At 56.9% G+C, this 244,522-nt stretch overlaps 12 protein-coding genes, 1 long non-coding RNA gene and 1 other non-coding gene across 36 annotated transcripts; 5 read left to right on the top strand and 9 right to left on the bottom strand.

Moving 5' to 3' along the window:
- The first annotated feature begins 5,123 nt into the window (after window positions 1-5,123).
- Window positions 5,124-5,194, top strand: TRNAG-CCC (transfer RNA glycine (anticodon CCC)). The gene has a single exon. It is a non-coding gene; the product is annotated as a tRNA-Gly (tRNA).
- A 377-nt stretch (window positions 5,195-5,571) lies between these two features.
- METTL26 (methyltransferase like 26) lies at window positions 5,572-7,269 on the top strand. Of its 2 annotated transcripts, none has more exons than XR_006777173.2 (6): window positions 5,572-5,850; window positions 5,988-6,150; window positions 6,302-6,361; window positions 6,693-6,783; window positions 6,888-6,966; window positions 7,042-7,097. XR_006777173.2 is itself a non-coding variant. In XM_045783860.2 (6 exons), the coding sequence occupies exons 1-6, from the start codon at window positions 5,654-5,656 to the stop codon at window positions 7,087-7,089; spliced, it is 615 nt and encodes a 204-aa protein (XP_045639816.1). In that variant the 5' UTR covers window positions 5,572-5,653; the 3' UTR covers window positions 7,090-7,269. The 2 variants fall into 2 exon arrangements, 1 of the variants encoding a protein (XP_045639816.1); XM_045783860.2 differs by having other exon boundaries at window positions 6,716-6,783; window positions 7,042-7,269.
- WFIKKN1 (WAP, follistatin/kazal, immunoglobulin, kunitz and netrin domain containing 1) lies at window positions 7,263-10,113 on the bottom strand. The gene is made up of 2 exons (XM_045783857.2): window positions 9,819-10,113; window positions 7,263-9,160 (listed from the first exon to the last, which is right to left on the bottom strand). The coding sequence occupies exons 1-2, from the start codon at window positions 9,984-9,986 to the stop codon at window positions 7,682-7,684; spliced, it is 1,647 nt and encodes a 548-aa protein (XP_045639813.1). The 5' UTR covers window positions 9,987-10,113; the 3' UTR covers window positions 7,263-7,681.
- A 1,943-nt stretch (window positions 10,114-12,056) lies between these two features.
- RAB40C (RAB40C, member RAS oncogene family) lies at window positions 12,057-38,002 on the bottom strand. Of its 2 annotated transcripts, none has more exons than XM_045783858.2 (7): window positions 37,917-38,002; window positions 37,221-37,444; window positions 20,600-20,660; window positions 20,043-20,103; window positions 14,824-14,901; window positions 14,358-14,580; window positions 12,057-13,827 (listed from the first exon to the last, which is right to left on the bottom strand). In XM_045783858.2, exons 2-7 carry the CDS (start codon window positions 37,360-37,362, stop codon window positions 13,547-13,549), a joined length of 846 nt encoding a protein of 281 aa, XP_045639814.1. In that variant the 5' UTR covers window positions 37,363-37,444; window positions 37,917-38,002; the 3' UTR covers window positions 12,057-13,546. The 2 variants fall into 2 exon arrangements, with proteins under 2 accessions (XP_045639814.1, XP_045639815.1); XM_045783859.2 differs by lacking the exon at window positions 37,917-38,002 and adding an exon at window positions 37,576-37,653.
- Window positions 38,003-42,925: 4,923 nt separating this feature from the next.
- PIGQ (phosphatidylinositol glycan anchor biosynthesis class Q) lies at window positions 42,926-57,160 on the bottom strand. Of its 10 annotated transcripts, XM_087854115.1 has the most exons (13): window positions 55,499-55,629; window positions 54,927-55,015; window positions 54,322-54,366; window positions 51,777-52,475; window positions 49,901-50,032; window positions 49,639-49,759; window positions 47,614-47,740; window positions 47,215-47,368; window positions 46,988-47,099; window positions 46,230-46,310; window positions 45,613-45,727; window positions 43,994-44,055; window positions 42,926-43,223 (listed from the first exon to the last, which is right to left on the bottom strand). In XM_087854115.1, the coding sequence occupies exons 3-13, from the start codon at window positions 54,351-54,353 to the stop codon at window positions 43,071-43,073; spliced, it is 1,788 nt and encodes a 595-aa protein (XP_087710241.1). In that variant the 5' UTR covers window positions 54,354-54,366; window positions 54,927-55,015; window positions 55,499-55,629; the 3' UTR covers window positions 42,926-43,070. The 10 variants fall into 10 exon arrangements, with proteins under 10 accessions (XP_087710241.1, XP_045639931.1, XP_087710247.1 ...); XM_045783975.2 differs by lacking the exon at window positions 54,927-55,015 and having other exon boundaries at window positions 55,499-55,637; XM_087854121.1 differs by lacking the exon at window positions 54,322-54,366.
- Window positions 57,161-57,610: 450 nt separating this feature from the next.
- NHLRC4 (NHL repeat containing 4) lies at window positions 57,611-59,418 on the bottom strand. The gene is given in 8 exon segments (XM_087865835.1): window positions 57,611-57,738; window positions 57,740-57,833; window positions 57,836-57,909; window positions 57,911-57,944; window positions 57,947-58,000; window positions 58,003-58,335; window positions 58,338-58,548; window positions 59,329-59,418. Coding segments are annotated over 8 exon segments (966 nt in total). The 3' UTR covers window positions 57,611-57,662.
- A 1,281-nt stretch (window positions 59,419-60,699) lies between these two features.
- PRR35 (proline rich 35) lies at window positions 60,700-67,292 on the bottom strand. Its single transcript, XM_045783926.2, is given in 4 exon segments — window positions 60,700-61,573; window positions 61,816-62,330; window positions 62,332-62,946; window positions 65,996-67,292. Coding segments are annotated over 3 exon segments (1,725 nt in total). The 5' UTR covers window positions 62,908-62,946; window positions 65,996-67,292; the 3' UTR covers window positions 60,700-60,939.
- Window positions 67,293-67,643: 351 nt separating this feature from the next.
- On the top strand, window positions 67,644-71,930 carry LOC123783281 (uncharacterized). The gene is made up of 4 exons (XR_006777176.2): window positions 67,644-68,038; window positions 68,950-69,042; window positions 70,394-70,570; window positions 70,663-71,930. It is a non-coding gene; the product is annotated as an uncharacterized LOC123783281 (long non-coding RNA).
- A 45-nt stretch (window positions 71,931-71,975) lies between these two features.
- On the bottom strand, window positions 71,976-100,437 carry CAPN15 (calpain 15). 3 transcript variants are annotated; one of them, XM_087854138.1, is made up of 13 exons: window positions 96,508-100,437; window positions 87,260-87,555; window positions 77,847-79,311; window positions 76,747-76,955; window positions 76,486-76,669; window positions 76,184-76,407; window positions 75,310-75,435; window positions 75,081-75,237; window positions 74,521-74,678; window positions 74,074-74,306; window positions 73,805-73,971; window positions 73,544-73,722; window positions 71,976-73,466 (listed from the first exon to the last, which is right to left on the bottom strand). In XM_087854138.1, the coding sequence occupies exons 2-13, from the start codon at window positions 87,439-87,441 to the stop codon at window positions 73,289-73,291; spliced, it is 3,462 nt and encodes a 1,153-aa protein (XP_087710264.1). In that variant the 5' UTR covers window positions 87,442-87,555; window positions 96,508-100,437; the 3' UTR covers window positions 71,976-73,288. The 3 variants fall into 3 exon arrangements, with proteins under 3 accessions (XP_087710264.1, XP_087710272.1, XP_087710269.1); XM_087854143.1 differs by having other exon boundaries at window positions 73,320-73,462; XM_087854146.1 differs by lacking the exon at window positions 87,260-87,555.
- A 392-nt stretch (window positions 100,438-100,829) lies between these two features.
- On the bottom strand, window positions 100,830-185,976 carry RAB11FIP3 (RAB11 family interacting protein 3). Of its 3 annotated transcripts, XM_087854151.1 has the most exons (15): window positions 184,919-185,976; window positions 140,669-140,762; window positions 131,459-131,550; window positions 124,548-124,759; window positions 121,282-121,431; window positions 119,709-119,843; window positions 115,401-115,436; window positions 111,071-111,164; window positions 109,715-109,818; window positions 106,370-106,510; window positions 104,042-104,123; window positions 103,107-103,244; window positions 102,735-102,890; window positions 102,420-102,560; window positions 100,830-102,339 (listed from the first exon to the last, which is right to left on the bottom strand). In XM_087854151.1, exons 1-15 carry the CDS (start codon window positions 185,567-185,569, stop codon window positions 102,226-102,228), a joined length of 2,340 nt encoding a protein of 779 aa, XP_087710277.1. In that variant the 5' UTR covers window positions 185,570-185,976; the 3' UTR covers window positions 100,830-102,225. The 3 variants fall into 3 exon arrangements, with proteins under 3 accessions (XP_087710277.1, XP_045639881.1, XP_087710286.1); XM_045783925.2 differs by lacking the exon at window positions 119,709-119,843 and having other exon boundaries at window positions 184,919-185,975; XM_087854160.1 differs by lacking the exons at window positions 115,401-115,436; window positions 119,709-119,843 and having other exon boundaries at window positions 184,919-185,975.
- A 5,764-nt stretch (window positions 185,977-191,740) lies between these two features.
- DECR2 (2,4-dienoyl-CoA reductase 2) lies at window positions 191,741-207,204 on the bottom strand. 4 transcript variants are annotated; one of them, XM_045784001.2, is made up of 9 exons: window positions 206,964-207,204; window positions 202,873-202,941; window positions 201,699-201,750; window positions 200,984-201,119; window positions 199,167-199,291; window positions 199,002-199,095; window positions 198,691-198,795; window positions 198,005-198,216; window positions 191,741-191,892 (listed from the first exon to the last, which is right to left on the bottom strand). In XM_045784001.2, exons 1-8 carry the CDS (start codon window positions 207,041-207,043, stop codon window positions 198,005-198,007), a joined length of 873 nt encoding a protein of 290 aa, XP_045639957.1. In that variant the 5' UTR covers window positions 207,044-207,204; the 3' UTR covers window positions 191,741-191,892. The 4 variants fall into 4 exon arrangements, with proteins under 4 accessions (XP_045639957.1, XP_087710306.1, XP_087710314.1 ...); XM_087854180.1 differs by lacking the exon at window positions 191,741-191,892 and adding an exon at window positions 191,899-194,206; XM_087854188.1 differs by lacking the exon at window positions 191,741-191,892 and adding an exon at window positions 203,042-203,174 and having other exon boundaries at window positions 194,213-198,216; window positions 206,964-207,203.
- Window positions 207,205-208,556: 1,352 nt separating this feature from the next.
- NME4 (NME/NM23 nucleoside diphosphate kinase 4) lies at window positions 208,557-211,945 on the bottom strand. Of its 2 annotated transcripts, XM_045784002.2 has the most exons (5): window positions 211,782-211,942; window positions 210,106-210,239; window positions 209,735-209,836; window positions 209,511-209,623; window positions 208,557-208,995 (listed from the first exon to the last, which is right to left on the bottom strand). In XM_045784002.2, the coding sequence occupies exons 1-5, from the start codon at window positions 211,870-211,872 to the stop codon at window positions 208,872-208,874; spliced, it is 564 nt and encodes a 187-aa protein (XP_045639958.1). In that variant the 5' UTR covers window positions 211,873-211,942; the 3' UTR covers window positions 208,557-208,871. The 2 variants fall into 2 exon arrangements, with proteins under 2 accessions (XP_045639958.1, XP_045639959.1); XM_045784003.2 differs by lacking the exon at window positions 209,735-209,836 and having other exon boundaries at window positions 211,782-211,945.
- Window positions 211,946-225,180: 13,235 nt separating this feature from the next.
- Window positions 225,181-234,052, top strand: PGAP6 (post-GPI attachment to proteins 6). Of its 2 annotated transcripts, none has more exons than XM_045784068.2 (13): window positions 225,181-225,340; window positions 228,786-228,963; window positions 229,046-229,238; window positions 229,477-229,604; window positions 229,780-230,048; window positions 230,144-230,463; window positions 230,798-230,888; window positions 230,971-231,094; window positions 231,510-231,646; window positions 232,134-232,312; window positions 232,396-232,542; window positions 233,167-233,283; window positions 233,639-234,052. In XM_045784068.2, exons 1-13 carry the CDS (start codon window positions 225,220-225,222, stop codon window positions 233,933-233,935), a joined length of 2,301 nt encoding a protein of 766 aa, XP_045640024.1. In that variant the 5' UTR covers window positions 225,181-225,219; the 3' UTR covers window positions 233,936-234,052. The 2 variants fall into 2 exon arrangements, with proteins under 2 accessions (XP_045640024.1, XP_045640025.1); XM_045784069.2 differs by having other exon boundaries at window positions 233,212-233,283.
- A 1,346-nt stretch (window positions 234,053-235,398) lies between these two features.
- Window positions 235,399-238,690, top strand: MRPL28 (mitochondrial ribosomal protein L28). 3 transcript variants are annotated; one of them, XM_045784070.2, is made up of 6 exons: window positions 235,399-235,627; window positions 235,878-236,175; window positions 236,918-237,070; window positions 237,341-237,475; window positions 237,566-237,652; window positions 238,246-238,690. In XM_045784070.2, the coding sequence occupies exons 2-6, from the start codon at window positions 235,888-235,890 to the stop codon at window positions 238,351-238,353; spliced, it is 771 nt and encodes a 256-aa protein (XP_045640026.1). In that variant the 5' UTR covers window positions 235,399-235,627; window positions 235,878-235,887; the 3' UTR covers window positions 238,354-238,690. The 3 variants fall into 3 exon arrangements, with proteins under 3 accessions (XP_045640026.1, XP_045640028.1, XP_045640027.1); XM_045784072.2 differs by having other exon boundaries at window positions 235,614-235,643; XM_045784071.2 differs by lacking the exon at window positions 235,399-235,627 and adding an exon at window positions 235,659-235,681.
- Window positions 238,691-244,522: the final 5,832 nt, after the last annotated feature.

The raw sequence follows: 244,522 nt of genomic DNA on the forward strand, positions 1-244,522 counted from the left end.
CCGAGGGCCCAGAGACCAGAAAAAGTGGGTTTGGTCAGCAACCTGGCTCCCTGGGAATCTCCCACCCCGTGGGACAGGAAAAGTGGGTGCAGTCTGCTCCCTGACCGAGCCTCCCATGCCACGGTGTACCCCCAGCTCCAGGGACCGGAGGCCCCCTTCAGTCTAGGAGCAGCGTGGGGGTGGGATCTTGGGGAGAGAGAAGGTGGGTGAGTGAGGATGCCCGGTTTGCCTGTTTCATCCCAATTGGAGGGGGGCAGTTACCTCCCACCCGCACCTCCAACTCAGGTGGCCTGCCTCCACCCCCAGGGTTCCTTCCTAAGAAATACAGAGGAGTGTGGGTTACTGCCGGCTCACGGGCTGCTCAGGGGCTTTCCCCACCGCTGCCCAGGCCGTGGGAGAGGAAGCGTGGCACTCTGGGGTCTGTGAGCCTCACCACCCGGAGGGCTCAACATAAGGCTCCCTCGTCCTCCGTTTGGTTGAGTTCAATCCTTAGCATCCTCCCACCCAAGAAAACACTGCCCAGAGTCGTCCAGGATTCAGCCCCCGAGGCTTATATGGCCACTGCAGGGCTCACATGCTGTTCCCACAAATATTTGAGGAAGCTCAGTCCAGCAGGCACTAGGGCCTGGGGTGTCCACTGGGGCCTTTGTCTAGGAGTCGCCGCGCCCAAAGGGCCAGGGGACTTACCTCGGCAGTGGCCCAGTGGGCTCCTGGAACAAAGGCAGCCCAGCTCCCCCGACACGACACCTCACTTTCGGAGCAGACCTGAAGCCTCTCCACCCAGGCAGAGCGCACAACATTGAGGGGGGTGAGGGGAAGCACCTGTTGGGGTGTGACAGCAGGAGGAACTCTCACCCCACCTGCTCTGTGCAGTGTCCCTCTCCAGCTACCCCATGTGCCTTTGTGGGTGGTAGGAGGGAGCCAGGCCTGCTCAGGTACTCTTAAAGAAGTTTGCCTCCCAGGGGCCCCCTCCCCAGCTTTCTCCTCCGCAGGGTGGGCTGGGCTGGGTCAGACCTGTGATCCTGAGAGGGGAGAGACGAGGTCCACCCCAGGCAAGAGCATGTCCATGGAGTCCAGGCCTGGGCAAGCCCCCCCCCAGCCCAGCTGGCCCCTCCCCAGCCCCCATGCCCCCTACAGTGTCTGTCCTTTGTCCCTCCTCACAGCAGCATCAAGGCCAGCCTGTGCTCACATGCTGCAGAGATGGCACAGGGTGCGGGGGGCCGAGGCCCTGGTGCGGGGAGCACGGGCCCCCAAGCTTACACAGACTGAGAGCCCCTCCCTTGGGCACACCCCTCCAGCCTGCATGGACAAGGCCCCTGGATGGGCGCACAGGCCCAGCCTTTGCTTAAGCTCTCTGAAAACCAAGGCCTTGAAGCCCTAACGTTCAAGCCCTGCCCACAGGCCTTGTTTAAGGTCAAAGGTTGGGTCCCCTCAAGCCTCTGGGGAGAAGCAGCTGAGGACAGATGATCCTGACAGGTGGGAGGGGAGAAGGTGCGGGACCAGCGGGGTGGGGGTGGGGGGTGTGAGGGAGAGCCCAGTGGCCCCCAGGATAGCTGAAGGAGGAGGAAGGCCAGATGGTGGGGGGCAGGTAGTGAAGCCCCCTGCACCCGTGGGGAGGCCTTGCCAGCCTCACTGCTCCCAGGACACACCGTGGCCCCAACCTCACTGACCTTCCCCTGTGCTACAGGTCCTGAAGCCCCTGCAGGGGGTCAGTCACCTACCCTGTTGTTGGAGACCTATCCCCAAGCTGGAGAGGGCAGTTGGACCCGAGGGAGGGGCCTCACTCAGTTTGCAGACAAAAATGGCTGTCTGGGGAAGAAAAGGCCTTCACTTCACAGACCCTAATCGTCGTAATAAAAGCAAATAGTATTTTTCTTTCAAAGATTGTAACTACAATACTAAAACTTCGTCTGAAAGAGAAGGAAGCGTGTTTTCAGTCATTCTCAGTAACTTTCTCCGTCTGAAATCCGTGCCCTCACCAGCGCACATTGGAGGATGGGCTGCTGCCAGTGGAGAGGTGGCTAGCAGACCCCCCAGGAAAGGTGCTGGCTGGGTGCTTGCAGCCACCAGCGGCTGGAGACGGAGAGGAGCCATCTTCCTCTACAGCCTCTGGAGGGAGCAGACCATCTTTACCTGGGCCTTGGGACCTCCAGAAGCATGGGAAAATACGTGCCTGTTGTTTTAAGCCACTAAGTTTGGGGTCACTTGTTAGAGCAGCTCTAGGAAGCCAGTGTATCAGGGGAAGTGGTGGCGGATGACTGGACAGGAGGGGAAGTGCCCAGGGCATGGCGAAGGGCTGGGGAGGAAGCCTGCACCCCCATCGGGGGGTCTCTTGTCCGCTCAGGGCTCTCTGGCCACTAGAGATTTTATCACGTGCATAAACACTCATTTGGAAAGGTGACCCGGGCCAAGGTACCTTCCACACAGTGCGTGAGAAGCTCGAGAGAGTTTCCTGGGAGCTGAATTCCGCCCCAGGAGACGAAACGTGAGGAGGCCCCAGTGAGCACAGGCCGTGGCAGGGGACAGACACTCCCAGGGGTCCACTGTTCAGCATCACTGGGGGCCCTGGACCCTCCCAGAGTCTGACACACAACCATGACTTTGCAGAAAATGTGTTCAAACGTGTACACAGAGGCATTCACATGTGCGCATACATACTCGCACACACTCGTGCACACCTTGTGGCAAAGGCCGCGGTCAGCCTTCTCTGACTCTGAGCTTGGTGAGCACAGAGTGCAGGGGTAGCTCCTACAGCGTCCAGCCCAGAGTGACGGATGTGGCAGGTGGATACTGATGGGGGAAACAAGGGCAGAAGAGAAATTATGACATTTCCTTAACTACCTGCAGCATGTTGACAAGTCCTCAAAACAGGCAGAGTGACATTCCTCTAAGGTCTCAACTGCCCTGATGTTGACACTCTGCTAAGGGCAAAAAGCCATCCTAGCCTGACCCCCACACCCCAGGATCCTGTAAGTTTACTTGAACATAAAAAAATTCCTTTGGAAACTTCCCTTCTCTCTACCCCTGCCCCAGGATGTTGGCAAGCATCCCCCAAGCGTATGACCCACCGATATACATCTGAAGGGTCTCGTGACTGAGAGTCTATTAGATGGTAATAAATGACCTTTTCCTAATAATAGGTAGCACCCTCAAGGTCCTGGGATTGAGTCCCACTGCTTCTCCCTCTCCGTGCTGCTCCCCTGCTTGTACATGCTATGTCAAATAAAATCTTAAAAAACAAACAAAAAAACAGTATATAATGGGCCGCTCCTCATGACCCCCGTGCAGCTCTTTCTGCCCATGGGTCCCCCGTCCCTGTGCTTTCATAAAACCACCTTTTTGCACCAAGGACATCTCAAGAATTATTTCTTGGCCGTTGGCTTCGAACCCTAACATCTTTCCTACATCAGGTATCACCCTAAGGGCAAGTACTGTTATATGGAAGACACTGCTGGGTATTTGGGCAGTTTCTGAAGCTGGGCCATATGACCTGGAGGAAGCAGGGAGACTGGTCAGTCTGGTTTCTTGCCTTTTACAGAACATGTGGTGTAAAGGAAAACACCTGCAACACTTTATACCAAAGTGTCCCACACTGTAACTCAGTTCTGACACTATCTGCCCGGCATGGGTGCAGACCCCCCCAAGGCTGAGGGCCCGGTCCCACAAGACCGCCCCCACTCCAGATGGCATTCACACGCCCAGGCTGTCAGCAGCCGTAAGTCAGGGTTCTCATGACCCCCTTCTCGAGCACCGTGGTTTGCTGTAACGGCTCACAGAACTCAGGGAAACACCTTACTTATGGTTACTGGTTCATCATCAAGGATATGACTCGGGAACAGCAGATGAAAGACACCCACAGGAGGGGTGTGGGGGGGTGTGGGGGCAGGGAAGGAGCACGGAGCTGCCAGGCCCTGCCCCCTGTCCCGGAGCGCCCCCCTCCCCCTCCCGGCACCTCCGTGTAGCCGGAGGCTCCCGAACCCCTTCACTTCGGGTTTTCAGGGAGGCCGGTTCCACAGGCGCGGTGGATTAGACGGTCGGTGGTCGGTGTTGGGCTCGGTCTGCGGCCTTAGTCACACGTCGGGGCCCCTGGCCACCAGCCCCCAAGCTCCAGGAGTCACCCGGTTGGTGTGAACCCAGCTATGGCTGAAGGGGCTTGTTAGGAACCACAGCAGATGCTCCTCTCAGCCCCGCACGTGGAACAAGGCAGAAAATGCCCAGCTCGGCCGCAAACCAGGTGGAGGGAGGCAGAAGGTGACTGAGGCCAGAGAAGCTCTGGGCTGCGAACCAGAGAGCCCGTGGAAGGGCGGCCACGTGCAGAATGCCAGTGGGGCCGCCTGGAGGGGGAGGCCGCCGACCGAGGGGCACTTTCCCCGGGGACCTGTCGACAGCGGCCAACTCGGTATCACTTGCCCACCCTAAGCTGCGAGACTGCCCTCCTCGCCGACCCAACCCACCTCCCGGCCCGGCCACGACGATCCCAGGGGAAGCCTGGTCGGGGCCATCCTCCGAGCCCTGCCCAGCCAGGGTGACGTCGGGTATGGGGGTCTCCCTCGTGAAAAAGTGCCAACAAAGGAGATAAGCCAGCCCGCTGCAGCACAGGGCCCCTGGGAGGCAGCCCTTGCACACCACACAGAAGGCTCCGGCTGCATTCAGGCCTCACCGACCCCCTCGCACCGTCCCCGAACCCGGCCAGCGCTGCTGTCTGGGCGTCACAGTAAAGCCCTGAGCGTCCCAGGATCCCAGGCCCCGCAGGAGCCCCGCCCAGCCAGGAAGGCCCGCCCCCGCGGAACCCTGCCGTAGCCACGCCCCGCCGGCTCCGGACGCCCCCGGTTGCCATGGTTTCCAAGGCGCAGGCGCAAATCGTCCCCCCCCCCCCCCCGCGTCCCTTAGGCTCGCTCCGTCCACTCTAGCGCTGGGGGCCCAAGCGACACCCCGAGACTCCCCCCGTCCCCCTTCACGCGGACCCGGCCAATCCCGGGGTTCCCACCTCAACCCGCCAGTCGGCTGCGGGACGCTGGGGCCAGCGTCACCCTAGGAGCGGCGCGCATGCACTAAGGCGTTTTTGCGCGCGAGGAGGTTGCGTCACAGTCCCTTAAATCTCGCGAGCGGCCAAGTTGCCAACAGCGCCGCTGGTGTAGTGGTATCATGCAAGATTCCCATTCTTGCGACCCGGGTTCGATTCCCGGGCGGCGCAAGCACCACTTTTCATTTTCCCCATCTCAACAAACTAACTCTCGCTAATGACACCGATTTCAAAAGGAAAGAAAACCAGAAACGAGCAAAAACCAGAAACGAGCAAACACCCGTTCCGGAGCAACGCGGATAAGGCAATTTCAGAGACTAAAAGATTGACAAGCTCTATGAAAATGCCGGAGCGGCCATGGGCCACTGGGTACTGAGCTGACGGTCACCTGTAAGCCAGCGACCCCAACTTAACCGACCAGTGCCCCGCGGGGGTTGTCGCTCCCGCGCCTCCTGCGGCTGCAGGCGCTTTAAACTCCCAGCCCACCCCGCGGCGCCGGACTACAACTCCCGGAGGGCTTCGCGGCGCCGGACTACAACTCCCGGCGGGCCGCGCGGCGTCGACCTACGGCTCCTGGTGGGTCTCGCAGAGACCGACTGCGGCTACCGGCTGGTCGGCTGAGCTGCTGAGATGCTGGTGGCGGCGGCGGCCGAGCGGAACAAGGAGCCCATCCTCCGCGTGCTGCGGCAGTACATGGACCCGGCCCAGCGCGGCGTCCGCGTGCTCGAGGTGGCTTCGGGCTCCGGCCAGCACACAGCCCACTTCGCGCGGGCCTTCCCCCACGCCGAGTGGCAGCCGTCCGACGTAGACCAGCGCTGCCTGGACAGGTGCGACCCCGGCTGGTGAGAGTGGGCGGGGAGCGGGGGCAGGCGGAGCAGGCGGAGCAGGGCCTGTGCCGCTGTCCCGACTCCCCACGCCGCAGGGACCCCGCTCAGCTCCCCCCCCGCGTGCTGTCCTTCTGCAGCATCTCGGCCACCACTCAGGCCCAGGGGCTGTCCAACGTGAAGGCCCCGCTGTACCTGGACGTGACCTGGGACTGGGAGCACTGGGGCGGGATCCTGCCCCAGTCGCTGGACCTGCTTCTCTGCATCAACATGGTCCACATCAGCCCGCTGAACTGCACCGAGGTCTGTGGGCGCGCGGGCGAGCTACCGCCTCGCGTGCAGCAGGAGGGGGCGGCGTGGCAGGTTTGCCCCACATCCCAAATGGCCAGGCTGGGTGTCTGGCCGCTAGCTGAGGGCGCTTTCCTCACTGACCTCCTGCTTCCTCCCTCCCCAGGGGCTCTTCAGAGCAGCGGGACATCTGCTCAAACCCAAGGCGCTGCTGATCACCTATGGGGTGAGTGCTTCTGCCAGACAGGACGGGCCTCCCCTGGCAGGGCAGACCTGATCCCAGCCAGTCTTGCTGTGTCCTACTTTCTGCACTCCCTCCTTCTGGTTTCAGTGCTTTCAGTTGCCTTTTCCCCTCACTACCCATCATCATAAAACTGCACCCAGGGTCTTCCTACCAGTCTCCCTGCAATCCCCTGGCTCATCAGTTGGTCCTCAGCTGTTCCCCATCTTGGGGGCAGAGAGGGGTGTGTCCTTTTCATTCTCTGGGTGCCAGCCTGCAAGACTGCCTATGTGTCGACTGAAGCATGGCTGACCCCGTGTCTGTGGGTGGCGGGCAGAGCCGTGTCCCCCGTCTCCGCAGCCTTATGCCGTCAATGGGAAGATCACTCCGCAGAGTAACGTGGATTTTGATCTAACTCTTAGATGCAGGTCAGAGCCGGATAGGTGGGGGGCCTGGCTGGGAGGGCAGGTGGGCTGGGGGACTGCCCCGAGCCACAACTCCACCTTCTCCTCCACCTTCCTCCTTACTGCAGGAACCCTGAGTGGGGGCTGCGGGACACAGCCCTCCTGGAGGACCTGGGCCAAGCCAGTGGCCTGCTCCTGGAGAGGATGGTAGGTGGGAAGGGCTGGGGGCACAGGCAACTTCCCTGGGGACCAGGTCAGCTGCAGCCAACGCTTCTCCCCTAGGTGGACATGCCGGCCAACAACAAGTGCCTGATATTCCGGAAAGAGTAACTTCCTCCTGTTTTCGCATGTTTGTGTCTCCAACAAGACCCTTTCTGGAACAAACCAGATGTCAGCCCCTGCCTCCCAGGGCTGGGCCAGGAGGTCTGGCCTTGCCCAGTCTGGGGGCTCTTGGCTGATGGCCACAGGGCTGCTTAGAACCTGGGAATAAAGTGTTTTGTGCTGCTCGTTGCTGGTGTCAACCGTGCCTCCTTCTGGGACCACTCAGCGGGCAGACTGTGTCTCCAAGGGTTCTGTACTAGGGGCAGGAGAGGTCTGGCCTGTGAGGTCAGGGCTTGGCGCCCTCCCGGACCGTGCTGCTCTGCTGAGGGGACAGAGGAGGGAGGGAGAATTCAGGCCCTGCTGATTGAGCTGGCTGCCGGGCTCTCGTGCCACCCGAGGTGGACCCTGTCTCAGGCTGCTCATGGCTTGTGTCCCTGCAGGAAAACGGGAGGTCCCTAAGGAGGGAACTTGAACTGGAGCCCATGCTCCAATGTGGTAGGGTACCAGCTAGGGGTCCCCCCCGAGGAGGTCCAACACCTGTAGGCCTCGAGGTTGGGGAAAGGCTGGCCTTTATTCAGAGGAACAGGAAGGCAGGGTGGGGTTAGTCCTGGAAGCGGTTCAGCAGCTCACAGGCCTTCTTCTCCAGCAGCTCGGAGATCTTTTTGACACGCTTCTCACTCGCGGCACGGACGTAGCTGCCGGCATCCAGCACGGCCACGCCGTCTCGCACCTCACCCATGATGACCAGCGGGCCGTCGCCAGCCGTCACGTTGGGGCAGGGGCAGGTCCAGTCCATGCCACTCAGGGTCACCTCCAGGTACTTGGTGCCCAAGAACCTGAGGCCCATCTTGTCGTCCTTGAGCACCTCGTCCAGGGCTACGCGGGCGATGCCGCCCCCCCCCACCTCGGGCTCCTCCAGCACCTCGGTGAGCCGCCCCACGATGGCGAAGTCGCTGCGGCACAGGCTCAGCACCAACTTGCTCCTGAGGCGGCAGGCCCGACAGGGCGGCGTGCGCGGCACGGGGCACGCGTCCTCGCAGCTCGCACGGCTCTCGAAGTTGTTGCCGTTGCCCTCGCAGCCCCCATATACAAAGGGGTGGCACTGCTGCAGCAGCGGGCTGTAGGCCCAGCGCGGCTCCCAGCCCTGGCAGCGGCCCTGCACGGCCGGCAGCACGCAGGCGTCGCCGGGGCCCCGGGCGCAGGCCTGCTGGCACGCCTCATAGGTCTCAAAGCCCCGGCTGCCACCCTCGCAGCTGCAAACAGGGAAGGTCATGCAGCCTCCCCGCTGCGGGTCGAAGTGCCAGAGGACCAGGCCGGAGGGCGTGCTGGTGCAGGCCTGCAGGTCAGGCAGGCACTCGGCCGGGTCGGGGGGAGTGGACGCCCTGTCCCCTGCCGACTCCCGCTGGACCACAGAGAGCGGGAAGTCGGCCCGCAGCAGGCCGGCGGCGTTGCGTGCGGTGCACGTGTAGAGGCCCGCGTCCTCAGGTCGGGCGTTGTAAAGCACCAGCTGCCCGATGCTGGTGACCACCATGTTGCCATACATCTGGTCTGGCCGCATGATTAGGGTCTCCCGCTGGTCGCTCTGCTTCTCCCAGGTCACGGCTGGGGGCGGGCGGCCACTGACATCGCAGTGGAGGCTGGCTGTGCCCCCCACGTACACGGCCTGCGGGGCGGGGCTGCTGTAGAGGGCAGGCGGCATCGGGGCGTCCCCGGGCGTGGGGCGGGCCGTGGTCTCCGGGGGCCCGGGGCTGCTGGGAGGCCAGCTGAGGACGTGCTTGCAGGGCACCACGTGCAGACGGAGGCCGCGCAGGCAGGCCTCCGCGTCCATGTAGCAGCGGTTGTAGTAGGTGAGGCCGTCTGAGGCACAGGTGAAGCTGGGCTCCTTCTCACAGCGGTCCCGGCAGCGGCACACGGGCTGCCCGTCCCATATGTCGCAGTCGGAGCCCTGCTGAGGGCACGTGAAGCCCTCGCATGAGGCCAGCAGCGTGGGCACGGCTGGGCCGCCCTCGGGGAAGCGTGCCGCCACACAGCTCTGCAGCCCGCACACGTTGGTACAGCACTTCTCGGCGGCCTCGCAGTCCTGGGGAGTGGGGAGCCGCTCAGTGGGCACCCTAGCTCCGCTTGTCCAGAGGGAGCTGAGCCCCTGCCGCCCCGCCCCGAACCCGTCTCCCCTGGGGAAAGCTGAACGTGTTTGCAGAAATTTCTTTCCCAGTGTGTCACATCACTGAAGCTCACGGAATCCTCAGATCCTCGCCCCCCAGAGCAAGTTTCATCATACGGACAAGGAAACCAAGGCCCAGGGAAGGGGGCCACATACAGTGTGCTCAAGGCCACTGCAGGGGGTGCTGGGCAGGGCTGCAGGGCAGATGTCCACGTGCGGCCCTCTGCCTTGCTAGTCCTCAGAACTGGTCCTAGGGTGGGGGTAGGCAGGTTTGGGGAGCGAGAAGGGGGCTCTTAATCCTCAGACCTATGAAGGAGAAGACTGGGGGTGTCCCCTGGGAGCCTCATACACGGTACAGCTTTTAAAACCCCAGCGGTGGAGTGTGGGGGCCTGAGGAGGAAGCTGACTCCAGGACTGGGGCCGCAGGGCAGCTCCTGGGGTCCCCCTCTGTGGGCAAGGCCTGGCCGCCGGAGCAGGGCTGGGCTTCCCCTGGACTCGCCAAGCCTCCGAGTTGCCCTGAGCACCCCATGTTGTCTGACCCCCAACCAGGGCTGGTGGGGACGGTGCCTGTGCTTACCTGGTCCCCGACGCACTCACGCTCACAGGTGCTCTGGGCATCCACCCACAGGTTGGGGCTGAGCTGGTTGGGGCACACGCCTGGATGGCTTCTGGGTCCTGGTGGCAGGCCGGCCCCCAAGGTCAGCCCAACCACGAGGAGCAGCAGGAGTGGCCTCGGGGCCAGCATGGGGACCGCCGGGCCAGGGGGCGGGGGATGTGACCACCAGTCCCTCCTCAGGCCCTGCCTAGCCTCCCAGCTGAAGGCATCTACCTTTCCAGGCCTGCAGTCGCTGCCCCTGCCCTCGGGCCCCCAACCGAACCCCGAGGCTCTCCCCTGGCCCCCAAGGTCCGAGCCCACAGCAGATGCTTCGGTTCCAGTGCGAGGGGCTGGGTAGGTTCCAGGCTTCTCCCAGCTCTGAGTCTGTGCATGTGGCGCCGGCCCCTCCCCTGCCTGGCCCCTCCGTGGTCAGCGCAGGGCAGGGGGTGGGGAGGGGAGGAGGGCTGGGGAGGGGCCAAGGCCCAGGAGCACAGAAGACACTGGCCACGAGGGTCACCGAGGGGCGGAGAAGGGCCAGAGAAGGGCCAGAGAAGGGCTGGCTCTGGCGGGGGAGGGGACTCTGTAATTGGAGCCCCTCCTCCCTCTAGGCACTGGGCTGGGGACGGAAGGGCCCAGGGATCAAAGCTGCCTCTCAGACCTTCCCAGCTCAGGTCAGAGGAGGGGGCTGGGCTGGCCTACCCCCTCTGGCTCCCCAACCTGCCCCAGCTGTCCCAGGGCTTGGATCTCCCCCAGGCAGGTCCAGACCAGCCCCTTACCTAGACTCACCACCTCCAGCGAGACAGAGGCACAGGGGCTCTGTGTTCAGCCCTGCATCAAGTAGGTGGTACGTTCCCTTCTCAGGAAAAAAATCTCACAACCTTCTCCGTGATCCTTCTTAGGGTCACAACCTGCCAGCTGGTCTTGGGGTCAAATTGAAACCCTATCTGCTAGAGGGGAGGCCTCCGGTGACCCACAGCTGATGGGGGTTGGGGAGACTGATGCAGGGCAGGGCTTTGCATTTCTAGAGCACCCCCCAGCATGGCTCCCGGTCCAGGCTCTTCCACGACTGGGCGAGGCAGGTACCAAAGAACTGAGGTCCCAGAAGGCTCAGCAGCGAGGAAACCGTGCTGGCCGGTCCAGCCACCCATCACACAGGCAGCAAACACTGGAAATGGGGCTGGTGGGACCGAGGAACGGAGTGTGTTTACTTGGACTGACTTGAATTTCAGTCGCTGTGGCCCCATGCCACACAGTCCCGAGAGGCCAAGGTCACCTAAAAAGCACCCTGGAAACAGGGAGTTTCCAGGGAGCTGCACAAGCCCCTGGGAGGAGGGGCCTTCCCTCCGGGGCGGTGGGGGGGGGGAGTGGAAGCCCCTCCTTGGCAGGGCTGGCAGGGAGATCTAATGCAGCAACAGGACAAAGCCACTGGAGTCCACCCTTCCAAACCCTTCCCAGGGGCCTGAGGCCCCAGGAGCATCTGCTCTGAGACCCGATGGAAAACGTCCCGTGGCCCTGCGTCTGACCTTCCGACCTGGGAGGCAGGGTAATAAAAGCCTTGCCTGGTCAGAGTGAGACCAAGGGGCACCCCAGACGCAGAGACCGCATCCAGGGGGACCATGGTTATGGGGGTCCAGGCCCAGGACAGTCCCTCAGAGGTGCAGCCCGACGCCTGGGTCCCCAAATGGTGGGAGTAGGGAGGCTCTTCGGAGGGGTTCCCCACCCCCAGTGCCCACCACACCCCTGGACTGAGGACTGAGCTCGCACACTGTGTCAGCAGGTGGCTCTCCCACCCCAGGCCCCGGTCTGGGTCCGGGAGGCTGTGCTGAGTCATGGCAGGCGGTAACCCCCCTGCATCTCTGGCTCAGTGCCCACCACCCTCGGGCAGCACAACCAACGTGGCAGTCAGGCCACAAGACACGGTCATAGTGGGGGGCTTGGGGCGTCCCAGGTTCCACCCCCGAAGACAGCAGGGAGGTGGCGGTCTCTGGAGCGCGGAGGGCTGCCTGTCAGGCCCACCGAGAAGCGCCCTGCACGTGGCTGGACCGAGGGGGCCGCTGCAGCCAGGCTCCACCCTCGCAGCCAGGACCGGCACCAGCCATGGAGGCCGCAGACAGAGGGGTCTGCGCAGCAGCACCGGGCCCACCCCGCCACGCCACCCCCGCCTGCCACTTGGCCAGCCACAACCAGAGGCTTTCATGGATATAAAACGCAGCCTGGCAATCAGAGCTGAATTACGTTTACTGTACAAAGAAAAGAAAACCGTCCAAAACGAGCCCAGGAATGGTGTGTCAGACAGCAGCGAAACGGTAGTGTTGATAAAGTGAACGTAGGACTGTCCACGTCCTCAAAACAAAGTCTGTGACTGGGTTCAAAGTCCAAAGAAGCCCCCCCCTCCCCCGCAGGCAAAGACAGGATGGGTGTGGCCTCCCCTGCCTGACCCTGCTGAGGCCAGGCCTGTTGGGGACCCCAGGTGCCCACCCCGAGCAGGCCACGCCCCCGCCCTGCCTCCCACACACACGCAGGGAGAGTCCCAGAGCCCAGGGCGGGGCCGTGAGGAGGGGGTAGAGCTGAGCACCAGTGAGACCGTGCCCGTCGTCAAGCAGCGGCAGGAGGGGGCCAGGCCTCCGGCTCAGGGCTGGCTGGTGGCTTCCCCAGGAGAGGCTCAAGGTCCACGTCTGGGACCGGTCCAGGCAGCATCACTAAGAGATGCGTCTGAACGGTTTTGGCGGCGTGCAACCATGAGGGCGACACCAGAAGGAGCAGGGGTGACACCAGAAGGAGCAGGGGTCACACCCGAGTCCGGCGAACAGAAGCTGGTGAGAACAGGGTCCAGGTGCCCGAGACAAGCAGGCGGGTCGGGGTACACCTGCAGAGCACCCCGCAGCCCCACGGAGTGTCTCCTGCATCTCTTCCTCAGAGATGGGAATGTCACGGGGTCCCACCCTACCCCCTCTGGGGAACCGAGCCCTCGCCCCCAGCCCTGAGCCCATCCGAGACTCCCAAGATGTTGTCTAGGAAGGCTGGCGGGAGCCCAGGAAGCTGCGGCCACACCACGCAGACCGCCGGGGGCCACGGCTGCCACCCAGCCATCTCAGGGCGCCCACCGACCCCTGTGTCCACAAAGGCTGGCGGAGGCAGCCATAGGCCTGAGCGCACTGCCCACCCCTGGCCCCTGCACAACCCACCCACCACATGAAGTGTCCACGAATTCAAAGCTTGAAGGCCTGACCGGGATTCCTCCCCATCTTTGCCTCAAATCCCCTCCCTCTCCAAATGTCCCAAAGCCTGACCCCACCGCTGACAGGGGCTCAGCATGTGACTGCGTCGAGGCTGCCCTGCCTGTCCTTTAAAAATGTACAAAACGGTGAACATCTTCCATATAAATAAGAAAGGGAGCCAGGCCTCCCGGGTCCTCAGAGATAGCCCCCTTGAGGCTGGGGCCAGGCCGAGCCGTCACCTGGGTGTTTCCCAACCGCACCGCACTCTGGGGTCCCAGGCTTGCTCCCCGAGACCCCTGCAGCTCTCTCCGGTCCCACGGAACTTGTCTGGCTGAGACCACTGCCTGCACCGTGCACCCCCATGCTTCCCAGGAGGCGGCATGGCCAAAGCCTTCCCTGCACACGGCGCCAGGCCCAGCACCCGGCCAGAAACATTCCCGCAGCATAAGCCCTCCCAGAGTGCACTGGACAGGGTGGCGCCCAGCCTGCCCGCTAGGAGATCTTGCAGTTGCTCCTTGAGCAGTTCTGGGGCGGGCTCTGGGGAGGGCGGATGGACTTGGACCTCTTGAGGCTGTTGCCCTTGTTGCTGCTGCCACCTGCCCCGCTGGCCAGCGAGTAGGAGCGCCCGTGCATCATGACGGCGTTCATGCCGTTGGCCATTGAGAAGGACTTGAGATGGCTCTTGATGGTGACGGGCAGTGGGAGCTTGTCGATGAGGTGCACAGGGGTGCAGGAGACGATGGCCCGACAGCAGAGGTCCTGCAGGCTGAACACTACAGACGGGGTCAGACCGTGGGGGGGGGGGGAAGGAGAGGTCAGACCATGGGGAGTGGAGAGGACTGCCAAGCCCTCAGGGTTCCCCTACCCTGGACGCCCACCACTCCACCCCAGCTGCCAGTGTCCTGGGAGCTCTGCTCTGGGGCCTGGCAGGAGACGGAAGCTTCCAGCCACCCTGGCCCTTCTGGCAGCTCTGGTGGGATGGGGCTCAGGTTGAGGGACAGGGAAGCACACAGCCAGGACCTTTATGGGTCAGCTCTAGGACGGGAGGCTTAGAAGCCACTCCCTTTTTACTCTGGGGCAAAGTCCACAGCACTGCCTCCCAGCACAGAGGTGCAGACAGGGCATCCTGCCCGGTCCCCTCCTGGAACACCAGGACCCCACACAGAACTAGCTTAGCCAGCGTAGCCGCCAAGGTGTCAGGGAAGCAGCAGAGGAGACCTAGCTTTCCCTGCAACCCGGAAGGCAGGCCCGAGCGGGCTGCCGGAGGCCCAGTCTGTTTCCGTTTTTGGTGGCAGCCCCTTACCTCGGTTGGGCCTCCAAATCTTCTCCATGCCATGCCTCATGAGCACGATGCGGGACAGCTCGGTGAAGGACTCGATGACATTGAAGTTGCACAGCGGGCTGACCTCAAAGAAGGTCATGCCATTCTTCTCTGCGTAGGCGCGCGCCTGCTCTGTTGGAACTTGCCGCTTGAAGGCCAGGTGCAGCCGGTTCCCAACCAGGATCCGGGGGACCCCCGGCGCATGCTTGAGGGGGCACAGGACTCAGCAGAGGCACAAACGTGGGACACCCCCCCTCTTGGCACTGTGTCCCAGGCTCCAAAGCAGGCAGGGCCCTCACTGTCCATTCCGGCCATCGAGGGCTCTGGGGACACAGAGCCGGGGCCATGGGGGGGCAGCAAACAGGACCTCCAAGGCTTCCTGCTGGGCATGGGAGGGCACACACCTGGAAAGGGTGACCCTGAAGGGTGATCTGTGGTGCACACCTACCTCATCGATCTCCTTGATCCACCGGTCGATGCCGTCAAAGGACCAGCGGTTGGTGATGTCATAGACGAGGAGGATCCCCTGCGAGGGAGACATGGGGGTTGAGAGGCCAGGGGCCACCTGGATGGAAGGGGTCCTGTTCCGGGCACAGTGCCCAGTGCGACCAAGCACTGCTCCCTCCCAGCACAGGTGGGGCCAGGGACACTCGGCTCCAGCCACATGGCTTTCGAGTAGATCGTATGGGTCACTTAACACATGGCAACGTGGGAAATACATGGCTCTGAGACTCTGTCACGTGTCCGAGGTGCACACAGTCTGGGCAGCTCTGGGTCCATCTCCTCACTGAGGCCAGGCCTGTGTGGCCCGGATGCCCTCTGTGTGGGGTGATGGCAACGGGGGATCTCGTGGGCTCAATGCAGTCCTCTCCCTAACTTGGGGACGTGGCTGGGACAACTGGCATTTTTTTCAACTCTTTGTTCCAAACACACTGTAAGCATTAACCACCTGTGATCCTTTAAAAATCACTCAGGTAAGACAGGCGGTGTATGCCCGTCTACAGGGTCTGGCAGGCCCTGCGGACAAGCCTGGCAGGCGGCCAGCGGCCCGGTCCGCAACACTCTGTCCGACGGTGTGCTGGCTCTGCCTGGGGCGCCCGGGGGCTGAGCGGAGGGGGCTCTGTGCTCCAACCCAAACTTACAGAGCAGGACACCAGTCATTCCAGCAGGCCCCCACCAGCCGGGCAGAAGATTCGCTACCGGGACTTTCCTGCCACATCCCTCAGAGACCAATTAGTAGCAGCTCAGCTCTGGGCTGTCTGCACCAGTGTGGCTCTCCCATCCTCCCTGCCCTAGATATCTCAGGGACCTGTCACATGCCTCAGAAAGGTGACCACCGAGCAGGTGCGGCGGCGGACCCCTGCCTGTCTCTGCCCCCACGCGCCAGGCTGAAGCAGGCTCAGGACCCACCCCGTCCTGTCCCCCCAAGGCTCTGTTCACCTGTGTCTCTGTCACACACAAGGACAATGAAGCTGAGATAAAAAAAACAGGGCATCGCCCTCCATCTCAAAATGAGCCTTTCCCCTCAAAACTGTCCTTCCAATTCTGCAAGACTAAAGGGTAGCCCCTAAGTCTTGTAAGTGCAAAGGCCAAAATCCCACCGTCTGGCCGGAAAGCCTCAAGCAGAGCCACGCACAGCCACCTGCCGATTGGGGAGGGACATTCGCTGGGGAGGAAGAGCCAGGCCTGGAGGGAGAGCCTTCGCGACAGATGGGCACAGACCCACGTGACGTCAAGGGCTAAGACAGCAGTTTTGGGAGCACTGGAGTGTAAGAGTGGACAGGACCCGTGAGAAGCTGGGTGTGAACGCTGCTGTCTGGGGCACAGGGAACAAAGCCTCCAGCTGGTGTGCAGTGAGAGCCATGCCGCTGACCCTCCAAGCTGGGAATGCCCCTTCTAGAAACAAGCAAGGGTGTTCCCGTCAGAACTATGCCTGCACGTGCAGTCCCAGGACTGAGGAGTACGTGAAGCTACAGACACAGCACGGCGATGACCCACCCAGAAGTGCACGTGGGCACGCGGCAGACTGGGAGATACCAACACACAACAACTCACAGAGCAAGTCTCCGTGCACAGCCACATGCTGGAAGGCTGGGCAGGGACTCACGTGAGGCTGACGCACTCAAGCCAGTGGGCGGAGGCTCTTTTCTTGGGCTCAGGCGTCAGCCGCGGGGGAATCCCAAAGGCCGACGACCACCGCCCTTCTGGGGCTGCCCCAGTCTGGTGTTTGACAGAGGACCCCACACACACCCATCACAGGGAGGAAGGACACACAGTGGGTCACACTGTGCTGTGGGCAGCAGGGACTGAAAACGATCATGGACGTGGCAGAGAAGGACAGGTGGGATGAAGCACAGGCAGGAGAGCGGAGAAACTAAGGCAAGTTCTTCATGACCGCAATACCCCAGGGGCTCCAGGGTCAGCTGTGAGGTCCAAAGGAGGAGGAGCAAATACATTCTCACTGCGTTCTATTTCTGTAACCAATGGAAGTCATACGTGCTCAGACTTTTTAAAGGAGTGGGTATTCCAGGGTAGAAACAGAATGCCTCCCATTCCTCCAGGAATAACTGGTTACTGTCTTATTCCGGACATAGGGTCATGGTGCACGCTGCCCGGCCCCCACCCAGGACCCCTGCCCCACAAGCAGCCAGCAGCCACGCCAGGCACATCAGGTAGGGCCGCTGTTGGCGCTCAGGTCATGTCACCGAATTTTACCACCAACACCTGTGAAGAGCCCCGAGCACTGGAAGATAAAATCCCTACACGTGGAACTGCAGAGCCCAGGGGGTGGTGCCCTTATTCTAACAAGGTTATTTCTACTGGTTTAGGAGAGCACATACGTGTGCGGGGGGGCAGGGAGGGGCAGAGGGAGAGAATCTCCAGCAGGCTCTGTGCTGAGCGTGGGGCTCGATCCCACGACCCTGAGATCACGACCGGAGCTGAAACCAAGAGTTGGACGCTCCACTAATTGAGCCCCCCAAGCGCCCCAAGGTTATTGATTCTGAGCTACAGCCTCTCCCCCAGAAGAGGCACAGGTTTTAAATAAGAACAGTTTGATGAGTTTGGACAAACGAACATAGCTGTGCCACCACCACCCCAACCGAGGATCACAGGTGCCTTTCTCACGGATCTAACTTTTGCACAGGTAATGCATTTTGTATTGTAAAGTTCCCAAGGATCAAAAAGGTTCCAGTGAAGGTGTCTGCCTATGCCCCCACAGGGAGCACTGAAAATGGGGAACAGCTATCAAACAGCTCCTGGCCCACATGCCCACCCACCTGGGCAGTGACAGGTGGCATGCTGGGGCCCCCATCAGCACTCACTCTATGGTAACTGTGAGCCCTGGACCATTTTCCACAGGAAACCCCTTTCCATGGAAATGAACTGAATCCTCTCTAACCAGAGCAGTGCCTAGCCGTGCTCCGCCAGGGCTAATCCAGCTGACCCCAAAGCCTCCACGAAACACAACCTCCCCTGCCCCCAGCTCCCTCCTTACACTGAGCCCAGGGGACCCCAGCGAGCGGTGCCAACCTCCCAGGACAGGAGTGGCCACCTCAGACCCCAGCAACAGCAAACACGGGCCATGGAAAGAAAGCACTCATGGCAAGAGCCCCAAGACAGCACTGCTGTGGGGCAGGTGAGTGCAGCCAGCGGCTGGCCAGGGGCTTCTGTGACCCGGGCCCTTAGGGACCTGCAAGGCCTCTCTCTGGTCTTAAGTGAGGGTAGGAGAGTGACCGGAAACACAAAACTCAAGTAGAGGCCCCACTATCCTGGGTTCCGTCTGCTGCAAAACCAGGGGGGTGCCACCCTGCAGATGCCCTGCACCTGTTCACTGCCACCGCCAGACGGGGATGGGGGCAGGACAGGGGCCTGCTGCCACCCACCCAGGCCTGAGATCGACCACGGGCTCCTGTAGACCCAGAACTGGCAAAGCAAAAGCACAGCCGATCCACAGCTGGCCGGGCCGGATGCTCTGGAGAACACAGGCATGCTAACGCTACTCGCTTCCCCAAAACGGATCACCCGGCAAACGTGCAGGCTGGTTCCGTGCTTCCTTTCGTGGTCCTCAGGTGGCTGCTCAGAAATGCGTGTCTGTGGCCTGTCCCATGCCGACACTCAGAGCAGACCGGGCAGCTGAGGCCAGGGGCCCACTATTATCACACGCAAGGGAGCCAGCCCCAGCTCTTCAGTTTTCCTTTGATTACAAAAGTCATGTGTTTATCGTAGCAAAACTAGGAGATACTCAAACGCAAAAGGAGCACCACAGAGCTCACCCGTAACCCCACGGTGCGGGGACAACGAACACCACCATTCACAACGTCCCATCTTGTGTGCATATAATCACGCATGCAGTCCCTTCTGTAAATAAGAAGGGCCCGCGGACCATGTGCCTGAGCTCTCCCCACGCTCTCCTGAAGGGCACTGGGGGCAGCAGGGAGTTCCCGCTACTTATCCTCACCCCGGTGCTGACAAATGCCCCAAAGCTGCACCCCACGCCCCGAGGTCTGTCTTTCGTCACAGAGGATCCGCTGCTCCCTGTGTAACTGCCAGTTACACACCACCTCTGCAGGGTGCCCCTGACACAGGGGCGAGGGCGGGGAGCCTGTGCACAGGTGACATCACCAAGCTAGCGGCTGCACGAGCATGGCTCACACCTCTGTGCCCAGCCTGGGGGTCCTCCACCCCAGCCTCAGCAGAGAGCAGACGAAGACCCCTTCAGGGTCTTCCTCCCTCTCCACACGCTGGAGAGGCTCCCACTCAGGAAGGCCCTGGAGGAAGGGCTGGGTTGGGTGTTCCTGTCAACACCTACTCCGACTCAGTCTGACTCTGTCACAGACCAAACTTCCCTCTGGCTTTCCAGGTGCCATAGAGCAGAAAGAGCGGCACAGGTGTGGGGGAAGGGGTTGATGGGCATTCCTCACTGCTCACAAAATACATGCCCGTGGGGCTCCTCCCGGGCCCCAGCGAGCCCCCCCGGAGCCCGCAACCCACACAGCTAGGGGCCCTGCCTGCAGTGCCTAGCAGGTCTGACATCAGGGGTCTCCTCGGCAACTCCAAAAGCCTGGGGGGGCGGGGAGGCACGGGCTGCCCTGTGGCACAGACAAGACTGGTCTTGCGTCCAGACCGCTCAAAGCTGACACCGCAGTGAGAGTCAAGAGCAGATCTGTGCACGCAGCTACTGTCCCTTCTCTTTCCAGCCTCCAACCACACTCAGATCCAGTCGGCACGCAAGCGTGCTGGGGGAAACCCAGAGGACGCAGACAGAAATGAGCAGGTGCCCACACCTCTCTGAGGACCCGCGGCAGCCCCTTCCCTGGAGGCTCCAAGGCTCAGGCTCCACCATCCTAGTCAGGGATCCAGGTCAGCCCACCCCGGAGCCCCCAGCCCTGAGACGGTCCTGGGAGGCAGGGAAGTCTCCTCTTCTTCCCGGGGAACTGGGTGGCCGAGTGGCGTCTCCGAGGGTCTCGGCACCCCTCCTCTGGCACCTCCGACAGCAGGAGCCAGGAGAGCCGATGGGCACAGAGGGCACCGTAGCTTAGACTCCTAGTGGAAGCCTGGTGTTCAGATGTCAAACTTGGCTTAGGAAGAATCACGCACGTGGGGTCTGACAGCACAGCAGTGGGAGGTCATCCTGGAGAGTGGCCCGGGCACGGTTGCTGGCCTTACCTGCGCGCCCCTGGAGTAGGACCTGAAGATGGTGCAGAACCTGCCTTGGCCTGAGGTGTCCCTGAAACACAGGGGGGTCGGGGGACACAGCCCATGGGACCCCAGCATGCACAGCATGACCCCTGTGAGGTGCCGACCCCCCGCCCCCTCCCACTCCACAGCTCACCCTGGGAGACGACCTCCATGAGCCTGTGTGCCTTGGAACCTTGCCCTGGTGGGCTGGAGAACCCCATTCCCGTGGGGGTTCTCACCACCCGCTGAGGGTCTGAAAAATGCCCCTTCATGCGCAGCCCCGTGAAGAGCAAGGGCAGAGGGGCCATGGTCACGGTGGCAAGGAGTGTTCACGGGCCAAAGGGAGCTGGGCTCTAGTAGATGAACAGCCCAGACTTCTGGTTTCTACATCACAGGGACACGGTCTGTGCACACGGCTGTTCCAGGGAGTGTCAACAGGACGCCGTCCCGTCTGAGGACCCCTGACTCGCTTCGGGCCCCGCGCCATGACACTGAGGTGCCGCAGCCCCTGCCCTGGGCACCTCGTCCCGCAGGGCCTGACTCACCAGAGCTCCAGCTTGACCCGCCGTCCATCCAGCAGGATGGTGGTCGTCTTATAGTCGATTCCTGGAAGGAAGCAGAGGGCAGCTGCAGGCGACGTGTGCGGACAGGCCCACCATGACCCACCTCGCCAGGGCCGAGGGCCGTGCCACCCCCACCCAGAGCCTTCCTGTGGCTCCAGCCCAAGCAACCCGAGCTGGCCATCCCGGTGTCGCCCCAAGAGCCTGTGCTGGGTGCTGACAGCCACGGGGCGGAGGGAGGGAGGCTCGTCTTGGTGCTGACCTATTTCACCTGGGTCCCGACATCGACCTCCCAGAGGCTAAGCGTGTCTGCGTTCTAGGGTTCACCATAGCCCCCAGGAACTGATGAGCGGAGCGTGCTGGCAGCATGATGAAGGGTCAAGTAACCTCTAAAATGCCATCTCTCTGGAGAGCTCTCTGCAGACCCACGTCTGCCCTAGCTTCAGTTTTTATTTACTCTTTCATGGGACACAGTCAGTCCGAGAGAAGTTCGTAGGAACAGGGACACTCAGCTTACACATAACATCTTCAAGTGGTCTGTGGGCCATCCAGAAACTTCCCACAAGCTATGTCTTCCATCCTCCATTCCTAAGTCTTAAAAATCTCGCCAGTTTCTTTACTTTTTATAACACTTGCTCCAAGAGGGCTTGAAAATGGGCTTTTTTTTAAGGTTTATTTTTTATTTTTATTTTAAGATTTTATCTCTTTAATTGAGAGAGTGAGAGAGCGTCAGCGGGCGGAGGGACAGGGGGAGGGAGACAGAATCTCAGAGTCTGTGCTGAGTGTGGAGCCTGACACAGGGCTCGATCTCACAACCCTGAGATCATGATCTGAGCAGAAACCAAGAGTCGGATGCTCAACTGACTGAACCACCCAGGCATCCTGTTTTTTTAAGATTTTATTTATTTATTTGACAGAGAGACAGAGAGAGAGGAAGGGAGCCCTAGTGGGGGAGAGGGGCAGAGGGAAAAGCAGACTCCTCACTGAGCTGAGAGCCCAACGAGGGGCTCGATCCCAGGACCCCAGGATTATGACCCGAGCTGAAGACAGATGCTTAACTGACTGAGCCACCCAGGTGGTGCCCTGCCCCATTCTTTTTTCTAAAGCAATCTCTACACTCAACATGGGGCTCAAACCCACAGCCCTGAGATCAAGAGTCACACGCCCCCCCAACGGGCATTTTTAATGCAGGTGTCATTCACACACCATGTCGTGTGCACATGGCACTCCCCCCACCCTGGCACCGGGGCCTCTACCCTCGATGTCCTTCTGCCTGGCCAACTCCCCACTGCGCGTGAAAACCTGGCTCCCATGCATCAAAGGACATTAACAGAATGAAAATGGAACCACCAAAACAGGAGAAAATACTTGTAAATCACATATGTGATAAGAGACTGATATCCACAGGGGCGCCTGGGTGGCGCAGTCGTTAGGCGTCTGCCTTCGGCTCGGGGAGTGATCCCGGAGTCCTGGGATCGAGCCCACATCAGGCTCCTCCGCTGGGAGCCTGCTTCTTCCTCTCCCACTCCCCCTGCTGTGTTCCCTCTCTCGCTGGCTGTCTCTCTCTGACAAATAAATGGATAAAATCTTAAAAAAAAAAAAAAAAGAGAGAGAGAGAGATTGATATCCACAATACAGAAAGAAATGCTACAACTCAATAACAAAAAACAACCCAATTAAAAAATGGGCAAAAGACTCGAACAGACATTTCTCCAAAGAGGATATACAAATGACCAATACGCACACAGACAGGTGCTCAACCCCACTCATCATCAGGGAAACGCAAATCAAACTGCAACGAGATGCCACTGCACACCGTTTAGATGGTTATTATATAAAGGTGCTGGCGAGGGTGTGGAGAAGCCAGAGCCCGCGTGCACCGCGGTGGGGGTGGCGAAGGGTGCAGGCACATGGAAAACAGTCTGGAGGCTCCTCAAAAAAGCAAACACAGAATTACTATGTGACGCAGAAATCCCACTTCTGGGTTTACAACCAAAGAAGTGAAAGCAAGGAATCAACTACGGATGTATTTGCACACCCACACCCACAGCAGCACTATTCACAACAACCAGAAGCGGGACGCAGCTCGTGTGTCCATCGGCAGACGAAGGGTAAAGTGTGGTCTGTCATGCAGCGGACCCCTATCCAGCCTTAACGGGGAGCACACGCCAGCACGTGCCGCGCCAGGGGTGGGCCTTGAGGACACGGCGCTCAGGCAGAGAAGCCTGTCTCAGGAAGACAAACACGCAGGATTCTACTTCTCGAGGCCCCTCGCGCAGTCAGATCCCTGGAGACAGCAGGGAGATGGAGGTCACGGGGGCCGGGGGCAGGCGGGGAGTCAGCGTTTCACGGGGACGGAGCTTCAGTTTGGGAAGGTGGACAGCGGTCGTGGTCCCACAACAGCGCGAATGTGCTTAAGGCCCCTGAGATGTGCACCCGACAGTGGTGACGGGGGCAGACTTTCTATTATGTGTGTTTTACCACAATTAAAAGAAAAGGGAGAGAAGACTCTCTTGCACGTATTCTCAAGTGAAAGAAACACTCCTCGGGAAGAAGCAAACTCAGGCCTGTCCCCACCGTCTTTCCTCTGCACCCGCCCTTCCCCCCACCCCCCAACTCTTGTCCGCTCCAGGACCCGAGGTCCTGGCTGGGAGCTCCTGTAATTCTGTCAAACAGGAAGCACAGATCTGGCCCAGCACTTGCCTCCTTTTGGTCCTGGCTCCACTGCTCCCGTGAGACGGAAATGGTGGTGACCAGAAAGGCTGTGGATGTGGACACCCACGGTCTGGGCAACATCTCCTCTAGGTGGCTGATTGGCCCAGGAGGCTCTGGAGGCTCTGGCCTAGGGGATGGGACACTCCCCAGGACCTCTCCAAGGCTCCCCACGAAAAGGGCAGCCAGGCTGCCAAGTCACATGGAGGTGACTCCCAAGGCCCCGCTGGGAGCAGCAGGGAGGAGGGCGTGCCCAGGAAAGGCCGAGGAGACGGGGTGCTGCGGGATGCCTCACTGGTCCGTCCGTCTGCCCACGCATCCCGACAGCGCTCTGACTTTCGTCTGCAGGCTCCACTCTCCAGCGGCTACGGTAAATCCCCTGCCAAGCACACAGGAGGCAGATGAGCCCTCGGAGCCAGGAGCTGTACCGAGGAGGGGGGCTGCTCTGCTTCCAGCCTCTCCTGCTCTGCAGCCCACCCGGCTGGGTCCAAGGTCTCCCCGGAGCACAGGGTTCTCAGGGAAGGCCGCAGAGGAGAGCTCAGAAGCGGCAGGGAGCCATGTCCCCCCACAGCCTGGTCAGGAGCCCCAAGCTCCCATGGAAGGCTGAGCAGCCCATGTGAGGGGACTGAGGGAAGTGCACAGCAGGGCCCAGCTGTGGACAGCCTGGCAGCCGGCCGAGAGCTCCCAACAGGGCGGAGAGCCCCAGGCTGACAGGTTTATGTGGGCACCAAAATTCCAAATATATCCTTTATGCCTACCCTGCCCCTCATCCCCACCTCCCAAATCTGGACAAAAACGTAGAGTGTACTTTAGAAAGTCTTAGGAAATATAGACCAACAAGTCCAGAGAGAGAGGCATGCCTGTAGGAAAGCCGACTCTCCCCCCATAAACAAGGAAGCACGTCCACCAAACGTCACTGCTCCATCGGCTCTGACAAGTCTTGGGTCTCAAGATCTGTTGCTGCAGAGCTGCAGTCACCCTCCCCCGCCCCACCCCGACAGTCCATCAACATCGAGCACCCCTGTGAAAAACTGTCGGCGACACCGAACATCATGGACAGCATGGGCACGACCACAGAAGGGTCAGCTGGTGGAAGCTCGGATGACCACCTGGGGGCCCGACGCACAAGGTGACAGGAGCAGCTCATACTGGGTGACCAAGTCTCAGGGCCCAGGAGTGGGAACACTCTCTGAACAGACACAGGGCACCACGAGGCCAGCGGCGGCCAGCGGCAGCTGACCAGAGCCCAGGTGCCGTTCTGATCCCTGATCCTTCTCATGAGACCTTTTTTCCTCGGAGAGCTTGTGAAGCGTGTTGTCTGCCCAGTGTTCCGGGGGGTCTTCGTCCCTGTCTGTGCAGGCGCCCGGGGCCCTTTCGGCGGCTGCAGCTCTGCCCTCCACCACTCAGCCGATGTGTCCCACATCCTGGTCACACCGTGTTCTCTCATCTCTGCGCTTCTGTTCTGTGTTCTGGGAGCTGTCCTCAACTTTACCGTTCTCCTCTGATGTGTTAGAAAGTTCTGCTCTTTCTACCTTAATTTCTAAATGCTCCTTGCGGCCCTCGGAGCGCTCTTCTCGAGTAACAGCCTGCTCCTTGTTGTTGGACGCAGCACCTCTCTGCGTCTCAGGCAGTGCCACTAGACTGCGGGGTGCTCAGGTGTTTTTCCTCACACCACCCCTCCCAGACCCCAAGAAGCCGCAGCAAGTTCAGGTGACTCTGCTCCAGTGGGGCTCACCATGGAGCTGCCAGGCACCTCAGGCTGTATGGCGGCCCCTCATCTTGGACTGGGGGCTGTTCCTGCCAAAAGCCGGCAGCTGCTTCTGGGCAGCCTGGGAGCACGACCTGAGCAGCAGCGGCAGGCTGGCCGGGGCCCTCCACCGCACCCACTTCTCCCAGGGAGCAGACCTCCCGTGTCCCTGCTCAGCCTTCGCCCTCGCTTCTGTCCCAGAGGGGGCGGGGGCACGGGGTCCCTGCTGGCGCCTCACAGCCCGGCTTCAGGCCCCTGCGCTTAGTCCCCGCAGCGGTCCCTGCGTCCCACACAGTCAGCCTCCCTCACCTGATGGAGCCACGGTTCCTAAGAACGTCTTTTCTAGTGTGTTACTGGGTTTCTCAAGGGAGTGGCAACTCACTCGACACAAATTACTGTTCAGGTTTCCACTCTACACCAGGCACTGCTTCGGGAACCAAGGGGCTAGTGTCACTGCCAGCTGTCCCACACCTGCATCCAGACCAGAAGCTACAGAGGGTCCCTGTGAGGGGACACGTGCTGTTGTCACAGATTCAGGAGACAGGCCAGACACCCCAGGTGAACTGCCGTGCACGCAACCCACAGAGTAGTCCTGAGTCCCACCAACAGCCCTCAGCCGGCAGGTATCTGTCCAGGTGAAGCACCCGCGGACCTCGCTCTGCACAAAGACCCGTCCTGCACCAGGCGCGAGCCCCGCACGCCACACTTGGCAGGGTGCCACCACCGCATGAATCACAGGTACCGTGTTGGTTCAGAATTTCACCAAAAGTTCTTCACCATTTTGGGAAAAAAAATCCCCTCCCCCCTAGAAACATGCACCAGGTACACGTCTCCTTGTCACCTTGTCGGCGTCTAGCACGACCGTACCCATGCACAGACGCTTTAGGACCCACTGTCGCAGACACACTGTATGTCCCCGTGTGTGTTTTAGCTGCGCACGCAGATCTCTGCGCACAGACGGCACGGAGGACCTGCGAATGGAACTCACTGCTTCAGCACAGGGAATGCTGCAAAGTGCTGGTCCCAGAGGGCCTGACACGCCTGAGGACAGCACCTGCCGACAGTGCCCGGACGCCACGTCCCGGCACCACAGCCCAGGCAGGGAGCCGACCCCAGGAGAACACCGACGGAGGCTGGAGGAACAGGAACGCTGTAATTACGGGCTGCTGGCTGGTGTTCTTCAAAGAGATGGGTCAGAGACAGGAGGTGGAGGAGGAGAGAATGGTACAGAAAAGGTCATTTACGTTTCAACTTTCTGGAATGCCTGTTTTTGGTAGTCACCCCCTTCCTGGTGGTTTGAGGGGCGTTCACCGAGGCACCCCTCTTGCTTGCAGAGACCCGCTTCAGCAGGACCCGAGAGCAGAGCTGCAGCACGCACAGGAGGAAGGCTAGGCACTGCCCTCCATCTCCCCTGGCCTCTCACGGTTGGGAGCGGTGGGCCTGTCAAAGATGACCTGGTGCAACGGCCACTCTGCTGGCCGGAGTGCAGGTGTGGTGGTGTCCCCTCAGGGGTCAGCAGACGGACAGGCTAGGAGTCACACTCCTCTCTGCTCCCTCCTTCAGAGCTTCACCAGGGCGCACACGCCTGTCAGCACAGCCTCAGGACCACCGATCTCCAAGAAAACCCACTGTCACTAGGAATGACATGGTGCTCGGAGGGGGCGGGGGCGGACACAAAGAGGAGCCAGATAGCTTCAGCTGTCTGCCCGGTCAGCTTGATTTGGTGTGTAAATCGAGACTGTCGGGCCAGTTTTCCACTGTTCAGAATGAAGACCACTGCACACAACCTGGCTGACCTCTGTGCCTGGGGGGGCTCCGTCGGTGAAGCGTCTGCCTTCGGCTCAGGTCGTGATTCCAGGTCCTGGGACCGAGTCCCAAATTGGACTCCCTGCTCAGCAGGAAGCCTGCTTCTCCCTCTGAGGCTCCCCTGCCCTCTGTGCGCCTGCGCGCACTCTCTCTAATTAATAAATAAAATCTTTAAAAAAAGAAAAAAAGGGTTCTTTCTGTTCCAGCCCACACTGGACTGCAGCCCGAGAGAGACCCGGAGGCCTTGTGAGGACCCAGCTATGCTGTGACTGGGTTTCTGACGCGCAGAAACTTCTGGTAAGTGGGTGCAGCTTTAAGCCCCTTAGTTTGTGGTCATTTCCTCGTTGCCTCTGGGCTGCTGTGCCAAAATACCATCAAGTGGCGGTTTACAAACAACAGAGGCTGACTGCTCACGGCTCTGGAGGCTGGAAGTGGGAGACAAGGTGCCCGCAGAGTCGGTGCACGGTGACGGCCTGCTTCCTGGCTCACCCACGGCAGGAGGGGCCAGGCAGCTCTCTGGGTCTCTTTGACAAGGGCATTGATCCCATTCCCGAGGCTCCACCTTCGTGACTAAGTCACCTCCCCAAGGCCCCACCCCTGACCATCACCTGGGGGGGTCAGGTGTGAAGATGTGAATCCTGGCAGACATAAACATTCAGGCTAAAGCAAGAAGACACACCAGAAGTATCCACCAGAAATGCGCAAACACACTCCTCCGACCCGTCGCCAAAAAGCTACCCAAACCAAAACAACACAAAGAACGTTTCATGACGGTGTGGTGGGCACAATAACGCCCCCAACCCGCCCCTGGAGATGTCCTCCCCCTAATCTCCGGAATCTGTCAACACGCATCCTGCAAGCTGAAGAGACCTTGCAGGTGTGACTGGGGCGATGGGCCTTGAGAGGGAGAGGGTCCTGGCTTATCTGGGTGGGCCTGAGCTCATCAGGAATCCTTAAAGATGGGGACTCTTTCCTCGCTGAGTCAAAGACGAGATGGAAGGAGGAGAGACTCAAAACCTGGAAGGGCCTGACCGGGCTTTGAAGACAGAAAAGGGAAGGTGGATGAGGCATGTGGGTGGTCTCTAGAAGCTGGGGCGGCCCCGGTTCACAGCCAGCAGAGACACGGGGGGCCTGCGAAGGCCGAGAGCCGGCAGAAAGGAGTGCCCAACCTCTCGTAACTGTAAGAGCATGTGTAAGATAACGTGTTACTGCAGGAACAGGGAAGGAGGCCGCCGTGGGAAAGGAACGGGAGGCTATCTACCGCAGCGCTAGTAACAGACTGTACAAAGTAGAGCCCGCCCACTGGGGGTGGTTAAGCAACAGAAGGTGACCCCTAGGACAGGAGGCTGTCCTAAAGAAACAGGATAAAAAGAAAGTGAACCCAACTCTCACCCGCCGCCCCTTGGGACAGTTCGAAAACTGCGTGGTGGTACCCGCTAAGCCCGGACACACCCTAAACTCGGCACCCCCGCTCCTCGGTGTACCTCCCTCCTCGGCGTATCCCCGCTCCTCAGCGTACCCCCCACAGAAACACACACATACAGGCACCAAACACAAGTATGAGAATTTTCGTAGGAACGCTATTCAGGAAAGACCCAAACGTGGAAACTTTCCAGAAGCCCACGTGCAGAACAGATAAGGCATTGCAGCCGCACAGACGGAGAGCTACCCAGCACCCAGGAGGGAGCCATGAACACACAACCACACAATCACACAGCCGCACAGGACGGAAAACGGAGTGTGTGTAACTCCACTTCCAGGAAAACTCGAGAAACACAAATTAGCCTGGAACAGAAACACCAGCGGCTGCCAAGTCTGGGAGCAGACAGACCGGTCTGCTAGGAGCATGGGGGCTGAGGGTGGAGGTGGTTTCTCCGGTGTGCACACCCGTCAACACTCTCGGAACTGCAAACTTTAAATGGATCTGGGCTCTCGGCACTCAAAATATACTCAAAAGAGCTGATTAAAAAGAAAACTAGGCAGGGGCGCCTGGGTGGCTCAGTCGGAGAAGCGTCTGCCTTCGGCTCAGATCATGACCCCAGGGTCCTGGGATCAAGTCCCGCATCAGGCTCCCTGCTCAGCGGGGAGCCTGCTTCTCCCTCTTCCCCTCCCCCTCCCCTTGCTTGCAATCGCTCACTCTTTCTCAAATAAATGAATCTTAAAAAAAAAAAAAAGAAAAGACAGAAAAAGGCTGACAACATCAAACATTGGCCTAGATGTAAAGCAACTGGAACGCACATCCTGCTGGTGGGAATTCTGAAGGACAGAGGGCTTCAGAACACAGCTGGGCAATTTCGCACGAACTAAGCGCGCGCGCGCGCGCACACACACACGGCCCAGCCACCCCACTGCTAGAGGCACATGCACACAAGGACTTGTGAGTTAGGAATGTGTCTTCATGCCACTAAATCATACACCCACAAATGGTCAACATAACATGCATATTTACCAGAAAACTAATTTTTTTTTCAAGTTTTATTTATTTAAGTCATCTCCACACCCAACATGGGGCTCAAACTCACGACGCTGAGATAAAGAGTCGCACGTTCCTCTGACTGAGCCGGCCAGGGGCTCCCACAAAAATAAAATTATTAAAAAACTTTGAAGATTTGTACAAGAATGTTCATACCAGCATTCTTCACAATAGCCCAAATCGGGAAACGGCCAGTGACCAGAACCACACTGACAGGTGAATGCATAAACAAACTGGGGTATTTGTGTGCAAAGGGATGCTACCTGGGAACAGACAGATGGTAATGGTGCGTGCCCCACGTGAATGAGTCTCACACACATCCTGCCAAGTGACACACACCACCAGCACGAGAGACCATCTTGCAGGACTCCATTACAGGAAGTGCTGGAGAGGCAAAAGTAACCTTAGAGTGACAGGAAGCAGGCCCGTGGGGGCTGGGGGCTGAGGGCCGGACTTCCAAGAGCCATGACAGAACTTTTAGGGGGAAATGGAAACAATCCACATCCTGATTAAGGCAGTGGTCATTGAGGTATGCGCCTGTCAAAACTCATTGAACTCTACACTCACCATATGTAAATTATATCTCAATAAAACTCATTTAAAAAAAGTAAACCCACAGGATATTGACCCGCACGGCGTTTACATCGATAGGTCTTTTAACCATGGGGGGTCTGAATACAGATGGGAGCTGGATGCGAACACCTGTCCCCTAGCATGCTGAGCGCACAGACGTGGTGGGAAGAAGGAGGCTCCACGAGCTCCCATCCTTCTCCAGGCCAGGATCTGCCCCCACAGGTACACGTAAGTCTGTCGCTGAGGAAAGAAGAGGGGGGCCGCCTGCTGAAGGACGGAAAAGGAAGCAGAAGTTACCTCATAAATTTCAAAATGCCTTTCTACATACACTAGCATGCTGGGTTTCAGGAGGAGCTCTGGGGCAGTTTGTGGACAGGTCTCCTTAATAAACCAGACCAGACCAGAGCAAAAGCTCTCATGAAAAGCAGGCCCACTCTGCGTACAACCCTTGGCAAAATACACAACCCTTAACATAAAAAAAAAAACACAAAAATTACTCATAACCCCAAAATTCAGAGATACCCACTGTTAATGTGTGCCTCACTGCCCGATGCTTTCATGTCACACACACTTGTACACGATGTTGTTAGACTCTGCCTGCTTAACAAGGTATCAGAGCCTTCCTCGTGTCATCGGACACTCACTATTCCTCCAAACCACTGTTTTTAACGGCTATATAATATCCCACCCTATGAATATACCGTATTTCCCTTCTAGACCCTTGGGGGTTTCAGGTTTTCATTTCTATTATTAAAAAAGAAAAGAGAAAGAGAAAAAGATAAAGAACCCTTGACTGTCTTTCGTCGTGTCCCCTATTATCCCGGGAAAGACACCTACCTAATTCCTCAGGCTCTGGGTAGTACGCGGTGCTGACCCCCTTGCAGCACGACCCACTCCCACACACTCTTCGTGCTGGGCGTCCCCAGATTTACTCCGTCACGCACTTACAGGTGAACATTCCACCCCAAAAGTTAAACATCTTTCCGTCTATTTTTCATTAGAATCCCCTCTCTGGGGGCGCCTGGGTGGCTCAGTCATTAAGCGTCTGCCTTTGGCTCAGGGAGTGATCCCAGAGTCCTGGGATGGAGCCCCGCATCAGGCTTCTCGGCTGGGAGCCTGCTTCTTCCTCTCCCACTCCCCCTGCTTGTGTTCCCTCTCTCGCTGGCTGTCTCTCTGTCAAATAAATAAATAAAATCTTAAAAAAGAAAAAAAAAAAAGAATCCCCTCTCTGAGGACTCTGTGTGTGGCCGTGGCCCACTGACAAAATGAGGAAAATCCTCCTAAAAATGATAACGACCACCAAGCTGTCCTCACTCACCGAGGGATCTAGTCACTGCTGGACCCAAATCAAATCACTGCCAGCCCCACGGACCGAGACAGCTGCGTGTGTGAAGGTGCCCAGGACCTCTGGCTCCCACGGGAGACCCAGGTCAGACGAGTGCAGCGGCTTCCGCAGGCTGATGAGGGGCCTGAAATCTGTGCTCAGGGACAAAGCTCCTCCCTGTCCAAGCCGCACCCACAGGAAAACCAGACTCAGCTCCTGATAGCTTCCAGCCAACATCAGACCCAGGAAGGATGAGACCACCCTGTGAGAGGTCATGACGTTCCTGCAGTCACTCAAGGCTGTGCAAAGGGTTTCAAGTCTGGATAATATCACTTAACCCACTAGCCATCCTCACAGACCTGATTACCAGGCACTCACCCTATCCTGGCTGCCCGGGAAGGTGCAGACTGGCAACAGCCCAGCTTGCAACCACAGAAACTACTAGATGATGCGCAGGCCCGTCTCCATCACAGCACTGCTACGGATCTGGGAGGCAGAGCACTTTGTTCGGACCCACCCAGGTGGCTTCCTGGGCTCATGGACGTGTGTTTATCACCTGGCCAAGATCCCTGTCCAGGGCCCAGGGCCCACATTAACTCACATGCCCAGAGATCTGCCACCTGGATGTCTGTACTCTGACACTTCTCAAAATCGGTGAAGTCCCTGCCTGCTTCCAGGATTCAGGCCTTCTTCCATTCTCTGTTCTTGCTCGGGATGCTGGCCTCCTGACACCAGGCCCTCTGCACTCCTTCTTAGTTAGACCTCTTAACCTTCCCTCCCTCCTCACAATCCTGAAGTCCTGTCTTTCCAAGCACCACCCCCCATCCCGCACAAATCACGCCCCCCTCATGCATTCCAGCCAAAGGGCCAAACCCCTCTGCTCCGTAAACACCAAGCACCTTGAAGGGCCAAAGCTCGTCCAGTTGTGTCCTTGGGTCCCTTCCACACCCACTGGTGCCAAGTTTACCTGGCCACCTCTGTCCCCCTGTCCCTCCCCCACCCTCTGAAGGACGCATGCCCACAGTCAACGAGGCACTCAGTACTCCAGTCTTGGCGGAAGAAAACCACACACTGTGGACATGAGACGTAGCCGGTCATTACCAGGCCTACAGCAGCACAACCACAGCGAGCAAACCTCGTTACACCTACTGCTCACTTGTATTTACTCTCATTCCCGAAGGATTTAAGGGGCCCACGTCCCCCCCCCAAGGGTGACCCCCATACACCCAGTGCTCCCAGTCTCCCACTCAGCCTCCTTCCCCTGCGTGCCCAGGGCAACAAACCCAGCCCCATGGGCCACCTTGCTTCAAACCAGGGCGCTGGGCATGGAGACCTTACCCAACTCTCTCCGAATGGCGGATGGCAACACGCTGACCCATGCGGCCCCAGACTCCACAACACCCACACCAGGTGCTGCCCACTCCCCAGGCCTGGCTACAGCTCCACCGTCTGCCTCCTCTTCGCCATCCTCCCTGGCCACGGACCCCAGACCAGGTACCATTCAGATACAACAGGAGGTGAAAGACCCTTCCCACCGACTTCCTTGGCTCCCTGTTGGGGTCTCCTTCCTGAAACACACTTCTGTTTACTTCCTCAACCAAGCCACACTCTTGCTGATGGGAATGTGACACAGCAATGTCCCGGTGACAGCACAGCCCTGCAAGAGAGGCCAGCTCTGCACTGCCGTGTGCCGGCCCCTGAGGCTTGTGTTCTCTTACCTGCCTAAGCTGATTCAAACCGCTCAAAGTGGGAGAAAAACTTAAAATTTAAACTATTCTACCTACTTACCTTAGGACAACCTAGGCAAGGAAGGCCATGCCAGCTCAAATGACCAACCAGCCTCATTAGCTTCCTCTGAAGCCCATTCCCAAGGCTGCGCCTCCCCACCTGCCACCCTGCCAGGGTGGGGTAGCTGATCTTTACCCCCCACACACAGCAGGTGAGTGCCTCTGGCAAAGGGGAGCTAGGAATCCCAGCCCTGCACAGATAGGTGTATATGTGGCACTTTGTGGCCTTCTGGAAACTTCTCTGGAAACTGGTGGTTTGCTGCCCTGGTTAGCAGCTGACCCTGGGAGCTGTCGGGGCTCTGCTCTGCTGGTCTCGGCCAGGACTGAGGCTGGCAGGGCTGGAACAGCTCAGTGAAGGGAGAACAAATAGGCCTCAGTGACTGTCCCAGGCCCCAGAACAGAGGGAGGAGGCAGCCCCAGGACCAGGGAGGGTCTGTGGTGAGAAGAGGGTCACCCCTCCCAAGCAGCACCAGGTGCCCAGCAGCCAGACTCTGACTGAGAAAGCCGGGAGAAAAGCGTCAACCAGGACCTCAGTGACCAGCTGCCCAGGCCCAGGGGAATGGGGTCGGCAGCCGGTGCCTGGGGAGACAATGGGTGCCAGGCCCTGCGCTGCCTATGGCAGCTGCACTCTCAGCTTGCCTGAGCCTCGGCTCCTCATCTGCCGAATGGGAGGATGACGGTGCCTCCGCCCGGGTGGGAAGAGCACCGGGGGAGCCCACGCTGTGACCATGCTGGGCACACAATATACTCCGGGCCAACGCCCCTCTTTGGAACCTGGCATCTGACAGAAGAAAGGCAAATCCCAGTAAATCGCCCAGAAAAATGGGCAGAGTGCAGACACAGCACCAACCACACACAGAGAAAGAGAAGGGACGACGAAGGGTTGTGCGGTGAGCCAGTGGCCAACACCGGGTTTCCGGCAACACCGAGACGCTGCTCACGGGCTGCTCTTCATTGAGGACGCACACCAGTTAACGCCTCCTGGGCACACCTCTCACACCAGCACTGGGGACAAAGGAGCGGTGAGACCCACAGGCATGCTGTCAAGAGCGCCATCCGCACTCAGGAGAACAGCGTGCTGGGGCACCTAGAGACGCAGCCTCTCCTTGGTTGGCACTGAGGAGAGAGAACAACCTCCAGCCAAGTGAGAAGACATGCTCAGAACCGTCCAGTGACAAACCGTGGAGTTGGGGGACATGGTGAGCTCCAGCCAGCCATCGCCTGCTGCAGTGGGCTGCACCCACACTCTGGAGTGCCCCCCCCGGGGCACGGCAGGCATTGTTTGGTCCCACGAACGCCAAGAGCCAGCAGGCGCCACACACGCGCAGCACACCTCATGCTTGCCTGGCTTCGTCCACACCCGGCACGAACACCGTGCTCCTCCTACCTTCCCAGCCCCCGGTCCGCGGCTCAAAGTACACTCAGCAGCTCCCACCAACACTGACCCCCAGAGGAGCAGGGAGAGAGGGATGGATTTGTGTCCACTCTTGGTGGGCACCCAGGTGCAGAGCACGTAGCCGCCCTACATGTTCACTCCCCTCAGAAAAGTGGGGACAGGCCGGCGCACCGTAGTAGGGCACTTCCCGGGCTTGTGGGCGTACCAGCATGCTGCCTTGGGGCCCAGCCACCCAGTGCAGACTCAGACCTGGGGGTGCACAGGAGCACAAGCTGCTCACAGAGCACCAGCACCTCCTTCCTGCCGGCTCTCACGACCACGACTCCTTGACACGCATGCTCTGGAGTAACTGCCCCGCGGACGGCCCACGTAGAACCCTAGGCAAAGTGTTCTGCGGTCTCCCCGAGAGAGCAGATGCCTCCTCTGAAACCACTGTTGTTCATTCAGACGAGAAAGAACTCAGACCTCCTGGAAGGAAGGGTTCCAGGTCTACAGAGACCTAGGAACACAGCACAGGTGAGCATTACCAGACACCCAGGGCCTGCTGCAGGCTTCCGGGGCGGGGGGGCCACACTGTCACATACGGCTGTCACTGATTCAGGTCCCAGCACTAGAAAAGGCCATTTTGATGACTCACGTGTTTGCAAAGCACTCATGTACCTATCTGAAGAACGAGCTAGACAAGACTTCAATGCAGGTAAGTAATCAGGTTGGCCCAAGGAAAGGAGTTTGATTCCACGTCCTTCACCAAGTGGGGATTTCCCTGCCATGGGTCATCTGCTCCTGCTGAGAGGAACCATGCAAGTTTAGGCAGAAAACAAGCCTGGGAACACGCTGAGGGCTTTTAACAATGAAGAGTGAAAAGAAACACATGCATATCCTTTGTAAGAGAATCAGAGATTTAAAAATTCCTGAACGTTGTTAACTCCTACAAAGAACAAATCCACATGATGGGGAACCCTGAGAGCCCGCTGCTCCAGAGCTTCCCAAACCCTCCAGAGTCTCCCTCGGGAAGCCTTCAGAGGAGCAGAAACAAGTACGCTCACACCTACCAACTGCCCCTCCCGCTGCCCCCTCAATACAGAGCCCCAGTCACACCACCACTCCTCATGTTGCGCACGTCTTAACCTCAAGGACCCTCAACACAGGCTGGCACTTTGCCTTTTCCACTCGATGCTGGGGGCGATGGGAGGGACCTGGGAGTGCTCCTTTCCTCACCACTCCTGGCAGATGGCCCTCGCACTGGACCAGCTCACTGTGAGTCTCTGACAGGTCACCATGTTCTATTCAATACCGCCCTAGTTCAGTCAACATGTCACAGGAACTGTGGAACCACATGGCCCGACAGAGTGCACAGGAGGTGGGTCCCACCTCTCCAACCAGGGGCTCTGTGTACCCTGAGAGCTCGCGCACCCAACTGGAGTACCTGACGGTGAGGCTGAGCTGACCCTCAGATGCACGGATCAATAACATTCCAGGAAACCACTGCTGCCCTGGACGAGGCCCAGCCTTCTCACACTCTTCTAAACACGCACCACCAGCCTCCCAGGAATGGGGCTGCAGGAAGCAGTGCTACCACTGGAAAAGCAACTCGACCACTCAGTGACTCTGAAAGGATACCTCTGCCATCACTGAAACCGATGAAGGGGCCCCCAGTGGAGCCTCAGCTAAAGAAAAATCCAGGCCCCCCCCCTTTCTTGCCCATCGAGCCATCTCCTCTAAGGTGGGGCTGAGAGCATATGCTTTAGGAGGGGGCACCGTGTAAATCCAGCACAGCTGCCTACGGCTGAAGCCGTTCCAGCAGGAAGGGCATTTTGCCAGTGCAGGTGATCCAACAACCTTGACAAGTCCTAAAATGAAAGGGTCGGAGAAGTGGCGTCCACACACTGTCAGCGGCCTATAGGCAACAACTTAGCCAACAGCAAACGCTCAGAGCCAGTCAGACAGGACTGACAAGAGTCCAAGAAACAAAGTAACAAAGGGTGTGGAGAACAAAGACCTGAAGAAGTAAAATTAGATGAAGGTCCTTGCAAAGACTGGATGCTGACATGCTATCAGCAGATTTCCTGGTTCCCCTCAAAAAAACCTCCGTGTGGCCTGGAACAGGGCCCCCACCACAGAGGAGGTACTGACCACACTGATCCCTGAGCACGTTAGCTGTTTTGTCGTCGTCGTTGTTTTTTAGGTGAAAGATGTAAACTGACGGGAGCTGAGACGGGTGCTGGTGATGTGTACTAGCTGTCTACTTTCACCACGCAACAGAAAATGGAGGGGTGGGCATCTCCTCCCAGCACAAGGTGTCGGTTCCCTGAGCACTGAGTAACCGTCTCAGGGGGACAGCCTGCCTCCGAGGAGCCCCCTGCGCACACACACGCCACACGGTCAGGGAAAACCCTGGCGGTACCTGGCACACCTGGCCTGCACAGAACCCGCAGCGGTGCGGCCCCCACCGCCGGATGCTCCCCTCAGATACACCCTTCCCTGGCCCCGGAACATCCCACTTCCACGCACCCTCTAGGGGTGCTGTCCCTCCGGGGCTGGGATGGCGGTGCCCACTGCCACCACGCTGCTCTGCTCTGACGGACCCAGAGGCCCACCCCCAAGCCATTCGCCTCGCCAAGGCCTCCGGCGGACCTGGCCAGCGCCAGACGGACTGCGAGCTCGGAGCCGGCGGCCCACCCCCAGCCCAACACACACCCCGGGGCTCGGGCCGAGCAAGAACGCGCGCTGCGAACTGCCACTGGCCTGCTGGCTGCACGGGGTGCGGGTGCGCCCCCGCCGCCCTTACCGTTGCTGTAGGCGTACGGGGACTCGGCCGCGCCGTCCTGCAGGCTCTCCAGGATCTCGCCCTTGCCCACGTCGCTGTCGCCCACCAGCAGGAACTTGAGCAGGTAGTCGTAGCTCTTGACCGGGCTGCCCTGCGTCCCCATCCTCTCACGCGCGCGCGGGCCGCGCCCGCATGCCCACGGCGCCCGCCGCGGGAGCAGGGCGGGGAGGAGGCCTCGGACCGACCTGCGGGCCCGGGGCGCGGGTGAGCGGGGCCGGCCGCCCAGGCCCGGGCTGGCGGCGAGGGCCAGACCCCGCCCGCGCCACAGCCCGCCCGCACCTGCGTCCTCGTCGCCGCCGCCGCCCGCCCGCCTCACCTCAGCACCGCCGCCGCCCCGCAGCTTCCCGCACGGCGCCGCGCAGCCCCGCCGCCCCGCCCCCGGCCCGAGCGCCGCCATTGGCTGTCCCCCGCCCGCCCAGGCCCATTGGCCCGTGCGCACGCCCGTCACGACCGCCCGCCTCCCACCGTTTCCCACACTCCAACGTTAAGCCTCCGACCGCCCCGCCTCCACGCCGTCGCCATTGGTGGCCCGCCGCCTCTTTCCTGTGGCTATTGGTCTGTACGCACGTCCGTCACGACTGCCCGCCCCCCACTCAGCTTTGGGAGGGGGCAGATTGTGGCCGCCTCGCCTAATCGCCGTCGCCATTGGCCACTCGCCTCCGGGTTTCTCGGAACCGCTGGTCCGCCTGCACGTCCGTCAGCACCTCTACCGCTCCCTCCGCTCCCCTCAGAGTACCCGGAGTCACCAGCCACCCTGCCCTCTGCCCCAACACCTCGGGCCCTCGCCCGCCCCCTCCCCGTCGCCATTGGCCACCGCTGCCGATCGTCCCAGAGCCACTGGTCCGCCCGCACGTCGATCACGGCCCCTCTAAGCCCGCCCCACTCGCCCCGTGCTTCCCGCCCCTTTCCCTACACGTTCACCAATCAGGAGCTTGGGACTTCAGGTTGTTTGCATACGCCCCCTTCCCGCGGGCGGGAGCAGGATGGTGGCGGTCCCCGGGCTGAGGTGGCGCAGCTGGGTCCCGGAGGACGAAAGTCCCTAGCAAGCTGCGGCCACTGCTCCCTCATAGACCCCTGCGAAAGTGGCGAGGCCCCCTGTAACTGCGCTCTCGGGAGCCGCCCTCCCCGAGGTGGGGCGGGACCGGGTGTGGCGGGCCGGGGCCGACCAATCAGCGCTCGGAGAGGCCCGGGGAGGCGGGACTTCCGCTCCCGGGGGGCTGGCGCCGCAGGGGCAACGCTCGAGGTGGTTCCGGTAGCGGCCGGGGGCGGGGCGAGCCGCCGACTGGCCTGGGGGCCCCTAGTTTGCGGCGAGCGGTCGCCAAGACACAACGTTCTCGAGCGTCGGCGGCGCCATGGACGGAGGGCTGCACGGGCTCTGCCCCCAGGGGCTCGCGGCAGGAGACACGCGGCCCCCGGCTCAGAGCAGGTCGGGCGGCGTGGGCGTCCGGGCGGGGGTCACTCCGCGGTGGTTTACAGTATGAATGGGCAAAGAAGCATGAAGAGCCCGTGAACACGTGTGAAGACGCACTTCACTCTGCAGAATACTGTTTGCACCACCAGATGAGCAGCCTCGCTTGCGGGCCAGCCCCTGGGGAACAGCCCGCTCGGAGGGCGGCGGGACAGGCTGGTCATTTCTCCTGGTCCGCTGGTTGGGAGCTGTTGGGTCAGCCAGGTCCGTGCAGTCCCATAGGGACGCGAGAAGAGAAGAACGCAGATGACGGCATAGCAGAGCCAGGATGATTTCAGTATTGACGCTTCTAAAAATATCCGCCCATTTTACTAAAGGTTTCAGGTATAAAGAAACACGATGCGCGCCTAGGAAGAGGTCTGGAGTAGGCTCACCAGAGCGACAGCGTCGTTTCCTCTGGGGCTGGGGATCAAGAGTGACTTTCTCTTCATTGATAACATTTGTTTTATGAGAATATAGTTATAAATCACACCTAATAATGAGTGACTCAAAAAGTTAGGTATAAAAATACCATAAAATGAGTAGTTCAGCTTCTAGAGAAATGAAAATTTACATCCATACACACTTGTACCGGAATCTTCATGGCAGCACTATTCACGTAGCCAAGAGGTGGAAACCGGTGTCCCTCAACAGCTCAATCAACGGACGCACCAAGTGTAGCCAAGCCACACAATGGATGTATTCATCCATCAAAGGGAATAAAGTACTGATCTATGCCACATTCCACTTACATGAAGAGCCCACAACAGGCAAATCCATAAAGCAGATGAGTGGTCGCCTGGGCCCCAGGGGATGGGGAAATGGTGAGTGACTGCTTATTGGGGACTGGGTTTCTTTTCGGGGTGATGGGAAGCTGGTGATGGTCATACTACTTGGTAAAGTTACTAAAAATCACTGAATTGGCAGCTCTCTCTGCCCACGGGTCCTGTCCCCGTGCTATAATAAAAGCACCTTTCTTCACGGTAAAACAAAAATCACTGAATTGTGCACACAAAATGAGTGAATTTTATAATATGTAAAATATGCCTCAATAAAGCTGTTAATAGGAATGCCTGGGTGGCTCAGTCAGTTAAGCATCTGCCTTTGGCTCAGGTCCGAATCCCAGGGTCCCAGGATCCAGTCCCCCATCGGGCCCCTTGCTCATCCAGGAGCCTGCTTCTCCCTCTTCCTGCCAGTCCCCCTGCCTATGATTTCTCTCTCTGGCAAGCAAACAAACAAACAAAATCTTTTTTAAAAATACAAATAAAGCTGTTAATAATAATAAATCAAAGGAATTAGTTGTCAAAGCTGAGCCAAGCACAGCTCTTAGCAGACCAGGTGCTGAGTGCTACATGCAGCAGAGAGGCACAGAGAGGTAGGGCTCCCTACAAAGCAGACCTGTGCAGAGGGAGCATGTCACCACGATGACCATGACCCAGTGTGCTGCACTGAGGACAGCCCAGCTGGCCTGTCTGCCCAGCAGGTAAGGAACTGGTTGCAAGAAAGTTCTTCCCAAGGGGTCACTAAACCTGGGGCATGGCTCCAGCAGCAGGTGGCTTTCAGACGGCAGACCCCAGCAACAGTGGCACCACACCGAATGACCCCACACCCCCAAGCTGCAGACAGCCTTTACTGAGATGTGTGCCCACCTGCACACTGCTGGTTCATTTTGGCACGGTGCCTGGGAGCTTCCTGATGAGCTGGTCCCTGTGCTAGGTGAGCAGCACCTGGCCCTTCCTTACCTGCCTTCAGAGAGAGGCTCCCCTCTTGTCCTCCTGGTCCTCCAGGGAAGCATGGAGCCGGGACACGGAAGGGCAGAGGCTGGCATGGGCAGCTGGCATGGGGATGGGCAGAGCCACTTGGCTCATTCATAACCCACAAAGGAGCTCTGACAGCCCTGCTTGTACATTTGCTCGGGCCACGTCCTCCTCCTGGGGAACGGCCATCCCCCAGATGCTGGGTTACAGCACACACAACCACCCACAACACACCATGTTACAGAAACAGCCAGTGGGCAGGGTCTTGTTGGGAGGCAGGGGGCCAAATCCGCAGCAGGCCCAGGGACTGAGTACTGACTGGCACAGGACAAGGAAGCCAGCAGCTAGCACTTGGCTTCCACCTGCCCACCCCTGCACCTCAACCTGGCAGTCAGGGAAGGCCCTTGGAGGTGATCGGGCTGGACCTCTCCTGCAGAGATCACTGCAGCTTCTGCCCCGCGCTGCTCACTCCCTGCTCTGAAGGACCAAGACCCTTGTCCAGGGACCAGCAGCACTGTGAGGTTAATAATGTCCTTCTTGGTTTCTGAAGGGTGACAGGTGAGAAGCTATTATCATCCCCCTTCCAGAGAACTTAAAATTAAAAACATCCTTCACCCCTCTCAGGATTTCCCCTGAAGGGACTCCAACGGCCTTAGGCCCTGCTGCCTGCTCTCCCATCATCCAGGACAAAGAGAGGAACTGGGCTCAGCACGCATGGTTTCTGACCGAGCCTTTCCCAACACAGCCTGTGGAGCAGGGCCAACCATCCCTGCTTTGTAGGTTGAGGGCCGGGGCAGGGGTGGGCACTCGCCTTGGGGGCTTCTGGTCCTCTGCTGGGTTCCTGCATGGCTCACATCCCCTTTGACCTCTTCCCTCCCTGCCTCAGACCAGAGAGGCCCCACAGGAAGCTACAGGGGCCCGCCCTCCAGGGCTCCCCATCCAGCCTCTGCTGACCCTTTAGTGGAGGCACAGGCTGACCTCTCTGGATTCCAGCCCTTCCCTACAAAGCCAGGAGGCCAGGAGCACAGGTGACCACCTGAGGGTCCCTAGGGCTGCAGGAGGGGGAAAGTCAGTCAGGCAGTGCCTCTCCCCTGCGTGGAGCCCACAGCTTTCAGGTGACATATTCACCGGAGCCAGGGCAGCTCACTCCTGCCCCAGGGAGGCCTGCACCCCTGCCCTCAGCCCTGTCCCCCACACCAAGGCAAGGCCAAAACCAGACAGCAAGTGGCCCTGCATCCATCCACCCATGCCAGCACACCTTCAAGGGGTCAGACCTGTAGGGAGGCCTGCTTCAGGGTATGGGGTGCCCAGTGCCCCCCAGCTCAGCATCAAACAAAAACAGGTGTCACAGACACCTCAGGACAAACAATGGGGGCCAGCTGTCCCATGACCCCAGGAGAAGGGGAACCTCACCCCACCCCCCACCAAGGTTAGGATGGGGGGGCCTCCTCAGACCCACCGCCCAGGTAGCGATGGGAAGGCAGAGGGGCACACTGCAAACTGGTGGGAGGTTTTATTGTCACGGCAGAGAAAGGCAGAGCTAGGACCTGGTCCACGAGATGCTGGGCTGGTGGGAAGTCCCCCACGGGCTGCCCACTGTGGCCTGCAGCCAAGGAGTGCAGGCTACAGCACAAACATTTCCCGCTCCAAGATGACAAAACACACAGGGTGCCATCTGCACGTGCAGGCTTCCTCCTCCCGGAGATGCTGGGGCTCACCCCCACCGTCCGATTCCATTCCAGCCGGCAGGAAGACGCAGCCTGAATGCTAGAACCCCCCCCACACACTGGAGGCCACAAACATGTCTGCCCAGGAGCTGCCTGCTTCCGTGGGAAGCCAGTGAGGGAGAAGGAACATTTGGCCAAGGGGCCTGTTCCCGCATGGGCGCAGGGCAGGGATAGGCCAGCAAGGGGGACAGGTGCTCGGTCTTCAGCAAGGCAGTTCCAGGCACCCCATGTGGCCTGGCTCCACACTGGGAGACCCAAAGGCCCGTGGGCAGCTCCTCCTGCAGAAGCGATCTCTCCAGGGGGCATCACGCAGACCCTGTGTGATCCAGGCTGAGGGTGCTGCCGCCCAGCTTCCCAGAGGGCCCGGGTTCACTGGGGCTGCTGGCTTGGGTTAGGGACACAGAAGTGCAGCCCCCAAGCATCGGTCAGCCGCAAGAACTGTTGAGTGCGTCCTGGGAGGGGTCCCTCTACCCCATGACAGGGTGGGGCCACTGGGAGCACCAGGGAGACCGGCCAGCTCACCCCACCCGGAGCGGCCATGGTGGGCGGAGATGGGGGCTCTGGGGGGCAGGGCTCCTGGGCAGGCTTGGGGAGCTGGTGGGCACCGGGTGGCCAGTGCCATCACAAGAGATCAGGAGGCAGGTCCCAAGGCAAACACGGCTAGTGATGGAACACAGGCCTGTTGGCCTGGCTGGCTGCCCATGTCCTCCTGCCCGGCACCCCCTACCTCAGAGCCAGGAGGTGCAGAGGCCTCGGACAGCTGGGGGCAGAGAAGGCAAAGATCCAGAATGCGTGCTGTCCTGACAGTCCACACCCCTGGCAGGGAAGTGGGTGGACTGTGGCCGCGCGGTGGTCTGGGGAGGCTGGCGACCAGGGCCCCTCAGTCCTGCTTGTCCCCTCTCTGTCTCCAAGGGTAGATGAGCTCTCCGAAGAAGAGCTTGCGGCACAGGGAACCCCAGGAGTGCGTGGGGTGGCAGCCACAGCTGGGGAGGCGGTAGGTGTGCACCACGCGACAGTAGGGTAGGGGGTTTATCTGGAAGCACAAGGGCAGCGGTCAGCCAGGATGCAGCCCCCAACTCCCTGAGGCTCAAGCCTGCCAGTCCTAGTGGTCCCGCACTGGGGTCCTGGGCTGTCCGTGGCGGGGCAGCACCCGCTCTGTCCAGCCAGGCCGCCCCTGTGGTCCCTGGGGGCAGGGTGAGCAGCTCGAGAGGGAGCACTCGGGCCGAGGTCAGGGGTGCTCTCCTCTGGGCACGCTGCAGGCAGGCGAGACGGGCCAGGCTGGAGGGGTACAGACTCCTCGACAGCAGGACCCGCCTCCCAGGCGGGGCCTGGGAACACACCACACCCCCAAGAAAACCACGCAGGGCCCCCCCACTGCCTCAGCATCTGACCTCTCCCTGAGACGTGGCCCTCGTGCCACCCCCACCAGCACCCAGCGAGTCATCCAGCAACCGCCCGCTCTCTCCCACAGGCTAGAGGGACTGTTTCAGAGAAAGTGTGTTCTGAGGCCTTTGCCAAGTCTGTGCTCTTCCTCCTGGAACAAGAGCCCACAGAGCTCAGGGCAGGAGCCCGGGGTGGCTGAAGGCATCAGACACAGCACAGGGGATCCCATCCAGGGTCCTGCTCAGGGAGGTTCCAGGCAGAGGGGCCACGGTGCCCAGGGGTCTTGGGAGTGAGGGAGCCTCCCCTCGGGGCCCCACCTGTCAGCCCTCCCCCAGGGCAGCAGAGAGGGATCAGATTCCAGCTGCCCCAGAATATGGACAGCATCGTGGCGGGTGGGCAAGGGGTCTGCAGAAGACTCACCTGCATCAGGAGGCGGAGGGGCCTGCCAGCCTCGTGCTCCAGAACCCGGAACTTCACGCCAGCTGCAAGGACAGCAAGGTGCGCAGTGAGGCACACAGGGCCCTCGGCAGACAGTCACCCGGGTTCCTGCTCCGTGTGCCGGCAGGGGCTGGGCACGAGGGCCAGGAGGGCACTCAGAAGGCTGTGGGTGGTCTGGGCCGCACACGGGGCTCACCTCCCCCCACGCCTCCCCCCACCTTCCCGTCTGCCTCTTTGAGTTGGCTGCCTGGCCGGTATCAAAGCTGCGCACAGCTTCATCAGAAGACAGAAGCTGTGTGTCTGGGAGGCGGGGAAGAGCCAGCCGGGCATCAGGGGCACAGGCTGCACTGCTTTCCGAGTGGGATGTGGCTTTTCCCGCAGAGCGGGCAGGGAACTTGGTGGGGTGTGGCTGCCCTGCTGGCATCTACGTGTCTGTGTGAGGGGCCGACTTGGGAACCCACTGCGCCCCTGACCTAGAGTTCGGGGTCCCGAGCCCGGGAATTTCCAAGGCAGAAAGTTCTTGAAAAGAGAAGCAGGAGCTAATTATCTATTGATGAAGAGGCCCCAAGGCAACCTCGGTGAAAAAGAGAGAAGGTGGCAGCATCTGTGGATTTTTATGTGAAGTTAAAACAACTCTGCTCTGACCACGAGCTTCGGGCTGGGGGAGGGAAGATGCTGGGTCTCAGGCTCTCCGCCTGCCGGATCCTGGCATTCTCCAGGGTGGACAGAGGCTGGGGTCCCTGGCGTGGGCCACCTGGGGGTCTATGGGGTAGGTGGGCTGGAAAGAGAAATCAAGGGCACCCGGCTGGCAGACCAGGTCCCAAGTGCATGGAGCACGCAGGTTCAAGTCCCGTGGCTCTCCACGGGCTGGCAGCAGCTAGCTGCTGGGAGCTCTGGTGTGGGCGCTGAGCTGCAAACTGCAGGCAGGGCCTCCCGGGCATGCTGCTCACCACAGGGGCCAGCGCAACAGCCGCTGGTGGGGCTGTACCAAGAATGCCCCGTGTTCCCCGTTGTGTTCCAAACCCCTGAACGTAGATGGGCTGACTCACAACGCTGTGACCAGTGAGGTCGGCCTTCCCCGGCCTGCAGTGGGGATGGCCTCCCCTGAGGGGCATCTGGCCAACCTAGCGGTTGGTGTCAGTGTGAAAACAGGGGCAGCCACCAGGAGAGGGGGACAGCCAGGGGCAGCTAGGATGGGGGGTGCTGCCCTGGTGTGCAGGGGTCTGGGGGTGGGAAGGTGCTCCTGTCATACGGATCTGGCCAGCCCAGCATCCTCCAGCCTGGCCTGTCCCCTCCAAGGCTGAGGGGCACCAAAAGGCACACACAGTTCCACACAAGCTCACAGGGACACTTCTCTGAGCCACATTCAGGTACCACCCACACTACTGCAGACGACATCAGACAATGTTCGTGCTGGCCACGAAGAAGGTGAGAAAGAGAAAGGGCTGCCTCTGCGCCCCTCAACCCTCCAGCTCAGTGCAGGCAGCTGGCCCAGGGGACACCCAGGGCTTTCTGCCCACCCCCACAACCAAGTCCCACACTGCACTGCTTCCAGGCAGGGCCCACGGAGGTCCACGCGCCCACCCCGCACACAGACCTACCCGCAAGCCTGTAGGGCCGGCAGAGCCGGAGCCCGAGCGAGTACAGCGGCAGGGAGTTGATGAGGTCCACGAGGAGGTGGATCAGGCCCTGCACAGCCACCACCAGAAGCCGGAGCTGCAGTGACAGACGGCACTCAGAGCTGCACCGCATGCCCACGAGGGCAGCGGCCCGGAGGGTGTTGGGCCACGACGAAGGGCAGCAGGGGCTCAAGACCCCTGGGCAGGACACGCATCTCATCCTGACCTGAGGCCCAGCTATGGGGAGGCAGGCAAGCAGTGGGCAGGAGCAGCTGACCCCAGGGAAACATGCTACTGGCCCCTCGGCCGGGGCCACCTGGGTGCCACTCCTCCCGGCTCCTGTCCTCAGCGCACCCAGCCGCGTGTCCCAGAGCAGTGGGGGGCATTCCCCCGGGGAAGGAGCCCCGCCCACTCCAGGGCCCAGCACACAGTGCCCAGAGAGTCTGGAATAGCCACGCCCTCTCTGGGGCAGGGATGGCTGCCTGGCTGGCAGGCAGAGCAGGCAGTGATCACTCCAAGCGCTGTGGGCGAGGCCCAGCAGCCAGGTCACCCAGGTGGCACGCGCAATGCCCTCCCATGTCCTGTGCCTCTCAGCTTACCAGCGTGAACACCAGATAGTAGAGGGCTGTGGTGGGCAGAAGAAAGACCAGGATGGTGAAGAGCAATGTCCCGATGAACAGCTGCAGGGAGAAAGGACACCGCCATCAGCAAAAGCCCCACGCCAGGGACAGCCCCAGCAGCACGAGCCCCACGTCCGCGGCCCATCCCCACCAAACCCATCCTACGACTGAGCAGAAACGGCGTGCCCGCCAACAGCACACATGGGCTTCCCGAGACGACTCCGGAAAACCCGCTCACGACAGCTTTCTCCAGGACAGGGAGGGACGGGTCTGCATGCCACCCACACTCGGTGACACACGGGGAGACAGAACCAGCCACCAGGGTGTGAGCACACCCACCAAAGATGGGAGGGCTGGGAAATCTAGGCAGGAAATGCATGCCTTGCGGGCAGCGCACAGGGATCACCTGGTCAGACCTGGTCTGAGCGTGCTACGGGAAAGCCAGGGCCAGGCCCTGTGCATGGGTCACGTCCATGCCCCACCGTCCAGAAGCTCCCTGGGGCCCAGCACCCTCCTCACACCAGGGTCCACCTCCCACTGGGGCAATGTCCTGTGCTGTGTGAGGGTTCCTTGCCCCTTGCAGTCTCCTCACGTCCCCCAGGCTCCACGCTGACCCTCTGGCGGGCGAGCTGCCCCATCACGTGCTGAGCAGCCGCACTGGCCAGGCTCACGTAAAGGGGCCAGATAGACGGGAGTGTGGCGGCAGTCACCCCCTTTCCCAAGCTCCTGCCCAGTACCTGATCCAGGTCATAGGAGCAGGAGTCCACGCGCTGGCGCAGAACGTTCCACTTCTTCCCCCGGAACAGACGCCAGAGCGAGGACAGCCCACAGATCTTCAAGCAGTACAGCCTGCAGGACGCAGGCAGTGTCGGGGGCGCTGCACCACCCCGCCGGCCCCCCATGGCACCCAGGGCTCGGGAGGCCACCGTGGACCGGCCCGCACGAGTGGCGCCCACACACGCACCTGGCCCCGTAGACATAGAAGCAGTAGATGTGGAAAGTGAGCAGAGCGATGATGTCAGACAGGATGGACAGGGCGACCGTCAGGCCCAGGCAGGCTGAGAGGCCCACGTGCCACAGGATGCGCTCAATGAAGGGGGACATGAGGTGTATGTAGCCTGGTGGGATAGGGGTTGGCCCTGAGGGGGGAACCCAGGGAGGTCCCGCCCTCCCCAATTCCTCCCTGAGGAGGGGTGCCTGAGGCTTCTGGAAAAAGTGATGGGCTTCCCTGCCGGCCGGTCCTTCTCCAAGCAGCCAGGCCAGCAGAGCAGGGCCACACACACGTATCCGGGATGGCAAGAGGGCAGAAAGCAGGGACCGAGGGACGGGGCGCGGCCTGGGCCCAGGTGGAGCGGGCACTCACTGATCCACAGGTGCAGGTGGTAGAGAAAGAAGCGGCCCAGCACCTGGTCCAGCGCCCGGTTCATCTTCAGCCCAGCAGGCGCACCCATCAGCCACTGCAGCAGATGCTGGAGCTCCTCGGCCACATGCTGTAGAGACATAGGAGGGACGTGAGGTCCATAAACTGGGACCCACCACAGCCAACCTATCCGGGCAGGGAGAAGTTCATCTGTGTCCCTCTCCAGGTGTCCCCTAATGTGATGGGCACACGAGGTTTCCCGCACTTGTCTGGCCAAGGAACCCCTCTTCACAGATGCTCTGGGACCTGGGGCTGAGAGGCACAGCCCGCGAGGAGGACAGTCTGCCCCTGGCCCTCGGGCCACAGGGGCCCTGATGGGCGTCACCTTTCCTCCATCTCAATCCTCTCGCCACTGGACCCAGGGGAGTGCTCAGCCCCACATACCCAGAGGTGGCACAGACCCCAGCTCACCGTGAACCTTGTAGGGGGAGCTGATGGTCTACCCAGTGCCCCTCTGCTGAGGACCCTGCCTCACCACCTGGCATGGCACCGCAGAGGCCCGGGCCTGAGCTGGGTGGGTGATCCCAGGTGACCCTGAGGGCGTTGAGCCCATCAGGGCCCCAGGTAGCAGGTGGGAAGGCTGGAGGGCTCCCTAGAGGGAAGGACAGATGAGGTTCCACTGAGGGCCTGCGATGGCACGGAGACTCTCACAAGCAAGCGGGGAAGCTGAGCAGTGTCCTGGCCGCCCAGGGAGGAAGGCCAATGTCCGGGCACTGTGCCAGTTCCAATGCACAGGCCCCGAGGACCCTCAGCCTCATCAGCAATGCTGAGGCCACGGCTGTGACAGCCCTTCCCCACAGTCAGAGGCCTGCCATTCCCCCCACTGCCCACCGTGTGGGCCTGTGAAGGTCTCAGCTGAGTCCGGGGCAGTGAGAAGAGGAGCAGAGCCTTCTTTATAAATACAGCTTATCTAATATTTAAAGGATGGGAGCTGGGTGGCAGGAAGAGACTTTCATTTTTAAATTAAATATTTATATTTATATTTCTGCGCAGTTCTGCAAAAGGGAGATCGAAGATGAGGCTGGCCGAAAGGCAGAGCACGGGTGAGCAAGCTACAGCAACTGAGCCCCCTTCCTGGCCTCCAGGCCCTCTTTCCTCCTTCCTCTTAGACCAGGTCTCCCCAAGAAGCCATAGGGGCTCTCGGCCTGTGAGGGCTCCTGTGCACAAGCAGGCCCAGAGCACGCGTGCGCCTGGACACTGAAGGCAGCGCCCGAGGCTGCACGCGCAAGGACCACCCAGCCAGGCCTCAGCCCCTCGACCACACTGAGGCCAGGAGGCCACTGGGGAAGGCCCAAAGAGCCACAGGGACTGCCCCACACAGGAAGACAAGCTCCCAACAGGAGCGACAGGCCTATGGCTCCGAGGAAGGGAGGCAGAGAAGCCGAAGGCTCAGCACTGGTGGGGCAGAGCAACAGGGTGGAAACTGGGAGAAGGATCACGGTGGGGGGGAGACCCAGCGGATGAACCGCACTCAGCATGGGAACCAGAGGATCAGCACTGGGAGTGGCCTGACTGCACACAGATAGCCCTGGACACACGGAATATTTATGTGGTGCTTGCTGTGCAGAGGGCCAAGCCCAGAGCCAGCTGCCCTGAAGAGCCAGGGACACTGGGCCTGGTGGAAGGGGGTGGGCTCCCCCTAAAAGCCTCAACCACGAGGTAGCCTCAGACATGACCACCTTCAGGAAAGGAAGATAAGGGGCCAGAAGCTAAGATGTGACCCAGTGGGGGCAGGTGGGCATCCAGTGAGCTGAGTCTGTGCAGCCCTGGGGACTCTGTGAGACACAGTGGCTCCTAGGGGACCTGCCTGCGGTCAGGGACAAAGGCTGCTCCTCTGGCCCAGCAGAGGGAAAGGGTCATGCAGCTCTGGCCAGCTGAGGGGTTTCTGCTGCCCCCAGGAAGGGCCCCACCCCCATCCCTGGGACACAGGTGCTCCAGTCCGGACCAGGCTCCACCCAATCAACTCACATCAGCCACGGGGACGAGGGCCTCCGCCAGTTGCCCGATGCGGTCCTTCCCATGAAGCCAGGACAGCAGCGCAAGGCCAAGGGCCACATCGAGAAGCACAGACACAAGCACGTTGGCCTTCCTGAAAGGAGGGGGCCAATGGGAGTGAGTGGTGAGGGGGGCCTGGCCGGAGGGGGTCAGCGTGGGTGGACTTGGTGCAAAGAAGTGTGGGGGGGGAGCATGTGACCGGCTGCTATGAAGGACGCCCAGGCGGGCCCTGCACCTCATCAGCTGGGTGGGGTTCTCGGCCTTCTGGGTGCTGAAGACGAGCGTGAGCTGCTCCAGCCGGTGCCTGAGCTGCTCGCACACGGAGAGCTTGCTCCAGATGAAGGACAAGGGCCACAGCTTGAACACCCTGTGAAGGAGCCAGGACAGGGGGCCGTTCAGGCCGTGCAGCAGTTCTCCTGCCTACCAGGGAGCGGGGGCCCCTCAGCGGCACCCACACCCCTCACCAGGCCCACCTCAAGACCCTGGAGGCCCTGAACACCGATGGCCACATGCCAAGCTCAGCAGGACAGGGACGCCGTGGGGGGGCACGGGCAGGCAGCCCAGGGGAGGTCACGGTGTGCTCATGGCTGTTAACTGCAAACTGGACCTCCTCACAAAGCAGTGACTCCAGGCACACCCAAAGCCAAGTGCCGAGGCTTCAGTGCAGGAGTGGAAAGAACGTGCTGTCCCGCCACCCAGCGCCTTGCCCTGCTGGATGGGTGACCCACACCAAGGGTCTGCAGGCCAACCGGGCTGCCCCATGAGACGATCTCTCACAAGGCAAAGGAAGCACTGAGATGCTTCTGCACGCATTCCAACACTAAGAGATGTTTGCAAGCAAAGGTAAAGAACGCGCCCTGTTGTCGCTCGGCCCCACATCCACCCAGAGCCTGGCTGCCACCAGCAGGAACCACAGGGCTTGTGCCAAGCACAGAGCCGCCAACTAGCCCTGCACTCGAACCCTCAGGAGGAAGTCGGAAGTCTTCAAGCAGTTCTGAGTGAGCCACCTCCAGGAACGAGACACATTCTGCACAGCCCTCCTGAACTCCAGTCAAGTGGAAGCAGCTTTGCACTGTCTGCGCTGAGCGCCTCCCGCCCCAGCCTACACGGCAGGGATCTGAGGCTCAGACCAGCCCAGGGCAGCCAGGGCCCCAGCAGCATCCCCGGGGGCTGCCCTAGGGGGCGAGGGGGTTTCACATGTGCACAGGAACAGCGACGCCTCTCATGACTGCCGCTGTGCTCTCCCCACGGCTCTAGCCTGATGGGCTGATCAGGATCTGAGGCGCACACACGTGGTTACCCCTTCTCGAGTCCTTTGCAAGGTGATCAAAGCTAAGGACCATCTCTCCCCAGACTGCACCTGGGCTGACACACACTTCCCTGGAATTCATTTTGGGGGACTGTGAAGATCCAAAACCCAGCCTGCACATCAAGGTCCCCTGCAGCCCTCAACCCCAGGCACTGTCCACACAGCTGCCAAGGTGCTCTGCCAAGTCAGGCCAGAGTGTTCTGCAGCCCCCTGTGAGCAGCTGAGGCCAGTCCCCAAACCCAACAGCCAGAACCCCGGGACCTAAGGAGGGGGGCCATCGGGGAGCTGGCTTCTCACAGAGGGAGGGGCCCCTGCAGCCTGAACACCATGGTGCTGCCCCAGAATTCCCTAGGGCCCTCAAGGGCTACACTCCTCGGCCAGGCCTGCAGCCAGGAGTATTCCAGGGGACTGTGTAGCAGAGCCACGGCTGGGGAGCGCCACCCCAACCCACGTCCATCAGTGAGTGGACACTGCCCCACCAGGGCCAGGGAAGCAGGTGGGACCTGCGTGTCTTCAGGAGGACAACTCCCAGGCACCAGGCCACGCCAGCTGTCAGCCGGCAACAACCTGGGTCTGTTCATGGTCTTATTCCCCTTGCAGGGGACTGGGGTCCCATGCGACTACTGGGGGAGCCTGCTCTGCCCAGGGAGTAACCACAATCCAGGCATCCTCAGAAGATATCAGGGGAGGGAAGAGGAGATGACAGCAGGGGCACGGGGGGAGCGGGCACCTCAGCAGGACCTGTCTGGGCCTCCAAGGCTCTGCACAGAGGGGTGGGCCTAGTGGCCCCAGGGGCACGTACCGGCAGGCGCTGGCAGCTGAGATGAGGGACAGCAGGCAGGCCAGCAGCACGCAGATGGGCCCCGAGGCCCGCTTTGCCAGCTCCGCGAGGATGCTTGCCTCCACGCCCTCTGACTGCCAGTGGCTCAACCGCACAGGGCCCTCGTCGAAGCGGTCACTTCGGAAGAGAGCCTCACTGCGCGCCACCGTGTCAAAGACAGCAGCCAAGCCCCCGGCACTGGCCGTCGCATCACCAGCCTGGCGGTCAGGCACGGCCGCAGGCGGGTGCAGCTGGGACAGCAGCACCTTGCGCTGGTCGTAGAAGACGAGCATGACCTGGTCCTCGTAGGGGGCGCCAGGGTGGGGAGGCACCTGCCGGCGGGTGGCCTTGCAGCTCCACAACTTGCTGCCCCTCTCCCGGCACAGCTGGAGCCAGGGCTCGTGGGAGAAGATGGCGCCCAGGCCCTCCAGGAAGTGGCCCAGGCTCTCCTCAGTCTCCTGCCGGCGGTGGCACCAGGTGCCCAGCACGGCCAGCCCCACACGGCTGGCCTGATGCACCTGGGCCAGGAGCTCCTTCACCTGGATGGGGATGAAGGGAAAGTGCACCACAGCCAGGACCACGGCGCTGCTCTGCTCCGGGACCCACCGTCCTACCAGCAGGCCGCTGTCGGCCGAAGCACAGCATGTGGGGAAGAAGGCCTTGAGCACCATGCCGGGCATGCTGGAAGAGAGGAGAGAGGCTCGGTGTAGGGCTGCCACCGCGGCCACCGCCACCACTACGGCCGAGGGCCCCAGGGCGGCCGGCAGCACCACAGATGGTCCTGACTTCATGCACGCAGGGCCACGGGGCCCATGGGTTGGGGCAACCCGGCTTTGGGTTTGGTCATGGAGGCTGGCGGGACCCCAGCTGCCCATCTCACATGGGCACTGCCCTACCCCCATCCCGGGCCGGCCAACGCTTCCCCCCATTTCAGAGACAAGCGGGCTGAACAGGGCAAGGTGATGTGCCTGACCCCCGGTACCACTCACGAGGGTGTGCAGGGCTGAACGTGATGGCTTAATTTTTGTTTTCAAGGAAACTGATGAGAGTTTGTTATGCGTAGCACTTGGAATAATGTACAATCTCGTTAACAATTAAAGTAATGCACATTAAAATCTAACGAACCTTGATTTACTTACTAAGCTAGCGAAAATAAAGATGAAAATGTAAATGGGTTACTGCTGGGGTAAGGGAAACCAGATGCAGGCACACTGCTCGTGGCTGCGGGCACTGGTGCAGGAGCCTGAGAACATACCGGAGGACGAGCCTGCGCCCCAAGCCCACCCCCTGTCTGGTGAGCCCCCGGAGAAGCCTCGGTGGTCTCATGGGGCTTTGGCAGCTACTCCAACCCTCCAGCCTATTTCGGGGCTGGGTTCCCAGCAGGGGACTGACTTCTCTTGTCACAGTTGGGCTTGGCAGCTGTCTAAACATGGGAACCCCGGAGGATGACAAGCTCCCCACGGTCTTCTCTCAGGCTGAGGGGCGTGAGCCTTCCTGTCCTCTCACACTTTCATGTGGCCTCTAAGCAGCAAGACCAGCCCCAAGCAGCCGTGAACCCTGCGTTCTCTGGGACCCTGAGCCTTGCCTTGCCCAGAGGTAAGCTCACTGGGGATGCAGGTTTCTCAGCAAGCACTGCATTCCTCCATCTGAGCCCCCTCCCCGAGGACTTCACCTTGGAGCATGCTCTTTCTCAGACACCGACTGTCCCCACCTTGTTGGCACAAAGGACAGAGCAGCCACCCTGAGCTAAGACCCCCAAGGTGGAGCCCACACTCGAGGGAGGAGCACAGGCCCTGGATAGAGCCCAGGCCTCCAGGACCCACTGTTTCCCAGGCCCTAGGGAACATACAGGCTGGGACACTGGGACATGTCATCCATTTCCTGTTGGCTGGGGCCCTCTGGGAGGGGCCTTACACAGACACAAACGCCCCCAGGGCTTAGGAGGTCACTGGTACAGCTGCTCTCCCTCCCTGAGGGGAGGCCAGACTGGGGCTGGGAGGTAGAAGCCTTTCCCAGCAACTGTAGAAGGCCTCTCACAGTTGTGGGTTCCAGCTGAAAAGGGTCCTTCTGAGCTGAGCAGCAGTAATCCCAAATGTCGCTCCCCACCAAGTGACTGGAGAGGGCAGGCACCAGTAGGTGCCGCCAGGGGAAAGCCTGGAGCCCAGCAACAGCCCTGGGCCAAATCCCTGCGGCCATCACCGGGGGCCCACTTTTCTTCCTGACCCTCCTGACAGGGGCAATGTGAGAGGGATAGAGCCGTTCTGAATGCGGGGGACCTGGGGCTTCTGGCTTGCTGACCACCGGGCATCACACTAAGCCTCTTGGTTGAAACACACCAGCTCAGCCAAACAGCACCATCACACCCTGCTTGGGGACTCCTTTCACAGGAACTAAGGAAAACTACCCATGGCTACTGTCGGAAAAGAAAAACAATTGGCCTAACAGTGAGCAGATGCTCTGGGGGAAGCTGCATCTGTCGGAGCAACGGTGTTTCACTTCGGGAACACTCACGGACTTGTACACATACGCTTTGTGCATTTTCTGTGTGTTATGCTTCATCTACAAAGTCTGCCTAAAAAAGAAGAAGAAAAGCAGTGGCTCCTTAGGTCTAAGAAGAGCAGAGGGCAGAGCTGCTGTTCTTATCCGTGGGGCAGCGAGCGAGAACACATCACGGGGCCAACTCCCACCCCACCCCCACCTCAGCCTCTGGGAGTGAGGAACACAAAGAAATCTGCTCAGATCAGACATCCAGAAAAAGAAGAAAGAGCAGACAATCGATAGCGGAGGTGCAGACGAGGGGGCGGGAGGGGGGCAGGAACTTGGGCCATGGGCCCATCTTGAAAGACCGAGATCCAAAGCAAGGGCACACGCCCGCGGCGACGTGTGTCCGGGGGACACTGAGCTCCCTTCCCAGATGGTCTGGCAGCCAGGTCTCCGGGGGCAGGGACGCCCCTGCTCTCAGCACCCGAGGTCAACAGTCTGCCTTATGAGGGAAACTATGCTTCTCTCTTCTGCGGGAATGGACTGTGGGGAAGAGCCCAGTCATGGCTGGCGGGGGGCAGCTCTCCCGCTGACAGCCGCCTCTGGAGGCCTCCCCTGGCCAGGGCTCCTCCAGACCTCGCAGAAACTCACTTTTACTCCAGCTGTCGGTGTTTCTGTCTTGCGTTGGGTAAACAGTGCTCTCCCCCTCATCTCAGAAGAATGGCCATGAATCTACAATTCTGTTTCGGGTTGTTTTTTTTTTTTTTAGTCATCTCTACGCCCAACGCGGGGCTGGAACTCAGCACCCCGAAATCAGGAGTGCACGCTCCCCCGACGGAGCCGGCCAGGCGCCCCCCACATTGTTTTCTGCCCTCTGTACTGCGGGCCCCGGGCGCCCTTCCACGAGGTCCACCGCGGAGCCAGCTCCGGCTGTCACTGGACACGGCGGCCCGGCCGCAGACACCGCCCCCCGCCCCCCGCAGCCCGCCGCGCCCCCACGCCACGGACGAGGAAACAGAGGCTCCAGGGGCGGGGGGCGGAGGGGTGTACGCCGCGCCGGCCCTGGGAGCAGCCTCGGGGCCCCTTCCGCCGCCTCCCCCGCGCCCTGCGCCGGGTCCCGCCCGGCCGGGGGAGTCGGGGGTCCACAGCCCGGGGCCGGAGCGAGAGGGGCGGCGCCCCAAGGTCACGCCGCACAGACGCCGGCCCGCCCCCCCAAAGCTCACCGGCTGCTCCCCAAGGCCGCGCTCTCGGGCGGCGGGGTCGGGATGGGGTGGGGGACCGCGTCGGGCGGGCCCGGGCGGACGACAGCGCTCGCGGCCCCCAACCCCGCCGCGGCCGCGCCGCGGGACACGAGCCCCATTTCCGCCGGCTCCCAGCGTTGCCGCGCGACGGTCCGGCCCCCAAAGGCGCCCGAGCTGCCCGCGGACCCCGCCCAAGCGTTCCGCGCACGCAACGTTCCGGTCCCCGGAGTCTGCGGCCGGCGCGTGCAGCGTGCTTGTCGCCCCAGCGTCCTTGTCCCCCCACCAGCAGTGGCCTTGTCCCCAGTGTCCTTGTCCCCCACCCAGCAGCGTCCTTGTCCCCCCAGCATCCTTGTCCCCCATTGTCCTTGTCCCCCATTGTCTTTGTCCCCCCATTGTCCTTGTCCCCCAGGGTCCTTGTCCCCCCCAGCGCCCTTGTCCCCGCCCAGTGTCCTGTCCCCCTCAGCATCCTTGTCCCCCCAGCGCCCTTGTCCCCCCCAGTGTCCTGTCCCCCTCAGCATCCTTGTCCCCCCAGTGTCCTTGTCCCCCGTGTCCTTGTCCCCCACCAGCATCCTTGTCCCCCCCAGCGTCCTTGTCCCCCCAGTGTCGTCTCCCTCAGCATCCTTGTCCCCCCCAGAGTCCTTGTCCCCCCAGCACCCTTGTTCTCCCCACACAGCATCCTTGGCCCCCCTCCAGTCCACCTGCAGTGTCCCCAACACCTCTGTCTTCCAGTCCCCACCTTCTCACAGCTGCCAAACCTCCCCCATCCCCCATTTCCTCATCTGGGGCGCCCGGTGGACCTGGCTTTTGAGGGATCCCAACCTCACCTTGCCATCACCCTCCCAGGGGGAAAGGACCCCCAAGCCCTACGTGGGTTTCCAGAAGAAGCTGCCTCCCCAGCTCCGGACTGGCCCCGTCCAACAACGGTCTCTGCAAAGGGGCAACCCCAGGTTCCCCCTGGGCCCAGTGGGCCAGCCCAGAAGCTGCAGACATCTGGTTTGGTCGTCAGAGGGGTCCCTAGCCCCTCTTGCTCCAGGCAACGATATCCCTGATACCAGTAGTAATGAAGAGAGTTTAATGAGCACACAGTGTTCACGCCTCCTTACACGGACCACTTAAATCCCGCCACCCACACGACCTGGTACATATGAAGGGGACCTTGTCAGAGGCAATGTCCTGGTGACGGACTGGACCAGGCACTGTTCCCTTCCCACTGAGACCCCTCACTGGAACTAGGCACCTGGCTGGGCCCCAAACGTAGAGTCCCACCATCATGTCCCCACCCCTTTTAGGCCTCATTTCCCCACGTTTCTTAAGTAACCGGAGTCCTTCCTCATAGGAAGTCTCTCCTGGCTTGACCACTGCCTAGAACCCTCCCAGCACGCCCCACCCATGCGCTTGGAGCCCTTGGCTCCTGGTTTGCAGAGGAGAATATGCAGGTTCAGCCTGAGAGAGGATCTCACACAGGAGAAGTGGCCCAGGAGTATGGAGGCCCCCAGCCCAGCCATGTGCCACCCCAGGGTGGCCTCTGGGGTGGCCCCTCTTCTGCGCTGCCTTACCTCAGTTAGGGCCAGAGAAGCTGCAAGAGGCTTGGCACCTGGGGTGCCTCTGAAGATGGGGGACAGTGAGGGGCTGCACCCCTGCCCTTCCCAGCCCAGCCCAGCCGCACCCACCCTGCCTGCTTCTGTCTGATTAGGAGGCTGGGGCTGGGCCACCTGGCCAGAGAGCCTGCCTGGGTGAACGCTGGCAGCTGGCCCAACGCAAGGTCTGCAGCCTTCAGGGGCTGGCCCTGAAGCTCAGGCCTCCTGGGCCCTGAACCAGCAGGGCCAGGGCCTGAGTGGACATGGGAGCCGTGAGTGCTAGGGCACCGTAAACTGGAGTGTGCAGAGGGCCCAACTTTGGAGGCTGTGAACCTTGGAGGGGAGGCTGGGGGGAGACTGGTCTGTGGCTGCCAAGGAAGTTGAATCATCTCCAAGAGGAAGGCAGGAGGCAGCCCAGGACCTGACACAGCAGGAGCTTGGCAAACCTGCAAGCTCGGGGAGGCGTGGCCAGCAGTCCTGGAGGCCCCACCCGTTCCACCCGTGGGGGCCGGGGCCCTGGGGGCTGCACGCCCACCCGCTGAGGGGCTGCTCCCATCGGAGCCCACGGGTCAGGCCGGCTTCGAGCGGTGCTGGAACACCTTGGCGTAGCCGTCCCCCGCATCTGCCACCACGAGCATCCCTGAGGCCACAGGCCATGCCCAAGGGCCGCCTCAGCCCCTCGGACACCAGGCAGACGGGCGCGCTGGCCCGAGGAAACAGGGTCACGTGGCGCTGTTGCCATGTGCCACAACCACGATGCCGTCCACGTCAACGCAGGTGCCAGCTGGCTGCCGAAAGCGGGCACTGTCAGACCCCCAGGGAGCCCAGGGGCTGGTGGGCACTGCCAAACTCACGGTGAGGCCCCCGTCGGGCCCCAGGCCCACCCAGCAGGGACCCTCCAGCCCAGCACGGAGGCTGGGGCCAGCGGCTCCAGGGCAGGGCTCAGGGCAAAGCTGCGCACAGCCCCGGGCACATAGTTGGCCACCAGAAGGCGGCCAGTGGTATCCGCAGCCAGCCCCTGGGGGGACAGGAAGGTGCCCACTGTGACCCCGTGGCCTTGGGGGTCTCGGGCAGTGAGCTGAAGCGCGTGGACAGCCCCGTGGGCGAGGTCGCTGACCGCCACGAGCCCAGCAGCTGTCCCAGTCACATCCTCCGGCACGAAGGCTCCAGCTCCGGGCAGGTGGCAGGGCAGGTGGCAGATGGATCGTCCCTCGAGGTCCATCACGTGGACGCAGGGTGCAGCCCAGCCGTTAGGAAGAACAGACCATCCAGGGAGCAGGGCAGCCCCCGGGGTCCTCCTGCAGCCCCCATGGGCATTGGGATCCGCCCAAGCATCTGGGGCCCGCAGGAGTGAGCGGGGTCTCTGGGTGGGTCCAGCTTGAAGAGCGGGCCCTGGGGGCAGGCCGCCAGCAGGTCAGGGAGGCCCAGGAGGCCAGAGGACACACAGGCGGGTGGCTAGAGATCACAGTCTCGGCTCCTCTGAGCCAAGGTCCTGCAGCTGGGCCCAGTGTGGGGCTGCAAGAGAAATAATGCCCACTATGCGCCAAGCAGTGGTGACCCCTGACCCCCTGCTCCCTTCCAGGAGTGCTGGTGTTCTCCTGTTTTACACATGAGGAAACTGAGGCACGGGGGTGGGGACTGGCTTCAAACCTCGTCCGACCAGGTCCTGAGTGCTAGCCCGGTCTGCAAGCCCCGCCACTGGCCGTGTGTCTAGGCCCCATTTTTCCAGATGTGACCCCTGGAGCACAATTCTGGGGGACATGGGATCTGTAAAGGTTGCTGCAGGTTTTGCTCTGAGGCCTGCATGAGCTCCCGGGCATTGGGAGGTCCCAAGGTATGTGTGTGTGGGTGGGGGGAACGCTGACAGATGGGTAGTGTTTCTCAAAGTCATCTGCCCAGGGGACCCTTCCTTCCTTCAGACAAGGAAAGTGACCCTTCTTGGGGACAGCCCAAGGCCCTGCCCATTGCCCCCACAAAGCCCCTGGAAACTTCCAACCCCTGAAGGGTTAGGCAGCGGTGAGGGGTCTCCTACCTGCGGCTAGCCTCCCCGGGCCTTGCTCCGGCAGCAACAGCCTCTGTTGTTGGAAACTAGAGCCTGAGGGAGGGGCCACCTTGACGCAGCTGGTGTGGGCAGGTGGGAGGGGCAGGTGGGACTCTGACCAAGAACACGTTTGGGCAGGGACTCAAGGAAGCTGTGTGGAGTCGTCACTCAGCTGCTGAACCCCCTAGGCGCGCCCCGGTGCTGCCACATTCCTGCCTCGGGTCCTCTGCACTGGCCTCTGGGACATTCTTCCCACTGCCCCTGCATATCTGGATGCCACTCATGGTCAGCTCAGCCCACCCCTCTCCAGGGAGGCCCCCACACCCCTCCACAACCTGCCCTAATGTAATTCACGAGTCCAGGAGGCACTGAGCAAACAAGCCATACTCCCCCAGCAGGACCACAGGGTCAGGCCCTCAGGAAAGGGCTGGGTCACTCACCAGAGTCTGGGTGGGGAATCTCCAAGGGGTTTATCCTAACCCCCCCCCAAAAAAAACTGGCAGGGTTGGGTCCTGTCTCTCTGCTCCTATTTCTACACCTGTGAGACTGGGCTGATGCCCCTAAGCTCATGTCTGCCAGGTGGGTGATAAGAAATCTGGGTGCCGTAGACACATGGGGGTGCCACCAGAGGGCCAAGGAAGAGCAGGTGTCCCTGGATGCAGGACCTGGGGACTCTCCAGGAAGCCCCTGGAAGGGAGGGGGTCAGCCCCCGTCTGTGACCCATAGCACTTCCCACCTGGCTGGCCCACACCCCAGCTCTGGACTGGGCCTCTTAATGCCCCACAGTGGGGTGGACACTGATGCTATCTGCTGCCTAGCACAATTAATGGGGCAACCATAGGTCCTGCTCCGACTGGCCCAGCCCGGCTGGTCCAGCTTGGGGAGCCAGGCTCAGGCAGGAACTGCCCTCCCTGGGGTCATTCCTGGGTGGGTACAGAGGTATGGCCAGCTCCTGGGGAGAGAAGTGATTAGCTGGGTCCAAGGGTCCCCCGGGCACCCCTCCTTGTCTGCCCCCTGCCCCTGCCTGTGGGAAGGAAGGGCTAAGTGTGGCCATGCAGGGAGGGACGCAGTGAGCTGTGAAGGCCACCCGATGCCTATCGTGGCTGCAGGGGCTGGCTGGGGGCCAGCGAAGGCCACACTGGGCAAACAGCCCTGGGCCACAGAATGTGGGGGCACCACTTAACCACAGAGGGAGCAGCCTCCAGCATGAATCTGACACTAGCGCTGCCCTGCCGGACACGGAGGCTGGAGGCAGGCCCAGGGGTCCCTGTCCACCACCAACGTGCTCAAACACAGGCCTGACTGGCTCCCAGACCACACACACCCTGCCCCCCCCCTTGCTCTACCCCCTTCGACGGAAAGCCCCCCCCCTTCTATTCCCAGACTCTGGCCCCCTAAGGAAGGGCCCAGTCCACAGGAGACAGGTCAGGGTCTGAAGGTGGATACCCAGCAGGGTGGCCCGGGACACTGCCCACTCAGATGCTGGAGCCAGGGACGGTTCCTTGGTGGGGAGCGTGCTGCTGGCGATGCTGGAACGGCAGGGGAAGAAGGAGGCCCAGACAGGGTACGTGAGACGGTTTCTATTTAAACGTTCACGGCTGTGATCAGTAAGGAGCTACGACTCTCTGCTGTCCCTTGTGGCCCCAGAGACAGGCCACAGCTGCGGCAGGTGAGGTCGGTCCATGGGCATGCTGGACAGGCTCTAGGCCACACCCCTGGGGCTGGGGCAGGTGGGGGGCTGGGCAGTGGACATGGGGTTGAAGGGCCCTGTCTGTTAAGAACAGAGGAGGCAGCAGACACTGTGGTCAGACCTCGGCCCCAGGGGGGCTCTGGAGGCTAGGGACAGTCTCAGGGGGCCAGGAGCCCCCAGGCCCACCACGGGCACCCCAGCTGCTGCCAGGAATGACAGGGTCCTCTGGGGCCTGAAGGGACAGGCCCGGGGGTGGGACACTGGAGTCAGCCTCGCATTTGGTGGTGTGGCTAGAGAAAGGCTCAGCTGTTGCGGGGCCCAGCATGCTAGGTGGCTCAGGGGTCCCCCGGGCCAGCGTGGGGCCCGGCTCCAGCTGCCCCCAGACCCCCACGGGCCCCTTGGGCCCCTTGGCGGGTGCTCGCTTCACAGAGAGGTCGAGGGGTGCATCTGGTGGTCGAACAGCCCGCTCTAGCGCCTCGTGGATGGTGAGCAGCTCCTGGCGGATCTTGCCCAGCTGCTCCCGCAGAGGCCGAGGGGCCAGGCCCCCCGCAGGCGCCAGCTGCCCCAGGCGCTGCTCGGCCCTGGCATAGTCACCAAGGGCCCGAGTCAGGTCCTCACCCACGTGCCCAGGGCCAGCTGGCATCAGGCCCAGGGGCTGCTGGGGCAGGGGGCCTGCAGGGCCCGGGGTCTCGGGGTTGCCTGGCTCCTTGTCCTCAGGGCAGAGCACCACGGAGGGGCCAGTCCGAAGGCTAGGGGGTAGAAGCCGGTCAAGAGGCTGCGCTGCCCACACCCCCAGTGCCCCAGTCGCTGCCCACTCCCCCTGGTGACCCCTTTGCAGCCTGGCTGGGGGCCTTGGGATCCCAGAAGGATAGAGCGCGTGGCTCTCTGGCCTTAGTTTCCCCTCTGTGCTTGAAGAATGGGGACCAGCTACCCTGGCCAGCCTGCCTCCCACCCCTCCCCACCCCCATGGCCAGGGGCCCCTGACACCTACCTGCTCTGGGCACTGAACTTCACCGTGCTGGAGGGGGCCTTCGGGGGCTCCAACCTGCTTCCCAGGGGTAGCTTCCTCTTGGGGTCACTCTGGGCAACCCGCTCCAGCTCCCCCTCCTGTCCTGAGTCCCTGGGGGCTCCACGGGGCCAGGGCCTGCCCAGCCCGGGTACTGGCACCTTCAGCAGCCCTGGGGTCAGAGTCCCAGGGGGCCCCTTCAGGGGGGCCAGGGGCTTGGCAGGGGCAGCCTTGCCTGCCGGCAGCCCCAGGGTATGTTCCAGGAGCAGGGGGTAGTACAGGTGGGGGACCAGGGCCGGGCGTTCGGGGGTCTGTGGGGAGGGGAAAGCAGAGGCTGGGGGCAACAGGGGGCTGGCCGAGGCCAGAAAGGGCATGTGGGCTGCGGCGGCCAGGGAGGGCCCCAGGTAGGAGAAGAGACTGGGGCCGAGGGGATAGTTGACCCCTAGCAGAGACAGATGGAGGCTCTGGGCCTCGGGGAACTCGCTGGGGGTGGGCGGGGGGGTAGCAGGGGACCCCGCCGCTCTCAGGGCCTGCCGCAGCTGCGTCCACCATCGCTATGCCCCTTCGGCCCCCCCCCGGCCCTGGCTTCCACGCCTCGGCCAGGAGCCCCCCAAGGCCCACATCCTTCTGGGCATCCCGGGCCACGGGGGATGGTGCCCCGGGGCACCCATCAGCCCCCCGCTTGGGGCCCCCGATGTGGCGGTGCAGGGAGAGGACGTGGGAGGCCGGGTCTGGCGTGGAGGGAGTGTCTGGGAGCGGCGGCCCTCGGGGCTGGCTGCCGGTGTCTGCGGGGCCCGGGGGGCGGTCGGGGCTGTGCGCGCGGGGCCGGGGTGCGGCGGGGGCACGGCGGCAGGCCCAGTCTGGGGAGTCGAGCAGCAGCGAGAGCGAGTCCTTGCAGAGGCTGTACTTCATGTGGTTGTACAGGTGAGACTTCTCCAGGCAGGTGAACGGGCACTGGAAGCACTTGTAGTTGTAAGGCTTGCCCCACGGCCGCGGGATGTAGTGCGGCTTCTTGGGCTTCCGCGCCCGCGCCCGCGCCCCGGGGCCCAGGCGGCAGGAGCCCGCCTCTCGGGACATGGCGGCCTGCTAGTGGGCGGGCCCGGGCCCCATGGCCACCTGCGTACGGGGGCCTCGGTCAGTGCCCACCTCCTGACCGGCCCCCCACCGCCCTCTGCCCGCAGGGCTCCAAGGCTAAGGCACCCACCCCCACCCTGCAGCCTGGGCCCCCGCGGCTATGTGTCTGTGTGCCCCCCCCCGTCTCCCCTCCCCACTTCAGTTCTGCTCCACGCGCACGGCTAGGGTCGCCAGAGACGGCGGACAGAAACGAAAGACACCATGAAACCTGACTTGGGTAAACAGCGAATCCTTCCGGAGTAGAAGTAAGTTCTAGCCCATGTTTGGAACGTAGGCTCAACACAGCTTGCTGCGTCTCCGAAATAGAGGGTTAACTGGCGTCCTCTCTTTTATCTGCAGACCCTAAGCTCATTTGTCCCCCCTGCCCCGCCAGCCCCCAGCAGGCCCATTTCTGGGCTGATTCCATCCATGCTCGCCTGAGCCTCTGCCCGATGGGCATTTGCTGACTGACTCCAAGCCAGGTAGGGCGAGGCCGGGTCCTGGGGACACCAGCCCTTCCTCGTCTTTACTCCCCGCACAGCCCTCTGCTGTGCCGGGAGCCAAGGTGAACGCTGCCACATGGAGACCAGCCCCGAGTCCCCCTAACGCCGTGTGCGTGTGTGTGCGCGCACGCCCGTGTGCCCCTTCTACAGCAGGGTGCCGGGCGGGCACTGGCGGTCTCTGAGGGGTCAGCCTCGTGGGGGACCAAGCCAGGCGGGGGGGCGTGGACGTCCCAGCGTGGCCCGCGGCACGGCCACCTGCTCAGCCTCGTCCATCTGGGTGGCTTCAGGCAGGTCAGCGGCCGAGCCTGCAGCGGCCTAGCTCAGCCAAGACCCTCCTCTCCCCACACCCCACACCCCACACTCTCGCTCGGAAGCCGCTCCGCACTCCATCTGGGCTGCCACCTGGGCCATCCACCGCCCCAGTGCGCGCCTGCGTGGGGCACGCGGTGAGCGTGTCACTCGGGCTTCGGTGCCTGCACACGAGCATTACAAGCCTCCAGATGAGCCCTTAGCCAGCGCCTGGGGGGCAGCCTCTGCACGGCTGGACCAACGTGCTCAAGAGTCCGCCACCAAAACGCATGGGGCCGGGACACTCGCGCACGCACACACACACACACGCACACACACACCACTCAGTGTGGACGTGGCGGCGGTGCACGCGAAAGGACTCACGGCACGGCCGGGGTGCCCAGTAGGCACCTGGACACATTCAAGGGAATTCGCACACACATGTACACACAGCTGAGGACATACACGGCAACGGAGACTCTTACGGATGCGGACATGCATACGCTCGCCCTGTTCCCCCAGGACTCAGGGACGGCCAGCGGGTCGAGCAGGGCAGGGCTGGGGTACAGCGCAGCCCTGGGAACAGGCTGTCCTCCCTGCTGGGCTTCAGGCTCTGCACACAGCACGCAGTCATGTCTGCTACCCCCAAACACTGGGTGGGCACCCCCAGAGGCATGGAGAGGGCTGCCCATCTGAAGGGGCCCTTCAAAGGGGGGTCAGCATGGCAACCACCAGGGCACGGGGGGAGGGGGTAGAGAAAGCAGATGAGGACTGACTGGTTTGTGGGTGTCCATGTCTTGGAGGGGCTGGGGCTTGGAGAAGGGTGTGGGGGTTGGGAGGAGGGGGCTGGGATCAGGAAAGGGCCTGGGGCTCCCCGAGGGGCAGCAGACCCTCTTGGATTTGGTGGTGGGAGCAGAGGTGGGCCCCATCCCTGCCTCCCCAACCCTCCCCAAGATGCGGATGACAAATGGGCATGTGTGCTTGGGAGACAGAGGCGGCGGTACTGGGGCCATCGATCACCCAGCCCTGGGAGCCACACAGCTGTGCCGCCTGGTGCCACCACCCAACCCACCTCCCAGTCAGGCCCCTGGACTCGGGAGGTGGCAGGCTCCTCCCGTGCTCCCCCTAGTACCAGTCACCTGGGTGTGTGTGTGCGGGGGGAGCCATCTCAGCAGCTGCTGACCCCACGGGGACCCAGGGGATGCCCGGCACCCACCCAGCATGCTTGTGCACAAGCAGAAGACACCCCTAGACACCAGCATGCACCCTACACACACACCCAAAAGCACATTCATTTGCACACGTGTCCCAGTGCGTGACCGGGTGCCTGCTCCTAGGGCAGCCTGCACCCCCCCCTCCCGTGTGCTGGCCCAGACACCTGAGCCCACTACCCTTTCCCTGTCTGGAGGGGACTGGAGGCACCACCTCCAGAGTGGGAGAGAGGGCACCCGGTGCCTGGAGCCACCACCACCCAGCAGGGGGATTAGAGCCCCCCCCCCCGCCCCCTGAGACTTGGCAAGCGCCCCACAGGGCCTGGTAGAGAGGGGGTGACCAGGCTCCTCCTTGGCTAAGTCGAGACCCCAACTCCCTCCCCCTCCCCAGCACACCGCACCCCCGGAGGGAGGGCGCCCTCCTACGGGGACAGGGCTGCTGCGCCCAGGGGGTCCCCGTGAGCAGAAGTGGGGGACATGGGGGCTGGCGCTGCCCTGCCCGCGCCTGGACACTCCTGGAGTCTCGTCGTCCCTGCGCCCCTCAAGCCCAACCCGGCCCCGCGCGGCCCCCAAAGTTCGCAGGGCGCGCCGCCGCCGGCTCCCGCCCTACCTGCGCGCTGGCCGGATCCAAGCCCGCGGCGCCCCGCGAAGTCTGCGCTTGGCCCCGAGGACGCGGCGGAAACTTCCCGCCCCAGCCCCGCCCGCTGCCAGCCGCGGTCCCAAACCCCGCGGGACCGGCTCGGGCCCTAGGGGCAGCGACACGGACTCCCGTAGGGGAAACTGAGGCCCGGCGCTAGGAGCAGCCTCCCGCGCGGTCTGCGGTCACTCACTCGGCAGCGAGTCCCCGAAGCCTCCGCCGCCGACCGCGCGCGTCCCCCCGACGCCGACTCGCACCCACCGAAGTTGGCGGCGGGACTGCCGCGCGTGCGCCACGGCGCGCCGGGGCTCGGGGGCGCTGCGACCTCCGACCCGGGCGCACGGGGGAGGGGACTCGCGCGCGGGGAGCGGGCCCCCGGGGGGCGCCCCAGGTGCCCCCTCGCGCGCACTCACCTCGCGCGCCAGGCCCCGCTGGCTCAGCCGTTTCCGCAGCGCCGGCAACTCTGGGTGAGACGCGGACCTGTAACACCGGTGGCACCGCCCGAGCCGGCAGGGACGGCCGGGTAGCGGTGTGGACGAGCGGGGAGTGGAGGCGCAGGTGTGCGGCCGAATGAGGGGCGCCTGGCACCGTCCCCGCCCCCGTTGCCTGCAGGCTGCTGCGGGGGTGCGCAGAGGCGGCCGGGTCTCCCGGGGTCCCTGCAGCGGTGTGACGGGGTGTCAGCGGCCGAGGGCGCAGACAGAGGCGCCGTCAGCGCTCATCCGTCAGGGCAGGGCTCTGGCCCCTGACAGCCACCCTCCTGAGCCAAGGCCTGGGGGCTGAGCCCTGGGACAGGGGAGCTGTGGGGCACAGAGCCAGCCTGGGGGGGGGGGTGCAGCCCAGCCTGGGATGGGGTAGGAGCCCAGACCCGCCAAGAGACAGAGCCCCAGGAGGGCTGGAGCCGTCAGCAGAGCCCAGTGCAGGGACAGTGGAGCAGATCTTCCCCCACCAGCTCTCCCTGGCCCAGCCTTGACTCCGCTGCTGTTTCCTCTTGTCCAAACAGGAGGCTGAACAGATCTACAATCCCTAAACCCCTGCCCTGCCCACTGGTGGCTCCAGGCTCGGGCTGGGAAAAGGATGGTCACCATGGGCTCAGTTCCCCCTTTCTGGAAACGCTACCCTGACAGGTGTCCAAGCCCTGCATCTATCTGCCTGCTGTTTGCAGGCCGGCTCTGCATCTCCCCTGGGAGCGCCTGGGGTGGGGGAGGGGCAGGGAAACGCTCGCATCCAGGACCCCCCATAAAACTCCCTGCTGCTAACGTCCTCATGTCCAGACCTGTTTCCAGCCCACCTCCCAAAGTGTGCCGAATTCCGCGTTGCTCCCCGAGCTGGAGCTGCCAAAACCTAATGGTCAGGGGTCCCACTTCTCAGCTAGATCCTGGCAGAAATTCATCTGACCGGCAGGTTCTCTTGCAGACGTGATCACAGACATGAGGGGGCAGGGCCAGACTCTGTCTCTACTGGGGAGTCTAGCCTTTGGGGGGGAAGGTCCCCTAACCCAGAGATGGCCACAGAAGGCCCCGTGAGGATCTCCTTCACCCTCCCTGCAGGCTCGGGTACAGGCTTCCGGGGTTTTCTCCACTAAATCTGGGGGGGCAGGGGTACCTTGGGGAAGGAAGGAGTACCCTCTGGGGGCCTCTGAGTGTTACACCCCACTGGGGGCAGCCAGAGCAGAGCACTGGGTCCAGAGTCCAATGTGAACCTGGCCCCATGAACCAGGCCTCAGTTTCCCCATCTGTGCAGGAGGGTGAGAGGCCGTGGCTCAGTTGTTGGCACGGGTCTCCTGGGGCTCTGGTCAGCTCTGACAGGCATCCGTAAGGAACAGGACCCTGTGGCTCTGCGGGGTGCCCAGTGCAAAGATGCTGGTTGGAGGGGGAATGTCTCCTTCCTGGCCCAGTGCCACCGTCCCCGACACAACCCGAGGGGACTTGCTTCTCCTCGTCGAGTCCAAAGGGTAGGGCTGGGGGCTGGGTGGCACAGCACGCCAGCCTTCTCTCTGCCCGCCTGGCCTGGCCCAGCTGACCAGCTGACCGTGCAGGCAGCCCTAGGCTGGGAGACAGCTTGAGCGGCCGTCACGCCAGGAGCCCTGTGGAGAGTAGAGGCCAGGAGGCCTGTTCCTTCTGCACACAGGCCCCTGGATGTGCTCAGCCAGGCCTGGGTCCCTCATCACACGCCCAGTCCAGAGGGGGCGAGGGCACAGGCCACCCGGGGACAGTGTGTGATCCAGGGACTCCTGGATCCCAGACCTTGGCCTCCTGGTCCCAGGGACAGTGCTGTGCTTGCCACACCTCTGCGGCTGAGCCCTGGAGGGTCTGGGAGGGGCCACAGCTGCCAGCACAGGGTATGGACTCTCTGGGCCCCCCCACGCCTTTCAGGGGCAGGAAGGTGATGGACCAGAAAGCCCTCGTTCCAGGGAACCCTGCCTTTCAGCGTGCAGAGAGGACAGCCATGAAGCCCAGGTGAGGCCCAGAGAGGAGGGAGGAAGCCGGGACTCCAGGCGACAGGACAAGCAAGAAGAGGCAGGGAGGGCGTGTCTCAGCACCAGTCATGGAGGCTACCCCCATGCGTGGGCTTTTCCAGGAGTTCGAGGAAGAGGGGAGGTGGAGGCACCCCCAGAGGGACTCAGCACCAAGGGGCGTGACCTGCACTCGTTTCTGGGCTTCCAGGAGGGGTCTGTGTGTGGGGGGGTCGAGAGTCCAACTGCAGCCCAGTGGCCTTTGCGTGGGAGTGGGAGTCAGGCTGGCCCCCAGGTGCCCAGGTGACTGTCTCCAGCACCTGCAGCCAGGCAAGGCTGGGCCATCCGTGCCAGCCCCTTGCAGCCCTGTGTCCTCTGCCCAAGGCCCATCTGCTCCCTCCTTGCTGGCCTATCTTCCCACTCAGGAGTGGGGGTGGGGGGTTATGAACCTCCCACTGTGACGCACTCCATACATGCTGGGGGGAGCTTGGGCCCGGAGAGATGGCCCCTGCCCCCCGAAGCAGTGACAGGGACCCCCGTGGCTCTGGGGCTTGGTCACCCATGTGGCTCTGAGCTCTGAGACTCCTGACTTGTTCCCCTCACTGGCAGAGGGGGTGGTAGGAGACTTGGTCTCTGGGTGCTTCTGGCACCAGTGGGGCTCTGGGGAGCAGCCTCACCCCCAGCTGGTCCTGGTGTAGGGTGCAGTGGAGATCCCCGGCCCCTCCATCCAACCCCAGCCAGAGCCTCATTTTGGCCATTAACCTCCTCTGTCTGGCTTGCCCACGGCAGTCCGCCTGTCACCTCCATTAATTCTGGTACATGCGTGCTGGGGCCGAGCGGTCAGGACGGACGCACAGCCAGGGAAGGCAGGGGCAGCAGAGCAGTGCCCACAGCAGGCCTGTCTCACCTCCTCAGTGTCCACACACAGCCCTCTGAAGGACAGGCGTGCCGGACAGACACCTGGAGGGACTGGAGCCCCCACGCAGGGTCAAGGAGCCCCTGGGACAGGTGAGCGCTGTGCAGGAGCCCCCTGTCCCAGAGCACGGGTCATCCTGGGTACTCCTTCCTTCTTGGCTCTGTGAGGTGGCCTCAGGGACTCCTGGTTCAAAGCGGTGGGCCCAGGGCTTGGGCCATAGGAGGCGGGGTCCCACCTGAGGGTCCTGGGTGCCAGCCTGAGGCTGCTGACCCCGCAAGCACGGTGCAGTGACCGGAGATTCACGGCGGGCTTGTGCGGAAGCCGTGGAGCCAGGGCTGGGCGGGGCTGTGAGCAGGCCTGTGGGTCCCCGCTGCAGGCTAGTGCGGGCAGGGCACAGCGTGGCCCCCCGGGGGGGCACCGGCAGAACCTGGGGAATTCTCAGGGACTCTGTGAGGGGGCCACCCAAACAGGCCCAGGGACGCGGGGCAGAGCAGGACCACCCCGAGGGAGGAGGCCCAGCTGGGAAGCTCCGGGGGACCCAGAAGAAGCCCTCTGGCTGCAGCTCCCCAGGCCTGTGGCTGATTCTCTCTCTGCCCATGCGTGCTTTGCTGCCCCTCCCCCAACCGGCTGCAGGCTACCTGGTCTGGAGGCCCAAGGCCCCTCCCACGGCTCCGACCCGTCCCAGTCCCGCACGTGTTAGGTCCTTGGACACACCGGGGTGGGGTGTGGGGTGATTCTCTGTGCACCTCAGGCTGCTCCCTGGAGGGCCAGGGAAGAGCTGCATGCAGCAGGAGTGAGCTCCCTGTCCTGGGAGGCATGCGAGCTGGGGCAGGGGCCTTTCGAATCAGGGAGGGAACAGTGTGGCCAGACGGGTGGGATGAGAGGCTCGGGCTGCCTGAACCCCCACCCGCTTCCGAGCCAGCACTGGCCGCGCAGCGCCTGGGGCCGACAGCAGCCATATGTTGGAAGAGGAGCTGTGTGCGTTGCTCTGCGCCCCGGGGGCCCGGCCTTCCTGGGCCTGTCACAGATGATTTTCCCTGCCTGAGTGGCAGGCCAGCCAACGGGCGGGGCAGGTGGGGGCTGCAGGGCCGCCGAGCGGGCTCCAGGCCCCCCCAGGGCTCTCGACACTGGACCTGCAACTCTGGGGTAGACCCAAGTGTCGGCCCGAGCTCAGGACCCCCGCGTCCGGCTCAGCGCTCTGCCCTGCTGCCGTCACCTCTGGCCAGGTCAAGGTCGGGGGCCCTGAGAGGAGCCCGCGCTGGCTGGCGAGGAACAGCCTTCCTGCTCAGTCGTGGGCGGGCGGCCAGGGGTGCACGCGGGCTGTGTGGGTGCCCGGGGCAGGCGGGAGAGCGCCCGGAGCCTCGGCCCTGTCAGCCCAGCGCCCACAGCTGCGGAGGGAGGCGGGAGGCCGCGGCTAATTTGTACACTAAGTGCTTCTGACAGGGACGCCTCGCAAGTGAGAACACACCACCGCCCCCTGGAGAGGGCCGCCGTGGCCGAGTGGGCAGTGAGGTGGCCTGGATGAGAGGCCGGGAGAGAGGGCCGCAGGGGGCACGGGGCCAACCCAGCAGGCAGAGACGGGGAGCAGGGCCCAGGACCAGGAGCGCCCGTGGCCAGAAGGTGGGAGACCCGGCAGGCTGAGGCGGGGAGCCAGGGCCCAACCGGGAGGAGGGCACAGTCCCTGGCCTTATGCCTGCTCCCCATTTTGGCAGCATTGGGACCCAAGTGCTGCCAGTCATGGACCCACTTACCTTGGCAGGTAAGTCCACGCCCCGGGCCAGCCTGGCTGGTCCCCCATCCTCTCTCCTCACCACCCGCTGCCTCCCCGGGGCCCCGACCCAGGCCGAGCTCCCACCTCAGCCCCTTGCCGGCACCCTCCATGAGCTCCCAAGTCATAACTAAACGTCTGGACTGTGGGGGCCCCTCAATTCCTCCTCGGACACTGTGTGCCCTTTGGGGCTGGGGCACCTGGCTCCTCTTTCTACCCCCGTCTCCCCACTAGAGCCTCCTCCCCTGCACCCTGGGTTCAAGAGGAGGGGGTGGGCACACAGCCCCTGCCCCCAGTGGAGACTCCTGCCCAGACTGACACCACAAGGACCTCGGGAACCCGCCGTTCCTGCATCTTGCTTCCTGAGCCTTCCCTGGGAGGGACGGGAGTCCATGCTGCCCCAGGGGTGACAAGGCCAGCTCTGTGCCAACTCCAGGTGGACACGCCCTGGCCCCCACCCCACGGTACAAGGCCCAGTGTGGCCAGCGCAGCCGCGATGGAGCAGGGTGCCCGTGAGATGTGTTCTGGCAGCTGCCCCGCTGCCCGAGGCCCGCCCGGAGCGAACACCGCTGGTGGCTTTAATTGCTTTCACATTCGATAGGCTGGCCTGTGACGGGCCTCTTACACCCGCCCGAGCACCGGCCTCTGCACCCCCCTCCACTCCGCAGCCTCCGTTGGGGGGGGGGGGACGACAGGCGGCGGCCCCTGCTGTGCAATCGGCGGCCTGCGGAGCCGCCTGCTTTGGCCTGCCACGCGTGAGATGGGCATGGTGCCTCCCGGAACAGGCAGGGGGGGACGCGGGCTGGCTGGGGCCAAGGACAAGCAGGTGACCCACCATCCCGGACGGGAACTTTTCTTCCCGTGCAGCCCCCTCGCTCCGTCTGCTCCCGCCTGATGACTCTGATAGATTCAGACAGGCCTCCCCGAAAGCAGATGTCGCACAGGGAGCAGTCACGCACAAGGGCTGTTCTTCTGCCTGCGCGGGGACCAGCCTGCTGACCGCTGCATGGTCTGGCCAAGCCTCTGCCCTGCCCGGACACCCAGTCCTTCAGGGGCACACGAAAGTGGCAAGCAGGGCGCCCCCAAAGTCCTTTGTGAGTCTGACCTCAGGTGCTGGAGTCACGGCCACTGAGGTGCTGCCCCCCCCCGTCCCCCCGGGGACAGGCTTGGATGCCCGTCAGCACAGCCCCTGCCTGGGCAGGGGAGGCAGGAGCCCAGGGACCCTGGGAGGGGCAGCAGACAGACCAGGAGGCACCCTTACAAAACAAAACATTTTTATTTGGTCCATTGGAGCCTGAGTCTGGAAACACCCATGGAGAACCATCCTACAGGGATGGGGACTGACAAGTGATAAAATAGTCTCTGTGTCAGAAGAGCCGGCCATATATACAGGGTTAAAAATAGTCACAGCTCAGAGTAAAAGGAGTGAAGATAAAGGAGGCCCAAAGGGGAGTGGTGTGCCTCCTGATGTTTCTCCAGGTGTGAAAGGTCCCCCAAGCCCCACGGGGCTGCCCACTGCCTGGGGGCTGCAGGACCCTGAGGCCAGGTGGGCCCCAGGAAGCTGGCCTCAGATGTCCGAGGGCAGACGCAGGACTCTGGCCTGATGGCAGTCTCAAGTAAAGACAGCCGGTAGCCAAGAGACCGCTCAGCTCCCTGGGCTTCTGAGGTGGGGGAGGAGCTGGGAGGGGCTGCTGGGCCCTACGTCTGCCTAGACAGGGAGGACCAGGATTGCTGCGGGACCCTGGTCCTCCTGGCAGACGTCAGGTGGTGTTAGGACAAACCACCTCACCCAACAGCAGGGCTGGGCCTGGGCCTGGCTGGACCCTGACCCACAGCCCCTGGCCTCCAGCCCCTGGGGCATGGCTTCGTCGATCCTGGCAGGCGCTCCAGGAATTGCATAGTGTCACCAGAGGGGCAGCTGGGACCTTCTCCATCCCCGGCCCTGAGCCCATGGTCTCCAGGCACCTGCCTCCTGGGACACACTGCTGGGACTCCAAGGACCCCTGCTTGCCTTGTGGGGGCCAAGGGGCAGGGAAATGTGCTCTGGGGACAAGCTGGGGACAGAAGGCTCCTGATCTCATGTCCCACAAAGGGGTGGTCCCTGCTCTCATCCTGGGATCCCAGCCTCTGACCCCCACAGACGGGGGGTGGTCCCTGCTCACTCTGGGGTTCTAGCCTCTAATCCATCATAGAGGGGCTAGTTGCTCTTCACCCTGGGGTCCCAGCCTGACCCCTGCAAGGGAGTGATGACCCCTGCTCTCGCTCTGGGGTCCTGGCCTCTGACCTGCCCAGATCTGGTTCTGTGAGCAGGAGACCCCAGGCCCCCAGGCAAAGAGAAGCCTCACCTTGGCCCTGGCAGTCTGAGCCCGGGTCCCCTGCACTAGAGGCGGGTTCGAGGTATTCTGCTTGGCAGCTGGGAGGCCCTGGGCAGGAGGGAGGGGCAGGGAGGAAGGCCTGGGAGGCTACTGCAGCTAGTGGCTCCCTGGGCGGGGTCCTGAGATTCAGATTCAAGCGTCCTCTGTTGGGGTCTCCCTCATAAAGTGCGCGTGGGGGCTGGGAAGGTGGGGTGGTCACAGAGGCCGGGGGCCATGCAGGCCAGCGACTTCGGGCGTGAGAGGGGGGCTGTGGGTGCCCCTGGAGGCTGTCCAGTCACTGAGGAAGGCCTGGGCAGCCTTGCGGTGCGCCAGGCGGTGGGTGATGGAGAAGCCGGCGTTGCCCTCCAGCTGGGACAGGATCACCAGGACCTGCCTGGGGGAGGGGGCCGGTGAGGGCCGTGGAAGCGAGGTGGGGGGCGGTGCAGGGGCAGGGGCGGGGGCGGTGCCCACCTGTGCAGGGGGGGCACGCTGTCCTGGGTGCGCAGGCTGCCCCGTGTGGACACCACGTTGAAGCTGTCGGAGCAGTCACACTGCACGTGCAGGTAGGACTTGGGGTGTCGGTTCTCCACCACCACGATGAGCCCCGCCCAGCCATGCGTCAGGTAGTAGCAGGTCATGCCCTCACGTCCCTGGCCACAGACAGTGCAGGAGTGGGCAGGGGCGGGGGTTTCTTCCCCGTCCCCCTCCCCCAGGACCCTGCCGGCCGCCCACCTCGTGCCGCTCGCCCCGGCTCTCCGTGAGCAGAATGATGGCGTCGGCCAGCGTGGTCGGCTGGGCCTCCACGGGCTCCACCATAACCAGCCTGGAGCTGTACACGGCCAGCACATGGCCGGGTGGCTGCGGGGTGCAGCGCGGGACCCCCGCCGAGGGGCTGGAGGCTGCAGGGGGTGGGGGAGACGGGGGACGGGCGTGTGAGTGGGGGGCGCGAGCAGCCCTCCCTGCGGGTGGAGCGGGGGGTACAGGTGCGCGTGCGCGGTTACCCTGTGAGTTGGCCGGGGGTCCCGGCGCGGCGGGGCTCCAGTGGTTGAAGGCACAGCACACCACAGCGTACTCGCCGGGCTCCAACATGACGTCACAGTTGACGAACTTCTTGACGGCGCGCTTGCTGTGGGCTAGCAGGCGGCCCAGGCTCAGACGGCCACCGCTGCCGAAGGACGCGCGGAACACCAGGACGCACAGGTCCAGGAGGTGACTGTCCACCGAGTCTGCGCGCCTGTAGCCCAGGCACGACAGCGGTCAGCGCAGGGGCCCTTCAGCACCGCTCCGCCCCCACCGTGGCCCCGCCCCCAGCCGCCCCACCCCTGCAGCTCACCATCCCACCCCCCTGCGGCCCCGCCCCCAGCTCACCCCCCCATCCTGCCCCATCCCTGCAGCTCACCATCCTGCCCCCCTGCGGCCCCGCTCCCCAGCTCACCGCCCCCACCCACCTGCTGCCTTCCTGGAAGAGGGCGAACTCCAGGGACGCACGCTCCAGCACCGTGAGCGCAGTTACCCCCACGGGCCCGCTGGCAGAGCTGGGAAAGCAGCCCTGCACACGCGCCTCCTGCCAGTCCGAGTGCACCTTGCAGATGTCCACGGAGTCGAAGTACCTAGACAGTGAGAGGACAGCCCCACCGAGCAGCTGTCATCCTAGCTCAGGCACAGGTACTTCCTGTGCCCTGTCCACTGCCTGGCCCAGGACACCCTTGGCATCTCCTGACCAGTGTCTGGAAAGCCCTGGTCCTGGCTGTTGCCCATGGACACCACCAGGGGGCACCGGGTCTCAAGCCTGATCCCAGAGGGCTGAGCCCTGGCGGTCCAAGTCCCCCCCACTGCCCACTGCCCCTGTGCTGAGCTGGATTCGGGGAGGTACAGGTGGGCTCCCCGGGGCAGGACACCACACGCCGGGACAAGGGGGGCGGCCAGATCAGGTGAGCCAAGGTGAAGGCGGCTGGAGCACAGGGCCGGCCCCGGGGCAGACACAACACCCACGGCCTGCAGCCTCCAGGTACCTGATGAAGTCGCTGTACTCCATCCAGAAGACGCCCTCACTGCTGCCATGCGGCATGAGCTCACTGCGCAGGTGCCCTGGCCAGTGCGGCCACTCATCTGACCAGCTGCCATTCCAGGAGAAGCGTCCCCAAGGGTTCCGGAGCCGCAGGAGCCTGTGGACCACAGGGCTGAGGGCCACGACCGTGCCTGCCACTGCTTCCACCACACATCCGCCCGGCCCCTACCTGGAGCCTTGGACGTCACGGACATCCAGGACGGAGTAGGCGTGGCGCGGACGTAGGCCCAGGCTCTCGTAGACAGCATCGTCCACCTTCATGTTGCCCCCCCCACAGGAGGCCCCCATGAGGAACCTGCGTGGGCAGAGCGGCCTCACTGACTGGGGGCCCCTCAGTAACCAGGACCCTCTGCTGGCCCTGCCCCCGCAGCGGGGAGGTGCTGCACGGGTGGGGGGATGGGAAGTGGGGAGTGGGGGGGTGTGGAAGGGAGGGGCCCCTCCCTGTCTGTGGGGACCCATGTGAGACACACGGGACTCAGAAAGTGCGGGCCCAGCCCCCTCCACTGCGGTCCTGAAGCCCGGAGGCCTTGGGCTGGGGGTCGGGCAGGCACGGTCCCTTGGAAGCCTCCTGAGGGCTCGGGGCCGTGGCTCTCTGAGGGTAGCGATACTGCCCAGTACCAGCTGAAAGCACACGTCGTGGACCTAATGAGCCATCTCTCAGGCCTGAGGATCTGGGCCCTTCCCACAGACACACTGGCCGGTGTGTGCCACTCTCACAAGGCAAACCCCACTCCCACCAGGTGCCTCTGTGGGGCTCTCTCCAGGCGGCTCCGAGCGGGCGCTGACGGTCATCACAGGCCCAGCTCAGGACGAGGCCTTCCCGGTACAGGCCAATGGGCGGCATCCTGCCTGCTCCCCACGCCACCTGAGCAGGCAGGACCACCGGCCCGGCAGTGAGTGATGCTGGCAACACCTGAGACGCATGTGTGGGGCCGAGGGCACTTGCCCTGCTTATCCCACCGCTCCAGGCCCCGGCCTGGCCGTCCCCTCATCTCGCCTCTCCTCCCAACGCCGCTGACCGCCACAGCGCCCGCCCCTCTTACCCAGCCTCCTTAGAACTCAGCATTTTGGCCCAGATGAGGTCAGTGTCAACGGGCTCCTCGCGGGGGTTAGTGGAGCTGACCTGCAGCGCCAGGCTCTCACAGGGGGCGCCGGTGAGCGTGGCCAGGCCTTCGATGGCGCGCCCCGCCTGGAGGGCAAAGTAGGAGCCGTGCAGCTTGGCCAGCGCCTTCTCGATGAGGGCCACCCACAGCTGCTTCCGCTGAGCCTACGGGAGGGGCTGGAGTCAGGAGGCCTGATGCTTGCCGCTCCCCGACGTCCCTCCCGTGCCCGCCTGTCCCGCCACCTGGGAGAAGAGAAGGAAGCCGGCCTCGTCACAGGGCAGCATGTCGTCCACTAGCACCGTCGTCCACGTGCCGTCCTTGCAGAGCCGCACCTGGTAGGCGCCCTCCGCGCACAGGCTGCGTGTGACCATCACCCGCTCGACCAGGTCAGGCCGCTCAGCCAGCACGGCCAGCGCACTCAGGAACCTGCACAGAGCCGGGGCCGTAGCGTGAGCACCACCAGACTGTCCGCTGCCCAGCCCCTGTGGGGGCACCTAGCTCACCAGCAGTTCCCCAGCAGCCCCTGCAGGATGTCCGAGGGCCGGAGAGTATGGAACACAGACCACGAGGCGTTGTGGTCCCTGGAGATGGAGCAGTTGATCTCGTGGGGCCGCAGCCACTGCCGCACACGCTGCTGGACGCTGTCACCCGCGGGGAAGCCCACAGACTCGGGCCCAGGGGGGAAGCTGTCGTCCACGAAGTTCACACTGTTCTGCAGGGGCCATGGCCTTATACTCAGGCTCCACCTGGCTGAGGCCAGACCCACCACCCAGGAGAGCACCCTGAAAATGCTCCAGAAGAAAGAGGGTGGAGGTGTGCAGCCACCCTGACCAATGTGGAGGGCGTGGCCAGGGCTCGTGGGAGCCACGCCGCCCTGTGTAGGCATAGGGGACTGCCGCCAGCCAACCCGACACTGCACGCCCCTGGGAGACACCGCAGCCCCCAGCCTGGAGGACACAGGAGTGGTAGGCACGGGGGGCAGGGAGCTTGGGTGGCTCCCCCTGCCGTGCTGAATGCCCCAGTAAGAGAAGTGGGGACCTGGCTGGGATGTGGAAGCCAGGACACAAGCCCCCAGACAGGCTGTCAGGGTGGGTGGCTGACAGTGGTGGGGGGCAGCAACCTGAGGGGGGACAAACAGCCCCTCCACCTGACTCCGGGGGTAATGGTGCCCTGGATTCAGGCCTCCCGCACCTCCAAGGGCAGAAGAGTGTGAGGGAGCGTCCCAATCCTGTCTCGGCAGGGTCTCCATGGCTGGAGGAAGCGCTGGGCCCGCCTGCTGGCATAAAGCCTCCGCCTGCATCCCCACCTCCCCGTGGCTTCGGCATCTATGGGAAGTCACCCCTGAGCAGGGTCCCTCGTGCGTCCAGAGGAAGAAGGGGCAAGATGAGGGGGACAGGGACCAGGCCGGTGCTCAGCGCCTGGGGAAGCAGTTGCTGCCCCGCGGGCACAGGCTGCTCGCTTTCCCTGGCCAGAGAAGGGACACCAGGCAAGGACAGAAGGTGCGAACGCCTTGACGGGGGGACAGGGGAGGCACAAAGAGAAGAGGCCCATGGGAAGGGGAGAGCCAGCCCCGGAGCGTGGACACCGTCCTGAGGGCGCTCACCTCCCGGCAGAAGGCCACGATGTTTTCCCAGAGGGCCTTGGCCTCACCCTCGTCTGTCTGCCGCCGCTTCTCCACGTGCATGCTCTCCCTGCGCCTCAGGGGCGCGACGCCCCGGCGCTGGGCCACCAGGAGCTGGGGCGTGTGACAGGCGGCACAGTGCTTGGCCCGGGGTGCGTTGAGCAGAGTGCAGGCAGGGCAGGCCCACTGGCTCGGGCGCTCGGGAGGAACCACAGGGCAGGGGCAGGGGCAGCTGGCCTTGTGGGCTGAGCAGGGGCCGGACTTATCGGCACTGCAGTCAGGGCAGCGGGTGGGGGGCTCGCCATGCTCCTGGAAGCCGTGCAGCTTGGAGCTGCCGCACGCTGCGCACCTGGGGACTGCTGTGGGGTTCTTGAGCGTGCACTTGGCGCACGACCAGGTGGTGAAGTCAGGGCTGGAGGGGCTGGCTGGCTTGTAGCGCACCGTATCTCCAGCCAGGTCGATGACATCGCTGCCCGGCACGGCCCCGCAGGCCTCACAGCGGGCAGGGTTCGAGGGGCCGGGCGCAGAGCAGGCACTGCACCGGTGCAGTGCCGCGCTGCCCTCGGCGGCCTCCTCCTCCAGCACGCTCAGCCGCTTGCTCGACAGCAGCTCCGCCAGGCGGGAGGCCCCGGTTGCAGTCCGCCCCGGGCCCTGGGGGAGACCCTTGGAGCCCGCAGAGGGCGAAGGCTGAATGGCCTCAGGCACCAGTGGCTGCAGCTGGGGGGGGACCTCACGGCGGCTGCGAGGCACGGGGTTGTTCTGCAGGGTGGGCGAGAAGGGGCTGAAGGGTGGTGCCCGGGGGGGCTCCTGGTCGGTGGCAGAGGGAGGGTCGGCTTCGGTGCCTTCCCCGGGCTGGGCTGGGGCAGGGATGACGTGGAAGCCGGCGGGGGCCACAACTTCGGGGACCACCAGGGCCTCAGGAGGGATTCTGGGCAGCGAGAGTTTCCGGGGGCCCCCGCAGGCAGAGCAGGAGCTGGCCATAGGTGTGTTGTGCAGCGTGCAGCGCTGGCAGGCCCAGCCGCTCCCGGGCTCTGCTGCCCCCTCCTCCTCCTCCTCCTCCTCTTCCTCCTCCTCTTCGGGCCGCCCCCGAGCTGGCTCTGCGGACGCCAGCCCCGCTGTCCGCGGGGGACCAGTTTCCTCCTTGCAGCTGCCCCGCGGCTCCGCCAGGACCCCGTTGATGACAGGCAGCAGGGAGGCACCAGGCACAGGCTCTGGGGCAAAGCCACACACCTCGCAAGTCTCCTTGCCCAGGAAGTTCCGGAATGTGCAGCGGGCGCAGGGCCATTTCTGCTCCTCCACACTGAGCCGGAGGATGTGGTCGAGGTCAGGCTTGTGCCGGGGGGCCTCGCAGATGGAGCACTGGCGCTGGCCGGCCGTGTTCAGGAAGGTGCAACGTGCACAGGACCACTCCCCAACCGTGGCCATGGACCCCGGCGAGTGCGTGTGGCTGCAAGGGAAGGTCCCAATCAGTGCAGGCCCAAGGAAAAAGGCCCAAGTCTCCACCTGGGACAAGGGTCACAGCATCTTTGCCCTTCTGGGCTGTGACAGACGTCAGGCCCAAGAGGGCAGCCTGGGAGGCGCTCAAGGACTCGGAAGAGTTAGGGCCCCCAAAGGACCTCACAGGTCTGTCCTCAGACCCCTTCGGGAGGGTGGACCTGTGGAGACAGAGGGATGGGGCAGAGCCACACCATCCCAGTGGCCACGGGGCCCTGCTGGGGAGGCAGTCTTTCATCAGTTCCAGGAAAGAGTACAAGTGAACCTCCTCGACAGGATAAAGGGCATCCGCAAAAACCCACAGCGAGCATCACAGCCCACACTGACACACTGCGTGCTTTCCTCCCAAGACCAGGAGCTCAGCACCGCCGGTCAGCACTGTACCAGGCCCAGCCAGAGCAGTTAGGCAGGGAAGAGAGAAAAGGCATCCAAATGGACAGGAAGAAGTCAAGCTACCTCTGTTTGCAGACTGTGTGATCCTACACACAGAAATCCCAAGAATCCACCAAAAAAGCTACTAGAGCTAATTAATGAATCCAGTGACATCGTAGGTCATGAGACCGACACACAACCATCAGCTTGATTCTACCCCAGCAACCAACAGCCGAACAGCTGGGAAGTTAGGAGAACAGTATCACTTCATCTAAAATAATGTAAGACCTAGGGAAACACTCTAAACAAGGAGGAGAAAACCTGTACTCTGAACACTACAAAACGTTCCCCAAAGACATCACAGAAGACCTTAAGGAACAGACACCCAGGGCTCAGAGTGAAGACTTAATACGGCAGAGTGGACGGTGACACCCAAGTGACCTACAAATTCACAGGCCAGTGCAGCCCCATCCAAATCCCAATGGCCTTCCTTTTCCCCCCAGGAATGGAATAAACGGATTCTGAAATTCGTATGAAACTGTAAGGACCCCCCAAGTAGCCAAAACAGTCTCAAAAGAGGGAAAATCAAGACAGGTGGTACTGCACAAGCACAGCCTGTAAGTCTGCATATGGTCCGTGTGGCCAGTAGGACCGAAGTGAAGAGCCTGGAAATATGCCCTCACCTACGGTCAAGTCATTTTTCTTTTAAGTAGGTCCCACGCCCAACATGGGGCTCGAACTCGCAACCCTGAGATTAAGATTCTCACGCTCTAGTGACGATCTAGCCAGGCACCTTTGGTCAAATCATTTTAGGCGGTGGTGCCAAGACCATTCCGTGGGAAAAGGGCAGTCTTTTCAACAAGTGGTGCTGGGAAAGCAGGACCTAGGGCACTAAAGAATGAAGCTGGGCCCTTACCTCACACCATATGTAAAAATTAACTCAGAATGGATCAATAACCTAAATATAGAAGTGAAAACTATAAAACTCTTAGAAAAAAACCTACGTAAATTTTGCGACCTCAAGGGGCACCTGGCTGGGTCAGTCGAGGGGCGTGTGACTCCTGATCTTGGGGTTGAGTTCGAGCGCCATGTTGGGTGTGGAAATTACTTGAAAATGAAACCTTTAAAAGAAAAAATTCCAGGGCGCCTGGGTGGTTCAGTCGGTGAAGTGTCTGCCTTTGGCTCAGGTCATGATCTCGGGGTCCTGGGATCGAGCCCCATGTTGCGTTCTGCGCTCAGTGGGGGGGGTCTGCTTGAGATTCTCTCCTCCCTGTGCCTCTGCCCATCCCCTGCTCGAGCACGCTCTCTCTCAAAATAAAATCTTAAAAAAATTTTTTTTGTGACCTTGAATTTGACAATAGATTATTAGATGTGACATTAAAAGCATAAGCAAATAAAGGGGGAAAAATTAGACTTCATCAGAATGAGTAACTTCCATGCTTCAAAGGACACAGCTGAATAAATGATGAGAGAACTCATAAGAGAAAATATTTGCCAATCATGTCTGACAAGGGTCTTGTATCCAGAAAGCATAAAGAACTCTCACAACTGAACAACAAAAACCCTTTTTAGAAAATGGGCAAAGGGCTGGAGCAGTCATTTCCTCAGAGGACACACATGGGGCCATGGAAGCATCACCAGCCATCAGGAAAACGCCAACCAAACGCAAGAGATACCACTTCACACCCAGTTAGAGGACGGCAGGTACCCACGAGTGCGTGGAGAAACCAGAGCTCTCCCCGGCACGGCCTCTGTGCCAACGGTCCGGCAGGCCCTCAGCAAGTGAAGCAGTCACCATCTGACCCTGCAATTCTACTCCCAGGGACACACCCCAAAGAACTGAGAACTGGTACCCGAGCAAACACACGCTCAGAGCAGATCTACGCACGACAGTCAAGCAGTGGAAACGACTCAGACGTCCAGCAGCCGAGAAACAGATAGAGATGTGCAAGGTTATTCAGCCACAAAAAACCATGGGATTCTGATACAGGCTACAACACGCTAAGTGAGAGAAGCCAGACACAAAAGACCACACGTTACGGGAGTCCATGTACACAAATCTTTACGCCAGGAGATCCAGAGGCAGTGGAAGCTGGTGGTCCCCAAGGCCCAGGCACAGCTTCGTAAGGAATGCAGGATGATGCAGACGTCTGGGGACGAGGTACAGGTGATGGACGCACAGTGTGAATGTACTAAATTCCACTGAGTCATGCGCTCTGAAATGGTTACTTTATGTCCCATGAATTTCATCTCAAAAGAAAAAGTGAGAGCTTGAGGGGAGGGCCAGGGCATGAGTGGTAGGGATCACCCCAACTCAGAGCGGCCAGTTGGGTCCCCTAATCCGGCTGCCTCTCTAGTCTTTCTGGGAACCCCTGGGCAGGCATCTGACCACACAAAGCAATAGCACAGTGCTTGAGGCCCTCCCACCAGGCACACTCCTGCCGAGCCCAGGGCACAGGTGGGTCAAGGGAGGGACAGGCTGTACCCTGAGGGGCAGGCCCTCTCTGCTCACCTGCCCACGACCATCGCAGACCACCGCAGGCCCACCCTGCCTGGTCCCGCAGCAACACACAAATCTGCTCTCCCACAACACGCGACCCGCGAGGCCTGCTCTGCAGCCAACAGCCCCATGGGGCTGTAGCGGGGAGCTGCCTGGCCCAGTGAGATCACTGGGGAGGTGGGGCAGGGGGGTGTCCAAGGTCAAAGGATGTGGAAGAAAGGGCGGGGGGGGGCCCCTCTGCTAGCAGCTGGTCCTGAGCAGCCTGTCCCAAAGTGCTGGCAACGCCCAGACCTGGGAGACCCTGAGTTCCTCCTAGGATGGGTGGCTGCAGGGCAGCAACACTGGAGAGAGTGCCTCAGGGCAAGGGAGACCCGCAGGCCCTTGTCCTAAGGGATGGCCTGCAGGTAGGCCATGTACCCCACATGCCAGGTGAGGCCATAGAGCCACGGTCCTCCGCAAGTGGCCGGCCAGGCCTGTGGCGTGTGTGGGTACAGCTGGAGAGCAGTGCAGGTGGGGCGCTCCTGGCTCCTTCTGCCTGAGATGAGTCCATGTCTGGGGGTGGGGCCGGCCCCCTGACCTGCTTCCAAGGGCTAATCTGGGCCCGAGGAGCTGTCTACACACCAGGACACAGCTTCCTATGCTGACAGTAGCGGCTCTGCCTGGCAGAAAAATCAATTGTTCTTTACGAGGCACGAAGACCATGCGTCTGACGCCGTGTTTGTGCCAAACCCTTTTGGTTCAGGAAGAAAGAAAACTTGCCTCTTCAAAAAAAAATCGAACACCTCCCCGAGCAACAGGATTATTTCCCAGAGCCCAGAGCCAACTCTGTGAAGCCACCTTCCCAGCCTGTGTGGCTGAGGCCCATGAGATCCCACGGCCTTGCCCACAGACGGGCCACAGGGGGAGCGGGTGTGCTTGTGCCAGGCCAGGCTCACCACGGGGCACTCGGCACCAGTGGAGGGGGGCAGATCAGCTTTGGGCCTGGCTTCTGTGCTACAAAAAGCCTAAGGAATCTCCCTGGAGACCACCGGGCCCTCCCCACACCATTCCCCACTCAGAGAAAGGCCCACAGTCAAGGTGCGGCTCATGGCACGTGCCCACAGACACGTGTGCACAGGCTCAGGGGACGCTCACTCACCCCGCACACCTCCCCTGGCTCGGTCGCAGGGGCCAGCAGAGCTAGTCTGACACTTTGCAGACCATCTGCACCAGGGAGGGGTGTCCAGAGAATAGGCTCAGGCCCCTGTCCCCCGTGCAGGAGAGGTGCATGAGAGCCCTCCTAGGACACACCTGCCCTTGGCTCCAGGGCTCCGGGGGCCCCAGATGTACTGAGCAAGGACAGCCTGGGGGAGAGGGGGCCCAATTCCTGTTTACCCTCCTAAGTCGCCAGCTGGCCAGTCCATGGCCTGGGCGCAGCTGAACATGGCATGGTGTCCCCTGGTCCTGGCCAGCACCTGGGGACACTGGTGGGACAGGGCAGGTTTCACAGCCATCATGGTGGATAAAGCACATTAAGAAGATTCTGTCTGGGGTCCAGAAAGGTTTAAATGGAAACAGCGCCTACAACTCCAATTTTGCCCTGGGAACACAGGGCAAGCAGAGGCACCCTTGGTAGAATAAGGCTTCTGGGGACGGCGGCAGTGGCACAGGGCTCCCAGGACAGGCGGTGCTGGCGCTGTGCTCCCTCTCTGACCCCTGCAGCCCATACCTCGCTGTTACTGGGCAGCCAGAGGGGAAGTGGCTCTAGGGTCCGTGACTGGGTGACCAGAGGAGCCTGAAATGGGCCCCTGACCTTCACCTCCCCTGTCTCACCTTCTCTGACTCCACAACCCCAGGGTCACCCCACCATGACACAGGGCCTGGGCGGGAGCCGAGGGCTCAGGAGACACTCAGAGGCCAGAGCACCCAACCAGTCTGGGAGGAATCAACGGCATATGGAACCCAGAGCCAAGGCAGACTCCAAGCTGCACGACACCACATACTCCAGGACATAGACTGAGTCACAGTTAGGGAGGAACCAGCGGCCCATGGAAAGAAAGGCTAAGTCAACTGGAAATTGAGGCAATTGTCCGGAAAACCCCAACACCAAACTCCTGCTGTGCCCTCCATGATCTGGGGACTGCCAGCACTGTTTCAACTCAAAAGAGAGGCTACGGACTTGCTCTTGGGGCACACTGTAATGTCTCCCTTGTATCCAGGACACATGCCTGCAGGAATATGGAAGCTACTGGTCACCACTGCGGGGTGCAGCCCCGTCCTGGGGGGATGCCTCTCCTCCCCAGAGACCGTCGACAGCAGTAAGTGACATACCCACATAAGGACTTCAGTGAGGCCAGCAGAACTGGGCAGGCCATGCCAAAAGGTGTGGATGCCCTGATGGCTGTGGCCACCTGACCTCTGACCCCTGCGGCTCTGAGGTGTGTCTGGGCGCCTTCCTCTGGGGTCACCCTCAGCCAGCCTGAGTCGCGCTCCCATTTCTGTGTCCCCATGGTTGCAGGCGATGATGCCCACATCCACTGCTTACAGGTCAGGGTGAGCAGCTCCCGGGGCCTGGCAGCGGATCACGGGGAACCACGCCCACCCTTGGCTCGCCCAGTGGCATCAGTGCAACCGGCTGGTTCGGGCCAAGGCGGCAATGTGTCCTGACGTGGAGGCTATTCCGTGCGCGTCGGGGCTGCTGTGCTGGTCTCTTCAGTGCCTCCTGGTCCCCCGTGGCCGTTGGCGTGCACGTGCCTGGCTGCCCCCCCAGACGGTGGCAGAGCCCACACACACGCATGTGTGTCCACGTGTCCAGGTGTGTGTGTGGGGAGGGGTCCTGTCGGGGTGGTTGTGTGTGGCCACCAGCCTTTCTGCCCCTCATCCTGCCATCTGCCTTGCCCGGCTCTGCACCCCCCTTACCCCCCAGTTGTCTTCTCATCCCCAGTCTGGATGTCTGTGAATTCCTCAGGGTTGTTCGCAGCATTTCCTCCTGCTTTGCCGGCTGCTGCCCCTGGGTCTGGCTGGCTGCAGCGGGCATCGGCAAGGAGCCACTGGTACCCCAGTCCGGGGGAGGGGCCTGGCAGGAGGCCAGGAGAACGAGACAGTCCGACTTGGTTCGACAGCGTGCGCCAGGATCTGAAGTGACACGCACGCGTGCCCGTCAGCACCCTCGGGTGCGGTGCAGAGGGAGCCGCGGGGCAAACCCTGCAGGGTCTACACCTGGCCTGCTGCTCCCGGGGGGCCAGCCCCCCCTCCCAGGACCCACTAATTCTACTCCGAGCAATTCATCCTAGGGAAATAAACGGGAATTTGTAAAAAGCGTGGGGACAGAGGAAGGCACGGGAAGATGCAAATCAAACCATGTGGGGACACCGCCCCACCCCCGCCAGGATGTCTAGAATCAAACAGGCAGATGGTCACAAGTGCTGGCCAGGACGGGGAGGAACGAGAGCCTGCCCCTCTACCACTGGTGGGGACGGAATATGGTGCAGCTGCTGCGGAAAACAGCCCGGCAGCCTCTTAGGAAGTTGGGCGGACTCCAGTGACTCCAGTGACTGTCAGCAGTCACATCCTGGGTCCCCACCCAAGGGGAAACGTGTCGACACAAAACCCTGCACATGAACGCTCTCACAGCAGCACAGTTCGTAAAAACCAAGGGGAAACACTCAAATGTCCGTTAACTGAGGCATGGATACAACAGGATGGGGTCCGGCCATACAACAGGATATTTATTATTTGGCCATTAAAGGAATGAAGGTCTGGCACCTGCCACCACGTAGATGGACCTGAGGGTATTATGCTTGGGGAAAGAAGCCAGGAACAGAAGATATTACAGGATTCCACTTGTAGGACATTTCCAGAAAAGGCAAACCTATGGGCAGGAAGCGGGGTGGCTGTCTGGGGAAGGGTGGCGAACAGGCAGGGGCCCTGGGGGAGACGTAGGTAAGCAACCCTATAAATGACCAAGGAGACCAAAACCACGCAGCACTTACGAGGAGTGAATGAGAGCACGCGAGTCCTATCCCAATAAAGCTGTTCCAGAAAGACACACAGATGTCCACTAGTGCATCACCCACACCATAACGAGGGCGCAGAGGAAACTCCCAAAAACCCCCATGGCCGGCTCTGGCCACTCACTGGCCATCGGGCCCCCGGTGCCTCCTGCTGCCCTCACGGGCCGTGCTAAGTCCTCCAGTGCCTCCCAGGCGCCTTATCTGCTGGGAGCTCAGGCCTCACGTCCAGCGCCATCCCAGAAGGGACACCCATCAGGACCCCTGCCTGCCGTCCAGACACCAGGACACTGTCCTACACAAGCGAGCTGTGTCTACAGGAATTGACGGCCGAGTGCAGCATGGCAGGTGCCTTTGAGAGAGGGAGAGCCCATTACCACTGCCTCCGCCCAAGGCCAGAGGAAACCCAGTGTCTGCTGAGCAGCGAGTGAGGCCACAGGATGGGCTAAAGGCAGTAGTGGGACGTCGGGGCCCAGCACCCCCAGACCTGAGCAGTGGGCATGGTGCTGGGGCAGCCCCACACCAGTCACCCCAGAACTCCTGAGGGGAGGCTCTCCAGGTGATCCAATGTGCAGCCCAGGCTGAGAAACCCGGGCAGAGCCCGGCCACGGCCAAAGTAGGAAGCCAACACGGGAAGGTCTGCCAGCGCAGCGGTACCACACACACAGGGGCCGGGGGCTGGTGCCTCCGCTGCACCCCCACCCCAAGCAAAAGCTCCAGAAGTGGCTTCAGCGGCAGCAGCTGACTGAGCAAGCCATGGCCTTGCAGGCAGGCCACACCGCCCCCTTCCCAGCAGCCAGCCAGGCCAAGGCCCACATGGCCCAGCTTTGTGGAGAGGGCTGGCGCCCCAGATTTTCTCCACCAGGACTGGAGCAACCCCAGAGCCTCTCAAGTCTGGGGCCCTTTGGGGAAAGCAACTTGCCAAAGGATTCTCAGAAATAGGACCCCATCTCTGCAAGCCCCTCTCCTCTGGCATGAAAGGGTCCAACCGATAGAACAGCACTCCCGCCCCTCGGGCCACCCCCTCCCCACCCTCTTACCTTCGGGCCCGGGGACGTGGGGGCTGGTGCTGCCGGGTGACCAGGGCACCACCCCAGACAGGCCCCCCAGGGCCGCTCCTACACCAGCCGGCTGTTGCAGGGGGCCCAGGGTAAGGCGGTCCCCCGGGGAAGCCGTGGTCCGACTCGGTCTCGGTGGCCAGCGAGGAGGCGGAGCTCCCCATGGCCCCCGCGATGGCGGCCGCGCTGAGACCCGGGCCTGGTCACACGCGGCCCGCAGTGGGCGAGGTGGAGCATGGAGGGAGGACAGCGCCCACGCCGGAGACAGGGCGGCCGGGCTGGTCAATCACACAACAGAAATAAACACAGAGAGAGAATAAAGAGAAACAGGAGAAACAGCATGACTCACAGGAAAGAAGCCCTCAAAGCCTGGGGGAGGCTCCCCAGCACACTAGTGGCCTCGGGACCCAGGCCCCACAGCCAGGGCTGAGGTGCAGAGCTGCAGCTCCTAGCCTGAGGCCCACCCCGCTACCAGTGCCCCTGCTCTGCTCCTGAGATCCAACCCCAACCCCTCAACCGCCCCGAGGGGTTGGCCATGTGTCCACTTGCTGGTCTTCAAAGGGAGTCATACCATTAGTGAGAAAGAAACCACACAATTATGCTTTATTGCAGAAAAAAGGACTGAGGGGCATCTGGCCAAAGGAAATGGAGAAACACGCAAGTGCACGCAGCAGAGCTGGGACGGCCTCGCAGGACAGCCTCTGGGAGGAGGGCGCCGAGGGCGCACGGAGCCCAGCAGATTCCCCGTGGCGCTCCGCGGCAGGCAGAGCTGCTACCACATCCCTTCTGGAGCCTTCTGCGGAGGGAGAGTCTCCCCAGGCCAGACAGACTCCAGGGGCCCAGGAACAGATGGGTAACTCAGGAAGGACCCGGGAGGCAGGCCAGCCTCTGGCAGGGACGGCCTGCACATAGGGGAGACTGTCTGACCCCCGTGGGTTAAGCCGGAGGCCTCTTGGCTCAATCCAGACAAGGCAAGTCCCAGTCAGGCTCGGGGCCAAGGAGGACCGGCAGCCCGCTCAGCTCTGGAGGCTGGTGGGGGCCAAGTAACAGGGGAAGAGGAGGCCAGGGTTGGGAGACGTCTGGGCCCCAACTCGTATGCGCCCCGGCCAGACCAGCCGAGTCCTCTGCGCAGCAACAGAATCTGCTTAGACGGCCTTTCCTCAGAGGAGCGGGGACGTGCGTGAGACAGAGCAGCGCCTGCCCTGACTGGCCCAGTGGCCCCGCAAGTGTCCTGCCCCTCAGGCCTCCCCATGGGGCACCACCTGAGCTGAATGGAGAAGGCAGAGGCCCGCGGCCTGCAAGTCGACAGCACCCCACACACCTGTGCAAGAACGTCCGTCAGTGCCCACACCCAGGAGCCTCACGTGAGCCACGGACGCTCTTTCCAGTCGTCTACCAGCCACGTGAAGGAGGTAAGGAACCTGGAAGATGCATCTTATGTAACCCAACACTCCAGAATACCTCCGTGTCAGCATGAAATTTAGGTAAAACCACGTGTGAGCTACGGGACACTGCTCTCAGTCGAGATCTTTGGACGCCACTGTGGTCGCGCTCCTCTCCTTGTGGATGAGCCACGCTCGAGTCCGCAGCCACGCACGCCGCTGGCTTCCGCACTGGGCACACTCACCAGCAGTCAATTCCTCATCAGCCAGGGTCACTGCAGACACCTGCCTCCCCCATGTTTCTAGGTCTGACCCCAACAGCCCCTTGGATGCTGGGGCTCCAGTCCACGCAGGAGCCCCTCCTAGGAAGAGCCTGAGCATTTCTGATGCTTTTTCCCAGCCAAATCCTGGGCAGACGGAGGGTACAGAAGGGCAGAGGAGGCCTGAAGTGGAGCCAGGCCCACTGGAGATGCCACGGGATGGACCTGCTCGCACTCGGCTCTAGGGCTGGCATGGTCCTGACAAGAGCTCTGCCTGTGTCCCCCGTGAGGGCGGAGGGCCAGGTGGGGGGTAGACAGTGCCAGCACCACGTACGTCTGCTGCAGGCAGAGCCAAGGGGAAACCAGCCCTGAGGCTTCGCGAGGATATGGCCCCAGGCTTCCCAGGGGTTCTGGCTCTGCCTGAAGGAAGGAGCACCAAGGTTCTGCCCAGGCCAGGCGCGTCGCCTGCAGCACATCAAGGACCCACCTGTTCCTCACAAAGGCCCTAACCTGGTCTTCAGCGGTGAGGAGGCAGTGAGCGCCCAGGGAGCGTGCTGGCCCCCCATCCCCGCCTGCGGCAGAGCACGTGGCCCCCCGAGCCTGGCAGCAGCTGTACCCTGCACCCCAGCTTCCTGACGTATCTTCAGGGAACTCGGACCCCGCAGGCCCCGTCTGGGGGAGGTGGGATGCCTGTCCAGGGGTGGGCTACGTGGTGGTAGCCCAGTCCCTCCTGGAAGGGTGGAGGCAGCACAGACCCCTGTCCCTGAAGGCTGGAAGGGCAAGTGCTCCCCAGAGAGCATCCAGCTCAGGAGGGCCCGTCTGGGGATCTTCGGGGATGACAGCACCCCAACACCTGGGGGTGGTGAGAGGACCTGGGAGTAAGACCCCATGAAGGAGTCCTCTGGTGGAGCAGGGCTCCCCAGGGGCCACCAGCCCCGTGCTAACCCGAGAGTCCCACCTGCACACAGTGATGTGCGGGAAACTGCCGGGCAGGGTGGCCAGTCCCTGGCTCCCATCCTGGCTCCATGTCAGAATAACTGGGCACGGGGACGCTCACACACCCTGTTCCCCAGGCCTTGCAACTTGAGACAAAGCTAGGTGAGGGCCTCCTGCAGGGCAGAGCAAACCCAATCCCTGGTGACATGCATCACGTGGCCCTCTTCTCCTGCAGGGCCTGCTGGGTGGACAAAGCCCCCTGTGCTGCCTGCCTCCCCCAGGTGGGAACATGGGATGTAGGCCAGCCCCGTAGGTGCCAGGGGCACACCAGCCATCGCTCTGTGCATCTCTGCTCATTTAGCAAACAGCCATCAGGCCTCCATTGTGTGCCAGGCCCCCAACACCGGAGCCCTGCCCACTCGGTGCGCTTTCTGGCTGCTGTGCCGTAACAGTAACAGACCTCTGGGCAGAAGCCAGAGTGCACACCGTGGTGACGCCAGCCTCCTGCGTCGTGCAAAGGGGCAGGCCGCTCTGCAATGCGGCGTCGCAGGGCAAAGTGGCTGTCTGCAGCCCGACAAGCCACACCGGTCCTCCTCGCCCTCATTCCGGAGCTGCTGCCCTAGATTTAAACGGGGCAGTGGCCTAGATCTGGCCTCAGGGAACCACGGAGCTGGGGCTGCAGTCCCACCCCCTGAAGGTGTTAACCATCAGGGGCTGACCGGCCTGTCCCCCAGCCTGGGGTGGGGCGAGGTGCCTGGCACAGCGCAGAGTGAGAAACACAAGAAGAAGGAAGGAAAAAAAAAAAAAAAGAAACACAAGAAGAGCCAGACGAGGATCACCCCTCTTTAAGACCCCATGTGGGGAGCACCTGTGTTGGCCACAGCAGGCACCCCACCACCCCTCACCCTAAGCCACCGGCCCTCCCCTGCCCCTGCCGGCCCCCTGAGGGCGTGGGGAGTAGGAGTGGGTGCTGAGGTGCAGGGACACAGGCAAGTTGTTTGCACCAAGTGAGAATTTACCCGGTCAAGTAAAGGCCAGGGAGGGGAACACAGTGTAGGCCACGCTCCAGGTCCCGATCAAGGGTATTTACGTCCCACTCTGTCCCATGCCTGGGGGGCACAAAAAGTCAGTCCTATGCCCCTGGGGCCCCTGAGTCCCATGTGACAACGGCCTAGGCTCCGCACAGATGTATGCTGCTTGATAATGCCTCTTCCCGCATGCACACGCCCCGCCCAACTACCCCACAAACACGCGGTACCCACAACCACATCCACACTCGGCTCGCTCCCCATGCCATGCTCATTCACCCTGGGTGAGGTGGCGAACTTCATGTCCCGACCCCGCAACACCCCCACCGGGTGCCCAGGGAACCAGTCGTCTTCAATCTCATCAGCGTACATTTCCCCATCTGACAATAATGGTGCCTCCCTGACCTGCAGCAACCCTGACGGGCTGCCTAAGTCAGCCCCAGGACAAGGGCTCAGGGGAGGGATGGAGGATAGCGGTCTGCTGGGAAGGCACCCTGTGCCTGAAGGGCCACCCTGCCGGAGCCCAGAACTGCACCCACCAGACAAGAGGCCGGGAGCCCGTTGTTCAGCACGCCCCCTGCAGCCTGAGGACAGGAGGCTCCAGCCTCTACCCACCTGGGGAGGTCCAGACCTTGACCTCCCGGCCCCCCAGCACTGGCAGGACAGCAACCTCCCTCAGGGTGCAGGATCAGGGATGGGCCATCAGGCATGTGGAGCTTCCTTTAGGGAAGAAACACCAAAGGCATGGCAGACGTGGCCTGGCGAGACACATCTGCTTTGCAGCTCGCCCTGCAAAGACAGGACCACCGTCTCATGCCTCCGACTCAGGGCAGCCCAAGGGAACCAGAGGTTGTCAGAGCAAGGGTCCGGGCAGCGGGTCTCAGGGGTTATAGAGAGGCCAGGGAACTGCCGCAGGGAGAGGGGATGGCCACGCTGCACTCAGCCCTGCCACTCCACTGACCACCCGCAGCCCAGACACACCCATAGCACTTGGGAAGGGGCTCTCCTCAGGCGGCGGACGCCAGACCCTCCCCACACAGAAGGAAGGCTCAGCGGGCTTGCCAATAGCACATCCACCTGGAGGGCACTCCCTTTCCTGGAAGGTTCTGGACTCTGGCCCTGGGCCTGCAGACCCACCCCCAGGCTTATCAGCACGAGTCAGAGTCCACTGGAGTGTGTGCCAACCAGACACTTGATCCGGGCTCTGCCTCCCATCTCTGAACATATGTGCCTGGGCAAAGAACGACGCTCGGTCGCCCTGGAAGTGCTCCTATGGGCTGGTGACCGAGAGACTGTGTCCCTTTAGAAGCTGCATCTATCCCTTACCCAGAGGAAGCTGGAGGCCCCAGAGCCGCGTTGCTCGGCCAGCTCCTTGCTGCCTGGTCCCAAAGCCCTGACCTCCACTGGCCAGCCAGAGTAGCAGATAGGGCTGTTCAAGACCTGGGGCCCCGGGGACAGGGTCTCCCTCAGCCTGATTCTGCCCACAGTGGGGGTTGCCAGGGAAAGGTACCCAAGTGGGCAGGGCTCCAGGTAAGCAGCCAGGTAGCTACTGAGATCCACCAGACCCTGATCCCAGCATCACTGGCCACTCTACCCACCAATGGGGCAACCCCCACCCCAAGTGCAGCAGCTCTGCCCTCCTTAGCACATGAGGACTCCGGTGGGGAGGGACACGAGCACTCTCCTCCAGGCCTTCAGGCCAGAACAAGGGCCGGGGCTCCACCTTGTAGTGGTCGCCTCCACTGGCCCACTGTCGCCCTCAGGTGAACACCGAGGCCAGCGACCCCTACCCGCTGGCCCCAGAGCCTGTCACCACCCCGCTGACCCAGGACAGCAAGGTCTAGGGATGAAAGCCGGGGGCTCTGAAAGGGTAACTGGCACTTGTCGTGAGCAAACCTGACAGGAACTGTGCTCTGTCCCAAAGCCCTGCCCTCCTGAGCAGGAGCCGCTGCCCGAGCACACTACGGGGTGGTGGTTACTCCTGGCATTTCTGGACTCTTCCTGTCAGGTACTGCAGTCCCCACAGGTTCCGGCTGCCAGTGCCGAGCAGCAGTCGTGGCTCCTCGCTGTGCAGCTTACCCGCCACCCCCTGGCTTCCTGGGCACATCGGGGCACCAAGTGGGAGGGACACCAGACGCATGCTCACACACGGGGGGCCAGGGCTGCCCACGCGGAGGGAAACAGGGCTGCTGCATGTCCCTTTGTGTCTGTGGAGTCATACTACACATCCCAAAAAAGGAAGTTCACTACGTTTTCCAGAACAGCGTTTTCAGAGGAACAGGGTCATTCTCGGGGTTTCAGTTTCCTAGTTCACGAGTTCGATACCATTTCACATCAGATAATATCTACAGAGAAAGAAACGGCAGCAGACGTGCATTCCCACTTTGGGCACTTTGTGTTTCTGTCTGCCAGGTGGCAGCAGAAGCAGCCTTGGCCTGGGCAGCCTGGTGACCTCTGGACTCACAGGCAGCATCTGAGCCTTCAGCCCACCCCACGGGAGGAAGACGGGGAGTTGGGGAGCCGTGTGGTCCGGGCCCCATGAGCTCGAGCCTCTGCACAGCCACCTTTCCAGAAAAGCAGGGCTCTCCTATTAAATAGGAGTATCAGGTTAGGGCAGAAGGTCCGCGGGTTCAAGGTGAATTTAATTCCAAAGGGCGACTTTTACGAGAAGTGTCGGTGTTGAGGGGACAGAGTGCGAGGAGGAACTCTCTCTGCTTCAGGTCTGGGCTGTGATAGCATGGGGAGGGGCAGGAAGCTACGGCCAAGGCCTCCTTTGGACACAGGCACAGGTGACACTGCTGAGCAGTAGTGATCGACCTGCTTTCCTCCTGATTCTCTTGCAGCACCGTCCAGGCACATCCCCCATTCTGGCCACCAGGGAGGTGGGGACAAAGCTCCCCTCAATCGTGGGGAGAAGCAAGGGCAAGCAGGGTGTGGAACAGCAGCCGAAGCGTGATGGCGTGTACCCACACGGGAGGCAGTGAGGCCGATACATGCATGTGTTCCACTCGGTCTCCTGCGAATATGTGCCTAGTGCCCCGACAAGTCCTTGCAGGGGGATAGAGTCACTGACTTCCCCACCGGCCCCTCCTGGGGTGCCTGCGTTGGGCCAGGACACCCCTCCGTCCTCCCACAGACCCGGCCCCCTGCAGCTGGTCGTCCTTGGCCTGGTGGCACTAACACAGCTGTTTGCAGAGCCCCTTCTCAGACCCTTCCCTGGGCCGCTGCCAGGACCCACAGAATGACAGGGTATGGCTGGCCAGGTCTCCAAGCTTAAGAGGTGGAGGCAGCCCAGCCTCACCCCACAGCCTCCTTCCAGCTCATTCAAAGAGAGTGGAAGCCAGCAAGTCCACTCCTCATCCCCAAAAAGGCTGCGAGGTGCCATTCTGGACTGCCTGGGGATGACTGGAGCTGCCTGCCAGCAAGCAGCTGACAGAGGACGTTCACTGACCACCTACTCAGTGTGAATGGGACGACGCTGAGCACCAAGGGTCAGTATCTGCACAAGGAACCAGGGATGGGGCCCAAGGCACGGGGTCAGAGCTCGGCACAGGTCTCCTGGCCGTTCTCAGCGGAGCAGGAAGGGAGGAAGTTGGGGGAGCCTGAGCCCACGCTGACGAGCTCGGCACAAGGGATTAGGGAACAGACATGATCACAGTCCTGCTCTGGGACACTTCTGGGGTACTGCTGCTGAGTAATGGGGTGCAGGGTGGGACCAGAGGGACGGAGCAGCAAGGAGGTGCCAGGAGCAGTCCAGGTGGGAGGTGAGAGCAGGAGCAGGACTGACCCCAGAACTCATTCTGCACACCCAGGGCCCGAAAGTGTCCTTGCTTGGGGTCTGGGCTCAGGCTTTTAAAGTCTGATGAAGAAACCACCAAAGCCACCCAGTGCGTGTCCCCACTCTGATCTGGGCCTCTCACGGCAGCCTCACAGTCCAGCGCAGAGCAGCAGGACGCTCGTGGATGTGTGTGACCAGTGCTTCCTGGTTTCAGTAGCCGTGTTCTCCAATGAGCCTAAACTGTTCCCATTTAACCGTGCCCCCTGCGTTTCCAGCACGCTCTGTGCCTGAGGTGGCGAGTGCAGGTAGCATGCCGAAGGGGCCAAGGCTGCTCTGCGCCCAGACTGCAAGACTGTGGGTGGCTACCCTCGGGCTCTTCACCCACCACGGGCCCATGAAAGACAGCTGCGGTTCTCGAGGGATTTTAGGGCAAGAGAACGCTTCTTTCCAATTGCCACGCACATGTAAGACCCATAGAGGAGGCGGTGCAAAGAGAAGGCGGTAAAAAGGCAGCCTCGTGGATCAGAGACCTGCATGTGCAGCCAGCCCCCTGCCCTTTGGCCTCGCTCTGCGTGTCTGAAGCAGGGCTTACCCTGTGCTAGCCATGACAGGAGAGCTGGGCACAGGCCGTGAGTGTAAGGAGCTTCGGCAAACGTTACCACCGTCCAGCCAGCTGAGCCTGGCCTCTCTGGTGGAGGGCAGAGGACTCGGGACCCGGCCACTGCCTGCTCTGAGCGCATGGCCCGTGGGACCCTGCCTAGCCATGCTGTCGCTGAGCCTTGGACCCAGCAGGGCTTGAACCTGGCTCTCAGGAGGTCACGAGGTCACCCGCCAGTCAGCTCGGGAGCAGCTCCAGAGATTTGAGATGCAGAAGGGAAGGGGGCAGAACGCCCTGAGAGGAAGTAAGAAGTGCCCAACCCAAGGCCAGGCGGAGCTGGCTTCCTGCAAGACAGAGTCCTCAGATGGGCTGCAAAGCAGTGGCTCTGCAGCTGCCCTGCCCGTCCGGGGCCCTCCTTCTCCGAGCTCTCTGTCTCTCTTCACATCTGAGAAAGTCACTCGGGAGTGGAGGCAAGGAATTACCCCCACCTCCCCCCCAAGCCCCTCCCCCGGGAAGGAGGGGATTCTGGACAGGACCTAAGGGTGACTCACACAGCCCTCCGTGCCTGGCCCGAGAGCAGGCCCCACGGGGCACCCAGCTCGGTCCTCTGCAGGACCCCAAACCCCCAGGCCTGGTCTCGCAGGGGTCCGGTGGCCTGCAGTCTGTTCACAAACTCCCGCGCAGGGAGGGGGCCGCCCGAGAGCCACCCAGTCGGGGCCACCGGAGCCCACAAGGGTCCCCCGGTCAGGACGAGAGGGGGAGGCCAGCACCAAGAGCCTGGCCAACATTCTCAGGAAATCCCTGTAACTCCGCCGCCGCTGGAGAGCCAAACCCGGAGGAACAGGGAAGAGGAAGTGTGCGGTGGCCAGTGGGCGCCGCCCCCGGGAAGTGGCCGGGGTCCCCGTGTGGGGCGGGATGCGGGTGGCTGCAGGGGGCACGTCCCGGGGCGCAGGCGGGATCCGAACGCGCCTGGACCATAAGGGCACTCAAGGGCAGGCCGAGGCCGGGGCCGCCTCCGGTGTCCGCAGCACCCCGGGGCTGGTCTCCCGGTGACCCAGATGACCCAGGTCCGCGCCCGCTCCCCTCTCAGGCGGCGTCCCCGGCCCAGCCCGGGCTCCGGCCGAAGCTCGGGGGGCGCCGGGGGGGTCGGGGTGGGGGGCAGCCCGCGGCGGCGAAAGGCACTGCCCGCCGGGCCCGGGCTCCGGCGGGGGTCCAGGCCGCGCCCCCGGCCCTGCCGGCCGGACTCACCTCCGCAACCTGGCGGCGCCTCCTCAGTCCCCGCGGCTCGGGCGCCGCGGCCCGGGGCCTGCTCGCCTGCGCCGGCCGAGCCACAACTTCTGCCGCCGGCCTCCCGCGCTGAGTGGCGGAGCAGCAGCGCGCCCGGCCCGGCCCCGACCCGGCCCGCGTCCGGCGCCCGCCCTACGCAGCCTCCGTAGCGTAGCGCCCGGCCGGGGCCCCGCGGCTACGGCGCGCCTGAGGCGCACACGGCGCTGTGAATCGCGCGCGCGGACTACCGCTCCCACAGGGCCGCGCGACGCCGCCAGGCCGGAAGCTCGGGGCGGTGCCCGGCGCGCGGTGCGGATCGGGAGTTGTAGTCCTCGGGTGTCGGCCAACGGCCGCGGCTATCGGCTCTTTCCAGGGACCCGCCGACTTCTCGGGCCGCCCCGCCCCGCCCACCAGCCCCGCTGGAGATGGCCGAGCCCCGGGCGGGTGGCGCTTCGTGTCGGGTCTGGCTCGGAGCGGTGGAAGGGAGTCTTCGAGGACAAAACTGCGACTACTACTCCCAGAATGTCCTGCGCGGGAGGAAGGGGCGGGGCTTCCACGCGGCTCCAGTCTCTGCACTTCCGGCTGCGCCTCGCAGGCCGAGGTATGGGGCTCTGGCCGGTCCTCCGGCTCCCTGGACGAGCACCCAACCCTGCCCTGGCCCGCCCTGGTCCACGGGTCTCGCAGACTTCCGTAGCGCCCTCCCAGGGTCTCCTGAGCAACCCCCGCCCTTCCCCGCCGTCCAGCCGCCCCAGGCCCTGTCTGCCTCTTGTGTGTTTCCTCGGGTCTTCGCATGGCTTCGCGGTCCACAGCTGCAGTTTCGGTGGGCCGACCTGCGTGGAGACGCGGCCTTGGCACTTACAGCGTGACTGGGTCACATTACTTCTGCGGGCCTCGGCTTCTTCCTCGGTAAAAGAGGACGAAATGAGAAACCATCCACGGAGCGCTCAGCCCGGGGCCTGGCAGGAAAAGCCCTAAGCCCGGGAAGCCGGCGTTGCTCCGCAGGGCCTCTGAACAGGACCCCTCCCCAGCCAAATCCACAGAAGAGCCTCCTAGTGCAGTCTCGCCCGTTAAGTTCCCTTTGGGCAGCAGCAGTCACGAGACGAGGCCCCTCTGTAGCCGAGGTGTTTTGGAGACCGCAGGACATGCGGGGGGCCGTTTACCAGACGCAAGTGAGGCGCAGGGAGGCCGTCGAGCGGGAAGAGGGGCCTCGGGCCATGCAGGAGACACAAAAGCAAGGCCGGTCAGCCAGGAGGGACTCAGGGAGAGTGGTCGTGGCCCAGTTCCGCCAGACGGTACAGTTTTACAAGCCAGAGCCTAGAAAGTCAGCTAACCTCAGCAGGACCTACAGGGACAGGGCTCAGGAGAGCCAGCCCCAGGAAAGCCTCGCTGTCTCTCCAGATGCAGCCGCAGGGATGGAGCTGATTCCTGAGTGCTCTAAGCAGCAAGCTCGTGGGCACATAGAGCTGTAGTGACTCGGCCTGCCCCTAGCTTCCCCACCTGCATGAAGGTGACAGGTGGCCTTGGACCCATCTCCCCGGGGGGGGGGTGTGTGTGTGTGTCAGTAACCACAGCTCCCCTACCCTCCCCTGCCCCTTCCAATGGACACTGGCTGGGGTGGCCGTTGGACTGGTGTCCACAGCCCTGTAACCTCCCAACAAGAGAAGCAGATGAAACGTAACTGAGCCCAGTTTTTCAGAGCCACGGCCTACCTGGGGTAAGGAGTAGGAGCATTCTTGCCCCCCCCCCAAAGGGGCCAAGGCTTCTTGCTGTGGGGGGAGAAAGCCCAGTCACCACAAGAGGGCCTCAGGAGATGTCTTCAGAAGAGGAGAGAGCTGAACCGGTTGGGAAGGGCCGGACACAAAGCCCTGTGCATTGGTGGGAGGCACTGGGCCAAACGTCCCTGTGTGCCCATGCTGTTCTCAGCTTTGGGACCCAAAGGGCCCAATCATGGAGTGGAGATTCTAGTGGGATTTGGGCTCAGGGACCCTCGGGGGTGGGACATCCATGTCGGAGCCAAGGTGGGCCAAGTGCAGGACATCCTTGTGCTGAGATACGCGACCTGTGCTCTGGCCAATTTTAAGGAATGACCCATCATTGCCTGCTTTGTGGACCGCCCCTCACCCCCCATGCCTGGCTTAAATAGAACAGATGCCCACATAAGGTAAAAAGTAAGGGCCGGTCCCCGGGCCTCCAGGTCTCTGAACTGCCAGCAGGTGGAGGGGCAGGTGCTGGGGCAGCCAGGCCCGGAGCAAACATGGGCACCCTTCCTTCAGCGTGGCCAGGTTGGAGCAGTGCCCAGGCAAGGGGCCGGGTGGTGCTGGAGGACATTTAGAGGAACCAGGGCAGCCATGCACCCACCTGCCAGTAGCTGTCGTCCTTGCTTTCTGCTCCTCCACCAAGCAGGACTGACCAAGACTTGGAAGGTTCAGTCAGTCCTCTACCAACATGAGCTGACCTGAGACAGGATCAGCCTGGGGGGCTTGTGGCCAGGTCACTTTAGGGTTAGGTTGGAAGGGGTGCACTTGGGCTTGGCGGGTGGGGGGGGGGGGCTTCCTGGCTGGCAGTGAGCACTGCTGTTTCCATATAGTGGATTTCCAAGTGTTGTCTGGCCTCACCCTGTTCCAGTGGACAACTCTGTCTCCCAGTTGGGCTGAGGACCCTGGGAGGCCCAGGGCAGGGATCTCAGGATCCGCTGCTGGTGGGGCCAGACCATGGACAGTCCCCCCCCCCCCCCCCCGTTTAAGAGCGTAAATGAAACACTTGATGGAGCTAGGCCCCCTCCCCACTTCCAGCTTCTCCTAGGCAGAGATAGGCCCTGCAGACTCCAGATGGACAGACAGGGTAGGTGGAGGATGGGTGTCACCCAGTGTGCCCAGGCTGGGAACAAGGCTTTCCCGAACCCTCGCTGACCTGAACTTGCCACGGCAGCACTTTGGTATCCCTAGCGCTGAGCAGGCGCTCTGTGCAGAGCTCCAACGGGAGTCTGGGGTGGAAGCCTGCACCCCGGGCCACAAGTTCTGGTGGTTCCACCTGTGGGCAGTGGGCACAAGTCCCACTGACGGGCTTGCTAATGACAGCATGTCGGGCTGCCTGCCCAGGGAGCTACCTGCTCTGAGCCCTGGGAGCACAGGTGGGAGCCTAGAGCTCAACACTCTCCAGACCCTGTAAAACTAGTGGGGAGGTGGCTCTGGGCCAGGAGCTTGGCCTTGGACATGTCCATACCCCAGGAAGCCCCCAGGTTCCCTCCTCGCTGCCATCCCACACAGCATCCAGGTCTCCCAGGCCTCACCTTGGTGAGCCTTTGGAGTCCTGGGGCCCCTGCTCACCACACGCCAGGCCGTGTCCACACACCACTGCCCTCAGGTCGTTGCCCCACTGGCCAGCGTACCTGGGCTCAAGCCCCTTCAGTGCCCTGCTGCGTGGTTGGGGGTGGGGTCCTTGACCTTCCCTGGGCCTCAGTTGGTCCATTTGTGTCTGACGTGTAGGTAGCTAGGTCAGTGTGAGGGAGGGGGTAAACGTGTGCTGCTCCTGTGGATGCCTAGGCTGGGGAACCAAGTTTGGGGGCTTTGGCTACCAACGCTCACGTCAAATTACCTTTGCTCACTTCCCCGCAGAACCTTCTCAGTGTCTTCCCTGTGAGCTCTCCTCCCCGGCCTGGCCTTCTTCCTCATCGTTGAGCCAAATCCTCTCGGAGCCTGTGCTTTCAGTTCGGATAATCTGCATGACCCCCCACCCCGGGCCTTTTCTTTATCCCTGATTACACGTCCCACAGGGACATCAACGAGCCCCAGACCTGTGATGCACTCCCTCCGCCCACCCTGCACTCGGCCCCAAAAGCCCATCACACGGCCCACGCCAGGAGGGCCCCTCGGCTGCGCTCTGCTGGCGGTCCAGACTGGAGGTGCAATCCTGGGACCTCTGGGAGGGGTCAGCTTGACCAGAAGGTCTCCTGCAGAGCTCACATGGTACAAAGCCCCCCCCTCAATACCTCTGGGGGCCAAGCCAGGCCCGTGGCACCCCACCCAGCCCTCAGACCACATGGAGGAAGAAGCCGGCCTCGGTGTGTATAGACAGCTTTAATCTTCAGCGAGACTGGCCTGGCCTGGCCCTTCAGCATCCAGGCCACCACTGCTCTGCCCTGAAGAGTTCCCAGGGGAAGGAAACAGGATCACCGTGTAAGTCGGTGCCTGGGTGTCTGTGTGAAACATCTCTGGGCAATTCCTATTTACAGTTACGGGACCGCTGAGTGACGGACAGACACAGACACACGTCTGTGTCACCGGGGCAGGGCTGGGCACGGAAAGCAGAGTTCCAGTATTTATTATCATACATATATATATATTTTATGTGTATACACAGATAGTTTTCTCTCTTGGAAGTATTAAAAAATTGATCAACCTTCAATCTATAAAAAATACCTACTCTACATGATAGAAAAATCTCTCCTCCAAGTTTACACTGATTTACACCCAAGGCTTTCCCCAAAATGTACAATACGAGGCAACATCTTAAATCTTAGTGTAGAAGGTGGGCCACATGGGGGATGGAGGGACACAGGGCAACACGCACACAGACGCACGCACACATACAGACGCACGCGCGCACACGCACACACACCCTCTCGCACACACTGCACACAGCAGTGGCCAGTCTGTGTGCGGGGTCTTGACTCACCCGGGAGCACCCAGAGGCTCCGGGCCAGTGCGCAGGCTCAGGGTGGAGGCAGGCCCAGCAGCCCCCACGGCGATGTGCTGCCTGGCAGTGGGGGCCCAGAGCCAGGCAATGGCTCCCTTAAAGGAACCCCAAGCTGCCAGGAGGGCCTTGTTCCTGCTCTTGATCTGTGTATGGAGAGAACCTATACAGCCCGGCCTCCTGCAAAAACCCCGCTCGGTGAAGGACGGCCACTTCAACGACTTCCAGACATGTGGACTCTGCCTAGGAAACCGGGACTCACCCGGGGCAGCTGAGATCTGCCCAGGGAGGGGGGGGGTGCTCTAGGAGGCTGGGAGGCCACAGCGATGGGGAGGCAGTTTCTCACCAGGATGCTACCCGCACCTGGGGTCAGAGAGGCCAGTGACACCCACCCTGTCCAGGGAGCATGCTCCACATGGGAGGACTCTCAAGTCCTGATTTCAGAGTGGAGGCTCCTGCCCCAGCCCCCCCGGGGGAGGGGGTTACTGCAGCAAGGGTCTGACACTGGACTGAAGTACCCTGTCTGGATGGGCGATGGTAGACACAGCCCCAGGAAAGTTGGGACCCCTGCAGCTCCTAGCCAGACCCGGACACGCACCGCCTTGCCTGCCTGTACTTCCCACACCACCACGTCTGGCGAGAAGGTCCTGGGGCTGCTGTGCCGTCCAGGTGAGGGCCTCTGAGCAGACACACGCCATAGCACCCCGGTGGGGACGTATCCTTCCTTTCTTCCCTGATGGATAGGGCAGCAGAGGGGTCTGCCCCACAGGATGGAGCGCCCAGAAGGGCTCACTTGAGCCTGAGACGTCGTCTCCGCATCTCTGCATACAGCAGACCCAGCCCCACCCTCTCCTGCGTGGGCCCCGGTCCCAGGGCTCCCGTTCCTTCTCCCTCTGCAGACCCGTCACTGCGCCCAGCCCAGCTGCTGGTCTCAGCCGAGTGTGCGCCGTGGCCATCTCCTGGGTGCAGGTTGGGGTCCTGGGCCCAGCAGGCTGGGCCTTCCTGCCTCTATTTGACCTCCAGGATGGATGGGTTGGTCTCCATGATGGCCACGATGATCCGGTCAATGTAATCCTGCAGGCGGAAGTTTATCTCCTCCTGCTTCTGAATGGCATCCATGAGCTGCGGGAAGGGCAGTGTCAGTGCTGGCTTGGTGCACACACTGTGGCACGTCTGGGCAGCCAGGCCGGGATGGGCCTTACCTCATCTCGGGAGACGGAGCTGATCTCTGCAGCCAGGGACTCCGAGAAGGACGTGGAGAAGAGATTCTTGGCGCCCTGGATGCTCAGGTTGATGATCTGCCCGTTAAGCTCGTCATTCTGCTCCTTCAGGTTACGGTTATCCTGGGTGGGGACACAACGGCAGCATCATTCCCGGGGCCCGGGGCCTGGGGCCTGCACGGGGACTGGCCAGAGGGGCTTCCGGCTCAGGCACCAGCCCCCGCGCCCCCGCATGTCCCCCGCCCCATGCCGGGCTCCTGGAAGTTTCTGCAGGGGTACAGTGGTGTCTGCCCGCACCTGCTTCAGCCTGCGGACCTCCTGCTCCAGCTCGCTCTCACGGGTGCGGCTGTGGTACTCCTGCAGGCCCACGCTGCTGCCCCGGCCCCTCCGCTGCTCCGCCTCCAGCTTGAAAAGCTGCAGGTGCTCCAGCTGCTTGCGCAGGTCCTCGATCAGCTGCGGGCAACCACAGGCTGAGCAGGTCTCCCAGCACCCAGGGCAGCAGGTGCCAGGGCAGCCCTCAGCTTCAGAACCTCTGGGTCCGTCCGAGCTCCATTTCCAAGGAGGACGACAACGCCACGTCTCCCAGACCCCTCACACCCAGCAGCCCTGCCCAGCATGGCCCGACACGGTTACCAGTTTGGCACTCAGGATGCAGGGTACCACACTCACCTCCTGGGTCGCCTCCTTGTCCCTCTGGAACTGGTGCCTCTCGTGACTCAGCCTGTCCCCCAGCTTCCTCCTGTTCTCCTGCTCGTCACTGAGCCGCAGGGACAACTCCTCGATCTCATCCAGCAACTTCTGCTTCTCCTATGGAAGGACGGTACTGGCTGTGGACATGCCTGCCTGCTGCCCCGTCCACACAGCTGTGCTGAGCGGTTTGAGCCCTCTGGGCTCAGTCCGTCAAGGCTGCGTCTCAGCCACCCTATCACACCTCTGGGGCCATGCTGACCCTGACCCCATGCATGCAGGTGGGCCTGGGGTGCTCCCAGTGTAGGGTGGCTGCACAGGCCACAGGGACGGTTTCTCAGGGGAGGGAGGGCAGGGAGGACCTATGCAAGAGCAGGATATGACCCACAGGTGCTCCGTAGGAACTGTTCACGGGAGCCAGAGCCCATGTGGTCTTGGATGTCCTCAGGGTTCAGAGCTTCCCAGGGGACACCTGGCAGGGAGGGAAGGATGGGGGTGGAGAGGCCTCTGGAGTGAGCACCTGCGGGACAGGGCATGAGGGTCCAGCTGAAGTCGGCCCCGAATTCAGCCACAGGTTCATCTCAGCTGAGCCTCTGGACCCGAGGGTCCTGTGTCCGTGGGAAAGCTGGGGAGCCAGGCAGGGACCAACACCTTCCAGCAGAGCGACGGCCAGGCCTGAGCCGTCCCTGTCCCCACCCCACGGGGCCTGTGGGCCCAGGGCCATCAGCTTGCTCTCTGGAGCGGCACGGCTTCCTGGCCTGTGGTCATACCCTTGGCTGGCTGTGTGGCTGTCTCACTTTAGAGAACCCGTCAGTCGCAAGGGTGGAGGAATGCCCTCGAGCTAGCCTGGCTGATCTCGTGCAGACGTATCACAGGGCTGGGCCCCGTGTGCTCAGCGCTCCCAGCCGACTGCTCACCTCCTCCAGGCGCTCAATGTTGGCCTTCAGACAGGGCGTGCAGGACCTCAGCTCCCCATTCTCCTCGTCCAGTTGCTGCAGCCTGAGACACAAGAACAAGGCTGGGACCTCATACCCAGGAAATGTGCCTCCTTGAGGCAAGGGAGGCCCACTGTCTCAGCAACCCCGCCAGGAGTCACCCAGGGACCCAAAGAGGCTCCCCAAGACACCCCAGCCCTTACACACCACCCGAGTACTCTAGGCCCCAACTTTTCCTTAAGGTAGGATGGTTATAAAATATACTTTAGGTTTGGTGATACTTGTGGGTTTACAAAAAAGTTGTAGACATAGTGCAGAGTCCCTGTGGATACCGGCCCCTCACAGCTTCCCACATGGCATCTGCTCATCGCTGGGGGGGCCTTTGCCCCAGCCCACACAGCCACACAGGGATATACCAGTCACCAAACCACAGACGTCATTTGATTTCCCACCAGTGCCCCTTCCCGCCCCAGGGCCCCTCCCGGGGCCACACTGCACTTGGCCGCCTCGTCTCCTTCGTCCCCATCCCCTCTGGTCTGTGGCAGTCCATAGGACTTCCCTGGCTTTTCATGACCTTGCTCGTTTTGAGCAGATCTGGTGCCATATTTGGTCCGATGCCCTTCATGTTGGGTTTGTCTGGTGTTTCTCGGGATGAGACGGGTCACAGAGGCGAGGTGCCCTTGTCACCAGATCGGGTGCCCGAGTCCACACGACTCGCCGCGGAGGATGCCGACCTGGATCACCTGGTGAAGGTGTTTCCAGGTGTCTCCTCCCGCCTGTTCCCTGTCCCGTGGAAGCCGTGCCCTGGGCCCAGCCCGAGCCCCAGGGGAGGGAGGACTCGGCACCACCCTGGGAAGGGGATCTCCACACATCACTGGGAATTTCTCTGTGAGGAAAGTTCGCGTCTCCTCTCCACGTCTTCGCCAGTCCCCACGTTGAGTGAGGCTCTGGGTCATGGCCCAGTAGTACCATTATTAGTGTGTCACTCAAAGCGGTCCAGCTTTGACCATCAGGAGCCCTGTCAGCTGCCCCATCACTGTGTGTAGATACGTGCTTACGTCTGAGCACTTCCCCACTTTCTGACACTACGAGATGCTTCGGGGCCTGCTGGCTTCTCTCCATGCCAACCACAGACTCAGCCTCTTCTCCAAGGAGCCTCTTGTCCTTTCCACAGTCCTCTCCATCCTGTCGCCTTCTGCGGTCCCCTGTACCGAGCAGGGTCTTCTTGTGCACCGCAGTGGGCTGGGGCCACACCAGAGAGGTCCCTGTGCTGGGCTGACCTCAGGGCGCTCACCTGCCCCTTCACCCCCAGGTAACTGCAGAAGGCTGACAGGATCAGCCCCACAGAGCAGGCAGCAGGTCTGCTCCGACGCAGTGACATGGAGTCCTGCCCTGTCCCCCCCGGAGGGCTTCATGACACCTGGTTCCGTCACTCCCCTTCACGTTGCTGTCCCGCTCAGAGCCCCAGGGGAGAGGCTACCAACACACACAGATGAGGAACACACCGAACCACACTGTGCCGAGGCCCAGGAAAGGTCACCCGGCTGCTGGGCCTAGCTGTCCCCAGAGCAGCACTCCACTGCGTCTGCCTGCGAGGAGGGCTGGCGTCCAGACGGCTGGCACTGCTTTGCGTGCAGCCCCTCCCGCAATGCCACTCTTGAAAATGCACAGGAGCTCTTCCCGGATAAAGTCAACCGCACCCCCAGCCTTAGGCGATGGGGAGGGCCTCGAGCTACAAGAGCTGGAGTCCTCTCATGAACAGTTCCAGGCACCATCCCGAGTCCTGAGAGTTGCTCTGTCTCAGCTAACAAAAACCCTCACTGCCCTGGGGAGCAGCTCTGGGGAGCTACCCTCTTCAACCCCTCCCCCGCCGGGAGATGTACGGGCTCGTTCTCCCCGACAACATTAAGAAACCCCGTTCGTTGGCCCAACTGCACCATGTGCTGCCCCTCCAGCCTCGACCCTGCGTGGGGGCTGCTGTCACTCTCGCGCTTTTACTGCACATTTCCTGCAGGGTGTGCATACCCATGTTCTGTTTTTCCCCCACTTCTCCTGACTCTTCAAAGGCTCATAACTCCAGATAAGCAGAAAGGGACTCCCGTCAAGTCTCAAGAAGGACCGGTGCTCCGATGGGGAGACCGTGGACCGAGACAGACTCAAAACGACATCGTGTAGGGTCTGTCTTCGAATTCTGATCCTGAGTAGTGTTACCGCGTTCCTCACGTGGGTTTTCCCCTTTCTCTAAAACCAGCTCCATTCCCAGATGGCAGACTGCCCGGGCGGGGCAGCTGTTGAGGCTGTGCGCCCCACCTGGCCTGCAGGCTCTCCACCTCGATGCTCCGCTCCCGCTCCATCTTGCACAAGAGCTCTCGGTGCCTCCGCGCCTCCTCCAGCGCCATCTCACAGGCTCTCAGCTCCTGCTCCTTCAGCTGTTCCTCAAGGGCGTTGGCTCTGTGAAGGCGAAGGGGAGGAGGTAAGAGGCCTTCTGCTCTTTCCACCAGCGCCTACCTGGAGGAGGGGCAGCAGAGACGGTGAGACTCCCACCCATAGCTCTGGTCAAGGACGGTTCTGAAGCAGAGGATGTGCCCCGAAACAGGCTTTGCTTCCCTCAGCTGCACCTGGGGCCTCGGAACCGTGGTCTCTATCGCTTTAGGCAGCTCACCCCCGTCACAGTGTGTGGGCAGGAGCCCAAGCCCACCAGGTGCCTGCCCCAAGGAGGACCGGGTACTGACACTGCAGGCTGCACACCCAAGTCACCCATTGCAGAGGCAAGGGCACGTGTTAGCGAGAATGTGAGGGCAAAGGAAAGGTCCACACAGGGGCCCTGACCCTGGCGCCTTCCCAGACCACCACGCCCACCTGCAGGAGACAGGCACTGACCATCCCAAAGAGAAGGGCTCCAGGACCTGCCCACACAGCCCATGCACCCAAGCTGTCCACGCACATAGGGCTTCTCAACCTCTTTCTGTTGCCTCACACCTAAGAGGGAACAGAGTGCCAAAGATCACCGGACTCCACAGGAAAAGTGTCGACCCAAAGTGGCCAAAGCTGTCAGAGAAACAGGACCTCACGCAGGAGGAAGCCCTGTAATTCACACCTCAGAGTGAAGATACCACTTCCAGGAAAGAGGGGCAGAACGTCTGAAGGAGATTTAGAAAGTGATTCTTAGAAACTAAAAACACAAGAAGAAAAAATTCTAAATTCAGTTAAGAGAACTGAAAAAACCAAGGGTATTACATTTTTAAAGAGAGAAAACGGGGTTCCTGGGGAGCTCAGTCAGTTCAGCGTCCGACTCCCAAGCTAAGCTCAGGTCATGAGATCGAGCCCTGTGTCAGGCTCTGCACAGGGTGTAAGGAAAGCAGAGAAAACGAGAAGAAAGTTCCAGAAGGTCTAACACATTTGATGAACAGAAGTTCAGACAGAGAAGAGAACAAACTGTCCAGACAAATAATTCTAAACCCTCCTGAACCTGAGGGGCATCTTTGAGATTTAAAGGTTGGAACCCATGTGCCAGCACAGGAAGCAAGGGCCTCCCAGCGTCCAGGGTGAGAGCCCAGACCCCACAGAGGGCGCCAGCGCCCGCCTGCCAGTTTCCCGCTATGGTTCCAGACGCGGCCACATCGTCAGTGGACGGATACACTCCAGACACGTGGCCTCGCAAAACTTACCCCTCTCCCCCCTGCCCCCGCAACCATTTGGGGACGCCCTCTGCAGACAATGAACAAGCAAGAAGGAAGAAAACATGGCATCCGGAAAGCAAGAAGCCAAGGCATCCAGCTGGTTAAATGTCTGACTCTTGGTTTCGGCTCAGGTCATGATCTCAGGGTCCTAGGATCAAGCCCTGCATCGGGTTCCACGCTCAGTGAGGAGTTGGAAGAGTCTCTCTCTGCCCCACCCCCTGCTCATGCACACTCGTGCTCTCCCTCTCTGTCTCTCTAAAATAAATAAATCAATCTTAAAAAAAAGGGGGGGGCAAGTGAGAGAACCTGTGTGGTATTGCTGGGACGCTGGTAAAGGGGCAGCAGCCATGCAGCAGGCTGGTGACAATGTGAACACTGGGAACCCTCAGGAAGCAGCAGACGCTTGTTGTTTTCAGGAGAACTCAGGACACAGCCCAAGAAACACACACAGGCTTGGACGTGGCAGGCCCTGGGTCACAGAGTGTGGACTTTCCACTCCAAACGTGGATAACTGATAATACGCGGATAACTGGTAAGTGCCGTCATATCAGACAGAGCCTCACCAGGCAGGTGGAGAAATGAGTGTGGTGGCCCACCCAGGGAGACGCGGCACACCCCTGGCGCAGCGCTAGAACCAAGCCCCTCCACGAGCACGCCGACCCCACCCCCAGCTCTAAAACAGGACCACGCAGGCAGGCCCTGCTGGGAGAGCCTGGACAGTGCGCAAATGCCCAGCCCGGGCTCCTGACTGCACAGAAAACCTGTTTCTACTGTGCAAGTGACGTACGGCTGACGTCTGCAGTAATGACTCATTCTAATTCTCAGCCTCCGAAGAGCGGACTGCCCACCCAACCCTGGAGGAAGGTCAGGGAAGTCAGTGCCATCCAGGATGAAAGCATCACAGCAGGAGCCACGTGAGTGCATGGGGCCTGTGTCCAGCCCTGCTGAGAGCACCTGGAGTCCACCTGCGTAGGGTCAGGGGCAAGCACAGGGAGGCTGCGAGGGGAGGGGCCCTTGCCTGAGGTCACAGAGTGTATGGCAGAGCCTCCTTCATGCCCTTGGGGCCTCCCCACCATCTGTCTGTGTCCCCATGACACACAGCCACATGCAGATACAGCCCAGAGAACTGAGGCTCCCGAGCCAAGCTCCCGCAATGCACGAAAACCCGATTTCCTTAAACTGGGCGTGAGACCACATGGCAGCACCGTTCCAAAACACAGACAAAACAGTGGTGGGGGAGGTCATGCCACTCCCTCAGTGACGCCTTGTCCTCCTCAGTGTGGGGCCCAACTGGGCCAGACTGTGCGTCCTTTCGGTCAGCAGTTCACAGTCTGTTTTCACCTCTGCTAAGGGCCTGCAAGAATCCGCGTGCTTCCAGGGTGGGTCCCTCTCCCAAGTGCAGGGGGCTCTGCAGGCCCTGCCCTCCACAGTCCCCACCTGCTGTCTCTGACAGTCACCTGTGCCTCAGCGTTTTCCCCTGTGAGCTGGGGCCGTGGTGGCATCAGCCTCACGGGACACAGTAAAGGGGAAAGGGAATGATGCAGGTGCCCCAAACACAGCAATCGTCACAGAGCAGCAAGTCTGTCTCCGGGCACATCAGGGTCAGGATGGGTTCTCAGAGTCGGCAACACGAGTTGGAGCCTCGATCAGAGAGTCCCAGTACCCCTCTCCCCACGCGGCCTCCGCCATCACGAGGCCAGCCTCCACCAGGTGCTCGGTGCGGGTGGCATGGGTGCTGGCCTCACTGCTCCTGAGAGGTGAGGTGGTGCCTCCTCTTGCTCCTTCCTCTGGGGCCTGACAAGTGTCGGGGAGGGTGCTAAGCTGGAACTGCCCCCTGACCTGACTCCCAGCAGCTCCAGATGTGAGCCACACCTTAGCGACAGCCAAGACCCTGCTCTGCGAGGTGCAGAGAGCTGCAAAGGGTGGGGTCTCACACTGACAGGCAACCATGACCATGGAGGGCCTCCTGCCTCACCTGTGCACAAGCTGGAGGTTCTCCTGCCTCAGCCGGCTGTGCTGTTCCCCATTGGCAGCAGTGTCCTTCTCCAGCTCCGACACCCTCTTCTCCAGGAAGACAACCTTGGGAGTGACCAGTGGCTTCAGAATCAGGAGGTCAGACAGCCTGCATTCCCAGCCCACTGTTTAGGAGGCAGTGTCCTTAGCTGGAGCTGGGTCCTTCTCATTCATGGAGAAGGTGAGCATGGGGGGTGATGGGAGGAGGTGAGCATTGGCGGGGGGGGGACGGGAATAGGTGAGCATGGGGGGGACAGGAATAGGTGAGCATGGGGAGGACGGGAGGAGGTGAGCAAGGGGGTTGATGGGAGGAGGTGAGCATGGGGTGTGATTGGAGGAGGTGAGCATGGGGGGGGATGGGAGGAGGTGAGCATGGGGGGGACGGGAATAGGTGAGCATGGGAGGAATGGGAGGAGGTGAGCATGGGGGGGACAGGAATAGGTGAGCATGGGGGGACGGGAATAGGTGAGCATGGGGGGGGACGGGAATAGGTGAGCATGGGGGGACGGGAGGAGGTGAGCATGGGGGGACGGGAATAGGTGAGCATGGGGGGACGGGAGGAGGTGAGCATGGGGGGGACGGGAATAGGTGAGCATGGCGGGGACGGGAATAGGTGAGCATGGGGGGACGGGAATAGGTGAGCATGGGAGGACGGGAATAGGTAAGCATGGGGGGGACGGGAATAGGTGAGCATGGGGGGGACGGGAATACGTGAGCATGGGGGGGATGGGAATAGGTGAGCATGGGGGGGGACGGGAATAGGTGAGCATGGGGGGGACGGGAGGAGGTAGGGGAGTGCTGCCACCCCTTCTCTTCACCTCTTGCTAAGCTGGCCCTGGAGAAGCTTGGGGCCACTTACACTGCGAGGCTGCCCTGCCCCAAGGAACCCTCCCGCCACGGCCTCTCTTGGAACTCTTATCCCACATGTGGTCTAGCTCTGTGATCACCACCCTGAAGCCCCGAGCGGCCTAAGATCCTGTCTCCAGGGGCCAGGTGAAGGGAGTCTCTGAGCGTCAGTGCACCAGGATGGGCCTACAGACAAACATGGGTGACATCCAACCTCTCAGTCCCCTCTCCACACACACCAGGAAACACTCCCTTCCACCCCACAGCCACTGGGCCTCTGAGGAAACTTGCTGGACAATGTCAGGACTGGCGGAGGATCTAATGAGCCCCTGATGGCACCACCACCACCCCTCACCCAACCCCTCACCCCATGTGGCCTGCACCCTGATGCCACAGCACCCACAAGCGCCCTAAGACCCAGCTGTGTTATCAGTAGGTGGCCCTCCCTCCGGCCCTCCACCCTGGGGCCTACCTTATCAGCAATGTCCTCTTCCATGCCCTCCATGGGGTCTGGGGCAGGGTCCTGCAGGGCGTCCATGGTCAGGGCCCCTGACTGGTGCAGGTGCCTGTGGGGAAGAAACAACGGGGTCCAGAGAAGGCCCTTAAGCAGAGCAAAGAGAGGAAAGATCACGAGTTCTGTCAACATGAGGGTTTCCGGGCCAATCTGAGAACAAGAACCAGCAGCGCGGGCCCGGGTCTCCACCAAAGGGGTACCGGCAGGACACTGTTACCCAAGGGCTGGAGAGAATTCCCGCTGCTCTTTGGAACCTGACCTCCTGGCCTCCTTCCCTGGCAGCTAATGGGTGAAGGTACTTTGTCCTCGGTAATAAAACACGACTTCATTCCTCTCTGTGATATGAAATGATCTCGTCTTCCGCCGCGGCCGTGAAACATTACTTCAGGACCCTGACTGCCACACGCAGCGTCAGCCACATGCACTGTTGCTACGTGACTTTCAAACCTACTCCTTGTGGCAGTAATAGTGAGAGCACGGGGGTCTGACCCAGAGTTTCTCCGGGGTCGAGCTTGGGAAGGTGCACAGACACAACCACGCTCTGCAACAACAGCCCCAAGGGCCAGCACCAGGGGCCACATCGGGTGCAGCCAGGAACCCCACGGACCTGTGAAAACCCCCTCCACCCCTCGGAACTCCTGCCTTGGCTCCTTAGCCAGTGGCACCCTAGCAAGTGCTCAGCAAACACATGTTTGCAGTCCCCCTAGAGACAGTCATGTTGGCTGTGGTGACACTGTACCAGCTCTAATTTACCTGCACTTACAACTCTCAGGGCATCTGCACCCAGTGCCACAGCGCATCGACCTGTGCCGACCCAGGCTCCCACTCAGCAGCCTGATGTTCAGAGCTGTGTGGCCTAGAGATAGCCACTCATCCTCCCTGAGCCTTACTCTGCCATGAAACGGGGATCATCACAAGCTGTGACAAGGTGTAAATGAGATGATAAATATAAACAGCTCCTGTTAGGATGTAACACAGAGTCAGAATTCAATAAAATACTATTATAAATTACACTGAAGAGTTCTACATTACTAAATGTATAAAGTTCTCTTTTCTTTTTAGTATTGACTGAGCTGCTGCATTTCTTAAATTTTTTCCAAACGTGTTCTAAGGGGAACAAAGAAGAAGGGCATCTTTACCCCTGGGGATCACAAGTCCTCTGGATGTGTCCTGGGTGGGACACTGAACCCAAAGGGTCACGCTGTTCCTGTCCAGTTGCTGCTTTTAAACACCCACGACTTTGGCCCCAACAAGAGCTCCTGATGGCACTCCTGGGGCAGGAAACTGCCCATCCCAGACCCAGAGACCACCCTGCAGAGAAGCCATAGTCTGGGGCCTGTCACCCCATCCTGAGCTCCTACCAGGAGCTCACAGCGTTTCCCAAGGGCTGATCATGGGACAGGAAGGTGGCAGCTGGCATGTGGCCCTTCAGGCACAAGCCGAGGGGGAGGGCCTTGTTTACGTAAACCCACCTCCACTCGGGAGACCCAGCAGGAGAGGGGGTGTGCGAGATGTCTGATACACCCCCAGAGTACCTTCTGCCCTGTGGCGGTCCTGCTGGCACTTCCCACTCCCCCCACCCCCCCTCCTGAGGCCAGCTCTGTGCTGGTGCCTCTGGGTCCTCACACGCACACAGACCCCAGAGCCACCTCCATGTGGGCTAGGCACACAGCCAGGTCCCCGAGGCCAGGGCTGCTGGTTCCAGACCCACGATCCGGCTACAGTGCTTCATGCGAAGGCCTGAGACACCGTGAGGAGTGAAAAGCACCAGTTATCTGGAGTTTCCTTAGAACTCTACCGCTGGTTTCAAGTGCAACACGGCAGATGACAACTGTGTGCGTGTGTGGACAGACTGCAGAAGAGGCTGTGTGTGTGAACCCTAACTGTAAATACCTACGGATTGGGCTTTCTCACGCCCAAGCGCATCTGTGAAGGGAAGACTGCATTCTCACAGGGGTTTCAAAGGGGCGGACAGAGCCCAAGAGCTGAGGCAGCACGGACCAGAGACCCCAGGGCCTGTGCACATCCGGGACGTGGGAGGCTGGGCAGACATTTTTACCTTCCTTCGTTTCAGCCCCTGTAGCGTCTCCGGGGTGGAACATGGGTGGAGGGGAGGAGGAAAGCAATGTTAAACTTGTAATCAACGTGTGGTCTGGAACAAACATAATGTTCCCTGGAGTCTGGACTCGCCTCTACAAGGGGGATGGTGGGGACAAGTGCAGAGGAGGGCTGATGACCTTCACCTCCGCTTCTGCTGGGTCCTGAGCCCCTAACACTACAGAAAAAGACAAACAGGAGGGTCACATGCCACAGACAAGAGAAGAGGTAGAGGAGAGGGGTAGGAGGCTCCCTGCAGCCGACCAGGGAGGCCCAGCACCCGAGACCACAGAAGAGCAGCTCCAAACCACACCCTCACGAAGGAAGAGCCCGGACACCAGGGCCCACAAATGGCAAACACACACGCACAGCCCAGCACAGACCCCTGAAGGCCGACAGCCAGGCACGGATTCCTCTCTGGGAAAGCAGCCGGCACAGAGCCTATCCACACCACACGCCGGCCAGAAGCTGCCGCCAGCTGTGAGCAGCCAGGGCACCGTGAGCAGCAGCACCAGCCGGGGTGGCGAGGGAAACCCGAACAAGAAAGACCCGCACACAGGGAAGAGACGGGGAGAAAGAGCCTGTGGCCTGTCACAGAAGGGGCCAGAGCAGAGAGGCAGCAAGATGAGGCGGTCAGGGCCACAACCAGCAGTTCCCGAGGGAGGACAGGAGACAGGCAACGCTATCAAACAGCTAGAGAAAGGTCCCCAGGACGAAGGGGTGGCAACTCCCAGATCAAAACAGTCCATCTGTCATCCTGCCCAGCATAATTAATGGGAAGAAGGACTCACAAGACTCATCGTAAAGTTTCTGAACTTCAGGAATAGAGAAAACATGTGACAAGCTTCCAGAGAAAAGGTCGCGAAGAAAATGAGAAAACCTCTGGGCTCTGGCAGCAGCCCTAGTGCGGGAAGGTACCAAGCGGTTCCTGCAAAGCTTTAAATGGGAGGGGTTCCCAACCTAGAATTCTACACCAAGCCGAAGGATGGGAGGGAAGTACCCAGTAAGGTCTTAGAAATATATCTCCGGAGGGCACCTGGGGGGCTCAGTCAGTTAGGCATCTGCCTTCAGCTCAGGTCATGATCCTGGAGTCCCAGGATCGAGCCCCACATTGGACTCCGTGCTCAGTGGGGAGTCTGCTTCTCCCTCTGCCCCTCACCCTGGTCGTGTTCTCACTCTCTCTGTCTCTCTCTCTCTCAAATAAATAAATAAAATCTTTAAAAAATAATAAATTTTTTTTAATGTATCTCCAAGGCACATCTCTTCTCAAGAAGCTACAAGGAGATATGCTGGACAAAGATGTAGATAAAAAATAGAAGACGGGCTCAGAGAGTGAAATGACAAGCCAGGAAACAAGTACCGGAGTGCACACGGAGGCGGCAGGACCACTGCCCGCAGCCGCCGTGCCCGTGCAAATGGCAGAGGCCTTGGGAGCGACACCTGGGCAGGAACAGGGCTGGGGGGGGGGGCTCAGGGGTGCGGTGAGAAGGTGAGGCAAGTAGCAATACCACAGGCATCATGGATTCCAGAAGAAGACTTGTCTGAGAAAGGAAGTAAGTGAGCGTTATGTGGCCTCCTGTGAAGGACGCTGCCATCTGACGAGCCCTGTGAAAACTGTCCTCAGAGCCAGCCTAACAGGGCAGGGTACTTGTGTGTGCTGCCGTCTCCCACTGCAGGAAGCCGACAGGTAGACCCAAAGCTGCAAAGTGGAGCAATGGGCACAAAAGCGTGCTCCTCAGAAACTCGGTGTGGGCATGCCTCCTCCTGCTGCTCACCTTGGAGAGCCAGTGGGGGCGGGAAGAGCGCAGCCGCTGGAGGAGGCCGACCCAGAATCCAGACCTGGGCTCTGCCAGCACCCTGGCAGATGCTACCGGGGGCTAGCAGACACCAGACCCACGCACATGCCGCCAGCCCCTACCAGACCTTACGGCAAAGACTTGGGAAGAAGGGCGCAATGCCAGAAGCTCTCAGTACCAACCTCCCCATCACAAAACAGGGTCTGCTCACAGCGCTGGAGATTCTTTCCAGAACCCATCCCGCAGAATTAGTTTTAGTCCCAAACCACGAAGTGACTTTCAAAGGTTTAAAAACATACCATGGAGAATGGTATTTTCCGAACGTGTTTTTAAAGAGCTGTGATCAGTGATATATTTCAGAAGAACATCTCAGTAAATAACGAAGGGTCTCCTACCTTGCCACCTTCCTGCTGGAGAGCCGTTTCGCTGGACTGTGCAAAATCAAAATAAACAGGAAAATCGTGTCAGAGAACAGACAGGGAGGAATGGGAGGAAACAGGAAATTCAGGCTGAAGAGATATGGGGTTGGGGGCATGTTCACAGGCATGCAGCGCCTGCCCCCAAGGCCGGCACCATGCACAGAAAGGCCTGCTCAGCAAAGCATTCGAGGACACGGGAGCAATCTCAGGGCCTTGCCAAGGCCTCAGCAAGTCACATTATTCCACTCCCACGGAAATCCCAGACGGAGCCACGACCAGACCTCAGCTCAGAGGCCGAGCCCAGCAGCGCACCCACCAGTCGGCTGCGCTGGGTCCGAGCTGCCGGCAAGTGCCATGCCCCAAATGCATACCCTCCAACTGCCTGGCCATCAGAGGCCCCTCAAGCAATGTGACACAGGCCTGTTTGTGACAGGAAAGTTCTGTCATCAGCTTTAACTTAGGCACTGAAACCGCAGGGTCCAAAATCCTGCCCAGGCGGTGACTTGGAGGCCATTCCTGTGGCCACTTCAAGGCAGTAAATACGGTCAATTACATATCGTCCAGCTGACAGAATCGTCTGCAGTGGCAAAAAAGGCCAAACTTACCTTCTCTCTCATTTCTGAAGTCCAGAAGTGTTGGGGTTTTTAAGATTTTATTTACTTATTTGAGAGAAAGAGAGACGGCGAGGGCATGCGAGAGAGCATGGGGGGGGGGGGCGGGGGGCAGAAGGAGAGGGAAAGCCAGGCTCCCTGCTGAAGTGCAATGTGGGGCTGGATCCCAGGACCCTGAGATCGTGACCTGAGCTGAAGGCAGACACTTCACCAACTGAGCCGCCCAGGCGCCCCCAGCCTTATTTTCAAATGTAACTGCTAAGCTATGAGCTCAGCCCACAAGAAGCCCTCTCTTCAACGCCGGGAACCAGCCCCATCGCGTCTCCCATTAGCGTGCTTATGTCAGATACACCTACGACTCCCTCATGGCTCGGGTGGAAAAGTCTATCCGAGGACAAACATGTGCTGTGTCAGTTACGGATCGACGGCCTCCCACCTCCAGACTCATCCTTCCTACTTGTTCTGTGGAAATGGATCCGGGCCCTGGAGTGATTCCTCCTTTGCAGTTTCTACCAGCAGAGGGTGCCGGAGGGGCCCCACGTGCCCACGTATCCCGGGGTACATCTGGTCCATCTCACCCCAGATCCTGCCCGGCGGCCCCCCATGTGCCAGCCCCAGCGGTGTCCTCACAGCTCTGCGCAGAGTTCTGGCACAGAGCGCCTAGGCTGAGGCCCCTCCCAGTGAGGCTTTCTGACAGCCAGAGGGCAGACTTCCATCAAGTTCTGGAAGGTAGGTTCCCGACAAGTCCCGCTGGTATGGCACCAGGGTGGCATCCAGGCGCCGGGCAGCAGGTCGGCCCTCAGCCCAGGTGGGGCGGCTGCTTCTCAAAAGCTGCTGTCCTTGTGAGCCTCCCCACTCTCAGCAGCCAGCACCTCATGACTCAGTCCCCGGTTACGGTTACGCACTCTTCATTAAACGCCCCTCGTTCAAACTACCGTGCGCTCCTCTCTCCTGGCAGGACCCTGACTGACACCACAGACTTCACCCTCGTATCACGGGGACTGGTGGTACACAGCAATCTTGCAGGGACTGCACCACCAGTCCAGTTCTGAGGTTTATAATTGGAAAACAGACCTTATTATTCTTGATTTCTTCTTAATATTCTTGTTAATTTCTACAAAATAAATTTTTTCATAGAGGCTCCCAGGTACCTGGAAAAAAGGATCACTATAGGCATGTTCTGAGGCTCACTGGGTAGAAAATATATTTGATGGGGCACCTGGGTGACTCAGTCAATTAAGCATCTGCCTTGGGCTCAGGTCATGATCTTGGGGTCCTGATCGAGCCCCGAATCAGGGAGCCTGCCTCTCCCTCTCCCCATGCTCGTGCTCTCTCTCCCTCGAATAAATAAAATATTTAAAAAAAAAGGGAGGGAGGAAGGAAGGAAATATATTTGACATTGAAGCTTCCAGACACAGTGGGGACTGAATCACCGTCTACCATCCACAAACCAAAACCAAATTCATTTATTCTGTGGTAATTCCACGGGAACCAACAAGCAAGATTTAGATCTCCTTAACTTCAGAGTCTGGAACAAATTTCCCGACAGTTGTGTTGTGATTACAATAATGATTTTAACGGCATATGAGCCCACCTTGATAGGGTCTTCCTCAGGGAGTGGCTGAGACTGGACACAAGGCCCCACCGAACTTGCCGGCCACCCTCAGCTGCACGCCAGGCTCCCCATCAAAAGGCCCGGCAGAGGCGACCATGGCCGTCCCGCAGCAGGTTCTCACAAAGATCATTCCGGAACCGAGACGAGATACACGTCTCTGTGCTTACTCTCAAATACAGACAAGGTACTCCTGTACTCGGACCCACTGAAGCAGGTCTCCACGTGGGACGCACAGGGGACCCCTCACCAGCCAGGCGGAGGGACCTTCCCGGAGCACGGCACACCCAGCTAAACACACGCCACGTGAAGTGAAAGACTGGTTTTCCCTGCGAGAGAGGCCAGCAGGTCTTTGAAGTCACTAAATGGCACATTTCCCCCGTTTCCCGGGAAAGCTAGGTTCTTGTCAGGACTTCCGGGACCTCCCCCGGCCTCCCCTTCGAAGCTGCCAACTGGCCACAAAGAAACCTTTCCACGCGACTGGGCATTTGCTGGATTCTAGTCTGTGCTGTGGGCGATGCACAGAACGTAGGAAAAGGGGCTGAAGACACTAAATGTGCTGTACTGGAACCAGAGGTAGGTCAGCAGGCACGATGGGGCTGTCGGCCACAGGGACCCACCAGGAACACTGAGCTGAGCTTGGCTGAGGCTCTAAGGGGGCAGGCTCCTCAAGACAGGGGAGCAGGTTTTGGAAGACAGCTCTTCTAAACACAGTGAAGCCATCAGGATGGCTGGTCTTTCTGCCACATTTTATGGCACCTCCCACCAGCCCAAGGTCCCTTTTTTCAGGAAGCCACTCCAGACTGCCACGCGGGAGCCCACAGCACTGATGAGCACCTACCATCCCGTCCCGCCCAGCGTGAGAGCTCTCCGTGGGCCACTCACCAGCTCTGCGGGGCTGGCGCTGCTGCGGTAAACCACACAATGGCCCACCCAGGGGCTTGCCCACACGAGACATGCCGATCTGCACAAGCTACTCCAACCCATCTTCCTTAACTGGAGTGGGTCACGGTGTAAGGAGCCAGCTTCCTTCTGAAGCTCTGACCTGAGCAGGCTTGGGTATGGAGGACGGAGAGGGAGGCAAACACTCAGACACAAACCGGAACCGGGAGACAGGGAAGAGGGACAGAATGGGGACGGACCAAGGCCAGGGGGCAGCAGGCACATGCTGGGTCCCAAATGCCCCCCCCCTTTTTAACTGGATGCCCATTTTAAAAACAGGGTAGCAAAGTTGGATATTCTGGTAAGACTCTGCGGAAGCCTTACAGAAATGGTTTGGGGGGCACCTGGCTGGCTCAGTCAGTAGAGCATGTGACTCTTCATCTTGGGTTATGAGTTTGGGCCCCACGTTGGGTGTAGAGAGGACTTAAAAATAAAATATCTTAAAAAAAAAAAAGAAGAAGAAAATAGGTTCAAGGAAAGGCTCGCCTGATTTAAACATACACTTCTGAAAGCTGCTTACAAATCTATTTTGGGGGGTTTTTTGAGAGCCAGAGGGCATGAGCTGTGGGAGGGGGAGAGAGAATCCCAAGCAGACTCCATTCAGAGTGTGGAGCCTGACGCAGGGCTTGATCTCACGATCCTGAGATCATCACCCGAGCCAAAATCAGGAGTCAGATGCTAGACAAACTAAGCCACCCAAGAGCCCCTACAAGTGAGTTTTTAAAGACCAAATGTCACTTTAAATTTCATAAAGCCCTTCCATGTGACTCTCAGTTGAAGAAATCTTTTAGTAAGATGAAGAAAGCCTCCCTTTCCAGGTGCAGACATTCTTTCACACACCAGACGTCCCCATGCAGGACACACAGCGTGTGAGGGCAGCTCCCTCCCATGGGACTGAAGCAGTGGCTCGGACGGAGGCATGCACACAGAGCAGGCAGGGCAGAGCGCACCACACACAGGCTCAGCACATGCAGGGGGATGCAGGGCAAAGAAGAGTCCCGCTGTCGCACACTCGTCCTTCGGCTACAGCTGAGCTAGTGGCGCCAGGGGCCAGCGCGGCGGCTCACCGGACGCTCCCTCCCGCGTGAGCAAAGAGCAAGGCCAGGCACTGATCATTACCTATTCTTTTCAAGATCATTCAGGCGAGCAGAAAGATCCTCGAGGCGGTTGATTTGTTTGTGGCACTGGCTACAGTAAAACTCAAAAGCCTCATCAGTGAGGATGCTGTGCAGCTTTGCGGCAAGCGGGTCGGTGCTAGAGAGATGAGAAGTGTCAGTTCAGAGACAGCAAGGACCCACAGGGCTGTCTGGGACTCCACGGCGGGGCTGGACACAAGCATGTTGTCAGCAACCTGCCTGTGGAAGGCTCTTTCCTTTACACTGCTGGGGGCCCACTTCCCTCAACGTCACCTCCAGGACTGTGACACGACCAGCTGGAGCAGTAGGGGACTGGGCCACACACCTGCTCCTTCCTGGTCAGGTGCTCAGGGGAAACAGGTGTGGCCCATGGGCTTCATTGGAAAACAAACACTCTTCTCTAACAGGAAGTACATGGCTGGACACACTACCTTGTCCTTTGTCAAAAACACAGCCGTGTGAGAGCAAAGCGCAGGTGAGCTGTCACCCCTGCCCCGCAGCTACGGCTCAGTAAGTAACTGCTCCAAAGCCCACCAGCCTCCAAAGCGGTGCGCGCACGAGGAGTCAGTCGTAGGTTTGCCTGCCTGTGACCTAATCTCAGTGGACTTTCGGGGCACTGGGGGGCGCCTGCTGCGGGAACGTGAAAGCAGAGAGGCAGCCACGTCCCTGGGGTGTTAGGACCTGCCGGCTTTTGGAAGCCCGTTTGGAGGTTCCATGTAAAGACAGGTTGAAGGGAAATGTCAGTGGTAGTACAGAGGTGACACCTGAGACAGAAAACAGTGAAAAGACCACGTGAGAGGCACCGACTGAGCAGACAGGAAGATTACCGAGATGGACACGCACGTTCAGCAGGGCCCAGTCCTCGGCCTCTGCGTCAACACCACACACGCGCGTGGAGAGGAAAGCTGCTAAAAGCATTCACACGCTTCACTCGTGCCAACTCCCAGAGACTTGCCACAAAGGCCCTCTGCCAGGCCGGTGGGTCCTCTGGGCCACGGCAACAGTCTGGGCAAAGGAAGGGTCTCGCAGATGTGGGTTCAGAGATACTCGGCTTCTGCTGTCAGCAGAGAGAGAGGGTCTCAAGAACTGGCCGCCAAGGGGCGAGCTGGATGCCGTGGACCTCTTGCTGAGCCAGGCAGGAGCCTCACCTGCAGAGGCGGGCACGTGCTCAGATGGGCCGGTCTCCAGGGACAGGCTGCCAGGTCCACAGGCCCCTCATCTGGAGACGAGGGAAGCCCTAAGAGGAAGGCAAGCTGGGGAGGATCCAGCTCCACGAGTGAACGTCTCACCCTTTAGACCTAGCGTTTCAGCTTAGTCAGCCACAACCTCCCAGACAATTTGGGGACGCCTGACAATTACAAGGAAATGACTCCAAAGAATCATTTGTGACGTGGAAGCCTCCCACAGAGGCTGATCGAAGGGTACAAACTTGCAGCTACAAGAGGAACAGGGTCCGAGGACTGAGAGTAAACACGGTAGCACGTGCACACACACTCACACACGCGTGTACATACATGCACATACACACAAGCCCCAGCAGAGCAGGGCTGCGTTACCTGGGGGTGAGGAAAGCGGGGTCTCTGCGGCCATGCTCCCCGTTGCAGAGGGTCTCCAGGGACAGCTCTGCCTCACTGCCTTCCCCATAGTCCTCGAAGTGCTCCTCGCCGCCTATCACCGCGACGGCGGACTGGCTGTGCAGGTGGGATCTGCAAGGGCAGAACAGAAGCGGCACACTGCGACGTGCGGCCCCAGAACTGAGGGGATTACGGCACCTTCCAGTAGAAGTGCCACTCGCCACACGTGTGAGCTCCCATGTCCTAGCAGCCACGTTAGAAAGAAGTGAACAGGTGAAACTGATTTTAATAATGTATTTTAACTTTTCCAACATATCCAAAACATCATTTCAGAAGCAAGATTTTGTATTCCTTTTTTAAAAAAGATTTTATTTATTTGACACAGAGAGAGAGAGAGAGAGAGCGTGAGCGTGAGCATGGGGGAGGGGCAGAGGGAGAAACAGACTCCCTGCTGAGCAGGGAGCTCCATGTAGGACTTGATCCCAGGATTCTGGGATCAGACATTTAACCGACTGAGCCACCCAGGCGCCCCTATATTCTTTATTTTGTAACAAGTCTTTGAAATCTGGAGTTCGTTGTACACCGAGCACATCCCAATTTGCTCAGCAGCCCCACATGTCAAGCATTCAGCTGCGGACACAGGCCCACGTCTCCTGCAGATGCACCCCACGCCTCATCACACAGCCGCTGGCCAGTGTGGGTGCAGACTTCTGCTGTGACGTAAAATTCGGAATAGCAGACTCCAACCAGGGAAAGTAAAGGGCTTGCTAGCACCTGTCCTCCTTCTGAGCGGGAGGTCACTCCTCCACGCCCACCTTGCACAGTGCAGGGTCACGGGGCCAGGCGAGATGCTCGGGCATGCCTGGAGCTGGCAGAAGCTGAGCCAGTGCCGGGAGGCCCAGGGTGTCACCAGGGGCAACAGAAAACAGCTGTGATGTCATCAGCTCCTCCACCAGGGCTGGATTAAGCTCATCACCACTACCCACACAAGAATCTGAGAGCTGCCGCTCTCAGAAGACGAAAGGGAGCCTTAGAGAGCCAAGTGATTGCCCTGCAGGCAGAGTCAGGGACGGGACTGGGTCTCTGTGCATGCACCCCAGATCGACATGGCTGCTCAACACTCAGACCAAGAATGGACAGACGGAGCAGCCTGCACAGTCCAGCCCCAGCCCCACACACACTCAGCCACCGCACAGGACCAAGGAGACACCAGACACTGAAGGAAGGAGGAACCTATTCAACACTGAGGCTGAGTCGACTGGATCCTCATTCGAGAAATGACCCCAACCTCACACCTCACACGAAAAATCAGTTATAGAGAGATAACAGATCTGAATATAGAGATAAAAAATAAAGCTCTTAAAAGAAAACAAGTAAACATCATAGTCATGTGAAGTAAGCAATACTTTGTACAATACAGAGGGAGCGCCTGAGTGGCTCAGCTGGTTAAGCGTCGTGATTCGGCTCAGGCCCCAGATCGAGCCCCACACTGGGATCAAGCACAGTATCAGGCTCCCTGCTCAGTGGGGAGTCAGCTTCTCCTTCTCTCTGCTCCTCCCCCCACCCCCTGCTAGTGCTCTCTCTCACTCACTCTCTCAAATAAACAAATAAAATCTTTAAAAAAAACCCAAACTCCTACAAATCAGTACGAACAAGACAGGCAAACAGATCAGGAGAGGCCTAATCACACCCATGAACCGGAACCACGCTGCACTTCACCAGCAAAGCTGAGTAGTAGCCACAGAGACCATATGGCCTGCAAGCCAAAAAATACTTATTATCAGGGGCGTCTGGGTGGCTCAGTCGTTAAGCGTCTGCCTTCGGCTCAGGTCATGATCCCAGGGTCCTGGGATCGAGTCCTGCATCGGGCTCCCTGCTTGGTGGGAAGCCTGCTTCTCCCTCTCCCACTCCCCCTGCTTGTGTTCCCTCTCTCGCTGTGTGTGTCTCTCTCTGTCCAATAAATAAATAAAATCTTTAAAAGCATATATTTATTATCTGGCCTTTTGCAGAAAAGGTCTATAGACCCTGCAATAAACAAATGGGTAAAAGACTTGAACAGGTACCTCACAAAAAAGATCTCCAAATGGGCAATAAACCCAAGAAAAGGCGCTCACGTAGGAAATGCAAGGAGGAGCTCCCCCCACCAACACTGCTCTCCACGCCCCCCCAGAGAAGGGACCGGCTGCCTCCAGAAGCCCACAGGCGGCGGGCGGGCAAGCACCTACGAGAGCCCGGTCCGCACCTGTCCCACAGCCCGACAAGCATGCTGCAGATGCAGCACCGCCCCGCTCCTAGGGACACACAGGCCACGAGACACGCAGGGTTTGCAGCAGCTTCGACCCAGATGGCCACCAGCAAGGAATTAAAAAGCTACAGCACACTCATCCAACAGAATGATAATAATGAAAACAAAGGATGGACGACTACACACAACCATCCGGATGGACCTCAACAGCCACAACGTTAAGTGAAAGCAGCCAGGTGTACAAAGGCTACAATTCTGCGTGGCCGCTCTGACTGCGGCACAAGCCGGGCCAGTGGTGCTGTCGTGAGGGGCCTATCCGCACGCACATGCCACTACGGGATACTGCAGTTAACGAGGAAGAAACAAAATCCCCGGGAGGGCCAAACGAGAAACGACATCAAATAAAACGAGCAACACGAAATAAAACCAAACCACTTCCAAGGCTGTGAAGCATGATGGCTTCAGCACAGCACAGGGCAAACTGCAAGCTCTCATTCCGGGTCCGCACAGGCCACCCAGCACCTCTCAGACCCTGCCCTCTCCCTTCGCTGGTCTTCAAACACATGGGGACACCTGGAGCAGGGGCAGGGGGGTAGGAGCAGAAGATCTGGGTAGGGATGCAGGAAAGACAAGCAGGTTCTAAGATCCTACTGGGAGATGTGCCCTGAATATGGTGTCCTGCCCTGGTTTCTAAGAACTTCAGTGAGAAACCCAGGATCAAGTTTCTCTACAACCAAGGAAGTTTGCAGCATGCACAACCGGGTTCATCTGCTGCCAGCAGGAGGAGCACTTCCTCACAAGGCGGTCAGCTATGGCTGACCCACGGCTCAGGGCAGCGGGGGGTGGGCCCACAGCAGGACTTCAGGCCACCCCGGAGGGTCCACATTCTCCCCAGGTCCTGCAAGGATCTCACACCACTCTCTGACACCAACCCATCCACAAACCCAAAGTGCCCACAGACACATCCACTCAGTGTCTTAGGAGCAATACCCAGGGTACGGACCTGCCCGGGAGCAGCAGCAGAGCGCCGTGGCCGGGATCCTCCATGGCGTCCAGGCACTCAGAGGGCACAGCTGAGCCACCCGCGCTGTCTGCATCCCCTTCCGTCTGCAGCTCAGGGTGCACCAGGGTGCCTGTGTCCTCGTCGGTGAAGGTCTCACACTCACTGTAGGTGCTCTCAGACCCCATGTATGCGCTGTCTGTCACCTCATTGGCCTAGGAGAGAGGGCCGGGAGTCAGTGCCATATCCTAAAATGACCACGTGTCAGTAAACCCCGATGGCCCACACAGTGCCCGACTGCAGGCGTCGAAGAGACCGTGTGGAGAGAGCCTCAGGCAGAGTCCCAACCACACCTCTAAGCAGAAACATTAGCTTAACAAACAATCCAGTATTTTTAAACACTGAAACACAGACGTGTTCCAAAGCAGAAAAACTACTAGAGCAATTCTGAAAGTTATGTAGGTGTACCTAAAACAGACAGAAGGCATCCCAACACCACAGGATGAACCCCAGTGGGACCACCCATGTTGTGGCTATCGGCACTGAATTACTTCTATCCAAAGAACATTGTAAGAGCATACTAATTAAAAAGTCACCATCGATATCTGTTGTGTATGTTCAGGCTACTGCTTTAAATTCATTTACGTGGTCTAACCTCAAAATACCGACCCATCGATTATTAACCAATCCATTACGTTCTCTGGTTAAAGGCCTACCTTCCACAAAACCTGTATCTCTGTTTTCACTCTTCTGGACCCAGCGCCCAGCACAGGGCCCAGCATGCAGCAGCACACTGCAAATGACTTAAATCCGAAGAATCATTTAACAGGCCATTTTCAATTTATCATCTCGGCTTTAACTGCAACGCAATTGCACTGGTTAGGGAAAGCACCAACATTCCATGCTCAAAAGAATCTGGGGTTAACAACTTGAGAACAAATAAGATTCCAGAAAAGTAGCTGGAAAAGGTGCACTCTGCCTTGTCCTTCTGATGTGACCAGAGAACAGCGTGCTCAGCTGGGCCGTGGTAACTAACTCTGAGGACCTCTCATGGCTGCACCCCCTCGGCTCCTCGCCCCATCGAAGAGGCATGAAGGAAGGGCCCAGGCTGAGCTGGCAGGATCCTAGTGTGCCAATGACAGGCCAGGGTCCGTCCTCCATCCACCATCCACCAGCCCAGTAACCCCACGCTGGGGTCCCAACCACTCCAAGCCTGTCCCCTCATCTGCAAAACGGGACGGGGATTAAGAGACCACACAGGCAGGTACGGAAAGAAACCTGGAGGACTGTGGGGTTCACAAGTCCCAGCTGTGTGTGCAGCCAGAATAAAATGGAATGACAGGACAGGTAGTGCATTACCTATGCTCTCAAGGGAAAAACCCCATCTTCCAACTGAGGAACCCCTAAAAAACCCTCACTTCAAAATCTGAAACCAGGAAATCACTTTCAGAGACTCCCCATCACTGAGCAGGCATCACTTCCTGCTGGGCTCAGGGCTGGCTCTATGCTCGGCCTGTGGGCAGCGCGGGCAGAGACGGGCGGTCTGAGTTGGCAGGCACAAAATCCACAGCCAGTTCCCGACGTCTGCTGCAGGGTGCTGCCGGTTCGCTGCCCAGACGGCACTGCACACTCACGCAGGGGTGCTGCCTGAGAATCACCCAAGGACAGGAGGAAGACCCCCACCCCACTGCTCCTTGTCTTCATGACAGTCCGTGCACCTTCCTCAACCACTCAGTCCCCAGACTCAGGAAGCAGGCGATTCCCACAGACCCCAATCCTCACCTAGCAGGCCCATCAAGGGCCCCGAAGACCATGACTGGGGACCTGAGATGATTTCCTGTAGGGAACAGAACTTAACTCTTGAGGTCAGCTTTTGAAAAGCCAACCAACCAACACCTCTGAAATGGCACAATGCTCCCCCTGGCCAGCAGGGACCCCAGGCCCTCGACAGGCAGCTCAGCGTGCGCACGGGCAAGCCAACTCTGCACGGAGCGGAGCACTTCCTCCCGGGAAGTGAAGGAGGTGCAGGCATCGGGCCTGGTTAGTTCACCTGCAAGGAGCTCACACAGATCGTGCAGCCCAAAGCTTCCTTGGACCTTGGACAGGACGGTTCAGGGTGGACGTCACTCTCCACTGACACAGAAACCATGAGGCACAAAACCGACTGCCGCAGGTCAGGCACACACACGCCATTCTAGGCAACTCGCCCACCTCTTAAACAGGTGAGCGGGACGAAAGCTCCCCCACCTTCAGCTCCGCATTCCTGAGGCAAATCCACTGCTTCCACACCGCAGGAGAGTCAAACAGATGAGCACTGCTTCCCGCGTCACTGAAGGCTTCACGTGTGCACTGACACTGTACTTGCCCCCAGTTATAAGGAAACAGTGTCCTGGAGGTCCGGTCCCCACACCACTACTCCGAGCCCTCAGACACCTGGTGTGGTTGTTGAGCAGTCACAGCCCCAGGGCACGGCACGCAGGGCAGCCCCAGGGGGTCAGGAGCCGCTCACCCTCAGGATCTGTCAGCAAGCCCGGCAGCTTCCCAGAGCAGCTGGCTACACATCTGCCTTCCCACCAGAGGCAAAGGTCACCTCAGGGCACCTCCCCCGTACTGGACACAAGACACAGAACCAGCTCATGCACCCGACCCGTCAGCTCGCGTCTGCCACCACACGGGACTCAACTCTGCCCAGAAGCCCACAAACCTATGTTACAGATTTTAAAGTATTTACAAACTGCAGATGTTAAGAACTCACTGGAAAATCAAAGTACATTTGGAAAATTCTGCCACGTTACTGTTACCTTCACTGGTTAACAAAGGATCTGCTGATGGAGACGGACGCCGGGTTCAGAGCCATCGGCAAGGAGCTCAAGTGTGGCCGACACTGCCCGGTATCCTCACTGCCCAGGTCATGGTCCCTCGGAGGGACACATACTGCTCCTCTCACCCTCAGGCGCTAGTCTGGGCGGCGTCAACAGGCCTCGCCCGGCTCCACACACCGGCTCTGGGAAGGGCGTGCTCTTGGAGATGCCCTCCCCATGGTATCGCAAGCACTGGGGATGCCTGTCCAGACCGGTCGCCAGCTTCTTGCGACTAACCCCGCGGCCTTCCTATTTGTCAGTTTGTTGAGGTTTCAGCAAAACCTGCGTGCTCACCTGAAGGTACATCACAGCCTTGGAAAAAGTTTAACCTGCTCCCAGACATGCTCCATTAATCCTCCTGCTATGGGAAGGGGGGCAAAGTTCAGGAAGTGTCCTCATTGGGTTTTTAACAGACTGCAGAACAGTGGCTTCTGTTCTTGACTTTCAAACCTCTGTTGTAACAGTTTGCAAGAAGACACAGTCCACATTCATTTTATTAAGGCAGCTCTTTCCTCTAGATGCCTTGTTGGGAGAAGGAGGGAGGCACAGAGGAAGCACAGCAGGGACAATTCTTATCATTTCTCTTTGTGTCTGTTCTCTGTGACCCTCCCATGTCCTTCCAGGAACCCTGAGAGATGAGCTCACCCCTGCAGGCAGCAGGGGCCTTGGGCACCCCACCCTCCCCTCTGCATTCCGGTGAATGTGACAAATCTTACTGGAGTCCTCACCCTGTCCCCCTCTTCTCAGAGAGGCCACATCAGTAGCTCTTCTAGGAGGTGCTTCAAGCATGGAGCCAACAGGAAGCAGAGGACGACCCAGGAGCAGCCCAGCGGTGAACTGCAAAGGCGCCCCTGACCCACACTGCTGTGTGTTCAGCCAGGAAGTCAGCATAAGGCTTCTTTATCTCTGAAGATCAGAGGGCCTCCAAATGGGGTATTTGGGTGTAATGCACATATTCTCCACCCATATTTTTATTGAACTTTAAGATTACAGGAGGTACAAGATTTTTTAAAAGAACACCTTTGCGTAAGTTTCACAGTACCTGGTTCCAATCCCTTGAGAGTTACATCTAAAGATCATAAAAAGCAGGAAAGGGCATGGAAGAATTTTAAATGCACATTATTAAGCAACAGAAGCCATCAGCAGAAGCCACACACTGGATTCCAACTCCATGACATTCTGGAAAAGGCAAAACCATGGAGAGAGCAGATCGGCTGCTGCCAGGTGCTAGCGGGGAAAGAGGGGTGAATCCAGGGAGCAGAGAGTGTTGAAGGCAGTGAAACCCTCTGCATCACAGTACATGGTGAACATATGACTTTGTACATTTGTTAAAACCCGCAGGACGCACGGGGCGCCTGGGTGGCTCAGTCACTGAAGCGTCTGCCTTCGGCTCAGGTCATGATCTCGGGGTCCTGGGATCAAGCCCCATGTCAGACTCCCTGCCCGGTGCGGAATCTGCTTCTCCCTATGCCTCTGCCCCTCCACCCAATCCCACCCTGCTTGTGGTCTCTCTCTCTCTCAAATAAATAAATAAAATCTTAAAAAAAAATTCTAATAAAAAACCCCCACAGAATGCATTAACACCAAGAGGAAGCCCTAATGTAAACTCTGGGATTTTGTTATCAACAATACATCAATACTGGATCATCCAGGATAACAACTGTACCACACTAATTCCTGCCAGATGTTCATGATGGAGAAACTGTGACTGAGTCAGGGGAGCGGGGGGCGTGGGGGGGGGGCGTGGGGATGGGGACTCTCTGTACTATCTGCTCCATTTTCTGAAAAGCTAAAACTGCTCAAATATAAAGTACTAATTATTTTTCAAAAGTAACAACAACTTAAAAAAGAAATGTTTCCTCCTTTCTGGAAAAAACAAACAAAAAAACCCAGAAGCATCCCTTTTGTATTCTTTGAAACATGGGGTCTCCACCATGCCTTATGAAGGTGACATGCACAAAATGGGAGCTGGCACCCCTGAGGGCACCACAGAGGCGGGGGGACTACAACACTCCTGTGGCCTCACGGGTCCGCCGGCACAGAGGATAGGAAGGGGCCAGAGTTGGACAGGACCCCTGCCCACTCCGCCCAGGGTTCAGGAGGCAGCCCCAGCACCAGAGGCTCCCACACTTTTGGGTCAAATGAGCTCTTTAGGTACAAAATGTGTTGATGCCTTTCGCCACCCTGGGTAACAACCCCCCTGTGTTAGTGTCCTGGGCTGCCATTACCAAGTACCACAAACTGCGCGGCTGAAACACCAGAAATGCATCCTCTTGGTTCTGGGTGTCAGCAAGGTCGAACTCTTCCTAAGGCTCCAGGGGAGGCTCCTGGTGGCCCCGGGCAGCCCTGGGCACGTGGCTCCGTCCCTCCAGCCTCCGTGGCTCCATCAAGGGGCTCCTGTGCGTCTCCTCCTCTCTTCTAAGGACACCTGTCATTGGACTCAGGGCCCAGCCTACTACCCAGCATGATCTCATCTCAAAACCCACAACTTAATCACATCTGCAAGGACCCTTTCTCCAAATAAGGTCACGTTCACAGGTTCCAAGTGATCCTATCTTTTGGGAGACTACCATTCAACCCACTATACCCACCTCCACCTAAAGCGTGAGAAATGGATAGAATGCCCCAGCAGAAACCGGAGCAAGGGATGAGTGGAAGACGCTGACAGATGCTCAGCTCCGGCTCTGCTGGCAGGTGAGACAAAGGTCTGATGCTCACTGCAGAAGCATCTGCAAAAGTGTCGTGACCCCCCTCTTGTTTGATGCTCCAAACAAGAAGAGAAGGACCCCCGACCGAAGCTGCATTCCTGGAAGGCCCCCGGTGTGTCAAAGTGCACAGAGCCTTCCCCACCCTGCTGTAAGCGAGCTGGCCCTACTCCGGTCAGGTCAGCAGCCTCTGCTTGTCACAGGGTCTGGCAGTTCCTCTGACAGGTGACACATCAGAGTCCTGCACGCCTACAGCCTCCACCCAGCCACACGGGCCGTGCAGCCAGCACGTGCCCCAGTCGGCACCTGGCCTCCAATGCCCGGACAGGACCTGGCACCCCCAGGTCACATACACACAGAATGAACACACCAACCTCGCTGAACAGGATGCAAGCCCCACCCCCCCGCCCTTGGGGGGCTCAGACCTGGCCGGTACTTCGGAACAAAGCTGTGAGTGCTGACTGCTCCCCAGTGGCCCAAAGGTCTGTGCCATCAGAAGTGACAGTCAGAAAGTGAACCCCTGTTATCTGAGGGCTGACCAATGCCTGGAGCAGCCCCTCAGAGCCGGGACACAAGACCCCAGAGGAAAGTAGTGAACTCTGTGGACTTTGAGAAGCTGCCTCGTGCAACCACCTCATTTTACCAAGACGCTGAGGCTCACAGCCACCTCATCACAGCCCAGCACTGTTCTCTGCACCCCTTACTGGGCAACAGCTCTTCAGCTGCTCCGGAGTTTCTAATGTATATTTTTAGTAAGAAAAAATTCCACATCCAGCCACATGGGCTATCCCGGCATCTGCCGACCCGTCCACTGGTGGGATACAATTGTGTGGTCTGTCTTCTGTGGCTGTGCTCACAGACCTCCTCCCTGCCATGCAGAGAACAAAAGACCCACAATTATAGGTGACACCATGTAACCATAGCAACCGTGGGGGCAGGTAGCAAAGGAGCATGAGGTGTTAGAAGTCCCTAAACCCAAAAAATGATCTGAAATTCGGGAAAACGAGAACTTTACAACACATCCCCTGCTGTGGCTTTGCTTGGCAGCCTGGAGAGCCCTAACACCCCAACCCGTCCCTCTGCTGACAACAAGCCCCAAAGGGACCCATGCCAATGGCCTCGGGTGAGCAGCAGCAGAGCAGACAGCTGCTGACCTCTTGCCACAACCATGAGCCCCCCAGAGCTCCCAGCAGAGTGCTCGGGGCTGCCGGGTGAGCCCTGCCTTGCCCTCCACAGCATTTCCTGCAGAAACAGCCCGGGCACCGCTAAGTGGGGTAGGACTCAGAAGGCATAAAAGAAGACATGGCACATCAAATTCCCTCTCAGTCCCTCAGTGAGAACCACTTGCCTCAAAGGTAGCAAAGTCGTCGAACTCATCGGGGCAGGCGGGTGGCTCCTCGTCCTGAGCAGGTGCGACCCCGCACAGCTGGCCATCGGACTCTGCAGGAGAGAAGACCCGTACTTAGCAGGGAACCCAGAGCATCCCCAGAGGCCAAGGGAGAAGGTCCACAGTGGTAAATGTGAGCAGGGGCTCCAGACGGCCCACGAGAAGCCCTGGGGAGAAAGCAGGATGGTTCGGACAGGAAAGCAGTCTCCCCTCCATAGGTGGTGGGGAGGACGAATGATAAAATATTCGTTTCTTGGGGCGCCTGGGTAGCGCAGTCGTTAAGCGTCTGCCTTCGGCTCAGGGCGTGATCCCGGCGTTCGGGGATCGAGTCCCACATCAGGCTCCTCCGCTGGGAGCCTGCTTCTTCCTCTCCCACTCCCCTGCTGTGCTCCTTCTCTCGCTGGCTGTCTCTCTGTCACATAAATAAATAAAATCTTTAAAAAAAAAAAAATATTCGTTTCTTTGAAAACCCTGACAGCACTGGGGCACTTGGGGGGCATAGTCGGTTAAGTGTCCAACACTTGGTTTCAGCTCAGGTCATGACCTCAGGGTCCTGGGATCAAGGCCCGTGTCAGTCTCCCTTGCTGATCAGGGAGTCTGCTGGAGATTCTCTTCTCCCTCTACCCCCACCACTCTCTCTCTCTAAAATAAAAAAATAAAATCATTTAATTAATTAATTAAACCCTCAACAGCATCGTAAAGAGAAGCAAGATCTCAAGCCTGTAACAATGTTCATGGGCTTTAAAGTATTAGGTACCAGGGGCACCTGGGTGGCTCAGTCATTAAGCATCTGCCTTCGGCTCAGGGCATGATCCCGGCGTTATGGGATCAAGCCCCGCATCAGGCTCCTCCACTGGGAGCCTGCTTCTTCCTCTCCTACTCCCCCTGCTTGTGTTCCCTCTCTCTCTGGCTATCTCTGTCAAATAAATAAATAAAATCTTAAAAAAAAAAAAAAAAAAGTATTAGGTACCAGACTTAAATTTTTTAAGACTTTGGGTGTGTTTGGGGAAGTGTAGGTATGATGAAACAGACCAAAACAGCACCTCATCCTGGGTCTGGGTTCACTGGCAGTTTTTTTTTTTTTTTGTCTTTACTTAACTTTATCTTCTGCAATAAACGTTTTATTTCATAATGAGCGAAATTTTAAAGGAAAAGCTATCCCTTCGCCACGGGCAGACTGTAAGTCTGACGTCAGCAAGAGAGACGTCACTGCTCCAGCACAACCGGTTCTCAACAGCAGCAGGCCCTTCTCCGGCAGGAGAGGCGCTGCGGCCACGGTCTCCTGGGCGCTATTCCGGCGCAGCACGTTGCAGAGAGCAAGTGAGCGATGGAAGACGCCTGTGTTTCCTGGCGTTGTGTCACTGTGACACCACCACATAAGAAGAGATGTTTATGTGCTCCTCGTCCCAGCTCCTGGGAATTGCCTGAGCGTTGGGGATGAGAGGAGCATCTGCTGTGGTTCCTAACAAGCCCCTTCAGCCATAGCTGGGTTCACACCAACCGGGTGACTCCTGGAGCTTGGGGGCTGGTGGCCAGAGGCCCCGACGTGTGACTACAAGGCTGCAGACCGAGCCCAACACCAATGACAAAGGGATCCTCCCCAAAAAAAACCCAAAATGAAGGGGTTCCGAGAGCCTCCAGGTCAGTGAACGTATCGACATGCCAGGAAGGTGGTGCACCCCAAACTGCACGGGGACAAAAGCCCCTGCATTTTAGATACTTCCAGATCTCACCCTGTATACATCTTCATCTGGCTGTTCATTTGTACCCTTTTAAATAAACTGCTAACGGTAAGTAAAGTGTCTCCCTGGGTTCTATGAGCCATGATAGCAAATTATCAAACCTGAGGAGGAGTCCTGGGGACCCTGGATTCACTGTCAGGTCAGACAGAAGTGGGTGGGCTAGGCGCCTGAAGTGGGGTCTTCATGGACTCCAGACAGCCGGTGTCCCCAGAGAACTGGAGAATCATTTGGTAATGAAAACTCACACACTGGGTGTCAGTGTTGTGAGCAGAAAACAGGTAATAGGAATTATTTATTTAAAATACATCAGTTACTTATTCAATATATGTCACATAATCTAACGTAAGATCAGTCCCTTATTTTACTTTTTTTTAAGTGAGCGCTACGCCCAGTGTGGGGCTCAAACTGAGTCAAGAGCTACATGCGTCTCCGACTGAACCAGCAGAGGACAGTCTTCTTCGGCAGCTGGGCCACACAGGGAAAATGCTGCTAACCGTCCCCACGTCCCCCAGCCAGGTTCTGAAGTCACCATGAGAGCCGGGGGACTACAGAAGGGAAAACGGGTCCGGAAGGACCTTCACTACAAAGCAGCGGCAGGACACGTGGCTATTCCGTCCTATTTCTGAAGGACTTTCTCAGCTTACACAAAATAACAATGCTTTCCTTCAACAACTGTGTGGATTCAAATGTCTGTGTCCTCGGCAACTGTGAGATGCCTGTGCCAACTCGGAACTACTTTGCAGTAGTGATCACAGCTCTTATGCCAAAAACCTTACGTGGCTTTTGTTTTAAGAACCACAGGTACTTGGGGTGCCTGGGGGGCTCAGTTGGTGAAGTGTATGCTTTCGGCTCAGGTCATGATCTCAGAGTGACGGCTCCAGTCCCACATCCGGCTCCCTGCTGAGTGGGGAGTCTGCTTCTCCCTCTCTCTCTCTGCTCCTCCCCCTGTTTGTACTCTCTCTCTCAAATAAATAAAGTCTTATTAAAAAAAAAAAAAAAAGCACCATAGGTACTTGTGTTGTTTCGTACTATTTCCCCAGGAGTGTGGCTGAACATCCGAGGGGGACAGACTGCAGCCGGTGAGGAGCCTGAGCGCACGCGGGTGGACCCAGCACGTGCCGGAGTCCCTGTGCGGACGCCTGAGTCTCCGGTGCAGGTGAGGGGGCCGGCGCTGCTGTGGACACAAGTTTTTGGTTTCTGGGGTAAGGGGGGAGGGGGGCCAATTACCCCAGTACAGCTCGTTGGCATGTTTATTTTGTAAAAAGCTTGACTGACTGTCTTTGGCCTATTTTCCCCTCTCAGATGTTAACAGTCTTCCTCACCCTTCAAAAACCTGAAACACAGAGTTCCACGGTCTCAAAACACAGCCAACCATTTTAGATGTGGCAGGCACGTGCTCAGCCACAAGTGGTGGACAACGGTCGAGGGGGTCTTGTCCCACATCGTGGACAGGGGGATGTGAACACAGCTGGTGCTTTCATATTCCTCATGGGAGCTAAATACGATTCTCCTGTTGGTTTTCTCTATATGAACTGAAACAATTTTCAGTTAACTGGACATTTTTAATGTGCATTTATCTTACTCTTCCAGAGCGTGGGGGTGGGCCAGCACGATGGCCTATTTGTAGCAGTCCTCCCCCCCAACTCATTCTATTCCTGAAATAAGGCCTGTGGTATGACAGTGAAAATCTCCCTGCGCTTTGCTGCCAACTGGGTCAACGCACCAAGTCCCCCGCTGTGTTGCTCCTGGGTGCAGAACAGGCCCGCCAGCCAAAACAGGCTGCCCGCACGCAGGAGGAGCACCTGAAGGCAGCTCCGGCGGAAGGTGACTCTGGAAAGCGTGTGCTCTACCCTCCAAATGCTACCCAAAAATAATTTCAAAATCAGCTTTGACTCGCTTTTATTGCAGTTTTATTTTCACTCTCCTTTCCTAACCAAAGTTAAATGATGAAATCAAACTACAGAAAAAAGAAAAACAAAGCCTGAATCCCTGAGCTCACCTGGCGGTACATCCGATGCACAGGTGGGGTGTCCCCACCAACATGCCCTCCCCCGAGCCCACATGGGCAATGGCCACCTGGAGGTCGAGCCCCTCATATGTGCTCCAGGACATGGTCCTGGTAAGTTGGCACTGAGTCAAGGGGGCACTCACACCCACCCACCCTGTGGAGACATCCAAGTCTTCCCTCATTGCCCACAGCCTGGCCATACCCCCGATACCCTCACCTCTGCCTTCTGACCCCAGATGCCCAACCTGGACACTGGCCTCCCCACAGCCCCCAAACATGCCAGGGTGCCACACCAGGTGCCCCAACCCTGCTCACCCTCCTCCTGAGCTCCCGTCCCCTCCTGTAGCAGCCCTGCCTCACTGTCTGGGGGCTGTCGGAGGGCAGGGATGCGCTGTGCCCCAGGAGCCTACAGCAGTCTGGCTGCACAGTGTCTGTGCCCAAGTCCTCACGGGTCTCAGCTGCACCCTCACCCAGTCTGCTTCAAACTCTCATTGTGGCGGCCCCCCCAGCCCACACACTGGACAGACTCCCCGTCACACAGCCCAGCAGCAGACTGCCTCAGGCTCAGCCAATGAAAAGATAAAATGTAACTGTAAAAAATGAAAAATTTTAGACTAAAAAAAGAGTTGAAAAATAAGAAATTAGTTGAAAAGGAAATGAAAATCAAAATGGCCAGATTAAAGAATCATGAGAAAAACCACGAATTCTGTCCTATTTTCCTCCTGTGCTGGAGTGGTGCATTCAGTGCATTCTCTGGAAGTTCCTGCTGGTCTTCTGGGGGAGGGGCCGGCTGTGCAGATGCTCAGGTGTCTTCAAGGAACTGCAGCGCCCTTGCCGGGGACTGGGCTTACTACCTCCTGAAGCATCCATGCTAACTCTGAGACCGGCTGGGAGGTTTTTGTTTTTCATTAAATCAAAGTGGAATGACTATCCAGAAGAATGTGACAATAGACTCCAACAACCCCTGTGGGGCTCCATGGGGTGTGTGGACTTTCCCCAAGGTATCCTGACTCGTGGGCTCAGGGCAACGGGGGCTGCTCCCAGATTCAGAAGGAATTACAGATGCAGCCCTGGACAAACAGAATGCAGAGGACCAGGTGCCACGGAGGATGGGGAGGAACCAGGTAGAGCTGGCCAGGTGAGCCAGGAGAGGCGTCAACAGGGGAGAGCAGGCCGGAGTAAGCTATGGATGGAGACAGAGAGCGCTGGCCGGCTCCTGGCCAGCTCCTCTCAGGCAGAGCCTGGGACCCATCCCAAGGCCTGGCCTCAGGCTCCCCTCTATCAACCCCTGGGGCAGACAAAAGGCATGAAGGCAAGGAGGAGGCAGGACGGGTGGTGGGTGCAGACAAAGGTACTATCTCAGTGAGTCAGGGTGAGAAGAGGCCTCAAGGAGACAGGCCATTCTTAAGACGGCCACTTCTCTCACCAGACACAGAGCACATCCATATGTTCCTTAAGTCACTCAACTTCAAGACACATACAACCTACAAGACAGCCACGTGGGGCCACAGCCAGCAACCCCTCCTTCTCCACAGAGAAAGAAGCAGCCTCAGCAGAGAAGGCTCTTCTCCCTTGCCAAGCATCAGAGGCCAGAGGGTTTCCTTACAGCAGTGGGTCACAGGTTTTCCAGCAACACTTGCTGAATCCCAGGTCATGACCATCCAGGAACTCCTACAGCTTGCTTGCTTCAGTGTGCATTAACTCTGCCTATCAGAACAGACCAGCCACCAGCCTGGCAACAGGACTGTGGACTTTGGCTCAGAGAGGGCCTCAGAGCCACACGGACGGTACCAGCCATCTGGCTGGCCACTGCCCTGGGCCCTTTCCTGCCCATGCCCACAGGACCAGCTCCCAGCCGTGACCCTTCAGAGGAGTCTGGACTCCTCAACCTCCTGAACCCGAGGAAGCCCAGTCTCGCCCCTCCAGCTCTGTGGTTTCGGGCCCGGAGACACACAGATGCTGTCGTCCTGTCAGTAAGGCTGTGTGGCGAGCTTCCCGCCCAACAGGTACGGCCCATGCCCTGTGGCCAGCAGCTCACGAGTTCTGAGTTTCTGTGGTCACCCAGGGAAATGGTTTCCCGTCTGTGATGAGGAGTGGTCACGACAAACCCAGGGGCACGCGCCATCCCTCCTGTGGCTGGAGAGTGAACCAGTGCCCACAGCAGTCCTCACACCCTTAGTCTGTCGTCCTCGTCCCTCTAAAGAGTGTTTCTAAGTAGTTCCCGTGAGTTCCTGGATTCTAGAATTTTCTACTGACATCCTGGCATAGTACCTGAGGATTTTAGCATACCCTTCCCCACTTTCCCTCCCCCTAACCTTCCAAAATGGTTAGGTCTAATCTGTGGTTACATAAATACGCAACGTGTTTCATTATTATGACCACATAGCACTCAGTACCAGCCGAGCCGTATTCTAGAAGCACATCTTCCCTGTGTTTCAGCTGCTTGTTTTCCTGGCAGTAGGAACTGCCAGGTGTCTCAGGCTTGGCCTCCATGCATCTGCTTCCTTCCTAGCCCTACACCGTCAGGCGAAGCAGCAAAGGTTTCTCCCATGACCCCCCAGTTCTGGGGCCCTCCGGGTTCCATCACCATCGACCCAAAAGCCCACACCCGGCCAGCAGTTACTGAGCACGAAGGTGAATTAAAGCCATCCACAACTGAAGATGCCACCAGCTTTGTGGGAGGGCGTCTCCTCCCTGTGATGGAGTCAGACAGACACACGTGGTGAGGCTCGAGGCGTGCACGTGTGCACCTCGGTTACAGCAGAAGCACTTCCAAACACGCACACCACATGTGTAAGAACTGGCTGTGTGGCAGACCACAAGACAAACTCAACAAATGTCAAAGAATGAGCATAACGATCCCATTCTCTGTCACACACAATTAGGTTTGAAATTAATGACAAGATTTTAAAAGATATTTAGAAGTTAAAAGAACTTTTGAGTAATCGATGAGTCAGAAATCATACTGGATTTTAAAACTAAGAGAAAAAAGAATATACCGTGAGTCTCCCACAGGTTAACTGACAGAAGCTGTTGGAGAACAAAGGCATCCCAAGGGTCCTGCGCAGCGCTGCAGTGGCCCAGGGAGGTCCTGAGGAGCGTGGCTGGGGGCACGTGAATGTGCTCCGTTCAGGAAGCCACCAAAGGCACTGGAGGTGGAGCAGAGGCCAGAGCCTGTATGAAGCTACCACCAAACTCTTTGTGCAAAAGCGTAAAGGCTTAAATAACTTCACGTTTAACTGCATACCTAACCTCGGAAAATCAGGTAAGGGTTACAACATATTGGTTATGGGGATACAGACACAGGCATGTGACACTAAGCCCAAAAACTCAGAGGTCACCCAAGGACCATCTTCCGCATCTTCATGCCCACATGGCATTACCCACATGGCCCATCCCCTCCCAGCACCACCTCCCAGAGGGTCTCCCGCCCCACCCGCTCTCCGTATCTCCCCACCAGGTCCCACCTGCCCAGGAGGTGGGCCACCACCTCAGGGCAACCCCAGGGCCTACAGCCTCTCCACCCTGAAGAGCAGTCATGCTCATCACATAGGCCTCAGAGCAGCTCCGCCATGTGCACCAGACCTCACTCCAGCCATCCTTACCTGGCTCCTCTCCAGCCGTCCTCAGAGGGCTACTACCTGGAGCTGGCCTGCATACTTCTATGGCACGGCCCCCACCCACCATACTGACGATTCCCTCCCTTCACGTGTGCTCTGGACCCAAAGACCCACAAGGTCTCTGGGCAACAGTGGTACTCAAGTGTGTGTGGACCAACTGGGTGAAAGGGCAAAGAGTAACATACAGGTCATGCTACACAGAGTGCATCTCAGAGCCACCTGGCCTCAGTGTTTTAGGAAACCCAGACCGTCTGGGACACTGTTGGGCAATGCAGGGGGCAGACAAGACAGGCAACTCTACCAACGACTGGTGATAAGACTTCAGGTCCAAGGGCACCCTTTGACCCGGCCACTGCGGGTCCTGCCCAGGTCTATCCCTCCTCCTCCTTGTCTGACAGGTGCAGAAGGGAAGAGCCTGTAACCGGTGCCTCCTGACACCATCACCCCCAACACATAGCGGAAGCTGGCCCATGAGAAAAAGAGGGCTCTCCAGGGCTCAAGAATTTGAAGTGAATGGGGAGCACATGGGCAACTTGAGAGTGTGTAAGAAACCAAGCTTATACCCATAAAGCCAGCCATTCCACCCCTGTGTACAGGCCCCAAAGGCATGAAAACACGTGTCCGCACAACAACATACAGAAATGCCAGTAGGAGCTGTATTCATCACAGCTCCAAGGTGGAAATACACTGGCCCCAAAACAAGTGTCCACCCCCTGGGCAAGAGATCCACAAAATGTGGTACTAACATACAATGGAGCACTGCTCTGCAATCGACCCACGCAACATGGCTGACTCTCAGAACCACTGCACAGGGAGAAGCCACATGTAAGAGCACATACCGATGACTCCCTTTGCGTGAATGAAGCCCACGAGAGGCAAAACTGATCTCGGGTGATGGACACCAGTCCAGGTGGTGTAGCGAGAAGGGAGGGGCCGACTGAAGGACAGGAGGGATCTCTCTGCGGTGCTGATAACACTTGGCAGGGATTTCCATTACTAGGCATTAAGAATTTGTCAAAATTCACAGAGTGACTTAAGATTTACTTAAGATTTGTGCATTTGCCATAAGTAAACTTTTTTTTTTTTTTAAAGATTTTATTTATTTATGTGACAGAGAGACAGCCAGAGAGAGAGGGAACACAACAGGCGAGTGAGAGAGGAAGAAGCAGGCTCCCAGCAGAGGAGCCTGATGTGGGACTCGATCCCGGAACGCCGGGATCACGCCCTGAGCCGAAGGCAGACGCTTTAACGACTGCGCTACCCAGGCGCCCCCATAAGTAAACTTTTTACTCAAAGTACCGCAAATAAATACTAAACTCTAAGTAATGACTGCCACGCATGCTGAAGCACTTAGGGTGAAGGGCACGGGAGTATCTGACTTGAAACGCATCCCATTTGGGGAAAAAAAAAAAAAAAAAAGATGGCTTTGCTGGCCAGGCAGAGTATGGAGGGATCCAAGACAACGTAAACTAACCACCAGCAAGCGTACATGCGGGTACGTGTGTGGAAGCCTTTCAGGATCCCGGCAGGGCCACGGAGAAGGGCAAGAACTTTCCCACACTATGGCCAGGGGGCTGAGTTAGTCAGTTCTGGAAGACAGGGTGTGTGAGGGGCAAAGAACAGGGAGAGAGCACCCTGAAACCGAGGGTATTTTAGGGGCTTGGAGGAGAAGGGAAGACGTTAAGTCCAGCCAAAGGAGCCTGACGAGGAAGGGGCATTCCTGAGGGTGGGCGAGGGCACAGCAAGGCAAGGACTGGAGCACAGTACACGAGGAGAGGGAAACACAGTGGGGGACACTGACCTCCGTTCCTGATCGCGGCGATCCCTCGATAGAAGTCCTCAAAACTGATCACACCAAGCCCGCAGGGGTCCAAGTATTTTGTTAAGTCCTTCACCTGAAATTGTCAAGAGAGAACATGTTATCTAGCCTTACAAAATCAGAGGAGGGGTATGCTCTGCACGCAAACCTTTCACCATATCCAGACGAGCAGCCTACTTGCAAGGTGCAGTACTGAGCATAAGAGCCACCAACGGTTCCGGCCAAAGACAGGAGGCCTCTCAGGAGAAAGCTGCCAACAGCACCCGGGACCATCCGTGATGGAAACAGGACCCTGCTCTCAAAGGTCAACAGTCATGCTTCCCGAATGAGAAGATGAGAAGTGGTGAAATTTTAGGTATTATTCTAGCCCGTATTTAGACTATTATTAACACAGCATACACCCACCCATCCATTCCAAGAGGCCTTGCAGGCTGTGCAGAATCCTTAGTAAAAATAACTTAGGCAAGCAGACCCTGAATATCAAAAATCACAAAAAGTAAGACGATTCACACTTGGATATTATACAGAATGAAATTCTTCAGAAAGAAGATACATTTATATTTTCAAGTAGAAACTGGGTATCATCAAAATGTAAAACTTTTGCGCTTCAAAAGACACCATTATTCGGAGCACGTGGATGGTTCAGTTTGTGAAGCATCTGCCTTCAGCTCAGGTTATGATCACAGGGTCCTGGGATCGAGCCCCGCACTGGGCTCCCTGCTCAATGCAGTCTGCTTCTCCCTCTCCCTCTCCCTCTGTGATCTCTCTTATTCGCACTCTCTCTTAAATAAATAAAATCTTAAAAAAAAAAAAAAAAGACGAGACACAGACTGGGAAAAGATATTTGCAAATAATATATCTGATAAAGGACTTGTATCCAGAATGTATAAAGAACACTTACAATTCAACAAGACAAACAACACCATTCTTCTTTAATGGGCAAAATATTTAAACGGACATTCTACCAAATAAGATAGACACAAGATAAGCACATGAAAAGATGCTCATGATCATGAGTCATTAGGGAAATGCAAATTAAAACCACAACATCACTCACTAGGAACCGACAATATGGGCACCCAGGGGGCTCAGTCATTAAGCATCTGCCTTCGGCTCAGGTCATGATCCCAGGGTCCTGGGATCGAGTCCCACATGGGGCTCCCTGCTCGGCGGGAAGCCTGCTTCTCCCTCTTGCACTCCCCCATGCTTGTGCTCTATCTCTCTCAAAGAATAAATAAAATATTTAACAATAAACAAATAAAAGATAAAAAGGACTGAAGAGAAAGAGACCACTACTGAAGACAAAGATGATCTAATGTATGACTAACAGAAGCCCCCGAGAAGAAAAACCAAACCAAAGGTGCAGAACAAATATTAAAACTGCATTCAAGAAAACTATATTCAAAACTGTATTCAAGAAAACTATATTCAGGGGCGCCTGGGTGGCGCAGTCGTTCAGTGTCTGCCTTCGGCTCAGGGTGTGATCCCGGTGTTTGGGGATCGAGCCCCACATCAGGCTCCTCCGCTGGGAGCCTGCTTCTTCCTCTCCCACTCCCCCTGCTTGTGTTCCCTCTCTCGCTGGCTGTCTCTCTCTGTCAAATAAATAAATAAAATCTTTAAAAAAGAAAAGAAAAGAAAACTATATTCAAAAAATTAAAAATATATTCAAGAATTTTCACTGCATTTGAAACACTACATCAGGTACCAAGTACCAACTCCAGACCCCAGAAGACACTATTCCAGGACTTGCTCTGGTGAATTTCCTGTACTTTAAAGGGAAAAGGCCTTTGAATAGCCACGCAAACTTCAATCAACTTTATAAAAGAAAATGTGGGGCGCCTGGGTGGCTCAGTCGTTAAGCGTCTGCCTTCAGCTCAAGTCATGATCCCCGGGTCCTGGGATCGAGCCCCACACTGGGCTCCCTGCTCAGCAGGAAGCCTGCTTCTCCCTCTTCCACTCCCCCTGCCGGTGTTCCCTCTCTCGCTGTGCCTCTCTCTGTCCAACAAATAAATAAAATCTTTAAAAAATAAATAAATAAATAAAAGAAAATCTGATTATCATTCAACTGCTCCGCAGCAATACCAAGTAATAAGGAATGTTCCGATTCCATCCTCCGAAGTGTGGTTCAGGACGGACACTCTCCTGCAATTGGCAACGAAGAGAACGGTTACCAGAGCAAAGGCATTAGGCAAACACCTGGCGATCCTACATGTAACCTGAAGTACACCACTCATGGTATCGTAAATAAAACAAGACTTTCTAATTCTGTCCAATTAGCAATGAACACGCTAGCATCCAGGCTACAATATTTAAACCCCACTGCCCACGAAAAGAAACCAGGACCTCTGCAGACAGGCCAGCAAGTATACAAATAGAGCCTGGACTCCCCGTCACACCTGAAGGCAAAGAAGCTATCAAAGACTCATTAGGTCATGTCCAATAACTCAGGAGCCAACCTGAAGAGGCCTTCACAGCCCAAAAGGAGAATATGAGCACTGATGAGAAGGATAACTCAGTGGACCGAAACACATCAAACATGTTTTAATCCATGAAGGCATAATATGGTTTTTAAAAAAAAAAAAAAAGACAACAACAACAAAAAACAACCGGTCATCATTGGAGGACACTAGGGAACCAGTTCATTATTGTGAAAACTAATGAATAAAGGGAAAGAATCAAGGAGTTAGCCTGCCTTTCCTCTACAAACTGTAACTCAGGGCAAGCAACAGCAGATGAGGGCAACTATGGGGGAGGGATGAAGGATCAAAATGTCACACCCTGCAATCCTCGATGCAGGAACGCACAGAATCAAGGACGCTCAGCGCCTCCTACAGCCGCAGAGAGACCACGGGTCTCCCGACGGAAGCACGCACCACCACCTCAGTCAAACTCGAATCTGACTACCAGTGTACAGGAAATACAGTGATCAAAGCAGCATGTCTCAACCATATCACAGGGACGTAACCAGCAAGCCCACTCCACGAGGACCGTGACGGAGAAGGGACCTTCTGTTTTCAAGGGAAAGAAGACGGAGATGAAGCCCTCACTAAGAGACTTAGAAGACGTACCAATCTGTGACCATGTAAGGGTTTTTTGGATCCTGATTCAAATAAACTGTTGTTTTAAATCACAGTTATAAAATAATTAGAAATTTGAATACTAATCCTAGATACTGAATACTATCTGATACACTAAGACACTTAATTTTTACAGGTGTGATAATGATATTTTAGTAATTTTTTTATATACTCACTGAAGTATGTAGATACTTTGAACACTGGGGGCTAAGGCACACCCATAGTTACATATATGTGGCCGACTGGCCATGATTGACAATTGCTGAGGCTGGGGGTGGGGTACAGGGGAGGCATCACACTACTCTATCTACTTTCGTATAGGCTTGGACTTTTTCATAATGAAAAATTTTAAAGAGAGAGAAAACAAAAACAAGAAAAAGACAAAAAGAGCAAAGTAAGCAAGAGAGGACTGATGTTGAAGGGGGCAGTGAGGAAAAACGGATGAGGCGCTCAGCCAGAAGAGAGCTCACCTCTGACCACAAAAGAGGCAAGGACCATTCAGGAAAGCCGGAGGATAGGAGGGTGGGGACATGTGAATACCTGGGGATGAGATGTAGACAAGATATTTCAAAGGTAGAGAACCAGGGCTAAGGCTACAGTGGGCACGAGCCCGTGGCTGAGGCCAAACGCATTTATCTACACCACCCACAAATGTCTGTCAGGGCCGCCTCCGCAATGGGCAGGCTGGCAGGCTGCCATGTTCAGCCCTCTCACCACTATTTGGGTAACATAAAGCCAGCCTGGAATAGGACCAGCTCAAGCTGACTGACCCTAACGGTCCAAGGTCCTCAAGCCAGAGACGGCGCCTCCCTCTTCTCCCTCCACTACATGGAGAAGATGGTGGCCACCGTCCCTCCATCCCAGGGCTCTGTGTGCTACTGAGATACTGGGCTTGGGAGTCCAGTCATCTGCCGACTTCTTGAGACAACTGAATCGGAATTATTTATAAAATGCCTCTTTCCTTATCTCACAAAAACCTTCATTCCTAAAGCACATGATATCTAGTGAGAATCTCACTGAACGGCTATCTAACCTGGAATCCATACTAGCCAATCTGTCCTTAAGAGGCTTAAGAATTTTGGGGCACCTGTCTGGCTCAAACAGTAGAGCATGTGACTCTTGATCTCAGAGTCATGAATTCAAGCCCTACACTGGGCATAGAGCTTACTTAAAAAAAAAAGATTTCAAAGAATTTCAACAATGAAGCTACTGATCGAACACAAAGTGCCAAGTTGTTCATTCTGAAACATTAACCCAAAGCTTTTTAAACAAATCATTAACTAGGAGTAGGCCTTTTCATGCGTTACCATGTTAGAAGATGAATCAAAGTACATACATTTTTTTTTTTAAGTACACTTGAATTATACGTTCTCTGTAGTCTGGAGAATACATCAACTTCCATGTAGCTGATGACTGGGGATGATTCTAATTCTCTAAGTCCGAAGGACTCCATTCAGAGTCTTTTCAAAAAAACAGGAGGCTGTGAAAAGTAAGAGCCTGCCCTTTCCTGCACACTCCAGCAGAGCCAGAACACCAAGTCAAGGGACACACACCAGAACGGTCAAGGCCAGCCAGTTCCCGCTCCAGGGTGTGGGTACACGAAGTTGCCAGACTGCTAGCAGCAACACAGAGCTGGCTCCTACAGGATTATTCCGAGAAATTTACTAGCAAATCGTATTGTTTCTGCTACAGATGTGGAGACATAATGTGGAAGAGAAGAAACCAGAGCAAGTGTGCCAACCACAGTCAGGCCCAGTGAAGAGGCACCTGTCAGAGAAATCAAGCCGAAAGCACAGCTCTTCACAGGCAGAAACTACCCTGTGGCTGCATCCTGTTACTGCCGTACCTGAATTGTAACATTTTCCACAAAGCATGTCTTGTCAGAAGTCACGGTGACCCCATCAAGCACCTCAAACTCACATCTACAAGACACCCCAGCCAATGAAAGGAGAGGACACAATCTTCTCAAGTGCGGGCATACATTTACCAAGAGACTACATTCTGGAACAGAAAACAAATTCCAACAGACTTAAGAGGATTCAAGTCACATCATTAGTCATTAGGGAAATGCCAACGAAAACTTCAGTGACAGGCATATTTATTTGAATGGCTAAAGTTAAAAAGACTGGCCAGAGGACGCCTGGGTGGCTCCCTTCATGAAGCGTCTGCCTTCAGCTAAGGTCATGATCCCAGCATCCTGGGATCGAGTCCCCGTAGGGCTCCTTGCTCAGCGGGGAGTCTGCTTCTCCCTCTGCCCCTCCCCCTGCTTGTGCTCTCTCTCGCTCACTCTCTCTCCCTTTCAAATAAGCTAATCTTTAAAAAATAAAAAAGGAGTACTGAAATATTTTTATTTATGAATAAAATGATATGAAGTCTGGGATTTCCTTGGAAACACTGGCGGAGGCAACAGGACTTCCAGGAGCTGAGCGTTTAGCAGAGCAATGAGTACATGCAAGCTTATTACATTACTGCCTCTATTTTCAAGCATATAGCTTGAAATTTTCCATAATAGTAAGATTTTTTTAAGTGTAGAATTATATACCTTAATAAAGCGAAAAAGGAGGAGAAAGGCACAAAAAAGCAAAAAATGGGTGTGGAAGTACAAATCTGCCATGCATTTGCCCTTTTCTATTAGCTTATTAAAATGATGGAAATCTTCATGTCAGATAAGCTCTTTCCTGCAAAACAAAACAAAACAAAACAAAACAAAACAAATTTTTTAAAGTAGGCTCCACATCCAGCATGGAGCCCAACTCGGGGCTTGAACTCATGATTCAGAGATCAGGACCTAAACGGAGATCAAGACCTAAACTGCTCAACCGACTAACCTACCCAGGTGCCCCAAAACATAACAGGTCTTGACTGACAGAACATTTTAACTGACTAAATTGTCTGAAAAAAGCCTCAGCTATATAAATCTAAAGCCTTTTGGAGCTCCTGGGGGCTCAGGTCATGATCTCAGGGTCCTGGGATCAAGCCCTGCATGGGGCTCCATGCTCAGCGGGGAGCCTGCTTTAAGATTCTCTCCCTCTGCCCTCCCGCCACACATGCGTGTGTTCTCTCTCTCAAGTAAATAAATAAATCTTTAAAAAATAAATAAGGTCTTTTGACTATCCTAAAATCCCAGATCTATGTTACCTCGAGGTCTCCCCTCCCCTCGTGTAATTTATTAATAGTCAGCTTTTCACCAGAGGAAAAACGTCATCCAAGGAGGGAAATAACCTCTGATGTGGCATAAAAACCTTTTCTTCAATTCAGATGAGCAGCAGGAAAGAGAAGTGGACGAGACATTTCTGCTTCCCAGAATCCCTTTTCCAAGAATCATTCCCATTCTAAGAGTCCAGCCAGAGGCAATGTGCCCCCTGTCAGGTTTACTCCCAACTCTGCCCTGGGCTCCCGAGGGCCCCAGCACTCCTTGCCACAAGTCTCTCCCAGCTTGAGGGAGCAGACCCGATAGGTACAGGTCAAAGGAACCCCATCTCTTATACACTGAACAAAAGAGAAGAAAAACAGTGACTATTTCCTGTTTGGGGGAGGCAGTGGGACTATAACCCGAAATTTCAGCCCTATGTTGGTCTTCCTTACCAAACAATATCTCTTACAGGAATCCTACTGATCACACAGTAATTACACAGGTACAATGACTCTAACAAAATCTAAGAGGTGGGTTTAGAATTCACGTGATGGGGGCGCCTGGGTGGCACAGCGGTTAAGCGTCTGCTTTCGGCTCAGGGCGTGATCCCGGCGTTCTGGGATCGAGCCCCACATCGGGCTTCTCCTCTATGAGCCTGCTTGTTCCTCTCCCACTCCCCCTGCTTGTGTTCCCTCTCTCTCTGGCTGTATCTCTCTCTGTCAAATAGATAAATAAAATCTTTAAAAAAAAAAAAAAAGAATTCACGTGATGCGACAGGCCCATCAGAAATAAGAGGTGCGACAGACAGACGCACGGAGGAGGTACAGGCAGAAGACAGAGGCGTGAGCCTTTCCTGATGGAAACAGTGCCCGTAGGCAGGAACACTGCCCCCTTCCATCACAGAAAACAACAACTTAACTATTAGATACAGGTCTTCCACACACAGCTGAATTACTAGTAAAAATTCTTTCTGTGATATTCCCCTGAAGGTAAGTTTCAAATCCCACAAGCAGCAGGAATCAATGAGTCAATTACTCTAGGCTAAACCATGAAGAATTTGAATTCTTGATATTAATAATTATAAAGAGTACAGATATGCACTTGAGAAGGGGAATTTTGCTGGTTGGTTCTGAAATTTCAATGGCGATAACCGAAGAACTCTTAGGAACGTAAGGGTGTTGGAGAAACCATTTTAGTGACACACCTAATACAAAAGCTGAAAAAGTTGTGTGCTCACCAGAGTGGGCACTGGTTTGAGTTCTTAGATCTGAAAACAAAAAACAAAACAACAAAAAGAGAAACGAGAAGAAAAGCCACAACCCCGTTCTCAGGGCCTCTGAAAGCTAGACACAAATGGCAGATGATTTCAGCTTCTTCCCAAACGGTGATAGTTCCGTATCTGTAACGGTCTCGAGAGTAAACCCAACGAGAGTGAGCTTCCTGGGTGTTACATCCCCAAGCCCGCAGGAGTGTGTCACACCAGGGCTCTGGGACCTTGGACACAGAACACTGGAGAGAACTTTTTACCCTAGTAGGCCTGCTTTGCACCAACTACTATGGCAAATAACATTTCCAGAGATAATGCCTGGCAATTTAAGCTTTAAGACCCTATTCATAGGTTTCTCCAAATGGATAGAAATACTTACTTTTTAAAAAACTGGCCAGCTGTGTGAACACAAGATAAAGACTCACTGTATCCCTAACCCTAAACCACTTTGGAATTACTGAGTCCTGCTGGGGGAAAAATGAAGTCATTTGAATAAACCTAATGTCTAATTTGGGGTAACTTAAAAGGCAAGGCATATTTACTTCCTTTTTTTTTTTTTAATGATTTTTTATTATATTATGTTAGTCACCATACGGTACATCCCCGGTTTCTGATGTAAGGCTCGATGATTCATTAGTTGTGTATAACACCCAGTGCACCATGCAATACGTGCCCTCCTTACTACCCATCACCAGCCTATCCCATTCCCCCACCCCCCTCCCCTCTGAAGTCCTCAGTTTGTTTCTCAGAGTCCATAGTCTCTCATGTTTCATTCCCCCTTCTGATTACCCCCCCCTTTCTTTATCCCTTTCTTCCCCTACCGATCATCCTAGTTCTTATGTTCCATAGATGAGAGAAATCATATGATAGTTGTCTTTCTCTGCTTGACTTATTTCACTTAGCATTACCTCCTCCAGTGCCGTCCATGTTGTAGCAAATGTTGAGAACTCGTTCTTTCTGATAGCTGAGTAATATTCCATTGTATATATGGACCACAACTTCTTAATCCAGTCATCTGTTGAAGGGCATCTCGGCTCCTTCCACGATTTAGCTATTGTGGACATTGCTGCTATGAACATTGGGGTGCATATGGCCCTTCTCTTCACTACGTCTGTATCTTTGGGGTAAATACCCAGTAATGCAATGGCTGGATCATAGGGTAGCTCAATTTTTAACTTTTTAAGGGACCTCCACACTGTTTTCCAGAGTGGCTGTACCAACTTGCATTCCCACCAACAATGTAGGAGGGATCGATCCCCTTTCTCCACATCCTCTCCAACAATTGTTGTTTCTTGCCTTGTCTATTTTTGCCATTCTAACTGGCGTAAGGTGGTATCTCAGTGTGGTTTTGATTTGAATTTCCTTGATGGCTAATGATTTTGAACATTTTTTCATGTGTCTGTTAGCCATTTGTATGTCTTCATTGGAAAAGTGTCTGTTCATATCTTCTGCCCATTTTTTGATTTGTTTATTTGTTTCTCGTGTATTGAGTTTGAGAAGTTCTTTGTAGATCTTGGATACCAGTCCTTTATCTGTAGTGTCATTTGCAAATATATTCTCCCATTCCGTGGGCTGCCTCTTAGTTTTTCTGACTGTTTCCTTGGCTGTGCAGAAACTTTTAATCTTGATGAAGTCCCATAAATTCATTTTATCTTTTGTTTCTCTTGCCTTTGGGGATGTGTCATGAAAAAGGTTGCTTTGGCCGATGTCGTAGAGGTTGTTGCCTATGTTCTCCTCTAGAATTTTGATGGATTCCTGTCTCACATCGAGGTCTTTCATCCATTTGGAGTTTATTTTTGTGTATGGTGTGAGATAGTGGTCAAGTTTCATTCTCTTGCATGTAGCTGTCCAATTTTCCCAGCACCGTTTATTGAAGAGACTGTCTTTTTCCCACCGGATGTTTTTTCCTGCTTTATCAAATATTAGTTGCCCAAAGAGCCGAGGGTCCATTTCTGGGCTCTCTATTCTGTTCCATTTACTTCCTTTTTTTTTTTAAGATTTATTTATTTATTTAACAGAGAGAGAGAGAGAGAGAGAGAGAGAATGAGCTCATGCAATCAGGAGGAGGGGCAGTGGCAGAGGGAGACAGAAAGAGGGAGAAGCAGATCCACACTGAGTGTGGAGCCCAACACGGGGCTCAGTCCCACGACCCTGACATCATGACCTGAGCTGAAATCAGGAGCCTGACACTCAACCGCCTGTGCCCCCCAGGGCCCTAAGGGTATATTTACTTCTAAACTAATCTGAAAGTCAAGTCAGGCCCGTTAAAGAATATACATTTTCCAACACTGAGCATGCTCATTTGGAGCTCAGTTTTTAACCCTTTTTAAATTTTAAGAGTTTATTTTTAAGTAATCTCCACACCCAATGTGGGGCCTGAACTTACACATGAGCCGCACGCTCTACCGACTGAGCCAGCCGGGCACCCAGCGCTCAGTTTTTCTGACTCAAGTACAAGAACAGCTTCCTAGATCACCTGTGATGATGGACGCAGTAACCGTCCCTGCTTTCACGGGGAAGGCTTAGAAAATTCCACAAGGAAGGCATTGTGCTGGTCTTCCAGGTTAAAGGTCATTCTACAGGTTCTCCAAAAGGGATGTATAACACTCAGGAATCCCTTAGTGTCTTTTGGAAATAGACGCTGAGGGGTGCCTGGGGGGCTCAGGTCATGATCCCGGGGTCCTGCTCAACGGGGAGCCTGCTTCTCCCTTTCCCTCTGTCGGCCACTCCCCCTGCTTGTGAGCACACGCTCTTAGTCTCTTTCTCTGTCAAATAAATAAATCAATAAATCAGATCTGTAAAAACAAACAGACACAGGTGCTGAAACATCAGCAGCCATGTCCTTCCTCGTCACCATCAGGCACTTGCTCAGCACCTAGCTGGAAGCACCGCTGGCTCACTCCTCCTGACATGCTCAGGGATGTGGGCTGTCTCCAGCAAAAGGCGCTGTTTCCTCCTTACATCTGTCATCACGGGGACTGTGGCAGATTCCAACTCTGCCCACAAGTTCAACATCCACTCTGAGGATCTCCCTGGTGTGGGAAGGGTGGGCAAGGCAGGAAGGCCAGCGGGAGGCCCAGGTCTGGGGCAGACTCCAGCTGCTGCAGGGGGCACAGCAGTTCTGACTCTCTGTGTTATTTATTTATTTATTTATTTATTTATTTAGGATTTATTTATTTGAGAGAGAGGGAGGAAGGGAGAGAGACGGGGGGGGGCACACGCAGGCACGCAGGGGTAGGGGCAGAGAGAGAGAGAATCCCAAGTAGGCTCCCCTCCGAGCACAGAGCATGACACAGGGCTCGATCCCAGGACCCTGAGATCACGACCTGAGCTGAAATCAAGAGCCAGTTGCTTAACCGACTGAGCCACCGAGGTGCCCCTCCACGTTATTTGTTAATAGTTTTATGGAAATACAATTCACATACCATACAATTCACCCATTTAAAGAGCACAATTCAGTGGTTTTTAGTATATTCACAGAGCTATCTCCATGTTGTTTTAAAGACAATAAAATCTTGAAAAACACATGAGTAATACTCCAAAAACAGTCAAGTGTGTGTATTCAATTTTTATGCAAACATGCTGAGGAAATAACAAAGAATCTATAAAAATAACCAAAGAACACATACATTCCACACGTATGTAACCACATTAATCAGAGGAAACTGCAAGGCATTACTGCATTTCAGGTCTGGTGTCAGGAGAGCCAGGGGCCAAAGGAAGGGAAAGGGAGCAGCTCTTGCTAGGGTACTCCTGGCTGGAGGCCCTCTCCAAAGCCTATGAAAATGTCCCCTCCATGGCTTTTCTCTGGAAAGATAGCCAAGTTCAGATCACAAAACTCCACTCCAGCCTCCAACCGAAATGCACTCAACAGAGAAAACAGACATCCCTCAACTCATGGCTCAACCGAGGCCCCTGAGAGAAAAGCAAGTTATCAAATATAGGCACACAGCGCAAAATGTCACAGCACAGCAAGGCCTGGAACAAACTAGCCCACCCCCTACCCTGCTCCCAGAAGCTCTTCTTTTTTGTTTTAAGATTTTATCTATTCATTTGTCAGAGAGAGAGAGTGCACAAGAGCATAAGCAGGGTGGGGGGGAGAGAACTGCAGGCAGAGGGAGAAGCAGGCTCCCCACTGAGCAAGGAGCCCAATGTGGGACTCAGTCCCAGGACCGAGGGATCATGACCCAAGCCAAAGGCAGACGCGTAACCAAATGAGCCACCCAGGCATCCCTCCCAGAAGCCCTTCTATCTGCTCTTCAACTCTCAGTGGTTTGGGAGGGATCATTGCCTCCATGTCTAATTAATGTGTTCCTGGTACTATTTCTTGGCTTTTCAAATGTACATGCTGCATTTTAGCCTTCTATGGAAAAATATGAGAATTCAGCACTCTCACTCCCAAGTCTGACGAGGTCCTGCAGCATTTACGTCACCAGCTGCATAAATATTTTTCGCTGCTGAACCACATTTAAACTATAGGATTTTCCCCTAGACTTAGCAATTCCCTTGCTTCTTGTTGCCTTTATTTTCTGGATACCTATCGCTCCTTGTACCCCTCCACCGGACTGCACACCTCCTTCAAACCATTCCCCCCATGATCTAACTCCTAGGTGTCTCCCCACGACGGCCCCAGGCGCCTCGTGCCTCTACTACCTCTCCTTCATCCTCCTTCCTCAGAGAAACCACAGAACCTTCCCGAGAAAGGGCATGTGGCGTGCACCCTGACAGCCTTCTTATCTGAAATGCCTGCACTCTTCCCTCTCCCAGACAGGCGCCTATACACAGCCATAGGTGGGAAATCAGTTCCCGAGTGCAGGGAAGGCTGGTGCCATAGGGCCGGCCACCCTGTCCTAATGCTCTGCCGAGGGTCTGTGGTAATCTCCGGAAGGTGCAGGCCCCCTCTTTAAGCAGGAGTTGCCTGTTTGCGGGGGGTACTCTCTCCCTGTTCTGACCACAGGAAGAGCCCTTTCAACTAGAGACACAGTCCTCGGGCTCTGCAAGTCTTCATGAAGGAGCCTTTGATACCATCTCTGCCCCGCCCGGCACATCTGTCTGTCAGGTGCTATGCCTCCTTAATCATTAATCGTGTACTCTCCTTACCTTTTGTCTGTTATTCTCTTTGCTTTTTAAAGAACTTTCGGAGCAGGGAGGCACCTGGCTGACTCAGTCAAAAGAGCATCCAACTCTTGATCTCAGGGGTTGTGAGTTGGAGACCCACGCTGGGTGTAGAGGTTACTTAAAACAAATAAAATGCAGGGAAAACAACAACAAAAACCAAAGAACTTTCTGGGATATATTCCTGACTTGATCTTTCAACCTTTTAACCGGATGCTTTTATTTCATTTTTAGCTTCTGCGGGTACATTTTGGTCCTCTTAATGTGATGTCTTCTTTAACCTGACAACGTAAATCCAGTTTTATTTTCTGAGTTCTCTCCTGCTGTCTGCACTGACTCTGTGCCCTTCAGGCGCCTTCTGCTTTTCTTTTCTTTCTTCTTTATTTTTGGTTATCATCTCTCTCTTTCTTGTTCGAGGCTTTCCTCAACTATCTGAGGTCCCTGACTATCCCTTTATACCTAAAAATGGTCACTAAAAAGTGGGTGAAAGCCTTAATCTGGTCTGCATGGTGGGCTCGTTGCTCGGAGGCCTTACCACAGGTGCTCCAGGCAGCAATTTGGCTCCTGGGTCATCAGCTGCTCCAGGACGGGACACTTTGGGGGCAGGACCCTGGGAGGGCTTGTGAATGTGATGGGAGAGCTGTGTATGGCCAATGTGGTGGGCCGGTCACTTTGTGTGTGCGTCAGTTCTGGCAGACAGCTGGCTGCAAAGAAGTGAGCTGTCGTGGTGTGTGAGAGGGCCAGGCGCAGGTGGCTGGACCTGGGAGGAGCCACTAGGACTCAAGGGCTGTTGCCTGCCAACAAGCCGCAAGAAAACAGGGATCTCAGCCCCATAACCACAAGGAACTAAATTCTGCCAACCACCCGGATGAGTGTGGTGGAGAACCCTGAGCTTCAGGTAGATGGAGGCCAGGAGAGACCCCAGGCAGAAGAAATATGGGACAGTATCCCAGGCAGAGGGCACAGCCAGTGCAAAGGGCCTGAGGAAGAGGTGTGCCTATGGTATGCAAGGACCCTCAAGGAGGCAGGCTGGCTGGAGCAGAATGGGCGAGGGGGTCAGCAGTAGGAAGTGAGGTCAGAGTACCCTGGGAAAGCCCCGAGCACAGGCATTACACCCTTAGCCTTAACAGTATCGTTTAGCTGCCTGTTAAGAAAAGGGTGGAGGGTGGGTTGGTGGCAATGAGAGCATAAGAGCTCTCCCACAGGCAGAGCTGTGGTGGTTCACGCCAGGGAGTGAACAAGAGGCCTGAGAAATGCTGGGATTCTGGATGTGTTCTGATGTAGGGCCAGCAGGGTTTCCTGATGAATCAGATGTAAGGTGAGAGGAAGAGGCACGGCCCACGTTCCTGGGAGGGTGGGACTGCTCTTAACGGAGCTGGGGAGACTGCATGTGGCACTTCGAAGCCTCAGCCATGTGAGTCTGAAACGTCTATCTGACATCCAAGTGTGAGCCCAGAGTTCAGGGGTAGGCTGGGTTAGAGACAGGAAGTTGGGGGCATCTTTGAAGCGCGCCTGGGAGTGAGTGCAGAGGGAGGGGTGGGAGGACCTGGTGCCAGGTGGGGGCGGAGAAAATCAGCTGTGCTGGGCACGGCGCTGGGGCAGGTCGGTGCTGCCGAGTGAGCATCACGAGCTGGATATAAGGGAACAGGTGTCCTGAGGAGGCGATGCCTGCAGGGGGAGCACTGTGGCTTTCCGCACACCTAATTTAGAGCGAGGGTTGTTCACTCACAGCTTCACTTTTGGAAGGTTTTCAATGCCTGTTGCTACTTTATCTTCATATCCTCAGGAAGGCTATGTAGTATACCTTTAAAAGTTTTTTAATTGTGTGGGGCGTCTGGCTGGCTCAGTCAGTGGAGCATGTGACTCTTGATCTCGAGGTGGTGAGTTCAAGCCCCACGCTGGGTGTAGAGATTGCTTAAAAATAAAATCTTAAAAGACACTTTTTTAAGGTTTTTAACTGTGGTAAAACACACATAATAGAAAGTCTGCCCCCGTCACCACTGTTGGGTGCACAGCTCAGGGGCCTTAAGCACATTCGCGCTGTTGTGGGACCACGACCGCTGTCCACCTTCCCAAACTGAAGCTCCGTCCCCGTGAAACGCTGACTCCCCGCCCGCCCCTGGCCCCCGTGACCTCCATCTCCCTGCTGTCTCCAGGGATCCGACTGCGCGAGGGGCCTCGAGAAGTAGAATCCTGCCGTGTTTGTCTTCCTGCGACAGGCTTCTCTGCCGGAGCGCCGTGTCCTCAAGGCCCACCCCTGGCGCGGCACGTGCTGGCGTGTGCTCCCCGTTAAGGCTGGATAGGGGTCCGCTGCATGACAGACCACACTTTACCCTTCGTCTGCCGATGGACACACGAGCTGCGTCCCGCTTCTGGCTGTTGTGAATAGTGCTGCTGTGGGCGTGGGTGTGGAAGTATTTAAAAGGTATACCTTTAAGAAGAAAAAAACATCTACAAGCAGTGTGAATGTAACACAATGCTACTGGGGTAAATACTATCACAGGGCTTCTCAAAAGTGTCTACGTGTAAAATGATAGTGGTTTCTTCCCACTTCCAGTCCTCCCTCCACACACAGCTACTGCAGTGCTCCGAATTGAGATCTCCACCGAAACTGGTTATTTTCCTTTCTTAGTCAGGCAAACTTTTCCCTACTGTATTAACTTCCTATCGCTCCTGTAATAAATCACCACCAACTCGGTGTCTTAAAACAACAGAAACTTATTCTGGCCCAGTTCTAGAGGTCGGAGTCTGAAATGAGTCCTACAGGCTAAATCGAGGACTTGGCAGCATGCCTTCTTCTGGGGGCCCCAGGGGCGGCCCATTCCCCAGTTCCCTGGTCCCCCCAGTGGTGGCACTCCTCAGCTTGTGGCAGGGAACCCCAGTCTATGCTTCCGTCGCCACATCGCCACCTCCTCACCTCCTCTTCTGCACTCAAACCCCCCTTTGCCTCCCTCTCTGAAGCACTCCTGTGAGCACCAGTAAGACCCATCAAGAAAACCCCACCTCAAGACCCTCCACCTAACCACGCCAGCAAAGTCCCTTTGTTATATAAGGTCACCTTCACTGGTTCTAGGACTTAGGACCTGGATCTCTTTGGGGGTGTTTATGAGCTTACCACACCCACCTTACCTTTTTTTTTTTTTTTCAAATAACCATTTGTTGTTGTTGTTTTTAAAATTTTATTTCTTTACTTGAGAGAGCAAGAGAGCATAAGCGGGGACAGGGAGAGGAAGCAGGCTCCCTGTGGAGCAAGGAGCGCAATGCAGGACTCAATCCCAGGACCCTGGGGTCAAGAACTGAGCCGAGGGCAGACACTTCAGGACTGAGCCACCCAGGTGTCCCTCAAATAACCGTTTTATTGAGATCTAACTTCCACCCTATTGTTTTAAATCAATTCACTCTATTTTGAACAAATTGAGCTTATCTAAATGCTGACTCTAAACCTCTATTCTCACCCTTATTTGGGGGGCACTGACATGCTCATGTTCACATTAATCAGACAGTGGTTTTGAGCATAATTCTCAATAAACTTCTACAGTAAGATACACACACGATTTTTAGTTCAGGCTCTGATGAATATCAGTCATGTTAATTTTAACTTCATCTCATAAATGTGTACTTTTTTCCTGGGTCTAATCTTCACAAACAGAATTTTCTTTCTCTAGAATGCTTCTGAAAATAGAATGGAATAAATGGGAAAATGATTCGCTCTACAAAACAACTTTAGGAACAGATCTGTTGTATTACTAAATACTGTTGTGCCTCTACGACAATGAGGAAAACCTGCGGTTTCGGTCCACTTTGCTCACTGCTGCACCCCCGGGGCGAGAGTAGTAGTACCTGGCCCGGCCCTCAACAGATGCTCAATAAACGCTCACACAGGGAAAAACAGGGATCGTCAGAGCAACGACCTGCTGGAAGCAGCAGGGGAACCTCCTCGAGAGACTCGAGTCAGTTTACCACTACAGGGGAACGGACTGTGGCCAGGACAAACATGTCCCATAAGAACACCTGCTTCTCCTGGAGGGGACCTGCCCAGAGTCCACTGTATGTCTGCCTCCCTTTTACAGTGAGACCCCCACCTCCCCACTGAGCCCCACGCTCTGCCTCAAGGAAAGGCCGCACTCTCCTCTCCTGTGGTGGTGATCTCGAACGGTGGTGAGCTCTGGAATCCCAGAGCTGCCCTGCAGGGGCCTAAGGAAGGTGCCAATCCCTGGTGCAGAATGATTGCAACGGGCCCAGTAGTCACTGAAAATAAGCTCCGAAACCACTATAATCAGGACACGGTACAAACAGTCGCTCTGTTTCCTAGGAAGGCATATACAACCGCGGAAAAGAACCAGGAAGACACGCACACATCTCAGGGCCCTCCAGCAGACACGGACCCCAGGAACACAGCAAAGCCTGTAATAGGAGCACGCTTATTTGGCTAGCCAAGAGCAGACACAGCGATCTGTGTCATCTGAAACAGATAAAACCACGCCTGTAAGGTAGCCAACCACCCACAGCGTCGACACTGACCCCTCTGTGCGAGACTGGTGTTTACAACCCAAGGCGTCGAATGGAACGGGTGAGTGCCTAGAAGAAGACCCAGTCTTTTCTGCGGCTCCCTTGGGTCTTCTGGTAGAACTCTGCTCTCACAGGGGGCCCAGTACCAGCGCCCACAGCTGCCTGGACGTAGGCCCACAGTTCAGCCACCCGACGGGATGGCGCCCCTCAGCTCTCATTCCCAACACCAGATCACAGGGATTCCTGTGTAGTTTACGGGTGGGTTTTGTTTTAGTTTTCCTGAGATTTGCTTTAAATCTAGAAGTGACAGTTCCTAGATTGGACCAGTGTGCAGGATCCAATCTCAAGAGAACTAAAAACGCCCGAAGCCCTAAAATGCGAAGCATGAACCTTGGAGTGTCAGACCACTGCTGACAAATAAAGTTAACTGTAGAACCAATGTCTATGACAGTGTTTTGTTGTTTGTTTTTTTAATTATCTAGAGATCACTCAACAGTGGAGAACACATTTAAGTGGGCACAACATGAGCATTCTTTGGGCTCTCGCTCTGTTCGACGTCGTCCTGTTTACCTTACCTTCAGCTCCTGCATGCTGCTCTGTAAAAGCAAACTGTTAAACCGAAGCAAAGTCAGTGTTTATTCCTTATTTAATGATACACATCAAGGCCTATTTCTGAAACGTATAAAAATGGTAACACAATAGAAAGGAACTCTACAGAAACTCATACCAATTTTTAGATTTTTCTCCCTAAGATTTTAGAGGGTGCCTGAGCTGACCCCCACGTCACAGGTGAAGAAATGGAGGCGACAGGCCAGCCCGCTCCACACTATGACACAGAAGACACACATGCACAGAGATACTTGTTCACAAGCACCTGAGAGGAACATCAGTTCGAACACACGAGAAAAATGCAAATTAAAACACCGAGACACCATTTTCCCTGCATCACGTTGGCAATACTTTCCAAGACGACAATTTGGTCACACAAAAAACAAAAAGAAAAAACTTTTAAAAATCTTTTAAAAACAGGAAAAAATATCCAGTGGAAAAAAGACAGTCTCTTCAATAAATGGTGCTGGGAAAAGTGGACAGCTATATACAGAAGAGTGAAACTGGACCACTCTCTCACACCATACACAAAGATAAACTCTAAATGGATGAAAGACCTCAGTGTGAGACAGGAATCCATCAAAATCCTAGAGGAGAACATAGGCAGCAACCTCTACGACATAGGCCACAGCAACTTCTTTCATGACACGTCTCCAAAGGCAAGGGAAACAAAAGCAAAAATGAACTACTGGAACTTCATCAAGATTAAAAGCTTCTGCACAGCCAAGGAAACAGTCAACAAAACTAAGAGGCAGCCCACGGAATGGGAGAAGATATTTGCAAATGACACTACAGATAAAAGGGCTGGTATCCAAGATCTATAAAAAGCTTCTCAAATTCAACACACAAAAAACAAATAAGTCAAAGAACGGGCAGCAGACACGAATAGGCACTTCTCCAAAGAAGACATATGAATACCTAACAGACACATGAAAAAATATTCAACATCATTAGCCATCAGGGAAATGCAAATCAAAACCACGATGAGATACCACCTTATACCAGTTGGAATGGCAAAAATTAACAAAACAGGAAACAATAAATGCTGGTGAGGAGGAGAAAGGGAACCCTCCTCTTACACTGCTGGTGGGAATGCAAGCTGGTGCAGCCCCTCTGGAAAACAGTGTGGAGGTTCCTCAAAAAGTTGAAAATAGAGCTACCCTACGACCCAGCAATTGCACTACTAGATATTTACTCCAAAATATAGAGGTAGTGAAAAGAAGGGGCACATGCACCCCAATGTTCACAGCAGCAGTGTCCACAATAGCCAAACTCTGGAAGGAGCCGAGATGCCCTTCAACAGATGAGTGGATAAAGAAGGTGTGGTCCATATATACAATGGAATATTACTCAGCCATCAGAAAGGATGAATACCCACTATTTGCATAGACATGGATGGACCAGGAGGGGATTATGCTAAGTGACATAAATCAAGCAGAGAAAGACAATTATCATATGGTTTCACTCCTATGTGGAACATAAGGAATAGCATGGAGGACATTAGAAGGAAGGGAAAAATGAAGGGGGGGAAGTCAGAGGGGGAGATCAACCATGAGAGACTATGAACCCCGGGAAACAAACTGAGGGCTTCAGAGGGGAGGGGGGTTGGGGGATGGGGTATCCTGGTGATGGGTATTGAGGAGGGCACGTGTTGTGATGAGCACTGAGTGTTGTATGCAAACGATGAATCATGGAACACTACATCAAAAACTAATGATGTACTGTGTGGTGACTGACATAATAAAAAAAATCCTTTAAAATCTGTATCTGTTCCCTCAGCAATTTCATTTTTAAGACTTTAAGGAAATCATAAAGATTGTGCTAAAAGATTCAACTACATGAAAGCTTATAACATAGAAAAGTGAAAACCTAACATATCAAGGACAGAGAATTCATCAAATTTCTAGCACAGTCGTTCATATGATGGAAAACTAGCTACTAAAATCATGTAGTAGATATATGGTCATTGACAGATGTTGACAATATACTGATTTAGCGTAGCTTAAAACTGTAAGTTAATAAGGACTCTGGTTTTGTTCATCTCTCATATAAATAATAATTTAAGGGGTGCCTCAGTGGCTCAGTCGGTTAAGCATCTGCCTTCAGCTCAGGTCATGGTCCCAGGGTCCTGGGATTGAGCCCTGCATCAGGCTCCCTGCTCGGTGGGAAGCCTGCTTCTCCCCCTCCCTCTGCCTCTGCCTTTCCCCACCTCTCCTGTGCGCGCTCTCTCTCCCTCTCTCTCTCAAATAAAATATCAAAAATAATAACAATAATTTAAGAGTCTAAAAGTATGAAGATTCAGAGAATTAAATGAGATTTCTGTTTTCTTATTTATTTGCATGTTTTCATTTAAATGAACATTATCTGCCATTTATTTCAAACTTCCTGTTACTGCTTTAAAGGCAATACCAACCAATGAGAACAGGGTTTTTTTAGATTTTATTTATTTAGGGGCGCCTGGGTGGCTCAGTTAAGCATCTGCCTTTGGCTTGGGTCATGATCCCAGGGTTCTTAGGATCAAGCCCCGTGTCGGGCTCCCTGCTCAGCAGGCAACCGGCTTCTCGCTTTCCCTCTGCCTCTGCCTCCCACTTCTTCTGCGTGTACTCTCTCTCTGTCAAATAGATAAATAAAATTAAAAAAAAAAAAAACGGTTTTATTTATTTAAATAATCTCTACACCCGGGGCGCCTGGGTAGTGCAGTCGTTAAGCGTCTGCCTTTGGCTCAGGGAGTGATCCCAGCATTCTGGGATCAAGCCCCACATCAGGCTTCTCGGCTGGGAGCCTGCTTCTTCCTCTCCCACTCCCCCTGCTTGTGTTCCCTCTCTCGCTGGCTGTCCCTCTCTGTCAAATAAATAAATAAAATCTTTACTAAATAAATAAATAAATAAATAATCTCTACGCCCAACATGGGGCTCAAACTTGATCACCCCGAGATCAAGAGTTGCATGCTCTTCTGACTGAGCCGTCTAGCTGGCCCCAGTGAGAACAGGTCCTTGACTCACACATCACAAATGCTAAGATTCCTCCCACTAGAGAGCTCTTTGGTAAAAAAGAAAGCCAAATGCTAAGTGCTGAATAAGCCTCGCTAACTGGTCCACCTTGTGAAATGCATAAGGTGGGCTCCTTGAAGGGGGTTTTTAAAAGTAAAATTACCAAGAGGAAAGTGTCTGGGACTTGGCCTTTCTCTCCTCACCAGCTAGAGTGAACCACGTTGATAAGGAAGAACTCTCACAAAAGGGCTTTTTGTTTCCTACAGCAAAATAATTCAGCCTTGTTTTTCCTGGGTTCCAGTAACATAAACCAACACACCCCATGCTGGAATGAAATGACACTGTACCCAAGCAGAAGGAGCACGGCGAGAACAGAGGGCAGACACCTGCACAGCTCATCTCAGAATCACACCCACAAGAGAGACAGTCCACCTGGCCCTTTGTTCAGAGAGCCACCCAAGGAAGCAGCCAGGCGGAACCAGGGTCTTGCCCACAGAGGGTCGCTCATGGGAGCTGCTCTTGAAACCCCACCCCAGATGCAAAACATCCTCTACCAATCACAAGTCTGTGCTTTCCAGCAGCTCAGCAAAAAGGGCTGCTCCAGAAGTAGAAATCCATGAAAGCATCCTAACACCTCGAGTGTGCCAGAGCTGAGCAGGACAGACAGCAGCTCCTGCACACAGGCCAGCCTTCTGCAGGATGACCAAAAGCTCCAGGATGAAATGGGGAGAAAAAAGTTTAATTAAAAGCATGTGGACCCGCACCCTTCCTGTTCCCCAAGTTTCTCCTTGAGAAAAGCTAGACAGGGGACAGGACCCAGCTAGGCACCCTCCACAGAGACAGTTCCCGGTCCAAATTCGGCCTCTCTCACCAACGGTCTTTCTGGCTTCCTCAGAGCTGTCTGTCCAACAAGCCTCCCGGTCTGAGGTTACGGTCCTCACCCACAACACAGTGTTCACCAAGACCCACAAAAGAGAGGCCCCCACTCCTGCTCCATGTTCAAGTGCTCCCACCTGCTTGGGAAGGACAGGTTTTCCTTCACAGCAAAGTTCTCAACCTCGCAGAGGGGAGGTTCCGAGCTCTCCTCCTGGTCCGACCCCCAGAGTATGTCTGTGGCACAGCTGGGCTCCTCGGTCTATAGCATCTTGGGCAGTTCTGTGTGTAGCCAAGATTGAGAATTCTAGAAGTGACACAGCAGCACTGGCTGGGGTCCTGCCCCACCCAGGACTTGCTGAGAAGGGAACTGGCTGATGAGACCAGTGCTGCATTTTAACAAGCGGTCTGGGAGAGCCAAAGCCTCTGGAGCTTGAGAGAGGGGCAGGGGCCCAGTCCCGGGAGTGCTTTGCGGGACGAGACAGGGGACAGGGCTAAAGGAGCCAAAGACCTGGCTGACATCTGTAACTTCCACTGCCATGCCAAACTGCCCGCCAAGACACAGCCCAGCAGGAATGCTAACCTGCTTCCAAACAGCAGTGTCACATAGGGAACCTCCTATTTCAGACTGTGAACTGGAGCCGGCATTCTTCCTTCTTTAAGCACACAAGTCAAACCACATGCCTGATCACCAGTCACTCAAAGACAGTGTCACTCCATCACAGGAAGAGGGGACGGGGCCTGGGTGTGTGGAGACAAGTGTGTGTTCGCTGAATGGCAGGACTTCAGAGCCGTGCAGGGCAAAGCGCTCCAGGCTGAGTGATAGTGGCACTCAGCTCACGTCGGGGCTCGCGTACCTGAAATCCAATCTGTAGCGGAAACCGCCTTACTGTCAGGAATAAGGGACTGTTTGTATTACTATTACAGGACATTTCAGATCCGTAATTTACTCTGTCACTTGTCTACACATGGGCCTTTAAATTAATCAGCAGCACGTTACTGGGGGGTGGCATGCAGAGAGCTGGACTCACCCCATGTGAGAACACATGCCCGTTGCCAACTGAGACTGGGGAAGAGTTCACGTCCTGTGGTATGCATTTCTAGAACATTTGTTTTTTTAATAACAGACAAATAATATGACTTTAACTATGCAGAATATTAACCGAAGATGACCCTCCTCTGTTCTAAAGGAGGCTGACGGGGAAGAAGGTGGGTGGGTATGGACGGAGTGCCTGTTCTTACGACCTCGTGCCCTGCCTCGCCTTTCAGCTCTCCAGCTGTGCCGCCACGGGACACAGGGAGCCTCCTTCCCCATCAACGATGGCTTCCCTGATATGGCTGGTCTCAGGCCCTGACATCCCCAGATTCAGCACACCCCTTTTGCAGAAAGCAGTCTTTCTTCCCTTAAAAAGTCTCACTGTGTCTTCTGAAAGTCCTTGCAAGGAAGGCACATCTCTGACCTGAGAGACAACAGGCTGGATGCTGGAAGCAAAGCAATGTTCTCTCTGTTGGCAGAGAACACTCTTTGGGAAATTAAGACACCAGTCAGGTATACAGAGAACAGCCACGTTATGTGGTCCTGGGGAAGAAGGGAGGAAGGGGGAGGAAGGGAAGAGGAAGAAGGGAGGAAGAAGGGAGGGAGGGGGAGGAAGAGGAAGGAAGGAGGAAGGAAGGGGGAGGGAGGCAGGGAGAGGAAGAAGGGAGGGAGGGGGAAGGCGGGGGAGGGGGGAAGGGGGGAGGAAGGGAGGAGGAAAAAGGGAGGAAGGAGGAGGGGGGAGAGGAAGGGGGAAGGAGGAGAGAGGAAGAAGGAGGGAGGGGGAAGGGGAGGAAGGGGTTGGAGGAAGGGAGGAAGCTGCCCTGGCCCAACCTCCCCCCTACTTCTGATTCTCACAGACAGCAGTTTCACCCCCAAGTTGGAATCCATCCCAAGTGTTTTAAGCCACTTAGCTAGTCTTCATATATAAGAAGAAAAAGAGGGCGCCTGGGTGGCTCAGCCATTAAGCGTCTGCCTTCGGCTCAGGTCATGATCCCAGGGTCCCCGGATCAAGCCCCGCATGGGGCTCCCTGCTCAGCAGGAAGCCTGCTTCTCCCGCTCCCACTCCCCGTGCTTGTGATCCTTCTCTCGCTGTCTCTCTCTGTCAAATAAATAAATAAAATTTAAAAAAAGAAAAGAAAAAAGAAAAAGAACACAGAAACTTATGGTCCAAAAACATTTTCCAATTTTGGAAACTATCTACAAGCTCACCATGTCATGTAATATATGTGAACAACACACGACCAAGTAAATGCACCATGTTTCCACAGCATGCCTATATTTAGGGAATGAGAGGGTAGCACTGAAAATGCTACTTGCACCCATAGAAACAGGAACATGAGATTCCTAGGAGGTAGAATGAATGTGTTTCACACAATATAAATTAAATAGAAAACAACAAAAGGAAAAAGAGTCTGATCTGTTCAGAGGGTCCTAGATAACCAGACATGGCAAAAACAAACATGCAAAACTACAGACAAGAAACAGAGGCCCCCTTTAAAAGACAAAAGTATTGGGGCGCCTGGGTGGCTCAGTCGTTAAGGGTCTGCCTTCGGCTCAGGTCATGATCCCAGGGTCCTGGGATGGAGCCCCGCATCGGGCTCCCTGCTCAGCGGGAAGCCTGCTTCTCCCTCTTCCACTCCCTCTGCTGGTGTTCCCTCTCTCACTGCGTCTCTGTCAAATACAGAAATAAAATCTTTAAAAAATGAAAAAATAAAAAGACAGAAGTATTTACTCCTCCTACCCCAATTCACACAGCCCCCAAACCATTAGCTCCTAGGAGGGTGACATGTGTTCCCTTATTTCTTCTGGCAACTCTCACAAAAAGCCACCACAGAACTTAGTGCACAGTGGTCACCTGCAGCGCACACGACTTCAGGTAACCCACGTCACCCTAGGGCCACATTCTGGAGTCACGAGCCACAAACACACATGCAGCTCATTCTAAAGTCCCCCTAGGATGTCCCAAAGGGACTCGGAGTCCAAAGAACATGGCTTTGCACACAGTGAGCCCTCAATCACGTTGACTTGTTCTTCAAAGAGCACTCTCCAAGGGACACCTCACTGGCTCAGTCAGTACAGCACGCAAGTCCTGATCTCGAGCTTACGACTTTGAGCCCCACGCTGGGTGCAGAAATTACTAAAAAAATAACAGTCAGTAAACTTAAATATATATGTACATATATGTATATATAAAATAAGTAAATAAATAAACAGCACTCCCCAGATGTCAGGAAGGGTTTAAAAAGTGCTATACCTGCCTGTGCATTGCTCAGAACCACCTATGAATCAGGTTCCCCTACTGTCCTCATCTAGAAAGAGGCCGAGAACAGGTGAGACCTGCCACAGCCCCTAGCCTATCAAATAACTATCCCTCTCTGTCCTTCAGCCTTCCCCCTCTCACTCTCCTCTGCATGCCCCACACCTCCCACTGGACCTTATCACTCTGTTCTCCCAAGGTCTCCACTGGTGTCTCTACACGGGCACCACTGGTCACTGCTGGCTGGTTTCCAACACCACTCCCCTCTTTTCCTTGCCGGCAGACCTCAATCCTTCCTTTATTCATTTAATTCAGCAAATATCTAGGAGAGCAACTACATGCCAGGCCTGCTGGGCACCTTTGCAGCACGTGGGTAGGAATGGAGACAGAGATGACGAATAGGAGAATAAGTAAGATATGGAATCTGCTAGATGGTGCTAAGAGCTAAGAAAAAGAGTAAAATAGGGGACGGGGAACTGAGAGTGTTGGACATGAGGGGAGAACCCACCAGGGAAGGCTGCCTGCCCTCACACTCAAGGTGAATGCTACACTCCTAACAACCCCTGGGGCAATGCCACTGCTGCAGACCTGGCGGAATGCACTCAGGGAAGCACTGCTCAAGCCAACCATGATGCCTCCACTCCCTCCACCCCCAAGAACACCACTAACAAGAGGTGGGGAGGGGGTCGATGAACCTGGGAAACTGCAGGGGAGTTTCTTAAACAGAGACCCAGGGAAAAGGTCCTCTTTCTGCTTGGGGAAACTGGCTGCCACAACCAGGCCCATGAAGAGAATGGCTGGCGTGCAGAGCGGAATAGATGGAACCAGACCTGAACGATGCTGTCAGAAGTCACCCATCCGGGGCTTGTCCTGTGCGAGATGACACATGCCCTTTATTCCTGGAGCTATGGATCGTTCCCCTGTCAGTGCTGAACTCAGATTATATCTCCAGCCAAGGCCTCTTCTCCAGCCCCAGGCCCAGAGAGTACTGCATGTCCCATGGTATGTCCAGAAATAGGGCTTCCACCTCCCCACTGCCTCCTCCTGTCCCCACACACCCAGACTTGGGATTCAGCAAGGCCTAGGCCCTCCTGCCTCTCCCACACCTACATTCACCCTGGGAGTCATTCCATCACCGGCCCCCCAGGGCTTGTGTCTTCTAAGCCTGCACTCCACCTCCTGCACCAACTCCAAGCCCTGTGCTGGCCGTCTCCTCCTGCCCGCTCCAAACTGAGCCCTCTTTCTAAACAACAGATCCTATCACCTACCCCTCTCTACTTAACTCCTTTAATGCCTTCCAGAGACTCTGGGAGTGCAGGGCCACATTCCCAGCAGGGGCCACCACCCCCCCCCCCAGCTCAGTGCCCTCTTTCTTCCCACTCAACTCTACCCACTGCACCTCCACCTGGGACCCTCCTTCCTCTCCCACCCTTTGCTTCACTAATTCTACTCAGCTTCAGAATGTCAGCTTAAAAGTTACCAAAAAGAAATGAGAGGGGAGGAGAGGGGAGGAGAGGAGAGAGGAGAGGAGAGGAGAGGAGAGGAGAGGAGAGGAGAGGAGAGAAGAGGAAGAAAAAGAAAAAGAAAAAGAAAAAGAAAAAAAGAAAAAGAAAAAGAAAAAGAAAAAGAAAAAGAAAAAGAAAAAGAAAAAGAAAGACTTCCCTGAGGGAAACTTTCCTAACTAGGTTGGGTTCCCTGTTACACAACCTCAAATAATCTCTGCTTTTCTTTCACAGCGTTTGTATCAGCTTGCAGTGCTGGCAATTACCTGTTTAATATCTGAAGAAGGGACGGAAATGTGCCAGTCCTGCTTATCATCTGTCCCCAGCACTGTGACACTGGCTGGCACGTGGAAGATACTCAATAAACACCCCAGGCACACGGGCTGAGTGGCAAGAGGCTGAGCCAGAAACGAAGCCCAGGCCTGTCTGTGTCCAAGGCTCCAACAACACCACTGCGTTTCTTTGAACACGTACAACACCCAGGTGAGGGACGGACAGACACCCTTACGTAACTGAACGCAGCAGAGCACTCTGGCCAGCCACACTCGGCCAGCACGCCACTGGCCACAGACCCTGTTCTTCAAAGAGCACCACGAGTGCAGCCTCCTGGGGCCACACTGGCCCCTGCAAATCACAGGGGCAGCAGACGCAGGCCGCACTGCGGCTTCTCAACTTACTGTCTAAGGGGCTACATTCTACCGGCGTTAACAGGAAGCTTCTGCTGAAACAGATGAGCAACTTCCAGAAGCATAACCAAGGACGCTCCGCCTCGTTCCTCTATTACCTACTCTGGGTGCCACAGAAAAGCTCTGAAATGCTAAGAAAGCCTGACTGAGTCCCTTCCAAATATCTACAATTCCAAAGCCCAAGACAATAACCTCAATTTTCCCAGCACAAAAATTAAGTCTTGCTGGATGTTAAGTATGTGAAAAGTAATCTGTATAGCTGGAGGTACAGAGGCACTACTCCTAGGAGAGAAAGACCAAACCTAAATGCCTAGTACGTCAACGTAAGGGAAGTATTCTAGGGTTACAAAAATCTAATTTCATCTGTGTGGACTCTGTCAAAATATGAAAATTCACACACACAAAATGCAAGATAAGGCAAACTAAACCAAATCATTTGTTGACACAGATTTCCCACAGTCAATATTTGGGGGAGAAGGGTAGGGGTGGCCGTCTGTGTCCCAGACCCGTCCACCAGCTGTGTGATGCTAACAAGTGCTGCTCTACTCACAACACAGGACAATGGTGAGGCCAGTGAGAGAAGCACTGTCTGTTCTGACAGGCGCATGTGCCGGACGTGGAGGACAGAGAGGGGCTTAAACAGAGTCCAGTGGGGTGAAGACACAAGCTTCTCTCCGCTCCCTCCTGAAAGTCCACTGCAAGAACACTGCTCTGCTCCAGAGGAGAGACCCTGACATTCTGGAAGACACACAGGGCTGGGTAAGTGGGCACTCACTTAAAATCGAGAACAGAGTGATGTAATGGCCACAGAGGGAATGCCAGATGACCAAGCAAAGCACAGGAAGTGGAAAGGGGATCAGGTGTCGTACCTGAAAAGAAAAGCCTGGGTGAGGATCTGATGTGGAACTTCAGGCAGGAGGCCGAGTCAGGACACTAGTGAAGGTGCTCCCAAAGCAGGACCCCAGCCCGGCAGTGGGGAGCTGAGCCCCAGCACGAGAACTGGGGCCAGGACACAACAATGGAAGTCCAAGAGCTTGTGCTGAATGGTGAGATCCCCAGCAGACAGGATAGAGAGAACTACTGGTGGGTATGTAGAAGACTGAACAAGTGAAAACGTACAGCGATTCCAGGAATAGCAGGAGGTTGCATTTGAGAGGAAGTGTAATGGCCGCATATCCGTGGGTCAGTTTAGAAGAATCTCTGCAATCACGACAAACACACCCAGGTCAGGATTAACGGTACTACAAACACACCCAGGTCAGTATTAACAGTACGACAAACACACCCAGGTCAGGATTAACAACACAACAAACACACCCAGGTCAGGATTAACAGTACGACAAACACACCCAGGTCAGGATTAACAACGCGACAAACACGCCCAGGTCAGTATTAACAGTACGGCAAACACGCCCAGGTCAGGATTAACAATGCGACAAACACGCCCAGGTCAGTATTAACAACACGACAAACACGCCCAGGTCAGGATTAACAATGCGACAAACACACCCAGGTCAGTATTAACGGTACAACAAACACACCCAGGTCAGGATTAACAGTACGGCAAACACACCCAGGTCAGTATTAACAATACGACAAACACGCCCAGGTCAGGATTAACAACGTGACAAACACACCCAGGTCAGGATTAACAGTACGGCAAACACGCCCAGGTCAGTATTAACAGTATGACAAACACGCCCAGGTCAGGATTAACAGTACGACAAACACACCCAGGTCAGGATTAACAGTACGACAAACACACCCAGGTCAGGATTAACAACGCGACAAACACGCCCAGTCAGTATAAACAGTACGACAAACACGCCCAGGTCAGGATTAACAGTATGACAAACACGCCCAGGTCAGGATTAACAACGTGACAAACACGCCCAGGTCAGGATTAACAGTACGACAAACACGCCCAGATCAAGATTAACAACGCGACAAACACGCCCAGGTCAGGATTAACAACGCGACAAACACGCCCAGGTCAGGATTAACAGTACTACAAACACACCCAGGTCAGGATTAAAAACGCGACAAACACACCCAGGTCAGGATTAACAAAGTGACAAACACGCCCAGGTCAGGATTAACAACACGACAAACACACCAAGGTCAGGATTAACAACGCGACAAACACGCCCAGGTCAGGATTAACAACACGACAAACACACCGAGGTCAGGATTAACAACGCGACAAACACGCCCAGGTCAGGATTAACAGTACTACAAACACACCCAGGTCAGGATTAACAACGTGACAAACACACCCAGGTCAGGATTAACAACGCGACAAACACGCCCAGGTCAGGATTAACAGTACTACAAACACACCCAGGTCAGGATTAAAAACGCGACAAACACACCCAGGTCAGGATTAACAAAGTGACAAACACGCCCAGGTCAGGATTAACAACACGACAAACACACCAAGGTCAGGATTAACAACGCGACAAACACGCCCAGGTCAGGATTAACAGTACTACAAACACACCCAGGTCAGGATTAAAAACGCGACAAACACACCCAGGTCAGGATTAACAAAGTGACAAACACGCCCAGGTCAGGATTAAAAACACGACAAACACACCCAGGTCAGGATTAACAAAGTGACAAACACGCCCAGGTCAGGATTAACAACACGACAAACACACCGAGGTCAGGATTAACAACGCGACAAACACGCCCAGGTCAGGATTAACAGTACAGAAGAGTGGAGGGGACGGAAGGAAAGCACACGGGTGTAGCTTCCAAAAGAGAAACTCAACAGAATTACCTAAAACCGGAGGAAACAACAGGAGAAGGAAAGAGCCAAGGGTGGGAGAAGGGGTGGGGAGGAGACCGCAGCTGCCTCCTGCTCTGCCGTTCGCACACTATTCGACTCTTTAAACCTCACACACGATAAAAAGTAAAATTAAACTGAAAGGTAAAATTAGAGTAAGTACCCACACACAGTGGAGCAAGCTGGGGCTACAGAGTAGCAGAGATGTGTAGGGCGAAAGGCCACGGTGTGTGGGCCTCTCAGTCTGGGTCCTGGCTGCTTCTCCGCTCTTCTACCAGACAGACAGCAGTGTGGACAGAGGGCAGCACGAGGCCTCCCAAGGGGTGAGCAGAGGCAGCCCCAAGGAAGCATTTGTGAAATTAATGTCAGAATAAACACAGCAGAGTGCGGGGGAGTGATGTTGCGATGTGACTGGGTCTTTAAAGAGATGCAAACACTTTCAAAACTCTCAAGAATAGCAGCTCTCTGGCCAAGACCCCAGGACCAGGAGCAGCAGCATCACCAGGAACTGGTTGGAAAGACATTTCTTACCAGACCCCACTCAGACAAGACAAACCAGACACTGTGCGGTGGGCCCAGCACTCAGCTTTGACAGGATCGCCAGGTGACTCCAATGTGTACAACCATGTGAGATCGATCGGGTGACAAGCTGGACACTTCGGCAGTTAAGACAGCTGTTCTCAACCCGTGGTCAGGGGTCCTGGGGACCCTACTGTCCAGGGTGCTCCACACGATCAAATGAAGTTCATGACACTCCCAGACATTCACTGCTTTCTTTCATCTCACTCTCATGAATCCACAGTAGAGTTTCCACAGGCTACATGACACAACAGACTGCTCACAGAAGTAGATGCAAGAATCCAGTTCTCGGGGCGCCTGGGTGGCACAGCGGTTAAGCGTCTGCCTTTGGCTCAGGGCGTGATCCCGGCGTTATGGGATCGAGCCCCACATCAGGCTCCTCCACTATGAGCCTGCTTCTTCCTCTCCCACTCCCCCTGCTTGTGTTCCCTCTCTCGCTGGCTGTCTCTATCTCTGTCAAATGAATAAATAAAATCTTAAAAAAAAAAAAAGAAAGAAAGAAAAGAAATAGCAAAAAACTATTTAAAAAAAAAGAACCCAGTTCTCTTCGATTAAGTCCGACATTTAAGAGACTTGCAAAAATGTAAAACAATGCCGTTCTTCTCACTATTTTAGAAACTAGCATCTTTCTTAAAAAAATGTCATTAATGTTAACATGTAAGGGATTATTATAATTTTTTTAAATTTATTCGACAGAGATAGAGACAGCCAGCGAGAGAGGGAACACAAGCAGGAGGAGTGAGAGAGGAAGAAGCAGGCTCCCAGCGGAGGAACCTGATGTGGGGCTCGATCACAGAACGCCGGGATCACGCCCTGAGCCGAAGGCAGACGCTTAACAACTGAGCCACACAGGCGCCCCTGAGGGATTATTTTTAATCGACTAATAAAAACATATTTCAGATCTTTTTTAGCTTCACTTTCTAAGAGGGTCCAGATCAATAGATAAAACTCACATAAACAGAAGCTCATTATGGGTCAGCAAATTTAACAGTGTGCAGTGTCTCAGACAGTTTACGAACCAGTGGTCCAGGGTTTCAACAAGCTCAGCAAGGACGGCCCATCACTCCAAGGTCACAGTGAACATCTAACCGTATGGAAATGCTTCCTACCTCACTGGCAGCCATCACGGGCCCAGTCACAAATGGGAAATTAATTTTTAGGCACCCTAAGTATCTCTAAGCTCCCTTCATGTATTTATTCAAACATTTATTTATCCATTAGAATACTGTCTATAGGCAAGGGAAAAGAGCTCTTTCTCAATTTCCTTTTGAGGGAATCTGTACACTGAACAAGATACTTACACCCCTTGATAAATAAGAATATGGTTTCATCATACGGCTATCCCTAACTTCCCATCTCAACCCCTGTATCAAAGGGAAGGGTGATCTCGAACCCGGTACAGTCTATGACTCAACAAGCACTACCCTGGGTGTTGAGTTACTAACCAGCAAACCTGTGTCCATGTGGAACATTCCTGCTACTTTTTGAGAACAAAGGGTTTTTGGTGTCTGTTGACTATTTTTAAGATGGATAAAAGCCACACAATCTAACATACACTACAAGATGAAGTACAGGTTACCATCAATGAACTTTCCACACTGTATTATTTCTTTTTATTTTGAAATACGCTGAACCCACTGTAAAGTTTAAAGACTAACACAAAGAACATCTGAGGTCCCTCCTCTACACGCACCAATTACTAATGTCCTTCCACATTTGCTTCCTAGCTCTTTCTACACCCCTGCACTTCTTTTGTGGAACTATTATTTTTTTTTTAAGGATTTTATTTATTTATTTGAGAGAGAGAGACAGCCAGCGAGAGAGGGAACACAAGCAGGGGGAGTGGGAGAGGAAGAAGCAGGCTCCCTGCAGAGCAGGGAGCCCGATGCGGGGCTCGATCCCAGGACGCTGGGATCATGACCTGAGCCGAAGGCAGACGCTTAATGACTGAGCCACCCAAGCGCCCCTAATCCAGTTTCTAATCGAGAACCAGGTATTAGCTGTCACAATTCTCTCACCTCCTCAGTCTAGAAGGGTCCCCAACCCTTCTCACAACAGATATTTTCAACTGTCCCAGCACCTGTCTGTGCCCTACAGTCTTGGTTGTCTGGTTATTTCTCGTTATTTGACTCAGGTAAACACTTCTGGCAAGAATGTTGACCACCCCGCTGCATCCCATCAAGGGGCAGGTAATCTCCATTACTGGGAAGTCCAAGTTCAATCCCACCTGGTCAAGGTGAAGTCAGACAAATTTCTCCAATGCAAAGTTCTCTTTCTCCATTCAGATCAATCACCTGTGGAATGACGCTTCGGAATGTGTGGCTCCTGCGCCCCTCCCCCTCAAATGTTTTACACCATGGTTTTCGACAACCACTGATGCTTCTCACTCGAATCAATGATTACCTTGGTCATCACAAAACACCGATTCAGAGAAAACAACACCCAGATCTCTAAATCTGTCACTTTCTACTTTGAAGGGCATCTGTCTGTAAGGAACCATGCACCTCCTCTGGGGTGTCACTAGGACTGGTTTTTACTCACTGTGTGACACAGACTTTTTAAATTGAATGTACCCTTTATCACCATTATTACTCTTTTCTGACGCTCCAAATGTCCCAGATTTGCCTACTGGGAACCCACTCAAGCTGCTCCATTTCTGACATGTCCCCATCAATTTTTGAATACTTCCTTGCTTTCTGGTACAAGATAATCCAGACTCACATTAAATTTTGCCCGCCTGAAACCTGAAATAAGGTATTTCTCTGAGGATCCCTGGTTCCTTTAGTGGGAAATGGCATTTGCAACCATGATCTGGGGGCTAGGTGTACCCACTGCTACCGGGATGTCACTGCTCCTAGACCCTGAGGACAGAGCTAGATTATTTTTTAAATCATGTCTTCCTAATGACACCCTCAGTTTAAATCCCAAGACAACAGGATTTTCCCTCACCTTCTCCATACCGTATTTTTATCCCCTTTCTCCTGGAGAAGCCTGGTTCCCAGCACCAGTACACTCATTTGCTCTATGGGACACACACCTAAAGTGATTTCAGAACTACTGCACTGATGTATTATCTAAGCTACTTTGTAGTAAGTTTCTCTGTGGCTCTATCTTTTGATTATAACCCACTAAAGGTTTACAGAGTGCTGTGTTCATGGGACTTGAATTAATCTTTCCTATGTGCGTATGTTATTAATTCAATATACTTTCAGGTTCATTTGTTTCTATTTGAATTCAACTTGTTTTTTTTTTTCTATCATTGTTATCTTTTTTTAAGATTTTATTTATTATTTATTTGACAGAGAGAGACACAGCGAGAGAGGGAACACAAGCAGGGGGAGTGGGAGAGGGAGAAGCAGGCTCCCAGCGGAGTAGGGAGCCCGATGCGGGGCCCGATCCCAGGTCCCTGGGATCATGACCTGAGCCAAAGGCAGACGTCTAACAACTGAGCCACCCAGGCGCCCCTGGTTTCTTAATTCTACTTGTCAATTCCTCTTCATTTGACCCAAAGTCCATCACTTAGGGTTCTGCACCTCAGATCCCTCTACTTTCTTTTCTTTTTTAAATCGTGATAAATCAACCATTTTTAAGACTACAACCATATCCTGTGGCATTAAGTACATTCACAGTGTTGAACGACCACCACCGTCATCCATCTCTGGGGCTTTTCCAACTTCCCCAACTGAAGCTCTCCCCATTAAGCACTTACTCCCCTCCAGCCCTTCCCCTGGCCTCCATTCTCCTTTCCAGCTCTATGGTCTGACTCTTCTAGGGGCCTCCTAGCAGAGGGATTACACAACACCTGTTCTTTCTTACCGAATTCTGCATACTAACTTGTATGTTCTTTCCACTTACTGCGTCTTGGAAATCACTCCCTGCCAGTGTATGTGAACCTTAGCCCTTTATCTCTGCAACTGCACCCTGTTAGGTGAACAGACCTCACCCTTTGTGGATGAACATTTATACTGTTTACGTATTTTATTCACAGGTCATGCTGCAGTGAGTACCCTGGGTACCTGGTATTTTTTATCTGCAGACGTACATCCTCAGGGTCGATCACTAGAAGCAGGACAGTTAAGTCGAAGGGTCATTGTGTTTGCAGACCCTGACAATGCCCTTGATAATAAGGGCTGAACCACTGTGCACCCTCACCAGCAATATGAGAACATGCCTGTTTCCCAACAGCCTCACCGACAGGACGCGTGCAAGCTTTTACATTTTTGCCAACGTGATGAGAAATGTGCCTCTAAGTCATTTTAATTTGCATTTATCTTTCTCATCATGAATGAGGGTGAGCATATTTTCACATTTTTAGTGGCCATTTGTGTATCTTTTCCTGTGGGATGTCTTCATATTTTTTATCCATTTTTCTACCAGGTTTTTGTCTTTTTTCCCTTTGATTTTTTTTTTAAAGATTTTATTTATATATTTGACAGAGAGAGAGAGAACACGCACAAGCAGGGGGAGCAGCAGAGAGAGAGGGAGGAGCAGGCTCTCTGCTGAGCGGGGAGCCTGACACGGGACTCGATCCCAGGACCCTGGGATCATGACCTAAGGTAAAGGCAGATGACCAACCAACGGAGCCACCCAGGCGCCCCTTCCCTTTGATTTTTAAGAGTTTTTATATTATTCTTTTATCTGTGACTCATATGTTTTTTATTTCTTTTAAATCCTTATTTATTTGAGAGAGAGAGAGAGAGAGCACGAGTGGGAGAGAGTGGCAGAGGGAGAGGGAGAAGCAGGCTACTCACTAAGCAGGGAGCCCAACTCTGGGCTCGATCCCAAGACCCTGGAATCATGACCTGAGCTGAAGGCAGATGCTTAACCGACTGAGCCACCCAGATGCCCCTCATGTTTTTTAAAAATCTTATTGAGGGGCGCCTGGGTGGCTCAGTCGGTTAAGCGTCCAACTCTTGATTTCGGCTCAGGTCATGATCTCAGGGTCATAAGATCGAGCCCTGTGTCCAGCTCTGCACTGGGCGTGGAGCCTGCTTAGGATTCTCTCCCTCTCACTCTCCCCCTGCCCCTCCCCACTCGTGCTCTCTCTCTCTAAAAAATAAATAAATAAAAATAGAAAATAAAGGGGTGCCTGGGTGGCACAGCGGTTAAGCGTCTGCCTTCGGCTCAGGTCATGATCCCAGGTCCTGGGACTGAGTCCCACAAAGGGCTCCCTGCTCGGCAGGGAGCCTGCTTCTCCCTCTCCCTCTGCCTGCTGTTCCCCCTGTTTGTGCTTGCTGTCAAATAAATTAATAAAATCTTATTTCAAAAATCTTTTAAAAAATAAAAATAAATAGACACACCTCAGTGGTGCAGTTAGTTAAGCATCTGACTCCGGGTTTCAGCTCAGGTCGTGATCTCAGATCATGAGATTGAGCCCCGGGTCAGGCTCCACAGTCAGTGCAGAGTCTGCGTGGGATTCTCTCCCTCTCCCTGCCCCTCCTACTTGTGTGCACTCACACGCGCTCTCTCTCTCTAAAACAGTCTTTCAAATAAATACATATAAAAATTTTTAAAATACAATATAATCATTAAATAAAAAATATATGTGTGTGTATATGTAGGGATGTGTGTGTATATGTAGGGGTGTGTGTGTGTGTGTGTGTGTGTACATGATTAATCAGTTCACTGTCAGGCAGCTTCATCAAAACAAAAGGTTTACAAAAGCCCCTGGACTGCTCATGACAGTAAAGCGTCAAGCACACTGCTTTGTCACAGCATGATTTAGGGCAATACCCTTGTCTACGGTGCTGAACAATTCCTCTTGTCCAAACATACAAACCACCTGCCTATAAAGAGACTTAGCCACACAGGGACCACACATTATTCATAACCTGAGCTGATTAAACTTACTTAAAGAGAAACCAGAACAAATTATGTGAAATGAAAAAGAACAATGCATCACTGAAGCCTCTGACACTGACAACAGTGATAAGCGCCCAATGCCATGTAATCTTAGCTCCAAATGGGTATAAACAGGTAAGCTCACATCTGACTACAGCAGTACTATTTATCTGTGGGCACGGAAGGTTCTAAAACTTTGGTAAATTTTTTAAATTATCCAACAAAAGAAAAAATAAAATAGATTATTTAACAAACTAGAATTCTGAGAGCTGTATATTCTTAAACCCTTCTAAAGGCATGGGTCTTTAGAAAATTACTTAGGGGGGACACCTGGGTGGCTCAATCAGTTAAGTGTCTGCCTTCGGCTCAGATTATGACCCCGGAGTCCTGGGATCGAGCTCCGAGTCGGGCTCCCTGCTCAGTGGGGGGCCCTGCTTCTCCCTCTCCCCTTGCTTGTGCTCTCTCTTTCAAATAAATAAATAAAATCTTAAAAAAAAAAATTACTTAGGATTCGTTCTCAGATTTCGGCATCAAAAAAAAAAAAAAAAAAAAGAGGGGCGCCTGCGTGGCTCAGTCGTTAAGCATCTGCTTTCGGCTCAGGGCGTGATCCTGGTGTTCTGGGATCGAGCCCCATATCAGGCTCATCCGCTAGGAGCCTGCTTCTTCCTCTCCCACTCCCCCTGCTAGTGTTCCTTCTCTCACTGGCTGTCTCTCTGTCAAATAAATAAATAAAATCTTTAAAAATAAGTAAATAAATAAATAAATAGATATTTAGACAGGAAACAAAAGAAAAATTTCTTTTCCTCCCTATGATACTGAATCATTTATCTCCTAGTCTCAACTTCTGAAAATTAGAGTGCAACAATGCTTTTCACCAGGAAGCTCTCAGAGTTACTTGTGTTATGAGACACTGATAAAAGCCCAGTGCCCACCTAGGAGCCAACTTCAAGGATTACAGGCATTTCCGACTATGCATTTTACCAAATATCAACACAAATTAACAATCAATCTTCAACAAGCATCTGAACATGCTAATTCGATCTTCTATAAAAGTTCATTAGGAGGCACCTGGGTGGCTCAGTTGGTTAAGCATCCGACTCAGGTTTCGTTTGGCTCAGGTCACCATCTCAGGGTCCTGGGACTGAGCCCCACGTCCGCCTCCCTGCTCAGCGGGGAGTCCACTTGCTCTCTCTCTCTGAAATAAATAAATCTTTAAAAAAAAGTTCACCGGAAAACCTGAGTTTCTTTAGATGTAGTCTGTATGTAAATTGATATAAAACCTTAACTAAGTCAAAGTAAAACATATAAGTATCTTACCTTTAAAGTGTAATTTTTTATTTCTAAAGATTGTAATAGAAATTTTCACTAGATTTCCTTTTTATACTGTTTGAAATTTGTAATACATATACAGGCACTATTTTCCGAAATAAAATCAGTAACATAACAGAAAATTTGGCTAGTACCTCAAATGAAACCAACCCCATTCCCACCACACACCCCCACAAATACACCTTCCCAATACATACATGTACACACACCCACACAACTAAAACTAATTTTTAATGTTTCCTGCAAGACTCTTCCAAGTGGGTAATTTTTACAGTTATAATTGTGGTATATATAACCACCCTATTCACTTGTATCAGAAGCACTAATCTGAAGTACTTCTGAGTCTTTGTAATTACCACTTTTTTTTTTTTAAAGTAGGCATTACAATGTGTTCAACTATTTATTTTTTAAAGATTTTATTTATTTATTTGACAGAGAGAGACAGCCAGCGAGAGAGGGAACACAAGCAGGGGGAGTGGGAGAGGAAGAAGCAGGCTCCCCGCGGAGGGGCCTGATGTGGGGCTCCATCCCAGAACGCTGGGATCACGCCCTGAGCCGAAGGCAGACGCTTAACGACTGCGCCACGCAGGCGCCCCTGTAATTACCACTTTTAAGGGCTACATAATACTCTTCAGTGGATACCTAACTCTTTTGTCTGATATTTAAATTATAACTAATATTTAGACCCTGTTTTCAAATTTTAAATAAAGTAAGTATAAGGTAAGCAATTCATCAGCTTGGGGCCTTGACAACCTCGTCTGTATGGTCTACATGGAATTAAATTCTTTCTTTATGTCAGATCCTAAACTGGAATAATCCCTAACAATTCTGAATCTTCCTGGAAACAAACCTTAGGCTTCCCTTAGACAACTGGTATCAGAGATCTTTAATTTCAAAAAACAGGTCCAAAAGTGGGTTCAGGGGGCTCCTGGGTGGCTCAGTCATTAAGCGTCTGCCTTCAGCTCAGGGCGTGATCCCAGGGTCCTGGGATGGAGCCCCACATCGGGCTCTCTGCTTAGCGGGAAGCCTGCTTCTCCCTCTCCCACTCCCCCTGCTTATGTTCCCTCTCTCACTGTCTCTCTCTCTGTCAAATAAAATCTTAAAAAAAAAAAAAGTGGGTTCAGAACAACAGACATGGGAAGTGTACCATTCTTGTGCAATGAAGCATTTATTACATATACTTTCATTTACATTTTAAATACTTAGTAGTTATCTCTGGGAGGTGAGATTATAGGTGATTTTTATTTCTCTTATTTTGCTTACTGATATCAGTTTCATTTTTTTAAACAATGAACATCTATAAATGTAATTTATTCTCTATTCATTATGATCTCAATTATGTACAAAACCGTGTGTGTATGTGTACAAAAAAGTCTAGAAGGAGACGCACTAAAATGCTAAAGTTGTTTTTCTCAGGATAGTGGGATTATTGGTCATTTTTTTGTTTTACATTTTGTATCACTCTGCATTTTCAAATTTTTTAATAATAAGCATGTGTTAATTTTATAACACGAAAAAGGCAATTTTAAGACACTAACAAAGTTGCCTGTGATCCCAGCACAGAAAGGAAAGTCACCTGCCTTTTAGCAATTCGTCCAACACACAGACCCAGAGCTGCGCATACACATCCCACACCAGCTCCCACAGGCACCTCTCACACACCTGTGTTCATTCTCTCTCACGCAGATACACTCACAATCAAATTCTAGGCTAGGAAAGAAACTGGGAAGGACGCTGAAGCAACTGAAAGGTGCAGCCACCTGTCCCTCGGAACTTCCAACTGCTCACCAGCAGGGGTGCGGGAAGGAGAAGCACGGAGACCTGAACATCAACACTTCCTCAGCAGCCTACTTACACAAGCACTCAAGAGGACAATGCCTACAAGGTCACTGAAGGGCATGCAGCCTTTCGGTGCATAGGTTCTCTGGAAAGGATGAGTGACTATTAAAATGTAAACACTTATGTGTGTGTGTAGTCATAAAACGTGGAGATAATCTCTACAACTATAATTAATTCCTCTGAAAAATAAAGCCAAAAGAAACCAATCCTTTCTTACAATACTCTCAGAATTTACTTTACAAATTCTGTTTTAGGTTGAGTTGGCCATGGCTGCAAAAGCATCAGCCCTCTTGATGTGGGAAACAAGGCAGAAAAAACATTTATTAAATTTCCTTACTACCTACAGCCTATTGACACGTCCTTGAAACAGGCAGAGTGACATTCCTCTAAGGTCTCAACTGCCCTGATGTTGACACTTCGCTAAGGGCAAAAGACAATCCTAGCCCGAGCCCCCCCATCCCCCCAAGGATCCTGTAAGTTTACCTGAACATATAAAAATTCCTTCGGAAACTTCCTATCTCTACCCCTCACTCAAGATACGTATTGGCAAGCATCCCCCAAGCATATGACCCACCGATATACATCTGAAGGGTCTCATGACTGAGGGTGTATTAGACGGTAATAAATGACCTTTACCCAACAACAGCTAGCCCTCTCAAGGTCCTGGAAACCTTGCTTCCAAATTCCTCACAGACTTACGCTATCCCTAACCCCCTCCCAACTTGAATGTATATAATGGTCCACTCCTCATGACCCTGGTGCAGCTCCTTCTGCCCACGGGTCCTGTCCCCTGTGCTTTAATAAAACCACCTTTTTTGCATCAAAGACAACTCAAGAATTTTTTCTTGGCCATCAGCTTCGAACCCCAACGTTCTTTCTGAAATCACTCTCAGTATGAAGGGGTCATGTTGATGAAAAATTTTCAGAAACAGTCAAGGCCTTAAAAACAACATATTCCAACTTGACAACTGGCGCCTGGGTGGGTAGGACTATGAATTCCTGTTTCAGTAAGACACAGCCAGAAAACTCCACTGCAGTCCTTTTTCTCCTTCCCTATGCTGATTGCTGCCAGCCCTGTGTTATGTTACAGCACACCTGATCCACCACCAGATGATGTAAGGAGATCCAAACACACCATGACATTGCTAAAGAAAGAGGGACAGAAAAGCCATCTGTATCATAAGTAGGAGCTGCAGCCATGAAAAATTCAGATAATCGGCTTCAATAATTTAAAATGCTTCCTTCATAAACAGATTACTCAACATGCTACCTTTGAATATTTGACGACAACCAAGAATAATCTAGTTGCTATCATCAAGGACAGTACTGTGACCAGCCTAAGAGTCTCATGCATGCAATATTTTGAAATCTCAAGGTGGAAAGTACAGAAACTTATGGTCGTTATTGCTGTTATCCACCTTATCTCTTACTAGGGTTTTTGAAAAATCACGAATGTTTAAGGAAGAATCCTCTTTCAGAGATAAGTACTGCAATACATACAGATGAGATGTTATGTCAGGCATGCACTTCCTACACAGCATGAAAGTGGCGCTCTACAGACGAACCAAGACTGCTGAAACTGAGCGGCAGTTGGGAAGGGGGTTCGCTGAACTACTCCCTCTACTTCTGTATATGTCCAGGACTTTTCATTTTAAAACTTTAAAAATAGGGGTGCCTGGGTGGCTCAGTCAGTTAGGGGGCTGCCTTCAGCTCGAGCCGTGATCCCAGGGCTCTGGGATCGCGCCCCCTGTCCATCTGTCCCTCCAGGCTCCCTGCTCAGCGGGGAGCTCGCTTCTCTCTCTGCCTGCCGCTCACGCCTGCCACTCACCCTGCTTGTGCTCATGTGCTCTCTCTCTCTCTGAGAAATAAATAAATTAAAAAAAAATTTTTTAGGGGCGCCTGGGTGGCGCAGTCGTTAACCATCTGCCTTCGGCTCAGGGCATGATCCCAGCGTTCTGGGATCGAGCCCCACGTCGGGCTCTTCCGCTGGGAGCCTGCTTCTTCCTCTCCCACTCCCCCTGCCTGTGTTCCCTCTCTCACTAGTTGTCTCTGTCAAATAAATAAATAAAATATTAAAAAAAAAATTTTTTTTTTAAGTTTAAAAATATTCATGACGAGCTGGAATTCTTCAGTTTTTTTTAAACTACTTCCCTATCAGGGCACCTGGGTGGCTCAGTCAGTTAAGCCTCTAACTTTGGCTCAAGTCATAATTGGGGGGAGGGGGGTCCCTGGGATCCGGGGAGCAGTAGGGCTCTGCGCTCAGCGGGGAGTCTGCTTCTCCCTCTCCCCCTGCCCCTCCCCCCGCTCCTGCACACTCTCTCTCAAATAAATAAAATCTTTAAAAATAAACTATTTCACTACTAGAGAATATTTTTTCTCTTTGCTCCGCTATAACGCATTCTGACATCAGACTTGGAAAAAGCAATCCTGAGTCATTACAAAGGCTAGCAAAGCTTACACAGGCACAAAAATCAACCTCTCATTACTCTGTAAATTATCGGCTCCAAAACAAGAGCTCTCCTCCACCATCCCAGGAAGCTTGTCCAAGTCCAGGTACTCAAACGACCACACCCAGCACTCCTTCTTCCAGTGCAGTCTGGGCCAGCAGACAGAGGGATGCAGTGGCCACAGATCTCCCTACGTGCGTCCATTCCACCAAACCCCAAGTCATCTGGGCTTTGCCCCCATATTTAAAATTCCACCAGGAGAGGGGCACTTGGGTGGCTCAGGTTTCAGCTCAGGTCATGATCTCAGGGCTCTGGGATGGAGCCCTATTGGGCTCCGTGCCCTCCCTTGGCCTCCCCCTTCTGCTCCTCCCCCTCATCACATGCATGCTCGGTGTCTGTTGGGCGCACGCACGCGCGCTCTCTCTCTCTGTCGCCCTACAATAAATAAACCTTAAAATTCCACCAGGAGCTATCAGAGCAAAGAATTTTGACTCATTTCTACTTCTTGATTACAAGAACGCTCAGCCCCAAATAGCACCAAAAGCTTTTCCTACTGTGATCAGTAAGGACAGTTACAAAAGGTATTTCTCAAATGAAAGGATCTTATGGAAGTCAGTAACGTGAAACTGTGAAAATATTTTCAGTGAGCAAACCTAGTAAGCTGAGAGCCACCGAAAGGTTATGAGCTCATCCCTGCTCAAGCACTGACAATCTGTGAGGGCTCGTGAAAATTATTCAGCCTTCCTGGGCTTCCAGTTCTTTCCCTGTAGAGTGAGATGAAAACTGGCTGCTGACTACCACCTCAGAAAAAGGTGATGATGCAGAGAAAACGTACCTGAGCTTCATATAAGCCACAGAGTACTCTCTCAGAGTCAGGTTATGATAAAGAAAAACAATGTGGTATTTCCCTAACACCTCTGACTGGTGTAATGAGAACGGCTGTTTGGAGAGAAGACACAAGGCACTAGTAAAAAAACAACCCAGGATTCCCAAGGTGCTCTCCAGCCAGCTCAGTGACACAAAGGAAAAGCAGGAAAAGAAACTGGACCAGCAATCCCAATCCAAGCTGTCCACACAGGACACCATCAGTCACAGACCTCTGTGCCCATCAGACTAAGAGGTGGGAGACCCGTCGCAGCAATGTCTTCCGACCCAGCTATATGCGAGGAGTGCGCCGACCCCAACGCTCAGGACGCCCACTGACACGCACATCTTCCCAGGCGGACAACCCAGCGCGAGGAGCTGTGATCAGGAGGCCCCAGATCTTCATACTCACAGCTCGAGGGACACTGGATACTCAGGGGTACATGGATCCCTTATAAGGGTTTCCACACGTTATACCGCACACCCTAAAGAGCAAGGGATCCATTTTACCTTTTCTTAAAGATCTCTAGGCTTAAACACACTATGCACTTGAACACCCACTTAACAAATGTCTGCAGAGTGAGAAGTCAATAAAATACAAAAACTAGCAAATCAGCCTTTTAGGGACTTTCTACTATTAGATAAAATACTTAAAAGTGAACACCACTAGCTTATTTGATGTCTCCCAGTTTATCAGCAGAACACAGCGCGATGGTGTCTCTCCATGTAAACTTACCTAAGTGCTGAGACACAGGCCAAAGACAAATCTCGAGGCCCCCTTCTCCCGGAGGCTGGGTGCGACCTCCGACACACTGCACTGTGCGTTCTCATCACCTGTCTACACCTCTTACTTCTGCAGGAGCGGAGGTGGCCCTGACGGAGCTCTGCTCCAGTTTGTACTCCCCACCCTGCTCTCCGGCTCATTCCCCTTCCTCTGGGGTTTAGTTCCTTCCCTTCTGCACACAAGGTTAGAAGTGAAAACTTTCAGCATTCACGGTCTCCCAAACATTAAAAGATGAGCCTAGTCAGAACATATCCCAAGCACACACAGTAAAGTGTGCTCAAAATAGGTGTCTAGCAGCATGATGTTCAGCTGGCCAAGCTCAGTCTGGCCTTTGCAGTGGGAAGGACCGAATGACTTCAGGCAAGACAGCCCTGGGCTCTCAGCTGGGGAAATCGCTGGGCACTTCTTCACTCACGGGGCACTTCTACCAGGCAGCCTAGGGGCATGTCCCCACACCAGGAGTTCATCGCCAGGAGCTCATCCCCATCTGGGAAAAATCCAGCTTGTGTGGCTCGGGAGGACGGGGTGGGGGGTAAGGAGGCAGGGAGAGAAAGTGAGTCTCCGGAACAGAAGCTCCCTAAATGGGGGAAAGGAACGTCAGCACACTGAGCCCGAACTGAGGACAGAAGTGAAGAAGCCGTGCACTCCCCGACCGCGGTGCGCCCCGCCGGCCGGGCGGCAGGGCCCGGGGGCGCTCGCCCAGTTACCTGCTCTGCGCCGTAGACCGTGGCGAACTGGACGAAGTCCTCGATGCGGACGAAGCCGTCCCCATCGCCATCCAGGGCGTCGAACACGGCTCGAAGGCGGGGGCCGTCCTCCGGACACGCCGCGGGCTCGCTCGTTAGGGGGCAGGTCTGGCTGAAGTCCGAGGGCTCGTCCGGGTCCCCGGGACCCACATCCAGCGGCATCTCGCCCACCGTGGGCGAGGGGAAGGCAGGGAAGAAGTCGACCTCGCCCCTCACGTGCTGGCTGTGCCTGAAACCCTGCACGCGGAGAGAGGTGCTCTCCGGGCAAACCGGGGGTCCGTAATCCTCTGGCTCTTTAGTCCAGGAAAGAAGCGGGCCGAGCTCTGGCAGCTGCCGGTCGGGGTCGGGGTCCCGGCAGGAGACATGGCCCGGCAGGAGGTAAGAGGTTCCCGGGCCCGGAGCAAGCGCCCAGGCACTCTCGGGGCGCACGTCCGGCCCCGGGGCTCGCCCGGCGCTCAGGTCCGCCCCGGCATCCGCGCAGGCCGCGGGCTCCGGTGGGCCGAGCGCCCGGCGCGGGGCGGGGGAGGCCCCCGGCCGGTCGGGCCCGCCCGGCTCTGGGTCGGGGCGCGGGCCGCCCGCGGGGGAGGCCGGTCGGCCCGGCTCCATCTTCATGGGCGCGCCCCCGGCCGCGGCGCAGGCCCGCGAGGCCAGTGGTGCGGCGGGCGGCGCGGGCGGCAGACAAAGGCGCTCAGGGCGCGGCGGCGGGCGCGGGCATCCCCGCGGCGGCGCGGGCGGGCGCGCGCGGGGCGCCCGGGCTGCTCGGGCTGGCGCTCGGGCCCTGCTCCGCCCTCGTCCATCTTCGCGCGGCGCCTCAGCTGCCCTCGGCCCGGCGGCGCGGCGGGCGCGGGCCCATGGCGGCGGGCGCGGGAGGGCGCCGAGGCGGCGGCGGCGGCGGCGGCGGCGGGCGGCCGAGGGGGCAGGCGCCGCGGAGGCCTCTGAGGAGGACGCCCGAGAGGCCGCCGAACAGGAGGCTGAGGTGCCCGCGGTACCCGAGCGAACGACGCCGCCACCGCCGCCGCCGCCGCCACCGCCGCCGCACGGGCCCCGCCTTCCGTCGGCCCTGACGTCAGCGCGTCGCGGCGCCCACAGGCCCCGCCCCTCGCCGGCCGGCCTTAAAGGCGGGCCGTCGGGGGGCGGCGGGATTTCCGCCTCGCGCGCACGGGTCTGGCGTACGCGGGACCCGGGGCCGCCGGCCGGGGTGTCTCGTCAGTCAGCGCCGGGGCGCGCGAGAACGGCGGCCCCACGCACGGCACGGTCGGACCAGTGGCGCCGAGGCACGAGCGAAAGGGCATCGAAATACGCGCCTGTCGTCGAGGGGCCGGGTCCCGACTGCGTGCAGCGCTCTCGCCAACTGATGAGCAAGGAGCTCGATTCCGCTGGGACCGGGAGAAGTGCTCGTGGCGCTAGGCACGGCCGCGGGTGGGGCGGGGGATGCCTCCCGCGCGGAGAGGTCCCGGGGTTTACCTGGAGGGGCGGAGGTGGGCAGCGGCCGACCCGAGTGTGGGACGGCCCTGCGAATGAGGCCCGTCTCACCGGTAACCGAAGGCACGCGTGTGAAGAGTGACACCTCTTTCAAACCTGTGACAAAGGGGTTTTTCCGTAGGCGATCCAGTGTGAATCGCCGGTGGAACGGCCAGGCCTCCCCAACCCCGTGTCTGCTTCTCTAGACGTCACCATTATCAGTGGGCACACAGGGCGCCAGACAGAGACGCGGGCGCCCCGAAGCAGGCATGAGAGTGGAGACAGGCTAGTTAGCAGCAGGTGAGCTGCCGGGCCCCAGGCGAAGTGCTAAATTTAGCCGGTAATGAAATGTATCCGGGGAAAGTATGAACTGGTATTTTTATAGGCCGTGGGCACCAGCACCAGATATGTTTCATAAGCAGCTTTGGCAAGAACCAAAGGAAACTGAACCTCTGTTTCCAAGTGTACAATGGGAAACAGGGTGGTAATTAACTGAGTCATCCCCTGTGATAAAACCCCGGGGCCTGCTGGACCAGATTTTGGAAGGTTGGCATTGGGAACACAGAGGCAGGGGACCCTCCTCCCCAAACGTACCAGTTCCTTGTGGGAGCTGTATGCGTTCATGAGGAAGATACTATGTTAAAGGAAAGAAATCATTTCCAGTTTTGGCAAGAGTCTGATTATCTGGCCCATGGGTTCGGCCAGACATGATCTTCAGAGGTCGTTACAGTGACGTGTCAACCTTGCTAATTAGCAGTGTTGATGTGGGTGGGGTAAAGAGGACAGGAGTCCTGAGGAAGCAGGCCCCCACCTGCTGCTGTGACAACCGGGAGAATCTGCATTCCCCGGCTGGCTCCTATGCCCAAATAGAGCCCCAGCATGGAGGGCATACACCTTCCTGCTTGGAGCAGTGCAAGACACTCTGTTCATGAAACATTCAAAGTGACAACTTAGTGGGTGCCCGGCGGGCTCAGTAGAGCCTCTGACTCGCGATCTTGGGGCTGTGAGTTTGAGCCCCACGTTGTGTGCAGGTGTACGAGTACCTGGTCAGTCATTCCAGTGTCTTCTAGCAACCCCCGCTCCGTGGCCATGTTCGGGCTGTAGCACTCGAGATGAAATGAATCAGCTGGGGAGAAGCAGCCCCTGCTGCCACTTGGATGTGCTCCTCCACACTTACCTAGGCACATTTTTTGAAGATTTATTTATTTTAGAGAGAGAGAGGAGGGGGAGAGGGAGGGAGAATCTTTAAGCAGACTCCGCACTGATTGTGGAGCCCAACACATGGGCTCGATCCCACGACCCAGAGATCACCAACTAAGATGAAACCAAGAGTCAGATGCCTAACCAACTGTGCCACCCAGCTGCCCCACTATACACATCTTAATGTGACCCGGTAACCGTTACATAGAAAAGGAAGGTAGGGTGGGGTTCGGCTCACATCGGTTGGATCTGGGGTCTGGGTGCATGTCTGTGAACACCTCCCTCTGTGACTCTCCTTTTGGAAAGTACTTGGATAACCACTTATCTTTGGAACTCTCCAAGCATGTGCATTTCCTTGACCCCTCTTCCTTGGTGACCTTTAGCTTGTAGGGAGAAATGGGAAGATGAAGACCAGCAATAAATTACATACATATATACATAAATAAAACCGGCAAGATGACTCAGCAGGGTCCTGGCACAGCCCTGCTGCACCTGCCAGGGGGCTGAGGGAAAGGCGTTAAGAAACCTCATTTGGGGGGGGGGGGCGCCTGGGTGATGCAGTTGTTAAGCGTCTGCCTTCGGCTCAGGGCGTGGTCCCAGTGTTCTGGGATTGAGCCCCATATCGGGCTCCTCCGCTGGGAGCCTGCTTCTTCCTCTCCCACTCCCCCGGCTTGTGTTCCCTCTCTCGCTGGCTGTCTCTCTCTCTCTCAAATAAATAAATAAAATCTTTAAAAAAAAGTAGGGAAAGAAAGAAAGAAAGAAAGAAAGAAAGAAAGAAAGAAAGAAAGAAAGAAAGAAAGAAAGAAGAAAGAAAGAAAGGCCTCACTTGGAAGCTAAGTTCGTCTCTTCTGGGGTAGGGCTCCTTCATCACCTGGATGAGATCTGGCTATGGACAGCAGGAGGGGGAGGGTGATAGGCAAAGTCCAATTTGATCAAAAATCTACTTTAAAAAAAAAAGATTTTATTTTTAAGTAATCTCTACACCCAACATGGGGCTCAAACTCATGACCCTGAGATCAAGAGTCACATAGTCCTCTGAATGAGCCAGCCAGGGGCCCCACAAATCTACATTTTTAATGCATGTTCTTAAAAACCTGAAGGAAATACACCAAAATTGTAGTAGACATTACATATGATGTCCCCTATCCATGCTTGTCCTAGGAATTTAAAATGCATCTTGGGGCCTGGGTGGCTCAGTCCATTAAGCATCTGACTCTTGGTCTTGGGTCAGGTCATGATCTCGGGGTTGTGGGATCAAGCCCCACATTGGTCCCGAAGCTCAGGGGGGAGTCTGTTTGGGATTCTCTCCCTCCTCTCCCTCTGCACCCCTGCCCCACTCATGTGCTCTCTCTCTGTCTCTCAAATTAATTAATTAATTAATTAATTTAAAAAATGGCATCTTGTCTTGTTTGAACTTAACCGAGTGTTACTGTGGTTGTGTTTCTTATTGTGTTTATTGACCAACTGGGATATCCTAAATCTTGAAGTGCCCAGTCATAACACTTGCTTGTTTTTCTGTTGGATTCTCTTTTTCTTTAGATAAAATAGGGTTTTTTTAAAGATTTTATTTATGTGACAGAGAGAGAGTGTTCACAAGCAGGGGGAGTGGCAGGCAGAGGGAGAGGGAGAAGCAGACTCCCCACGGAGCAGGGAGTACGACGTGGGGCTCGATTCCAGGACCCTGAGATCATGACCTGAGCCGAAGGCAGACACTAAACTGACTGAGCCCCCCAGGCGCCCCTAAAATTATTTTTTAATGTTCCAAATATCGTCTCCCTGCCTAGGGTTTAGGGCTTCAAAAATGAATGGGGGGCACAATTTAATCCATAGCAACTTGAAAGAGACAATTAGAACAGATGTACCGGACAGAAGATTCATTTCCAGAACCCACAAACAACGCTTCAAAAACCGGGAGAACAGCAACCCAGTAGGAAATGAGCAACGAAGAACAATAAAGCAGTTCCAGATCACGGAACTCAAGTGGCCACACGCACGTAAAAAGATGCTCGACCCTGTAGGGAATCAAGGGAAGGAGTGAAGGTTCCATTTGACACCAGTCAGCGTTAAAATCAGTCTGATACCAGCAGAGTCTGCGGATTCACATGACTAATTCAGCTGAGGGTCGTGTGCGCGAACACGCTTCCGCTCGCTCTCAGATTAGTTAATTGATTTTTAAAAAGTGGCGTGATGATGAGAACCCAGCTCAGAGAATTGGGAAGCAGGCTCTGGGGGAGTGGAGAAGGCCCCTTCCCAAGGGGATGGTTCCAGAAGGGTTTGTGGTAAGTTCTTCCCTCAGTGAGCACTGGGGGCCATGCTGGGCTGCACATCTGTGCTCGGAGCCAGCCCTGCACCCCCGAACTCAGAGTCCAGGCTGGAGCCAGCCAGTGGTCAAGTGGGAGCCCCGTGCAGGGCACTAGGGGCAGCTAGGACCGCAGGAAGTCTGTGAAGGTGGCCTGGAGATGGACACAGGAGAGAGGCTGAGCTCTGACCTGGGCAAAGAAGGGACCTGCCACAGACCTGTGATGGGGCCAGGGTGAGGAAGGGGCAGGACCACCAAACAGCCTACACTTGGCGCCCTAGAGAAAGGGGTCCCAGACCCAGCAGAGGGCCCGGTATTGCTTCCTGCTGGCCCCACCATTTAGCCAGGTGTTGGTTCCCTCCTCCTCATGCAGCCTCTTCTCCCACATAGCCCCCCCCTTTCTGGCTGGTCTCGCCCTGCCCTTGCAGGCGCTGAGCTGTCATCCAGGCTAGGTCACTTGGGGACAAGAAGGTAGGTGGCGGTGAGAGGGGATTAACAAAGGGTGGGAGGGATCTTTCGCAGGTGATGGGTGATTGTGGTGATAACTTCATGGTTCTAGACATAGGTCAGAACTCCTCAAATTATACACTTTACACATGTGCAATTTAGTGTATGTCAATTATACCTCAATCAAGCTATAAACAAAAACTAGAGGCCAAATATTTTTTTAAGATTTATTTATTTATTTGAGAGAGAGCGAGCATGAGTGAGGGGAAAGGCAGAGAGAGAGAATCCCAAGCAGACTCCCTGCTGAGCAGGGCTCCATCCCAGGACCCGGAGATCACAACCTGAGCCGAAATCAAGAGTCGGATGCTCAAACGACTGAGCCACCCAGGTGCCCCAGGCCAAATATTTTTAATTTACAATTTTGAAAACTAGATTAACATTTTGTGTTGAGTAAGTGAACTTAGAGGGAAGCCAATTTTCAGTGTGGATCACACTCTCCCCAGTAGCCTCCAGCAGCCGAGAGCACGGAGCCACACTCGTGTTTACTGATACTTTATTCAGCGGGGAAGGATTTTTTGTCACCTTCAAATTTAGTGAAGTACATTTCTTAGAGTAAAAATAGAACATGAGTTTGTAAAGCACAATGTAATTCCTCCTGACTCAGCCGAGGTTTGATTTTCTTATTTAAACGTTTCCCTCTGAAGTTGAGGGCACCGGCTCCCATCTTCCTGCGATGACGGGCTTCTCCAGCAACCCCCCCGCCCAGAGCACTTTGTAGCCCACGATCTGCACCCACCCCCCTCCCCCAATGCCAAGATCACGGCGCGGCGGGGGGGGGGGTGGGGGGAGAGAGATGGGCGAGAGGAGCCAGCGGGCCAGAGGCTTGTATGGGATTCAGAACTTCCTTGTTTTGGCTTCAGGTCCTACTTTTCAAAGAGATGAACATCTAATACCCATCATTCTTCTCCCACTGTGTAAAAATTGTCCTCATTACATGTGGTGGTGGAAGAGTTAAGAGTTAATTCTGTGTATTTTTTGTTTTGTTTTATTTAAATTCAATTAATTAACAGGTAACGTATCATTGGTTTCAGAGGTAGAGGTCAGTGGTTCATCAGTCTTACATAATACCCAGTGCTCATTACATAATTCTGTGTATTTCCGACGGACTTTTCTCAGCCATCACGAGACACCTGTCAGGGGCACCTGGGTGGCTCAGTTGGTTGAGTGTCCGACTCTTGGTTTCTGCTCAGGCCAACATCTCGGGGTTCTGGGATCAAGCCCCATATGTTGGGCTCTGCGCTCAGTGGGTCATCTGCTTGTCCCTCTCCCTCTGCCCCTCCCCTCACTTGTGCTCTCGCTCTCAAATAAATAAAATCTTAAAAAAAAAAAAAGACACCTGTCAGGTCCATCTCCTTGAGATGCTTTGATATATGGATGTGATGAGGTGCCCCTCAGACTCCAAGACCTGACAGAAAAGTTCTCCTCTGCGAGTTCAGTTAGTGAGATCCATCCTGATTACACTTGTTACCTGAAGAAATAATGCAAGAGGTAATCAAAACACGTGAATAAAGAGTTAGAGAGTCTTCTAGCCGTTGGCAAGGTTATATGGGTCTACTCCCAGAGACCGGCACCATGACGTCCATCCATTCCCAGTCGCTGTGGGGCTGCTTCCCTGAAGCACCAAGTCAGGAAGAGCAACGAAAGGGGAAGTCGAAAGAAAGATTCGGTCTCCCCCACGGTCCCCAGGACAGATGGGCTGAGCTGGACAGAGCCCCGGTCCTGAGACACGAGGGGAGAAGCTGGATGGAGCATCAGAGTAGGCAGCCTCTGCCATCTCCCAGCTGGCCTTTGGGCTTCACCAGGGAGGGGACCTAAGACTCACCCGGTCCCTGGAAAAGAGCACGCACACACACACATTATCAGCATGGCAGGCTGCACACTGGACTTTAGTGAGTTTGTTTCGTGTGAGTCAGGATCCACGTGGGATGGTCTGTAAACACACATTTTCTAGAAGCAGCCCCTCTCCAAGCCCACGGCTGTCATGGGAGTTGTCATGTTCATATGATGTGATCGACCTTTGGCCACGGTTTATTGTTAAGAGCCAGACTCCGCATCCAAATGGAGTGAATGTGCACCTTTCCTCAGAACTTTGGATGTGAACCTGACGGAAGGAACGCTGGCTTTCTGCGCCGGGGTCGGGTTACACTTGTATACACAGTGGCTGGGACCTGGTCAGAGAGAGAGCTGCGGGTTCACAGGGACAGGTAGGGGTACAAGAAGGAAGGGATGCTCGGTCCTGGGCCCTAGAGCCCTGGGGCCCCAAGCTCCAGCGCACCCTACCCTTGGAGCCAGTGAGAGAGCCCAGCAGCATTCTTACACACTCCATCTCTTTGGATCTGAACAGTCAGAGTAGAGTTCTGCCGCATGCATCCACACACACCCTGAGGGGCCCCATAACCCCACCTGGGAAAGCCTGACCCCAGAGAGCCCATCTGCTCAAAAGGACACCACCGCTGAGCTGCAGCGTGACTGGGTCTCTGTGCAGAGCCAGGAATGAGCAAGACCCTCATGGGGACACGCAGCATCGGGTGGGGGCTTGGCCCATAAGATAAGGACAAAATGATGTGAAGGTCAGAGGAGAGAGGAACATCTGCTGAGCCTCAAAAAAAATTTTTTTTAAGAGTTTATGTATTTATTAGAGAGAGAGAGCGAGCACGTGCGTGAGCAGGGGCAGAGGGAGAAGCAGGCTCCCGCTGAGCAGGGGGCGCGATGCGGGGCTCGCTCCTGGGACCCTGCGGTCACGACCTGAGCCGAAGGCAGACGCGTCAGGGATGGAGCCACCCAGGCGCCCCTGCTGAGCCTCAGGTTGTGTGGACTCTCGGGGATTCATCCTCTAGCTCTTCCTGCTCACTCAGAGGGCCCCTTGTGCAGATGCCAAGGTGGAGAGAAGACTGGAAGTTAGAGTCAGTTGTGCTCACACCTCAGTCCTCAGCCGGGTGCTGGGCAAAAGCAGGTGCCCCGTGTGTACTTGTGGCTGGACAGCGTCTGAGCGAGGAGGTCTCCCTCTGCCTCCCAAATCTTTTACGCCCCACTGGGGTGGCCTAGCCCCTGCAGATGCCACGGTGCACGGGGCAGGAAAGAGAGGGGAGAGGAAGATGGGGGGAACAAGGTGAACGACCCAGAGCGACCAGAGACGGACATGGGGACAGCACGTGCACCACAAGTCCGGCATTCGGGAAACCAGCGTGCGTGCTTGGGCCTGACCTCCGGGCCTTTCCAAGGTGACACAAAGGACAAAGCTAGCGCATGCAAGCCGCAGTCAAATTTTACCAAGTTACCATGGCAACAGGAGGAGTAAGCCGAGAGAAACTCCCCCAAATCAGCACTCCTTATTTCAGGCAATTTGAAGGTTTCCTTTGCTCTCCGTTGACACAAAGGCAGACACGCCCCGCTGTCCACTGCGTCACACCGACGTCCCGGGAATCGCCGTGTGGCTCGGGATGCCCGAGGGTGAAGCGCGGAGATCTGCTCCTTCGTTCATTCAGCAGGCGAGGCCTGCAGTGCTTTCCACGCCGTGTTCCGCTCCCTGAGACACGGGCGAAGATGCCGGAGGGGCGCGCGGCAGGCTCTTCGTGGTCGACAGCCCTCCGCTTCGGCAGACGCTGCCCCGTGGCCGAGGGACGAGAGTCGAGCACCGCCGCCCGTTCAAGGGGAGCCCGAGTTGGAGGGCCTGTCGACGGGCTTCCGCAGCGAAGGTTTCGGAGCACTCTGACTGGGGTTCACGGAAGCAATCACCCCTCCTTTCCCAGAACCTGACATTCCCTCGGGGATGCAGAGACGGCCTGTGCGAAACGGGAGAAGCTAGTTCTCTGCCTATCGCCACGGAGCCAGAGCGCCGCTGCAGGGGCTGTCTGCCCACACCCCCGCTGGTCTGTACCTGACGCCCACCAGCGTCCCCACCAGGCAGGGGGTGCCACCGCTTGTGCCTGAGACTGAGGGGCCCCCGGCAGCCGCCCTGGTGCAGGAAGCCAAGCGGACAGGACCTATCTCACAGCCAACCACCCATCACGCACAAGCCATAGTTTCTGGGTATTTCTGGAAGAGACCGGCATGGTTTAGTGGACAGAGTGAGGACGGTCTGCCATCAGCAATGTGGGCAGCACCACCAGTGCAATCCGCCCATGGCCCCAGGAGAATGGAAAGGCACAGGAAGGACGACTCCTCCTCTCTCTGCTTGAGCTGGAATGTCCATTCTTCTTGCCAGAGCCCCTGTTTCTCAGACCATCGTCCTTGGACTAAAATCACACCACTCGCTTTCCCGTCTCCAGCTTGCAGATGGAGACGGTGGGACTTCTTGGACTCCACGGTCACGTGAGCCAATCCCTAAAACAAACCTCCTTGTATCTATCTACACCCTATTGGTTCTGTTTCTCTGGAGAACCTGACTGAGGCAGTAATCAAAGGCCTGCTCTTGCAACCTGCTTTCCAGACTCGGCCCTCCTGGAACCAAGGCGCTGTGGAGACCCAGCAGGTGGCCTTTCTTAACCACACCCCCGTGAGACAATGCTTTTACCTCAACTGTGCGACCCAAGCTTCAAAGGCAGCAGAGCGTGGCCATGACCCTACCTCTGGCCACCCCCAGGGCCTCCTTCAGGAAAAGGCCCAACCTGGTGGGGGGAGGCGGGGGCTCTGATGACAGCCTCTGTCTCTCACTGGCCAACCTCCCCAGTAACTAGTCTCACCGCCTTCTTTTTCCACCCAGAAGCGTGAGAAGGACCCATCGGCCTGCCTCGCTGCTGGACTCGATGCCACCACATTCTGGTCTCCGTGACAAGAAGCACCTTTATTTTATTTTTTTATTATTATTATTTTTAATGGGCTCCACGCCCAGCACGGAGCCCCCTGTGGGACTTGAACTCATGACCCTGAAATCAAGACCTGAGCTGAGATCAAGAGTCAGACGCTCAACTCACTGAGCCCCCCAGGCGCCCCATGAAGCACCTTAAATAGCACATGCAGGGACCCCCTCTGCCAGGTGGGCTCTTGGCTGCCGTGGTTCCCCCTGCACTCTCGAAGGCAGGGAGGGTCTCTTTTCACAGAAGGAAAGGACTGGACAAGGGACATGTGAGTGTGGCATCTGGGGCAGAGGGCTCAAGCTCCATCCTCCAACGGTGAGCAGAACTGCCCAGGAGCAGACCAGGACCTTGCAGGGAACGTGGTCACCTTGGGGACCTGGCTGGTCTGAGCACACCCCCACCCACCAGGGAAGCAGAAAGCCTCCCCTTGCCTCAGGATGGGCTCACCTGCCCAAGGATGGGGGCTTCAAGAACTAGGTGGGAAGAGGTTTCCAAACTCCTCACAGAAAAAAGACAGGAAGGAAACACCCCCATCTCGAGCTGGTGATTCTTTTCTAGTGTCTTCCTTTTCCTTCTACAAACTTTTGCAAAGTCCAGTGAATTGTCTCATAGTAATAAGAGTTTTTTTTTAGGGAAATGCATTTATTGGCAAAACGCTAGGACCTCCGCTTACGTAAACGGTGGTACAGACAGGGAGGAGGGGGCTGTGTGCCCAGCCAGACAACAGCTCTGAGCACCTCCCGTACAAGGCCATCTCGGAGTTTCTAACGAACAGCACAGAAAACAAATCCTAGGGTCCAAGTGGCTTCCTTAGGTCCTGGCATGAATGTCAAAGAGTGATCATCGAAGGAACAAATGAGACGCCAGAATTTCCTGACCCCTCTGGGCCTATGAGAGGGTGCTGGTGACGACAATGGCCCACTGGAGGGCCTAGAAAGTCAGGCCCTGAATGGCACAGGACGAAGTCCACTGGGATGTACCCGCAAAGGACAGACTCCAGGGGAGGTGGGGGACAACCCAGTGCATGTTGCCAACGGCTGAGAGGGATGGGTGTGCCCCAACCAGGGGGTCCCATCTGCAGCCCAATACCCAGGCCTGGGGTGGGAGGGATCAAACATGTTTTTCTATCCTCCCTGGTCTGGCTTCCCCCTGTGGAGTAAGATCCCCAAGCAGAGGAACAAGGAAGGGAAGACGGGAGCCTGAAATGCCCTGCTTTCTACAGCCAGGCAGTGCAGCCACCTCAGCATGCAGGGGACACAGGCCGAAGACCACAAAGACCCCCCCAGGCTGGGATGAGGCAGGGCAGACGGGGGGGACAGCCGCAGACCCCAGATCGGATCCCAGGTCCACTCCCAAGGGAGCTCCAGAATGTCAGAGTCCCCCTGGCAGACATCCATGGGGTGTAGGCAGGTGAGCAGGTGGCCTCACTGCCTGGTCACTCCCACCTGAGCACGGGAGGTGGGGCCACGGGGAGGGATGTAGACACAGCACAGTTCCTGGAGGAGGGGCCAGTCTCTGGTTCGGATCCTGCTGAGATTGTCCAGTTTGGTGGTGGGAGGCAGTCCTGGGAGGAGCGCCGCAGGAAGCATCCCAGAAGTCCCAGAGGGACTGTGGACCAGCGTCCCTTCAGAACAGCTCCTTGACTTCAGCCATCCAGTGCTTGTCAGAACTCCAGCAGATGCCAAGGTCACAGGGGAAAGCCGAGGGGCACCAGCTTCTGCCTCCTGCACACGCCCTGGGCAGCAGCCCTGAGTGGCCAGACTCGGGTAGGAGGAATGCTGCAGGTCCACATCAGCGCCCATAGAGGGCAACAGGCAGCCAGGCCCAGTGCATGGGGGGGGGGATACCATGAGCCCCTTCTGCAACCTCCCAGAGCCCCCCAAGATGAACGTTCCTCATCCTAGTGACTGGGGGGGGCTGGCCTGGGGCCCACACCCTCCTGCTGCCTGGCCGCCCACATGCCATGGGCCCTGAGAACGTGTCTGCCTGCAACCAAACCACAGAGGCCTTCAGAAGAGGCGCTTCTCAGCATCGCTTGTGTCCACCAACAAACCCACCTCCAGGCAGGATGGCGGTCACCGTGGAAACCGGCTCCCACCACGGCTTCATGGTGTGACCACAGGTTGTGAGCTCCTGGAATGTCCCTCCACCACACCCACCCCTCAGAGGCAGGATGGGAGCCAGCCACGGCCCTAGAGCGTTTCTGCCACCAGCCCGCAATGGGGACCCAAGAGGCTTGGGGCACAGAGGAGCTCAGAGCCCCAGGCACCTCCTCAGCCTTCTTCGGAGGAATCTGGTGCTCAGAGAAGCAGGTGCGCAGGCCTCGCAGGCCCACCCGGCACCAGGACTAGAGGGAGAAAAGCGGCAGGCGGAGAGCAATGGCATCCTCCCTCTACCCCCATGGGCCCAGCAGGCCCTCAGGCCTCCAGAGACAGTCACCCAGTAGAGCTCCCAAAGAGAAGGGTTCCCACCCGCTGCAGGCAAGCCATGCCTGTCCTGATTTGCAGGAGGCCCTGAGGTCTGGGGTGCAGCTACATTGGGCTGGGCCCCCTCCCAGCATGACCCATCTGTTCAAGACCCCTCCTGAGCCTTGCCTTACTATGGTTTGATCTGCTGGGGTAGTCAAAACCCAAAAGTGCCCAAAACATGTCTAAAAATACACCCAAGGGATTCAGGGGAGACACATCGGGGCCCAAAACAGTGAACACCGGCCCACTGGATGGGGGTTTCAGGAAGGGGCCCAAGGACAGAGGGGACCCCCAGAAGGCGAGAGCAGCACATCACCTAGAGCTTAGCAGACGCGAAATCTGCCAGCAACTTGATGTCATTGGGGAATGTCAGCCATGCCCCGCCGTCAACCACCAGCACGGCGCCCGTCACGTAGGACGCCAAAGGGCTGGCCAGGTACAGTGCACTGTGGGCGACCTCTGTCTTGTTGCCCAGCCTCTGCAGGGGGATGGCCAGAGTCTTTGCGCTGACACTGGTCTGGGGGCCACCTAGAAGGGCAGAAGGAGGCTCAACCCTGTGAGCCCTAGGACCCAGGACCCTCCACTCTCCTCTGCCCAGCTCTCCCCAAACCACGTCCAGGAACACTGGGGGCATTGTCAGCACCACCCCAGCAGAGCAGGAACAGGCAAGGTATGGACGCGGCCATAGAACCAGCACAGGGCTCTGACATGCACCCTGTCCAGGTTCTGGAAGCTCTAATGGGTGGCCCCCTTTGTGTCTGGCTCACATATCAAGGCCAGCAGCTCTGCGGCCTCTACTTCCAAGAAGCAGCTGCCCACGTCTGGCCAACCCTTAGTCTATCACAGGTGTGCTCACTGAGAATGGCCAAGACTTGGCTTTAGACAGCCTCTCTGCAGCCCTGTGAGCCGTGAGGAAGCAGTCCTTATCCTGGGCCTATCCCAGCCAGGTGGCAGAGATCCCACGGGAGCACTGTGGGGCGCGGGGCTTCCCAAGATGCTTACCCAGCCGCCGGAACCCCTCTGTCCCACTGATGGGGCCAGGGGCGAGGCTGTTGACACGGATGTTCTGGGGACCCCACTCCACAGCCAAGTGCCTTGTCATTGCATCTGGAGAGAAGACAGGCAGGCATGAGGGGGGATGCAGGGCTACTCTGCTCTCTGGGGTGGCTCGGGTGTGAGTCAGGGCTCAGGGCCAGGCCTCTCCACTGCCCACCACTGGGCTTAGCTTCACTGGGACACTGGTGGCTTCCAGGGACAGGCAGGAGAGGGACCCAAAGGGAGCCCAGGCATGCAGACCAGAGGGGGAGCCGTACCCACAGCTGCCTTGGCAGAGCCTGCATGCACTTGAAGCACCTGCCCCCGGGTACCCAGGGTCGCAGTGATGTTTACGATCACGCCTCCATGGTCCTGGAACACATGGGGGAGCGCAGTGAGTGGGGGGCCAGAGGAGACGTCACCCAGGTAGAGGCAACACTCACCCTGAAGAACTTCTCATAAAGTACACGAGATGTGTTGAAGGTGCCCAAGGTGTCGATGTCCATCACGGTCTTAAAAGCATTGAAGGACAACGCACTGGCAGGGCACAGGAAGTTTCCAGCTGCACCTGCAGGGTGCAAGAAGACAGCGGCTGGTGCTGGAGCCCCAGGCAATAGGACACAAGGGCCCTCAGCACGGTCCAGGCTGGAAAGGGAAGGGGCCCAAGCCCTTGGGTAAATTCTTAAATGACAGGGCAGGATGGACATCATGGGTTGAATTATGTCCCTCAAAAACATACACTGACGGGGCACCTGGGGGGCTCAGTAAGTTAAGCATTTGACTCTTGATTTCAGCTCAGGTCATGCTCTCAGGGTTGTGAGACCGAGCCCCGGGTCCGACTCTGCACTCAGCATGGAGCCTGCCTAAGACTGTCTCTCCTCAGGGCGCCTGGGTGGCTCAGTCGTTAAGCGTCTGCCTTCGGCTCTGGTCATGATCCCAGCATTCTGGGATCGAGCCCTGCATCCGGCTCCCTGCTCAGCGGGAAGCCTGCTTCTCCTTCTCCCATTCCCCCTGCTTGTGTTCCCTCTCTCGCTGTATCTGTCTCTGTCAAACAAATAAAATCTTAAAAAAAAAAAAAAAGACTCTCTCTCCTCCCCACATCTACAAAATAAAAATTATAATAATAGGGATTAATAATAGGGATGGAGAGTCTGCTTCCCTCTCCCCCTCAGCTCCCCCCCAAATAAATAAAATCTTTAATAAATTATTATTATAATTTAAAAAGACATGCTGAAATCCTAATCGCTGGTACCTGTGAATGTGATTTTATTTGGAAATATGATCTTTGCAGATGCAATCAAATTAAGATGATATCACCTGGGATGAGGGGGCCTAAATCCAAGACAGGTGTCCTCCTAAGAGAAGGGGAAAAGACAGAGACACATGGGGGAGCCCATGCAGAGAAGCCCCAAGCCAAGGAGCACCGAGGATTGCCAGCAACACCAGAAGCTGAGAGAAAGGCCCGGAACAGACCCTCCCCTGGACCCTTGGGAGGGGCCTCTGCCGACACCTTGGTTTTGGATTTGGGACCTCCACAAGTGTAGGAGAATGTATTTCTATTGTTGTAAGCTACTCAGCTCATGGTACCTTGTTAGCTGCAGAAAATCAATACACCGTATGTTTTTAAAGGGAATTTCAGCAAAGAGCGAACCCTGACATCAACTGCAGACTACGGCTAAGAGCATGGACCGTACTGGTTCATCGACTCTGACAAATGCAAGCTGCTCACACCAGGGGGCACTGTGTGTGGGGGTGCACGGAATTCTAGGTACTAGCTGCTCGATTGCTCAGTAAATCTAAAACTCTACTAAAATAACTAAGTCTATCTCTTTTTAAAAAAAGTTTTTTTTAAGAACTTATTTATTTATCAGAGAGAGAGAAAGAGTGTGTGCACAAGTAAGCAGAGAGGCAGGCGGAGGGGAGGGAGAAGCAGGCTCCTCGCTGAGCAGGGAGGCCCACGGGGGCCCTACCCCAGCACCCTGGGATCATGACCACAGAGGAAGGCAGACGCTCAACTGAGTGAGCCACCCAGGCGCGCCTCTTTCTTTTTTTTTTTTTTTTTGGAAGGGAGAATTTTGGGACATGAGAATGCCCTGACTCCGTGAGTAGGCAGAGTTCCCAGGATGTCCACCTGGGCCATGACTGTACTGACCCAGAAGGAGCCTGGGGCCCGGGACAGGAGTTCTGAAGCCACTGAACAGGGAGGTCCGGTACTGCCGACCCATTAGAAGCCCCCGGGCCTCCCCCGTCAGCCACTCACAGTTAACGAGAATGTCGATTTTCCCAAACTCCTTCAGTGCCTGGTCCACGGCGGCTGTGATGGCTGGGATGGCTCGAACGTCCAGAGATAGAGGGAGGCACCGCTGGCCAGTGGCAGCAGCCAGCTTTGTGGCAGACTGGAAGCCAGACAGAAAGAGAGGTGGGCAGCAGCCCAGTGGCTTCTGAATCTGACAAGGGTGATGTGTCCAGGTGATGCTGGACAGCCAGGGTTTGTTGCTGGACCCCACTCTGGGAAGGCACAGCTGGCAACTGGCCACTCTACGGGGCCACAGCCCCTAGTGGACACTTCTAAGATACCCCAGTCTCTCCCCCTCGCCCCGGGCTCCTCCTTCCACGTTACCCTCCAGGCCACTGGTCCCGGGTCAGGGGTGGACGGCAGCTCTAGCTGACTTCCAGTCCCTGCCCAGAGACCAGTTGTGGCAGTGCTGAGAGTCTCCTCCCAGGTGGACGAGACATGAGAACCGCCCTCAAAGTCCTTATGAGCTGAGATCTCTCTTGGGGCCACAGTACCACCCAACTCTCCTCACAATAATGAGATGTTGTAAGAAGCCTGGGGGTACCTCTGGGAGGCCACTCGCACTGAAGCTCCATATGTGGGAGGAGCAGGTTTTGGTGAGCCTCAGGACTCTCCAGGCACAGGCTCTGGGCCCCCAGAGCCACCCAGGGATGGGGTGGACACAGGAGAGACCCCTCACCTTTGACACTCTTGGAAGGCTTCTGCTGGCAATGATTGTGTGGCAGCCATGCCTGCAAAGCCAGAGGGCAGGTGTGAGGGTGGCAAGGTGCAAGGGACACACCCAGGTGGCCTCCTACCTGGCATTCTCAGCAGAGCTCCTTTCCCCCAAGGATCTCTTAGGCTGAAGCACCAGCCCGGGGCCAAAGGTACAGCTTGCAGAGAACACAGGTGCCTGAGCAAAGCTGAGTGGCACTGTAGATGCCCAGCCTGGGGTCTCTTGTCTGGGTCTCCCTGGCATGGGATATCCCAGCCACGAAGAGCTGTGGGCCCTGCCCCAAACACCACGTGCACTGCACTGAAGCAGCTGTGAGCCTCAGATCTGCATGGGGCCTGCTGGGTCCCCCCAGCCTCTCCCTATGAGGCTGGAGTGAAGGACAAGGAGGGCCCATTCTGAGGCCAGGGTGCCTGCCCTGCCTCACCTCCTGACAAACTCAGCCTCACAGCAACCACAGTAGCTACCACCTGCTAAGCAGGTCCCACCTAGTCCTCAAAATGACCCTCAGCACAGAGGGCCACGTTCTACTCATAGAAGCAACATGTACAAAGCCACCAGCTTGAGAAATGAATTCACCGGGAATGGATGAATCCCCAAATCTCATCTAGGGAGACCTACCTCTCTGGTATGAAAACAGGGGGCCTGGAAAAAACTGGGAAGGGGTCCCTAGGATATCAACAGGCTTCCTCTTTCCCCCAACACCAGTCCAACTCTGGCCCTTTCCTGTGTGGGGGTCACACGCAGTTGACCTGGACATAAGGTCACAGAGCTCATGTCTCAAGAGACACTGTGCTCTGCACACTGCTGGGGTCAATGTGGCTCACCCTGACCCTGGCTTGGCAAGACCCCAGGGAGCTTGGCAGTAGTTACCTCAACCTGGTTGAACCCTTCCTCTTTGTACAAATGGGGGTCCTGAGGCCAGAGCCACAGTCTCAGCTCACCTCTAGGAGGAGACCCTAGAGTACTGCCTCCCCCAGGAAAGCATATGACCCCTTTCAGAGGCTCTCCAATGGCCTGCTGCCTAGAGGAGTTCCTACCACCCACCAGCATCTTGCCCAGGGATCCAGCAGGGTCCATGCAAGGTACAGTGAGTTTCGGGGGGGGGGGGGGCGCACAGAGTACACAGAGCAGTGCTCACCGCATAAAAATCTCAGCAATCCGGAACCCGATCCCAGAGCCACCACCTGTGATGAAGGCCACTTTGTCCCTAAGGAAAAAGGAAGCACTTTAAAGAGATAGCTCCCTAGCTTTCTAACAAACAGGCCAAAATATACACAGGGTCCAGTGTATTGCTCTGTTCTGTTCACCTGTCTGATTTTATTCCCTCTCTCTCTCTCTCTTTTTTTCAGTTTCGGGTCTCTTCTGATTTCTTTAGTGTATATTTCTCTGGGGTCGTTGTTGTCATTTTAGTATTTTGTTCTCTCGTTCATCTATTCTTCTCTGGACAGAAAGACAAGATGGAAAAACTCAGCTCAAAAAAAGAGAAGAAGGGGCGGTACTGACTACAGGGACCTAATGAGTATGGAATAAGCAAGATGTCAGGACTAGAGTTCAGAATAACGATTATAAAGACACTAGCTGGGCTTGAAAAAAGCATAGCAGACACTAGAGAATCCCTTTCTGGAGAAATAAAAGAACTAAAATACAAACAAGCCGAAATAAAAAAGGCTATCAGTGAGATGCAATAAAAAATAGAGGCTTTAGGGGCGCCTGGGTGGCACAGCGGTTGAGCGTCTGTCTTCGGTTCAGGGCGTGGTCCCGGCGTTATGGGATCGAGCCCCACATCAGGCTCCTCCGCTGGGAGCCTGCTTCTTCCTCTCCCACTCCCCCTGCTTGTGTTCCCTCTCTCGCTGGCTGTCTCTCTCTGTCAAATAAATAAATAAAATCTTTAAAAAAAAAAAAATAGAGGCTTTAACTGCTAGGATAAATGAAGCGGAAGACAGAATTAGTGATCTAGAAGACAAAATGATGGAGAATAAAGAAACTGAGAAAACGAGATAAACGGTTACTGGATCACAAGGGAAGAATGTGAGAGATAAGTGATACCACAAAGCGAAACAATATTAGAATAATTGGGGTCCCAGAAGAAGAAGAAGGGGGGGCAGAAGGTATATTGGAGCAAATTATAGCTGAGAACTTCCCTAATCTTGGGAAAGAAACAGGCATTCAAGTCCAGGAGGCACAGAGAACCCCCCCTCAAAATCAATAAATATAGGTCAGCACCTCGATATATAATAGTAAAGCTTGCAAAGTTCAGAGACAAAGAAAAAATTCCGAAAGCAGCTCGGGACAAGAGGTCCATAACCTACAAGGATAGAAACATCAGACTGGCAGCAGACCCATCCGTAGAGACCTGGCAGCCCAGAAAGGACTGGCATGATATATTCAGGGTGCTAAATGAGAAAAATATGCAGCCAAGAATATTTGATTCAGCTAGGATGTCATTCAAAATAGAAGGACAAACAGAACCTAAAATAATTTGTGATCACTAAACCAGCCCTTCAAGAAATAAAAAGGGGGGGGGGGGCGCCTGGGTGGCACAGTCGTTAAGAGTCTGCCTTCAGCTCAGGGCGTGATCCCAGCGTTAAGCATCTGCCTTCAGCTCAGGTCATGATCCCAGGGTCCTGGGCTCAAGCCCTGCATTGGGCTCCTTGCTCAGTGGGGAGCCTGCTTCTCCCTCTCCCTCTGCCTGCCGCTCCCCCTGCTTATGCTCACTCTCTCTGTGTCAAATAAATAAATAAATAAATAAAATCTTCAAAAAAGCAAAAACAAGCCTTTCTTGAGGAACAAGAAAGGTCTCAAACACACAACCTAACCCTACCCCTAAAGGAGCTAGAGAAAGAACAGAAATAAAGCCCAAATCCAGCAGAAGAAGAGAAATAATAAAGATCAGAGCAGAAACCCATGAAACAGAAACCAAAAGAACAGTAGAACAGATCAACGAAACTAGGAGCTGGTTCTTTGAAAGAATTAACAAGATTGATAAACCCCTGGCCAGGCTTATCAAACAAAAAAGAGAAAGGAGCCAAATAAATAAAATCATGAATGAAAGAGGAAAGACCACAACTGACACCAAAGAAATACAACAATTATGGGGCGCCTGGGTGGCTCAGTCATTAAGCGTCTGCCTTCGGCTCAGGGCGTGATCCCAGAGTCCTGGGATCGAGCCCCGCATCAGGCTCCTCTGCTATGAGCCTGCTCTTTCCTCTCCCACTCCCGCTGCTTGTGGTCCCTCTCTCGCTGGCTGTCTCTCTCTCTCTGTCAAATAAATAAATAAAATCTTAAAAAAAAAAAAAAAGAAATACAACAATTATAAGAATATATTATGAGCAACTATATGCCAACAAATGAGAAATGGATGCATTCCTAGAGCCATATAAACTACCAAAACTGAAACGGGAAGATATAGAAAATGTGAACAGACCCATAACCAGCAAGGAAGTTGAAGCAGTAATCAAAAATCTCCCAACAAACAAGAGTGCCCAGGGCCAGATGGCTTCCCTGGGGAATTCTATCAAACATTTAAAGAAGAATTAATACCTATTTTTCTGAAGCTGTTTCCAAACATAGAAATGGAAGGAAAACTTCCAAACTCATTCTATGAGGCCAGCATTACCTTGATCGCAAAACCAGACAAAGACCCCCACCAAAAAGGAGAATTACAGACCAATATCCCTGATGAACATGGATGCAAAAATTCTCACCAAAATACAGTACATTAAAAGGATTATTCACCCTGACAAAGTGGAATTTATTCCCGGGCTGCAAGGCTGGCTCAACATTCGCAAATCAGTCAACATGATACACGACATTAATAAAAGAAAGGACAAGAAGCATATGATCCTCTCAACAGACGCAGAAAAAGCATTTGACAAAGTACAGCATCCTTTCTTGATTAAAACTCTTCAGTGTAGGGATAGAGGGAACATACCTCAATATCATAAAAGCCACCTATGAAAAACCCACAGCAAATATCATTCTCAATGGGGAAAAGCTGAGAGCTCTTCCCCTAAGGTCAGGAACACGGTAGGGATGTCCACTATCACCACTGCTGTTCAACACAGGACTAGAAGTCTTAGCCTCAGCAATCAGACAACAAAAAGAAATAAAAGGCATCCAAAACGGCAAAGAAGAAGTCAAACTCTTGCTGTTTGTAGGTGATATGATACTTTATGTGGAAAACCCACAAGACTCCACCTGAAACTGCTAGAACTCACACAGGAGTTCAGTAAGGTGGCGGGATACAAAACCAATGCACAGAAATCAGGGGCATTTCTATACACTAACAATGTGACTGAAGAAAGAGAAACTAAGGAGTCGATCCCATTTACAACTGCACCCAAAACCATAAGATACCTAGGAATAAACCTGACCAAAGAGGCAAAGGATCTGTACTCAGAAAACTATAGAGGGGCACCTGGGTGGCTCAGGCTGTTAAGCGTCTGCCTTCAACTCAGGTCATGATCTCAAGGTGCTGGGATCAAGCCCCACACTGGGCTCTCTGCTGGGTGGGGAGTCTGCTTCTCCTTCTCCCTTTCCCTCTCCGTCTGTGCTCTCTCCCATATAAATCAATAAAATCTTAAAAAATAACCACTAAGAACAATCATGAAAGAAATTGAGGAAGACACAAAGAAATGGAAAAACGTGGGCGCCTGGGTGGCTCAGTCGGTGAAGCCTGTCTTCTGCTCAGGTCATGATCCCAGGATCCTGGGATCGAGTCCTGTATCAATCGGGCTCCCTGCTCAGGGGGGACCCTGCTTCTCCCTTTGCCTGCCGCTCACCCTCTCTCTCTCTCTCTTTCACACACACACACACACACAAACTAGGGGCGCCCGAGTGGCTTGGTCAATACAGCCTGAGACTCTTGATCTCAGGGTCATGAGTTCAAGCCCCACGCTGGGCATGGAGCCTACCTAAAAATGATAATAAATTTATCAATCCAGTGAGAAATGTTTTCAAGACATACAAGCCTTCCTCCACCTACCCCTCACTCCCACCCTCAAAGGACCACCACGGGGCACACCCACGACCACTGACCAGGACAAACAAAACCTGCACCCAACAGTGCAAAGGTTAAAATTCCAGAGCACTTGCGTGGCCAGGACCTCCCAGACATCCGGACTGTCCGGCCGCCAGGCACGGGGTCCCCACGCATCCCAGTAAAAGCGCAGTTCCCGACCACTTCTACAGAGGCTGCACCCCCCCCCCAGCCCCCAACTCCGCCCTCACCGGAGCAGGTCGGGGCAGAAGAGGTAGCGGTACTCAGGGAGACACTCGTCCTCACTGACGTCGGGCGGCGGCTGGGCCATGGCGCTCAGCGCGGGACCTGCCCGGATCCGGCAGCAGCGGGGCCTCCGAGACCCCCCGCGCTCCCTGGGCGTCAGCGCCCCGCAACTGGGAAGGACCAAGATCCAGCCCGCCTGCCCCGTGCGCCCGACCACCCCACTAGCCCCGCCCACAGCTGCCTACTCTTCCGCCTAGAACGCCCCGCCCACGGCGCCCAACGGCGCCCGGTAGCCCCGCCCACAGAGTTCTCCCGTTCCTCCCAGAAGCCCCGCCCACAGCTGCCCCCTGTTCCGCCCAGCACGCCCCGCCCACAGCCCCCTCCTGTTCCTCGTGACGCTCCTCCCACGGCGTCCGACCTCCCTGCTAGCCCCGCCACGGCACTTGACACCCCCCCGAACCCCGCGCACAGCTACGCCGTTCCTCCCAGCACGCCCCGCCCACAGCCCCCTCCTGTTCCTCGTGACGCTCCTCCCACGGCGGCCGACCGCCTGCTAGCCCCGCCCACGGCGGCCGTAGCTCCTCCTAGGATTTTCTCGTCACCTCGGCCGCGCGGTCTGCTGGGACTGGAGGTCGGTCGCGGCGCGCGCAGGCGTAGTAAGGCGGGTGGGTCCCCAAGGCGGGGGCCGAGTGAGTGGGCGTCCGACCCCTGTAGGTCGGAATCTTTTTGGTAAGATCGGACATCAGTGCTGTAGCCGGAGCCAGCGGTTCACAGCAGATACTAGGTTCTCGGGTTAAGGTGGCGCTCGCGGGCGCCCCGCTCTGCCTTTAAAACACCTGGTGGGGGGGGCACTTAGCGTTTAAACGCCCCCGCCTCCCGGGCACCTCCCTTCATTGTTGCGTAAATATGACAAAGGCAAAGAGAGGAGACTAGAGCCCAGGAAAGCCTTCCCCTCGTGTGGCCAACCCCAGCGCCAGTTCCCAAAATGACCAGTTTCATGACCCATTAAGAAGGTCAGGGCACTTCACCCGTGCCGCAACTGGTGCTGTGAATCCAGGATCAGGGCACCCTTTATATAGACGGCAAGAAGCGGTGAGGACCAAGGCGGCCTCAGCAGGTGTAATGATATGCAATGTCCAGTACCTGTGACAAGGGACCAGGGACACATCTGAGGACCGAGGTGAGGTGTGATGTGTGTAGTGCCGACGTGAATACAAGTAGACACAGGCAGGTCCAGTCAGTCTCCACCGTATGAGGCCATGAAAGGCCTTCTGCCCTGGGGGTGGTTTTAGTGGGCCCCCTACTCACCCCTTTTTGCCACCGTCCAGCCCTGCCCAAGGCAGGCAGCTCCTCATTCAGCATGATCAGATGAATGGGGGCTGAAGCAGCACCAGCTCCAGGACTCAGCTTGGATTCCCCCACATTTCAGGCTGTAGGTCTTTGGACCTCTGCCTGTTGATACATTCAACAACGTTATCGATGCCCCACTGGTGTGTGAGAGTAAGCTTGATTTCCACTCTCAAATTCTTACAACGCTGCATCAAGCACTCATCCCTACCTCAGAGGTGGCAGAAACTGTAATAAACGATCCACCCCCCTACACAACACAGTGAATTTTAATGTCCCACTGCCCTTTGGGGGAAGAGAGGTTACACTACACACTTTAGGAGATGCCCCAAAGGTTGTCTGGCACTTTGGTACAGAAAGGATTTGGTCCGATTTCTTACTGGCTTAGGATACTAAAAGGCACATAGAGCTGGTTGCTCAAGCCCTCTGGGCTGGGGTGGGGCAGAAGGCAGACTGGGAGGTGGTCTGGGACAGCAGGGCCGACCACGGGTGTGGGCTCCAGTTCCGGACGACAGAGGTAGTTGATCCTGGGTGGCTGCTGGGGTGGCTGAGGGCAGCCTGAGCGCTCAGGGTGGGTAGACGCTGCTCTGGTGGCCTTCGTCTGCCCAGTCCACCAGCTCGCTGCTTTGAAACCAGAGCTGGATCTCCCTCTGGGCCCCCTCCACGGAGTCGCTGGCATGGATGATATTCCTGTGCCAAATGATAGGCAGCAAAGGTAAGGCACAGACTTCAGTGTGCACCTTGGGGGTCCTGGGAACTATCTGCTAATCCCCTACTGTCAAGAAGAGGAAGCCCGGCATTCTGCAGAGGGGAAAGCAAGAACAGGACTGGAAGACTGGTTCCCGCCTGACCTTGGCCTCTTACCCACAACCTCATGGCCAGCCCAGACAGTTTCTGGGAGCCTCATGTTTCCACCAGTTGTCCCGTGCCAACCCCTCAGGGTGTTTGGCAAGACACAACCCATAGAGAATGCTTTATCATGTCCTGTGTGCAAACAGCTTTGAAAAAACTGTTCTAGCAAACATCAGGTGTGTGTAGCATCCCAGCATCGAAAATCTCTTGTGGCTTTACTGTGGCCCAGAAAGATCCCCAGGTCCCGTGGATCTGCCTTAGGAGCAGACTACCACCCCACACTCAGGCCCTCCTCAACCCTAATGAGCTGGCCCACCAGCTCCAGTGGCTTGAGTGGGTCAGGGCCCCCAGACCTGCTGATGTGGATGCTGAAGTCCCCCCTGATGGTGCCGGGGGCAGCCTCAGCTGAGTCGGTGTGTCCTATCATAGCCCTTGAGGAGCAGACCACGTTGGGGCCTTCCCAGACCTGCAGCACAAAGATAAAGGAGATTGGGAGAGGTGGGTATCGCCAAGGACTCAGCAGCTCTGGGCTCAGCCCAGGGCCCTCCACCCTTTCCACCGCCCCTGCCTGCCGTACCATGGCCACCACGGGGCCAGAGGTCATGTAGCTGATGAGGGCTGGGTAGAAGGGCTTCCTCTGCAGGTCATGGTAGTGCTCAGCAAGGACTCTCTCTGGTGCCTGGGTGGCATTGGGGCAAAAGGTGAGAGAAGCCCCTGGAGCCGCTGGGCACTGGGGCAGTGACCATGGTGTCCTGACCTCAGGGCACTTTGCAAATAATACCTACATGGGCTGGCACATCGGCAGATACCTCCCCACCCCTTGCCTTCTACTGCCAACACCAGGATACTCCTCCTGATACAGGGCTGAGATATGAAGGGCTGAAGTCCATGAGAAGCCCCCCACCCCCGATCCCCTCAAGGACACCCATGGGTCTAGAGCCCCGGTACCTGCAACATCTTCATCCCCACCAGCTTGAAGCCCCTCCTCTCAAAGCGCTGGATCACATCCCCAACAAGCCGCCGCTGCACCCCATCTGGCTTCACTGCAACCAGGGTCCGCTCCCGGGTCCAGGAGGACCCTCCTTTGGAAGAGGGGGAATCAGGTGCCTCCCCTTTCACATCTCCCTGAACCTGGATTCCCTGGCCACAGCCCAGGTGTCACGTGGGCTTGAGTGCCGCTACCAGAGCAGCTCTGGATGGGAGAAGTGCAGGGTCCCCAGCCAACAAATGCCTAGCATGACTCTGCCTTTCAGGGACCAACAGGGCAGTGGGTCCCCAGGTGCTTCCAGCCTGTCGGGAGCGGCCGTGGCTCCTCCCGCGCAGTGGCAGGAGCACCCATGATGGACCCAGTGTCCCTGAGAAGGCATCTTCAAGAGCTGCGGAGGCACAGCTCGGCTCAGAGGCCACACCGGAAGGAAAGCATGCTGTTGGCCTTGCTTTTGACTCCTGTCCTTCCGAGGGATGGCACAGACACTGTCTGAACTCCCAGCCACACGAGGAAGGACCCAAAGCTCATCCTGTGGGTCTGAGGTGAAGGAATGGCAGGGAAACCAGGGAGTAGTGATGTGCACTCTGCCCACACTACAGGACAAAAGGGAGCTAGGGACTGAGAAGCAAGGGCGAGGGCTTCCTGTCTGCAGGTGGGGAGACTCTAGAGGGCTCCTCCACTTACAACCTCTTCGGCCAGAACTCTGTGCTGCTGGAGGGTTTCAAGGCGGGCGGCTTCCAGGCCCAAGCACAGGACTGAGCCCTGGCCCAGTCCTTCTGTTTTCTCGGTGACACTGCCAGGGAGACGGGAGGCATCATCACCCCTTACAGCCCCTACACTAACCCTCAGCCCTGGGTCTAGGGTCGAATGTGCTTTTCAGGGGAGCCTACACCCTGGACGTCCCAAAGTCCTGCTGAGGGGGAGAGCAGAACTGGAAGACAAATGCAGAGTCGGGGCAGGCCAGTGTCCCTGGGGGTGCCTGCAGCTGCCCCTTCCCACCCCATAACGTGTGCTGGGCCTGGACGGCAGGCAGTGGGCGCCCACCACTTCCAGACTGAAGGAAGTGCAGCGCAGGAAGCCCCCCGGGGGGCTGGTTTGTACCCCTAAAGCACAGCGCCTCGGGGCTCTCTGTGTAGCCTGGCCTGCTACCAGCTGGCCTGTCCCTTGCAAGACGGCAGTTCACTCACTCCGGCATTTGGAACACCAAGACGTCTGGCTCTCAGGGAGCACCCTGCGGGCCGCAGTGAGGGGGAGAACCGGCCACAGATACTGGCCCTAGGACCCAGGCGGGGATGGGCCAGACGGAGTTAGGGCCTGGCGAAAAGGCCCCCAGGGCAGCGGCTCCGTGGGGAGCGTTGCTCTGCTAAAAATGTCCCCCTCAGCAGCCCCAGCCCGCGGGGACCCTCATCACTGCCTCCTGTGGCCACCAGGCCTCCTGCTCTGGAGCCGCTCCCCGCCCCCAACCAACCTGGGGCGGTGGGCGGGTGGTGAGAGCTGGGGAAAGACGTGCAGGGCGCCCCCGGCGCGCCCGGCGAGAACCCGAGCCCATCTACAGAGTCCGGCAGACGCCCGGCCAACAAAGACCGGGCTACGCCCCCCGCCCGCCTCCTCCCTCCGCGGGTCGCAGGCCACTCACCCGAGCTGGGGCGCGCGAGCAGGCTGGGGGCCGGGACCCGCGGGCCGCTCAGCAGCGCCGGCAGCGCGGCGCGCCCCAAGAGGCCGCCCATGACCCTCGGCCCGCGGGCCGCTGGCTGAGCGCAGAAAGAGCGCGGGCGACTGAGCCCCGACAGAGAAAGGGCGGAGCGGAGGGCGAGGGAGGGGCGAGAGAAGGGGAGGGCGGGGCGGAGCGGAGGGCGGGGGAGGGGCGAGAGAAGGGGAGGGCGGGGCGGAGCGGAGGGCGGGGGAGGGGCGAGAGAAGGGGAGGGCGGGGCGGAGGGAGGAGGAGCGAGAGAAGGGGGCGGGGCGGGGGGAAGGGGCGGGGCGGAGGGAGGGGGGTGAGAGAAGGGGAGGGCGGGGCGGAGGGAGGAAGAGGGAGGGGGAGGGAAAGGGTGGGCGGGGCGGGGGGAGAGAGGGGCGGCGTTCAGAAACAGGTGTTCTCTTCCAACACGGTTGGTTGGGGTAGTAATGGTGACCAGCTACTGTTCTAAATCTAAATCTAATCTACTAGATGTTAGGTAATGAGTTTTTGAAAAATCATAGATGCTTTTTTTTATTTAAGATTTTATTTATTTATGTGTTTGACAGAGAGTGAGACAGCGAGAGAGGGAACACAAGCAGGGGGAGTGGGAGAGGGAGAAGCAGGAGCCCTGCAGGGAGCCTGAGGTGTGGCTCGATCCCAGACTCGGATCGACCTGAGAGGAAGGAAGTGCTTAACGACTGGGCCACCCAGGCGCCCCTCCTATATGCTTTTTGATGTTGCTGTGAATGGGATTGTTTGCTTAATTTCATGTTTGATTGTTCATTGAAAGTATATAAAAATACAATTGATTTTTGTGTGTTAATCTCGTATCCTGCAACTTTGCTGAACTCATTTATTAGTTCCAGTAGTTTTTTAGTGGATTCCTTACGATTTATTATGCACGAAATTATGTCATATGGGCGTAGAGATAGTTATTTCTTCCTTCCCAATCTGGATGCCTTTTATTTCATTTTCTTAATTAATTGTTCTGGCTAGAATCTCCAGTAAAATATTGACTACAAGTAGCCTTCTTTTTCCACTAGCTTAACATGGGGTGTTAGGTTATTGCTTTGAGATTGCTAACCTTAAAAATAGTCCTGGGGCACCTGGGTGGCTCTGTAAGTTAAGCATCTGATTCTTGGTTTTGGCTCAGGTCATGATCTCAGGGTCAGGAGATCCAGCCCCACGCACTCAGTGCAGAGTCAGCTAACGCTTCTCTCTTTCCCTCTGCCCCTCTCACTGCATGCTCACATGTGTCCTCTCTCTCACTTTCTAAAATAAATAAATAAATATTTTTAAAAATGGAATAGTCCATGATTTTATTAGCAAAAATGGGTTTATTCGAGAATAACAGAGAATTGGGACATCTGGCTGGCTCAATCCATGGAGCCTATGACTCTTGATCTCAAGTCATGAGTTCGAGCCCCACATTGGGTGTAGAGATTACCAGAAAAATAAATCAAAACTTTAAAAAGAAAAGAATAACAGAGAATTGGAATTTGAGGTATGCAAGCTAAAGCAAAACTTCAGGCAATTCCAACAAACCGTGGAGACGAACTCTATTTTATGGAGACGGAGGAGGAAGTTAGGAGGTATTGTTTTGAACACAAAGTCCATTGGAGAGAAACAAGAGCACAGGGTGATGAGGGTCTCTTTTTGACTGAGTTGCAGGGGTGATTGATTTCTTATAGGAGATCCCATGTACATCTTTCCCTGTTGGGGCTTGTAATTCATGATTCTTTCTTGTTGATGATTCTTTTGTTGAGGTCCATAAATGACATTTCTGTTGGAGTCTGTAACTGAAAATTCCTCCTGTAACTGATGGTGAGTGATGGGCTCCCCCTGTCTAACCTCCTGACCCCCCTTTAGTGAGATTTCCCTTTATTTATTTGAGAGACAGAGAGCAGCACGAGTGGGGGTGGGGGAGGGTCAGAAGGAGAGAGAGAATGAGAGAAACAGATTCCCTGCTGAGTACCCCCCCCCCAGCCCAATGTGGGTCCTCAGATTGTGACTGAGCTGAAACCAAGAGTCAGACTCTTAACAGACTGAGCCACCCAGGTCCCCCCATTTATTAATTTTTATAAGACTTTTTTCATTCTTAGTATAGACATTTACAGTTATAAATGTCCCCATAAACACTGCTTTCACTGTATTTTGTAAGTTTTTATATGCCTGTCTCATTTGCATTCATCTCAAAGTATTTTCTGATTTCTCTTTTGATTTCTTATACTCTGAAAATTACAAATCCTTATTGAGAAGATTTGGGGTGTTTGAGTGGCTCAGTCAGTTAAGTGTCCACTTGGTTTCAGCTCAGGTCATGAGCTCAGGGTGAAGTTGGCTTGAGATTCTCTCACCCTTTGCCCCTCCCTCAGCTCATGCACATGAGTGCTCTCTCTCTCTAAAATAAAATGAATTAAAAAAATCTTGAAAGAAAAAAAGAAAGAAAGAGAAAAGTTTCAAGCAGATGAAAGACTGAAATACGAAAGGCAAATCTATAAAGCTTTTAGAAGATGGGAAAATACATTCACAGCTCTCTGTGGGGAAGACTTTCTTTAGGCACAATAAGCACTAATTATAAAGGAAAGTATTGACAAAGTCAACTCTATTAAAATTAAGAACATCATAAAAAAACACCATGAAGGTATCAGACGAGCCAAAATTCAAAAACAGACAGCACCAAACGCTAACCAGTATGGGGAGCAACGGGAACTCTCACTCACTACAGGTGAGAATGCAAAATGGTGCAGCCGCCCCGGAAGACAGTTTGGCCGTGTCTTAGAAAACAAAACGTGTGATCCAGCAATCATGCTCCTCGGTGTTTATTCAAATGTGTTGAAAATGTATGTACATGGGGCGCCTGGGTAGCTCAGTCATTAAGCGTCTGCCTTCAGCTCAGGGCGTGATCCCAGAGTCCTGGGATCGAGCCCCACATCAGGTTCCTCTGCTGGGAGCCTGCTTCTTCCTCTCCCACTCCCCCTGCTTGTGTTACCTCTCTCGCTGGCTGTCTCTCTCTCTGTCAAATAAATAAGTAAATAAATCTTTAAAAAGAAAAAAAGAAGAAAATAAAATGTATGTACACAAAAATCTGCACATACATATTTATAGCAGCTTTATTCACGATTGCCAGACTTGGAAGCAACCAAAATGTCCTTCAGCAGGTGCATGGATAAGCAGTCTCCGGTGCAACCCTACAATGCGGTATTATTCAGTAATTACAGATATGAACTATCAAGCCACAAGAAAGTCATGGAGGAAAATCAAATGCATATTCCTAAATGAAAGAAGCTATCTGAAAAGTCTACATGACCCTCTGGAAAAGACAAAGCTATGGGGACAGTAAAAAAAAAAAAAAAAAAAAAAAAATCAGTGATTGTTAGGGGTTGGGGGAGTAGGAGGGGTGTAGGCAGATATTTAAGGTAGCAAAACTATTCTGTATGATACTACAATGGCAGGTGAATGTCATTATACATTTGTCAAATGCAGAATGTACAACACCAAGAGTGAACCCTAGTGAAAACTATGGGCGTGGGCAAATAGAATTGTCAGTGTAGCTTCATCGATTGTAACAAATGTAGCATATGGTCTAGCATGGGATGTTGATAGTGAATGAGGCTGTGCCTGTTTGGGGGCAAAGGGTGTATGGGAACTCCATACTTTCTGGTTAATTTTGCTGTGTCCCTGGAACGTCTCTAAAAAAATAAAATCTGCTCAAAATCACGCACAAACCACGAAGAAAGAAAAAAGACAAGTCACAGAATGGGAAAGAATGTTCCCAGCACCCAAAACCTATACAAGTCTAGGGTCTTAATACCAGAAATCGGTGAGTAAAAGACCAATAACTCAGTGGTACAGCAGACAAATACTTGGAGATTCTCTTCTCCAGAGAAATCCAAACAGCCAAGAAACACACACAGAGGTGCTCAGACTCAGGACCAATGGGAGAAATGCAAGTAAACTCACAGTAAAAATCTGAGCCTGGGGCGCCTATGTGGCTCAGTCTGTTGAGCTTCTGACTCCTGATTTCGGATCAGGGGATGATCTCACTCAGATCTGTTGATGCACACAGGAGAGAGTCTGCTTGAGATGCTGTCTCTCTCCCTCGCCCTCTGCCCCTCCCCCCCAATAAATAAATAAAATCTTTAAAAATTTTTTTTGAAGTCTGAAATTGCAAGTATTAGCGAGATGGTGGACCATTGAAATTCACGTACGGCTGGATAGACTCTCAATTGACAAAACCCACTTTGGTAAACAGTGTGGAACTATCAAGAAAGTGAAAACTCAACCTACAAAATGGAAGGAAATATTGGCAAATTGGATTATCTCAGAAGGGTCTTTTTTTTTTTTAAGATTTTATTTATTTATTTTTGTCAGAGAGAAAAAGCACAAGCAAGGCAGACAGAACGAGAGTCAAGCTCCCTGCTGAACAAGGGTCCCCGAACCCAAAACTGGAGCCAAAACCAAGAGTCGGACACTTAACCAGCTGAGCCCCCAGGCGCCCCTCTCCCAGCGTTGGTTTTTTTTTTTAAGTTTTTTTTTAAATTTATTTGACAGAGATAGAGACAGCCAGCGAGAGAGGGAACACAAGCAGGGGGAGTGGGAGAGGAAGAAGCAGGCTCCCAGCGGAGGAGCCCCATGTGGGGCTCGATCCCAGGACCCCGGGATCACGCCCTGAGCTGAAGGCAGACGCTTAACGACTGAGCCACCCAGGCGCCCCATCAGCGGTTTTTAAACTTTGGATAAACGTGGAAGTTTCCGTCATGTGTAACAGGACATGGTGGGCCTGGGGCTTCAAAGGTGTGCACGGCCGTCACCTGCTAGCCCACAGCCAGGAGCGGCTCTCCCATCTGGTTTTCACTCATTTCTAGACGTGTCGCTGTGACGGATTTCTGCTTCAGTTCCACTGTGGTCAGAAAAACGTATTCTGATCACTTAAACTCTTTTCAGTTCATCAAGAATTGCTTGTGGCCCAGCACTGACCCATTTTGGGGAACTTGAAAAGCATGTCCAGTCTGCCGTAGTGGCAGGCAGGCTCTGGTAACAATGAGTTCGCACTTGCTGACAGCGTGGGTTAAACCCTCTGTCTTTCCTGGTTGTTTCCTCCAGCATGTTCCACCAACGGCTGTGAGAGGGCCGTCAAGTCTCCTGCTCTCCTCACGTGAAAATGCCTCTTTCTTTGTTTCATTCTGCCCATTTTTACTTCATGTAATTCAAAGCTCTCTTAATAGGTGTGTACACACCTTTCTTCCTTATGAATGGAACTCTCATTACTACAAAATAGCTTTGCGTGTGTTTGATCATAATCTTTCTTTTGAAGTCTACCTTATCTGATAGAGATAGAGACGCTCCAGTTCCTCGTGCTCCTTATCGTGTGATTTATCTTTGTCCATCCAGTTACTTTTAACTCATCCATGTCTTTATAGTTGAACTCAATCATTTCTAGATAGTCTGGTCTTTATTTATTTATTTACTTACTTATTTATTTATTTATTTTTAAGATTTTATTTATTTATTTGACAGAGAGAGAGAGACAGTCAGCGAGAGAGGGAACACAGCAGGGGGACTGGGAGAGAAAGAAGCAGGCTCCCAGCAGAGGAGCCTGATGTGGGGCTCGATCCCAGAACGCTGGGATCACGCCCTGTGCCAAAGACAGACGCTTAACGACTGAGCCACCCAGGCGCCCCTATTTATTTATTTTTCAGATTCAGTTTGACAATCTCTGCCTTTTTTTTTTTTTTTAAGATTTATTTATCTATTTTAGAGAGAGAGAGACAGAGATCACGGGAGCAAGCTGGCAAGGGGTAGAGGAAGACAGGGAATCCAGAAGCAGATTCCCCCCTGAGTACAGAGCTTGACACCGGGCTTGACCCCAGGACCCTGAATCATGACCTGAGCCAAAACCAAGAGTAGGGCACTCAACTGACTGAGCCACCCAGGTGCCCCTCTGCCTTTTTTTTTTAAATCGAAGTGTAGTTGGCACATGTTACATTAGTTTCGGGTGTACTACATATTGATTTGAAAATTCGATGCATTACTCAACCCTCAGCATGAGGAGCTAGTCACCGTCTGTACCACACATTATCACAGCGTTATCGACCACATTCCCCATGCTGTACTTCTCATCTCCGTTACTTACTGATTTTATAGCTGGAAGTTTGTACCTCTTCACCCCCTTTATTCAGCGCATTCCCCTACTAACCTCCCCTCTGGCAACCACTGGTTTGCTCTTGGTATCTAAGAGTCTGTTGTTTTGTTTCTTTTCTCTTCATTTGTTCATTTATTTGTTTCTTAAATTCCACAGATAAGTGAAATCCTATAGCCATTGTCTTTTCCTGACTGACTTAGTTCACTTAGCATTTTGTCCTCAAGGTCCGTCCATTTGTCACAAATGGCAAGATCTCATTCTTTTTTATGGCTGAGTAATATTCCATTATATAAATACTCCCTCTTCTTCCTCCATTCACCTATGTTGTTGTGGTTTTTTCTTTCTTTTTTTTTTAAGATTTTATTTATTTATTTGAGAGAGAGAGAGAGACAGCCAGCAAGAGAGGGAACACAAGCAGAGGGAGTGGGAGAGGGAGAAGCAGGCTCATAGCGGAGCAGGGAGCCCGACATGGGGCTCGATCTCAGGACCCTGAGATCACGCCCTGAGCCGAAGGCAGACGCTTAATGACTGAGCCACCAGGTGCCCTGTTGTGGTTTTTTAAAATAAGCTGTACACCCAGCGTGGGGCTTGAACTCACTACCCTGAGATCAAAAGTGGCACATTCTTCCAGCTGAGCCAGCTACGTGCCCCTATTTTGTTTATTCTTAAAGGATGTTTTTGCCAGTTATAGAATTGTGGGTTGACAAGAGTATTTTTCTTCCAGCACTTCGAAGATGACGTTCCACTGTCTTCTGGGCTCCATTGTTTCTGGCTCGTGGGAAGTTAGAAATCACTCAAACTGTTGTTCCCTTGAATGTCATTTTTCTCTGGGTGCTTTCAATATTTTCTGCTCAAGTTTGGTTTTCAGTAGTTGTGCCTGGGTGTGGTTTTCTTTGTATGGTTTCTTCTTGTGGTCACTGAGCTGTTTGAATCTGTAAAGTAATGTCTTTCACTAAATCTGAGACTTTTCGGCTACTAATTTTTCACATATTTTTCCTGCCTCCTTCTCTCTTTCCAGTCCTCTTGGGACTCCTATTTTATTTGGTTTTTTAAAGACTTATTTATTTGAGAGGGGGAGGGGCAGAAGGAAGGGAGAGAGAAACTCAAACAGATTCTGCACTGAGCGTGGAGCCTCACTCGGGGCTCGATCTCGCAACCCTGAGATCAGGTCCTGAGCTGAAACTGAGAGTCGATGTTTAACCAACTGTGCCACCCAAGTGCCCAGGACTCCAATTTTAGTCATGTCAGACCTCTATTTGTCCCTGCTCGGGCTGCTGCAGGGAACAGCCAGGAAAAGTGGGCTCCTTCTCTTAGGACAGGCCCCGATTAGCCTCTCGGGCATCTGCCAGCCCAGAGCAACTTGGGAGGGCTGCCAATGAGAGCGTTCAAACCAGAGCACAACTCTTGGGTCCTCCTGCCCCAGCACGCATCTTCTACCCCGTCACCCTCTTCACCGACCCCTTAGAAGGGGACCAGCAATTTACTCTGTTCACCATGCTCCAATGCATTTGGATCTCGTCCCACGCGAAGAGTCTGAGGGTATTGCTTGTACCCTTCATCTTCTGGTTCATGTGTGCCCAACACCCAGGACAGGAAGCATGCATTTGCCCGGATAAAATAGGGATAAATAAGAACCACACGCTGAACTTAAAGAAAAAAAAAGGTTAACCTTTATTTATACATAATCCTAAGAATACGTACTTCTTAGTTTTTTAGTTGGAAAATGATCTTTCCTTTATGAAATGATAATAGTAGTTGGACTTTAAAAAAATAACAATTTTATTTCAGTAAAATAAAGATTCAAAAACCTTATGCTGTTCCCAAAACTTTTGGGTAAACCATTCCTGTGAAACCCAAATTTCTAGGGATCCTGGTCCAGTTTATGCCAATAAGTTGGGGCATGGGGACAAAGAGGAAGAGGAAGGTCAGCATCTCCTTCCCCAGACCACAGAGGGTGTGACCCCAGCTCCTTCCTACAGGAAGCCCGCAATGCGGTGGTGTGACAGGAGGCCATGAGCACGCAGAGCGGGGAGCTCCTTCTGACCTGGGGTCTTCACAGGGCCTCCCACAAGAGGCACTTGGAGGAGGAGCCCATGTGAGTTATGGAAGACAGGCAGGATGGAAAAGAGCAGCCAGGGTGTCTGAAGACCTCAAGCATTCCCACAGTTTGTGCAGGGCTGAGCACCTGCCTCTAGATGGAAGGGAAGCCATGGGAGTTGAGGCCGGATGTCAGCTGGGCCCAGGGTGGCAGCATGACTGGCCGCACAGTTTCCTCTCCCTCTGCCATGTGGGTCCTGAGGCCTCAGAGGCCTCAAGTGCTATAGTCCTTCCTCCGATTCGTTGAATAAAACCAGATTATAGGTGTTTTTTTTCTTTTGTAACTTTTGAAATTTCTTTCCAAAGCAAGCACAATAATTGGCCAGACATAGGCTCCGTGTGGGGTAAATATCTCCCCTTACCCACCGTCCACCGCTCCGTCTTCCCGTCTGTCTGAGCGGACAGCAGTCCACTTGGTCTACACCCACAGAGCTGCTGAGAGGACCTGAGAACATTCCAGTTTGGAAATGGGATGTATGCATGTGATCCAGCAGCTGGATTGCTCCACTCTGTCGCTCTTCCTGCAGAAGACCCACACACCTGTCTAGAAGCTGTGTAGAAATTTATGGTGCGCATCCCAATTTCTTTGTAGAGTTCCCAGGTTCCTGCAACTATGGAGGCTCTGCTGCGCATTCCTGTGTGTCTGCCCTTAGGCTCCTGGGTTTGTTCATTACATTTTAATGTTGCCACGGTGACCTTCAAAAGGTTGAGGCGGTTTGCACTCCCATGGGCACAGTGTGAGGCACCTGTTCCCTGCACAGGGAGAGGACTGCCATCTGCTTCTGACAGACGCCCGTTTATCTGTGCTAAAATCACACTAGCACTTGAGTTTTCACCAGTGCGACCGAGCAGTGCGGCTCACGCCGGCCACTGGTGTCTTCCCGCACCTTCTCTTGTGATGGACTGTGCATGGCCTGAGTCTGTTTTTCTTGGTTTTAATGTGTAAATCTCTTTTCTATCTTATGTACAATAACCCATTATCATACGCACAGCACATGTACACTCCCATTTGTCTTTTGACTTGATGACTCTTAAGAGTTTATTTATTTGACAGAGAGAGAGACAGAGAGCACGCAGAAGCACGGGGAGCGGCAGGAGGAGGGAGAAGGAGAAGCAGGCTCCCCGCTGAGCAGGGAGCCTGACGCAGGGCTCAATCCCAGAACTCCGGGGTCATGACCTGAGCTGAAGGCAGACGCTTCACCGACTGAGCCACCCAGGCACCCCTGACTTTATGATTTTTATCCTACTTTTTACTTTCACAGTGTGTAAACTTACATCACACTTTTTTAAAAGTAGTCTCCACCCCCAACGTGGGGCTCAAACTCACAACCCCGAGATCAAGAGCCGCATGCTCTACTGACGATCTAGCCAGGTGCCCATAGTTACGTAACATTGTTAAAAATGAAGTCAAATGAGTACCTTTTCCTTCGTGATTCCCCAGTTTCCAGTCCCTCTTGCCTAATAAATTATTTCCTATCCCTTTATTCCAAGGAGTGTGTTCTAAGTGTCCTAATATTTTTGTCATTTTATTCTCAACAGTTGACCATCTCATCTAGCTGCCGATTCATGGTTCTGTGTGACTGGAGGTGGAAGGGAAGAGCCTCCGGAGATAGGGCCCTCCCTGGTGGGGGCCTCAGCTTCCCGTCTTCCAACTGAGGCCCTGCCAGGTGGGTCCTAGGCTTCTTCCCACCGCTAATGCTCCGGTGCTTAGCACAGGTCTCCTGACACCAGCCCAGGGCCCCAGCTCCATCCACAAGTTCACCAGCCCGCAGACGCAGCATGGGAATGGGGCCTGTGCGCCACCTCCCCTCCTACGTGGTGGGGAACTTGGGGCACAGGAGCCTCACACTGACGTGAGGAGGGCTAGTGGGGGAGCTGGGCCCAGCCCAGGGTAGGAAGAGTTTTCCAGTGCTCAGTGCTGACCACAGCTGCTGTCCCAGCACGACTCTGGCTCAGCATAGGGCACTAAATCCAAGCTCAGCAAAACCCCACAGTTGACCTCTATCCCTTTAAATTGAGAATGGCCGGCTGCCCGGGGAGTCCCCTGTGAGCCAGGGGTGAGGAGGGCCCAGCCTAGATCCCAAAGGAACAAAGTGTCTCTTCAATGGCTTCACACCTTGGCCTTCTTTCTGCACTCTCCACCCTGCTCCAGCTGTCAGGGGTCTTGGGCTGGCTGGGTCAGTGTCTCCGCCCTTCCCTTCTGTAAGCTCTCAACAAACAACCCTCAATCCCCTGCCCCAAGCAGTACAAAATTCAAAAGACACCCACAGGTAAAGTCCCTCCTTCCAATCCTAGGCCTGCGGGTTCCCTCCCCCAGAGTCGATCAGCATAACCTGCTGTTGGATGCTTCCAGTCATCTATGCCTTTGGTGCATGCAAATACAATATTTAAACACTTTCCTGTAGGGGTACCTCGGTGGCTCAGTCGCTTAAGCCTAAGTGTCTGACTTCTGATTTGGGCTCAGATCATGATCTCAGGGTTGTGAAATCAAGCCCCTGGCCTGCTTACTAGACTCTTTTCCTCTCCCTCTACCCCTCCCCCCTCTCTAAAAAAAAATTTCCTACAAAAAATTTCCTAGCTTTCTGTACACATTGTTCTGCCCTTTCCTTTTTTCAGCCAAAGCTACATCTGGCAGACCATTCCCAATCGGTACATAGAGCTTCCCAGTTTCTCTTTTACAGCCGCACTATGTCAGTGTTTGTATCACGGTATGAATGTCCATGACTTGAATGCACCGTTGCCTAATGACCAATATCTGGACATACACTGTACCCTAATGCAATCTCGCACTTCTGCGAGCATCTCTACAGGGAAAATGCACAGAGGTGGGACTACTGAAGCAAAGGTGTCTGCTCTTGACACTTTGGTAGCTAACACCAGAGGCTTCTGGAAGCTCTAACTACTGCTCACTAAATGTCTACGGGCCCACCATCTTACCCTTCCAGTGTGAAGAAACTACTTGATCTTTGCAGATTTGTTAGGTATAAGAAAAAAAGAGGGCGCCTGGGTGGCTCAGTTGGTGAAGCGTCTGCCTTTGGGTCGGGTCATGATCCCAGGGTCCTGCGATCAAGTCTCTCATCAGGCTCCCTGCTCAGCGGGGAAGCCTGCTTCTCCCTCTCCCTCTGTCCCTCTGCCCTGCTCATGCTTTCTCAAATAAAATCTTTTAAAAAAAGAAAAAGAAAAAGGGGCACGCGGGTGGCTCAGTCGGTTAACCTCCCGCCTTCTGCTCAAGTCATGATCCCAGGGCCTTTGGGATCAGTCCCACATCCGGCTCCTTGCTCAGCAGGGAGCCTGCTTCTCCATCTGTCTGCCACTCCCCCTGCTTGCTTGTGCTCTCTGTCCTCCCAATGAAATTTAAATACATAAATTTTTTTAAAAAGTAAAAATAAGCTATTATCAATCTTATTAAGATTGGCCATTTGTGATAGGAGTTGCAAGCATGTCCTCCGGTTTATAGATTGTTTCTTGACCTTGCATAAGGCAGTCTAGCACTGGAGAAAGCTTTGATTTCACCTAGTTGAATTTCTGTCTCCCCTCTAGTCTGCTGGGTTTGGGGTCACATTTAGAAATGCCTTTGCAGGGGCGCCTGGGTGGCACAGCGGTTAAAGCGTCTGCCTTCGGCTCAGGGCGTGATCCCGGCGTTCCGGGTTCGAGCCCCACGTCAGGCTCCTCCTCTGTGGGCCTGCTTCTTCCTCTCCCACTCCCCCTGCTTGTGGTCCCTCTCTCATTGGCTGTCTCTGTCTCTGTCAAATAAATAAATAAAAAATCTTAAAAAAAAAAAAAAAGAAATGCCTTTGCTTCTCCCAAAACTCTGAAAATGTTCCTCCAAATTTTCTTCTTAAATGCCTAAATCCTTAACCCGTTGGGAATCTAACCCTATGTGAAGGCTGAGGGATGAATCCCACTCACGGATGCAAATCGCCACCATACAGCACGAAATTCCCAAACATAGATGGAGCCTTTTCATTTTTCCATAAAATTGTGTTCTTTACACACACTCCTAGCGGCTTCGTGGAGGCCTGGCCTGGGGAGTCCAGCCGGCTGGAGGCATACAGTCTAGGCCTATGCTGACAAGGCCGAAATGCGCCCAGGACTCGACGGCTGGTGGTCGCGAGTCTCCCCAGCTTCTCCGCGCTCGGCTCCGAGACCCTCATCACACGTCGCCCGGCCACAACTCAGGGAACCCAGACGCTTGCGTCCCTGGACCCCAGCGACTGTAGGAAGCACTCGGGCTTTCCGCGCATCGCCTGCCGCCTCAGACCTACAGTGGTTTCCAATTCAAGCCCCGCCACTTTCCCTTCTGAGTCCCTGGGTTCCCCGCCAGCCCTCTGCCCTCATGCACCCCAGTCCCACGTCCCTCCTGCGCCCGACTGGTTCCCGCGCCAGCCCCCGCCCCACCCCATGCTCCCTCGGTCCCACGTCCCCCGTGCGCCCCACTGCGTCCCGCGCCAGCCCATCCCCGCCCCCATTCCCCCTCCGTTCCCCGTCCCCCGCGCGCCCCACTGCGTCCCGCGGCAGCCTGCCGCTCCCAGCCGTGCCCCCTCGGTTCCACGTCCCCCGCGCGCCCCACAGGGTCCCGCGCTAGCCGCCCCCCCGTGCCCCCTCCGTCCCACGTCCCCCGCGCGCCCCACTGCGTCCCCCGCCAGCCCGCCGCCCCCCCCCCGTATCCCCTCCGTCCCACGTCCCCCGCGCGCCCCACTGCGTCCCGCGCCGGCCCTCCGCCCCCTGGTCCTCTCGGTTCCACGTCCGCGAGCACCGCCTGACCCTCCATCCTATCCCGCCCTGCCTCCCCCCATCTGCGCGCGCGGTGGCGGGTCGGCATTCCCTCTCAGTCCACGACCTTCCTCTGACCCATTTTCCTCGAGCTCCCCCTGTGTCCCCAAGTCGCCTTCGGCCCGCTTCGGTCCCCCGCCAGCGTCTTCCTTCCCATCCCCGTCCCCGAGTCCGGCTCCGGCCCCGGCTACCGGCGGGGCGGGGCCTCGCAGGCGGAAGTGCCCGGGGCGCCGGCGGCTGGGACCGGCCGGGACGATGGGAGCCCGGGGCAGAGGCGGCAGCGGCGGCGGCGGGGGCCGCAGTGGCGGCGGCAGCTGCCCGGGCGGCGGCGGGGGCGGGCGGCGGGGGACGCGGTCCGGGTAGCGCCGGGCCGAGCGCGGAGCCATGGGCCGGGCTGGGACCGGGACCGGGGGCGCGGCGGTGGCGGTGGCCGTGGCGGGGCCGCTGCTGCTGATGTTGCTCGCTCGGCCCCCGCTTGCCGCCGCCGGCGACATCAGGAAGAGCGGTGAGCCGGCGCGGACCCGCGGGAGCCATGCGGGGCGGCGGGGTCGCGTGGGCTGGGGCCGGGCGGGTTGGGGGGCTGCCGGGAGTCGGGGTCTGCATTGTGACTCACTCCGGGGGCGCCTGTGCGCTCACCTGGCGCGGGCGCAGGGCCCGGATCCCCACCCCAGGCGGGGGGGGGGGGGGTGCCCAGGGCAGCCCTTTGCAGGCGCCCCGTGTTAAAGTAGTCAGGGTGGAAAGACGCTGGCGCCCCCCCCACTGTCCCCGGGGCCGAGTTCGTCCAGACTGGCCCCTTGGAGTGCGCCCTCCCTTCCCGGTTCTCCCAACACGTTTAGGTAGGGCACAACCGAGGCGGGAAGGGACGCGGAGGAGCGCAGCGGAAGCCCGCTGGGATTCCAGCTGGGAGGCCCACTGGAAATAAGGATTGTGCGGTGGGATTCCAGGGCGCACCTCTGGCCTCAGAGACGGGAGGGGTTGGGAGAAAGTTGCTTAGGGCCAGGAGGGGGGCCCAGGTGGGTTTCCCGTCTTCACCCTTCAAAGGGTCATAACCTACCCAAGTGCAGTGACTTTCAGCCGCTGGCCGTGCTTCTTGAGGCTGGACTCCCAGGTGGACCTGAGGAGCCTGGTAGGCCAGGGTGGTCTGAGAGTCCCCACCCTGGACTGAACCCCCAGGAGGTGGCTAGACCAGGAGATGCTGCCCCTCAGGGTCCTGCCTGGGGGTATTGAGTAGCCTCCCCTGACTGTGGCCTGGGTCTCCCTGAGGGCCCTGTGGCCAGGCTGGGAGGACCCAAATGCCCCCTGGGCAGCAGGGGGCTTCTCCAGCACTGCCAGGGGCTCTCTCCCTCCACTTCCTGGCTCCCTGCCCCTCCCCCCTTCTCTGAAACCCTCCAAGCTCCTATTTCTTTGAGGGCTGTGCCTCTGGTCTCTGAGCTTGGCAGGGCTTGAAATGAAAGGTGGTTTCCCCAGAGATTGGCTCCTGACTCAATTTTCCTTTGGATATTGCTACCCTCATGTCCACCTTTTTCTCCAACCTGGGGTCAGGGCTCAGTGAGGGCTCACTGGTGGGGGGCTTATGGAGATGGAAAACTTGGGGTAGCCCCTCACCTCTTAGGCCGGCTGAGAGGTCAGGCCGCTGTGGGGCTCTGGCTTCTGGAGTCTGCCCTTGGGCAGGGTCTCTGTTCTGGGTACCTATCCTGCTTTGGAGGGTGTGGGATAGTGTGCCCTCTCTGGGGTTCGCAGGACAGGCTCAGGGACTTTCTCTCTTTTCTGTCTAACCCTGTATCCTTGGAGGGGCCTGTGGGGCAGGGCTGCGGTACGTGAAGCTGGTGTTCCCTGATAGAGGAAATGTGCTAATGGTCTGGTGTTCAGCAAGACAACTGCGTGGGTGTCTGGGGCAGGGAGGTCAGGCTATAGAGCTGGGGTGCTGGAGGGGCTATGTAGCCCTGGAAGGGGATTCCCTGGGCCTTAGGGGGAGCTCGAGCAGGTCTCTTATCTCCTATGCACCTGCTGAAAGTCCCACCTACTAGCTGTGTTCCTGGTGCCCTCAGGCTGGCCTTCCAGCGCTGGCAACGCCAAAAGTCCTTGCTCCTTTCAGGCCAGGGTGCTGGGGGCCCAGCCGGCAGACTTCTTCTCTAAGGTGGGGGTGGGGGGATGTCCTACCTCGACTCCCTAACACTTTTCTCCGCCTTTCTCATCATGTTACCCTAGGGGCTGAAGCGGCCTCAGGAGGGGTTTCTGTCGGTTCCGCGGCTCCCGGCCTCCGGGTATTCAGTCCACAGCCTGGTGGATGGGACCCGGTGGCCAGCAGCCACCTGGAAGGTCTGGAATTCGTCCCACATAGAGCCTACCCCTGAGCACCCACCCCATTGTGTGGGGCTCCTTTGGAGCTCAGACTGGCTTTGCAAGTGGGTCATTGTCTTCTCTCCCATGCCTCCATGGGAGGGTCAGAAGGGTGGCAGAAGAGCACCTGCTCTCCTGGCTCCCTTCCCGGCTCACCTGGCTTACCTTGAGGGGCCCTGGCCTGCTGTTGAGGTGGTGTCAGCCAGCCACTGTCCCAGTGGGGCAGAGAGAGGCATTCAGCTTGGAAGAGAGGGAGGCCACACCCTGCTGTGTCCACAGTGCGTTTCTTCCGGAAGCACTTTAATATCCATTAACTTTGGAGGGCAGGGCACCTGAAGGGAGGTGCTGTCTACCTCAGCCAACTCATGAGGAAGCTGGGACTCAGAGAAGGGAAGGGACACCCAAGGTCACAGGAGGTGTGAGGCCTGAGCTGGTGCTGGGGCTGGACTCCCTGCCATCCAGCCCAGGCACCTCGTGACCAGACCCCACGCCCAATTAGCTGTCCCCAAGAGCACAGAGAACGCTCAGAGTGCTTCTGTCCTGTAGGAGCAGAAGAGGGAGGGCTGTGGGTGGGCAGCACATGTGGGGTCAGACACCTCTCTGGTGCAGGTGGGGCTCGGTCGGTGGACACCCCCAGCAGGGGCCTAAGCCAGGGTGGGGCCTCCGGTCTCTGTGCTGAGCCCCAGAAGCCTCAGAGCTGGTCCTGAGGTTGGCCTGAGACGCGCTGAGTTTTGGGGACCTGAGAGCTGCTAGGAGGGTGGGCACAGGGGCTCCCCAGGCTGGAGCCGTGGGCAGTTTGCTGCCAGGGGCTCCTGCCTTGTCCCTGTACCAGTCGGCATGAGCACACACCCACTTGAGCATAGGAGCCAGCTGTCCCATCGTCTTCACAGCTGGCTGGGCTTCCGGCCTGGACTCTCCTCCCCGAAGTTCTCTGCTCGCCTCCTCTCTGGGTTAGGAGGTACTCAGGCTCTCGTCTGGCTGTGTCTCAAGTCATCATGGGCCTGAATCCCCTCAGCACAGCGTGCCCCACAGCACGGAGCAGGAGAGGGTCCGAGGAGGTGGGGTGCGTGTTCTGGTGGCCGGTGCCCAGGACACAGGTGAGGTGGGGACAGAGCTTCCACCCCGAACACTTCCCGTGACCTCAGCCTCCATCCCGTGGCCCCAGAGTTGCTGGGGCTGCAGTGTACTGAGTGAGACCGTGGCAGCGTGCAGGAGGGGGTGGGAGGACGGGCAGGGGGGCCTCTCCTGCTTCGAAGGTCTGAGGCATCTGGGGTGACAGATGTTGGGGGTCTCGTTCTGGAAGCTGCTGATGGGTGGGATGTCGGTGATCTGGGGAGAGCTGGCAGAGAAATGGCTTCAGGGTCTGCGCCTGTGCCCCGGTGGGGGTGGAGAGGTTTAGAAAGATGACAACCCTGGTCTTAAATGCGTGGAAGCTGAGTGGGAATGTGATGGCAGCAGGAGAGCTGGTGAGTCCTGGGCCCTCGCCACACCAGAGACAGCTGCCGGGGCCGGAGGGGACCGCGACGGGTCCAGGTGCGTGTGCCAGGCTCATCATCCGTGGGACCCCATGAGCATGTGGGGGCCTGGCTGACAGCACCTTCTCCCCGCAGACGTCAGGCTGGTGTCCGAACATTTCTCCCAGTCCCCGCAGAAGCTGTCTTTCTACAGCTGGTACGGCAGCGCCACGCTCTTCCACTTCCGCGTGCCCCCGGACACCGTGCTACTGCGCTGGCTGCTGCAAGTGTCCCGGGGCAGCGGCCCCACGTGCACCAACGTCGAGATCACTGTGTAGGTGCCCGCCCACCCGCCCGTCCGCCCAGGCTCACCAGGGGTCCACAGCTGACTCCTGTCCTGCTCTCCCTGTGTCCAGGTACTTCCGTTATGGCGCCCCTCCTGTCATCAACCCTTTGGGCACCAGCTTCCCTGCCAACACGTCTGTGCAGTCCCCCTTCTTCATCAAGATGCTGCAGAGCAACGCTTCCCTCAACATCTCCCACCCAGCACCCGGCGACTGGTTCGTGGCTGCCCACCTGCCCCCCTCCTCCCAGAAGATTGAGGTGAAGGTAAGAGGGCTGCGTTCCGGGGATGGGGGGCAGGATCCCTGCCTGCATGACTGCCCAGTCGCTGTCACTTACCTCCTCAGGGCAGACTGCTCTGGTCCCGCCCTGCCTGCCCCCCGTTCCGTGCCTTGGCTCTTTGCTTCGGCCCTGCCCCCCACTCCTGGGCTCTCCGGTCTGGCCCTGGCGCCCCCACGCCCCCATGTCTGCATGTTCATTCCCCCACACTTCACTCTCCCCCTAGGGTTTTGTTCCCACCTGTGCCTACGTCTTCCAGCCCGACATGCTGGTTGTACGGGCAGTCGAGGTCTTTATCCTGGAGCCCGACGTTCCCCTTCCACAGACTCTCCTGTCCCATCCCAGCTACCTCAAGTGAGTGGGACCCCCGGGGAGGCCCAACCTGAGCGTGTGGTGGAGTGGGTGGTCCCGTTGCCCCCAGTGTGTGGGCCTGGGTCTCAGGCCTAGATGCCCAGCCCCAGGTGTGAGTGATGCGGGAGGCTGGTGGAAGCCCCAGAGCCTGAGCCAGACGGTGTCCCCCTCGCCACAGAATCTTCATCCCTGAGTACACCCAGGAGCTGCGGCTGGAGCTGCAGGGCTGTGCCACCAATGGGAGCCTGGGCTGCCCTGTGCGCCTTACCGTGGGCTCGGCCACCCTGCCCAGAAACTTCCAGAAGGTGCTCACATGCATCAGCCCCACCTGGGCCTGCCGCCTGCTGCTGCCCTCCCCACCCTGGGACCGGTGGCTGCAAGTGACAGCCAAGAGCCTGGCAGGGCCGCATGTGTCAGTGGCTTTCAGGGCTGTAGCTGGCCTCACAGGTGGGCTGCGTGGAGAGGGCAGGGTGCGGGTGGCCCTGCCCGCTGCCGCCGACCCCCAGGCCTTCCTGCAGCTGAGCACCTTGTCCTCCCAACAGCTTGCAGGCCGTGGAGTCTCGGCTTCCCGCACCGCCCGCAGAGCAGCCCAAACCAGAGCTGTAACGCCTCGGCCAGCCCGCTGCCCCCGAGCCCCGGCTGCCACGGCCTGGGCAGGAGCGGCAGGGCGGGCGGGGGCCCCTTCTGCCTCACGAGCTACCCGGTCATTCGGGAAGACGTGGACGTGGTGTCGGTTCGCTTCTGGCCTGCGGACAGGGTCTCGGTGCTGGTGCGGTCGGCCACACCCTCGGTGATGCGGCTTTACCTGAACACGGGCATGGACAGCGGGGGCTCCCTCACAGTCTCCCTGCAGGCCAACAAGGTGCCTTCATCGGTGGGCTCAGACCTGCCCAGCTGAGGGGTGCCGCTTGGGTCTTCCCGGGCCGACGTTAGCACAGACACAGGGTCAGCCTTCCGGGCAACAAGAGGAGCCCCGCAGGCCTTGGGGCGGAATAGGGGCTCTGTCTGAGAAAAGGGAGGCCTGTTCTCTGGGCTAAGGAGATGAGGCTATGGGTGGGATCAGGCTGGGTGTCCCCAGTCCTGGAAGGGCCCTGGGCCAGCAGGAGCCACTGAGAACGGAGCCCAGCACCAGACAGAGGGGGGACTTAGGGCAGCTGCAATGGGGCTGGGGCTGACGGCACGGCCTCTCCTTCCAGACCGCAGTTGCCAACAGCACCTTGGTGGCGGTCTGTGTGAATGCCGCCTCCCCCTTCCTCAGCTTCAACACCTCGCTCAACTGCACCACAGGTATGGGCCCGCAGCATCTGGCCAAGTGTCCCCGGCCAGCCCCTCTGGCCGCCTCTGATCAGGCCTTCCCCCTTCCCTGCAGCCTTCTTCCAGGGCTACCCCCTGTCTCTGAGTGCCGCAGCGCGCAAGGCCGACCTCATCATCCCCTACCCAGAGACAGACAACTGGTACCTCTCCCTGCAGCTTGTATGCCCCGAGGGTCCTGAGTAAGTAGACTTGGGGACTACCAGCTGGGGGCAGGCGGCAGAACCATTAGAGCAGGACCATGCATGGGGCCGTCCCGCTCCAGGTCTGGGAGCGACCAAGCCTCTTGCAAGCCACATGGGGTCAGTTGCCTTCCGGGAGTTATGAGGGATTCTTCTCCCCCTGGTCACCCTTCCTGCTGCAGCCCTGGGAATCAGGACACAAGGAGGGGGACCAGTCCAGGACACGGCCCTGGGAGACTGGGACTCGGGGCAGGGTGAAGGGGAAAGGGCGTCTGGGCCTTGGCGGAGCTCACAGCTGCTGTCCGCCAGGACTTGGAGCCTGGGGGCCTCAAGTCTGGGTTCCTGTCCAAGAGCCTGCTGAGAGCACTGACCAGCAGATGTCAACAGCTAGCTTCCCGTGGCCCCTTCCTCACAGGGAGTGTGAGCAGGCCTCGGTCCTCGTGGAGACCACCCTGTCCTTGGTGCCCTGCCTGAATGACTGCGGACCCTACGGCCAGTGCCTCCTGCTGCGTAGACACAGCTACCTGTACGCAGGCTGCAGCTGCAAAGCCGGTGAGGGCCAGGCCTGGACGCCTCCAGACACTTTTTTTTTTTTTTAAGTTTATTTATTTAAGTAATCTCTACACCCATGATGGGGCTCGAACTCATGACCCCAGGATCAAGAGCTGCATGCTCCTCTGACTGAGCCAGCAAGGTGCCCTACCTCCAGACAGTTCTGCCCTTGGTCTCCCAGCCCGATGCCTTCCTCTGGGAGCCCACCTCTGCTCTGTCAAGGCCGGAGAGTGGCTTGGCCGAGCAAGTTCTTGCCGTTCCTACCCCTGCATCCCAGGCACAGGTGGCACCCCCAGAGACAGTCCTGCCTCCTGACCTTGGCCTCCCCTACCCACACCTGCCCCCCGCCTGCCCCAGCCTGTCCCACCCGGCTCCTGGGGGAGAAAGGGGTTTCTCTGCAGGCCTCTAGGTGAGGGGGAGGCCCTGAAGGTCAGAAGGACGCCCCCGCCCCCCGCCTCAGCTCCCTTGGTGTCGCGTTGGCCCACAGGCTGGCGTGGGTGGAGCTGCACGGACAACAGCACGGCCCAGACCGTGGCCCAGCAGAGGGTGGCCACCGTCCTTCTCACCCTCAGCAACCTCATGTTCTTGGCTCCCATCGCCATCTCGGTGCACCGCTTGCTCCTGGTGGAGGCCTCCGTCTACGCCTACACCATGTTCTTCTCCACGGTAGCCCCGCTGCAGCCCCGCGGGCCGTGGGGGAGGGGCGGGGTGGGGGGGCTGGGCGGCGGCTCACCACCCATGCTCCGCAGTTCTACCACGCCTGTGACCAGCCCGGGGAGGCGGTGCTGTGCATCTTGGGCTACGATACGCTGCAGTACTGCGACTTCCTGGGCTCGGGGGTGTCCATCTGGGTCACCATCCTCTGCATGGCGCGGCTGAAGGCGGCCCAGAAACATGTGAGTGACTCCCGATGCCTGGGTCTGGGCTCCGGGGCAGCAGAGGCCCTGGCATGTGGCCTCTTGGGGGAGAGACCGGGGAGAGGGCGTGGCTCTCAGAGACCTGCCCTGTCTTGTAATGACCACTCGTCTTCTGGAAGACGCTGCGTCCAGCTGGGGTGGGGGTGCTGGCTGCTTGGAGGGTGCCAGGAGAGAAAGGTGGGGGGCAGGGTTAAGTGAGGCCCCCAGCCCATCTCTCCCAGAGCCCCCTTCAGAGAGGCCTAGAGCGCCAACCCCACCAGACCTGCCTGACAAGCCCCCAGCTGTGCTCCTGCCGCCCCTGGTGCTGAGGACACTCCGGGGACTTTTCTGCCTCAGCTGGCTCTGGCTGCTAGAGACACCTGCCCTGGTGCCTTGCCTGGCCAGGTCTGTGCCTCAGAAGTTCCCTGGGGATGGATCAGTGGGACACATAGGTTCCAGCAGTGCAGAGCAGGACACAGTGTGCAAGCAACTCTAAGGCCAAGAGACGGGGGGACAGCAGGACGATGACCATGCCCAGGTCACCCGTTCCTACTGGACCTTGTTGTCGTGAATGACTGGCTGAGGGAGCCAGTGACCCTGTGGTCACCCCTGTGTCTTGCCCAGGTCCTGTTTCTCCTGGGCACGCTGATCTTCGCCATGTCCTTGCAGCTGGACCGCAGGGGTGCCTGGAACATGATGGGACCTTGTCTCTTTGCCTTTGTGGTCATGGTCACCATGTGGGTAAGGAGCTGGGAGGCCAGTGCTCCTGCCCTCACCCCTCCCCTGGTGGTCGGGATAAGAGAGTCTGGGCTCCCCGCAGACCCCGACTCTGGGACAAGAGCCTGGCCCGTCATTCTGGCCATGTTTCTGCTGCTGGGCCTGAGTCCTGCACGTCTGTCGAGGACTGCCGGGGGCACCCGCGAGGGCCCCACACGGCTTCCTGCCCGGGGCCCGGGCCTGACATCTGTCAGGTCCTTGTGCCCTTGGGCCCTCTCCAAGCAGTCACACCGACGGTCCCACTGTCCAGACCTACGGGGCCCCTGGGAGCTGTGGCTGCAGCCTGCTGTGCCAACGCTCACGGGATGGTTCTCTCCAGGTGTACCGCTGCGGGCACCGGCGCCACTGCTACCCCACCTCCTGGCAGCGCTGGGTCTTCTACCTCCTGCCCGGCATCTCGATGGCTGCTGTGGCCATTGCCATCTATACCTCCATGATGACCAGTGACAACTATTACTACACCCACAGCATCTGGCACATGCTGCTGGCGGGGAGTGCGGCTTTCCTGCTCCCGCCCCGCGACGAGCACACCAAGCCCTGGGCCTGCTCGCAGAAGCTCACTTGCCACTATCAGATCTGTAAGAACCACCGAGAGGACCTGTACACGGTGACGTGACGTGGCCAGCTCAGGGACGCCGGCAGCTATGATGATGACCTCTCTGGCTAGCGGCAGGACCAAAGGAGAAGGACCCTGTCCAGATCGATTTCCAACTGAATAAAATTGCCCTGTGCACTCTTTGGCTTCCTCCTCAGGAGAGGACTACACCCCCACTTCCCTTGTGCCTGCCGGCTGCTGGCTACCTTGGTCCCTCTGCAGGTCCCAGCTGGCGTCTGCAGGGGCCCCTGGGGCCTGGGCCTGGCTGCTTGGAGACCGCAGGTACCATGCAGGGGCGGGTTCTGTGTTCTGCTGGCTTAAAGATGGTTGGAAATGTGGAGAGATTCGCCCATCGTCCCTGTTCCCTTGTGAGGTGGTGAAGTGGGACCCAGGGGGACAGAGGAGGCCTGAGCCCACCTCCCACAGGCCTCTGCCTCACTGAGCCTGGGACTGTGCCCTCCCTCCTTACATCCCTGGCTGTGTGATGAGGTGTGCCCTGATGCCAGCCTTCCTTGGGCGTGGGGATGCCCCCTTCTGGTGCAGTAGTGTGGGGATAGGGACCACAGTCACCAGGGAGTTGCTGGGCACTGGGGCTGCCATGACAGGCTGGGTTTGGCTGTCCAGTCCTGCCCCTCCCCTCTGCTTTGGAGCTGCAGGACCTTGGGAAGAGCGTCCTTGGGAGGGGGCTGCCCCGCTGCTCTGGGAGTGCACTTCGCCCCAACTCCATGTGTCCAGCCACCCCGTGGGTTCCTGGGCCCTTGTCTGGGGAGCTACTCATTATCTCTAGTCGCTCCAAGAGAGGAATGATGACCGGTGCTCTGTACAGGCCTAATTGTGTGTTTGGGGAGGGGTTTCCCTGAGACCTGGCCCAGCCTTTCTCCCTCCTCTTGGGGGAAGCAGGATAAGGGGGAAGCAGGATAACTGCCCCTCCCCTAAGGCAAGACTGCAGTGGCTGCTCTCTGTACCAGGGGTGCCGGAAGTGACCACAGGACGCTGAGGCGGCTGAAGGTGGGGTGGCCTTGTGGGCTTCCCTTCCTACCCGGGGTGTGGCCTCCCTGTTGGCTCCCGCACCCCTTTTCACCCTGCACTTGGCCACCAGAGTATTCTCTAGGCTTGTAAAGGGGAAACAAACAGCTCTATATGGTGTTTTCTGGGTTACAAGTTTTTAAGACATTAAGACATTTTTATGTAGCTCTCATTTTGCTGTGATTGGTGAGTTTAATACTCTACAGTGATATTTCAAGGCACAAGAGTCTTTTATTTAAGAGAGAGCGCGGGGGTGGGAGGTGGGGGCGGGGAGGGTCTTAAGCAGGATCTGTGCTTAGTGAGGGCTCGATCTGAGGACCCTGAGATCATGACCTGAGCAGAAATCAAGAGTTGGACTCTTAACCGACTGGGCCACCCAGGTGCCAGGAGACACAAGAGTTTTTACTTTGATTTCTGCTCTCCATCCCGCAGGAGAGGGAGTGGGACCAAGGATGACAAGCTCCACCCCTCCCCGCCCCCAGCTCCGCTCCGGGGAAAAGGGCCCGCATTTGCTGACGGTGCCTTGAGCTGCTGCCTTCGCTGCAGGGCATTTTCCACGGTCCCTAAAGACAGGAAAGGGGGCGGGACGAGAGTAGACTGACGGGGTTTTCAGCCATTTAGCGGCGGATGAGGTGCTAGGCACCGCCTCGCGACTTCTGGTTCCGGTGCGGCGCGGAACTCGGGGAGGTAGGCTGTGGGCAAGGTGAGGGTCGGGTCTCGTGGGGCGGGTAGGGACTGCAGGTGCGGGCCTCGGTCGGGAGTCAGGGTCCGGGATTAGGAGTCGGGGCGAGGGGAGAGGCTACACGGGCAGTTGGGGTCGGATCTGGAGTCGGGGGGCTAGGCTCGGGGTCGGGGTCGGGAGTCAGGCCGCGCGGGCAGTCGGGACCCGAGTGGGGCCGGGCTGCAGCGTAATGGCGCCACCCCTGCCTCCCGCCAGGCTCGCCGCCATGCCCCTGCACAAGTTCCCGGTCGGCCTGTGGAAGCAGCTGCGGCTGCGGGAGGGTATCTGCTCCCGCTTGCCCCCGCACTACCTGCGCTCCCTGGAGGAGGCGCGGACGCCCACGCCTGTGCACTACAGGCCTCACGGGGTTAAGTTCAAGACCAACCCCAAGAATGGGCAGCGGGAGCGTGTGGAGGATGTACCCATTCCCATTTACTACCCCCCAGAATCCCAGCTGGGGCTCTGGGGTGGGGAGGGCTGGATCCTGGGCCATAGATACCTCAACAACGACAAGGTATGTGAGCAGGGCAGGCTTCGGAGCACTTGTCTGGGTTTTGCTGCCCTGGGCCCATGCTGTGCTCCGAGGTTCAGGAGCGAGGCTGGGGTGGGGGTGTGTGCTTACGGTGCGGTGGAGACTCACTCGGTCAGGGAAGCCAATCCCCGCCAATTTCACTCCGTGTGAAGCCGACTGGGTGTCCTGAGACAGGGTGGTGCACGCGGGAAGCAGGAAGTGCAGAGCCACGGGGGCGGTTAGTCAGATCAGGTGTGAGGATGAGGAGATCTGTGTGGGAGAGCAAGTAGGGGGAGGTCAGGTCTCCGGTCACCTGTCAGCGTGGCACGCTGTAGTTCGCCTCCTCCTGACGCCCTCGGCCGGCCTGGCCACCTCATCACTGCACCTAGGAAGGCTGAGAGATGCACAGTCTGCCTTCCACACTGTGCAGCCTCTGGTGGGAAACCTGCGGGGCTTCTGAGCCCTCTGCACGGTGGCTTGTGTCTGAGGCCTCCCAGGTGGCCTCTCCCTTTCCCTTTGGCCCCTTGGTCCCTGGTTGTGAACCCGGAGTTACGGTTGTACGTGTGGTGTGCCTGGGACTCACCAGCAACCCAGGCAGGGTTGAGAAAAAGCTGATCCTCTGGGTCCCCAGGTGGGGTCTGGTCCCTCCAGCTCTCTGTCCTGAGTCCCAGGAAGATGCCCCGGGCCCCATTTGGCTCTGTAGGGGGAAGCAGCAGCGCTCTCGAGGTCTCTGTTCCTCCCTTAGCTCTCAAAGAGGGTGAAGAAGGTGTGGAAGCCACAGCTGTTTCAGCGTGAGCTCTACAGTGAGATCCTGGACACGAAATTCACCGTCACAGTGACCCAGCGGACCCTGGACCTCATCGACGAGGCCTACGGGTTTGACTTCTACATCCTCAAGGCAAGCCGGGGGCCAGCACACAGCAGAGTCTCCTAGCGAGTCAGAGACTCGCTGGGGCACACCCATGTCTGGGGTGGAGGGTTATCAGTGAAATATAAACGGGGTCCCAGGGAGCATTGCTGCCACCTTCCTTGCTCTCAGACCTTCCTTTGTTCTGTGATGGCCTGGGGCCCTCCAACTGCTGAGGAGGAGCCTGGTGGGGTCTGCCGGCGGGTGGGGTGGGCAGGGCCCCGCCAGCAACACCTGGCCCCATGCATAGCCTCCTGCCAGACTCCGAAGGAGGACCTGTGCTCCAAGTTCGGGATGGACCTGAAGCGAGGGATGCTGCTGCGGCTTGCCCGCCAGGACCCCCAGCTGCACCCAGACAACCCCAAGAAGAGGGCAGCCATCTACGACAGGTACAAGGTGAGGCTTTGGTTTGTACTTCTTACTCCTCCTGGGTCCCGTTGACGGGCGGTACTTCTGCTCATCGTGTGCCTGGTCTCTCCTGTGCAGGAGTTTGTCATCCCGGAGGCAGAAGCCGAGTGGGTTGGCCTGACGTTGGATGAGGCTGTGGAGAAGCAGAGGCTCCTGGAGGAGAAGGTGCACATGTGCAGCACTGCGGACGGGGGTGGGGAAGCATGGACTAGGAGCCACTGCACCCAGGGAACCTGGGGAGGAGCTGCCGCTGTGCACAGCTGGCCTCACACAGCCACAGCCTGGGGGTCTGTGTGGCATGCCCCCTCCCCTTAGGTCCTGACACTCTCCTGCCCACCTCCTCCTCCAGCTGGCTTCATAAGTTCATGGACAGAAAGACTCTTGGTGCCACCTTTGGTTTCTTTGGCCACGTACCACCCCCTGCCCTGGGATCTTCCTGGTATCAAGCTGAGGTCTTTTTGTGTTTGTGCCCAGGAAGGGTCTGGAGCTTGTGGTCGCTGCTGAAACAGGGAACCCACCATGGCACAGCAGCCGCTGCCCCCCGTTCTCTTTGCTTGGTTTATCTGCAGCGACAGGGCCCCAAGGCGGGGAAGCCTGTGTCCCCAAGGGAAGGTGGCCCCTGTCTTGTGGACAGGGCGGCGTCCTCTGGGCTGGTGGCTGTAGCCAAGTCTGAGGGGTCCTCTTCGTGTTTGGCCAGCAGCAGCTGGATTCCCGCTTTCCCCAGAGCGACTCATTGTGACCCTGTCTCACTCCTGTAGGACCCGACTCCTCTGTTCAAGGTCTACGTGGAGGAGCTGATTGAGCGGCTTCAGCAACAGGCACTGTCCGAGCCGGTGGTAGTGCAGAAGCGAGCCAGCAGGAAGTGACTGCGCGGTGACCCCTGCCCGACAGCCGTGCTTGGCTGTGCCCCAGCCCCCTCGGCACTGTGGACACAAGAGCCTGGGGTGGTGGTGAGGACCATGTGTGGGTAGTGGATGAACCCGTTCTTCTGTGCTGACTCAGCAGCTCCCAGGGTTGGGTGGGCTTTGTGGAGGCCCCAAGGGGTCTCGTCCCAAGGTCCCCAGAGGTCTGGGGCCGTCTTGCTGCCCCTGCAGCCCCCCTCCCCCTGAAGTGGAGGCCCAGCTGAAGTGAGGTCACCACACTTTGGGGGCAGCACAAGTAAAGTGTGAACTGGGCCGTGTGTGTGCTGCTTTGGCTGGAAAACTGCAGCTCTCCTGAGTGGTCTTTGACTTCGTCGTGCCCTGCCCCAGAGACGCGGGATGTGGCTGAGCTGTGGGACCGGGGTTCCACTGGGAGAGTCCAGCGTAGTTGAAGGCATCTGGCAATAGATCATCTCCCTCTTGCACATCCCCACCTGTCTGGAGTGTTCTCCAGAGCAGAGGCAGAGCTGTGGCCTCACTCTGGGAGCGATGGGGAAGGATCCGTGCTGGCATGCCGTACAGGGTGGTGAGCACCCCCACCAGCTCTCCGGAAGTGCAGGGATGTGAGTCCCAGTGGGAGGCTGGGCCAGGTGCCCTGAGGCCGTTCCTGCTCTGAGATTTGGGGGTGCCTTGACCTTCTTCCCTAGCCCTTTCCTGGGAGTACTGAGCATTGAGACCCATTCAGATCACTCTGGGAGGCAGGGAGTGATTCCCCTGACCTGGTCCTGGCAGCTGACCCAGGGGCACCCAGCTCCCCTGAGAGGTGCTGTGGAAGTGAAGACATCTGGGCTGTGTTCATGGAGGTGGAGGCCTGAGGGAGCCTGTGGTGGGCTAGTGAGCGTGGCTGGCCCGTGAACACAGCGGCAGGAGGGCCCTTAAGACCCCACAGCATAGGGAGGTTATTGAGGGGTGGGGCCTGTCCTCTGGGGAGCGATCCTGAGGTCTTTGTGCGAAGCTGGGAAATGCTGTTGTCAGTCCCAGACTCCTCTGGGGCGTACCTGTGGACCCATGTCTTGATGCACATGATTGTTTCTTCACGGGGTGCTCCAATGTTGTGAACAGGTATTAATTTTTTAAAACTTTTACCAAAACTGCCAGCGCCCAGCCCACCCCTGCCCAGCTCTGGGCGACACCCAGCCCAGGGACCCAGACAGCCCTGGCTCCAGCCACCTAGGTGGTGTTCTGGCCTGGCCAATCCTTCCAACCCCCACTTGATCTCACCTGACGTTTCCCATGCTCAGCCCTGAACCGAATTAAACTGATCCCTTTCTAGCACTGCCTGTGTCACCTGCACCCCCCCCCCCAGCTGTGCACCCCAGATGCCCCCAGTTCATTGGCTGGGCTCGCAGTCACGCCTTGCTCTGCTGCTCTTTCCTGCCCCCACTCAGGCTACAGGTCCAGGTGTGGGGAGCTCTTATCAGGACGTGTAGCGTTTGTGTGTCTGCTGGTACCCCAAGGGGCCTGGGGCTGGGGCAGGGTGGGGACTAGGCTGCCTGTGGGCCATGGTGGGGGAGGTGGACTCTGGCCTGGGCCTCCCTGTCAGCACTGGAGGGCCAGGCAAAGAGTGTTGAAAGCAGAGACCCAGCCGAAGTGGGGTTACCACACTTGGGGGCAGCACAAGGAAAGTCTTAGGGTTGCAGCTCTGCTTTCCCTGGGGCATGGGGGTTACTGAAGGGATGGCCCAGACTGGCCTCCAGGGCTGCTGGTCAATAGAAGGAGCTCAGTGTGGCCTCCAAGGTCACTTCCCTCCCCATAATCTGTGTGGGGTCTGGCTGTGGCCTTGGCCCTTTTCTGGTGGAGTCGGTATCAGTTTCATCAAATTCTCACAAAGATCCTCTGCCCAGGAAAGTTTAAGCTGTCAGTGAGTAACAAACTTGGCTCCCCACCCCAAATAAAACTCCCTGTGTCTGGGAAGGTGCCTCGCAGGCAGAAACTGCCACACTCTTCCGTTACAAAAGGTGGGGAAGCTAGCATGTGCACACCAGCCAGGAGCTGAGCAGTGGGGGCCCACAGGCCACACCTCCCCTGGTCTGCTGTGTGTGTCCCTGAGAGCCTCCAGTCCACTCACCGAGTTCCCTGCAGCCCCTCAGGCTTCTGAACTGGGGTGGGTAGTTGTACTGACCAACGTCAAGCCCACAGAAGTCCAGACTGCCCTGTGCTGGCTCCGGTGGGCAGACAGGCTATGCCCCTGTCCCTCCCCAGCCCTCCAGGAGCCCTTGGGCAAGCTCCCTTGCTTGTGTGTTTCCGTGACAGCCAACCAGTCAGGGACCACGGGCAGGAGGGTTGACCATGATCACTAGCTATAGATGCACAGGTCCCTTGGGACCTGGGCAGTGGCGGCCTCTGACAAGTGTCACCATCAACACCATGGGGTCCCGAGGCCCAGGAAGGACACCCGAGGTCAGGAAGGGCGTGGTCCAGTCCACGGCTCTGGGTCTGACCCCTCACCTGAGGGTCTTGCCTGAGTTGTCCTCAGTGTGCATTGGCTTGCAGGGTGGAGGATGTGGAGACATCTTTACGTCTTCTCCCTGCTAGGAGCCGGAGGAGCTGTTGTGAGGCCTACCCACATGCACTGTCTTTTTCCCTCTGGAGCCTGTGCTCCAGACCCCCTTGAACACCTCTCCCTTCCACCCCACCACCAGCTGCCTGCCCCCACGCGGGAGCCTGGGTCAGCGGCACTTTCTGTGCTATCTGGCACCCTCTGCCCCAGCACACCAGAGCCCTCCCCATGCTCTTCTTGAGCCCCAAAATGGGGCTCCCCCCACTGGACCCTCCAGCACCTCCAGCTGACCCAGGCCTATGTCCCCACCCATACCTTGTCCCTGGACAAGGCCTGTCTGCTGATGGTGTCCAGCATCAGGGGGAGGCCCTTGAGGCTGGGGGCTCACTTCTGTGATTGAGCAACTTGGGGTGGGGCCAAGTCCTGGGCTGGCTGAGCAGCTTTGGTGCCATGGAGCTCTGGGCCCAGCCTGGCCCACCCTGAGCCCATTCCCTTGGATGTGCAACCCCTGTGGACCCGTGTTCCAGAGTCCCCCTATTTCCCAGGTCCCTCTGACCTTGGCAGTGGCTTCCTCAGCAGCCCCTGGGCCCCTGTGGTCCTGGCCTCTTCCCAAAGACTTGGGGCTCACATCTGCTCCTCACAGGCTTGTGACTGTTGCTCACTTCCTCTTTTCTCCGGCAAATGTGGCCTGAACATGGGCCAGGAAATGGGATGTGGCTTCCCAGGGCTCTCAGGTGGATCTCGTAGGGGCCTTGACTTGGTGCTAAACCAAGAATGTTTGGACTGTCACAGAGACAGGGGTAGGTTGGCTCCGGGATGGTGATGCTGCATTGAGCCCCTGATGAGGAACCCTGGTCTTGAGACATCTGGGAAGGCCTTTCCAAGGAGCTGGTGCTGACAGACCCAGGGGGTTCAGGTCAAGGGATGAACAGGTACAAAGTCACAGGTGTGTGGTTGGTTTCTGCAGGGTTGCAGAGTGGTTGGTGTGACTGAAGTCCTAGAGTCTGCTGGGTTGGGGACACAGGGTCTGTGAAGCAACAGGGCCAGGCTGGGGCCTCTGAAGGCTCTTGAGAGGGGACTCTGTGAGTCTGTCTGTGTGTTCGGTAGGTTGATGGGAGTGGAGGAGGGGCTGGCAGGCACAGAAGTTGGCAGGCCTCTCGGGGTCTCAGGTGGATTGAGAGCTTGGCTCTGTCTCCCTGAGTATGGGGAGTTCCCCCTGCCCTTTCTCCCTCTGCCCTCATCCATTATTTTCTCACCAGATGGCCTGGCCTTCAGCCCCTAGGGCAAGCCTGACCTGAAATCCTCCTTGAAGTAGAGGCTGCAAAGATATCGTTCCTGCCTCCTCCAGGTGGTCAGGCAGGGCGCGGAGTGGCCTGGGACATGTCCCAAGAGAGGGACCTGGACCCTTCACACTGGACATACATGAAACCCACATACACCCGGCAGCTGGTGTAGGAGCAGGGTCCAGTCATGCCCGACCGGACACGGCCAACGGGACCCTGGTGTGGGCCCACGGCGGCACTGCCTGCTCCCTCAGCAGTCAGGAGTGGCTCGGGGGGTGGCGGTGTCTAAAGGGGCTGGTTGCCATGGCTACCATAGGGTTCTGAGGCCGTCATCTGGTCCCTGCCTCAGCCAATCGGCGGTGGGAGCCCGAGCTGCAGCCCAGAGTCACACTTCTTCCTCCCAGCCACACAGTGGCCAAGAGCAGGGACCCGCGTCCTGGAGTGGCTGAAAGTGCTCAGACAGACGGCCAAGCCCATCATGGCGGACCGCGGGATGGTGGGGCGTGAGCAGGCACACGGAGCCAGGCAGGTGAGGTAAGCCGGGCGGGCAGACGGATGGACAGACGAATAGGCGGACAGGTGGATGTGCTCCCTGCTGCCCATTGTTCTTGTGGCTGAGGCCCTGCCCTCAGCCCACCCTGCCCTCTGCACCCTCCTGCGTGCGCTCGCACACATGCCCGCACCCTCACCCTCACCCCCGGACCCTCTCCCCAAACGTCCCAAAGAAGGGTCATGGGAAGAGAGACAAAGGGAACCGCACGAGGCAGGATGAATCCCACTGCACCGTTGGTCCCGAAAATCGTTCTCCTATGTCTTTCACTCAGATTTCACATGGAGGCGGCATCAAAGACCCCCAACTGGCCAGGCCCTCGGTGTGCCGGCCACCTGGCCCCTGTCCCGGCCCCACTCGCGGGGCTGGGCGACAAGCCACATCAAGTCAGTGCCGTTTAGGGAGCATTTTTTTTTTTAAAGGAAAGGAAAAAGCAAGAAAGGAAAAGATGTCCACCTGTACCGGGGAGCGGTCAGACCAAGATGGATCAGAAGTGCCAAATCCCATTACTCGGGACTTTAGAAGACAAACCCCGCAAAGGCAGCTGCGATTAGGAGCTTGTAAATGGAGCGTCCTTCGGAGATCAAAGAGGGACATGCTTGTGTGTGTGTGTGTGTGTACGTGCGTGTGTGTATACGCGTGTGTGCGTGCGAGTGCACGCTTGTGCAGAAACGTGCACCACGGGGCGGCAGTGGTGGAGCCTGGCATGTCACCTGCCCACCACGGCTACCCTCCATGTTGCTCGTGTCCTTGCTGCTGTGTGGAATGTGTGGATGTACCCGGGGGGCAGGGCAGGGTACGGCAAGGCCTGGCCCCCACCACCCACGCCTGGCCCTGGGCAGCGGGCCCTCTGGAAGGCAGCCCTGGGTGGGCCTTGTTCCCCTACCTAGGTGTCTTCTATCTCCCCCTAGACTCTGGTCTCGCCCCCAAGTCTGGCCCAGATGGGCCTGGCAAGAGCACAGGCCTGGCCGCGGGCAGAGTGGAGAGGGAGCACAGGCGGTAGCTGCCCGTAACCACCCTGACCGCCATCCCGTTGCTCCCAGATGGCCTGGCGAGCATGTCCTGAGGTTCAAAGCCTCTGTCGGCACGATTGTTGGGTTATTAGGTGAACGCTGGGAAGCAAATCTTTTAATCCACTGTGGCTAATCCAGTGCACTTTTGTTCGCGACGATAGATTCCGCGGCAACAAAGGGCCGGAGGGACCCGGCATACATAATCACATACTTATAACGTGGCTGCAGCGGCTGCCAGGCTCCTAGGAAGCCAAGAGAGACATCTCTGGACAGCACGGTGGGGGGCAGGTGGCGGAGAGGCCGCTCTGGAGGCTGTGGGCGTGGGCACGGGTAAAGGCAGCTGGCCGGCTTGGGAGGGCACCTCCCTACCTCCCCATTACCAAGTCTCCCAGCTACCAGCTCGAGGGGCTGCCCTGGCCCCGCGACCGCACAGGCTTGGTGCAGCTAGATGAGGTCTGTCAGGTGGAAGGAGAAACGAGAGCCAATAGCCAAGAGCTCCCAGCGCTGGGAGAGGCCTTGGGGGACGGGGTGGTCAGGTCAGGGAAGGACATTCCAGGTGAAACAGCAAAGGCAAAGGTGGAAGTCTGCCTCGTGTCAGGGTCAGTACAGCGGGAGGGCAGGTGTGCCCAAGACCAGAAGGGGAAGTGATCTGAGGCCACCCGGGAGGCTGGGACTTCAGCTGCTCCTTTTACGAGTTGGGCTGAGGCCCCTCAGGCGCCTGGCCCCTCCACTCACACACTTCCATTCCTGGGAAAACGGTGCTGGGGTC

This window comes from Ursus americanus, chromosome 2, assembly GCF_024610735.1.
Source record: "Ursus americanus isolate L20-20 chromosome 2, mUrsAme1.1.p, whole genome shotgun sequence".
Classification (NCBI taxonomy): Eukaryota; Metazoa; Chordata; class Mammalia; order Carnivora; family Ursidae; genus Ursus; species Ursus americanus.

What these genes read in the sequence shown, in the direction of transcription:
- CAPN15 (XM_087854138.1), bottom strand. Translation starts at nt 87,441, where the DNA reads ATGGGGAGCTCCGCCTCCTCGCTGGCCACCGAGACCGAGTCGGACCAC. An exon ending in CGTGACGTCCAAGGCTCCAG is followed by an intron (nt 75,238 to 75,309) that starts GTAGGGGCCGGG and finishes TGTGGTCCACAG; the next exon opens with GCTCCTGCGGCTCCGGAACC. An exon ending in ACCCCCGGCCAACTCACAGG is followed by an intron (nt 73,972 to 74,073) that starts GTAACCGCGCAC and finishes CACCCCCTGCAG; the next exon opens with CCTCCAGCCCCTCGGCGGGG.
- RAB11FIP3 (XM_087854151.1), bottom strand. Translation starts at nt 185,569, where the DNA reads ATGAAGATGGAGCCGGGCCGACCGGCCTCCCCCGCGGGCGGCCCGCGC. An exon ending in ACGACTTTGCTACCTTTGAG is followed by an intron (nt 124,760 to 131,458) that starts GCAAGTGGTTCT and finishes CCTCTCTCCTAG; the next exon opens with GCCAATGAGGTGACAGACAG. An exon ending in CCCGCTTTCCTCACCCCCAG is followed by an intron (nt 119,844 to 121,281) that starts GTAACGCAGCCC and finishes TCATCTCTCTAG; the next exon opens with CACCGACCCGCTTGCCGCAA.
- WFIKKN1 (XM_045783857.2), bottom strand. Translation starts at nt 9,986, where the DNA reads ATGCTGGCCCCGAGGCCACTCCTGCTGCTCCTCGTGGTTGGGCTGACC. An exon ending in GTGAGTGCGTCGGGGACCAG is followed by an intron (nt 9,161 to 9,818) that starts GTAAGCACAGGC and finishes CCCACTCCCCAG; the next exon opens with GACTGCGAGGCCGCCGAGAA.
- METTL26 (XM_045783860.2), top strand. Translation starts at nt 5,654, where the DNA reads ATGCTGGTGGCGGCGGCGGCCGAGCGGAACAAGGAGCCCATCCTCCGC. An exon ending in GACCAGCGCTGCCTGGACAG is followed by an intron (nt 5,851 to 5,987) that starts GTGCGACCCCGG and finishes GTCCTTCTGCAG; the next exon opens with CATCTCGGCCACCACTCAGG. An exon ending in GCCCGCTGAACTGCACCGAG is followed by an intron (nt 6,151 to 6,301) that starts GTCTGTGGGCGC and finishes CTCCCTCCCCAG; the next exon opens with GGGCTCTTCAGAGCAGCGGG.
- RAB40C (XM_045783858.2), bottom strand. Translation starts at nt 37,362, where the DNA reads ATGGGGACGCAGGGCAGCCCGGTCAAGAGCTACGACTACCTGCTCAAG. An exon ending in CCCGTACGCCTACAGCAACG is followed by an intron (nt 20,661 to 37,220) that starts GTAAGGGCGGCG and finishes GCTTCCTTCCAG; the next exon opens with GAATCGACTATAAGACGACC. An exon ending in CGGGTCAAGCTGGAGCTCTG is followed by an intron (nt 20,104 to 20,599) that starts GTGAGTCAGGCC and finishes CCTGTGTTTCAG; the next exon opens with GGACACCTCAGGCCAAGGCA.
- PIGQ (XM_087854095.1), bottom strand. Translation starts at nt 52,723, where the DNA reads ATGGGGGGAAGCGTTGGCCGGCCCGGGATGGGGGTAGGGCAGTGCCCA. An exon ending in TCAGCTGCCAGCGCCTGCCG is followed by an intron (nt 50,033 to 51,776) that starts GTACGTGCCCCT and finishes GCTCCTTCACAG; the next exon opens with GGTGTTCAAGCTGTGGCCCT. An exon ending in CCGGCCCTACAGGCTTGCGG is followed by an intron (nt 44,056 to 45,612) that starts GTAGGTCTGTGT and finishes CTGTCCTTGCAG; the next exon opens with CTGGCGTGAAGTTCCGGGTT.
- NME4 (XM_045784002.2), bottom strand. Translation starts at nt 211,872, where the DNA reads ATGGGCGGCCTCTTGGGGCGCGCCGCGCTGCCGGCGCTGCTGAGCGGC. An exon ending in CTGGCCCCGTGGTGGCCATG is followed by an intron (nt 209,624 to 209,734) that starts GTACGGCAGGCA and finishes TTTGTGCTGCAG; the next exon opens with GTCTGGGAAGGCCCCAACGT. An exon ending in TTCAGCATCCACATCAGCAG is followed by an intron (nt 208,996 to 209,510) that starts GTCTGGGGGCCC and finishes CATTTGGCACAG; the next exon opens with GAATATCATCCATGCCAGCG.
- DECR2 (XM_045784001.2), bottom strand. Translation starts at nt 207,043, where the DNA reads ATGGCCCAGCCGCCGCCCGACGTCAGTGAGGACGAGTGTCTCCCTGAG. An exon ending in ATTGCTGAGATTTTTATGCG is followed by an intron (nt 201,751 to 202,872) that starts GTGAGCACTGCT and finishes CTGGCTTTGCAG; the next exon opens with GCATGGCTGCCACACAATCA. An exon ending in AGAGGGGTTCCGGCGGCTGG is followed by an intron (nt 198,217 to 198,690) that starts GTAAGCATCTTG and finishes CTGCCCTTCTAG; the next exon opens with GTGGCCCCCAGACCAGTGTC.
- PGAP6 (XM_045784068.2), top strand. Translation starts at nt 225,220, where the DNA reads ATGGGCCGGGCTGGGACCGGGACCGGGGGCGCGGCGGTGGCGGTGGCC. An exon ending in CCCAGAAGATTGAGGTGAAG is followed by an intron (nt 229,239 to 229,476) that starts GTAAGAGGGCTG and finishes CTCTCCCCCTAG; the next exon opens with GGTTTTGTTCCCACCTGTGC. An exon ending in AGGCTGCAGCTGCAAAGCCG is followed by an intron (nt 231,647 to 232,133) that starts GTGAGGGCCAGG and finishes GTTGGCCCACAG; the next exon opens with GCTGGCGTGGGTGGAGCTGC.
- MRPL28 (XM_045784070.2), top strand. Translation starts at nt 235,888, where the DNA reads ATGCCCCTGCACAAGTTCCCGGTCGGCCTGTGGAAGCAGCTGCGGCTG. An exon ending in TTGACTTCTACATCCTCAAG is followed by an intron (nt 237,071 to 237,340) that starts GCAAGCCGGGGG and finishes GCCTCCTGCCAG; the next exon opens with ACTCCGAAGGAGGACCTGTG. An exon ending in CCATCTACGACAGGTACAAG is followed by an intron (nt 237,476 to 237,565) that starts GTGAGGCTTTGG and finishes TCTCCTGTGCAG; the next exon opens with GAGTTTGTCATCCCGGAGGC.